The 254228-nt window shown below is 41.2% G+C and overlaps 3 protein-coding genes across 4 annotated transcripts; all 3 read left to right on the top strand.

Moving 5' to 3' along the window:
* Nucleotides 1-11007: 11007 nt before the first annotated feature.
* MAP3K20 (mitogen-activated protein kinase kinase kinase 20) lies at nucleotides 11008-114682 on the top strand. Its single transcript, XM_087819770.1, has 12 exons — nucleotides 11008-11189; nucleotides 23055-23247; nucleotides 66616-66703; nucleotides 73707-73808; nucleotides 77804-77869; nucleotides 81323-81351; nucleotides 81464-81601; nucleotides 88505-88591; nucleotides 93771-93845; nucleotides 98548-98654; nucleotides 105681-105816; nucleotides 109326-114682. The coding sequence occupies exons 2-12, from the start codon at nucleotides 23089-23091 to the stop codon at nucleotides 109704-109706; spliced, it is 1368 nt and encodes a 455-aa protein (XP_087675896.1). The 5' UTR covers nucleotides 11008-11189; nucleotides 23055-23088; the 3' UTR covers nucleotides 109707-114682.
* A 4180-nt stretch (nucleotides 114683-118862) lies between these two features.
* LOC107546566 (mitogen-activated protein kinase kinase kinase 20-like) lies at nucleotides 118863-148078 on the top strand. The gene is made up of 8 exons (XM_016224998.2): nucleotides 118863-119054; nucleotides 119149-119288; nucleotides 122948-123010; nucleotides 123945-124037; nucleotides 138835-138951; nucleotides 140806-140880; nucleotides 143439-143589; nucleotides 147414-148078. Exons 1-8 carry the CDS (start codon nucleotides 118982-118984, stop codon nucleotides 148076-148078), a joined length of 1377 nt encoding a protein of 458 aa, XP_016080484.2. The 5' UTR covers nucleotides 118863-118981.
* A 30641-nt stretch (nucleotides 148079-178719) lies between these two features.
* Nucleotides 178720-191279, top strand: CDCA7 (cell division cycle associated 7). 2 transcript variants are annotated; one of them, XM_087819768.1, is made up of 10 exons: nucleotides 178720-178802; nucleotides 181502-181627; nucleotides 182046-182282; nucleotides 185254-185490; nucleotides 185790-185867; nucleotides 186697-186903; nucleotides 188248-188385; nucleotides 188896-189045; nucleotides 189473-189609; nucleotides 189985-191279. In XM_087819768.1, exons 1-10 carry the CDS (start codon nucleotides 178782-178784, stop codon nucleotides 190013-190015), a joined length of 1362 nt encoding a protein of 453 aa, XP_087675894.1. In that variant the 5' UTR covers nucleotides 178720-178781; the 3' UTR covers nucleotides 190016-191279. The 2 variants fall into 2 exon arrangements, with proteins under 2 accessions (XP_087675894.1, XP_087675895.1); XM_087819769.1 differs by lacking the exon at nucleotides 182046-182282.
* Nucleotides 191280-254228: the final 62949 nt, after the last annotated feature.

Here is a 254228-nt window from a genome sequence, read left to right as displayed (position 1 = left end):
GAATGGGAAAGTGCTTGCCTTGCCTTGCTTTGGCTCCTTTGCTTGTGCTTGTCTGGCAGCTAGGGAAGGTCAAGGATGATGCAACAGGAAGCCAGGATCTTTGTTCTTTGGCAATTTAAATTCAGAGAGATTAGGGCCCAAGCTGTGCTATAAAGGTAAGTGAGCACAAGGCACTGTGAGCTCACGGGTGCTGACATGGGAGCACCTCCAAACGTGAGAACAAGGAGAGGCGGGGGGGCAGGACACGTGAGAGCTGCCCAGTTCTGCAACAGTTTCCTTCCCTCAGCACGTGCAGGAAGGGGCCACACTCTTCCTACACAGGGAGAAGAGTGGAATTCTACGACAGGAGGGCCAGCACAAGAGAATAATTGGAGCAAAACTCGGCATAAAAGTCTTCAAAACAGGTTTTTGCAGCACCTGAGAATAAAAGTGGATTGGAAGGCCCTCCTGAGGTCTCCATCCACTTACCTGAAGGCAGGTGGAAGAGTCTCTAGTGTAATAACTCAGGGACCTGGTAGGAATGGAGGATAATTGATGGTTCCAGTGGGAGACCTAAAAATTTTTTAAAGTATGTTTTTTATTGATTTTAGAGAAGGAAGAAGGGAGAGGGGGAGAGAGAGAGAGAGAGAGAGAGAGAGAGAAACATTGATGTGAGAGAGAAACATGGTTGCCTCCCAGCCAGGGACCAAAACCACAACCTGGGCATGTGCCCTGACTGGGAATTGAACCTGCGACCTGTCAGTGCCCAGGACAACACTCAACCAACTGACCCACACAGGCCAGAGCAGAGTCCTAAAATTTAAGGGCAGAGGGACAGATTCTAATGGTCAGTCTCTCTAGTAAGGAGAAGGGCTCAAAGTGTGGAGACACAGCAGCCCTGGAAGTAGACAGGTTCTAGATGCAGCAGCTTGAGAAAGATACAAAAAAAGATGGTTGGATAAACCATATCAGTAAGTGTATCAGTGGCTGTGCATAGGAGGTCAGTATTTTTGTTCTACTCAGGTCCTCAGCTGATTTGATGAGGCCCACCCAATTACATAGGGCAATCTGCTCACTCAAAGTTCACCGATTTAAATGTTAACTCCATCCAAAAACACCCTTCGAGTTAACTCAGAAAATTAACCATCATGCTGTGCAGCAAATCACCCCAAAATTAGTGCCTTTAAACAACAAAAATGACTCTATAGGTCAAGTGGGCAGTGCTGCCAGTCGGGGCCCAGCTTGGTGGCTCAGGGCTGGGCTCAGCCATGTATCTGAAGTCAGCGGGTAGAGGGTGGGATGGTTCGTCTCTGCTCCATATTGTCTCTCATCCTCCAGCAGGCTGGCTCGGGCTTACTCACTTGTGGGTGTGAAGGTTTCCCAGGGAGCAAGTGGATAAGCAGGAGCTCTTGAGGCCCGGGCTCTGAACAGGGACACCATCACTCCTGCAGCGGCCTGCTGGCCAAAGTGGGTCAAGGGGCCCGCCAAGATTCAAAGGTGGAGAAATAATTCTGCCTCTTGACGTGCCGAGCTTCAACGTCACATGGCCAAGACTGTGGATACAGAAAAAGGAAAATTGCTGCCACTTTTGCAAATAGTCTACTAGAGTGACAGTAATACAAAATGTGAGAGGCTAGAAGGTCCACTGCTCTTGTTTGCGGAGAGTTTGAGGGGGGGCCTGGTGTTGCCAGGTGTTTAAAATGCTTCTCCAGGGCGAACCTAGTAGCTCTTGAAGAAGTAGCATGGAATAGCAGAAAGAACATGAGCCTTATGATCAGACAGAGCACGACTCGATCAGGGCCATCTCCAGTCTACACAGCACCTTCATGTGTATTAGGAAAAAGGCAGCCTTTCTCTCCAGCTGGCACTGCCCCACTGGAGAGCTGCCCCCCAACCAGGCTTCCTCGGGTGTGTACAAGGTGGCACACAGCCTGCACCCGGTGTGCGGGAGCCCTCAGCCATGAACACTGGCCAATGTATTTCACCTCGGAGCTTCCATTTCCACATCTGCTGATGGGAATCACAATACCTCCCTCCCAAAGGCTGTGTGAGGATTCAATGAGCTAAGCAACAGATATTAGTATCTGCTACGAGAGGCCACAGTAAGGAGTACTTTAGAACATTCAAGGATGCCTGAGAGTCTCCAGCCGAACCAATTATGAAAGGATGGAGGAAAGAAATGTATAGGTGGCTCTGAGTCACTGAAATTGATTTGGGATGGAGGAGCAGTTCTAGAGGTAAAAACAGAATGAAAGACTCATGCTTCTTACCAACAAATAAAATGTTCATATATGAAAGAGTAGATGAGAAAGTAAACGAAAGTGTAACACAAGTCATACATTCACAGATCACACTAGAAGTTAGATTTTTCACTTAACCTGGGTGTTCATGTGCACGATCAGTCCTTATAGCCTAGAAACAATTAAGCACTGTTACGAGATTCCTCCTAAAAAAGTAGCTCTTCGTTACTAGTTCTAATCTCCTCTCACCTGATGCTCACAGGCCATTATAAAACCCATTTATACTTCTGGCTTCAGAAATTAAGTTGAAGGTATGAGTCAAAGTGTACATTAAATTAGGGATTATTGCCTGTGGCACTCCATGTGAGCCAGGTGACGCTGGGCCATTTTAATTAGGTATTTTCTTTCAATAACAACACAAGCAAATGAGTAACATTAAGTCAATATTGAAACAGTTGCGGGTGGGGGGATGTGGGAATAAGTGAGATATGCAGTTGTACTATAGCCTTAATGTGCAGAGTTTAATTATGCATTAGATAAAACCGTCTTTGGAGCAACTGAATAAAGTCTTAACATAGGACATGAAAATCTTTTGAGCACAAAGAGAGGATGACTGCTTGGGGGAAAAAGAGGAAACGTACTTCTATTTAAAATTGGAAGAAAAGCAAGGTCACTAAGGAATACAGTGTTTTAAATACAAAGTTTTCTGAATGCTGACTTAGGAAGAGAATTTTCTGAGATATATTGGTTCAATCAATGCATTTTGCCTGTCAGTTCACCAGCCATTTATTGAACACCTACTATGTGCCAGACACATATACACAGTATTTATTGTAAATACCTAAGAGATGAATAGTCTTGCTATTTACTGATGAGGAAACAACTAGAGAAATTATGTTGCTCAAGGTCACATGCTTAATTTATAGCAGAGTTGGGTTCCAACTCAAGGTCATATGCTTAATTTATAGCAGAGTTGGGTTCCGAAGCATATGTTGTTAACTATGAGTCTACACTTGTCTGCCTCTCTTTTTCCCCCCAAAACACTGATTACTCTGGCTTTTGATGCCACAAACTAAAAATAACAGAAAAAAAATTCAGGAATCAAAGCTTTAGATTAGTTTTGCCAAAATATTCTAAGTGAAATTTAGCTAAGAGATTTGGGGGTATTTTCTATAAAGCCTTGTTTTTAAAATACAAGCGTGGGGTATGTGTGTGTGTCCCTTCATAAATATATATCATATATGCCATGGGAAGTCTTCATTTTTATAGGATATAACATTGTTCTGCATTCATCGTAAAGAATCCACTCATATTCAGGAAGGTTTCCATTGTGACTTGCCTAAAAGTCTGGGAAAGGATAAGAGCTTGAATTTGGTTGCCATCTACATACACATTGGGAGATAATACTAGTAAATCATGCCTAGAACTTTAAAAATACCTATAAGCTTTGCCCAATAACAGGATGCCAACACTAAAACTTACTGCATCCAGATCCTTCAAGACCAGAAGGATCTGAAGGATCTGAAAGACACATAACTAGATATATCTAAAGGAACTTCCTCTGGAGATGTCGGTCGTAGATACCATACTGTATAATCAACACACTGAAACTTGTTAGAGAGGTTTATGCAATTAACTTGCATGGCAAAATGATCCAGATAAACTGGTTGTTTAGATAGGCCAAGGTTGGCTAAGTGAGGCTGAATTTTGATTACTCAACTGAGATTATTCAGTAGGATTTTGCACATCTGACTTGTAATTATTTTGAAATATCTACCACAAAAATTTGGTAAGGTTTACTTTATATTAATGAATTGAAACACTAAGACCGTTATCTAGCTATTTCAACTCTTTTACTTTTTCCTGATATCTGGTGGTAAGGAGAATTTTGATAAAGATATTTAAATAATTGAGCAAAATGTGTTTGTATGCATATATGTGTGGGCAGAGGGGATTACAGTGACATAAATGTGCTAGATAATTATCTCTGTTCTCTACTTCACTCTGATAGAGCACTTCTTCCTTTGAAGTACTTCTATATTAGTCAGTTCTGGCTGCCATAACAAAATAACACTGGGTGGTTTAAACAACAGGAACTTATTTTCTCACAGTTCTGCAAGCTAGAAGTCTGAGATCAACGTGCCACTAAGATTGGACTCTGATGAAGGCTCTCTTCCTGGCCTGCAGGCTGCTGCCTTCTTGCTGTGTCCTCACATGGCCTTTCCTCAATGCACACGAGGGGAGAGAGAGACAAAGAGCTAGTTTTTCCTCCTCTTCTATAAAGGCCACCAATGTTACAAGAGAAGGACCCCGCCCTCATTGGGCTTATAGAGTCCATGGATTTTACGGGGACACAATTCAGTCCATAGCAACTTTCTACCATATACTACGTGTATATCACTCGATAGTACATCCCTTCCATTGAAAGACTTCCTCTCATGCACCTACAAATGTTTGACTTTTCACTCCCCAAAGGGGGAAAAAACCTATTCTTTCATTATTGGAGATTAAGACCATTTATTTTTATTTTTTTGTAATTTGTTTATTTGTTTAAATATTTTTGAAAATATTACAGATGTCCCTTTTTTACCCCATTAATCCCCTCCACCCTGCATCCATCCCACCCCCAGGCCCTTCCCAGACCAGTGTCTGTGTCCATGGGTCATGCCCATAAACATATAAGTCCTTTGATCAATCTCTCCCCCCTCCCCACCTTCCCTCTGAGATCCCTCAGTCTGTTCCACGCTTCTGTGTCTCTGGTTATATTTTGTTCATCATTTTATTTTGTTTATTATATTCCACATATAAGTGAGATCATGTGGTACTTGTCTTTCTCTGACTGGCTCATTTCACTTAGCATAATACTGTCTGGTTCCCTCCATGCTGTGCCAAAGGCTAAAAGGTCCTTCCTCTTCACAGCCGCATAGTACTCCATGTGTAAATGTCCCACAGCTTTTTTATCCACTCATCTACTGATGGGCTCTTGGGTTGTTTCCAGATCTTATCTATTGTAAGTTGCGCTGCTATGAACATCGGGGTGCATAAGTTCTTTGTGATTGGTGTTTCGGGATTCTTAGGATATATTCCTGGAAGTGGGATCACTGGGTCAAATGGCAGGTCAATATTTAATCTTTTGAGGAGCCTCCACACTGCTTTCCACAGTGGCTGCAGCAGTCTGCATTCCCACCAGCAGCGTACCAGGGTGCCCTTTTCTCCACACCCTCACCAGCACTTGTTGCTCATTTATTCGTTGATGGTAGCCCTTCTGACAGGTGTGAAGTGATACCTCACTGTGGTTTTAATTTGCATCTCTCTGACCATTTCTAAAGAAAAAGTTGAAAGTGGGGGTAATAATATAGAGATATATCATTAGACATGACCGGCAATGAGAGGGATGGAATGTGCCAAAGGGATGAATTAGTGAGACAAGGATCTAGTGAAGTGTCCTTCTCAAGAATCAACTCAGAGAATTTCTAAAAATTTACATAAGACCAGTTGCCCTGGATGAAAAATTAAATTAATAAATAACCCAATTGATGTTTTTGGCCAAATTTCATCTCTTTAAGACTTCAAAAGTAAGGAAAAAGAATGAAAAGGGGTTTCCCCTAAGAAAACAAATTTTGCTTTTTTTTTTTGGTTGTCTTTTTTAAACTTAGAGGTCTACTAGAAAGTTACTTATTAATCTAGAACATAAAATTGCATGTTGTTTAGAGAAATTCTAAAATGCAGATATTTTCTCCTCAAATCTTAGATTTAGTACTCAGTTGCACTGGAAGCCAATTATGAAAAGATAGCATGTCTTTTGCCATAAAAGTGGACATTTACTGAAAGTTCAGAATAGAAAACCTCCCAGAAATACAGGTTTTACTTCTCAATGAAAACAATATCCTGTATTTGCCTTTACTACATTTCAATAAACACAATACCTTTTATTTGCTCTTATATCACTTATAAAACACTTTTGCATAAATTATCTCATTTGAATTTGACAACCACCCTCTAGAGATGGATAGTTATGAGGGGACAACTCACAGATGGGGAAACTGATATTTAGAGGTTAAATACATTTTTCAATGTGGAAAAGGAAAGATTACCATGGGTTATACTCAGTTAACATTTTAGGAAGAAAAGGGAGAGAGAGGTATTGATGGTGAGGGGAAAGAAAATAGTTCCTGAAGATATTATGAAGAAATGTGAAGACTAACCTCATGCGTAATGATTTAAAATTGCAGTATGGGAACATAAGCACTGAAATCAGTGGCATGTAGGGAGCCTCATCTCACTGAAAGTGAAAACTGGCTCTATAGAGGCCTAAGAAGTTGAATGGTGTGTGACATCAAATGAGGCAAAGGCTTAATGAATCTCATTCTCTGATTTGAGGGTGGCATGTATTTGTCTATTATAAAAAACAAAGTCACCCCAATTCTCTAGGAGTCAGGGAGCAGATTTATTAGAAAAGAAAATACACACATACCCCTAATATATATGTATGTAATATAAATATATATTTATAATATATGTAATGTATTTGTAATATGTATTACATTTACTTGCTTTAAAAAAGATATAAAATCTATTTCTGTTCAAAACATTGAGACAATGCATAGGAAAACAAAATACTATGATAATAAAATAATATTTTACTATAGAATATTTCTTATATCAGTGGAAGAATATCCACTGAGAAAAAAAAGACTTAATTTCCTTTTATAAATAGCTATGGATTAGAATACAACAATAGTTCTAACTCTGCTATTGCTGTGCATTTAAAGCCAAGATGATGACTGTATTGAAAAAGAGGGAAGAGAAAAATCAATAGATTATTGCTTCAATGAAGCTCACAACAGTGCTGATTAGAGAACACAAATGGATGGCATGATAGTAAAATAACTATAAACTGGGTATGGATTTAAGCCTATATTAAGACCATTCTTAACTGCATTGTATCTTTAGAGAACATGCATTGAAATTACAACGGCAAATTAAATCTATTCGACCGCAAAATTTAATACATAAGAAATAGCATTTATTAATGATCTGGAAGAGGGAGTAAATAGCATGTTAATGAAATTTGCAGATGATACTAAATTGGAAGGTGTTACAAACAACAACGCAGACAGGGATTTAATACAAACGGGCCTTAAAAAGTTAGGGAAAAGCCAATAGTGGCAAGAATAAAAAAAAGCAAATAAGAACTTATAAAAATATTCGTTGGAAAAAGTTCAACTTGACAAAAAATAATACAAAAGAAGTGTGGCTGAAAAAGTGACTCTAGAATTCGATCAGGATTTTCTGATTATAACGGCCTAGTTAATGCACTCGAGAGGGCCTGGGCCAGCCGCTGGGAAGGAGTCATTCCTTTACTCTGCTATCCCCTCTCCAGGCAGCCCAGAAACACTATATTGCTTAGTTGTAGACTTTTTGGAGGCAAGCAGAATGAAGAAGACACAGAGCGAAACAAAACATGAAAACATATTGAAGAGAAAGGAATGGCTAGTGAGGGCACAAGATTTTGAATTGGTATTATCTACTGGAGTGTTTATAATGAAGAGGGGGCCATGAGTGTAACACTCTTAGCTCAGTGTCTGGCACACGAGGGCTCAGAAAATATTAGCAATCCCAATTATTATTATGAAGATGGTCATTATTATTATTGCTACTGCTACTACTTTCACTACCACCATGAGGAACTACTACTCTCTCCTGGAGATCTCTTTACTCAGATATTGAAGGGATTTATTCCTTGAACTTGTTAAATGCTCTTGGGCCTTTGTACTTGTTCTTGCTATAATACCTTTCCCTCCTTTTTGTCCAGCAAAGTCTCTTCTTTCTTCTTGCAAGGACTTAGCAATTCTTTGTCTTGGAGGCCTTCGTTGACTTCCCCGAAGGGCTAGGTGTCTTGGTCTGAGCCCCCATCTTTTCCTCCAGTACAAAGGCTTGTGTCTTCTCTAGCTTTTCCACTGCATTCTGAAAACTCTGACAGTAGGGACCATGCCTGAATTACTGTTACAATCACAAAGCTCAGCACAGTGCCTGCCATTCAGCAAATGTTTGTTGAATAAATTCTGCAAAAGCCCCCAGTTTCTCTTCTTGCCCTACTGCTCCTTTCATGCCCTAGAACACCTAAGCAAATTTAGTACCCAAAACGTTCTTGTGAATTCTCGAGTCCTCAGGTTAGATGTGAAAACTAAGCTCAAACAAGGACCTGGTCTTCATTTGTGATTTTAAGGTAATGGCTACATATCTTGAAGGATGTGTGCCTTAATTTCCCAGAGATTCAGACTGCTGCAGGAGATAAAGCACCTACCGTTGTATGAAAGGTGGTTAATTCTTAGCCAGGATCCAGACACAGACTGCTCATAATCTAAGATGGAGAACTGAGATGGCTAGTGAAAATGCGCCTGGGTACCAGCTCTCATCACAGCTCTTATCACTATAAGAGGAGGGAAGGATGCACAGAATGCTTTCTTCCTTTTAAGTTGCCTTTCCTTCCATCCTTAATAGAATTTATGTCTGCACTTCTCTGATCCACTGATAACTGGTGGTGCTTCCAGAATTTCTATGTAAGAGGAGCTTAGGGGCAACAATATAATAGAATGAGAGGAGGCTAGGAGACTTTTTTTAAAGCTAAATTTGCATAGCAAATACACTGCTTTTAGTGTCATTGCATGTTTATTTTGGAGGGTGTTCTTGCGTACGAGTGGGTGCTAAGGACTCCCAATCCACCCCACTCCTGAGAGTACATCTATTTTTAGTATAGAGACTAAAATAAAGAAATAGGAAGGCTTGATAAGAGAGGTTTCGACTAGGTCTGTTTCTCTATTGCTCTTTATGTTTGTAAACCTATATGGGTGAAAATTAACCAAAGTGCTTCCAAAAAGATTTGAAAGTTTAAAAAAACAGAGTTAACCACACGAATAAGCACTAGACTATAGTTACTAGGTCTGGGGCCAAAGGAGATCAGTATAGTCATAAGGAAACAGGCAACTTGACCAAAGAAGACTCGTTCTTGAGGAGATCGGTTTATTACACAATTACCTACACATTTCAGCTATAGACATACACAATAGAATGTAAGTTATGACCTCAAGAAGCTTGCAACATAATTGGGAATACAAGAGAATGCCTACCAGATTCATTTACGCATGTTTGTGAGACTCCTCTTTAGTGTTCACTGTTCCTGCTGGTTACTCTCTTAGACAGTTATAAGGGGGAAATAGAATGAAGACAAAAATAGATGGGAAGGAAGGGGAATGTGGCTATAAATACTGATGCTTGAGGCATGTGCTCCAAATTTACAGCAATACATTCATAGTTTTAAAGCTGGAACCTGTAGCTAACATCTAATTGGGCCTTCTTATTTTGCAGAGGAGAAAACTGAGGCCTGTCTAGCAAAGTACCCAGCTGACAAGGGGCAGGATGAAGGAGCCAGGTGCTCTGATCCCCAGTCTAGTGTCCTCTCCACCCCAATGTAGTTAGTGCCTTTGAAGGTCAGGTAAAATGGCCAGTGTCGCCTTATGCCTGGGTCTATGCTGAAGAGCCTTAGTTTTCCCTTTATTCTTTAGATGGTTATTAGAATTATTTGATTAGCTACATTAGGAATTGTTTTTAGGATGGCAGTTTTCATCAATCCTAATTTCTCAGTTACTGAAGTAGAGTCCATCCATGCTAAAATTTCTCTTACCAAAGGAAAAGTCAATAATGACTCTGAGTAACAGACTAGAAACCTGTTTTTTGACCTGTATTTACCCATCCCTTCACTTGCATACCTGACAATTATATTTCACTCCTGACCTCTTTTCTGAATCTCAGCTTGATATTTCAACCGCTGCATCTCTACCTGTTTTTCCTCCCATGACCTCAGCTCAGCAGGAAGCCAGCTTCTCCTCCACATGCCCCTATTTCTGTCAATGACGCCATCGTTCTGCCAGTCGCCCAGGTCTGAAATCTTGGCACCATCCGACTCCTTGTCTTTTACATCCAGTAGGTCACCAGTTTCTGTGGCCTCTTCCTGAAACACGGCTCAATTCCATTCCTTTTTTCTAATTCCATTCCGAACACTCTCACTCCAGCCCTTACAGTCCCATCCCAGGCAGCGAGGATATTTACCACTCCGGCTGCCTCCAGTTTGCCCTGGCAACCCATCCTACAACAGTGTGACTGCTCTCTCTCTAAACCGCCATTAAAACAAAAAGTCTAGGACCGACCTGGACTTTGATTCTAGCTTTCCGTGCTCCCCCAGTGCCCGCAGAGGATCCGCTGCGGACGCGCCCCCTGGGTAGCGCTGCCATTCCTGCCTTGGCACACCGCCTCCCTTCCTTCACCGACCGTCCTTCCCCATCAGCGATTACTTTTCCTTCCCAGCATCTATGTCCACCTTTTGCTGACACCTGGCATGGAGTCTAGCGTCCTCAGGTGAACTCAGCTTTGCTGGAGTCACCAACCTGGGCAGCAGACCATGACCCCTCCCCAGAACTCGTGGGGTCTCTGCGAAAGGCTCCCTGAGGCAGCCCGCAGCCCTGTCTCCTCAGATGCCTTCGCAGGTCCTTCGCGCCCCTTCCTGACCAGATGCAGGGCACGAAGCGGCCTCCCGGCTTCGTGGGGTGTTGGAAGGGGCACAGAGGCGCAGCCCTCTCCTCCCCCCCCCCCCCCATAGGGCAGGTGCCCGGCTGAGCGCCCGGGGCGGCGCGGGGCCCGCGGGCCGGCGGGCCGAGCGGCGGCGGCGCCGCGGGCGCGCTGGGCGCGGGCGGGGAGGCCCGGCCGTCCCGCGCCCGTAGGTAGGTGGTGCTGTTGCCGCGACTGTCTTCCTCATTGGCGCGGCACGCAGAGGCGGAATGTTCAACTCCTGACCGCGGCGGAAGCGTGGAGCCGCACGGGCCGTGTCCCCTTGGTCCGCGGTCGCCGCCCGTGTCCTCGCCGCGCGCGGGGCCTCGGCGCCCCCGCTGCTGCCCGCGCCCAGCCGGGAGCCAGGTAAGGACCAGGCCGGGCCGGGGAGGGACGGGGCGGCGGAGGCCCGCGCGCTCGCCAGTCGTCCCAGCGTCTCCCGGCCGCGGCCCAGCGGGGGTCGGGCCCAGGAGCCTGGCCGGGTTCGGGGTTCCCGCGGGCCCCCCCTCGCGGACCCGGAGCCCGCCCGGGCGGCGGCGGCAGCGAGCGTCCCGGGCCCCCACGGACTCGGCGCCGGCCCTCAGCCGCGGCTCGGCCACGAGCGGCTTGGGGAGTTTGGGCCGGTCCCACGCAGAAGTTGGCGCCGAGAAGAGCGGGGCGCAGCCGGGGGCGGCCCCGGCTTCCTCGGCCCCGGCGCGCGGCGCGGGCGTGGGCGCCTCCGGGGCCGCAGCTTCCCGCGCCGATCGGGCGGCGCCGGAGCGCCAGGCCTCGCCGTGGGTGACCCGGGCACGTCTGGGGAAGCGAAACCCGAGTCCCCCAGTCGGGGCCCGGCGCAGGCCGCTCTCCAGCGGGGGTCCGCGGCTCCGGGGAGACCGCGACCTGCTGCCTTTCGGCCGGGCGGGCTCGGTGTCTCCCACCCAGACCTTCCGCTTCCTGCGCTGCCCTGGGCAGCGGGGAGCTGCGCCCCCAGGGCCCCCAGCGCCCCCTCTTCCTTCCGCGGGAGCTGAGGGCCCCCCCCCCCCCGCGGGTCCGGTGGCGCCCCGGGCTCGTGGGCTCCGATACCAGCACGGGCCGGAGGGGACTGCAGAGGCCGCCACGCCTCGTTTGCTCCTGACAGCTTGCGGAAAAACTTGAATACACAACCGGCGAGAGGACATCGAATTGCCAAAAAAAAAGGGGGGGGGGGCAATCATTGTTAGAGTGCTGAAAACGTGCGTTTCTCATGCGCCTGGAGATCTTGCATAAGCACTGTTTATGGAGAACTTAATTACTATTTTTGTTAGTTTCTTTAATAAGAAAAGCAACACAGTTTAGTGGCACATTCCAAATAATATTACGATAAGCAGCTCTCTCAGCGATAATGGTGCATTAGAATCAACTTAGAGTTAATTCGAGGATATTTGAGCTAAGGCGACTGTTAACCCTAAAGCTGTTTTAGGAGAGCCTTCTTGCGTTTCTGAACTCAGTTGAACAGCCAGGATTCAGTGGATCCAAACCTACCAACACATTTAAAGACAAAAATAAACAAGGGATTCAAGACAGTTAATGTCTTCTTTGTAGTAGGCCCATCTCCACAGTGAAATTTCATGGTTTTGATCTTCAAAAAGTATGTGATGGCTGCATTTTGATTATGGTTTTGGTCATGTGTAGAGTTTTTGTTTTAAATTCCTGCTACGATAGTGAGAGATTTGGGAGATTGTAAATGAATATGAATTTATTTGTTTGGAAAGAGAAATTAAGGTAAAGAAAAATGGTCTTTTAGAGCAATGTGTACTGTTTATTTTAATCTTAAACGATTTAATTCCTATAATAACTTTTTTTGGATTTGTTTCGGAAGGTGTGTTTTTTTTTAAACTGGAGAGTATTCTTGTTTAAATCAAAAGTTTTAGTGCTAATTATTCCAGACTAAATGACCATAATGCGACTTTTTGGTCCAGGAAATCAAACAGGTGGCTGATCTTCTTTCCTAATTTTTTTAGGGAACATATAAGGACACATTGAAGAGAGGGAGAGATGGAGAGAGTGAGAGAGAAAGAAATAACCAAATATTAAGCACGAGGATTTGGATCTAAAAATGGATGGTCAAAGATCTTGGGAACTAAGGGACCTTCTTGCCAAATAAGGAAACTTGGCAAGCTGCACTGTGTATTTTAAGTTAGCACAAGAGTGAGTGTTATTGGCAATATATTGGCTGAGTGCCTATCTGGAATGAGCAGTGAAACTGACTTTGATGGGGCCACAAAATTATAAACAGAGTTATGAGGGGTGTGGAGTGCATAATCTAGTCATCAGAGAAAACACTGGAAATTACAATGATGTTTCGTGAAAAGAGGTCTGATGTAGAGTGAAGCTGTTAGCATGGAGTGAAAAGAAAAAATGGACAGTTAATTTTAGAAATTGATAGATTTAGAGAAAAAAAGGAAAGAATCAATGATTTTTTAATTTATTTTTTAAATAAGATGCTTGTGGTGATAATAGTACTTCTTGGAACAAGTCTTATGCTTATATGCAGAGATGTTGGAAATAAAAAATCACTTTGGATCATTTGGTTTCCATTTTATTTTTCCCAGGACAGACTGATAGGCAGGGTGTTGTGTACTACTGCAGGGAAGATTTAGGCCACATCTTTTGTGGCTATTAACCTTGCCCTGCGACACACAAATAAGCAGAGTTCCAGCTGTGAACAGAAAACTGCACCTGTTAAGGAAAGAGAGCTATAAATACTAGAGCTTAGATTGGTTTGACTGATGGTGGGTCTTTTGTGTGAGACCCTCCTGTGGGCAGCTCGAGCATCGATTATGCCCTAATAGCAGTTAAATAATTCCAGCACAGTGGGAGATTCTGTGAGAACAGAGCAGCCACACATTTGACATCCTAACCCCAGCATCAGGATTGCTAATAGGTAGTGAAAGCCTCAGATTGAACTTTAGGTGGATGGTAAGCAATCCAGTAATTACTGTAATAAGAAAAGGGCTTGTTTAAAGGGGGGAAAGGGGCAAATTGGAAGGAGGAAGAAGAGTGATAGAGTGGAGAAAAGACATATGGGGAAAGTGGTGTGACTTTGGAGTTAGACCTGAGTTTGAGTCCCAGCTGTGTCACTTGTGAGTTAAGTAGTCAGCTTGGGCCACTTTCATACCCTTGACACTCACTTTCCTTGCATGTAAGTTGAGGACAGTAGTACCTGCTTTATAAGCATATGAGACAGCACATGGAAATGCTTGAACCAGTGGCTGAATCTTCAGCTGCCATAACTGAATACTTAGAGAAGGGTGTTTTTTCACATTCTCAAGTTATGCACCGAGAAGGCTGCCTGTCTCACCTCTCCCCAGCTACGGCTTGCCCTTGGTGGCCTGCCCTGTTCCCAGATCGTGCTTACATGTGCTGCATATGCGAGGCTAGGAGATTTTCATAGTTCCTCTCCTGCTTTTAGAATAAGGATCTCTAAAGCAGCTTTGTGTGCCTCTGTGTTTATATATAGCCTTGTAATATCCTCAGGGGAGAATCTGAAAATTAATGCATTTAAATATCTGTATGAGAAGTTTGAAGAATTTGGGGGTTGCATGAATAGGGGAAGGTCATGACCTAAAGACCAAAACCAAAACCGTTTTACAGCTGATTTTGAGTACAGCTTATCTCCAGGGACCAACATCCTTTCTGGACTTATCTCGGGACTTCCATATAGGAAAACCAAAGAGAGAAGGCGAGCGTCTCTGTCTAAAGATCACGGAGTAGATCTTTGCTTATTAAACTTTTCTACCAGTGTCCTCTCTGGAGGAGAATGCATTCCTTCAGGGATTTGTAAATATAGCCGTAAATACCCCCAATGTAAACAAACAAATCTTGTATTTAATGTTGAAAAATCATGTGAATTTTGCATTCTCTTCTGTACTGTTTGACTTTAATATACAAACCAATACAAACAGATGCTAAGCATGTTTATTCCCCCAGATCTTAAAGTAAAATCAATGCTGTAGGACGTGTGCTTTTTCATACACCTTCCGCACAGTGCTGGGTACTGCTAGGCACCTATGGGAATACCCACGTTTGAAGAGTGTGGGCCCAGCCTGATCCTTGGTGCTGTGCCGGTGAGCTTCGCAGCCCAGCCCAGTGCATGGGGTAATGCAATGCCATTTTGCTGAGAAAAGAATAGGGGTAGATCGTCATTCAAAGATTTTCATTTTCTGTGGTTTTACTGTGGAAAGAGCTCTTTGCCTTGGAAGTGGAGGGGAGGGGAGAGGGCAGTTGTGGGATAGAAATCTGGCCTGTGGCTTTCACCTTCTAGCCAGTTGGGGAGGAGAAATTTAAGAGGCTAACCCAGTCATCTCCATTGTTTCCATCACTGATGTTAATCACTGTGCTCTTCGTGTCAGGTTCATGACTATCCCTACGAAAAGGGAGACCATTCAGACTTTATAGTAGGTTTATTAGCCATTGCTTACTCAGAGGGTTGGAGTACGTCTTTAAATAGCCATTCATTCTGCTCTCTTAGCTGATGTGGGAGTCTCCTGTTGTATATTCCTGCCTCCCATTGAACACTCTCAGTGATGGGGAACTCACTACTAAACAAGGTGGCATATTTTCTTGTTAGGCAACTCTTAATAACCAGAAATTCTTTCTGTAACTTTTGTCAGCAGATAACTTTTCCTCTGATCAGTGATGCATAATTAAGTCTTTCTTTGGTCTTCTCTAGTTTTAACACCCCCATTTCCTTGCATTTTACATCAGGGTTGCCAGGTTTTAACCCTTGTATTGACCTTTCTTAGGGAACATTCATTCCAGGTAATTCGTCCAAAAATTGTACCTGTTTGTTAGCAGTAGCCAGGATGGTCACATGCTTTCTGTTGGATAGAAAAATGGTTCCAGAGTAGAAACAAAAGCTGAGTAGCAGCAGAATCTAGGGAAGTGTGGGCCTGCTGACTGAAGGAGCAACTGCTTTCTCCCGCCCCCCAGCCCCAAACACCCGAGAATTCCTCTTCTAGCCAACCCATAGAAATGCGCCCTATTAGTGCTCCTGTACTTCATTCAGATGCCAAATTTCTGTCGTTTAACACAGGAAGCTCCTGCAGTGCCCGGTGTCCTGGATTGTGCCTGTTTCTTGTGTCCTAGTTGGGGCTCTGAGCACAGACACGTTTCCACACAGCACTTCTGTGGCACAAGTGCACCTGCCCCTCGCATTCCTTCTCTTCCTATATTCTGCCTCTGGTAACAACATTCTGGCAAGGAAGTGTGTTCTGAAGTCTGTTTTCATTAATCGAAATGGCAAAGTACAAATAAGACTGTTTCTTTTAACAAGCTCATTTTTATTTTAACCTTTGCTCTAAATAGAGAGTTCTGTTACTTATATAGGAAAACATAGAAAAAGAAAAAAGAAACAATAGCTGTTGTATTTTTAAGATTCTTAAAGCTGGATTCCCTTAGATACCTGTGACTAAAGATCCTAGTCCCTGAACCTGACCTATTCTATGCAAGATGTGCTGCTTTCCTCCCGTGGCAGCCTAGGAGGAAGGAAGGAGTATCTGGTAGACACAGTACTAGTTAGTACTAGTCACATGCCTAGTCTCCTCTTACTAGTATAGATCTTTACTTTTTTGAGCGATTGAAAAATAGAAACATAGTCGAACAACAATCCTGTTCAGTAATAGAATATTTACATCTTTAACACCAAACCAAAGCTTTCCCCATTATTTTTAAGATAAGACTTGCAGGAGAAAAAAAATAACTTCAGAACCATAATCCAGGTGGTGGTGTTTTAATATACATGATGATAAAGCACATTTTTATCAGTTCATTCATTAATCTATGTTAAAGAGGCTGAAATAAAACTCAGTATTAGGGCAAAGTCTCAAAAGTAAGTATTAGGGCAGCAAGCTAGGTAAAATATTTATCAAGGGCTGTTTTCTAAAGCCTTTTTGGCGGGGTTATATTTAGGTCATGATAAAATTAGGTTTCCTATATTGCATTAAAAATAAGCTTGTAACTTTTGTGAAGAAGGGAAAAAGGAAAATATAAATTAGGGATAGAAAAGGATGAAGGATCTGAACTCAGAAACAGGTCCATATAAACCTAAAAGATAGAAAAAATCCAGAAAAAAAAATTCAAAGACCTATTTTCTAGTTAAGTTAATAATCCTTTTATAAAGTAGATTTAATTTGTTAAAATTATGATTTGTTGGTACTTAATGAAGCTAGTTGCAGTTTTCTGAGTTCATTTGATATGCAATAGATAATCTCTGAATGAAGACAGTAGCCACCACTGAAAGTAGGTATATTCTAGGTCCCTACCCGAGCCAGTACTATAATTGAGTGAATAGGTCCTAGAAGCTCTAGTATCTAAAAAAAGTATTGTCTTTTAATAATTTAAATATTCTTCTTATGAAAAGAGTGTTTAAAAGAAAATTATAATTACTTACTAATAAGATAAATCTGGCAAAAAATGCCCAAAAGTTAAAAGCAGCAAACAGAGGAGAGAAAAAAAATACACAAAGAAACACAGATAAAAAACATTTAGGTATCAGTAGTATACTTATCTATCAATAATTGCTCAGCAAAACTGATGGAGATATAATATAAAGCATTTCTGAAAATGAGAGCGGGAAGCTGTTGAGGAAAGTGTACCAGACTACAAAGGCTAAAGAAGCAGATGGCTACATGTCATACCAAGACTTATTAAAATAATTAGACAGTCATAATTTCCATTTATTGAGTATGTGTCAGATACTATGTAGGGCCCTTCCCCAGCATCTCCCACTTCCCAGCAGCTATGCAGAGTGGGTGGTATTACTACCAGTGAGAAAACAGCTCAGAGAGGCCAGTGCCTTGTCCAAAGTCTAACAGCTGGTAAGGGCAGACTTTTTCTTAGATTCTTCATCTGGAAGATTTATCAAAGAAGTCAGATCATACTGTGCAAACTTGATAACTTTTGGACTATCAAATTTGAGACATTTGAGAACAGAATGGAAAAGATTTAAAATTTTTTATTGGTTCTGGAAATGCCATGATCTGAGAAAAAGTGATTGGTTACTGAGAGGTAGAGGCAGAGTTCAAACTCACATCTGATTCTAAAATTTGTTGTTTTTTATGTTAGAACTTAGGTGGGGTCTTTTTTTGTTTTGTTTTTGTGTTTTTAATTCAGGGCAAAAGTCCATTTTTTTGGACTAAAGGCTGCAAACTTCAAAAAGTGAAATAATATTCCCTTTAAGGTTTTCTACCTTCATATGGTTTCACTTTTGATAATTAGCCAATAGTGCTGTATGTGTGTGAGTGTGTGTGTGTGTATGCTTTCAGCAATTTAGTTAATAGTTACATTTTTTTAATTTTAAGGAAATTTTTAAAAATTAAAAAATATTGTCTTACTACAGTACTCAAATGATTGGATTTAACCACCAAGTTAGTGATTTTCAGCATTTTTAGAGTTGTGACACCCTCTTAGGCTTTGATTTTGGTGATATCCCTGCTCTAGCTCACCCTTCAATGTTGTGTGGTAGGTACTTATTGATATTTAAAACAGCTCTGAGAGTTTATGAAACAAAAGTTAGAATGCTACAAAATTAGGGCTGAGAATTGTTGCATAGAAAAAATTATTTTTCGTGTGTAAAAGCGATTATTTTAACATGGTGGGATGAAAACATCATAGGATTGGATATATACTGTGCAACTATATTTACATAGATGAGACTAAATTTTGGTGAATTCACTGGAGAACACATCGGAAAAATAGGAACATAATTTGATCAGGTAGCAGTCCTCCCAAGATTTTGTAAGTATGGTTAATCAGCAGCTTACATTTTTCATGATTCTGGTCATAAGTTGATCCTTTAGAATAATGATTTTAAAATTAAAGGAGAGAAAGCTCAAGGGGAAAAATTAATATAGATGGTCTGACACTCATATAGGTGGCAGTGGAAATCTCAATCAGGCTTTACAGCTAAATCCATAATGCTTTGTCCAGCTCACTGGAGTTAAAACCTGTGCCCATACACCCCAGAATTGGTAGTCTCTTTGTTTATCAGATGGGACTTAATTTTGTATGGTCTCAAGAAAACATTCACATAGTTCCATAGTTCCATTAATACATAGCCAGTTTCCAGATGGCAGGATGTATCACAAAGTGAGTAATAGTGATTCTGGGAAGAACATGACTAGTTGCCTCATCTCAAGAAGTAAAGATGTGGAGATGGTGCTCAGAGGCCTGCTTTCTCATGGCACCCTGAGGCCGGTTCCAAAGGGGCCTGACCCTACCTTAGTGCATCGTCTTCCCTGGACCTCTCTGCACCAGAGGGTTTAGATTTAGTCACAATGCTCTCACCTTGGTTCAGGTCTCTATGTTTATTTTTAAAAAGGATTTCCCTTCCTCTCTCCCTGTTTTTCCCCCTCCTCCTCTTGAGTTAGAGATGCCCAATTCTGGAGGTCCCAAACATGCTCTTCAGTCTCCCAAGAAGTCTAGGCAGCACTTTCCAAATCAGGATTGGCTTCAGAATCCCCTGGAGTGGGTGGGGGAGAACTTGTAAAAACTATCGGTCTCAGACTGTACTTAATCTGGTTGGAATGTTTTCAGTTGCAAAAGGTATAATGGAAGAGTAGCCAGAAACTATTTATTTATGTATTTGTTCAACAAACTTTTTAAAAAATATATATCTTTATTGATTTCAGAGAGAGGAAGGGAGAGGGGGAAAGAGAGAAACATCAATGATGAGAGAGTCATTGATCTGCACGCCCCCCACTGGGGATCAAGCCCGAAACCCGGGCATGTGCCCTGACCGGAAATCGAACCCCGATCTCCTGGATGCTAGGTCAATGCTCAACAAATATTTTTGAATGGCAAAGATGCAATGTGCCTAGCTGTGTACTAGATGCTGAAGATCCAGCTGTAAATAGAAATGACCTTTGCCTTTGGGGAACTTGCAGCCTGGTGGGAACTAAGTGGGAAAGATGAATGGGTAAAGAGAGAAGGCACAGAAGAAGGAAAATTTAACTGTGCTCATGAGGCTCAAAGAAGCTGGTTGTGGACAGGAGCTTGTTTTAGGAAAACAGGAGTTTTTCTAAGCAAAGACAAGCGTGTGCAAAGGTATGGGGATATGTCCTGGGAACTGCCCATGGTTCCGAGTGGGGGGGATGAAGTAAAAGTAGCCGTCGGTGGTAAAGGAGGAACACAAGAAAACGTCCCAGGGTTAGAAGACACGGGGTACGGACAGAGCTCGCTGGGTCCCCGCTGATGAAGGCCAAAGACTCACCCCTGAGCATAAGCTATTAATTTCAGGGTTCCAGGGATGAATACAGAGCCTAAAAGCTTTCAGAAAGGAGAAGATACGTAAAGAGGATTAGTAACCAGGGTAGCAGCAGGCTGCTCTACGGCCACATTAGAAACTACACTATGAAGTAATACTTCCGAAGTTGTTTCCCACCTAGAATTACATACCCGGCCGGGCTACCAATCAAGACGTTTTGTGACACACAGATTCTCAAAAAAATTACATTTGGGCTACTCTATTCAGGTAGCTACTGGGAGATGGGCACTGTCGAAACAAGAAAGTAAACCGAGAGAGACGCCAGGAGATCCAAGGACGGGCTCCAACTGGAGAATGTGAAGGAAGCCCTTGGGGTGGTACAGGGGAGGGAAGCCCCAGCCCAAGTCAGGCCCCACAGCAACACTGCAGCCGGACTGGGTCCAGACGAAGGGTGCAGGAGCAATGTCTCAAAAAATAAATTAAAAAAATTACCTGATGTCTTTATTGAGAGTAATTTTGCAGTTCTTGGGAGAGTTTGATGAGGTTAATAAGTGTTAGATGTATAAAAAGCTAACAAACAACAAAAACAGAGCAACTACTAACTCTAGGAGAAATAGAAGCTTATCCAAGAAAGGAAAAGTTATTGAATTCCACATAGCACTCCTGGAAATAATATTTACTTTGTCAGACTACTGTAAACCCTGAATATTGACTAAACTAAATGTTACAATGTAGTTGGAAGCTGGGAGGATTAGGCAAGAGTGACATGTTGTGTGCTGAGAGGCAAGGAGTGGTATATGAGAACTAAATCCTTACCTTCCACAGAAAGAAATTAATAGATAATATCTAAAATGGAACAACCAAGGAAGAGCAATATAAACACATTTTTTAGAACCATGGAGGTAAATACTAGAAGAAAATGTTAAAGGAGTTGAAATTAGTTCCCTATGGAGAGAGAATTGAGTGGGGGAAGGGGTGGGGCAGGGGAGTTCTAATTTTATTACAAGCTTTATAGTTCTATTTTATTTCTATACTTTGATAAAAAGAAAAATGATTAATAAAAATATAGAACCAGCATCTAACACTGAGGGAATCTTGCAAGTGGTGTTTTGCATCTTGTTGAATAAACTTTTTAGCTTACATGTTCCGTGTACCTACCTTTGGCACATTCCTAAATTTTATCCATACTTTTTTCTTTTCTGTGATGAACTAAATATGAATTGAAGCAAAAGTTAGAAGGTAAATTACTCACTCAAGTGTGTATGTGTGGATTGTACCTGGATACTGTGGTTTTCCCCCTGTATTTTCCTGTGGACTCTAAGCTGTCTTTCCAGCCTCAGAGGATAAATAAACAGCCTGCTCTCTTGCCTTCTCCCCAGAGTGGAGCAGGGCTTGACTTCACACAAGAAACCAGCATTCTTCAGTGACCTGATGTTCCTAAAATGGGGTTGCTGGTCTCTGAGCTGTTCACATCACAGCAAAGCAGCAGGTTGTCAATTTGAATAGATATAAATTGCCTCCTCCACCTTTTTATTTTGAAAATTATCAAATTCCACAGAGAAATGACAAGAGTAGCAAAACCCCAAGAACTTCCACCTAGATTTGCTGGTTCTTAACATGTTGCCACATTTGCTTCCCCTCTCTGTACCCACACATTTTTTGAGGGGTCAGGGAGTTGAATCATTTTAAATTAAGTTGTAGATATCATACTTTCATATGTCTCCCAGCATATCGCCCAAGAACAAGGCCATCCACATACAAAACCAAAATACCATTACTTGCCATCGATAATTTAATATTGCCTAATCTGTAGTAGATAGTCAGATTTCCCTAAAATCCCAGTAATTCTTCCTGTAGATTTTTTTTGGATCCAAAATCTAGTGGTCACACACCTCATTTAGTCATCATATTTCTCTAAGTCCTCCTTATGCTAGAGGCTTCCCTGCCTTAAAAAACAATCCTTCATGACATTGACAGGTGTGAGGAGCCCAGGCCCGTTGTTTTGTAGAATGTCCCATACACGTGAAGTTGTCTTTTTGCTCCCTCATTGTGAGATTCTGGTTTATAATTTTGGCAAGCGTACCATACACAAACTCTCTTATCCACCTGCTTTGCTGCAGGTTCAGAATTGTAGTGCTCTGTTTTCTTGTTTGTATGTGTTTGTTTTGTGTTTCCTGCTAATGTGTGGTTTGGCCTGGGGTGTGAAAGGTGAACACTTACCTGGTGCATCGTAAAACACCTGAGACTGCAGAAAATGTCACTGTAATAATGTCTGGGAGGGGACATCTGTTCCTCTGGAAACAAGCATAATATTTTTTTAAAATATTCTTGGCAGAGGTCTTTGGATGACTTAATATACTGTAATCAGGGCAGGTTTTCTACTCTTTAATTAAGTTTCTGCTATAGGATACAGTCCAGGGAGCCACTTTGGAAAACACTTGGCCGGCTTTCCTATCATCCCTACGCTGAACGTTTTTTGCTTTCGGGCTCTAAGCACTGACTGTGTGTTCAGTGTGCAGCCTTTTGGCTCTCCTCGCCGGGATGCTCAGTTGCTTAGGTTATGTGTATTTTGCGTGAAGTGAGCACAGCGTGCGGAGATGGCGTGCCTCACATGCCAGAAGAGCTATGCAAGCTCGCTGCTGAAGGCATGCTTCCCGGCTGTCCGGGCTTCACGATAGGAGACCTGGTGACACAGTAGCCTTTAGGCAGAGCTCCTGGGGATGTGCAGGAAGTGCAGCTACAGGTTTTGTCAGGGGGGAAATCTGAGCCATTTCTCTGTGGACAGCTGTGTGGCAGAGTCTGGGCAAGTTGCTGCTGAATTTTGCACGGGCTGCCAGGGTAAGTGTTTTCCTTTTGATTTGTTAGTCCTGGTTTTCCTTCTCCTGAGTCATCAAGGTTCTTTCTGGAAGTTTCACAGGACTTATTATTATGCATTATCTAAAGTGGGATTCAGAGGGTTCGTTCTAATGTATTTGTAATCCAACTTTTCTTTCTCTTTCTCTCTGCAGAGTTTGTGGAGGTATAATACTTTGTCATTATGCGATGTCGTCTCTCGGTCCCTCCTTTGTGCAAATTAAATTTGATGACTTGCAGTTTTTTGAAAACTGCGGCGGAGGAAGTTTTGGGAGTGTTTATCGAGCCAAATGGATATCACAGGACAAGGAGGTGGCTGTGAAGAAGCTACTCAAAATAGAGAAAGAGGTAAGGTCTTTTCTTGCTCTCAGAAGTGGTCACAATGGCACTTATGTAAGTTTTTCAAGCTAGAGTCAGAGGTCATAGGCTGCCAGGGACCTAGCAAGGCCTTTGGGGCTGATCCGAGAGGCCCTTTCCCAACTTCCATTCCGGGAGCCCCATAAATAGAAATTATTGCTGCGTGTTGCTTTAGAGTTGAGTTCTACTAGGGGTCATCTGAACTGAGAGGATTTCTTTCCATGGCATGAAAGACCAAATGTTCTCTGAACTGTCCTGGCGGGGAGGTAAGATTTCAGACCTTTTCTTTTCCCTAATCAGCCAAGAGGGGTCAGTAAAGAGTAATGTGTCAAGTTTTCAACCCCTTTCTATTTTCTGCCTGTGATTTTGTAGTCATCAGGAGTTGTCTTTTAAAATAAAAAGCATTTCCTACTGAAATATAAGCAATACCAGTGTTTTGCATTTCACCTCTGCTTGAAGCCAAAAGTGATGGACTTTGTTTAATAAAGAATTAACAGACAGAGCTGCCCTACTTAGAAAACCAGAAATGGCTTTCAGAGTCTGGGATGTGTGCTGGTCCTAGTCAAGCTCAAAGCTCATAGGCCCTTCATCTTAGGAATGTGATACATCACCCCAAAATTCAGTGTGGTACCTTGAAAGTAAAGCTGATTGTGGGGCTGACTTGCAGGGGCTCAGTGGCATTGATAACCTTTAATATCTACCCTCTGGAGCTTGTTTCAGTCATTTCTATTTTTCTTTTTCTATATCTATTTCTATTAGTCCAGTTTTGGCTAATTATTGTTCTTTTCAGTATCTTGTAAAAGTGAACTTTTCCATAAATATCATTTAATCTCCCTGAGTGATTTCTTTTTTTTCTCATTAATTGCTGCCAGTGAACTGTGGCTTTTGATGAGAGAAGGAAACCCAAAAGGCAGCACTTTGTGCCCTTTCCCCCGCAGTGCTGTGTGACTGTGACTGTGTGATCACCAGCAGTGTTTCTGATTGCTGAAGCCAGGTCGGAGGACAAGATACCTCTGCCTTGGCGAGCTCTAGGCTGTGGAAAGCTTAGGAAGCGAAAGCTGTTAAAGACCATGTGTGCGCAAAACAGATGGGCACTGTGCAAAACAAGTTTCCTCCTCCTCACTTCTTGATCAGCAGCTTTTTAAATAGTAGCCGAATAATAAAACCATTGCTTACTCTGAACTGAACCTAGCTTCTTTTATCTAGTGAACTCTTAAAGCCTTTATCGAGAGCATTATTATACTTTTTTTTATAGAGTGAGAAATAGAGCTTTGAGAAATGTGTTGAGCCTCCCCCAGGAAGGGGCAAGAGAGATCCAGGAGATCAGATCCCCTGTTCTTTTTAATTTTTTTAACTCTGAGGCCTCTAGTTGACCAGATTAAGAATAGAAAAGAAGTTCCATCAGATTTTAGTCAAGGAAGTATGTAAGTGTGCATTAGGTCATGCAACTTCAGTCCAATAAACATGTCTTTATAGGATTATTGGATGTGGACTTTATGAGACATGAAACAGACTTTGATAGGAAAACAATAATTGCAACCCATTCCCTGCACCCCCTGCCCATACTTAATACCTTTTTTACTACCTTTGACAGAACCAGGAAAATGACATAGGAAAGCACAGGGGTGAAAGCAGGAGCTGGAAACTGCCTGGTCCTACTCTGGTTTAGGCTTTTACCCTGGGTGGGTATCGTTCTGAAGTTGAGTTGATTACAGTAAACTGCAGGAGCATAACTCATAACTGTAAGTAGGGAAAACAGAAACTCTGTTTCAGCTCTGGGGCTTGGTTTAGTCAGTGGCAGTCAGTGATAAAGAGACATGGTAAATTATTACGGAGCAATAGTGCATCCCACACTTACTGAATCAACATGAGTTTAAGATGTACTAAATTTTTGCGAGGGATTGGCAGTTATTGGAAAGGGAATATGCATTTCTTATGTAAATATTTGTTATACTTTATGAGCTAAGTATTGGCTTGCTGCCTAGATGTTTTCTAAGTGGTGAGATAAAGGTAATTAGTCTGGATTTTCTTTTATTTTATAGATTCAGTTTTATGCCACTTGGTCACTTTTGCCAATGAGTTTTAGAAGCAATGGAATATTCAATAATATGTTCATAGATCACGCATGTAATTCTTTAAGAATGACCTCATATCTGATTAAATATATGTTTTATGAACTTAGTAAAAGGTGGAGAAAATATAGACCAAACTCTTTAACATGGTTTATGTGAGAGGATAGAGGAAGACTATTTATTTTCACTTTATTTATAGACCTCTAGTTTAGTGAGTATGTATTGCTTTCTTCTGCTTTAGTGCATATATATTACTTTTCTAATTTAGAAAAAAGAAAAATAGCATTTACTTAAAATCTCAGTAGTTCTTTAAAACTTTATTTTTAAGAAACTTTTATACCTAGGGAAAAATGATAAGAATAGTGCATGAATTCTGGCATACGCTTCCCCTAAAATCACCATGTATTCACATTTTGCAACATTTGCTTTATTTATTTATTTATTTATTTATTTATTTATTTATATGTATTCATACATATTTTATTTTTTTACTGAATCATGAGAGTAAATTGCAGATGCTGTATCCCTAACATCTTCCAAGAACACAACTAATTCAGAAATTTTAACATTGATTCAATAATAGTACCTATTATACAATCTGTATTCAAATTTTGCCAATTGTCCCAATAACGGCTTTTTATGGCAATTTTTTCCCAACTCAGGATTCAACCTAGGATCACATACTGCATTTAGTTAATATATCTATTAGTTTGCTTTAATCTGTAACAGTTCCTCTGCCTTTCTTTATCTTTTAAACTTTTTGCAGAGTGCAGGACAGTTTTGTAGACTGTTCCTCATTTTGGATTTACCTGATTTTTCCCTCTCTCTTGCCTGGTTTAAGGCTGTGTCGCCTTGGTAGGAATGCTACAGAGGTCATGTGTCCTTGATGTATCTCAGTGAGAGAACACCTATGTCAGTGTGTCCCATTATTGGTGACATTAATTTTGAACCCTTGATTAAGGGGTGCTCATCCAAGTTGTCCACAGTAAAAACACCTCTTGTCCCTTAGGAATTAATAATTAAGCTGTTGGTACATACTGTAAGGCTATGTAAATACTTCCCTCAACAAACATTACCCCATGTTATTAGCATTTATTGATGATACTTGTTTGAATCAAATATTATTTTGACAGTTACTCTGTAGAAAGCAAAAATTTCTAGCATAAACGAGTCTTCCTTTCTTTTTTCCTTCCTTCCTTCACTTATTTATTCATTCACTTATTCATTTATTTATTGTTTCATTGTAGATTTCTGGATTCCTTTTCAAACTCAAAATGTTACAGTCTATTTTATTATTTTTTACTTTCATGATTAAATTGTCCTTGATGTAGCAAGTAAGAATCTCTTCACGATGGCTCCTGTATCCCTTTTTCTTTTTTTAAGATCTGTTAAATTGATTTTTGAGAGAGAGGAAGGAAGAAGGAGAGAGAGAAACATCATGTGAGAGCGAAACATTGATTGGCTGCCTCTTGCACACCCCCTACTGGGGATAGAGCCATGACCTCCAGGTTCATGCATTGATGCCCAACCACTGAGCCACACTGGCTGGGGTGAAAGGGTTTTATAGTGAACATTTGTATATCTGCCATCTAGGGTCTGTCATTAACGTAAATACTTGCTTTATCACATATAAACCCAGCTATGTATCCCTCCATTCATCAATCCACTTTGATGTATTTCAAAATAAGTTGGAGGCATCAGTACATTTCCCCTTAAATTCCTTTAAAGCAGGCCTATTGTTCCAGAGGTCAGTATGCATTTGCAGTTTTGTTTTCTTTTGAGGTAAAATTTACATGCAAAGAAAAGCACGTGTCACTAAGTTTTGACAAATGTGAACACCATGTGACCCATATATTTACTTTTATAATCAGAAAAAACTCAATTAAAACAGTGTAGCTCTGACAAGCTGAGGCACTTTCTAAGGTGGTTCGAGGGGATTGAGTGTTATAAACCTCTGTAGTATGTCACAAATCACTAATTTTCCAATCTCAATACATGCCTTTAAAATGTTTAATGTTTAGTTTTCCATAGCAATGCTATAGGATTTTCAGTGGTAATTTAGCTTGTTTATGTTAGTTGCAGATTTACTTGTAGTACACTATTTATTTTTGTTTTAAAAAAGTTTCCAACAGGAAAAATATATATATAATCTGAAGTATATATACCAAAGGTAAGAGAAGAAACCATCATTGTATCTTTTTTGTAAATTTCAGTTGAGCTGAGATCAAACCAAACTGCTGAGGCAGAAACTGAAGCAAGGAGTGGAGAGGGCAAGGAAGGACGTTGTGGATCACAGTGTCCTCTCCCAGCTGCTGCTGACCCAGAGGACAGTCCCCACACACAAGTGTTCATCAGCCTCACAACGTGGGCTTTCAGATAGGGCCCATCAGAACAGCTCATTTTACCCTTGCAATACATTTGATGATATGTAGAACCAGACCTGTCTGTACATGGTATTTTTTTTTCCATCTGAGAGATGGAAACCTGCAAGCATTTGCTTTAACTTGAGATTTGTTGATATTCAGCTGATAGTAGGAAACCAGATTTAAGTATGAGATGTGAAAGAAACACGATTGCCTTTCATTTCCCCAAAAGAATTGAAAGGAAGCAGAATCCTCAAGAGGTGAAATACGAGGCTTTTTCTGCATTTGCTTTGCTTTTTGCAAGGCACCACTCACTCCCTTTATTTAAAAAGATCTTTTTCCTTCCAAATTTGACTGTTGTGGAAATGTTGAAAGCCATATAAATTCAAATTTCAAAACTGTCCCATGTTGTAAATATTTATAGATAAAGAGAGATGATAAAAAAATGGCAAAACTGATCATAAGAACAGGAGCTATCAGTAACTTTTTATATAAAGGGGAACAGATCCATGTGAAATAGAAAACACAGTCTCGGTATTGACACAAAACTAGGAAAGAACAAAAAATAAAAGCTTTTGTTTTACAAACTTTATCAACATGACAGCATTTAGTGCTTCATAGAAGGCTAGTTAATGTTACCTTGACTAGTTCATAGGAGACCGTTTTTTCCTCTCTTTGTAGTTCTATAGCTGGCTTTTTATTAATAAATTATTTGCATTTGATTTACTTGCAGGAATGCTGTTGTAGTGTTTTCCCCGTCTCTGAACACAATAAGAGGAATAATACCCTGTTTACCTTCTTTGTAAACCCTTGCCCGCCTTGCCCGGCTCACAGTAACGTGTCTGTCCCTTGGTGCTTGGTGTCACGTCACGGGACACTGTCCTCTCATTCTCACTCAGGAAGGCTGCCCTGTATTTCAGTACCTACATTGTCTTCGTTTACTCTGTTGAGCTGGGAGAGAATAGAACACGTCTGGCCTTTCTGTATCTCTGCTGTGACGTGCATTCAGCTGCGTAGTAACACAACTCTTGGTTAGTACCTTTGCTCTTTACCTGGCGTTTGATTTTTATAAAGGCCCTTGCTTTCGTACCTCTTAGACTGGCATGCCACCTCTGCTTAAGGAATTTTAAACATTTCCCTGTGCCATGCTTTTACATATATAACTCATCACTTGAACTGAGGAATAAGCAATGTAATGAATTATTTTATTTGCTAATTAATGTAGTCGTCATCCTGAAGTCTATACTGAACAGCTGTCTGTCACTCAGCTCTTTTTTATGAGGTATTTCTGTCACTGGGAGCTTATGATCTAAGACACTTCAACGTGAACTGCTATAAAGAGATACAGAAAATTGGTAGTTACAAAACAGTCGTGGGGACGTAAAGCACAGCATAGGGAGTCTAGTCAGTGATACTAGAATAACTATGTATGGTGCCAGGTGGGTACTAACAATATCAGGGGGATCACTCTGTAAATTATATAATTGTCTAACCATTATACTTGAAAGGAATATAAAATAATATTGAATGTCAACTGTAATTGGAAAAAAAAATATAAAAACAATAATAAAGTAAAAAAAGGTAAAGAGACATAGAAAATTGGACACATGTTGAACAAATATGTAAGTTAAACAGGTAAGCATGTGTTCCTGGTACTTCTGAAGGTAACACCAACCTTATGGGAGAGGTGACTTTACAGTGAGGAAAAGCTACAGGATGGTTTCTTCTGGGACCAAGGAAAGTTTAGGAAAGTACCTAAATTGTAAATAAAGTTCTTATCATGTTATGTGAAGTGCAGTTACATTAAGACAAGCATCAGATGCTTTTCACATCATTGATATGATCATAAAAATGTTTTATTTGCAAGAGAAAGCCCCTATCCTTTGCTTCTTAGTCATTAAAATTTTTTAAAATCTTTTCAAAACTTTGTTAGATTACTTGCTTACTTGCACGTGGAGGTTATTTTTGGCCTGTCATATGAGGAACTTTGTTGCAACTGTTTTTTCAGCTTTCGTTAAAGTAGTATTGATCTCAGTTTATTAAGCAATAAACATTTCAGTTATTTAATATTTGTTCTCCAGCCATGCTCTAAATACTGTGTTGAAATCAAACTAATGAATGTATTCCAATAAAAATGTTATATCCTGACTAACTGGTGTTATAAAAAGGCAGGCTCTTGCTGCTGAAAGAAAAATAGTATGAAGCATGAATTGAATTTCTGAGAAACTTAAAGCCTAATAGACAATTGAAAAATTGGAGGGGAGGAAGAGCCACCCATGAATACTTCTGACAGTTTCAAAATAGATATGATGTGCTCTCAGAACAGAATTACCTCACTTGTGTATTAAAAAGGTGCCAAGAATTTTCTTCTCTACTTTATGGTGTAGACAGGAAGTCAGTGACATGAAATTACCCAAGATAGAGACTATGTTATCAACTTTTTTTCATTCACTGCTTGATGACTACTCCTGGTCAGGACACCCAGTTTCTGTTGAACACTGCTGTTGATAGCATGTGAGATACGGGCTGTTCCGTTTCGGAACAGCTTCATTCTTGGGAAGTTCTTCACGATGAACTTGCAGCCACGGCTACTGGTCTCCTTCGGGGCCAAGGCAGAGCATATCTTACCCTCTGCATCGGTCAGCTTCCTGAGCACAGGATCTGAATGGCAGTGATCTTGGTATATTCTGAGCTCCGCATGGTACCTGGCCCACCATAAGCAATCAATAAATGCATAGGACATACATAAACAAAGTAATAAACACAGCCATCACCTCACCTTTCTCTTCTTTTGTAAGATTTGCATAAGGTTTTGCTCTTCTGAATCTCCGGAGAAGAAAACAGCTTGCCATTCCTAGTCTACTTCAGGGCCGCTTCTTCTCCATGTTTGGCTGATTTTTTTTGGAGTTCTTAATAAATTAGTTTGTCTTTGAATGAAGGGTTCTGTTCCATAGCAGCCGGGAAGGATTTCCCTGGCCATGTTTCTCAATCTGGTTGGTTTTTTAAAACGTGTTTCCAAAAAAAGGAATCTTAAGATGCTTTTTCTTAGCTTCATGAATATCAGATGTTCACTGATTCATGACCTGAGAGAAATTAAGGTGTCCTAAATGAAATGAGACTGCCGGAATTTTAATGACTTGAAAATAGGACTACTATCCCTGATACTGTTCTTCAGGAAAACAGTGATTGGCGAAATTAGCTCCATTGGAGCAGCTGCACTGATAAGTGAGAATATCGGGGAAGTGTCTACACAGGCCCTGTTTAAAAAGGAGGGGGCTGCTTGGCTGCTCTGCTTTCGAAGAGAGATTATGTTAAGCAATTAATGTACAGAAGCAGCTTAACTCACTAAATTTTAAAATCAAGCAGAACGGTGCTTCCTCTAGTGGGAAACTGAATTCCTGTTATTGGAACTTTGGTCATAGAGTCTACCTTTAAGAAATATGTATACATTTTAGTTTTAATCCTTGGATGGCTGTTTTAAAATATAATACATAGTTTACTTAGTATGTAGTAAACGAACAGCTCCAAAACTCTTAAACTGCTGAGCAAATTTTTAGAGTTGTGAAAGTGGAAAGCGTTTTCCCCTTAAAATTTCAGGATAGTTTCTTACACAAAAATAAGGCCCCTAAGTATAACCTGCATTCTTCCTTGGGACAAACTTCATACTCAAAGAAATGAAGAGATTTTAGTAAGAGATCAGGAAATTAATATTAACTGGATTTGAGGGTATGGAGTGTTAGAATTTTATACTGTGCCTTGTTTTGGAAAACAATTTAAGATTGTTAGTAGGTAGAATAAGTATATTTTTGAGGTTCCAGATAAGACCTTCTGTATCCCTCCCCCCAGTTTCTTACCTGAATGTAGGGTAAGGAAATAAAAGAAAATTAACATTTCTTAAGTTCCTGCTATTTATAGCCACTCTTCTAAGTAGTTTATATATATTCTCTGTTTAATCCTGTTGCTAGTGCCTTAGATTTTAGCATTGTAATTTCAGTCTTTGAGATAGTTTCCCCTAATAAGACTGCAGATACCACCGAGAAAGGTAACTATGTGTCAGGAATATCTCAGAGTAAATGACAAATGTGATTTTTCTCCTGAGCACATACTTTTCTAGGTGGGGAGATGCATAATTGATGCTGCAGGACACTGTGACCTGAACAGATTACAAGGAAACCTCCTCTTCTATATTCTGTCATCCAACAAATATTGAATATTTATTCCATGCCAGGCGCTATTCTAGATACTAGAGCCACATTGGTAAATAAAATAGACAAAAATTTATGTCCTTTTAGAGTTTACTTACAAATCTTGGAAATTAAAAAATTAAATAGTATGTTAACACCTTATAAAGACCCTTACCCCTCTTAAGTATGGGCTGAACTTAGTAACTAAGGTCCCAAGATTAGAGTACAGAAGAGGAAGAATTAGTAACTTTATAGTGGACAAACCCAGCAGCCACCACCTTAACCAGGTGAGCAGGGTGAATATCTCTAGTGATAAGTCAGGTCGATGGCACATATCCCAATACAATATGATGACAAAAGCACTTCATCTTTATGGTCTTCTTCCCCAAAACCCATAACCCCAGGCTAGTCACGAGGATAACATCAGATACCCCAAACTGATGGGCATTCTCAGAGAAAGACTGAGAAACTGTCATAGTCCAGAAGAGATTGAGGAGGCATGACCACCAGACACAATGTGGTATCCTGAATTAGATTCTAGAACAGAAAAAAAGGGTATTGGTGGGGAAATGGTGAATCCTGTTGAAATCTGGAGTTTAGTTAATAGCAGTGTACTAATGATGGCTTCTCAGTTTTGACAAATTCACCCTAGAGATGCTACTAAAATTGTTCCAAAATAAAAAGTTTATATAAAAAATAGAAGGAAAAACATAGAGCAGAGTAAGGGAGATCAGGTGTGTCAGAATGGGGCCGGGGTTGCAAATTTAAATAGGTTAGTCAGTTATCAAGAAGGTGATATTTGGGTAAAAAGTTGAAGGAAAGAAGAGAGGGAGCCGCATGCATACATGAGAGTAAAACATTCCAGGCAGAGGGGACAGGCAAGTGCCAGGTGGGAGCGTGTCTGGCGTGTTGGGGAAAGAGCAAGGAAGCCATATGTGGAGTGGAGTGGAGTGGAGTGGAGTGGAGTGGAGTGGAGTGGAGTGGAGTGGAGTGGAGTGCGTGAGGGAGGAGAAACAGAAAATGGGACCAGAGTGGTAACAGGACCATATAGTATAGGGCCTTGTAGGCCTCTGTAAGAGCTTCTAATTTAAGTTGGGAGGAAATGGTGAGCAATCGAATGCTTTGGAGTAGAGAAGTAAAATAATTTGACTTATGTTTTAACATGACCACTCTCGATACTCTGTTCAGAAAAGACTATTTGGGGCAGAGGCAGGGACAGAAAGACTAGTTAGGAACAAAATCCAAATGAGAGATCTTTATGCCCAGGGCCAGGAAGGTTGCAGTGGAGGAAGAAAGAAGTGGTTGAATTTGGGCTGTATTTTAAAGGTAGAACTAACTAGATTTGCTCACTGGTTGGACATGATCTGTGAAAGTAAGAGTCAAGGAAGTCTCATGAGGTTTGCACCAAGGAGATGGAAGGACATATTTGCCATCATGTGAGATGGGGAAGAACATGGGTAGAGCAGGTTTGTGAGAGTGATCAGGAGTTCATTTTTTATATAAACAAAGAACAGTTGGAATTAACCATCTAAAAATACCATTTACCATGCAACAAAATTATGAAATAGTTGAAAACAACACAAATATCCATCAGCTTATAATGGAATAACATTCATTCCTTTAAAAAGAATGAATTTCTGATACAGGCTACAACATGGACAGACCTTGAAAACAGTATGCTAAGTGACAGAAGCCAAACACAAAAGGATAAATAGGGCATGACGTTACTTATATGAGGTACCTAGAAGAGACAAATTCTGATACAGAAAGTAGAATAGTGGTCACCAGGGACTGGGGGGAATAGAGAGTTATTGTTTAATAGGTACAGAGTTTGTGTTGCAATGATGAACAAATTGTGGAAATAGTGGTGTTGGTTGCATAACAATCTGAATGTACTTAATGCATTGTACACTTAAAATGGTTAAATGGTAAGTTTTATATGTACCACAAGTAAAATAGAAAGTTTTATTTAAAAAAAATACTAAGGGTTAAATTTAACAACTAAACTGTATAAAACCTTGACACTGACATTGCTGAGAGAAATTAAAGAGGGCATTAGTAACTGGAGAGACGTACTGTGCTCGTGGGTCAGAATACATGCTATTAAGATGTCAGTTCTCCTGAACTTGATTTGATTCCGTACAATCCCAATCATAGCATCAGCTAATTTTTTGGTAGAAATTGATAAGCAGATTGTAAAACATATATGGACATACAAAGAACCTAGAATAGCTAAAATAATTTTGAAAAAGATCAATGTTTGAGGACTTATACCACTACTTCATTTCATTACTTACTGTAAAACTAGTTATCAAGATCATGTGATATTCATGTATAGATGTGGTTTTCCTGAGTACAGTGAAGTAAAAGCAGAACCAGAGTTGAGGATGGATGCAAGGGAAGGATTCTGTGGTTTGCCATGGGAATTAAGCTAGATGAAGAGGAAAGGGAGGACATCAGGGAAGGGAGTGGCACTGAAAAGGTATAGGAACTTGTGATTGTAGGTTGCGGGACTGTTGGAGTTCAGGTACTAGAAGAAGGGAGCTGCAAACATAGAAATCGGTGGTCAGCAAGTCGGATGGATGGATTTGGGCTTATGGAGGGGTACAGCTGTTGGTGGTGCAGGGCCTAAGGTGTGACCAAAGGAATGTGCAGCTGTCTTGTGGTGATGGCAGAAACAGGGACAGTGGGCATAGTGAGATTCGGTCTGGAGTTCTCAAGCAGATAGTTGTAACCAGGCTGTTGGGGTAGGAAGGGGTAGGTGTTGGACCCTCCTCCCCAGCCTCAAGAGTTGGATGGAAGAGACATCCGGGGAGGAGCACACTGACTGTGAAAATCTGTTTAGCAACAGAAGAGATTTTTCCTTAACTTCAGGTTGTGTGATTTGTGTCATCTGGAATTTGCCCAAGACTCTTAACAGCAGATAACTGGCTGAGAACAAGGCCATTCTAGAGGAACTAGGAAACTGAAAACGAGGAAAACCTTCTTGCCAGCATGTCCTTAAAGGGGAATCAATCTGCTGGCAGTGACAGCAGCCAAAATATTTATGATGAATTTCATTTGCAGGTTTTAAACAAAGTCCTCTGTCTTTTGTTGGAAATGGAGCATTCATCCCCAGGAAGCAGCAGAGCCTAGTGTTTGAGGGCTGGCAGTCTAGCGTCAGACAGTGTAGACTAAAATCCTGGCTCCATGACTCTTTAGCCATGTGGGCAAGTTACTTAACCAGGTCTTGGTTTCCCTGTCTATATAATGTGGGTAATAATAGGACCTGTTTCCTAAGGGTGTTGCAAGGACCATGCAAGTGCACTTAACATGCTTCCTGGCACCCAGTCAGCTTCCGATATTTGTAACTGTTTTTATCACTGTTCTTCCAGCAACTTATAGTCAGAACACACCCAATATTTCTACTCTCCTCTGTGGCTTGTTAGCACATATTTCAGCATAGCTTTCTGTTTTTAAGACTTGTAGACTTTGCTTGGGGCCATGGGCCACGATGCAGTGTGCAGATGATGTTTTGTTGAGTTGTACACTTGCCACCTATGTGGTTTTGTGAACCAGTGTCACCCCAATAAATTCAATAAACAAAATAAAAATAAAATTTTAAAAAAGGCTTGTAGATAACTAGCTGCTTACATCATTCATACAGGATAATGCTTCCCAGTCTTTTAAAACCATGTGATGTTTTCTCGTCTTATTTTTTATTTCCTCACTAGCCAGCAATGTTTGGTTACGGATCTACTGTATTTTGTGTTATGAAGTAGGATACTTTAACCTTTTCTTAGCTATACAAGTTCCTTCCCCTTTCCCTGTCCTCTGCAAATTGGTACCCTCTCCCTCCTGGAGAATCAGCGTCCTGCAGGATCTCGTGGCTGCATGACAGGGCAGCCTGGGGACCTTTTCCCACAGGTGACCTTGGCGGGGCGAAAAGGAATGACGCCTTAGCGCGGGCGAGGGGTGGGCAAGGGGCAAGGTGTTTGCTGGCAGCGGCGAAGTGGTCGTGATAAAGAGCAGTGCAACCTAGTGACACGCGACTCACTGTTGAAGGAGGAGGCCGGAGAGGACGGCGGGCTCCCTCCAGACCCAGGGGCCAAGCGCTGGAAGGGCCACCCGCTGCCGCTGCGAGGACCCGAGGAAGAGTTCGGGGAAGTTTAGATGCTCACTGGCAGCCTGCAATGGCACAGCCTTCTCGAGGGCAGCTCAGAGACGGGCAGGATGCAAATGAAATGCCCTTTGACCCATCACCCTCACTTTTAAGAATTTTTTTCTAAGAAAAGAATTGGAAAAGTGAACATTCATATGTGTTAAGAGTTGTGTACGGCCATGAAAAATTGGAAAGTGAGCACATGCTACCTTTATAATCAGAAAAAGCCATCAAAGCTAAGCAAATGCATGGAATCTTACTTAGAGCGCGTGGATGGGAAAAACACCTTTCTAATTTGTCTGTTTTGTATACATAGGCAGTTTACCCTCTGTTTAGTTTTGAATCATGCAAAGTAGTTTGAAAGTATATTCATATGCTTTTGATATTTTCTGCTTCAACTCTCCTAGAATATCATTGATGGCCTAGAATTTTAATATTATTTATCTTATTCCCCTCCCCCCCAATTTCTTTGCTGTCATGAAGCTCTGCATACATGTGGTGTAAAGTAAACAGTTTTAGTTATTAGCTGAAGAAACAGCAGACATTTGAAGTTAAATGTAATTTGCATTTCTCTGGGCACTGGGCTCCTTTTAGTATTCTTCAGGAATACAAATAGAACATTTGGTTACCAACCAATAAGGCTCTAGAATTTTGCCTTTGTTTCTAGCTTGCTCCAGGTCTGGTAATTAGAAGGGAGAGAAATCTGCATTTGCTCTGTGGGCGGAAACCTATAAAGGGCGCCTACCCCAGTACTTAGGTGGTCATTGAAATCATGTATATTTTCCTTTATTTTGTTGGATTATTTGTTCCTTTTTGTTTTAGCAAACCCACAAAGGCTCTGGAGTGCTTACCCACAGCCATATGTCAGGATAGTTAGGTAGAAATTTTCCTTTTTAAGGTCTACATATAAACAGAGAAAAACATTTCACACCTATTTATCTTAGCAGGGCCCACAGAGAGGGGGAGGTAGATTCTCCATTAACTCTTCCATTTAGAGAAGAGTTTAGAAAAGAGATCATCCTGCCACCCAGTCAGCTTTGGGTAAGAGCACGCAGAGCCAGATGGAGGGGCCCACAGTTTGTATCTACAGACACAAACCTTTCCTAAATTTCTCATTTCTCCTTTTGAATCCATCTGTGCAGTTCTTTCAGGTCACCTAGCTGAACTGTCTATGGTCACAGGATGCTTCTATGATACATTTTCAGAAACACACTTTAGGGTTTAGAATTTTTTTTTTAATGAAAACTATCCTCAGTTTTGGTCCCCATCTGAGACAGTAAATGTCTCTTTCATCCTAGTGTATTAGGGAATCTAGTCGGGGCTCAGGCGTTGTGGATTTGTCCCCTCCCAAGGCATGTTTGGTGACCTTCCTTTTGAGATATTAATTCAGTTCAGTCATAAGTTAGATGACATGTGTACAATTAGTATCTTTAAAATGAACCAAAGTCCTTTTTTATACAACTTCTAAATCAAAATAAATGGTGTCCTCTTTGACTGAATCCATTCATAAGCCTTATAAGAAAATTAGTCAAATTTTTTTTGCCACCACCCCTCATCTCTGACTTTCTTCCCACACAGCTCCTTAACCATTGGCTACAGCCTCATTCCCTCATTCCTTCATCTTGCAAACATTCCCACCTTCCTTGGTTTCAGTACCTGCCTCAGTTGTGGTCTCCATCCTGTCTCTGACCATCATCCTGAGTGAATTTGGTGTCTACTTGAAGGACCTCTGAGCAGACTGGTGTCACTACCACTTCTATGACTGTCAGCTCCCCTTTCCTTCAGCCACTTCTGGGCAGAACCTTCATCTCGGAGCCTAGAACTGTTCTACCTTCAGGACAGCGAGCCTGCGCGTCCCTGCCCTGCCCACTCGCCCAACAGCTCTGCCTTTCTTCAGCTGTATCCTGGCATCTAGCTTTTATTTTCCAAAGTCAGCACTCGCTTTGGGACTCACTTGTCTCCCAGCCTAGAGCTTTCCCACCATGCACTCATTTCAGTGCTTTCAGTCCTTCGTGTTTTCGTGATCTTCTAGTCCTTGGAGACAAACACAGTGGCTTTGTGCGCCTGTGCATCACCTGGCTCAGGGCTCATTGTCTTCTTAATGGGCAAGTGAATGTCAACATATCTATTCACAGGTTTAGTTTTAATAATTTTTGGCTGTGTCAAAAATTAAACCTACCATCAGAGGACAACTGTTTACAACGCTGAGGAACCCAACTAATGGAATTACAGGGTCTGTAATTTTAACCCTGAGCTGCAAACTTCAGAGCCTACGTACAGTCACCTGAAGGAGCAGTCAGCTGGTATCGCACAGTGGGGAGTGGGGAGAGCTGTGGGGCACGGGGACAGCCTGCACTGGGTAGAGCTGTGGGCTAGGCCAGCAGGGCGGTCACTGTTCAAAACGTGGTCCAGACGGGCAGCTCATGCATGTATCTGGCCTGCAGATAGGTTCTGTGTGGTACACACAGCATTTTAATTTAAAAAAATTTATCATCAACATTTAAAACTTAGATGGTTTGGCATGAAAATCCAGATTTCTAGCTTCCGTGAAAAAGCAGCACGCTGGATCCCTGCTGTGGAGTGGTAACATTGGCAGCTTCAATGATGTGGGCCAGGAGCACTTGGAAGTATCAGTTTAAAAAGATTTAGTAAAGATCAGTAGTAGTAGCATTTTATAATTATGTCTCATAATAACATGCAATTTTCATTTGTATTTAACAGTGCAATCAATAAAACAAATAAAAGAATTGGTCTTTTAAAAAATGACCTGTGACGTATATCTGAAAGACGAGGGAATATTGAGCTGAATCTCTTAAGAATGCCAAAAGAGTTTCTTCTTGTGGAGTAGGGTTATGCTCCTGTAAACTGTTAATCTTCCTCATTCATTTTATAATGTTTTAATAAAACACACTGCAATTTATTCTTGGAATAGGCTTTTGGCACAAAAATTTTAAGTAGCAAGACAAAAACACAAAACATAAAGATCATGAACTGAAATGGATGCTTAAGCAAGCAGCAGATTTCCAAACTGCTGAGTTCTTTCTGACTGGTTAGCAGAAATAATTCAGGAAATTATTCTGCACCTCTATTCATTTCCCCAAACTACAGATATGGGTAATTATTTTATGTGGTAAAGTGTCAGTGCAGTGATTCTTTTGTCCCAGTCTTCCAGTGGCAATAAAGGAACAAGACAAAAACCAAGAACAGTGGTAATAGAAAGATCATTGTCTTTTTCATTTTCTTTTCCCACCTGAAGCTCTCTCTTCTGTCCTCAGTTTTCTCTGTGAGGAAAGCTACTTTAAAAAAATCTTTTTCTGAAAATTCTGGAATGATCAGGCTGTGCATATTCCTCTTTTACTTTTTTTTTTTTACCTCTCCAATAGCAAAAGAAATAAAACATGTAACATTTAATACATAGTAGAATATTTTATTAGCAGATACTTCCATTCCATTTAAAGGTTTCTCTTGCCCCCACCTCTTTTGTAGGTTTTCCCAAAGTTATAAGGAGTGCTAAATGTATTGGTATATTTAATTTTTGTGTTTATCGAAGACAGAGTTTCTTTTTAAAATGAATTTGTAACAATAAAAAGATAAAATTTTATATGATTTGCCTCCTCAATGATTTACCCATAAATGAAAATAATATCATGGCTCATCTATTTTGCTATTTATTTTCTTAATAAGGTTACACTTTTTAGATTGTAACCTACATATCCTTAATTGCACAAGAATTGCTTAATAATTTCCAAGATTGCACAACGCAGACTAGAACAAATGTTAGGATTCTGTAGAGGAGTGCTCATGTACAAAATGCGTCTGAATGAGTCAAAGAGACATAAATAACTTCTGGCTACAGAAATTTTTGTTACTCTCTTCTGGCACCTAATACCAGAGACACTCTCCTCTTTCCTCCTAAGGTATAGTAGGAAAACACTTAAGTTATATAAAGGCCTTGTCTGTTCAATTAGAGATGTACCTGCCATTTGTCAAGGTAGGGAGGGTGGGAAGAGGGTGGGAAAAGGAGAGATGTGACAAGAACACAGTATCTAAGTCTCTGGGGTGGGAGGAGACTTAGCCCATAGGGTTTTCTGTTCTTTCTGCAATTATAACCAGAACAGTTTAGACCTAAAACATTTTATCTGAGGCCAGCTATTTTTGCTCCGATTGTTTTTTCAAATGGAGAAATCTAGTCATTTAGAAGACGTGAAGATTACGTTTCATCTCTTTTCTATTTGCAGTTCCATTTTCCTCCAATCAGAATATTTCTTAGCTTATTGTGTTGTTTATATTTAAAATAATCCTTTAAGTGGATGTGTCTGAAAGAATGAGGTGTGAAATTAGTAAAATTAATGAATCTAGTTGGGGGAGTGAAAACTAACCACAGAGTTGTATGGACCTGTTAATTTTTTAAAATTATTTCCAGCTTCTTATCTCTGTGTTATGGATTTGTGATGGAGGAGCAATTTAGAAAAGCAGCAGGTAAAAAAAAAAACATAGCATATGAATATTTTATGTGTTGGTTACTTGGATTGACTGTGTGTCTAATTTTGATCCCTGTGGACGTGAACACTCAGGAGGCACATGCATACACATGTGTACACACCCACCCACACACTTTATCCCTTAGGTTTTCACAAGACCTTGTTCTGATTCCAGATATTTTACAGTGTGAATCATGGAATAGAGAATGTATTGGAAAAGAGACTCACTGGGTTCCTGGAAGGTGAGAGAGTCCTGAATGGCAAGCTTGACTTACAAGTTAGTAGTAATTATGTCAGCTCACCATCATTTTTTGCATCTACATCATCATGTTATATTGGACTTGACTTCAAATTGATTTCTTTCATTCAAGAAATTACAACTTCTTCCTGTTGTTTACTTAAAATATTATCAAAATAACGATTTTAGAAGTAGCTGTCACTAAGTTTGAAAGGTATACAGTTTGCACAGTTAGTAAATCCTGTTCTATGGATAATACCATGATATACAAGATACTTCAGTAGGAAACAGCAGACTGTTATATCAGCCAGGGTCCATTCAGGAGACAGAAACCATACCAGTAATTTGAACAGGGAAAATTCAATATAAAAATTACTAACTAGCAAAAGGTCAATTACAATTAACTAGTAAGAGCCTCTAAATAATATAGGAATAGCAAATGTAGAGGCAGCTCCCACCTCTAGAGCTTAGGGAGACAACCAAAGGAAGGAACAAACTTGGAAGACACCCCCCCAAGCTGAAACTTAGACCTCACTGGAGAGCACATCGCTGCAGCCTTTTGGACGACAGGTTTGCTGTGGTGTCACAGACTGGAACTGCTCCACAAGAAGCCATCTGCTGGGTTTCCAGTGGAGTTCTCAGGGGTGCCATGGGCTGGGGCTGGTGTGCAGGAAGCCCCCTCTAGGGTGCTGGCAGACCTGAAGCTGGTCCACAGGAATCTTCCCATTGAGGTGCCAGCAGAACACTTGAGGGTGAGTGACATTGGGTCTCACGCATGCTCGGGCAACCACAGCCACTGGGGAAAAAGTCTCACAGGAAACTGAAAGAGAAGTCTTCTCCTCTGCTGTGCCTGGCAGTGTCCCTCCCATGCCATTTGTTGACACAGCCTACCACTGTGCCAGCTGGCAAAGGAAAAATGTTTACAATGTCTAGCTCCAGCTCACAAGGCAGGGCGAAAAAACAGTAGATATGGTGCTAAGAGGCAATAACTTGTTAACTGGCACAGTTCACCCCTTTGGCTACTCAGTGTCTCCGTATACTCTCTACACACATTTGAACTTCCATATAATAATGAAACAACTCTGTGCTTTTGCCAGTTGACACCAGCTGTCCCTCGTACAGGTGAAGTTCTCACCCTTTCCCTAAAGTGAGACACACAATCCCAACAGTTTTTCTGTCCATTGCTGGCTTTGCTAATTTCCCTTCAAATTCTATCGCAGCCCCACTGAATATTCCGTTACCTAAAGACTAAATTATAAAGTTCGCCTCTAACAACTTGTATATAAAACATGGAGGAAATAGTCATCTTTTCCAAAGGAGATACACAAATAGCTTTAGTTATGTATTCTGTGGCAGATGTGTATGTTCATTCAGCCTTTAAGTATACCTCCTGTAGAATCTCCTGCACATTGTCAATGCAGTCAATTCTTGTCCATGTATTTAGGTCTTCAGATTGTTAATATATCCATGTGTTCAGGGACAGCAGCTAAAGAACATATGTTGTTTTGAGACTTTTTGTCATGGTGGGATCCCTCATCACAGCAGAACAAGGAGCTCAGATTGCCTTTAGAGCAACCTACTTACTTGTTTCTCTGCTTAGAGCCCCTCCCTTACAGTTTGAAAATAGAAAACAAAGTTAAATTTCAGATATGGTCTTTGAAAACAGAACCTTACGTTTTTACTAGTATTTCTTGTCTAATCCTGAAAATGCCAGTAGACTAGGGAGTGGAAGAGAAGGTACATTTCATACCAGAGAATTTTCTCAAAAGGCTTTCTTTTCTTTATTTCCTTTTAATTTCCTAAATTGAGGGAGATATACTTTGTATACTTTTCCAATTCTGTTTTCCAGTAATCTGTACATTAAAAATGAACAGAAAATCATACTTCTAGAATGATTAAAAACAAATGCTTTGCAGCAATATAGTTAAATTTCTCTATTATAGAATTTTAATAGGTTTCATCCTAAGAATGAGACATTGTGTGTCTCTCTGTGTATGTATGTATGTATGGATAGATAGATAGATAGATGATAGATAGATGGATGGATGGATAGATAGATAGATAGATAGATAGATAGATAGATAGATAGATAGATGATGGATAGATGGATAGATGGGTAGATAAATAGATGATAGATAGACAGGTATATGGATATATATAGATATAGATTAGAGTGGGTATAGAATTTTGGGCTCTACTATATAGTTGAGGCAGAATGAAGACTGACCTGCGTAGGGCAAAGAGAGACAATGCTGTAGTTATCCCAGGGGTGAGCTGCGGAGAGGGTGGTGTCTAACTAAAGTATAAAGCGGGCTTCTTTCCAAAAAGAATGTTCCTTTCCCATTTTAATTGTTGGTCCGGAGAGAAGGGGAGTAAGAGCTGCTTGAGTTGCAGAGTGCTCTTACAGACCATTCTCCACAGGAAGGTTGTCTTAGAAAGTCAGGATCAGCAGGCAGCTGGGCAGATGCACACATGTAACTTTGAGGTTGGCCACTGCAGCAAGCAAGAGGTGTGTGTTTCCCGGACTGTGGAAGATGAAATGCAGCCTGCAAGTCCTGTTACCTTGTGTGACAGCTGTGTGGTTTCAGAATGGACATTTCTTTCCTTGCCAAACCACAGTGCCGTTGGGGTTGGCTTGTGGTTTTCTTTGGGCAGGCAACAGGAAATAGGGACTAGCACTGTGACGGCTCCATAAACCCCAGGATTTTGGTTGCAGAGTGAATGAAATGAGGACGACAACGAATTTCCATGGCAGAGGACAACCCAGTGGTCATTCCCCTCTCGTGACCTCAGTGAGTTTAAGAAAAAACCAGAAAGGCGCATGGATATACTCTGAAATAAAATCTCCGAAGGTTAGGCTCCCATTCCCCCATCCCATTTGCTACCTCATTCAAACTGTTGTTAATATTTAAATAATTTAAATGACCATTTACTACTTCCTCACCCTGTTTCTTAAGACTTGTTCTCCTATTCATAATGGGGAAAGAGACAAAAATACTTTCATAAATAATTTGTTAAAAAACAGCAATTTTGCTTTTCTGAAGATTCTGTTTAAAAGGGTGAACGTTAGAATTAGCAGCATCTTTCCAAGTTAGGATCCCAGCGGAAAACAAAGATATTTCCATTTCAAAGAGTTTTTGGTGGGGAAAGAAATACTTTGGGAATAGGCATGAGATATAAGAAAAGGCAAAAATGTACCACTTTTAGTCAACAAAGCAGACCTTCTTACCTTGGGAAGCTTTTTAAAAAATTGCTTAAATGAGATGGGCATGGGGATGGGGGTGGGGAGGAAGGTGCTAACCCCTGAAATGTATATGCAGGTTTGGAATATAATGTTAGTAAAACCCTAAATTAAGGCAAAAGAAGAGATGAAGTCAGAAGCCCTATAATTTACACATGTCGGCTAATAATAAAACCTGCGGTCCTTTATCGAATCCTTCCCGTGCACCGTGCCCTGTGAGCACAGGTAACACCCCAGTGAGTTGGGTATTGCTACCATCACACAAGAGAGAAAAGTGGAGAGCAGCTAACTCATATCCTAAAGGCACATAGTAAGCGGTAGATGTAGAATTTGAATCCACACCTTCCCGGCTCCTGTGTACACATTCTTTCTACTGCGCCTGTGTTAACTGAAGCATACCTAGTGGAAGCCTTCCCAATCCCTAGTTATAAATTCCTCTCTGACTCTAACAAGAGAAATAAGTGAATTAAATTTTAGACCGAACATTTATTAAGAAGAGAGAGTTATTTTTTCCTCTGATATTAGGTTTGTCTCACACTCCTCCTTGGTGCCTTCTCCAGTGTTTCTCATGGTAGTTTTCTAATTACAATTCCCAAGAAGCTGTGTTGGTTTGGGTTTATGCATCTGCAAAAGATCCTGTGACAGAGCAGCAGATGGAAGATATTATGGTTACATTGACTTCAGTTAAAAGTTTCCATGCTGTTCTTTGCATTCTTTCTCCCACAGCTATATGGAGATTTTGTTTAAGATCATGATTTTAGGATATTGTTGAGCTGATTCTTTCCTGGAAGTACAAAATAATAGGTCACTTCCTGTTCAAATAGAATTTCCTTTGAATTCCATTAAATAAGAACCTGTTGTTGTTTTTTAAATCCTCACCCGAGGATATGCTCATTGAGAAGAGGAGGGAGGAAGGGAGGGAAGGGGGGAGAGAGAGAGAGAAACATTAGTGTAGGAGAGGACATCAATTGGTCGCCTTCCGTATGTGCCCCGACCCGGGATTGCACCCGCAACCTTCCGGTGTACAGGAAGATGCTCCAACCAACTGACCCACACCAGCCAGGGCCAAGAACCTGTTTTTCCCTCCATTGTCAAAAAATATTTTTATTAGTTCCCTTTATTATAGTTATGGTATCATTACTTGCTGTGTTTGTGTGTGAGTGTGTGTCCATGTCCTGAATTTATACAAGAAAACCAAAGGGCAGTCACCATTTAATTTTTCAGCTATTCAAAATTTGACACGGTTCACCCAGAAGTTTCCAGTTTGAGGTTGTGTGGGGGGCGGGGCCTCTTCTTTTCCATAACTCTCTTTTGGTTCTTAGGATTGTTTCAGAAGACAGCAAAGGTTTTCCACTGGACACTTCATGCATGGGCTTGTCTGGAGCTTTGCTAGAGAGGGTCTTCCTGCATCACTTTCTTTATTGCTTTTACCTGTATTACCTGTGGGCCTGCGGGCTTTGCATTTCTGTTCCTGGCAGACTATCTGGTAAGGAAATTAGATTAGCAGTGAGAGAGGGAAATTTAGGCTGGCGATTGTAGTAACAGTCACCAGCTACTGGAGTGTCATCATATCAGTGTAAAACAAAAACGTTAACTGCACCAGGATTCAGAGTTTGACAGGATTTTAGAACCTACCAAAATTCTACTGAAACATGGGCTATGACTACAACAAGATGCTTTCCAAAACAGATTTTGACCTGTCTACCGGAACCTTTGAACACAATGTGCATGTGAGATCTTAGGTATTATGATTACTTCACATACTAGTGGCATTTGTGCAGAGTTTTGTCTGCCTGGACAAAACCCCTGGCCCTGTCTTCTAACTTGGTGAAAATAGCAGAACCAGTGACAGCCCGAAGGTCTTCAATCATCCTTGGCATATATTCATTTTGTTTTTCTATTCTGGCTTTTACCCACTAGAGGGGATAATGCATTATCTTCAGGGAATTCAGAGACAACCCTATGTGCCTTGGAGAATATAAGGTAGAACGGTAATTACACAGGCATCTAGAGTCACATGTATAGTAATTGACATTAGGTGCTCCATTAAACAATGCAGTGCCACAGTGTACCAGTTCTTCAGGACATGTTGCCATGGATACCCAGTGTGATGGAGATGGGGAAAGAGTTGCTTAGGAATTCAGCAGTTTCATTGTGAGGTACAGTGGAAAATACACTCTCCAGAAATAGGAACCATTAAACCAGTTGTATATATAAATAGTTGTTTTCAAAATTGTCCATTAAAAGGAAAAATGTTTGAAAATGAGAATTAATGAAAGTTATTTTATATTGTCTGTTGTTTTATAAGCCAAAAGGCTGGGCAGAATTCTTTATTTTAGCTAGGAATTATGTAGTATATAGATATTCTTAAGAGAATAATATTTTAATAAAACTCAGAAAATCAGGTGTGGAAATGCAGAAGGATGGTGGTAGGACAGTAGGAGGCAAGTTCTCCCGCATCTGCTCACATGCCCTCAGATTTGTGAACCCTAAGGTGGCCTCTGGTTTGATTACAAAGCAAAGCTTTGGTAAAGGAGCCAGTTTTAAGAACTGGTAAGATATGATATAAGCCGTAGATGTGATAGAATTTCACATCCTCGCCTGTGCCTGGGAATAGTTTACAAACAGGGCTGATTCTAATTCTTTCATTTCCTAAGGATATCCCTGACCTCACTCCCAACCCTCCCCAGGGTGATTCTCATCTCTAATCAAATGGATTCCAAAACAGGGCCCCTGGAATGGAAGGTTGGGACTGTTAAGGACATGGGTGTTCCTCTAGCTGGATTCTCAACCGTGTAAGTTCGGTTGGCCATAGACAGATGTTTTGGAATTGGTTCTCCCTCGTCACCATCTCTCCTTCTTGTAGTTAATGGCACTATTATCTCCTTCCAGCACCTGGCTATTTCCCCTGCTCATCCGTGTGCCAAAGGGACACCAACTTGAACAAGAAAAACAAATCAGATCATGTCATTTCTACACTGGAAACTTTTGATTGTTTTCCATTACCTACAGAATAACTTCTAACCTCTAATAAGATATTAGACCCTTTAAACAAATTTACCCCAACACAGCTTTCAACCTCTTCTCCCGCTACCTTTCCCCCACGAGAGGAAAGAACACCGAAATGCATTTCTAGCAGCTCCTGCAGGTCAGAGGGCTGTTGTTCTTAAAATTCCCCTTCTTAGCCCTGGTGTGGCTCAGTTGTTTGGAGCACCCTCCTGTGTGCCAGAAGGTCTCGGATTTGATTCCCAATCTGGGCACATACATTCCTAGGTTGCATTTGTTTCCCAGCTGGGGTGCGTACCGGTTGCATACAGGAGGCACGATGTTTCTCTCTCTCTCTCTCTCTCTCTCTCTCTCTCTCTCTCTCCCCCTCCCTTTCTAACATCAATTTTTTAAAAATTTCCTTCCTTAAAAGCTCTTCCAGCTCTCTGTACCTACCCCCACCTTGGAGTTAAATTTTCCCTCTGTGTTTTCATAGATTCTGTTTACATCTCTACCCAGCATGTGTCCTAAGTTGCTTTTAAGGCTTTCCCATACCCTCATCGGCGTGGTGGTTAGAAGTACACGCTCAGCATAGTATAGAAAGCATTTAGCACAGTGCCTAGCACATAGTAAGCGTTAAACAAATGTTAGAAATACATATTGAGTATATTGTTTTATCTCTCCACTTCCCAGCTCCCAATGGTGCTTTTCACATAGTAGGTACTCAAAAATATTTATTGATTAAAAACTGGCTCATTTCTATAGAGTCCTCAAAAAGTATTTCTCTACTAAAGCAGATGATGGAGATATATAAAATTTAGGAAGCAATATTTTTAAATGCTTTACTTAATTTTTGTGTATTTTAAGAGGGGAAGTATGGTGAAGAATACATACTTTATATATAACTCATGAATTTTAGAAGACAGTCTAGTAGCAAAGCAACGTAAACCTCTAAGAGCCCTTATCCATAGAGCTGATGTCATTGTTTTTATCCATGGTAATAAAAGTGGTTATGATTTGAAAACAGATTGGGTAACACAGAGAGATGACGCACAATTTGGACACTAACTTACTGGAAGAAGCTCTTTCACAATAACTGACAAAAAGGACACAGTGAAAGGAGAGGTGAGGCCAGAGTTTGATAACAGGGAATGAGAGTCATCCAGAGACTATAGCAGCTATAGTATTTTAGAATTTTAAATGTGGTCATAAAATGAAGAGACAATTGAGAGCATAACCTTCATAAAACTATGGAAATTTAAAGTTGAAAAGGACCGACCTCAGAAGTCCAGCGTTTCTAATTTTGGCTGTACATCAGAATAACCCGGTTTGTTAAAATATACATAGTCATCCCCACTTCCAAAGATTCTGATTGAGTAGTTCCAGAATAGAGTCTGGCACATGTGCGCATGTACTGTTTTTTAATATTTATCCCTGATGTAGCAAGTCGGCGAACTGACATTCAGGAACCGCTGATTGCCCCAGCCAGAGATTCTTATATGGGATTCTCTTCTACATCATCTGGTTATCTGGACACTTTAATACCTCTGGTAATAGGAACCTTCTATTAAGACACTTTTAAAAAATTTTTGCATTGATCTTTTAAAGGCCTTAATTGGTTTTAGTTAGAATTTGCTACCCTTTAATTCTGCCCATGGGTTCTAGCACTGTCCGCTGGAGCCACATAAGTTGGGCCTGATACCTCCTCCATCTGGCAGCCTTCGGATATTTGGAGACAGTTATGATGCCCTTTAAACCTTCATTTATTTGGGCTGTAGAGCCTTTTCCACCTTGTTGTGCTGTGGTTTCAACTTAATTCAGAAGCCATTTATTAAGTACTTAGTATGTACCAGAACTGTCCTGGGACTTGGAGGACCCACAAGTTCAGAGTGGTAGTTTCTTTGACATTGTTTGCTGCTGGTGGCTTGTGCTTTTTTGGAAAATGGGAGAAGTCTCCTTTTCCCAGCCCCGTTTGTCTCTGTCTGTCTCTTGCTTACTCAACTGTTCTAACAACAAAAGTGCATAATGTGGAGATCAAGAGCCTGCAGATTACAGCTCTTTCTAAATATGTTTTAAGCCCAAACATGAAAATTAGAATCCTTTTACACACAGTATGACAGTTCTCCATCTTCCTTAAATTGGCATTTTGGATTGTGTTCTCTGTGGTCACTGAAGAGCCTCGATAGAGAAGGAAAGAGACAGAGAGCGAGGAAGAAAGGAAGATTCTAAATGACAGTCTCTTATGTAGCGTAAGTTCAATCCCTAAAACAAAAAGCGAAATCTCTTTTTCCCCTAAATAATGTGCTCTCCAGCTCCACCGTTCATCCTGAGAAACATGAAAGAAAGAGTAAAAGAGGTGACCCAAATCACAGAGTGCCTTTGATAGGAGAAATTCAGCTGTTTTGAACACTTACAATCAAAGGAAGTGGTTTCCCTAATTACATGAACTATGTGAAATCTCTCAGAATAGCTCTTCCACCCCAGGATTCCTTGCACTTTAGAAGTTTGCATAAAAGCTCACATGGAGCCTCGGATGCAAAGTGTTTGATTCGGATTTTATGAGGCGGAAGAGTGCCCACATCCATCCTGCAGTTCTGCAGTTGCTTAGGTTAGGACCACCGTACCTGGTTTTGATGTGGGTGTCTTTCAGACCTGCGACATTAAGATCTTTGTTCTACCCCTTTCTTGCAAGAGGCACCACTTTTCAGGAGCAGTAGCTATGAAAATATTCAGATTGGTCTTCCCAGTTTCTCTCTCAACCTAAAATGGATCCATAACTGTGTGCGCTTTGCATGGGGAAACATGATTTCCTGTGTTTGTTGTTAGATTTTAATTAAGCTCTTCATTACATATATTGTTATATTTTAAATATAATGCTGATTTACCACAACATTTACATGCAGGGTTCCTCCTTTACTGTCAGAATCGAGATTAGGAATCTGCCAGAACACTTGGCCTAACGAATAATAGTGATTGTGGCTGTATTAAATCTTTTGTGCTTTGATAGTCATCTTGTTATGGAAACATACAGTGTCGTGCAGGTGTGTGTAAAGAAGAGAGTGATAAATAGCTAAGTTCTCTAGGGAGGCAGGCGTCAGTCTGACGGCACAAGAGAAGACAGAAGCATCCATTTAATTAAAATGTCATCTTGAGAAGACTTTTTCAGACAAGTAATTTCATGTGTAAGGGAGGTTGTCTAGTAATCATATATAACAGTAAAAAAGAAGCGTGTGTGTTTTCTTTTTTCTCTTTTTTTTCTCTTTCTTCCAGTGAATAAGTATCTTGTTATTACTGTATTTTATATTCTATGGAAAATTTGGGGCCCTGAGAAAGAAATGGGAGTCCATGATCAGAAACAGAAGGAGATTTTGTATAGTGTTTAAAGTACTGACTTGAATTGTAACCGCATAAAATTTCTGCAGAATTTTACCAGGATTGTTGGCTCTTGGACAGTAAAATTTAAGTGAAAGAAAATAAAAGTGCTTCAACCAACCATCCTACAAAAATCTATTTAAATCTATTTAAACAGTTACCTAGCCATATTTTTCTACGTTAACAATCCTCATTTATTCTTGATAAATAGCTTATTTGAAAAGACACATAGATTAATAAATACTTATGCCCTAGCTGGGTGGCTCAGTTTGTTGAGTGTTGTCCCGTGCACCAAAAGGTTGCAGGTTCAGTTTCCTGTCAGGGCACATGCCTGGGTTTCAGGTTCGATCCCTGGTAGGGGCAACTGATCAGTGTTTCTCTCTCGTATCCATATCTCTCTCTTTCTCCCTCTCACTTCCTCTCTCTATAAAAATCAATAAAAACCTATCCTTGGGTGAGGATTTAGAAAAAATACTTGTAGTTTTAGAAAGAACACTTAAAATATGAAAGAGTTCATGATTATCAACCACGGGACTTTTGTGTGTGTTGTAAACTCCTAATTATGGATGGGTCAAGATTTGGCTGTTTTGTATATAGTTACATCAATATAATAAGAAAAAGGAGATTTGAAAGATGATAAAGAATTGACACTGTGATAGGTGATTTGCTTAATGGGTAGGTTTGCACAAAAAATATAAAAGCAATGAAAAGGAACGATGTAACTCTATAAGTAGTCACATGGTGCTCAGTATATTTATTTAAAAACACAAGTGCAAGGAAAACGGCTAAACAAATGATGTTATACTGATTAAATAGAATTCTTATAAATAAAAAGAATGAACTACTGATAAGTGTAACAACATAGATAAATCTCAAAAAACATAACCTTGAGTAAAAAAATCACACATACAGTATTATTCCATCTACGTGAAGTTCAAGAAAATGATATAACTCGAACAGCCGGACGGAAGAGATGCGCAGGCAAGGTATGCGGGAAGGGGCACGGGGCTTACATGCCCCATCCGACGGGCTGCTCTCCCAGCACCCCGTGCGTTCGCCAACCCAGAACCTTTCTGAACCCTGTCCCTTTGGGTTTTTATGAAGGCGTCATTACACAGGCATGATTGATTGATTGAATCTTCAGCCCCTTTCCCCTCCCCTGAGGTCAAGGGGATGGGCCTGAAAGTTCCAGCTCTCTGATGTTTGATGCTCTTGTAACCAGCCCCATTCTTAGGTGCTCTCCTAAAGTTGTCTCATTAACATAACAAAATTCATCTTTATTGTTCTCATCACTTCGGAAGTTCCAAGGGTTTTAGGAGCCCTGTGACAGAAACAGGGACAAAGGCCAACCGCGTATTTCCTTTAAATCACAATATCACATACTTTATTCCTTTTTATTACTAAGTAATATTCCATTATTTGTACATACCACATGTTATTCATTCATCAGTTGATAGACGTTTGGATTGTTTCTAGTTTAGGGCTATTATGAATAATGCTGTTATGAACATTTGTGTCCAGACATATATCTTTAATTTTCTTGAGTGTATACCTAGGAGTAGAATTACTGAATTACATGGTAACTCTGTGTTTATTATTTGAGTAACTGTCATACTATTTTTTAACGTGACTGTACAATTTTGCATTCCCACCAGAAAGGTATAGGAGTTCTAATTTCTTCACATTCTCACTAGAATTTGTTATTCTCTGTCCACTTTTATTATTATTATAGCCATCCTAGTGGGTATAAAATGACATCTCATTATGGTTTCGATTTGCACTTTCCTAATGAATAATGATGTTGAGCATCTATTCCTGTGCTTATTGGCCATTTGTATCTCCTTTGGAGAATTATTCAGATTTTTTTCTTATTTTTAACTGGCTTATTTGTCATTTATTATTGATTTGTAAGAGTTTTTATGTATTCTAGATATAAGTCCCTTATCAGATATATGATTTAGAAATATATTTCCCTATTCTGTGAGTTGTCTTTTTATTTTCTTTATGGTGTCTGTTGAAGCACAAACATTTTTAATTTCGACAAAGTCCAATTTATCTATTTTTCTTCTGTGGCTTGTACTTTTGTTATCATATCTAAGAAAGCTTTGCCTATCCCAATAAGATTTACTCCTATATTTTCTTCTAAGAGTTTTATAGTTTTAACTCATGTATATCTATGACCCTATTGACTCAAAAATTTGAGTTAATTTTTGTGTATGGTGTGAGGAAGGGGTCCAATGTAAATTATGTATGTGTGTGAATAATGCTTTATTTTATCTTAATAGCCAGAATTCTGTCATATGACTACATTTAGCTACAAGGAGAGTAGGGAGATGAAAGTTTTGGTTGGGGTCATTGCTACCCTAAACAACTGCCACAGCATATACAGTTTTTACTTTTGATTCAAAATAATGTGCCACCAAACTTCATGAAGAATTATCCTAACTACTCTGAAATATGAATTTGATCAAGAAGCATTCTGTAACTGGCTTTAAAAAAAAGCTTCCTGGATTTTATTTGTTAATAAGGTTTTCCTGAAGATAAAGCTGGAAGCTGAAAGGGCTTGCTATTTATTACAATTAAAGAATTAATTTCACTCTTTCTTATGCCTCCACTAAGCTGTTTGCTCACCATCTCTCTCTCTCTCACACACACACACACACACACACACACACACACACACACACACACACACACACACTCTGTACTCTATCAGCTAATCTTACGTTATATTTAATGGGTTTGAAAAACATACCCTTAAGTGGACATGTTGGCCTCTCTACGAAAAAACAACTCTTAATATTCTCCTTGGTTCTTGGGTCATAAAAACTCCGAACACTTAGTAAGTTGTTATGCTATGAGAGGAGGATGTTTAGTGACTTTGAGTACAGGTTGAGTTCCAGAGCTTTTCCTTCATTTTATTCTTCTAAAGCAAGGGTGGGGAACCTTTTTTCTGCCAAGGGCCATTTGGATATTTATAACATCACTGACAGGCCATACAGACTTATCAACTTAAAAATTAGCTATGAAAAAAGCTCCTAGATTTATTGAATTTCAAGTCCTGCCTGCAGTTGCCTTGGCAGGGCCAGACCAAATGATTTCCGTATACGGCCTGTGGGCCGGAGCTTCTCCACCCCTGTTCTAAAGCAACTTGGAATATATGCACTATTTCTTGATCTCATTAGGATGAGTTGTGTGAGAATCATGGATCCTGGTTGAGCTTTCTTCCAGGCAAGTTAACAAGCTCAGTGAACTGAGGGATAAAGAAATTCATCACTTGCCTGCCTCCCTGTCACCATAAGCTGTGTGTAGATCATTTCACAGGAAATGTATAGATATTGGTTACTTTGCTGATTTCTATGGAATATTCCCTCTTGAATTTCATGGCGTCTATTGGCTTTGTAGCTCTGAGACACAAGATTGATGTTTGATGACGAAGTGAAACCTGGGTGGCTTCTGAGGTTCCATTAATGCCTCTGCCAAAACTCTTTCTTGCTCTCCTAGATTGAGCTGCTTTTGCTAACTGGGTTGGTTAAAGCAAGGTGTTTTTCAAGATTTGGTCAAGAGCTAACTCTATAAAGCTGACTATGGAGAAAATAAAGTCAATAGTCGTAGAGGAATTCTGAACCCCAAGTGACTGTTGAAGATGTAGAATTGGTCATAATGTAGGATAGGTATAAATATTTTTAAGGATAATGCTAATAATCAACATTTTGAGCTTAATGAATTCCAGGCAGTTTTCTTGGTGTTCTACATGCATGAACTCATTTAATACATAACAATCGTGAATTATATTCTAATGATCCCTATTATTTTATAAAGTGTTTTCACATTTATTTGATTCTTATCAAAATCCTGTTATGTGAGGCCAGAGGAGACTCCAGAAACATGATAGCTATGTTCTGCGACACAGTACCTGGAGTGAATGCTAGAACACAAAGAGGACATTATGGAGAAACTAGTGAAATGCAAACAGCTTGGAATTTAGTTAATAGTCATGCACTATAGTAACGTAAGTTGCTAATTGGGGGAGGGTGCTACAGGGACTTCGTTACGGTTTTCTTTGAATCTAAATGTAATCTAAAATACAGCTTTTCTCTGAGTTTAAAAATTATTCCAGAGTAAAACTTATTTTTTTTTCAGTTTATTTAATAGTTTTTATTATCCCCCATTCTACCAGTTTCTAATGTTTGAAAGGCCAAGAACTTGCTGCATAGCATACAGGAGAGGTGGAGAGAAACCACAACTAAATCCCCACCCAGTCTTTGCACTCCTGGTTCAGTGCCTGTGTTCAGTGCTGCCGCCTGCAGTAAGGATGCACCGCTTTCCATGTCATCCTCCGGTAGCCTTTTGAGATTTGGGAGAGAATATCCTCATTTTACAGGTAATAGATCACTGTGATCCATGTCCACTACTGGAAAAATAACTCAGAAATATTCTTCCCATTGCCCTTGGGTCTGTGGTCCTCCCATATTTGAATGGGCTCATATATTTGGGTTCATTTGATTTAACCAACACAACAATACATTGGCCAGGGCCAAAGAGAGTTGTTTTGGGCTCATTTGATTTAATCAACACAACAATACATTTGGTCAGGGCCAAAGAGAGTTGTTTTGAAAAACAATGATGGTGTATTGTGGTCTTCTGTGACCTCTGACACAAAAATCTAAGAATGGGTAGAAAATAGAAACGCAAGAACTGCCCCATCGAATTCAGATCCCCCATCCAGTGCGGTAACTTTGAGGCTAATGATGGTCAGCCAGATTCCTTACCCTGTAAGTGCAAAAGAGAAATAGGGTTCACTTTCTTTCAGCTTGGCACTTGATTTTTGAAATAGTAGGGCACTTTAGGAGGTTTATTTAGAAGTTTGAAGAACTGGGCTTAACAGTTGTGGTCATCTAGGTATATTTTGGTCTTTGAATTAGAGATTTCCCCCCAGCCGCGTACCCCCTGAGAATGCCAGATGACGCGTGCCTTCGCTCTGTCCGATGCTGCATCCCTAGCCTTGCTCCCGTCTGTGGTCAGAGTCCTCCCCAGACCTGTGCTTTGGCCTTTCCTCATCTTTACGAGTTTCACTGTGCTCTTACTGTCAGTCTTCGTGTCTGTTTTCCAGTGATTCATAGTTCTAGCTGATGTTCTGTGTATCTGAGTTGAGTTCTTTGTATCTTTTAAAAATGTTTTCTTTGATCATTCTAAGTACAACTACAAGCAGCTAACATTTACTGTGCCTGGCATGTACTTTCCATGTAAATTTAGTCCTTACAGCTGTTTTAAGTAGATAATGGTTTTCTTATTTTACAGATGGAGAGGGAGTGAGCTTAGTGACATTGAGACTTGCAAGGGCCACACAGCTCCTACATGATAGAGCTGAAAGAGCCCCAGGGTTTTCTGACTCCAAAGCGACTAGGCTACAGTTTGGCTTGCACGCAACCATGCAGCTATGCTGGCTGCACATTATATTCACCTGGGAAGCTTCTAAGACCCACCCATGCCTGGGCCCCACCCCATACCAATGAAATCAGATTTAAGTCAGAATGTTAGAGTTGAAGAGACTCTTTAGATCATTCATTCTTTCCTATTTACCTCCACATTTTGACATTTTATCAGTAGGTAAGCAGAGGCCCCAACTCACATAGCCATCAAGTGTTAGAACCAAGACTAGAATGTGGGTCTCTTGATTCTGCCTCTAGAGTTCTTTTCATACTGAGGTCAAATAAATGTGAGGATATTTACTGTGTACAAAGTCCTAGGCATATCAGTAGTCACAGGTGACTCTATCTGTGTGCTATATACAGAAATGTGTTTGCATGTACATCTGTGTACATGTATAGACATGTGATTTTAAAGATTGATATTCATTTGTGAGGGAGGCAGTGTTGCATGATGGTTGAAATCATAGGCTTTATAGCCAGACTGCCTAGTTTGAATCTTGGCTTCACTGCTTCTTAGCCGTCTGATCATGGGCATATTACCCTACCTTTCTGCTCTTTAGTTTCTTAGAGATAAATTGGGGATGATAATAATCGTGCTGACTTCATGGATTAAATGAGTTCATATGTGTCAAGTGACGAGACAGAGTTGATACGCAGGAAGCTCTCATAAGAGAGCTAATACATTAGCTGATGTATGAGTGAGGGTGTATTCAGTTTATAGCTTCCTAAACTCAATAGTTACTACATTCATTGATTGCAAAAGCATGATAATATTTATGTGACCTGGTTCATCTGTATCAAACCCCTTTCTCCCAGCCTTAAAGAAATTTGTATGCCTTCTGTAGGCTCTTAACAGGATCCACAAGCTCATGCTTCGTAGCCCACAATCTGCCCATCTTCTAGAAAACATGCTGATGTTCTAATTTATTTTCTTCTTTATCTCTGGGCTCACTATTGGATGTCATTATTCAGGGAGGGCTCACTGTTACCTTTCTGCATTATTTAGCAATGACTTCCTGTGTGTTTTGTGAATAAATATGTGTGCTGCCAGAAGTGTTGCTGTGATGCAGGTTGGTATATGGAATCAGTCATCTCCAGGTTTAGATGTTTTTTAATGCAAAATGATTCTTGTCTCTTGAAGGTCATAGGCAGTTGATAAGCAGTATTATAGAGAAAATCTTGAATTATTTTCTCTGGGACATTTAGTAATAATGATAGTCTGTTGTATGAGAAGAGTTCCTCCTGGAGAACTCAAAATAGAAACTGAGGCCTGTCTCTGATCTCTCCAGGGTTCTAAGCATTGTCGTATGAAGTAAAAGGAATCTGTTACACAAACACTAATCCAGTGAACAGGCGTGAAGAGTGGATCCAGTTATAATATCATTTAGCAAATGCCTTTAAGAGGGCTTGCTTTCTTTCTTTCTTCCTTCCTTCCTTCCTTCCTTCCTTCCTTCCTTCCTTCCTTCCTTCCTTCCTTCCTTCCTCCCTCCCTCCCTCCCTCCCTCCCTCCCTCCCTCCCTCCCTCCTTCCCTCCCTCCCCTCCCTCCCTCCTTCTCTCCCTCCCCTCCTTCCCTCCCCCTCCCCCCTCCCCCCTCCCCCCTCCCCCCTCCTCCCTCCTTCCCTCCCTCCCCTCCCTCCCTCCTTCCCTCCCTCCCCTCCTTCCCTTCCTCCCCTCCTTTCCTCCCTCCCCCCTCCCCCCTCCCCCCTCCCTCCCTCCCTCCCTCCCTCCCTCCCTCCCTCCCTCCCTTCCTTCTTATAAGTATTAAGATATTAAGTAGTCACAGTCAAATTAAGGACACCCACTGACTCTAAGCAAAGAGAAAAATCAGAATTTGAGCTTCCCCAAAGAGGACTTACAGGTGGCCAGTGGACATATGAAAAAAATGCTCAAAGTTACTAATCATCAGAGAAATGCAAATTAAAACCACAATGAGATATCACCCTGCAATAAGATACCACCTCACACCTGTCAGAATGGCTGTCATCAATAAATCAACAAACTACAAGTGCTTGCGAAGATGTGGAGAAAGGGGAACCCTGGTGCACTGCTGGTGGGAATGCAGACTGATGCAGCCACTGTGGAAAACAGTATGGAGTTTCCTCAAAAAATTAAACATGGAACTGCCATTTGACCCAGCAATTCCACTTCCGGGAATATATCCTAAAAACCTGAAACACCAATCAGAAAGAACTTATGCACCTCTATGTTCATAGTAGCACAGTTTATAATAGCTAAGATCTGGAAACAGCCCAAGTGCCCATCAGTAGGTGAGTGGATAAAAAGCTGTGGGACATTTACACTGTGGAATACTATGCAGCTGTAAAAAAGAAGGGTCTCTTACCCTTTAAGACAGCATAGATCGACCTGGAGACTCTTATGCTAAGTGAAATAAGCCAATCAGAAAAAGACAAACATCACATGATCTCACTTATTTGTGGAATCTAATGAACAAAATGAATTGACCAACAAAATAAGACCCGAGGCATGGAGGCATGGGACAGACTGACAGATCTCGAGGTGCGGGGGGAGGAGGATGACAAGAAGAGTTAAATCAAAGAACTTATATACTTTTATGCACAGCCCACGGACACAGACAGTAGGGCGGGGAAGGCCTGGGGGTAGGGCTACGCAGAGGGGATTAAAAGGGGAGAAAATGGAGGACATCTGTAATACTATCAACAATAAAAAAATGTATACATAAAAAAAAGTTAATGTCGCCCTGGCCAGTTTGGCTCAGTGGTTAGAGTGTCGGACTGTGGACTGAAGGCTCTGGGTTCGATTCTGGCCAAGGGCACGTTACCTCCATTGCAGGCTCGATCCCTGGCCTTGGTTGAGGCATGTGCAAGAGGCAGCCAATCGATGGGTCTCTCTCACATCAATGTTTCTCTCTCTCTGTCTCTCCACTCTCTGAAAAGCAATGGAAAAAGTATCGAGCGAGGATTAAAAAAAAAAAAAGGACATTTCTTTAATAAGGGGATCGCTGCTGTTTTGTTATCCAAATAAATAAATAAAAAAAATAAACCTGAAAATGTCAGTGTAATTGACTATGTGGAGATCCTGTGTTAAATATAATCAAGACTACTTAGTATTTTCGTTATTTCTTAAAAAGGAGGATGCTTTTTCAAAGAATGTGACAACTTGTTTCTACATTCAAGATGCAGCTACAAATAATAGAATAAATATCTATATTAAATGGTAAAAAGAAAAAAAAAGAATTCGGGGTGAGGCAATATTTGGAAATGAGATAAAAATCTGAGCTGAAATGGATATAGCAAGATCAAATCAGGAACACAGGAAGTTACATAGGTCAACTCTAGTAATTTGAGACAATGGAATAGGCTGTCTTGAAAAGTAGTTTCCTACTATAGGAGATCTAAGGCTCCGAAGGATATAGTGAAGGCACCTCCTGGGCAAAGCTGCTAGCTGCCCAAATAGGTCCCTGGTATGGTAGCTTCTGATTTCTGTGTTCAGAAATTTTATCTTAAGAGTTCAGAGTTGAGTGAACTCAGGATGCTAAATCATACTAACATATATTTGACTTGAGACTGAAGAATAAAATCAACTTGCTAATTTTTTAATTTTCTTTTTTTTCTTATTCTGTTTTATTTTTTCTGTCACCATTTATCCCCTTTATGCCCTCTTTCATTTGTAGGTGAATTATATGGAAAACGAACTTATAAAGAGATTGCTTCATGAGTGTAGATTCAGAACAAAAGATGTTGGTGACAGGATTTGAATATGTTCTGATACTACATTCTGGTGATAATCCAATTACCCCTCACCAGGAGGACCTCACTGGGGGGTTATTATGCCTTACAACCCCCATCCTACCTCTTCTCCCCGAGAGTCCTTATTATCTCTTTAACTTTTACTGTAGGCCATTGTGGCTGACCATCCCTAACTACCACTAAGACACATATATGTGCACACAAACACACACGTTTATTAAATATGTTTATACTTTTGATAAAGTTATCTCCCATCCTCCAGATCATTTTTACTGTATATTTGTTAGGGTTTGCTGTTCCTTTTAAAATCAGTAGCCTGGTAGATGTCACTCACATGCCTTTGTCATTAGTTATTGTTTGAGTATGCTGACAGAACCCAGAAATAGTAAAATCATTAATTTAGTTGAAGAATGCAGGTATTCAAGATACTGTCTAATTGGAGTCTACAAGATGTTAAAGGACTTTTCAGATTATTTAAAAATTAAATTTGCCTGAATTCTAAATGATTCTGCAGATTTCCATAATAAACGTGGCAAACATTTCTCTTATGGGATGTAAATAATCAAACTCTGTTGCACTGTAGAGTAATATTATAAAGCACTTAGCTAATCAGATTGTGAGAGTCGCTCAAAATTCCTAAGCATGTAATTTTTGCGTAGAGAGAGGGTGCCTCATGCTGTGCAATTACCTGGTTTTATTAGCTATAAATTTGGTTGCTGCTAACTGGCCTGATGGCGAATGCCTATGGAGAATCGGATCTCGGTTCTTGACTTGATCTTGTGCAGTGGATTCCTAGGAAGGCATGGCAATCTTATAGTGGGGCCAGCGGCCAAGGCCCTCAGAGGGAGCTGATGAATTGTTTCTGATGCTTCTGTAACTAAAGAGAGCTTTGGAATTTTCTAGGTGTGCTGTAATTTTAGGATGTTCTATAAACTAGCATTCCATTTTGTATTCAAATTAGGTTTGTAAAGGAAAGTGGGATGGTTGAGTGATTATAAGCAGAGCATAGGCATCACCTACTTGTTAAAAACCTGGCTTTGCCATTTACTGTGCTTTTGGGCAAGTTTTTAAATTTCTCTGTGCCTAGGTTTTTTTCCCCTATGAAAGGGAGATGATATAGTAGGCCCAAGCTCATGGTTTGCTGTGAGGAGTTAAAGGTTCAATCTCCAGGGTGTTCTTGGCCTATCTCATAGTAGGCAGTCAATAAATATTAGCTGTTATTATAGAGGAGTCTGTAAATTGGAATCTCTTTGAGCATGGGCAGCTTTTTATAAAAAAATGTGTAGATGAAAGGACTCATATTTTTATTGGGCTTTTCATTTAAATAGAGAGAGGGGGGAAATACATAAAAAGAGGCAGAGGTAGGAGACCTAGATTCAAATTTTATTACTTACGTTTACTAAGCTCCTGGAAAGTGAGCTTGAACAAATCCGATCAAAGACCTAGTTTTTTAAAAATCTTAAATATAATAAAATAACTTATTACTAAGAGTCAACTAAGATAAGTGCTTTGGAATGTTAAAGTACTATGTTTAGGTTAAAAAAACATAAACATGGAAGTTTGGATATAATAAATACATGAAGCTAAATAAGCAAAATATGAAGGTGGAATCCACTGCTGGAAGAGGTCTGGATTTGCCCGTAAGCTTGACTTGACTCTGAATGATAAACTGATTGTAAAGGGAAGGGTAAGCTGTCAGAGAAAGGAATTAACCTCAGTTGAGCACCTGATATTTGCTGGGTGCTGGGGTAAGATTACTATCCCCATTTTACAAATGAGGAGACTGAGGCCCAGAGAGGTTAAATAACTTCCTCGAAGTCGTCTAGCTTGAATAAATGGCAGAGCTAAGACTCATGCTTATGCCTGTTTCACTACAGAGGATGGCCTAATACACCATGGTTAATTATCTCAGTTCAGCTTATCAAATATTTATTGAGTGCACAGTACTCAAATACTTACTGACTACTGTGTAAAGTAGTTAATAATATATATATATATATTTATTTTATTTATTTATTTTTACAGGAATGGATAGAGATTTAAAGCATAAAGGGATCTGGAAGAAAATTTTGTCTTACCAAGCCATTTTCTAGGAAAACAAGATCCAGGGTGACCAGGTGGCTGTAAAGCCATCTATTTTGGAACTAGAATTTAAATTTCCACTCATGTAGCTCCGTATCTGATTAAATTATATTACTATTCATTTTTTTAAAAGTTAGTTCTTCATTAGTTCCTACTTTAGGACTGATTTACAGGATTCCTTTGGGAAGGTTTTCCATATAATTTTAGCACCAAGTTATCAATTTGACCAAGTTCCCTAAGTTGTTTAGTGGAAAGCAGGGTTTTTTATTTGCTTTTATCACCCGAACTGAGTACAGGTGGTTTGCAATACATGTGACTTACCCATGTCATCACGGTGACATTCTGTTGTGAGCACAAAAATTGTGGAACCTCTTAGTTTTTTTATGATTTGGAGATAGCTCTCGAATCCCTGTTCTTAAATCTTTGCTGTTTGTTTCATTCAGTTAGAGCCATGCTTCCTTCCTGCCCGGTTAGTCTGCCCTGATCTAGGTATGTACTTAACCAGGCAGCAGCCTGATTCCTGGAGGGGAGCCCAGGCTGTTCTCCGAGTGACCACATGTGGCGAGCCTGCTGCAACCCACCAGGAAAACCATTGAGCAATAGTCTTCCCAGCAGTGGGGATGCTCGTAATAAATGCCACACAGCTCCATCTCAGTTGTTCAGCAGGAGTGCACAGAATGACTGGTTTATTTTTTCCTTAGTATTTCTGGCCATTTTCCTTCCAAAGAAAAGTTTTCATGACATGAAACATCATTAGGAATATAGGCTGTTTTATATTACGGAACCTGAATTCAGTTCAATTGTCCTTTATTTCCCTGCATACCTCATGGGCAGCCTTTGAAAGAGAACCTACAGAGCTGTGAGGTTTGTTGCTTGTCATGTGACTATGTGAGTGAATGGGTCTCATTAAGCCTAAAGTGACTCAAAGAGCATGACCTGTGTATGACACTCTGGTGATTAAATACAGGATTGAAAATCAAGCCTACTTTTTAAGTTGTTCCTTTTATCGCTGCATTTTTAGGAGGAGAGGGGTTGGTTTTCCATCTTGTCATACATGTAAGAATCAAGTTCTTCTTTTAGGAAAATGCCCCTACCATGACACTCTTTGGGTAAAAACACAAAGAATTAAATAGCACTTTCTTGTTTTTGATTCTGGTTTTTGTGATCTGGTGCATATAAATATTTGGATTGCTGAGATTGAGCATTCTGCCTCAGTTATCTTTATAATCGGAGCCTGAACCAGAAAGGAGGGGACGTTCTACACATATCCTGCCTGAAAGAGCTAGGTGTTTGCACGTTGCAGACATGTAAACACTGTTTTAGGAGCTCTTAAATCAAGAATTTCCCCTTGTCCCTGATATCCCGCTGCTCAGTGCAGTAGTTCTGGGCTTTGTGGTGACAAAGATAAGAGGTATGCTGCCCTGAGAAGACCAGTGGCATTGTGTTTTTGAACCTGTCCTGTTCATAAGCAGCCTAGTTCCGTTGCTGTGGACTCTTATGATACCGGCCCAGTTCTAGGAACAGCACTGTCGTAGTCCATTTGAAGTGTTGTAACAATACTGAAGACAAGCGTTTATTCCTCACAATTCCAGAGGCTGGGAAGTTCAAGATCAAGGCATTAGCAGGTTTGGTTTCTGGTTAGAACCTGCTTCTGGTTCATGGATGACTGTCTTCTTGCTGCCTCCTCTCGTGGTGGAAGGGAGGAGAGAGCAATCTGGGGTCCTTTTTATAAAGGCACTAATCCCATTCATGGGGGCTCCACCCTCATGACATCCACCTCCCAAGGGCCCCAACTCTCAGTACAGTCACACTGGGGGTTAGGTGTCAACGTACCAATTTTAAAAGAATACATTCATTCAGTCTGTAGCAGGGAGCCTGCTTGAAATGTAGCCCCACTCCTGAGAATTGGGGCTCTGTGTCTCAGTGCATGGTGGAGGAGCATCTGCCACTGTGGGTAGGGAAACTGTGGACTCGACGAAAGGTTGGCTTACCTGCAGAGATGATTTTGGAGATATATGATAAAATATATTGGGTAGAAAATTGGAAATGGAAGGTTTAAGCCTAAGCAATCTTTTGCATTCTGAATCTGAAAAAGTACAATGCCAAGGCAAGGGCATGCCTGGAGAATCACCCAAGCAGAGAAAGGCTGTCAAGAAATTGTGCTCATTTAATGGCCATGGCTTGCAGAGCCTGGAACAGGCAGTCTTCATTCTGAAAGTGTAAATCAGCAATGAGCTGGTGAACACAAATTTCAAATGTAGCTTCTACTGTGGTTATGTAATTGATTGTCATTTTTATGAAGTGATTCCCTTAGTGACCCTTATGCATGTGTAAGACCAGAATGAGTGCCGAAGCAAGCCCGCACCCACAAGCATTTCACTCTTCTCACCCTACTGTTCAGAGTAAACATTTGCTAGTGTGGACGCCGTATGGCAGTTATTTAAACACACTAAATATCATTATCATCAAATACCATTTGTTCGTTCATCCTTCAAATAGTATTGCATGCTTCCTGTGTAGAAAGCATCTGACCTTTCTCTCTCATGGGGTGTCACGCTAACATTCTGCAAGATGAACACAGTAGGAAAGGCTTCCTTCCGTAAAAGGCAGCAGGCCACAGGAGCACGTGTAAGGAGGGAAAGGAACATCGTTTACTAAAACACTGATCCAGGCACTGAGCAGGCTGGGATCAATCTGGAATGCACTGAGTTCCCAGCACCCGCAGCTTTGTTCTCATGGCCCCTAAGAACCTGTGGCCTTCCCAAGAACAACCCAGGTGAACACTAGTTTGTTCCAGAGCCACATCAGGAAAAACTCATAGCTCAGAGGTTAGCTACAGTAGTTTTTCTATGCCTTAGGGGAGTCCTGGGAAGGTAAGGAAAGAGTTTTACTTCTTCCTGACTCAGTCTTAGGGAAAAATCATAATTTCCATGCAGATAATTTGTTTTATGTTTATATGTTCTAGTCATGTATATTACATACAGCAATCATGTGTTACTTGTTCTGATTTAAAAATTATATAGGCTTAGTATAAAGAATCTGGGAATATATAAACATTTAAAATCACGATCTTTCTGCTACCTAGAGATACCCACATTAATATTTTGTTTTATTTCTTCCCAGTCTCTCTTCTATGTTGATGTAATTGATTGTCATTCTTATGAAATGATTCCCTTAGTGACCCTTATGCAGGTGTAAGACCAGAATGAGGGCTGAAGCAGACCCGCGAGCATTTCACTCTTCTCACCCTACTGTTCAGAGTAAACATTTGCTAACATGGACGCCGTATGGCAGTTGGTACAGTTTTCATTTTTATAAAATATGGGATCATCTCATATCTTCATGAGCTTTTGGGGAATAGTCTGATGCTGGATCCTATTGATATTTTGGAGACACAGCTGTCTTTGGAGAGAGCCTTTGGCCTTGAATATGCAGTGCAGTAAGGAGACTGCTTCCTCACAATGATTGCATGAGCCACTTTTCTGCCTTTTGCTTTCATGTTCTCATTGAAACATAGAATCTTGGAATTGGTGAGATGCCAGAGATCAGGGTCCATGGAGTAAGATTTTAAATACCGCACCCACCGCAGAGCAAGGAGAAACATTGAAACTTGTGGACAGTACAAGTGTACCATGGGTTTTTATACCTACTGTCTCGGTTGTCAGCACATCACAGGCAGACGGATGGATCCTGTGAGACATAATCCTGCTGCTGTGTAGGTGGCTGTTGACAACCAGGGAGAAAAGCCTGTTCCTAATATAAGACATAAATGGAGCCTACCTGCCTAATGATCTGCATCTTCATAAACTATTGCTTTCATTCTGTAAGGCTCTCAGAATCTTTCTTTCACAAAAGCAAGTGAACTCACGTGTGCAGATTTCTAAGGGGAGTCTTCTTTCTGATGAAATCTTCTCCATTTTCGGTAATTGTTAACATCCTTCATGATCCCCTTTCTGAGGTGGGGACTTGTAAATCTATTTACTTACTGCCAGTAACACGCCTTTCATTTTAAAATATTAAACATTTACTATATTTGACTTACATGACTTTTTACCTAATTGTTTATAATTTTTAATTAGCCATATTTTATCTCCACAAAAATAAAATTTTAATGGCTGAATGTGATTTAGTCAATCTAGAGAATGTCCTTCTAGAGACATTAGCAGATACACACCGTACTATCTCTGTTTTTCACTTCAGAAATTAAGTTTGATAAATCTAATTTATTTTTTACCATGTTACTCTGCAGGACAGTTTTCTAGTATTTAATACATTTCACAGTGTAAAGCATGGCTTCACTATCAAGTCAGCACTGTAAGTCAGAAATCGACCTTTATATCCTTTACAGTACCTTTTGCATACAGTAGGAGAAAAGTAACTTTTTAAAAAAAATTGTATTGATTTTAGAGAGAAAGGAAGAGAGAGAGAGAGAAACATTGATTTGTTGTTCCACTTACTTTTATGCATTCATTGGTTAATTTGAACCTGCAACCTTGGCCTATGGGGATGACGTTCTAACTGACTGAGCTACCCAGCCAGGGCCGGAAATAATATTTTTAATGAGTGATTAGATAAATAATATAAATAAATATTACCTGAATCTATTCCATTAATAGTTAAAAACCTCTACCTTAATTTTATCATGACTACTCATCCGGCTGACAAAATTTCAGTCTTGCTGCAGCCTCCCAGAAGAGACGTTGTGCACAAGGAATGTATCTGACCGTTAGCAAGAGGACTTCTACGTAAATAAATGCGGAGCCCTCCTAGTTAGCCACCCTTTCCGCCCTCAGTTGTGCTGGCTTGCTAGGAGGCACCTCTTTTGTTGCCCCTTCAATCCCATTTCAGTTTTAAATTTGCAGAAAACTTCAGTAAAAATTCTTAAACTTTCAAGAATGCTGCTAAAAGACAGAGTTTTATCAGCATCACATACTTACTGAGCACATATGTATATCTTTGTAAATATATCTAAAAGAAAATTGAATAGAAACCTTATAAATGTGAAACTTCATGTAATTTTATATTTTATTTTTGTACAGGCAGAAATACTCAGTGTCCTCAGTCACAGAAACATCATCCAGTTTTATGGAGTAGTTCTTGAACCTCCCAACTATGGTATCGTCACAGGTAGGAACTCATTATTTGATTTTCTTTTCCCAATTACCTGGCTTTAGATTCCTTAATATGCTAACATGTTTAATATTAGGATCAGTCATGAATTGTGTGCTACTGTCAGATGTCACTTTTGTTGCTATAAAGCATTAATAAAACTGATTATATCAATATAATTAAGAATGGTGTTTCCACTTCTACCCATGTTTAATTGTGCTAATTATATCTGCGTAAATGCTATTTAAATGCACTCGCAGCTGCAATACCAATATTTAAAGGTGCCGTTTAACTAAAATTTCACTTAATTAGTTGAAATGAGCAATGTTTTTTGTAACTCTGTGACCTTTTACAAATTAAGATTTCTAGAGCTGTTCACATCATAATTCTTCCCAAGGCGTTTTGGTCCCATTAGAGCATTCTTTCCTCAAGGTCTCTGACATGAGAACAGTATTTTTCAGGTTTGGCCATCTGGGTGTGTAATGACCTTGTTCTAAATTATCACATAATTTGGAACAGTAGTTTATAAGTGATGGAAATGTCCTTTTCAAAAAAGAGCACACAGAAAATTTTGCCATATAAAAACACAGACCTAATTTTTAAATATTTTCTACTCATGTTTGTTCAATCCAATCAGCAGCTTTAGGTCTCTAATAAGTATAATGTTCTGTTATCTCAGCTAATACTTACAGTAGCCCTATGAGATAGGTAAATAATTTCTGTTTTACAAATAAGAACCTAAAACTCTAACTTAAGTAATTTTCCCAAGGTCACCCAGCTAGTGGTAGAGCCAGAGTGGTAGGAATTTCTCAGGTTGATCGGTACAGGAGCTCCTCTCCCTGCACGCGAGCTGTGATTACACTGGTCCTTAATAGCAACACGGGAGTGGCTGCTATTATTTCCATTTTCTTAAAGCAGGCATTTTAACATGTTTTTACTCTGATAAGTAGTATTTTTACCTAAGTTCTTAAGTAGTGGGTATTTTATCCCCAATTAGCTGTCTTTAGATCTGTGCCTAAAGTGAGGTATGTGGCAGCTTTTATCTTGAGCTTATATATTTTCTTTTTTTGTTTAAAATATTACAAATGTCCCTTTTTCTCCCCAGTGACCCATTCCACCCCGTCCCCTCCCTCTCCCCAGTCCCTCTCCCCACCATTGTCCGTGTTCTTGGGTTGTGCATATATGTATTTTCTATTAACTTGAATACCCAAGAATGGGTTATACTATTAGGGTCTAAGCCATGCTTACTTTTTTAGGTCAGATTTCTGATTTAAAGTTAAACCCTGTCTCTGACCCAGTTCCCATAGTGTTCCTTGTTTCCTAGCCTATTGTACTTACTCTTTACTGGTAGTATGTATTTACCTTATAAATCTGAATCCAGTTTTCTGATCCTCATTTGCAGCTTAATTTATTCTTATGCAGCAGATGAAAATGTGATGCTACAAAGAGATTAGAAACTCTGCTTCTTGTCTTGCACCCTTTATGTTTAATGCTTTTAAGGATAAGATTTGAACTTTAACTCAGTGGACTCTTCGTGAAGTTTTCTAGTTTCTTTTGAGGTGATGATGAAGAGCAGAAAAAAGAGAGTTGGGTCATGATGTGAATCCTTTTTCTAAGAGTTTACTCTCAGTCCCTAGGAAGATTTGAAACACAGTCATTTTTAGCCAGCGTAGTCAAACTGGGTCTTCTCATTCAAAAGAGGGAGAAAGAATCCAAGTTGGATGAGTATGTTTGATTTTTTTTTAGTTTTTTTTTTTTTTTTTTAATAGACTAGCCAGTCCTTTATTTCATTTACCCTTCTAATATTCTCTACTATACCTACCCCAAATTTTTGGTTATCATGACTAGTTCATTTCAGATCTATATTTATTTACCTGTAAGGCCAGTAAGTAACATTAAATGTTAACATTAAACATTTCTTTAGAACAGCACCAATTTCAGAATTGTGAGGTAATAGTAAACTGGGTATTTATAGCTCTTTATTGACCTCTGAGGTTGATTATTAAAAATGCCTCTTAGCCAAGTTTTGATGTTTTAAGATGTATTAATTTGTCTTTGTTCCTAAACATGCTAGTTTTCATAGTTTGTTTACAACTATCTACCAAAGAACTATGAACTACCTTAGCCGGTTTGGGTCAGTAGTTAGAGTGTCAGTCTGCACAGGCCAAAGAGTCCCAGGTTTGATTCTGGCCAAGGGCACATACCTCAGTTGCAGGCTTGGCCCTGGTGGGGGCTCGAGCAGGAGGCAACCACTCCATGTGTCTCTCTCACATCAATGTTTCTCTCTCTCTCCCTTCCACTCTCTAAAAATAAAATAAAGTCTTAAAAAAAAAAAAAAAAAAAAAAAGAACTATGTGTACTTTTCAACCAACCTTCTGCAGCATTAGGATCAAGCCATACTCTCATAACTGAGTCAAGTTGGGGAGACTAGATGGGTTGGGAGATGATAGCACTTACCCTGCCTCTTTAAATGAATACATTGGATTTAACATACAAAACTATCAAAGCATCAATGTGTTCAAAGAACTAAAAGAGTGTTTAAAGAATTAAAGGAAAGTATGAAAACAATGGACCAACTAATAGGAATCTTATCAAATAGATAGAAATTGTATTGTTTTTTAAAAATAACCCAGTGAAAATTTTGGAGTTGAGAAAGACAATAATTGAAATTTTAAATTCTCTAGAGTTGACTTAACAACATATTTGAGGTAGCAGAAGACAAGAAATCAGTGAACTTAAAACTAGGCCAATAGAAATTATTTAATCTGAAAAAGAAAAACTTTGAAGAAAAATGAACAGAACCTCAGAGACCTATGGGACAACATCAACTATACCAATTAATGTATAATAGCAAAGAAAGAAGAGGGCTATGAAAATAGAAAATAGAAAAGATAGAAAACTATTGGAAGAAATCATGGCCAAAAACACTTCCTGAATATGATAAAATTCAGCAAAGAATACATAATCTTTTCAAATGCACATGGAACAATCTCCAGAATACATCATAAGTTAGGCCACAAAATAAATTTTACTACATCTAAAAGGATTAAAACAATGCAATATATGTTCTCCAACCACAATGGAATTATGTTAGAAATCAATACCAGAAAGAAATCTGGAAAATCCCCAAATATTTGGAAACTAAATAACATACTTCTAAATACCCAGTGAGTCAAAGAAGACATCAAAATGGATTTAAAGATATTTTATCATAGAGAAAATGAAAATGCAGCATATTAAATTATACAGTACAGTCAGAAGGAAACATAGTGTTACGTATCTATGTCAAAAAAGAAGAAAGGTCTGAAATTGATCATCTTAAGAAACCACAAGAAGAAGAACAAAATAAACCCAAAGCAAGGCAATGGAAGGAAATAAAGACTAGAACAGAATGCAGTAAAATAGAAAATAGAAAAATAACAGAGAAAAATCAATGAAACTAAAAATTTGGTCTTTGAGAAGATCAGCAAAACTGACACACCTTTAGCTATATTGACAAAGAAAAAAGAGGGCAGATGCAAATTACGAAAATCAGGAATGAAAAAGAGGACAGCACTATGGCCCCTACAGAAATTTAAAAGGATTATAAGGGAATGTTACAACCGACTTTATGCCAAAAAATTAGACAATTCAGAAACAGTGAATGAATTTTTTAAATGATATAAGTTATCAAAACCGATTCAAGAAGAAACAAAATCTGAAGAGACCTATAACAAATAAATTTAAATTAGTAATTTAAAGTTGTTTCCATAATAAAAACCCAGACCCAGATGATTTCACTGATGAATTCTATCAAAAGTTTATAGAAGAAAGAAGAAATAACACCAGTCTTGCCAATACTCTTTCAGAAAATGGCAGAAGGAACACTTGCCAACTCATTCTAAAAGGCCAGTAGCATCCTGATACCAAAGCCAGACAAAAACATAATAAGAAAGCAATAGACCAAATTCCGTCATGAACATAGATGCAGAATCTTTAATTACAATATTATTACCATCTGCAAACTGAATCCAGCTGCCCATAAAAAGGATTATACACTGTGACCAAATGACATTTACCCCAAAAATACAACATTGGTTTAACATCTGAAATCAATCAATGTAAGGTAGCAAAGTAGATAGTAGAATTTTAAAAAAACCTTCTGGTATTTTATGATATCCATTTATAATAAGAAGCCTGAATAGACTAGGAATAGAAGGGAATTTTCTCAGCCTGATTAATAGCATCTACCAAAACCCACAACTGACATCATACTTCATGGTGAAAATTTGAAAGCTTTCCCCTTAGATCAGCAACAGGGCAGTGAGGTTCTGCTCCCACCACATCTGTTCAACATTGTGACCAGGCAAGAAGAGAAAGAAAGTCACCCCGATTGCTAAGGGAGAAGTAAAACTGCCTTATATGACATGATCCTGTGCATAGAAAATCCCAAGGAATCCACACACAAAAAACTACTAAAACTTGTAAAAATTTTTAGCAAGGTCAATATGCAAAAGTCTGTTGTATTTCTAATATACTGGGAATGAACAGTCTAAAACTTAAATTAAGAAACAATTTCATTCACATCAGTACCAAAAAGAATAAAATATAGTTGGGCATGAACTTAACAAAAGAAGTGTAAGATTTGTACAATGAAAGGTACAAAACATGGCTGAGAGAAAATAAGTATTTAAATAAATGGAGAGACATCATGTGTTCACGATTAGAAAGGCCCACTATTGCCAAGATGGCAGGCCTCCCAAAATTGGGGGTGTAAATTCAAAACAATTCCTATAGAAATCCCAGCAGACTTTTTGTCAGAAATTGACAAGTGGATCCTAAAATTCACATGGAAAGGCAAAAGACCTGGAATAACCAAATTAGTTTTAAGAAAGAACGACGTTTGAGTACTCAGACTGTTTAAGTTCAAAACTTACTATAAATCTGCAGTGACCACATAGTGCATTATTGGAACAAGGATAGGCGTATGTATAGATCAATGGAACAAAAATTAAGGATTTAAGAGAAAAAAAACTTACATTGATCATTCAGTTGATTTTCAGCAAAGGTGCCAAGACAATTGAATGGATAAGGGATAGTCTAATTGTGTTGAGACAATTAGATATCCACATGTAAAAATGATCTTAGACCCTCACCTCAAACTATGCACAAAAATACACTCAAAATGGGTCAGAGATTCAAGTGCAAGAGATAAAACTAAACAAAAATCTTAGAAGAGAAAAAGAAAATCTTCATACCTTCGGGTGTTAGGCAAGGAGTCCTTGGGTATGACACCAAAAGCACAATTCAGAAAAGAAAACTTGATCAATAAATTTGACTTCATCAAAATTAAGAATTTCTGCCCTTTGAAAGGTGATAAAAGAATGAAAAGTCAAGTAACATACTGGAAGAAAATATTTGCACATCATAAATTTGATAAATGACTTGCTTCCAGAATAATTAAAGAACTCTTGGACCTCAGTAAAACACCCAATTTAAAAACGGACAATTTAAATAGACATTTTACCTATGAATATATACAAGGGGCTAATAGATTTTCAACTTCATTAGTCACTAGGAAAATACAAATTAAAAATATGAGTTAACACTAGAATTATACCCACTATAATGGCTGTAATAGAAAACACAGACTGGGCCCAGCCTGGTGTGGCTCAGCAGCTGAGCGTCGGCCTAGGATCCAGGAGATCGCGGTTGGATTCCCGGTCAGGGCACATGCCCAGGTTGCGGGCTCGATCCCCAGTGGAGGGCATGCAGGAGGCAGCTGATCAATGACTCTCTCATCATTGATGTTTCTATCTCTCTCTCTCCCTCTCCTTTCCTCTCTTTGAAATCAATAAAGATATATTAAAAATAAAATTTTTTTTTTTTTTAAAAAAAAAGAAAACACAGACTATACCCAAGAGAATGTGGAGAAACTGAACCCCTCGTACGTTGTCAGTGGGAATATAAAATAGTACAATTTCTTTAGGGAGCAATTTGACAGCTTCTTTAAAAGTTAAACTGACTGTATGACCCAGAATTTCATTTCTAGGAATCTTCCCAAGAGAAATGAAAACACATTTCCACATAAAGTCATTTACGCTAATGTTCATGCAGCATTATTCATAATACCCCCAAACTGGGAAGAATCCAAGTGTCTGTCAAGTAGTAATGAAAAACCAAATGTCATAAATCCATACAATGGAATATTATTCAGCAATAAAAAAGAATTAAATGCTGATACGTGCTACAATATGAATGAACTTTATAAACATCATGTGAAAAGAAAGAACACAAAGAGAAAGACACAGGGGCCACATATTGTAGATTCCATTTGTATGAACTATCTAGAAAAGGCAAGAGAAAGCAGAGAGAGAAAGCATATTTATAGAGAGAGAAAGATAGTGAGAGTGGTGATTAGCTATAAATGGGCATAGGGAACTGTTTAGGATGGTGGAAAGGTTCTAAAATTGGATAATGATTGTGATTGCTCAACTCTATAAATTTACTAAAAACCATCAAATTGTACACTTATAGTGAGTGAACTTTATGGTATGTAATTTATACCTCACAGCCATTTTTAAAGGCATTGTCTCACTTTCTAGGCCATTTGGGCTCAATTTTAAGGGCTGTTCTAAATTCTAGTGCAACAAGGTTGATTTATTTACATTGTCATATAAACTCTCTGACTTGTATTTAATCTTATCTATCTTATAAGAATAACAATTTTTAAAGAAATACCTATTTACATGGGCCTTTGTTTCAAATACATTCTTCCAACACACCTTTGTGTTTCCATCTAAATGGCTTTTGATTTTACCCTTGGCTAAAGTCTTACCATTCATTCTGTTAGTGCTTGTCTTTGACAGTTTCCTTTCCAGGATAATACTAACTTTTAGAAACCATAGCATGGAGCAGTGTTTATATACTTTTGATGTCATTTATCAAGTTCTTTAATACATCTTTGCAATGAAAATATAAAGTCTTATTTATGAAATGCACCTTAGTTTTAATTATATGCTTATCTTTCCATTAAAAATAGAATATGCTTCCCTGGGATCACTGTATGATTACATTAACAGTAACAGAAGTGAAGAGATGGACATGGAGCACATCATGACCTGGGCCACCGATGTAGCCAAAGGTAATACTGTTTTTGGTGTACTTGCAGAATTGGTGGGGAGCATTTTCCCGTCCTGACATGGTGACTTAAGTCAGAAGATTTGTTATTCTGTGTCTTTTTGGTGGTCTTTTTTTCTTCAGAACAAAAGTAGCAAGAATTTTGCAACTTACTATACAGATAATATTTTAGGTCACTGCCTTTCCACTCCTGCATTCCTTTTCTCTCTTTCCTTTTTTTTACTTTATTTCATTCCCTAAAACCAAGTCCCAACAAAATCATTGGCTTCAGAACAGCCATTTTTACCACATTTTGTGCCATTGTAATTGACCAGCTTGCTTGACACATTAAGTGTAAAGATCATAATCCAGTTGTTGTTCTACAAGTCTCTACTTAGACTCAGTATCCAGATAATGTGATTTATTGTAGGATTAGTTCTACTCATTTTGTATACATAATAATATACTAAAAATAGTAACCACTTGCAAAAAAAAATTTGTCTTGCCATGTACAAGCAATTCAGATTTTATTTTATATTTAATGTAAACTTGGAAATCACCCATGGAAATTATATATTTTTAATGCACAAAATCCCTAAACAGGGTGCCCAGTTCTTTTTCCCTCATAAATTCCTGAATAGACTGATGCTTTCTGAAGCAATTTAAATTCCATTTATTTTTATCTTTTTTTTTTCCATTTTCCTAACTGAACATTTCTGAGTTTTATTTATAACTGTCAGAGTTGCTTTGGGAACAAGGTAATCTAAATAACGACCACTGATAGTTACATTCATATTCTAGCAACCTCTAGAAAGCAAGTGTGTCCAAATTTTACTGGGGCAATTAACTCCTTTGAGTTTTGCTACTCCAGATTCTATAAGCATCTCTTTACAAAGCAAAAAAAAAAAAAAAAAAAAGACATTTAACACTCAATAAGGAGGGCAACTCCTACTTTGCTTTCACTAGGAAGTCATACAGTGACTTCCAAAAAGTAATAGTCTTTCTTTGGGGAATTATCTTGTTTGTTTTAAGTTTCATCAACATCTGCCAAATTCTTCAAATAAGGAAAGCGAAAATTTTGTTTTAAGTTTCATGCTAAATGCCGCTGCTAAATGATACTTCATTACCTTATAAGAATAATAAGCTCTAAGTTCAGGATGGTGCACTTAAGGCTTTGGCTGTGTTAATTAACTTGTGTGTTCAAGCATCCCGCATCTCAGATCAGCCTTCAACCGTCACCGTCTTCAAGACATTTTCGGGTACATCATAGTCACTCCTCCGCCTGTCAGCAGTGCACAGGGACCACCAGTCTGTAAGCAGGGCGGTGAGCTGCTCCTGGGAGCTGCCTGGAGTGCTGTGGAAATGCGCTGACATGAGTGTAAACACATACACGAGCAGTCCTTGACCTAAAGCACGTCGCCTTCCAGACGTGTGCATTGAGGGTGCTCAGCCAGTAACACCCACATTCCCCCTTAGGGTAGACAGACAGCAGGTAAACCAGCTGACATCAGTCCCCTGGTTCCTGCTGCGCACCCCCTCCTTAAGCCCTCCTGCCCCAGCCTGTGAATCTTGTCCCCCTGACCCCTTCCCTGCACAGCCCCTGTCTGGGGGCGAGTCCCTCGGCTGCAGGTCAGCTCTGTCATCCCGGGGTTTCTCAGACACTCTGTGTCAGGGGGGCAAAGAGGAGAAGAGACAGAACCAAGTAGCAGACCGGAGCCAGAGGTAAGGAACAGGGATGGAGAGAACAGGAGTGACCATGGGACTGGGTCCAGAACTGCAAATAATAAGATCGCGTTTTTGTGCCTGGTGAATTGATCCGAAAGGCAAGTTCTAACGCACTTGGCCAAGGCTGAGCAGCATGAGGCAGAGAAGAGACTGACTTGTTTACAGTTACAAGTAACACCCCATATTTAAGGTAGCCTATGAAAGGAACGGGAATCAGTGCTGTTGGGATGACTTCAACCCTCTGATAAAGCCATGGGTAGAACTTGGAGATTCAATAGGAAGGCCTGAATTTCATTGATCCTGTTAGAAATTCAGCTATGTACCTTTCAGTTTGACCGGGATTGAAGCCACTGTAGCAATAAGATGTTGAGAAATCAAAGAATGTATAATTTATTTTAAGTAAGAGTTGGTTCATGCATCTTGACATAGGCACTGCAACATCACTGCGAAAAGGTGCTCTTCTTTCTGGTGGACAGAGAGTGGAGAAGGGCAGGCCAGCAGGTAGATCAGCCAGCAGTGTGTCAGAGGAACAATTCACGCAGACAAACCTGCATCTAGTCTCAAAGTGATTCCAAATCTCTCCCAAATGACACCAGTCACATTTTTTTTAGGAAACCCTGAACCTTAAAAACTGATGAAGGCATTCTCCAGCCTTCTTAGTAGTTGTTTGCAATAAAAATAAGACAGAACTACAGATGACTCTATAAAAACAAGTTAAATAGAATTTTACATGATTGTGATTACTACTATGTTTACGAACACTAAATATTCTGTAAGCGTATGCTGTGCATTATACACAAATAATTTATGCTACTTCTAAAATCTGCCATGAGGAAAAAAATGCCAATATTTAAAGCTTTTGTACTTCAGTATTGTTTTATTGGAATCCTTATTTGTCACAGGTGTAGCAACTGTCCAGCTCTACCTCTAACAGCAATTAAACCAGTTCTACCTGGAAAAAAAAATTCAGGAATTTTATTCTTAAAGCAAGAGGGACATAACTATGAAAATCAGTCATAAAAGTTATTAAAAGTTACCCATTTTAACTATTTAATTTTCACAGTGTATAGTATGCAGAACTTCATATTAGATTTTCTTTATTCCAATTATATCTTGTTTAAGATCATTTAAATTAGTAATACTTTTGTTAAGTTGACTCTTTTCAGGAATATCTTTATATGGCAAGAGTATAAGTTCTCTTATATTCTTTGTTCTTTCATGATTCTTCAATATGTAATAATCAGAATGGTAAAAAAAAATAGATTATTTTTACAATTAACTTTTATAAAATTGAAATTTTCTATGTACTTAAAAAAGAGCCAAAGCCTAGTTATTAAATTATGTTTAACAGATAATTTATTTTTAAAAAGGAGCCTGTCTGATTTGGAAAGGGGGGAGGGCTAATTCTTCTATTATTTAGAAAAGACTGTGAGAAATAAAGGGAGAGGAAATTTTCAGTAGAGAATGTTCTTTTTCTTTATTCTAAGGGGATAGTCCATACATAAGTACAAAAATAAAGTCAAACACTACTAAAGGGGTAAGTGTGACGTATGTGTCTTTCAAATTATAATTTTTAATTCAAAATAGTAAAACTCTACTCAGTTTATATGCATCCAAGTTACTGAAGTAACTTGGTTTATATTCCAAACATGTCGGAGAGAATTTTGGAGTCCCTATAAATATAGATTATCTCAAAGATTTATTCTTGTAAAAAAGAATAAAATATTTTGCAACTACTATATATTTTTTCTACCTGAGGATCATAAAATCCTTCAGCAACCATAGCCAATGAATCCAGCTAGTTCTTTCCCCAACCCCACCTCCACTCCCAGGGTCTCACTGGAATGAGCACGGAGAAAACTAACTGGGTGGCTGCAGACATCCCAACAAAAAATGGAACACCTCGGCCAGAACTTACCGATTTAGAAGGCAGTTGGTAGTGGAATACCTTAGTCATTGGAGCAATTCTTCCAGTTGTAACTGTGCTATTTTCGTGCAGACTCCAGGAAATAAGGTGTCCTTATTAGGTATTGTAAGAAGCTAGCTTTACCCACAATCAAATTCCAACTTCTAAGAGATCAAAGCACATGCATTTTCCTTAGCATATAAATTTTCCTTATGTAGACATATCTTGTCTCTATTTTATCAGTTCTAATATAGACATACCTTATCTCTATTCTACTGAATCCTTTGCAAAATGTGAATGATAATGTTGATGTTTAAAATAGAAAGGTAATAATGATATGATGTTGAAAAACGGTATTAATAGACCTTTCTTCCTTCTTGTATAAAAAGGAATGCACTATTTACATATGGAAGCTCCTGTCAAGGTGATTCACAGAGATCTCAAATCAAGAAACGGTAATGTAGTCATGTTTTTATTTTACCTATTTTATTTCAAGACACATGCCCCTGTGTATAGAAATAGCATCATGCTTCCCATACCTTTTGTTACCTGCTGTTTTGACTAACCACTGATACCACGAAAACCTTCCCACTGTTAAGAAATACCAAACTTCTCCATATTATTTCAAGAGGCTACATAGTATTTCACTGTATGAATAGCACAGTGTGGAAATTTGAGTTGTTTACATTTTTTTCTGTGATAAAAGAATGTTGAGCTTAATACTTTTCAGCAAAATTTTTCAACACATCCTTAATTATTTTTTTAGAATTGTTTTCTAAAAGACCTAGTGCTGGATCAAAGCACATAGTCATGTATTTCTAGTCTGCTATTTTTAAACGGTTCTCTGTACTAGTGGTTTTGAGGTTTGTTCTTGTTACTTCTGAATTATTTGGTGTTAATTTTTTATGTCAGTCATATTACCTGGAGTAGTGCCCAAAAGTGATCAGCACATTTAGGAAATTAAAGCCTTTCTTTTGCTTTCTTCTTTCCTTCAGTACGTTCTAAGGTTTATTTATGACCCTGTAGAATTTGGAGAGAGAGCATTTGAAAATGACTTGTAGGGTTAGACGTTAACTCCGAGTGTAACAGAATGCCTCTTCCATCACGTCACTTGAAAGTTAACGGAAAAAGGCAATGGGATTATTTCACTAGCCAGCACCAGCTGAAGTAAACATTGGAGTTTACTAATTTAAAAAAAACCATCTTGCCCTGGCCGGCGTGGCTCAGCGGTTGAGCGTCACCCCATGAACCAGGAGATCTTGGTTCTGTTCCCGGTCAGGGGACATGCCCAGGTTGCAGGCTCGATCCCCAGCAGGGAGCGTGCGGGAGGCAGCTGATCAATGCCTCTCTCATCATTGATGTTTCTGTCTCTCCCTCTCTCCCTTCCTCTCTCTGAAATCAATAAAAAAACATTTTTTTTAAAAAAGAGGCTATTTTTAAAAAAATCCTCTTGCTATCAATTCAATTACATGCTCTAGTTTAATTATTTTCATGCTTTCTAAGTGATTCTTCTAAGTAAGGAGGAAGATAACTATGTTTAGGAAATCTTTAAATCACTGCAGTTAAAATGGGTGTATAGTAGTAGTGCCATCCTTGGAATAGGTAGTCCTGGTAAGTGGAGGGACAGGAGTAGGGAACTGACCAGCTGCCCTGGCTCAGACTCCAGGGCTGTGAGGTCTGTGGGGGTGGAGAGAGGGCCTTTGTTGGCAGCTGCCACTCATCAGCAGTCCAGGCTGTGCCACCAGCTTGACCCTGCCAGTCGGCTCTGCCGCATTGCTCTGCCCTTCTCCTAGGTCGTCACTTCCCTTTGGCTTCTCTTAGACATAAACCTTCAGCAGCTAAAAACTTTGACATATAGTTGGCTAACAGGAAGTCATTAAAAAAATAATCTAAAATCTTGTAGGAAGTATTAGAGTTTTATGACTTTGAAATTTTTAGTTCATGCTCAGAATTCCTATCTAAACAAGTTATTTGACTTCTCTCCTTTTAATCTGCGTTATCTCTGTATCCTGAATATCTCAGGAGAGGAGAATGATTAAATTATGGGTGTGTTTTTCATGCTGTCACTATGAAAACTAAATAACAATGGAGACTGTCCCCATTTCTTAAAATGACAATTTGTGCAGTTATTCGATGGAAAACACGTACACATTGAAACAATACAGACCTATTTTTAATAATTTTTTTCTGGGAGAGGGAATAATAAGACTCCTATTTTCTGTGTCATATATTTTTATAATCTTAGGTATTTAAAAATGAGCATTTTTTGTCTTATAATGAGAAAGAAGGAGTGGAGGGATTTTTTAAATAACTGAATATAGTCTTACTGATATTTACATATTTTTTTGAAATAGTTTATAGCTTATATATAGTATGTTTACCCTTAGCCTATTTCTATATATTAGGTCATGCAAAGATTATTTCCCCCCGCTTTTCAAGGTCATTAGTAACAGCTTATAAGCACTGATCACCCACCATGGTCAAGGCACTGGGTGGCTTACAACAGAAATGTCAGCAACCGTTCTTCAGGGTCCCTGTCCTCTCCCTCTTTATGTTTTTAGTCTCTCTCTCCCATAAAAGCCCCTTATACATATTAACACTCCCAAACAGGTCCCAACTTCCAAACTCTGTATCTGTCTGCTTATTGGAGGTGGCCACATAGGTATTTGAGGTGACTTTAGGATGCATCGCGTCCAAGCTGATCTTTTCATCTCCCTCTACCCCCTAAAAAGATTATTCTTGCATTCCCTTTCTCGGAGAGTGGCAACACCGGCTGCCGAAGCCAGGAGTTACAGCCTGACGGCAGAGCCCGGGCCTGGCCTGATGCCGTCGCCGTGTCCTTTCATTTCGCCTTTGGTACTCTTCCCCCGTTCCCGCTGCTCGGCCGCGCCCATTCCGCCTCCTGCACACGTGTTGACCGGCCCACTCTGCCCTTTGCGCGGCCTAACTACAGGCGCCCTCACCTCTTGGACTGCAGACAGCAGGCACCTGGTCTCCTCGCCCCCAGCTCTGTTCTCTAATACACTCTCCCCTCTGCACATATCACCTTCCTTTGCTAAAAATTATTCATTGGCCTTCCGTTTCTCACAGAGGCTCTTCTGGAGCTGGCCCCCGTCCTCCAGAATTGCATGCCCGCTTCTCTGCCGACCTTTGCAAGGCTCTTTCTTCTGCCTAGAAAACTACTCTCTCGCCCTCAGCTCTCCACTTGCTGGTTAATCCCAATGTGTTCCTCAGGTCTTAGTATAAGCTCGATTTCTTCCAGGAAGCTTCCTCTGGCCCCCTTAGGCTTAGCTCTCCCTGCTTGTTAGTTCCCTGGCAATCTCTCCTCTCTCCATGGAATCGTCCCGCTTTATTGTCGATGGGCTTTGTTTTATTGTCTCGCCCGTTAGAGTGTAAGCTCCATGAGAGCAGAGGCAGTGCCGGTGTGGCTCACCTTTCTTCTTCCAGAACATAGGACATGGCTTTGCTCAGCAAATATTTGTTAAATGAATGAATGTATGAATAAGCGAATGAATGAATATTATCTCTACCTTTAAGAAAATGACTCTTCAGTTGTGAGGAAAAACCATGAAGTAATAATGCTAATGACTTCCTCAGTGTCGTGTTAGCAGCCTAGTGGCAGAACCCAGGTAAAAACCCGGTTCTCCTGACTACTACTAATCTATGCTTTTTTGACATTTGATTTCAATAAATGTCTTAGAAGCCTTTTTAAGCACCTCATGGAATTTTTTGTTTTGGTTTTAATGTCAGATCCTTTTTTCAAAATCTACAGTGAAGTAACTACTTTGATTTTACCCATCACGATGCCATATGGAAGCTAGAAATAGACCTTTATGATTTTTTCAGAATAAGATACTCGAACAAAGTAGGCGATCATCATAATTTATCTTTTTTCTTTTTCTTTTTAGTTGTTATAGCTGCTGATGGGGTATTGAAGGTAGGACTATTTCCTTCCATTTGAAAAAAATTAATTTCAAATGTAGGTTTTTATTACTGTGTTTTTTATGAGTCATTAAGTAGAAAGTTGACACTTATTTCTGTTTTCTCAGATCTGTGATTTTGGTGCCTCTCGGTTCCATAACCATACAACACACATGTCCTTGGTTGGAACTTTCCCGTGGATGGCTCCAGAAGTTATCCAGAGTCTCCCTGTGTCCGAAACATGTGACACATATTCCTATGGTGTGGTGAGTTCATTTCTCATTTTTTGTTGCTAAAGGAAATTTAAAAAAAGAAAAAGAAAAAAAGAAGTGGGATACAACAATTTAACACAGTTTTAAGACAATGATGTTGTTTCTGGTTGGAATGCCTGGCACAGTGGCAACAGAGAGAACACTTTGCAATTACTAGAATATCTACCCTGATCACTTTTACGCATCTGAGCTATTTTGTCCTATGTTGAGAAGAAACCAGTGCCACTTCTAAGAGGCAACTTAGACAGAACCTGAACTGGTGTTGGACCTGATGCACTCCTGTGGACAGTGCTTCCTGGGTGGACACAGCTGTAGAATATCTAAGTCAGTGGTGATATGGATTATTTGAAACAGGACTTCATTGTAACGAGCTGCTCAAAAACCACCAGTAGATCTGTCAAATAGATCCTGTTGATTAACAGGAAATTTTTGAGTGCCAGCTATTAAACTGATTAGTGAGTTTCTGGAAAGTACAGAAGAAAATGTTCTTAATAGTTAGCACATGGCCTTGCTCATTTCTCTGCAAGCCTTGTAAAGTAGTACTAGCTATCTGAAACAGGGATCTAAGCTATCAAGGATAACAGCAGAGCAACCTAGTAACAAGAGTGGAAAAAGGTGGGGGTAGGGGGTACACAAGGAACAGAGACCACAGGAAGGAAGCAGTTAAGGAGCAAAAGCTTCTGGAAGGTTTTCAGAGGGCTCATTCTTAAGGAACAACTTATATCTGAATTAGCAGAAAGAAGTGGGGGAAATAGTAGAAGTAGTGGGGTGCTAGGGGGAGATAGGGAGGGCGGTTCTTTGGTGGTAGAAGAATTCATTTGTTGCTCTTTTTTAAGGATAAGTTTGTTATTCCTAGAAATGCTCTATATCCTTTAAAAAGTCCAAAATAGTTTATTGGGAACTCCCTGTCTCTGCATCTCATCTTCCAACTATACTGCCTTCTCTATTTATATTATTACTTCTTAAAAGGATATTTTCACGATAACGGGGAAAGACGCAGACTAATTTGGCCCAAATCAACATTGCCTCTTCTTCCTTCACTTCTGTTTTCAATGGAAGACTAATGGCACAAGAGGAGACCAACACTGTCACACCCATTTCATTTACTTTAACTTTCATTGGTCTCTAGGTAGCTACTGCTGGCTGCATTACTTACTGTTAGGCTTGTTTGAGCTGGCTAGCTTTTTCTAAATCACAATATATCTGATGTATACCAAATTAATTTAACATAGTGGAGATTAATTTTGTTGGCAGTTGGAAAAAAATCCTTTCAAGGATGAAATATATGTTTTGGGCAAAAGGCTAGAATTGTAAAGGCTGAAAGACAATAGTAGATCAAGCTAAATATTTAACTTTCCTTAATTCTGTGTATTTTTAAGAATGAAGGCTGTAAACTATAATAAACAGTGATCAAATAATTCTCACTGAAGGAAGGGGAAAAAAACATAAGTTCCTGAAGAGACTAGATTCTAAACCTGGGCCCCAAGTCAAAAGTTACTCCAGTCTGACCATCCTACAAATCACTTGCTAGGGAGTCTGAAAATGGGGGAATTTGTTGCAGTTTAAGACTTTGTGACATTATTTTTATGAAGTTATGTTCCTTCATTTTTTAGCAAAAATCTATTTATTGTGCCAGGCACTGTGCTAGACATCAATTCAGGCTAATTTAAATTGGACTTTGCCGGCTTCTTGGAACCAGGGTCTCATTTTAGCCAGCAAACTTTGTCTGTAAAGGACAAGACAGTAAATATTTTAGACTTTGAGGGCCACTTATAGTCTTTATTGCATTGTTGTTGTTTTTTACAACCCTTTAAAAATGTTAGAAGCGGCCTGCATTCTGCAGCAGGCCGCAGCTGGCAGACCCCTCGGCAGAACCAGACTGATTCACAGATGAGCAACACACTGAAGAACTGTTCAGAGTAATGCCACAAGAGACCATAGTTCCCCCTGTTTTCTCTTGCCCGTGTGTATAAATATACATTAGCATATTTAGGTGATTATAGTTTTTAAATTATTTTGCACATTTACATCAATTAAGACTTTTGAGGCTCATTTTAGCACTCCACAAGTTCTCATACAGGGCTTTAATTTTTACAATGCTCCCCCATCTTGGAATTTCCCGATCTCAGAAGTTTTTCACCTGAAAGACACAACTATGAGTTATGTATAAAGTGAACTTTGGTTTTAGTATTATTTCATTTACGAAAATAAACTTCACACACTGCCTCCTTCTAAACCCTCACGGTGGCAGGGACATGGCTGTGAAATGCGCCCACCAGCTTTACCTTAGTCGAAGTAGAATCTTAGTTGTAGTAACCAAGAAAAACAATCCCTTTTCACATGTAGACCATAACAGATGCTGAGAGGTGACTTCTGTTTGAGGACCTCAGGATTTTTTCATATACCATTTAAAATCCCTTTCACTCATTCCATTGACCCCTCATGTTAAACATAGTTTGAATCCTCTTTCTGAAGCTGCAGATGTTTAGTTTATTTTCTTTAAAAGCTTTCCTTCAACTGGCTGCGCTGCTTTTCAGTAGACGGGCCTGAATTAGGTTTCCTGCTTGTTTACTTTCGAGGGATTTGACAAATGCTTAATAAATAGTTCTATCAAGAAATCTAACTTACTCCAGCAAATTAGGGCCAGTCACTGAACATTCCCAGTGTCGCCCTGTGCACACCAGAGGCTGCTCTCCAGAAGCGGCTCCCCAGTCACATGCGTTTGAATGTCAATCTAACGTTTGTGTCAGAGTGGTCTTTTCACTGGCGGGAACAGAAATAGATGCCTTCTCAGTGAATCTCTTTGTTTTAAAACAGCTTCTGTTTTGCTGTACTGGAGAGAGTGCTGGTTATTCTTACCCCATAGCTATGTAGGCAGAATTCCATTCAGAAAACTGCACGTATTCTAATTTAATTATAAATGGAAATTCAGGATTTTATTTAATTCTAACCCCTTCCCACATTCTGTTCTAGATGAACACCATTAGTGAGAGAAAAAGTAGAAGGCCTATCTTCCAGAGCCTTTTTGTTTAAAGAACAGGAGAGGACAGCGGTTAAGGAGGGGCTGTGTTGGTTTCAGAAGTTTTTAGTATGTAAGTTTTGAAAATGATACTGAGCTAGGAACGCAATGTAGTTATTTAGAATTTTTGATGTCCTTTCAAAAACAGGTGAGTAGCCAGGACTCATTTCTCATTGGGAGCATCTCTTTGCATAAATCGTCCCATAATTTGTTAGAACTCTATTCTGTTCATTGAACCCATACACACGTAGCAGTCAAATACAAATAAATAAAACCATTTTTAAAAGTTGTCCTTGCCCTGGCTGGTGTGGCTCGGTTGGGCATTGTCCCTTGCACAGAAAGGTTGCCATTGCTGGTCAGGTGCATACCCAGGTTGCATGCTCCATCCCTGGTAGGGGGCATGCAGGAGGCACCAATAGATGTTTCTCTTTCTCTCCCCCTCTCCCTTCCTCTCTCTCTCTCTAAAAATCAATAAACTATTTTTAAAATAAAGTCCTTTCTGGAAACCCACTCCCCAAATATCAATATATTTTTAAAAAAATATGTTTTATTGATTTCAGAGAAAGGAAGGGAGAGGGGGAGAGAGACAGAAATATCAATGATGAGAGAGTCATTGATCAGCTGCCTTCTGCACGCCCCCTACTGGGGATCAAGACTGCAACCCAGCCATGTGCCCTGACTGGGAATCGAACTGTGACCTCCTGGTTCATAGATTGATGCTCGATGCTCAACCACTGCCCCATGCCAGTCAGGCTATTTTTGCTTTTTTTAAAAAAAATTTTTTTCAGGCTTGCTGTAGGAATTTAGCCTCTAATAATATCAAAGTCCCTAGCTCTCCCTAGCTTGCTAATCCTGTTGCTTCTTAACACATGGCAAGACTAACCAGCCCTAAAATAAATAGGCTGCGAATGCCAGGAATGGATCTTGTGATCCTTCGTCTAAGTTGGTACACTTTGCTAGGCAGGCAGTTCTCTCTCCATTTTAGAAGGCAAGATTTTTCTGCCCCTTTCTGATGGCCTCTCTTCAAGGACAAACCAGGAATGTTTAGTATGTTACACACACACACACACACACACACACAAGACCTAAGGAAAGCAAAAATCATTGAAAGAAGTCCCCTGAGAACACAGACCAGCCACTGCCTGAAAACAAAACTCTCCCGATGACAGTGTAGAAAGCATTGCCTTTTTAGAAGCTGCTCAGCCAAACCAGGTTTGAAACTAGAGTGGCTTAGAGAGAGCGCCACCACCTCCCTTGTCTGCGAGCCCTGTTCCAGAGCGGGCAGCTCAGGTGCTGGCTTTCCATTGTTTGTATAAGAAAAGGCAGGAAAAGTACACAGCCTGGCCCAAGTTTCTTTTCTGGAAACTGAAAATAGAAAATTTCCTTGTGAGCAGTTTAAACGGGAGGACGTCTGAATATAAAACAAGCTGGAAACTATTCTCAGGGTGAAAGATCACCGTGTTTGGCCTGCATCCCCAAAACTGATATTTTCAGGCATAGTTCAATATATTTTTAGACTTCCAGATGACTTCCTCAACAAAGTTACTTTTCTGTGCCAAATCGCCTCGTGTTTAGTGTAGAAAGGGCTGCTGTCCCATCGCATACCACCTACTCTTTGATGCATCCCCCGACCTGGTGAATTGGCGAGAGGGGATCGGAGATGTGCTAATCCTGGAATTAAACGAAAGCCCCTATTTGGGCTCAGCCCCCACGGCTTTCGCTCTGCGGTGGCGCCCGCGGCTGTAGCCGCTCTTTGGAGACGCAGAGAGGGAGCAAAAGGAAGCGTCCTGCTTGTTCCGAGTTAGAACCAGAGACAGAGAACTCGGATCTCCCTAGATTTTGGACACTCTCCAGCTGCACACTGTGGCATAAAGAATGACGTGAATCTTTGTCTGGTGCCCTTCCCCAGCCTCCCGGGTTTGCCTTTCCCTCGCAGAGCCCGGCCCGCTCCTGCGGGGTGTGCGCGGGGTGCGCGCGGGGTGCCGTGTGCGGGGTGCGGGGCGCGCTGGCCTGGGCCCCGCGGGGGCGCCCGGCTGCCCCCCCCCCCGCCCCCCCGGAGAGCTGGGCCGGCGGCTGATTTATGGGAGGCGGGTTTGCGCCTCCCATTCTTCTCCGGAAAGTCAAGCCCATTAATTCTCTTGCTCTCACACCTTCCCCCGCGCCCAGCCCGGGGAGCGGAGCGCGCGGAGTGAGGAGCCGGTGTCCCGCCCCGGCCGCGTGCGGGTGATGGCCGACCTGCCCCATCCATCCTTCACTTACCCCGTTCGCCAGAGCGGCCCCCTCGGGACGCCCCTCACCTCCTCCTAATCTCCTCTGGTCCTCAAATAAAATTATTCAGCAGCTCCTCCAAAGAAGTGCCTTAGGCACTTGATTAAAAGCCCAAAGAGGCTTCGGGGAACTTTTTTCTCCTGCTGGAGCAGCACCGGCCAATGTCCCTGGTTTTCCTGCTAGTTACCCGCGTACTGGCCAGAATTCACTGAACGCGTTACGGCTCAGATGGCACGCGTGGCTCGAATGGCACTGGCTAGGGCAACGGTGGGGACACAGCTAAAGGTTTGGAGGGTGTGCTGGAGGACAGGGTACGTCTTCAGTCTACATCCTTACTGAGGAATGGTTTGTGTTTAGAACCAGAGAAATCTGAATCCAAACTGCCGGCCGTGTTTGTGCCACGGCCCCCGCCTGAAACGTGGCGCGTCAGTCTCCCTGCGCTTCGCTTTGCCTTCTCCAGGCCCGCGTGGGGTTGAGGGCTTGACCTTCAGGGTGAGGCAGCAAGTTCCTCCTCCAGCTCTGCCGCCTGATAACTCAGTGTCCTCGGGCAAGTGTATTTAACTTTCTTAAGCCTTAGTTTCCTCATCTATAAAATGAGGATAATATCTCTCCAGTGGATTGATATTAACTTGATAACATAATGTAAAGAGTTTAACAGTACCTGGAACACAATCATTCAATCATTGATAGTGGCTGTTACAATTATTATTGAAAAGAATTGTAATTGTTTTTGCACTTAACGAACTATTTGCTAGACTCAAATTTTGATGCTCATTTTTATTAAATAGAGAAAGTAACTGGGTTTAAAAATCTCCACTACTCAGTGTTTAACGTGAAACCAAAACCATTGGCTGTTTTCAGCCTTCCCAAAATCAGTTTGCTTTCTTTGGGCATGTCAATACGGATTTATCAATCATGCTGATGTTAAGACTTGTGGACAGATGAACACACACATCAGTTTTATTTCTCTCTGTCTCTGTCTCAGTCTATATATATGTACATGAAATATTTATTACACTTTCAGAATACAGTATTAGCAAATTATGTTATAGGTGGATGAAATGAATCCCTTAAACTAACTTGAGATATTTCTCCAAAACACAAAATCAAAATGGTACAGTTTTGCAAGTATCTACATTGTGAGGTAAGTGGTTTAGCCAGTGATTTGGATTTGGGGCTTGATAACTTTTTTTATGATGAGGCCATATTGAACCTTTAGAAATAGGGTTGAATTCCTAGTTGTTAATTATTTTATAGAGAAATTTATCAGAGATTGAAAATGGAAACAAAATATAAAATTTAATTTATGGGCATACATGAGAATTCTAATAACTTACAAGATAAAGTTAAATCACTTAGGCCCATTGGTTTCATAAACAATTAAGTCTGGCTCTAGATATTCTAATTTCTAAACTGGAATTTTTTATTTTAAAAATGTATATAATATATGGGAGGAATCCTATGCATGAATATATACGTTTTACCCAAGTTTCTGCAGATGGGATTGGTTGTGTCTGGTAATTGGATACAGTTAAATGTTATATAAAGTTTCAGTACTATGCCAAAATATAAAGTACAAGAATAAAAATTCCATTTTCTTTTTGTTCCAGGTTCTCTGGGAGATGCTAACAAGGGAGGTCCCCTTTAAAGGTTTGGAAGGATTACAAGTAGCTTGGCTTGTAGTGGAAAAAAACGAGGTAAGACTACGATTCTCCATTCAGGTACATAGATCAGAAAACAGTATTGGGGTTTTGCAAAAGACTTTTTCATCTTCTTCAAATTGAAAGTAAGTTCACGCTTATGGAAAGATTAGCAGTAGGAGCTAACACAAAGGGTCAAAGTGATGTTATTCCTCATGAATGGACCCTTTACATCTAATTGTTGCAGCTTCACGTCGTGATGCTGTAGATCAAAAATTGTACAAGTACTGTACTAGTTTCTCAGTCTCAATTGTAAAACCTAGGGGTTTGTTCTTAGTGATGAAAGAAGCCATTGCGTCCAAGGTAGGGGAACAGTTTAACTCCATCTCCTGCGTTTAGGACATCTTTTTTACTGGCTGGGAGTTGATATATCTGTAAGAGACCTTCAGCTACTTCAACTTACCTCTCCCAGCAGGAGTCACTATAGTACAAGAAACTGTCGCTTAGATGAGAATTTCAAAAATAAAAGAAGAAAAAATAGTTTCAAAAAAGGGAAAAATTACAGTTTTGCCACCTACGTTGAACACTACATTGAAGATGAGCTCCTCGCTGGCATTGGCGAGGCAGTGGCGTCGCTGCTCGCCTCTTCATGCAGAGCCTTTCCATTTCAAAAGGACTTCAGTGGCGTAAACACCGTTTGTGCTGTGTCCCCAGCCTCGCTTTTCTGCTTCCCACAAATTGAGGCTTTCAGTTAGTTGGACCTATGAGCCTACATCAGAGAACATGGTACATTCATATCAAAGAGAGCAACTACATTTTGAAAGGTTTAAAATTGTGACTGAAACGCACAGCCATGGAAATTTTCAGCATAAGGATGAAGCATCCAATATCACGGTTAGGAGAACTTAGAGCACGCCATGGAAGCGCGCGGTTGTGTTTGCAATGCAAAACAACTTCATTTCACAAAATGTCTTCATCCCCAGGCCTTGTCTGTGCCCTCCACAAAGGGTAAGAGTGTAACCTGAGGATAAAATAATTTGCAAACGATGAATATAGAGAGAGAGAGTCCCTTTTTAATGCTTTAAAAGACTTAGATAGATCTGCTCCCCATGTGAGTGCAGGAACAAACTAGATTAATCAAACAGCTGCTCTTGACTAAGGGAGACCAAGTTTCCATATTTTAGATCCCGTAATCCAGAGTTATTAATTTGTCCTCGTGTGCCTTTGAGAGTGGATGAAATGTTCGTGATAGCTGAACTTGATAGGAGAGAGCTGCCAATTTAAGAAACATGAAAAGGAGTTATATTCAAGAATGTGTCCTGCCCATTGTTTCACGGGAGCTGCTCTGTTTTAATTAAATGTGAGAATAATTCCCGGTGTGCTATTAAATCAGGCCTCACATACAGGATAACCGATATTTTCATGATATGAGAACCCCCTTGTTTCTGTTCTGTTTCTTTTGCCAGTGAGATGATTAGGTATTTGGTTCTGGGTTTACAAATGAGAGTGAAGAAAGTGATCGACCTTCTATTGACTTTGGAGCAGAGCAGTCAATGTCGTTTTTCCCCTCTACCATGTTTCAAGATAAACTTTTTTAAAAGCTAACTGGACCCTCCAAATATGTGTAAGACAGAATAATTAATACTTTAAGTCATATTTCATCTAAAGGATGGCAGAAGAGGTATAAATCTAAAGCACTTTCAAAACATTGGAATGTCCATCAAGGAATTTTAAAGCTGAAGAGAAAAATGAACTTAGAGGGTGCTTTTGGATAGTTGACTTGAGGGTTGGGAACCATCCATAAGTAACCTTCAGAACTTCCTGTACAAGGAGGCCTTCTCCCCAGGGATCCCTTAGAGTGCACTGTTTATCTGTGGTGTGAGCTTATGATCAGCTAATACCTGATGAGACTGCTCACTTACCTCCCATACTGTAGTTACTACTTATACTAGTAAGTTGAAAATATCCCACATGGTGAAATAAGTTTTTCTCAATTTCCTAATGAACTTGAGGAAAACTGGGTATTAAAATGATATTTACTTATCTGTCTATTCTTATTCTGCACAATATTTATTTGTCAAAAATACAGACATTAAGTATAAAAGTAGTTTCCATTGTCATTCAAGAAGGTGTCTTGGGTTATTGACTTGAAGAGACAAAGCTGTATTTTTTTTTTTTTTAAACAGGCCTCATTTAAACAAAGAATAGTATGTTTAAACTTTCAGGGAAACATATAAAATGTGAACTAGTCACCCTAGAATGTACTTATATCCAAATATTGGGGTTATCTTTTCTTGTTAACATTTTATTCTAAAGAAATGATAGACTCACAAGAAGTTGAAAAATATAAAGAATTCTGTGTTCTGTTCCCCTGCCTTTCCCCACTGATGACATGTGAGTGTAGGATAATATCAAAACCTGGAAATTGACATTGCTACATTACTCTTAACGAGACTGTAGACCTCATTTGGTTTCGCCGTTTAGGATTGCTTTTTGCATCTATAGGAAGATCAGTACTTTCTAAAAATTATATCGGAAGGCCTTTGGTTCTAAACCCTAAATAATGAAATAAGACCTTTAAACAATGATTTTTCCTAATATTAAATCCTATTAAAACTAGATCCATAAAGCACTGTTAAACTTTACAAAGCAAACAATGAACCCTTATAGAAGGCATGAAATTAAGATGACATTACTAATAAATTTTTTAACATGTAACAGATATGTATATTTGCCTTTATAATTAACATAAAACTCAGTGGTCATTCAGAATGGTCTGGCAGCATAATTTTTGTCTTTATAAATACTTAGATTCTCATATAAAATGTGTTTTGTATTCTTGATTAACATAGAACTCCTCAAAAAACTTAATTGTTGTTGACTGTACTTTATAAAAAGATAATAAACTTGACTTAAAAATAATTTTTGCATCTTACATAGAAAACGATGCAGAATAGAATGTGACCTTTAAAAAATGTCCTTTCTAATATTTTCATTGTTTTCAGAGGGTCTGGGGGTTGTCTGTGCCTATGTTTCTGGGTTGCTGGCTTTTTCAGCTTGAAGTCTGGTGTATATGAAGCAAGAACCAATATTTAAGCTTTAAGTAGTATCACACACCTGGTGCTAATATCTGATTATGTCAGAGTGTTTTAATGCATTAGGAATGCCCACAGTTATGTCATCAGCACTTAAGTATTTTGGATATTTTAAAGTGCTTTTTAGTGCATCCAAATAATGCCGTACATAGAGTCTGAGGCTAGATTTAATTAACTGCTATTTGACCATGTTAGATCATTTAAAATAATTACGTGTCCCAGATATGGTACCTAAAAAGTTTGTCAGTCAGAAAAGATGATAGAAATGATCAGTGTGTATATTCATCCTGTTCACATTTCAGTTCTTAGAAACATGTTGAGATAAAGTTATATTGCAGATGTTATCCATTATGAAAAACCATTTTTCATTACACATGAGGTACATTCAGTTGCATAATTGCAATTACTCTTTTATTAGTTGCTACCTCAACCATTTTGGGTTTTTTTAAGTAAACACCTGATTTTTCTTTTTTGACCTTCATCAAAAGGTTCCAGTTCACATTACAGTAAAATAATAATACAGTTTAGTACATTGTACACTGTTCTACGAAATCACTAGGCTGGAAGTTAAAAAATGTTTAGCATAGTCTCTAACTTGGAGAGGTTTATTTTACTTTATTTTTTAATTTTGTTTTATTTTGATTTTAAGGTTATCTGTAATTCTAAGTATAGATTGTCTGTTTTCTTGCCAAGGTAACTATTTTTCTGGTTTTACACATAGCCTCCCACAAATCCAACTCGGTTCAGTTTTAAGTTTCTTATTTGCAAAGCTTTTTTTGGCAAATAATACTATAGAATAGATGTTCTTAGGACTTCTCAGTACAGCAGTTCTCAATTCTAGCTCCCCAGTGCTCTTTTTACAACAGCTGTGTTAACAACCCCCCTCTACTTCCCTGGAATGAAATTCAGAGGTGATACAACCTACCTACACACATTATATTTTAAGTCAATATAATGCTCTAGCTGTAATATAAAGAAGAAATTCATGAACTCTGTATGCAGTTGCAATGTATAAATGCTCAGGCATGACCACAAGGGATCATGAAGCAGTTTTGGGTGCTGGCACCTATAGGTAAATAGACCTCAGCAGCTACAAATGCAGATAGAGTTGGGTTAATGACTCCAGTCCCATGTGTGAGCAACACTGTTGTTGACATTTTCCCAAAATTTTAGTTAGGTTATGAATAATATGAAACTCAATCGGCCTTTGATTTTTTTTAATTTGGTAGTTGTCTTCTTAGAAAGTCCAGTGCATTTAAAACTGTTCAAATAATACTTTGTGTTTATTTGTAAGTCAGTTAGATTCTAGGCTCAGAAAATGGTAAACGTCATTGTTTGCTTGTTTTACTTACGTGAATGCACGTGGGGCATTTGAAGTTGGATGGCATGTAAGTGAGCCCTTACTCATGTAGGACTTCACTGTGCATTGAAGGACGGCTAGCATTCTTGGTCTGCTCCAGGTGCAACCCACCAGTTTTCAAAGCAACAAAAATGCCTCCATAGATTTCTAAACAGCCTCAGGAGCTTTGCTTAGAGCAGGACTGATCCTCACATTATAATCTTCATTGTACCAGGTCCTTACAGTTTATGAGTCTGACTAAAACGAAGCCACAATGAATCAGGCATTCAGCATGCCCTGCTCACCAGTGACAGAATGCGCACTTCATTACAATGATCTCTCTGGTTGTCTGTAGTAAAGATGTTTTCACAGTTGTCCAACTGCTGCCAACACTGAACTGGTTTCCGAGTTGCCTGGCCTGTTTGCATAGTTTACAGTTGCCTATAAAAGTGCAGGGATAGATTAGTGGTTTTAGATTTTGTAGTTAAGTTCAGACTTGCCTTTCTCCTACCATAGTTTCTCTTAGACTTGATTCTATATTTAAGGCATTTGTTGTACTGAACCCCATTCTCCATCCAGTGTGATTTCTCTTTAGAGGAAAAGTATAGGTGTCTTCAGAGATTAGATATTATGAATCTAAACATAAACTCTCACCTGTCATCTGTTGATCAATGGAAGATTTAAACTTAATACCTTGTTCATGCTCTTTAATTCTTTTATGGCCCTTCAATTAGTATTTGCTTTCCTTAATGAGTAAATCCTTATGTTTTATTTTGTTTTGTTTTTACTTTCTCTTTGGTAGAGATTAACCATTCCAAGCAGTTGCCCCAGAAGTTTTGCTGAACTGTTGCATCAGTGTTGGGAAGCTGATGCCAAGGTATGTGTATATTTTTTTGTTGCTGCTGCTGTTGTTCAGAATTCCAAAATTTCACTTGTTTGTTTGGCTTTGAATTTTTAAAGTGAGATAATAAAATCTGTTACAAAGCAAAGCTGGACTGCCATTCCTGTGACTGCGAAGGCTTTTTGTTGGAATCTATTTATCTTGATCCTTGGAAACTCAATGAAATTGGCTCTTTCATACAGCACTCTGACATTCTTGATTCAATAAAGAGAAATTTGTTCCTTTCTTTTTCATCTTTAATGATAACTATTGCACCTTCATGTTTTAAAGATGGCCAGCGCACAGTGCTTATTATATGCCAGGCATTGTTCCAAATACCTCATGTGTATTAACTCATGTATTCCTCACAACAGCTCCATGAAACAGGTACTGTCATTACCCTCATTTGATAGATGAAGAGTTAGGGCGCATGGAGGTTAAATATTGAGCTCGTGGCCACACTGCTAATAAGTGGTGGGGCTGGACATGAACCCAGGTTGTCTGACACGAGTTCCTGCTCTTAACCACTACACTCTGTAGCCTTTCTAACCAAAGACCAGAAGTAGCACTTGGAGAGAATCTTGATGCATGCTTCCCCTGCAGCTTCAGTGATGTTTTTTAGGCTATCACAATAGAGTTGGAGAAATTCCAAAGCTTTGGCTTTCATGTGGTTATCACATTTGAGCATGAATGGCCCATTTCCTTTCCCTACAAAGATCATTTTAAGAGACTCTCACATACATACGGAAATATTTATAGATAAAGTGATAGGCTAGTCTTGGATTTGCTTCAAAATAAAGTGAAGGGAAATGGGTGATGGTATAAGTGAAGTAAGATTAGCCATAATTTTTGAAGCTCTGAGTGATGGGTGTGTGGAGGTTCATTATATTATTCTCTGTAGCATTGTGTATGTTTGGAATTTTCCATAATAAGTTAAAAATAAAGATTCTCACAGATTAAACTTTACACAAGAGGTAATTATATTCAAGAAAGGAACTAAAACTTTATAGTTTCAATTTGACCAGCTTTTCATGGAAATAGATCTATTGCATCCTGACTTTTTAAATAGAAATCTAAAAAATAAAAACTTAAGAATGGAATTTCTTCCTTAATTTAAACCCACTTCCAGTCTGGCCCTCAAGAAGAATGATAACATATAGTCTGTTCTACATGTTTATCTAGTAGGAATGACTCATAAACAGTTGGCAAGTTTGGGAATTGTGTTAGTGTGACTCAAAATTCCCAATGAATCATATGTAAAGTTTCCCAGCACATTGTTCCGCACCACCAGGTGAGAACAGCTGGCCATTGAGTACAATAGTGTAGCCAGCAGTGCAGCGGGGCCCCTTCTCCCAAGCCTTGAGCATTTGCCTTTCCTCTCATAACCAACAGCCTCAATCTTTGCTTTTACTCCTGTTCATCAAACTGCCTTTACCCTTTTAGAAAGTAGAGTCCTATATTTACTTAGTATTGTTTTTATTAAAGAATTTAAAATACATAACTGTGTTAGTATTTTTCTTTAGGATAGCTGTTGTTTTATTAGTGTTCTGTGATGAACTTGCATAGTTTTGAATGGCCAGCCCTATCTCTGTTTTGGCCCTGTTCTTTTAGAGTGTGATTTTGCAGAATATGGGGATTTTTAAGCATTCAGAGAAATGCCTGTACTTTGTGACTGATCCAGTAGAAACTGTAAGCGGCCATTTGCAAGCTTGCTCTAGAACATTTATTTTATACTGTTAAAATGGTATCACGCTACCCTTTTCAAACTATTCCTACCAGTTATATGTCCTTTATGGCATATACAGTACTTTTGTCAGTATTTTCCTCTCTGACATTTAAATAGAAATTTCACCTGAAATTATTTGCATTGAATTAGATTAGTGCAACTAGATCTCTATCGTTGTAATTATGTTTCAGTATGCAAAGCAGGTTTTAAATTTCTTAATCAGAAACTCTGTGCTACTTTAATTGAAATTCTGAGAATGTACATTTATGGTGCATTAATGAAATGATAGTGTCAACACCTAACACATAGGACATTAGGCCATGTTGGTGCTGTGAAGTTGGCATGTCTTTAACATGTGCTAAGCTGAGCTTCCTTAGGACCAAAGGAATCTTGTGTTCTACCCATGTGAAATATAAAAAAAGTTTGATTGACTTTTATTTCCTAAATTTGTGACATTTTATGCTGATAAAACTAATAAATGGCCCCTGTACTTGATCCAATTATACGCCCAGCCACAGCCCCCATTCCCAGCTCTCATCGCTGAGCTCCTGCGCACCTCCCACACCTTCATTTTGCAGACATGCTCTCCCTTCTTTTCTTTTCTCCCCTGATCACTTCACCAAGCTTCCCTGGTTATTCTGTTTACTCCAGCCCATAATTAGTGTTTCTTTTCCTAAACCACAACCTGGACTAGTGCCTTACCTTGTACTGTTGTATTTTTTAAAATATCTTTTCTTCCTGCATCAATTGCAGGACCTGTAAGGGCATAGAGCTACTTTTGACAGGTGTTTCCCTCTAGCACCTTACATAAATTGAGTATGTAGGTGTCCAATGTGTGGTTGACTAAAGTAGCCAACCCGGGTTTATTTCCTGAGAGGCATGTTTTCGTTCTCTGGCTGGAAGTATATAGCATTTCAACTGGAAGATGGTGCCAGACCTGCGCAAAGATAATGGTTGGTTAGAATATTTTCTTTTGGTTCTTAGACTTTAGGGTATTAATACATAGATTAAAATAGTGAGCTATAAAAATGTGTCCTTTTGCAATGACAATGATGAAATGTATATACAAGAGCAGCTGGTATTAGGTCAGCGTCAGGTCATTCCAGTGGCTTACCCCAGGGGCTCAAAATATTGTATTGCAGATGAAAAGGAAGCAAAGGTAGGGACTGGTTCACGTTCTCAAGTGACATTTCTAAATAAGAAACAAAATAAAAGTTAAGGCCCTGAATTTGAAAGGAAGGACTATTTTACCCTCATGTGATGAAACACTTTGAAGGGTTTAAGTGCAGGGTCCCTGGTTCTGTGATTTGCTTCCCGTATGATACCGGGCAGTTTATACTTTCCTGAGACTGAGTTTCCTTATCTATAAAACGGAGGTAGCTAAAGAAATACTGTGTGCAGATGCTTAACAAAGTGCCCTCGTCGTGATTTTTAAGTAAGCGAAGCCTACATGAAACCCAAAAGGGAACTAAGTTCCTTCAAAGGAACTTACATATAAGACCTTAGACCAAATCTTGTCTTCTGCAGTCAGAGTACTCACAAAATACTGTTACCACAAAATTCAGCATTATTGTTGCTTTGTTAAATGTTCACTTTGATCATTTCTATCTGAGAGCATATTCTAATGGTAAAATTAAGATTTTTTTTTTTCTAGGGAGACTTGTCATCCAATTACAAAAGAATTTTACCTTATTTCAAGAATGATTATGTAGAAAAATACTATTCTGTAAAATGTCATTAGTTCTTTCTGCTGCTTTTTAATGCAAAATGAAAATCCTATATTTATTATATAATTTGTTCCTGTGCAAATAATTAAAATATTTTTCTTTTGCAACCTGACACATAGTGGTAGAAATTAAAATGAGAACAAAGTCAAAAGAAGACAAACAATATTTTTCAAATTTCCAACTTAAAGCAATTTCCTTTTGCTTATTAGAGGCTCGGTGTAGTGTATCAGTGACATTTTCCTACTTTGGCGTCTTCTTAAACACACACATACACACTTAAAGTAATTTTTTTTAAAAAGAACTTTGTTTATATTCCTGAGAAATGGAAAAATTTCCTTTCTTAATGTAGGAAGCACTCAAGCCCTGAGAGCAAGCACCTCAGCATCGTTCCTTCTTGGTTTTGTGCTCCTAAATGAAAATGCATGTTTTAATTGCTGCAACCGTAGTTTATTCGGAAATGGTATAATTCTGAGGCGTGATGAAGAGAGACTACATCATCATCTTATTATCTTTCTCCATCTTGGCTGTCACCCTCTCTCAGTCTCGGCTCGAGTCTAAGAAGAGAGACTAGCGTGGCCCCTGCTAAGAAACGCGCCCGGCCGCTGCTTTTTCCTTCCCGTAAACAGTGTCTTCGCCGTTCCCGGCACCACCGTTAGTTACAGTGTGGAACAGGCCCGAGAACAGTGAAGTTATGATGGCTTGAAAACTGGGGAATTTTTCTGAGCAACTGGTTTAGGAAATTTTGTTAGTTCTGATAGATTGATAAGTAGATTTTTCTCCCCAACATTTTATTATAAAAATTTTCAAACATCTGGAAAAGTTGAAAGAATTTTACAGTGAATACTGGTATACCTATCACCTAGATTCTACCATTCATTTGTACATGCTTGCTTTATCACATACATAGAGTTTTAAAGGACTTAACCTTTGTCTCTTAGGAGTCCTTAATTATATCCCAAAGAGAGAATTAGTACTTTCTTTACCTGGAGAAATACTGTAATTATTCCAGCCTTAGGCCACACAGTAGGAAAATGACATGAGTCTATCCTTCTGAGTAATTGATTGAAAATAAAGAATACAGTTTCCTAAACCTGAGTAGTCTGGCAGTTGTAAAGTAACTAAATCAGAACATTCCATTGTATTTTATTTTGCTCTGGCGAGTTGAGCTCATTACTCTGCTTGTAGATTTTCTCTTGAAGATCTAGCTTAATTTCTAACAGGTGATTATCTACTTTCTCTTCTTCAGAAACGGCCATCGTTCAAGCAGATCATTTCAATTCTGGAGTCCATGTCGAATGACAGTAACCTTCCCGACCAGTGTAACTCATTCCTGCACAACAAGGCAGAGTGGAGGTAGGTAGGCCTCGTCCAGCAGGCACCTCCCCTGGCTCTACAGGACCATGACTAACTTAGTGAAGGCGAGACCCAGAAAACTAGAGGACAGTCCTGGTTCCTAAGGATAGCTTAGAAATTGGGATTTTTTGTTTTGTCATTACATTAAAAATTTCTGGAGATCTAATAAGTCTTTCATTTCATATGTAAGCAAAAGAGAGGGTTCCTCTAAGCTTGTTGCCTTATTATATTGTCTGAGTATTTGGAAAGAACTTTGAAATCATATCTTCTGAGACAAAAGACAGTTACCAGACATTTCTCTGTGTACACTCTCTGTTAGGAAGCTTTGGCGGCTGTCCAGTGAGAAATAAAAATACTGTCTGCTTGGAAACTTGCAGAGAGCACTGTATGTTGATGGAAGAGGTAGGGAGACTATAAAAACACTTTTTGAAAGAAAACTTTAGATGTTATAAATCCCATTAAACTGTGTCAAGTGTAAAACAAGTTTAGTAATGAGAAAATGGTATTGTGAGTGGAAGAAGTAAGCCTGGGATGAGACATTTGAGCCAGGTCACATGATGCACGAATATAAATAGCATGTTTGGGAGCTGACATTCCTCCCTGACTCAGCAGAGATTTAAGTAACCGCCTCTCTGCTCCCGAGAACCCGGGCGGTAAGGAGACGCCGTGCGCCACCTGCCGGTGCCCAATAGGTACTGCGTGCGCTTTGAAAACGACGGAGCTGTTTTCTCCTGTTATTAGATCCGTCTTTGGGCTGTTTGGTTGGTGTTTTACAGTAACTTTATTGATATTTATTCTTTTGAAATCTCCGTCAAAGGCCAGTGAGTTCAATGAAATTTTATTTAAGGATACGAAAGTAATACTGTCTGTTCTAGTCTAAGTATGAGGGACTTTGTTCTGGGCTGAAATAATTAACAAAGCAAAACATGTAAGTAATATTTGTTTCTTACAATGAGAGTTCAGCACAAATCTAAACAGATCACTCCCCATTTAAATCCATATAAGGGGTGCCCATTACTCTAAGGACAGAGGCCAAAATACTTAATAAGACTCATGAGATTCGCTTTACTCTGGCCTCAGAGCCTCATCTTAGGAGTATCAGCCTGTTCTTCGTTTCTGGCTTTTCAGTCCCTCAGCAGGTGCATAGTTCCTTCCTCACTCAGAGGCCTTGCAAAATGTAATTTGTTCTCTTTAAAACGCATCCCTGTTTAGAACATCAAATATATCAAGTAGATAATATTATTTTACCTATCAAACTGGTTTAAAAAGCACTGATCTTCCTCAGAGTCTGTGGACAGTGAGGCAGGCACTCTCACCATTGCTGGCAGGGTTGTAAACTGATACAGCCTCCCTGGAAAGCAATTAAAAGCAAGAGCCTTTAAAATTTTCATACCACTTGTCCAAGAAATTCCATCTCTGGGAATCTATTCTAAGGAAATAGAGATGTGGACAAAGATATATGCCCAAAGGGTTCCATGGTTAAAAATAAAAAGCATCTTTAAGGTCCAACACTAGAAAAATGGGGAATGGTTACAGAAAATGTGATCTCTCCATGAACTGTTGCAAAGCCACTAAAAATTGCAGTCATGGTGTGATATGAAAAGTCAGAATGTCATTACCTTTAGGGTATGGGAAGTGGCAGAGACATTAGCGGACTTCTGAGAGCTGATGATATTCTGTGTTGTCATCTGGGTGCTGGTTAGGCAGGTGTGTTCACTTTGTGAAAATTTATTGAGTTGTACTCTCTGGATATGTATGCTTTTCTGTGCGTATGTTATCCTTCATTAAAAATTTAACTTAAAAAAATAAAAATAAATAAAACTCATCTTTGTTTAAAACACCACCCCTGATGCCAGAGAGCAGCTGAAATAACGTCTTTTAGGAAGTGTTTCCTGGCCCAGACTAGATGAGGTTCTACTTTATGTGCTCAGAGAGCATCCCCTTCGTAGCCCATTACAGGTATTGGAATTAATAAGGAATTCTACAGTTTGTTTCATGTGTGTCTCATTGGCTAAAATGTAACAAGGTCAGATCTTCTCTTCTGTTCATCACTGTATCCACAGCATCTAGAATGTGCCTTGACCATAGCAGTTGTTCAATAAATATTTGGGGAAGGGAATGCCATGGTGCTAATAATATAAAAAGACACTATGGTATCACACAAGAGAATATCAATAAGCAAGTTAATTTGTTTGCCACTACAAATATGTTCTTACATGCGTTCATTCAGATATTCATTGAACTTCTGCTGGGGTGAGGTGCCCTTCCAGATATTACGGTTTGGTGATGAGCTGAACAGTCCCAACACACATGGCATGCCCAGTGTTAAACTACTAAGTATACAAATAATTATTTCATTACTATTTTGAGAAGTATTGTGTCAGCGAAGTACTGGACATCTGAGAGCATATAACCATGAAGTCCAATCTAGTCTGAGGATATAATTAAAGGATTCCCTGAGGAAATGCTGTTTGATCTGTTACCCAAAGGATTTGTAGGGTTTTAATGCTACTATTAATACCTTTGAGATAGTCTTTTAAAGTATATCAACAAAATTAGAAAAAATCCTGCTTTGCATTCAGCCTCTGGAAGAGTCTGCACACTTGTGAGAAAATGAGAGTAGCAAAAGCAAATCATGTCTTAATGTTAAAAAACCAATCAAACCTCTCAAATGCTTTGAAAACTTCTCATGGGTCCCCAGTCTGCACTTTGAAAACCACTGCGATAGACAGAGTTACTGTTTAAAAGAGCATTTTAATTAAACTATCACACTACAGGACATGAAAAGGCATTTCACAAAAGAAGAAACCCAATGGCCAAGAAACACGTGAAATACATTCAACCTCACTTAGCAATCAAGTAAATATAAGGGAACATAATTCATTTATAAGATTGGAAAAAATTTATATTATGAAAATATCCAGTGTTACAAATTTTTTTATACATTGCTGGTGAGAAAAATACTACCTTTCTAAAGAAGGTATTCCTTTAAAAGTGAATGAGAAGATTTATGCAAGAATGTAGGACATTTCTATTGTTAGATTAATAAAACTGGAAATGGCATAAACTGCAATAAAAGATTTGTTTTTATTGTTTTTTAAAATTATTATATCTCCATTCACAGAATAGTATGGAGCAATTCATGATAATAGAGATCTGATAAATTATTTTAAATTAGAGGTTACAGTCTAGTATGTTTAGAATTTTGTAAAATAAACATATTTATGTGTATATGAGTGTGTACATAGAGAAAAGTATCAAAAGTTCTGTGTTATCATTAGGTAATGAGATTGCGGAAGAATGTTTTCTATTTGTATATCTTTATTTTTTTCTACAATAAACCTGCATTAGTTGAATAAGAAATTTAATGTTTTAAATGCTTCAAGATGAAAAGATGAGGGGAATGAAATTGGTAAAACATTATGTATTTTAGTAAAAGGCGAATAGTCGCCAAGGGGGCTGCCTCATTGGCTGTCTTTCAGGAACGAGTTTATCCTGAGAGCTGAGAGAGTGTAGCTCCTTACCTGGACCAATGAACCACTGTTTGAGACACAGCAGAGCTGTTTCATCTGAACTTGGGCATGGGTTAAAAACATGGGGAGGAATAATAATATTAATTAGAATAACAATATAAGCACAGCTGTCACGTATTACATTCTCACTGGATACTTCTACTTTATTTGGATTATCTTTTTTAATCCACATAGCAACCCTAACATCACAGATGCAAAAACCGAGGCCTGGGTAAGCTGCCCAAGATCATGTATGAGACAGAGCCAGTAGAGGAACCCAGGGGTTGGACCCCAGGCCTGCAGGAGCTCACACGCTGTGTGGTGCTGTCCCTGGGCGAGTGCCAGCGTCACGCCGTCCGCTTAGTAGCATGCCGTGTTCACTTGACCAGATTCCTTTTTAGTGAAGGGAAATATTACAAGGCCTGGCTGTTTTCGGTTATGATTAAGGTAAAACAACTATCTCACTGAGCATACCAAGTGCTGAAAAGAATTAAGTGTTTAATCAGATCATCTGGATATTTCAAAAGACGACACATTCAGACCACTCGTCTCTTTCCCCCAATGTTGTCTCGTGTCTGAAACCCTGTGACTATTGTCCAGAGCATGTGTTGTAAATTAAAGTCACAGTGAAGTCGGATTCCAGTCCTGCTCTGGTGTTTCTGGCAAAGGCTCGTTTTCTGGTTGAGCTTCCTCTGTACTAAGACCAGGTGGGACATCTAGTTTTAGAAAATTAAATGATGACTCCGGAAATTCTTTTTGAAACTAGGTTATTAAAAACCACCTAAACTATGTTCTTTCCTTTGACCTAATACATGATAGCAAAGAAACCTGGTGTCAGACATTTCCTTGTCATCACATCTTCAGCCTGTTCTCCTCCCACTGACTTGCTAGCAATAAGTGTCACCTGGTTCAGTTTTCATTACCCGCGGGGTCGCCTGCGGCCTGCGGTAACCTGCGCGCTGTGAGCTGTGTGGCGCCGTGAGGAGCACTCGCATCTGCCTCTAGGCGAAGCGCTGTGCGTTGTGGTCTTTCTCGGTGAACAAAATACTCTCACTGTGGCGAGGCTTCTTAAAAACAAACAACAGAGATAAAAAATATTTAATCTTTGCAATTTGGATACTAGCACAAATCATTTAATACATAAGACTAAATATAACATACATGTGATATACTTATCATGTAATATATACATATATAATAAAGCTGTTTTTTACTAATTGACCTTTTATTTCAAAGTAAGTTTCTGTCTAAGAAAAGAAGGTAATTATAGTTCATCACCTGTTTTTAGCATATAGAAAATTGATAGTAGTGGAAGTCAACCTTGGTTAGATTTTGTTTAGAGTAAAGTTGTAATTTTCATCAATTAAAACATTTAAACTGTGTTTTTTACAACAGGGAACTTATATAAATGCATCAACAAAAACAGGGAACAGCAAGGGGAGCAGCTGTCTTTGTTGCCCTGGGGTTTGCTACCCTTTTATGGCACAGACCCTCGAACACTGTGTCAGATCCCGGGGCGCCTAGAAGAGCAGCCTTTGGAAACTAGGCCTGAGGAAACTGACTGAGGAAGAAAATATTTACTCACTCAGTTTTTGTTTTTCTGTGTCACAGCTTTCAGCTTACCTAACCGTGGATCTGTGTTCCAGAAGGGCGCAAAATCACAGTGGGCTCCCAGAGCTAGAACTTGAGAGGAATCCTTGACTTTAAATGACAAGTGAAATCAAATATATTTGGTCATTTGCCCTGAGCAAAATGAACATCAGTGAGCTCCGTCTCCCTGGCAGGAGAGTTGGGACTGGCTTGGCAGAAGCCACTGCCATCTCGCCCCCAAGTGTCACCCCTCTTTCCCTCTCATTGACTGAAGATGGCTCTTTCTTTCTTTGTTATGAAAATTGAACCTAAGGTTTTCCACATTGATTTCTCCCCCTCAATCCTTCATTTGAAAAATAAAAACAAAATTACTTATGAATGGGTATAACATTTATGTCTGAAAGATCAGGGGGAAAGTTTGAATTTTATGATACCGTCATAATTCTGGAAGATAGCTGATTTCGTTCCTTTCTTTAGGGATTATAGTGTAACTTTATTGTTTTATAATTTTCAAATGGCACCAGGGAAGTAAAGTGTCAGACCCAAATCTAGACCCATCTCAATAGCTGTTTCCTGAGTTGGGACTTGCCCATGATTACCCAGAATCGTTTTGTTTTCATTCACTTAGTTATCATCTCCAAGGGCATTGAAATAAGCTGTCCATTTATTCTGAATTTCCCTGGAAATAAAAAAAGGCATATTTTGGTTACGTATATTCATTAGTTTAAATCTGGGGGTCCTACTTTGCACAGACAAGGTCTCAGCCAGAATTTCCGAGTCCGCCATGCAGGCTTGTCTTAGTGGCACCTGGAGGCAGCTGTTGCACAGTCACCTCTTTCCGGCCTCTCCCTTCTCTCTGTGCCTTCTGCAGCCCTTCTTCCCCTGGCTTCTGTCTCCTTCATGCCATCTCTGTCTCCCTCTCTTTTTCTCTCCTTTTTATCATTACTGTTGCTTTTCTCACAGTCTCTTCAGAAACTCAAGGGAAAGAACATCCAGCTCTCAAAGCATAAATTTAGACTTAAACATGACAGCCCTAAAGGAGAACAAAAATTGCACTGGGCCATCTTACCAGTTTCAATTTCTGTAAAGGACAGGTCTCTATAACGGGTCATATTGTTCCAAGTGGTGAGGTTGGTCAGCCTCTAGAGACTGAGGAGGGAACTTTCTTGTAAAATTATTAAACAGAACCTTGGAGTACATATCACTTGGGATTTCCTACATTTGCCTGATGGTAAAAAGTTTCTGCATCTTTATTAAATAATGGAAATTCCTGGGCCCCACCCAACCCTACTGAGTCATGAGCTCTAAGGAAGGGTCTTAGGAATATGAGTTTTGTTGTGTGGTTTAGTTTGTTTTTTTGACAAGCTGTACAGGTAATTATTAGGATCGTGCAGGCTGGGAATCCCTGGTGTAAGACAACCACCACCCCTTACAGTCAGCTTAATCAGCTGATGACCGGAGTCCCTGGGCCAATGGACAGGCGACGTGAACTTACTAGCGGTGGGACATCGACCACCTAACTTGACTATGGTTTTCTCGCCTCTCTCTCTATGAGATTAGCACCTGTTTCTTGGGACTGTTGTGAGATAAGATGAGCTAATATATATTGTGCTTTGTAAATTGTAAAGAGCTAGATGAACGTAAGCATTTATTAGCTGGCTAAACCAGAACACCAGCTCCACAGCTTTGCCTGCACCCCAGGGGCTCTTCAGTGCTTTGTTCGAGTAGCGGAGCTTATTTTTCCAGACTGGAAACTACCCGTTGATTGTGAAGGCGGCGACAGCTTTGTTACTCTCGGATAGGGTGCTGTTTGGTCTAAAAGCCCGAGCTTTAGCCGTTTGCCTGGGTTGAGGTTCTGATGCGCGCACGCAGCATTTGGCACGTCCCGAGGGGGCCGAGGCTTAAACCAGGTGTCCCCGTGCAGGTGCGAGATTGAAGCAACCCTGGAGAGGCTGAAGAAGCTGGAGCGCGACCTCAGCTTTAAAGAGCAGGAGCTCAAAGAACGGGAAAGGCGGCTGAAGATGTGGGAGCAGAAACTCACCGAGCAGTCCAACACCCCGGTGAGTGCTCCCCCGGGCTCCCCTCCCCGGAGGCACGGCTGAGCATGCGCATGGCTACCCCCCCTGCCGCCCCCCTGCCACCTCCTCTCCTCCCGCCTAATGCCTGTGTGTTCAAGGGCCACACTTACGCTCAAGGAGAGCTCATGTCTCATTCCAGCTAGCAAGATGCCAGACATTTAGAAGAAAAGCTTATCCTATGTCTGGCTCTTTCCCTAAGAACTGTTATTCCGTCACTGTGTTCATATATTAGAATTACAAAAATAAAATCCATTGTATTTTCACCCCATCTGCTAGATCCCAGAGCGTGTGCCTTAATGCTTTTAACTCATTAAAGTCCGTCCATGAATACGTGTAACACCAAGGCAGTTAGTGGTCTAAGAAAGTCTTTGATGTGTCGGAACTTAACCAAGTTTTTCTTCTAAAAGAGAGCTAATTTAATGACATATAAACGAAAAGCATTAATGTTCCTTACTCAATTTAGCGTTACGATCCCGGGCAGTAAAAGACTGGAAAAAAGACTTCTCTTGGGACAAGCTTCCAATATTTATTACACCCAGGAAATATCTCAGTTTATTCCAAGTCTTATAATTCGAGGATGATAAAAGTTCTTTTTAAGGATTTTGCTATTTATATACTTACCTTGAGCTAATGTGTTGACATGATATATTAAAGTCTAATCAAATTTCAGCATTCTTTTCTATTTTAAATTATCATTTTGGAAATGAAGTATAAATTTATCATTGGCTTTTCTAGGGTTTTTAATGGGTCATATTTGTCCACTTTAAAATCACAAGCAAGGGTAGGATTAAAAGTGCATTTGTTATATATTTTAAATTTATTCTCCATAGTTGCTATGGCAAGTATACCAAAAAAAAATAATACTTAAAGGCCCTTCACTTTGTGATCTTCCAAAAGCTTTCCTATTTTTAAAACTCTTAATCTCCATTAAGCAGCCAGTGCCCAGTTGCGAAGTATTTTCCAGTGTCTAGAGAATAAAATAGTTTGCCTCCTTTTCCCGTTTACGTGGAGAAGCAACCCGATTCCCAAAAAAGGGAAAATACAATGAAGGCAAATGTTTATTAGCAGATTTAACTTTTTCAGAAATGACTTCGGTTATTCAGGGAATCCCAAAGTAAGACCTGAATTGCTGGACATGAGACTATCATGAATATTAAAAAGGTGCCACATCTGATAAGTTCAGTGATTTAACTGGGCTCCCGAGAAAGCAGCCGAGGGGCGCTTCCGTCGGGCCGAACTGACCCCGGCAGGCAGCTGAGACGGCAGCGCTCTGGGCCTGGAGGGAGCGCTGCCTTCCCGGAGCTGAGGAGGACGTGTGGCTTCTTGAGAGGGTTTTTAAGTGCATTGAAATCTTAAGCTACAGAGCATTGCATGGCTTGACTCTAAATGTAGCATTGTAAGGACAAACTTGAAACCACCTATAGAGTGCTTTAGAACCTTTCTTTGGTTTGTTGGCATTCGTTTTGCTGAGAACTTGTGGGCTGCCTTGCACACATCCTTGCTGTTGTCAGCAGCGTCGTGGCGTAGTGAAGGATGAGACACTGCGTGCTCAGTAGGCTGTGTGCTGCACTCTAACTGCAGGCAACTTGCTGCAAAGGACCGCTCCGAGGGCCACCGTCTAACAATGGCCTGCATGAAGCACAGCGCCGCCAGGGTTTCCTCCCTTTTCTTACTCGAGAGCGCTAAGTTTTCTTTCTTTACATACGTGCTTTTAATGTCTCTTCTGCGTAGAGCTGGTTTCCCTGAAGGAAAGAAAGTTTGTGCTCAGGTATTTTATAAATAGGTATTTTCTTTAATCCTCACATCAGTTTCTAGATGACTTTAAAAGAGGTTTCTGAGAGAAAGATAAAATAAACCTTTTGAAAAGGAAGTGACTGGGGGTTTAAGTTTCCTATAGGTAGCCTCATCTTAACTATAGAAGTTTAACATTGACATATGTCATTTAAAATTGTATTATTGGATAAACTATTTTCTTCCTTGAAATTAAAACATTAGTTAAAGATATTTGGGAAGATGAATTCTCTATACATAAATATGAACATTTATTTTTTAATCATTATTGTAGCTTGATGTAAATACTTTTTTATTTTATTTTATTTTTTTTAGAGTAAAAGCCTATTTGAGAGACATCTATTGAGATCATAACATAATTTGAGGAAGGACCCATGACATAATAAAATAAATAATCAGGAAAGAGTTTCTCGAGAGCATCTAACAATTGAACTTTGACAAGGAAAACAATATCCTGTTTCCAGTGTTAAAGGATCGTTAAAGGATCTAAAGCAATTTTTTTCTCCTATATAACTGGTTCTTTTTAGCTGAATTAGCTGAAGTTCTTATTGAATCAACAACTTCAGAAGTCTTTTCTTAGTAGAGTAGGATATTTTAAAAAATTGAGCCCAACTTTAATTTGAAAATTAGGAAATTGGCCCCCCCAAAAAGTTTCTTTACACCCAGAATGTAAAGGTCACTCCAAAGTTATATATTTGTACATTGTTTGTCATGAATTTACCCATATTTAAACAACACCCAAAATATAAACCTTAATTTGCATATTTCTCAAAAAAAAAAAAAGGCAGTAACACTTTTCAGAGTCAAATAGTTTAATTCCCAAAATGAATCTGACCAACATTTATGGAAATAGGTTGGCCATTCAAAATAATTACATTAGATAGAAAAATAAGTGTCATATGTACTGTGAGAAGGAGAATTTCTAGAAATAAAATTATGCTAAAAGGAGAAAACTTATATAGTAGAGAATAGAGAAAAAAGTAATAATCTAAATTAACTAATTTCCTTTCCTCCCAATTTTCACGTGTTTATGTACTTGTTTATAACATAAATATTAGAGACAGAATGTAGAATTTGTTCACAAGTAAATTATTTCATAAATCAAATAACTATTATTATATCTCGGTATAAATCGAAACAAGTGAATTCTAGCCTCATTTTTAGTTTAGAATCAGATACTAATCTAGCTAAAAAAGTAATTAATAACCCACATTTTTCTAGAGCTATATTGACTGCTGAGCTGTTTTCACGCTTCCTCTAAGCTTTTCTTCTTTGGTACAAGGTTTCTGGATTTTTACTTGAGACTTCAGCTCTACTTAACTTCTTTTTTAATAAAATAGTTAACTAATGTTTCTCTGTGAAAGTGAAATTGGGAAAAATTAAGAGACATCCTAAAAATTATTTTGTTTTAAGCAAAATGAGGGCTTAAAAGTTGCCGCTTCCTTCCCATTTGGAATGCAGCTTGAGACGATGCTTTGCAAACTTTTGGTTGTGATTTATTCTGTCCTTTATAAATTACAGCAAATACCCTGGTGCCAAACGTGCCAATAAATAAATTCTCATGTAATTCCCTGCATTCATTTATTTCCCTAATCATTTACCTTCTGTGCAGTGCCCGCTAATTTTGTGGTATCTGTTTCCTTTGTTTAAATTGGTCCTAATTTCTCTTTTTACTTCTGTCCTTTCTTCCCTTGTGATAGCTTCTCTTGCCTCTTGCTGCAAGAATGTCTGAGGAGTCTTACTTTGAATCTAAGACAGAGGAGTCAAACAGTGCAGAGATGTCATGTCAGATCACAGCAACAAGTAACGGGGAGGGCCATGGCATGAACCAAAGCCTGCAGGCCATGATGCTGATGGGCTTTGGGGATATCTTCTCAATGAACAAAGCAGGAGCTGTGCTGCATTCTGGGATGCAGATAAACATGCAAGCCAAGCAGAATTCTTCCAAAACCACCTCTAAGAGAAAGGGGAAGAAGGTCAACATGGCCCTGGGGTTCAGTGATTTTGACTTGTCAGAAGGTGACGATGATGATGATGACGGTGATGATGAGGATAATGACATGGGTAATAATAGTGAATGAAAGCAGAAAGCAGAGCAATAAAGTTGAAAATGTTTGGAAAGACAAAATAAACTTGTTATCTCAGTCTGTACAAAAACCAGGAAGGAGGCAGAAAACCCAGCACTGTATTTGTAGGCCAATTGCATTTATATGGCAGTCATTTCTTTATTGATTTTACTTTTGGTTTTGCTTACAGAAAAATGGGGGGGGGGGGGAATCAAGCCAAAAAAGTATATGAGTCAGCAAATGTGGTGCCTGATTATAGAAATTTGTGATTCCATATGCAATATAGTGTTTTTGACTAATGACATTCTGGCTTTTTCTTTAATGAATACTTAATAGCTTGTATTTGATTTGATTTGATTTGATTTGATTTCGTTTAGTCAATTGCTTAAGAAAACGTACATTTTGAACAAGCACTCTTAACTCCTAATCTTCGTTGACACTTGATTTTCTTGTGACATACTACTCTTTTTTTTTCTTGTGGCAATACACTGTGCTGCCAGAAATAACCGATTGTGACTACAAAATCCAACAATAAAAAAATTGAGATGAAAGAAGGTTATAACAAATACTTCTTCAGAGATACCTAAATGCCTAAAACTTTCAATACTTAACCGTACAACCATTCAAAGTGAGACATGAGAGATGTTCTCCATTGTACATCTGAAGGAGAAATACTCTAATTTGAAAACAGCAGCAGATGTCACAGGCTTTCAAACCAGTGCTAGCCCTGGAAGCTGCTTAACAACAACACACTGTCATCTAAGGCTTTCCGTTTCCTTTATACAGAGAACGATACGGTCTTGGAGGGACATTGTGTCCCAGGCAGTGTGAGTGTTGATACAGGCCTGCCCTGCGCTTCCTCTAAGGGCATGTATGCGTTTGTTTTCCAGGGGGGCTTGATAATCTTGGATTCTAAATATATGTATAGATTTTTAAAGTACGAAATAAGTATTATAAAAGGAATGGCGAAGATAAGTTTTCACTACTTAGGCAAAAGTGCAAGCTGAAGGGTTCTTTTTATATTAAATATAGCCAGCCTTCCAGGGTTGTCTTTTTTGAACCCTGACCAAGCAATGCTGGTGTTCAAGAGAAGTAGGTGAAAGTGCTGCTCTAAACACCTGGGTAGCCAGAGAGATATTCTCCGAATGTTATCACCTATTTGTAAAAGCTCATTTAAACTATAAAACACTGTTTAGAAAAAACTAAAGAGCATTTGCAGTTATATAAAAAAAGGCAAAAGAACAAAAACTTTTTTTTTCTGTCTAAATTAGAGAGCAGGGCCATTCATTTGACTATTAAATCAAAGTACTTCTGGTAATTCTTTTTATGGAAGATTTAAGAAAGGATACGATCATAGATATTATCTAATACTATTTCCAAGTACACTTGATCATAAAAATCCTCTTGGAATCTGAAGCATGGCATGCTTCTAATCCCCATTAAGGCTTTATTTGGAGAAAAATAACAAATAAAATGTTCTGGGTGTGAGATGTAGAACAGCCTATATAAGTAGAATGATGAAGAAAAGGGATCTGAAGTCAGATCATGATTCAAAGCCCTGGGTCTACTTGCTGTACAATCTTGGGCAAATTATTTAACCTCTGTGTGTCTGTTTGCTCATCTCTAACATGGAAATGATAATAGTATACACTTCAAAGAATTGTTGTGAGGATCATTATTATTATTATTATTATTATTATTATTATTATTATTATGAGATAATAGATGTAAAGCACTTAAGTACCAGGCCCATGGTAAATTCATGTTAGCTACTGTAATTATTCCAGTGAAAAGACACTGAAAAATAAGTGCTTTCAGTAACCTTCTGGAAAACTAAACTATCAACTTCAAGTGATATTTGTTTAGTATGAGATGAAATTAAAAGTTTATTGCTTTCAGGAACGAATGTGAGCTGTAGATGAATTACGTTGCTCTTTGAAGCTACCACTCACAGACTAAGTAAATAGAGAAAGAGTAGGTAAGCCTTTCACCTAGAAAATGGGCTCCCCACATACCCAGTCATACACAGATACAGATACCCACACACCACAGCACAATCTAACGCTGGTGACAAATAGGCACACACTTACGTAAGCACCCTGTCAGCTCCCTCACTCAAGCCAAGCCACTCAAGCCGAAAGCCTTGGAGTGGAGCAGAGGGGCGGTTTCAGCTCTTCACTTCCCAGCACGCCCCGGGACACTGTGGCTCAGCAACCTGAAGGGGAGAACCAGGGAGGGTCGTTTCAAAGCCTCTTGGACATTTTACCAGGCAAAGATAAAGTCATTCGTTCCACAGACATTCATTGAGCCCCTTCTCTGTGCCAGGTACTATTCTAGGGAACAGCCAGACTAAAATCTTTGCACTTGTAGAGCTTACGTGTGAGAGAGCAGAGATCAACAATCACCGAAACTAATGTATCATCTGGAATGAGAACATTTGATAAGTGCATGCTGTGACAGGAAAGCAGGAGGAGAAGACCCATGGGGAGTGTCGAGGTTTTTTAATGTGTGGTCAGGAAAGGCCTCCCTGATAAGGGAATCTGTGGGCTAACTTTGGGATCTCTGCACTTTATGAAAGAATGCAAACCTTGCCCCTCATTAAGGAATAATCAGCAATAATTTAGAACAGGTGAACTTAACGAAACTGCCGGGGGTTTTCCCCTTTACATATAAATCTATTATGATTACACATAGTTTTGCTACATTAATAAAAACAGCCAAGGAGGGCCAAAAGAGAAGGTAATAGGACTCTGTACCCAGACCCCGATTTACCATTAATTAGGCAATATTTCTTTGATCTTTCAATTGCTGCCATTTCCCACCAGTATTCCAGAGATGGTCATACTTAGCACTCTGCTATCAAGAAACTGCGAGGATGTAGGACACAGCGGATTGATAACCTCCGTGATAAACTTGGAACTGTCCTCACCAAGAATTAGGCTGCAGGTAGTCACCATGCAGCACTGGCTGTCTTACTCTCTGTTCCAAAGCAGCATCTTTCTAGGGCTTGAACATCCCTGGAACCTGAATCACATAAATAGAATTTTAAAGTGGCCTCACTCTGTGAATATTAGACTTCAGACTCTATTATTTGTTTTATTGATTTTAAAGAGAAAAGGTTATTAACCTTATGCAGAAAATCAACCTAATGCTGATATTAATTGTGCAGCTTCTAATTCACTTTTCAGATCAGTTTTTGAAATGACAAATTACTGGTGTTGAATTTATTTCCAATTATTTGACTTACAAAATGTACATTTATAAGAGAAGAGAAAGAAAGAAATTTGAAGATTCAGAATGAGAATTGAAACTCTAAATTATAGTAATAATTGTCAGAGCCATATAACTGAAAATATACTATTCTTTTATCTTTTTACCTTTACTCATAAAGTTGATCGTGTAGAATTTGATGACATTGGACTAGTGGTTCTCAGCCAAGGAAGTGCTGTCACCTGATGATGTGTAGGAGTGCTGGGGCCTATTTTTGCTTGTCATGGTGACTGGGGAGTGTATTTAGTGCCTAATGCCAAAAATGGTAACATCCCAAATGCTAGAGACAGTTGCACCCAATAGAGAATTCCATCCAAAATTCCCCTTGTCCCTTCCTCCACTGAGAAACTTGCTAAACCTGGCAGTTTTAGAGTTCCTTGTCCATTTTTTTTCACCCAAGTCAAAAGGTGCATTGTCAGAATTATAACTACACAATCTGAATTTTGTGTTTGTGGCATTTATCTTAAATCCCCTTGTAGAAATGGTTTCCTTCCCCATAAGAATGCCGGTGGAAACTTTATGAAACAGCTCAATTTACTCTCCTGTTACACTGATGCCACAATAACTGAAAAAGAAGAGCATCGCGGAGGAGCTACAATTCTGCAAAGTAGCCAGGTGCATTTAAAAGGGCCCTTTTCCTGACAATCGTCTTTTTTTTGTTTGTTTTTTTTAGCAAAATCACAATGTAATATTTTACATAAGTAACCAATGGCAAGAGGTTACAGGCATGAGGCACTCTTGTTTTGATGTTGTGGAACTGTTGAAGGCCGGGTTTTAGCCAGTGATTTTTAACATGCAGCTCATTAGTTAGACTTAACACCAGCTGAAGACCTCCAACATGATTCCATTAAAGTCAAGGAATTGAGGGTGGGGGAAGGTTTGGAAGAGCTCCAGCATGACTTCTGTTAGCACTATGATGTAGATAACTTTATCTTCAGAGTTTTCATTGGAGTGCTAAGAATTTCGTGGAAGGTCATTTTAAACCACGCATATAACAGAGCATACATTTTTCTATAATCAGGTACCTTTTGCTGCTTTCGAGTAAGACTGGTTTGCTGCTTAGATTTTAAGCATTGCCAGAGAGAAGACTCTGCGCTGATCTTTGGACTGTAGCATAGCCTGACAGCTCTAGATACAGCATTTCTGTGATGAAAAATGAGTGTCTACCAGGAAATCTGGAGGACTGGCCACGTTTCCTCTGATTCCAACTTCTTTGCACTCTATTGCCTTTGAGGAGCTTTCTGGCGTGTGATTATTTACTTCAAAGTAGAATTTCAAGCACCTACATTAATTATTTTACATCGTGTGCAGAATAATAGATCTTTTAATGTCAGATACACTGCACATACTGCTTTTACACTGTTTTAAAATTTTTGTACTAAATAATAGAAAATATTTATATTCTTTGGGTGTGAGCTTTGACTAGATGGCATTATCACTTTATTGTTTTTTTAACATTTCTTCTCAATTATTCTATCGCAATGTTATTCTGAGCAAGTCCTACGCCAAAATCTTGTGTAATGTTTGTATGAAAGATTAAATTTTACTCTTGTGTGGTAAGACTACTCAGTGATTGACTTCGTCGCTGGAATTTAACATTCTGGCACAAAGTCCACGATGTATTCAGGAATCCAAGCTGGTGTCATAATTTTCATTTTGTTGTGAACTTTGCTTTCCTTTGTTTTAAGACTCCATTTTACAATAAACGTTTTGACAGTAAACCCCTTTGTTATGTGTTCCTATGTCTATCACATCTTGGTTAGATTTGACTCCCAACATTCTTCGAAGGAATCCTGTTACGAGTGCACATGAGTGGGAGCTCTTCTCTCCTGAAATCAGGTGGAATGTGTGAATTTGTAAAGGGATGGGGCAGTCACAAGGCGGGTGTTTTCCTGTTCCTAGAGAGAGACAGAAATGCTTAGAACTCACCCTACAGCACATACACTGATACGTTAACAAGGTACAGAAACGGTGGCTGGAGGTCACTAACTCTCAGCCCGTCCCGCCCGGTCCAAACCACCTCGGAGCAGCGCCTTCCTCTCGCTGGCCTCCCGGGCATCCTGCGGGGGCCCCACCGGAGCGAGGCCACACTGAACCAGGCCTGTCCCTTGGCCTCATCCTGATGAGCTGTTCTCAGAGTGCACGAAAACTCTTCTCTCCTTTTGACGTTAAAACCGAAGGTGTTGGTTTTGACTAGTTGTTTCATTTGCAACCTTCATTCTAAGCAAGAAATACTTATCTATCAGTTTTGTTCAGCACAACATTTGGGAATGGTATAAAAATCAAAACACTGCACATCCCTCTCCTCCCTCTAAAAGACAGTCCTGATGCAGGGAAATATTTCTGTAACTTAGTCTGTTTTTTCTTGAACTAATCAGAAAAGTTCCCTACTTCACATTTGCTTCCGTGCTGGGAAAAGGAAATGACATGTTTCTGCAGCTGTATCCAGCTGCCCTGGGGAGAAATAAAACTTGCCCTGTGTTTTCTTGGACGGGGTTCAGTTTCAGATCCTATCCCTCACGTGGCTTTCCTTTTGCATTATTGCAGCAGGTGAGTGCATGTGGCCCTTGATGCCTACACACGCCAGGTGTTTCAGAGGAGGAAGGGCGATCCCCAGGCAGCCGGAGAGCATGGGGGCAGCAGAGCATAGAGAGAGCAGTAGCGAGTTATGTCCTTGCCACTTATCTACAATACGCGAACTCTGCACATTCATAGTCATTGTAACCAGTGGGTTTTTAAAAAACATTCTGCCTGGCCCCCGAGAGTCAGCCTCACTTCCCTTTATTTTTGGACCCGCACACACTGCATCTGGTGCCCTGGTTAGGCAAATGTGCCATGCCCATCCTTCCTCTACCCCCCCCCCGCTGCCAGTGTTTCGCCCTGTTGCTTCTCACCTGCTCTTCTCCTTGCCCTGCAGTGCCGAGCTCAAGCCACTATGCCTTCCATTCCCCCATCTGAGCCTATGAAACCCTTCCTTTTCCCTGGCATTCCCATAGACACTGAGCTCTATATTGGAGAATTTAGCATTTTAGTAAATGCATCCTTCAGTTTTATTCATTCAACAAATTGTTCAACAGAAATTTACCAGGTCTTGTATGCCAGGCACTGGGCTAGGCACTGAGTAAACGAGGGTGCAGGTGGCCTTTATCTCCCGTGTGTAATTCATACCTGTTTTACCCCCATTTCAATGAAAAGCTCTTGAAGGCAGAGACATGCCTCTCCTAGCAGAGTTCGAGCATGTGAGTTCAGAATACCTGCAGGTTAAAATGTGAACTCACCCACCCTCTAATTTTTATCCTAATATTAAAAATAACCAAATTCAACTTTTTTCCAGCTCACCCACCAAAAAGTATTATTTGTAACAGGTTAAATAGCACTTTGCCACATTATCTCATGAGCAGTTCAGCCATTTGGACAAGTTAAGTTCGTGAAAGCTGGTGGCTGTAACAAGCGCTAATTCAAGTCACGGGAGACCCAGGCCTTTCCCAAATTATGTAGGCATTTATTATTTAGTCTATGGCCTCGGGGCACACGCTGAAGTGAGTGGCCCTTTGGCTCTGAAAATGGTGCCACCTGAAGTCCTCTTGCAAAGTTACCTCAGGTTTGTGTACCTGCAGGGAGGGAGTTTTGTTTTGTTTTGTTTTTTAGTTAGAGCCACTCTGCAGCCTGGGCTTGTTAGAACAGGTCCACTTTCACTTGTCCTTTTTCATCCCTGGGCCCTAATATTTGGTTTTGGAAATGTAATGCAAACAAGACATTTAGTTAAACACTTAGAAATCCTCCTGTGAGAATATGCACGAGCCGCCTGGTTACCAAATGGTTGCTTTGGAATTTTCATTAATAATCAAACAGTCCTCACGTTGACTGAGAATTCCGAAGAAGGCTCTGGCATCTGACAAATGTCAGACGTTTCTTGACTGCCAAGGCGTATGGTGGGATATAAAAGGACTCTCGGTGTGTCAAGTACTCAGAGAGAAAAATCTTGAGATGTACTGAGTCCGGCTGCGGCAGCTCACAGAGCAGTGAATTGTTACTGAGAGGTGGATCCAAATGATTGGCTTTTGAGGGCAAAATCCCCGGAGCCCTGAAAAACTCCTCTTAAGGTCAGGAAACTTGTTTTCCATTCAACCTCACCTGCAGGAGGAACCAGCCAGAGCAGCAGCCGAGAGCTCAAGTAGACAACGGGATAACCCAAGAGGACAATGATAATATACTATTTTTTTATGTCATTCATGTTTCCCCTGCAGCTGCTGCCTTCCTTTGAGATTGGCGCATGGACTGAAGACGACGTGGTAAGCTGCTTCTGCTAGTGCCTCATTTGACCTGGGAAGGTATTTCATAAATTTGTCCACAAGTTAAAAACACAGCTAGAAGCTTGGGCCTTAGGAACTGGAAGTTGACAAATACCACGTCTTTCTAATTTGAATGCAGTAATGTTTAAAATAAGGCCTCAAGAGCAAAGCAAGTATTGCTTCGAATCTTACAAGAGGATCCCACCCCCTGTCTGCTCTGAAAGGTGTCTAGAATACAATAATGAGGACCAGTAACAAAACTAAAGGGCTGATCCAGGATGCCACATGAGCACATGTAAAGAAAATTGATCATAAATTTTCCTAAAATTACCAGGGGTGGACTTGAACCACGGTGGAGAAAGATCTGGAAAAGGCAGTTCTAGACTGTGATTCCCCTGAGCTGGGGTTCCTTCCCACCTTAGGCCCATTCAAAAGTGACAGGTTTAATTTTGCCATCTTTAGTCTGACCTTCCCAAGGAGAAATGGACATGTGCTCTCAGATATTCTCTGCAGCTGGAGCCAGAGAAGCCCCATGTTTTTGGGGAAACGTGGGCAGACTAAGTCGAAAAGAAGTCCTGCACCCCACACTCGGGAGAGACCCTGAGGGAGAGCCCTACTTAGCCTGTAGTATCTCTGGATCTGTTTCCTTAGGGAAAAACAGCTCTGGCAATTCTTGATCAGAGACCTCAGGGCCTAATGCTCAAGGCATCATTAAATGAAAAGAAGAAAAAACCTGTAATGCCCACCTTAGCAGGCCCCACCCCAGGAAGTGGACCAGGTGCTATAAGGTACAAACTCACTACTAGAAACTCCTGGGAAGGTCTGTTTACTAACTCAGCCTGGTTTCTGGGCCAAGGCATTTCCCTTCCTGCCCTTTGTACTCGGTGAAGTACAAGTGCTTTCAACATTAGCCGGCCTCTGGCTTCTACGGGGAAAGGAAACTTGGCGCCAGTTGTGTCTACTTAGTCCATTTGCTGAGCCCAGTGATGCTCAGACCTGCCAGCCCTGCCTAGCAGGGAGAGGGCGCCGGATCTGCTTCATCCCCCGGCATGGATAGAGGCCCTTTATCTCCAGGTGCAAAGCTGGCGCATCTGCTTTGAGAAGAAATTTTTTTAAAGGCTATTTTTAGTCTTTGCTCTGGGGTTCAGTAGAACCACTTAAATAAAATTCCAGGATCAAGGGCTCCTCAGAGAATTGGTGGGACTGGGTCTGGCCTCCCTTCTCTCTCCCTTGAGCAGGGTAATGTGAGAAGCTACCAGTAAGCACGTGTCAAGCGAAATTCAAGGACTGAAGGTCATTGGGTCGAACCTCATTCTATATAGGAAGCTCCATGCTTTATCTTGTCTTGGGCCACATGGCTACTTCGTGACCAGGCCCAGAACAGAGGACACATTCTACCCATTTCTCTGTCCCCTGCTGTGTGGTCCCTGTCCCTCATACAATTGCTGGGTAAACCAGTGCCCCTAAGCAGCCCCGGGGACACAAATGGAAAATCACTGCAGGACCTTCTTGAAAGGATTTTTAAATATCTCCCAAATAAGGAGGAAAAGCAATGTCCCTCAAGTGTCCAACACCCCCAAGGAGAGGGATAGCTCCAATTTGAAAGCTTGACGTTTTAAAATCATAAAAAGAAAGTTTTCTATTTTACCTTTGTGGTTGAGCCAAGAATTGAAGATATTTTTACCTATTGAGAACTACGGGTTTGACTGCTGAGCCTGGCCACTGACCATGTATGAATCTTCAAGACTATGTGTGTCTTCTCTTTCGCAGTATCTTTGGGTTCAGCAGCTCCTCAGAAAAGGCAAGTGGAACACTTTACCTTCCTAATTCATGGAGTTAACTTTGCTTTGGACGTGATATGGGCTGATTTTATTCTGCCTCCTTCCTGCCTTCAGGTGACTCTTCCGCCGAGATGAGCGTGTACGCGAGCTTGTTTAAGGAAAACAACATCACGGGAAAGCGACTGCTGCTTCTGGAGGAAGAAGACCTGAAGGACATGGGCATTGTCTCCAAGGGGCATATCATCCATTTAAAGGTACCTCAGAAAGGGAAAGCGCCAGCAGCCCTCACGGAGCTCCTGCCGGGCAGCACAGCCCGTGCTGTGCTGGTGGCTGACAGACACACAGCTTCGCTGGTTGTGCCGAACTACGTCCATGCACATTGATTATTAGCTGCGGCCCCCATGGGACCCTACTCCTGCCTCATGGGCCAACACCGAAAGGGTTAATACCAGACACAGCAGAGGTCACCTGAAGTTCACCCCAGGTCCTCGGGAAGCCTCTAGTCTCGTGGAGAAGATAGGTATTAATAGGCAATAATGGTAAAGTGACAGATGTAAGAAATGCCACAAAGAGATGAGGCTGGGATGGGGAAGGCGCTCGGGGGCGCTCAGGGCTGCAGAACAGCTGGGCGGGAAGCCGGCGAAGGGCAGAGGAAGAGGCCGCCCAGGGCAGCGCGGGCCTGCGGGAAGGCCGGCGGGGAGAGGCCATGTGCCCAGGGGACCTGGACACGGGCCGTGGGGCGCCTGCAGAGCTGCAGCCCCCCGGACAGCGGGTGCAACTCCGGTTAAGGCCGCAGAGGCGAGAGAGCCACTAGGAATCCCTCGGGGTGCCGGAACTTGTCCGTGTCCTGGGTGGGACCTCAGCCTCTGCAGGTCCTCGGACGATGGAAATGTGTACCCAGTTTGCAGTCTTCATCATTTTGACCTGCAATATTCTAATCCCTCATTTTCCCAGGAAATTCTCACGTTGCCCCCAAAACGTCAGTCTTGAACAGTTTCAAAGCTAAAATTCTGTTTTTGTCGTTGCTTCTTTTGTAGTTTAGCTACCAGATCTGTTTGTTTTGTTTTTAGTTACTCAATACAAATAAGAATTGCTGGCACCTGTGTGGCATTGCTATTAATCAGAGGTCTGTTTCAAGAGAGATCTTAGGATAAAATCAAGTTTGCTCCCCAAACCTCCTTAACCCCAGTGTGGCGAATGGAGGGATGGGTACAGGATAGAAAGAAGAGAAATAGAATAAAGAAGGGAATGTAGAGAAGCAGCTTCCATCCAAATCTGCGTCTTTGCAAAGCTTCAACCAACATGCCAACTACTTTTCCTTTACCTCAGTTAGAGCTCCTGACACTGGCCTTCTTAGGAAAATCCCCCTGTGGTACAAAGAGAACCCGCCTACTTGCATTTTGTGGGCCCTGGATCCATGTAAGGGACAACCTTGTAGCCCTCAGTACCCCTTGATGATAGCTTAGCCTTAATGTGTTTTCCCTTGCAGAAGATGGGCAGGAAACCTCATGCATATACATACACCTCAAAGGCTGGCAAATAATTTAACCTTAACATCTGGGTGTGGGCAAATCCATCCCCAAAAGCTATGCTGGCTTAGATGGGCTACAGTAGGAAAAATTCTTTTCTCTAGTTCAGAGCAGTTTCAGGATTCCAAGAGAGAAATCTGGTAAAACTTATGTTATTTGGCAGCTGCCCAATAAGATGCTCCCACCTCCCTTTTCCCTCTGCTGGCTTTGAAAAAGGACCATGTTCCTTAAGGAGCAGTCAGGAAAAAAGGGGGTGGCAAGCTGTGACACCTTACCAAAGCCCATGGTATTTTAAGTATTCCCAGACTTGGCCTAGGACAGCCAAAGTGTCCCTGCATGCCAAGTTGGTATCATTAAGGCAAGCAGTATTCAAACTTATTGGCCATTGTTCAACAAATTCAGCGAAGGCCTGCTAATTTCAAGACTGGGCCTGAGAAGACACAAAGAGGAATTCTCCCCAAAGGAATTTATGTCCCAGAGAAGAGATAAAACATGTACATACAACTCATAACATAGGGTCTTGGCAATTCGGAGGAAAGTTGCTATTTAATTACCTCCGCTTGGAAAAACCTCAGGGATCTTGAGGGAAGCACAGAATTTGGAACGGAGACAGGAATGGGAAAGGAAAGAACATTGATCAAGACAGAGAGAACTAGGAGCTGAGAGAGAAAGAAAGCAGTGTAGGAGAGTGAAAAGAAACAGTGAGTGTCTGTCCAAAGGAAGCCCAGTGCAGAGGACAACTCGGGATACGTGAAGTGGGAGGGAGGTGGACAGCTTACGACTTCAGGCCTGCGTCTGGAATTCGACCTGCGACCTGGGATCTGTGGGGAGAATTGGAAGTTTTGAGAATGGACGTGTTTAAAACTTTGCTCCTGGAAGTTGTGGAGTGGATTAGAAAGGAAAGACTGAATTTTGAAAGACCTGTTCAGAGGTTGTGATATAGAGAATATAAGCCCTCACTCAGGTAGTGAGAATGTGAATGGAGAGAAGGAAGGACACTGTGCTAGGTGAGAGAGCTGTTTGCAGGTAGGAAGTGGACAGGGAACAGAGAATAGTGTCACAGAAGCCAGAGGTTGAAAAGCTTTGTAGAAACAGGGTGCATGCTGCGGAGAATCCAGAAACAGATGCATGGAGAAAATGCCTGTGTGTTGGTTCTAAGAGGGGTGAGTCACAGAAGTCAGGCACACGCACCCTCCGCCTCACTGCTAGAGCCACACTATTAGGGTGGCCATGTAGTGGGGGCCCAGCCAGCAGGCGACACTCCATTAAACTCAGCTACTGGTGGGGAATTCTGACAAATAAGCTTATATGGGAGGGGAAATTTAAGGAAAAAGAGTCATGCAAACTTGCTCTGGGAGGGTCGTGCATACGCTCTTGGGGTACTGGGGATAAATCATGCTTCAAGCTGGGCCTTTTGGGGATGGGATATACTGGGTGAATAACCCCAAGCTGGAGGAGACCTCGTGGTACTTGTCAGAGTGTTACACACACACACACACACACACACACACTGATAGGAGAACGGGCCCTTCATTCTCTGCTCTCCCACTAAGGCGGGCGCAAGCACTGCTGTATACCTTCTCAAAGAGTCTCAGCCCTTACTGGTAGATCATGAAACTAGCCACTGCAGTGGGCTTTCCACCTACCCTCCTGCTGCCCGGTGGTCCCTTTGAGCCTGTCTTGGCTCCCTTCTCCCTGCGCCTGGCAGCCCTCATGTGGAGGAGCTGTGAACATCCAATAAGTGTTCATTACATTGTCAAGTGTCAACAGCTTTCATTTCACATTATAAAATGCATCTAATTTTTCTCACATTGGCACTTTTTTACTCTCTACATGATATGCTCAGTTCACAGAAAAGCTGGATTATACCTGATGAGTATAAAAAAGAGTCATAATTTAAATTGTCCTCCTTCCCTTTAAGAGTTCTTTGTGCTTCATTGGGGGAGGGAGTGTTGGACACATACCCATAGAAAAGCCCTTACAATGCAGCAAACCCTTCGGTGAGATTTCAGCCTTAATGAAGGTCTCTGGTGATATATTCATGTTCTTTGTTGTTTTTCCCCAGTTACTCAGGGTGACAACTGCATTCTATACACTAGAACATTAACTTGTCACTACTATACTGGTGTTTGAAGAATGGTTTTATTTATTGTTTAGTTTAAGATTTAAATTCTTAAATATCTTCCTGTTCCATTAAATAATTGCAAACTGCGTATAATACTGTGAACAATCAGGTTTATTCTCAGTAGATGTTGGATATTAACATCCCTGAGATATTTTATGAACTGCATAAATAAAGAACGCCTTTATATGTGTACAATAATTTTAATCCTCTCGGCATTATCTGATCATTAATAAAGCCATGTGATTTTTTTTTTTTATAGTCAGCCATCGAGAAATTAACCCATGATTATCTAAACTTGTTTCACTTCCCACCGCTAATTAAGGTAAGTAAGGTGTTTTCTTACTGAGAATCTGCTACTTTTATTGACATATGCACCTGCCGCCTCCACACCTAAATTTGCCAATGTCGGGAACTGTTGTTTGAAGTGAAATTTAATCATATCTGTCCAACAAAAGGCCCTTTGAGTGAAGCTCAGGATGTGCCTAAATTGAACCTTTCTTCCCCGAAAGTTGAAACATTAACAGTGCGTTCATGATAAGAACCACACATGTCACCTTAGTGGCTAGAGGCTGGAATTGCCAACCTCTGGCCTCCCCCCTCCCCCCAAAACCTTTTGTCCAACTCATAAGTCACTAAAGGAATTCACACACTGGAGCTCGGGATGGTCACCTGTGTTTTAGGCTGGGCGGTTTATTGTTTGAACAACATATTCGTATGTGTGATGTCTTCTTTTGAATATAGTCTGAAGGCATATGGTATACTTTGTTATTAAATTAATAGATACTTGCACTTAATACACGAAATTTTTCTCATTCACGAACAATTACGGCTTTCTGTCTCTAAGGCCTGGAAGGTTCATTTGTTCCTCTGCCTGGCCCTCCATCTGCATGTGCTCTCGGAGCTGCCTAAGTCCGCTTTGGGAATAGCTTGTAAACGGAGCGCTGTGAAATGCCCAAGGCGAGGTCTCTCGGTGCATTTCCAGGGTAAAGCTGCACAAAGCAATATGCACTGTGGAAACTGAGCCAGCGACATCCAGTCTGGAGGGCATGAGATAGATCGTTCTGCAAAGTTCTCGAAAGCTTAAGATGCCATTTCTCTTGCTTTAAGTAATTGTAATTTGAAGCTTAATCCAAAAATAACCAAAAGTTCAACAATAGATTAGAATGGAAAAACAAGTGCTGAGAAATCATCTCTTTTACATGAGAAGTAGAAGTAAAAACTATCCAGAATGATTGGTGTTCGGTTTTCTGTTTTAGGACTCAGTAGGTGAACCTGAAGAAAATGAGGAAAAAATAGTGAACCTTGAACTTGTTTTTGGTTTTCACTTGAAACCAGGAACTAGCTCACAGGTAAGTCACATTTTAAGTCTTTTGGATAAACTTCAACCTAAGTTGTGTTTTTTCTCTCCTAGAATTCTATGGTTTTATACACTCCTCTCCCAGCTGGTAACTTGATTGAGTAAATTTATAAACTTTATAAAATAGACTTTAGTTGAAACACTGCCAGCTGCCTCTGTAAGCCAACCTGGGAACCTTACCCTCGCCACCCAAACCCTAGGGAAACAGCAGAGCATGGACGGGGAGGGCGTGAGTGCCAGAGGGAGCGTTCACCCTGCTTGGCAGCACAGCGTCCTGTTTCCTGTTTCTTAAATGGAACCAATTTTTAACATCACGAGTGAAACAACGCCAGAAAGGAACAGCAGGCAATATGGAAACAAATGATCAGCTCTAATTAGGGCGGCACAACATTTGACCAAGATTCGCTCTATGTCACATTTAGAGTCTGGAAAACTTATTTGGCCTAGATGGCCTGTGAATGGAAATCATAATAGGACTGTGTTACTTTGGATTTCCATAAATGAACTAGTACTAATGACAACTTCTAATTGAGCACGTATGGCATTCCAGGCATACGGTAATGAGGTGCTGATGTTGTTTTCATCCATTTACAAATGAGGAAACTGAGGCTCTGAAAGGTTAAATAACTTGCCCAAGGGTTACATGACTGGCAAGGAGCAGACTAAGGATTTGAATGCAGCCCTCTCAGACTCCAGAACCAAGCTCTTAACCACCGCATGATCTGTACCTTCCCTTGGACGTGGCCACGAGCCCTTGTAAATGCAGCTCCTGCCAACCTGCAGCCAGTTGCTCTGGTAGGGCTCAGCTGGCCCGCTGCCCTTCGCCAATTAAAGGAGGCTCGCCCAGGCCGTTCCTGGAACCAGTGTTTGAGAATGAATGGAAATTGTTACAAGGGGTTGAATTTCACTGGGGCTTCCAGAGATGCTCTGTCTAAACACCTGACGCAGTGTCTTTCCTGCACTGTGGCAGGTATATTGATGCTTTTGCTGAATGGAACTCTTTGCCTCCCTCGTGTTAGCCACATAACTTGGTTGAGTGAGAGCTGTTCTCTCTCCAGGTTTCCTGGCTATGAATACTTTTCTTTTCCTTCTGCAAATGGGTCATTGTCTACTCGTGCCTGTTGTTAGAAGCAGCCATAGAAAGGGGGCAAGACAGTAAGTTCCTCTGTCTCCAACAGCCAGCACGGGCCCTTCTAATCCTGAGATTCTATAGCTATGGGCACCTTCAAGTCCATCTCGTGGTAAAAGTTGCCCATTTTAATTTGCCTTCTTTAGTATGCTCAATCCCATGGCACTTAAATTATGGGTATTCTGTGTTTAAATGTTTTTATGGCTTGTAGGTGATAGAAGAGGAAAGAATTTTCTTGAAAGAGACTTAGTCAAGAGTAGTCTCAACCAAGAAAATAATTTCCAACTAACCAAGAAATGATTTGTTAATGTGGAAAACTAAAAAATAATTTTTAGTAACTATTAGAAGCTATAAATGATATCTGATACAGTGGTCTGTTTGTGACCATAATTGTGTAGACTTTTTGAATCATTGGTTCTCCACGAGGCCTAAAGTCACCGCAACTTTTGCTATTCTGCTGATCCTTGGCCACCTGTGCAGAGTAATGATTTCACCCCTTCATTCAGCACACATTTACTGAGGACCTCCTGTGTGCCTGGCTCTGGGCTAAATACTCAGAACACAAAGTCAGAAGGTACAGTTGCAGTTTGCAAGGAACTCATAGCTTATCAGGCTGGGGCTGGGCCATGGAAGGGCCATGGGTTCGAGGACACTCTGAATAGACCTGATCAGACTTTGTCACTAGCTGGAGATGGGTGAGTGGGAGGGAGGAGCCAGGATGCTGCCGAGGTTTCTAGTGTGGCAGCAGGACAGATGATGTTATAATGTAATAGGTTAGAAAGCGAAACATTCATACAATATAGATGTAATGCCACGGGGCTAACAGCATAAGGAAGAAATTGAAAGGGGTGAATTTAACCAGGAAAAGCTTTTTTGGAAGGGATGAATTTTGAAACGGGCTTGAAGGGAGTCATGGTCTTGATTGTAAATAATTCCCTGAATATAATTTTTAAAACTTAGAGAGTACTTCTTTCTAAAGAGCATAGGTTATTTCATAAATGTCATCTCATTTATCCCCTGGGCATTTCTGTGAGATGCATAAGGCACAGTATTAGAAAGCTGATAGAAAGAGAGCGTGTTACCAGCCTCGGCTGTGGCAAGGACAGAGCTGAGACCAGACATTACATCCTTGTTATCGCCTCTGTAGTAAACATGTGCTTGCTGTCATACCTAACACAGATGTTTGAGCCATTTGTAAACTTTCATAAAATAATCCTAGAATAAATTACTGTCCAGTTCTAAACTAGCCCGTTACGCCAGCCTATACCTTTGCATTAGGAAATATTTTCCCACAAATGCTCTTTAAACTGAAATTCCAATTCCCCACATGAAAACCCTGTCACCTTGACCCTTAAAGGTAGACCTCAAGGGAAAAGGGCAGCTCAGGATCCCAGTGAACTGAGTTCTCACACTCATCTTCACAGAAAGGTAAAGCCATTAGCTCTGTCTCCGTGACCAGAGTGAGTTACAAGACGACACTGGAGCTTTGGAAGTTCTCTCCAAACCTGAGTGCGTATGTCAGGGAGATTCACTTGTCCATTTTTCCTGTTCTTTTACAAATAAAATGAAGGATGTGCTCTAATGACAACCATTGGGAACAATGTATGACAGTGACTCTATCATGGAAATATTTCCCATCGCATCTGAGAAGGACCACCAGCTAAATACCACTTAAAATTAGCCTCATTTTACATCCAGATGAACTATAGAACCAAAGTGAGGTTGGTTTGCCCAACCAAGCAAAGCATTCATGTGTGAGAGCCTGTGCCTGCTACTGTGGCCAAGAGCCACTGTGCTTGCCTGGGATCTTAGTCCTTACTGACACAGCCCTCTGGGGAACCAGGCCCTCACCAGACTCTGGGGCCATAGGCACGTCAAGAATTCTTCCACAAACGAAATGGCCATTTTCCTTTCCTTCCCTTGAGACTACCTGGCAGAGAAAATGATTGGACCAGAGAAGTTAAATTAATAATAAGTGAGCCCAACCAGCATGTCTCAGCAGTTGAGCATCGACCTAGGATCCAGGAGATCGCGGTTAGATTCCCGGTCAGGGCACATGCCCGAACTGCAGGCTCAACCCCCAGTGGGGGGCGTGCAGGAGGCAGCCCATCAATGATGACTCTCATCATTGATGTTTCTCTCTCTCCCTCTCTCTGAAATCAGTAAATAAAACATAATAATAAGTGAGAATGCATTTTACCCATTTACCTGACCTATTTCTACAGAGTACATGTAATTATTTTAAGTAGCACTGTATGTTGAGGCAGCCTTGAAGTTATGACAATGGAATTGGCAGAAATTAGGTCTTTCTCCGCTGAAGTTTTCTGTGCTAGGGGCTTGAAATGCTTATGCTACTTATTATTATTTTATACTCTGGCAGACAGAGGTATAAACTACTGACACAGGTGGCAACTACTTTGCAAACATTTTCCTCATGTAGTTTTTACAATCCACCATCACAGGGAGCACTATCCCTGTATCATCCCTAGGAGGAAACTGAGGAAGGGGAGAGGTCAGGTTCCTTACCCAGAGTCCCCAGCTAGGAAGGGGCAGATCCAGTGCAAGGGCTGAAACATATTGTCACACCGCCCCTTTTTGGAAAGTATCATTGTCCCCCGAGATAAGAATATTCATAATAAAAAAGCAAAACTTTTTGGCCAGTTAATACTAAATTGCCACTTGGTTCTGCGTGGAAAGTGCCTTGTGTTTTGTAATCTGAGGCCTTGGCCTGGCACAAAGGAAAGGGGCTTCCAGAATCCCAGGCAGCCTCATGCGGTCCCCAGGGCGGCAGCCACCCTTTTTCATTGGAATATCCAGCTGCCCAGAGCTGATTCTTGCATCTGTCCTAAACTCCCAGGTCAGGAATATCGATCCTGAGATTGCCAAGGAGTAAACTATCAAATCACCCAGGGGTTTTCTCGCTAAGATCTTTTCGAGACTTTGTGTCATAAAAATTCAAAAGCAGAGTTATAAAGGAGCTATTTGGGAGGCCGCCCATCCCTCGTTCAGTGCTGGGTAGTCACACACTTTGTCCCTCGTGTCCTCATTTCCTGCTCTTCCCGGTGAGGCGAGGAAACCTGGCGGAGCTGGGCTCCTGCGGCTCTCAGTTGATCGCCTGCCGCAGAGAAGGGACTGGGGCTGGGGGAGAAGCCTCGGGAACAGCACCGTGTCTCCGGCCCCCCGGCTTCAGCGGGCCTGGATGGAGACAGGCTTCCCCACCCCGTACCTACCCCAGATGCCATCGCTTCTGGGGCCTTTTGAGCAGTGTTTTGAAGGAGCAGGTGAACTAGGAAGAGGGATGTTTTTGGGGGGGGGGGGTGCAGAGCTAACTGCCCATCAGAGCGAAGGCTTTTCCTGTCCACCTCGCCCTGGCTTTTCCACCCCGTCACGGTCCCCTTCTCCCACTCTCCACGCAAAGAAATTCAATCGTTCTGCTTCTCCAGTTGTTTCATCTATAGGTTAAAAAGCTGCTTTTTACAAATACTTTCCACTTACTATTGTGCTTTTAGGTCTTTATTAGATTGCTTATAAAATGTTGCATTTAATAAACTTAATTGAATCTCCAGGCCCTTTCTCAGAGCACTATAAATATCAAAAAACGGTCAAATAGGGCTTTTTTTTTTCTTCCCCCTATTGTGTAATTTTTATAAATGGATAAACATGAATAAAATAACAGGGCACAAAGAAAAGGATTTTGTAAGGAAGTAAAAAGCCAACACCTTTTGTAAATTTCAGAACAGCTAAAACCAGCACTTTTCTTTACTCTCATATATCTTGCATTTTTTAAAAACTCAGTGTAGGGATATTTATTTCACATGTTCAGCTATTTGGGGGGGAGGAATATATGTACACACATGTTTGTGTGACTAAGTACATAAGCTTGCAGTGGTATGGTTCTATAGAAAATCAAGTTTTAATTGACAGTGAAGGAATAAATGCAGTTCAGAATTTGACTATATGACTTGTGTCTGGTTTCTAATTAGAGAGTGGAGACAGACTTCAAACTGGTTGGGCAGCGGTCTATACAACTAGAGCTGACCTGGGAGAGGTGCTCAGTACATACTTACTGATGGATTGACAGTGATGTGTGGAAATGGCGTGCCTGAAAATGTCTAACTGGAAAAAGCAGCCCTGACCTGTAGTGTTTGCAGATTCCCATGGTGTAAATACTCCCACCATGGCCAATTTCAAATTACTAATCTGACATCACTGAACTTGAAGTTGGGGAGAGATGTAAGCACTCATACAGTGAGAGCTGGCCCCAGGACACTGTTGGATCACCCTTGGTCTTCTTAATCAAGATTCTGAATTCCTTTTAAAATAGCTAATAGCAAGACCTAGGTTTGAACAAAACACAAATACAACATTGCTGGTTTCCAGCTGTAATGGTATGCATAGTTAGTTCAAAGAGAGCTCGAGCCTCCCACGGAATCCATTGTGGCTTAGGTCTCCTTGAGTTGCCATTGGCTCATATAGATGTGCTAACCGTATTATATGAATCAAAGATTAGGATTTGAGTTTGTAAAGAGTAAGAATATACTTATGGAAACAGAGAAACAAAATTTTAATTTGTGACTGTTTCTTAAAAATGTTGGAATAGTCCTAGCTGTTGACCCCTTGATGTTAATAATAGTAGAGGAGACGTCTACTTTCACAAGCAGGTTTTCCAAAGCCTCTGGGGCTCACCATAAGTTCTATAGAGAGAAGGCCTCGATAGCTCACAGTGACCTGTGTTTTCTGAGCCAACAATTAGGTCTTAAAAACAATCAGCTATAAGAGGGAGAGATTATTTGAAATGAAATTAAAAGCAGTATATTGTAAAAGCAAAGACGTATGATGACCATATCAATTGTGGACATTAGGATTTGGTCTGAGAATAGCTCGAATGATAAATAAAGCCTACTGACTACACCAGTGTTTTTTTCAAAAATGGTATTTCTTGGATTCATTTTGAGTCATGGAAGGTGGGAGGAGAATTTAGTATGTAGAAAAGCTGTTTTTATATTTTGAGGGTCCTGCGTTAAGTTTTTTGCTGCCCATTTCTCAGTACTAAAAAAAAAAATTTAAGCAGTAATTAGGTAAGCCAGACCCCCTTCTATATTGGTTAAGAAACTCAGTCTGAAATAGAATAGATTCTTAATTATTCAAAAATCAATAGCAAGACTTACTATTCTCTTTCTCCAAGATGATAAACTAGTACCTTTCAATTTCAAATACAGTTTTTAAAAAATAAAGAGAGCCCCTTTCAAACATGTCAACTAACATGCAAACCATTCAGGTAGTCAAGTGTCTAATGCATCATTTGAAAGTATGTCTCACTGGATTTCACTTTATTTAACATCATCCTTATGGCCCCTTTTTCACACATAACTCAAATAACAGCCCCCCAAAATGCAATATAACAGCCTTATCTCCACTGGCGTCTAGCTGGCACCAATCTGCCCTGACCTTAGACACAAGCCATTGTTAAGGGTATAACGCATTTACATATTTTGCAATAAAACATCAGTTATTTGCATTACTGTGTCAAGTTTTATTTGATTCTTTCACCTAAAAATGACTCATTTTCCTTTCTTGTATTTTAAAAACCAACTACTCTAAGCTTGTTTGAGAAAAATCAAAAATTGCCCATTTAGCTAGAAGTCATTTTCTTTTCAAAAGGCAAATGTTATTTAATCTTTCAGCTGTTCATTGTGCCATCATAAATACTTTCTTTTCAGCACAGTTGTGGGGACTGAAATGAGCCCACTAATTGCCTCCCATTTCGACTGACATGTGGTGGTTTAGTGGAAAGAGAACACAGCAGGGAGAAGGAAATAGGAGGCTGAGAAAATGAGAGCTAATTATTTTCACTGCCTCATGTCAGGCTCTGTGTCAGCCTTGTTTTTACAAACTGGAAGGTTTAGCACTAAATAAAACAAACTGGCGTCATGTTTTTATATACTGGCAGTGTCATGGAAGCAGCTGCACATCTCAAAGACAATATAATGCCTGCGTTCGCATGGACACCATCTGACAGACACTGTGAGCCACAGCTAATGAGGACATCACAGTGGTGCCAAGTGAAAGGTGCTGAATTATGTATGATTCTTCATCAGTACAGCAATAGTCCTGTACATCATTATGAGACATTGTTTTGCTGAAGAGATTAAAACATTCTTAGTTCCAGACCCTGCAACCTATATGCGCTGAAAGAGGTTATTAATGGAATTTTTAGGGAGAGTTTCTTGTGGGTTTCTTTTTGGTGGAAAAACAAATCTCGTGGGACAAAGCCGTGATGGGTCACGACACTGTATGGATAAAGAAGAGAAGCAGATTAACCACACTTGCATTTTCTTCCTTTTAAAGGCGGCAGAATAAAATAGAGTGTAGCGGGGTGATCCGTAATGATAAATAACCCAGGTGCTATGGCGGGATGTTCCACTCTCCTGCCTTTCAAACAGCAGGTTGCGGCAGCTGAGCTGGGTAATAGCAGCGCGTAAAGGCGCCTCCGGAGGCCTAAATCATCAACATCTTACTACTTTTAATACCAGCATGACCAACATCTCTATGGCATTTGTATTTCATCTTGCGTTACTTCTTACATTTTGAGACAGTCAGTCACCTGCGAGGAGACTGTTTCCCTTTTTTCCCCCTCTTGAATCTTAAAAAGTTTATTCCGACCTCTGTGTTTTATATGTTTTTAACTGTTTCCTCAGAACAGGCCTTTGTAAGGTGGAGGGGCCTCTTTGCGAGAAGTCTGAGTGTTCTCTGATGATTTTACTTTGCCTCTGTTCTTGGGGGAGAGGTGGGGCGGCTGATGGGGACTTTAAACGCCAGTGTCTCTACCATTAGACTGAGCGTGCTCAGGACTTAAATTCTAATTTCAGCGCAGCTAAGTGAACGTGTACTGCAAACCTCTACATTTTCTGAGCCTCGGTCTGTTCATCTGTAAAATAGTGTCTATGACAGGGTCATTCTGTGAGGATTAAATAACATGGCTTAATCTCAAAAACATCATACCATGTGGGAACAGTTGAATATATACAGTGTATATGGTAAATTCCAGTTTTGTGAAATTCTAGAGCAGGCAAAATGAGTCGATGGTGATAGAGATTGGAACGGTGGGTACCTCTGGTTATGCAGGAAGGTTCTGCTGGGAAAGGGCATGAGGGAACTTTCTAAGGTAGTGAAGATAACTTGCTTGTTTGGGTAGCTACATTGATGTATACATCTGTCAAAATTTATTAAACTGTGCACTTAAAACTATGTGCATTTTATTGTATGCAAGTTGCATCTCAGTAGAAATAAATACATCAATATTCTTTTGGTCTGCAACCTTCAGGTAAAGGTGATCTGTAGGAACCTACCAAGCCTGATTTGAGGTCTGTTTCCTTCCAAAATGTCCTGAATAATCTTGGCCTTAGATTGTTAAAGATTTATCTATAGTGTTCATATTTGCAATAAAATTTTGGTAGGAAAAAAGGAGAAAGAGAGAGATTGTTGTCTCTGAGTTGCCCAGAATTTAAAACAATATTTAAAGTTTAATTTTTGTGCTCCCTTCAATTCCTTTTCCTATTTGGAAATTTTATCTTAATCTTTATTATTTCTTTTTATTCCTTCCTTTCTCCTTTCCTTTGTGGGAGGGAGCAGAAATAGCTTATGTTTGGCATCACTTGTACTAGCTTGGAACTCCAAAGAAATTTTAACAGCTTGCAAAGAATGTAATAGTGATTTCTCAGTAAGAGATACTTTAGCATTAACTGAGTGTTGTTTAGGATTTTATCTTCACAGGGTTAAGAGTTTCTGTTTTACTTGGCCAGTAAAAGTAATTCAGAAAAAATTTTCACGTAATTGGCAATGCTGAAGCTGTTCAAAGGGAATGAATGCTTTCTCGTCCGCCATTAATCAGGCACTTGCTCCTAAAATTGTCCAGGTATTTCAGCAGCTGCCCAGATAAATAGTACATATCCTAGGCACCCAACAGAATTGTCACTTTTTCATCAGTTTCAAATGCAAAAATTCCCCTCTTCAACAAAATTCCATGTTTCTTATAGATTTGCATTGGGGGGCAGATTATCTAGCTAGTAGGTTTGGATAACCTTTTTTTGCTGTTCAACACCCTACCAAAGAACTTTCCAGTGTCCAGCTCTGCTCCTGTCCTCAATGTCTTTTCCCTATTGATTAGTAATTAGCACCCCCTGGAAATGTGTGTCAAGATGCAAATATGAACAGTGGGAATGTCTTCTTGGGTGGGAATCTAGTTATGAGGCTAAAATCATGGTAATCAGGACCTGTCCATAATCTGCCTGAGCACCTAGATGGGATTGGGTTGTTTCTGGTTAGGAAAGTGAAGGTCATGCCTAGCCACAAAGCCCTTTAGGCCGGGGCTTAAAGTGGGAAGTGTTTGTGATTCCAGATCCTGGCCAGATCAGTCAAGAAAGGGCATACAGACTGTGGGACAGCACCATATGCACTTTTAACAATGATCTTTTTCAACAATTGAAGGGGAAATTGGCTATGTTGGACTTACTAGAGACTCAGTATTTCAATCTCTGCCATGGAGCCCTATAAAGGATTCCTTGAGATAATATGGACTATTCGTTGACTTTGGAAGATAAAACTCCTCTGTACCGTAATTCTTACTTTTGTTAACCCATAGCAAGGCCAGTTCAGGATTCAGAAAAGACTGAGGGGAAACCTGCTCTCCTAGCACCAGCAGGCCACCTTGGTTCAGTTCTGAACTCTACGACTTGCTGTCTTCGTCAAATACCTCATCTGTCCATGCTTTAGTTTCCTCATCTGAGGTAAGGTTCTCTGGCTGGCAATCACATTTCATAGCCATTGTACCTCCAGACGTCTGATGTTCCTGTCGATAGGACCTCATCAGGATCCGCTGACACAGGAAAGGGCAGAATTGGGTTGTCATATCATCCATCTGTGTGAGAAGATGCCAGTTTCCGCCTCCTCCAATTTATTTCATAAAATCACTCATTGTCACGTTGCCACCTGGCTGCACCTTCTTCTTTTTTCCAACCCCAATCATTCCTTGGCATTAGACTTATTTAGTGCCCTCTGGATCCCCAAATTCATGCCCAAGCAAGATGCTCTGACCCAGCCTGCCTGTGCTGAGCAGATCCCAAGTCCAGGGACTTTTTGTACCTTCCTGCCCAGGAAGGCTCACTACCTTCTCCCCATTCCCTGAGATTGCTGCAGATGACGGGCCAGCTAGTCCAATAACAAATTGGAGCTCTATTGGTGACCAGTGTTGGTAACAATAATAATTACTCCATTTTGAGCTCATTTTTTGGCTCTGGCACAGTGCTCCAAACTTTACAGTATCTCATTTAATACCCACACAGCACAACGAGTCATTTGCAAATAAAGAGCACTAAGGCTCAGGCAGGTTATATAACTTGGCTTGGGTTGGGAGGGAAGAAAGTTGGGGAGATTCAAACTCATGTAGTTGGACTTTATACTTGTGGTCTTTCACTTCCCCCTCCTGCTGCTCCCCCAGTAATGGCTTAATGTATAATCCTTTTCTAGATTATTTCCATTTTAATAGGAATCCTCAAAACCTTAAACCAAATGAGTGATAACAGGGCCATTTCAGACCACCAGGAGAGAATGGTTTTGGAAAAGGAGTTCTTTGAGGCCCCGTGGCCTCTCTCAAAATACAGAGTTGCCTGCTTTTGATTTCTGCCTGTCAGTTTTGAGAGTCATTCTCACACTTCAAAGTGACTCTTGAATGTTTCCGATTCAGAAATCTATACTCACATTTCTGTCACTCCAAAATCAATAGTACACCCTGGTAAAAGTGAATGGTTTTTAAAACAGAGTCCTCATCCCCATGACCTGGTCCCTGTCACTACCAAAGAACTGAAAAGGTAGCAATTGTGCATGTAAATTTCTATATTAGGCTCATAAATACATGGAATTGTTACTCTTGGTGATATTTCTGATTATTTAATTCATCTTATTTGTATGAAAACCTTTTCAGTGATCAATTAGTTAAGAACTTGTTACGTAGCATTCCATCTGGAGTTGGGTCCTGTGGAACTTGCTAACTTGTTGAAGTCCTGGTAGTTGCAGAGAATGCTCATTGACACCTTATGACTCACTGGGTAACAAAAATACCAGGAATACCTTAGGGTAATTTGAAATTGAGCAAGTTTAAAGAATTTCATTACTTTCTGGATAACTTTTCTTAACTAGACAACGGTTTAATCATAGATGCCCTGAGAATACCTAAGAGTTATTGCAGGGCATTGACAGATTAAGTTAATAATTCAAGTGAACACTGCGTATTCTTTCCCTTCTAACCCAGCTTTGTAACAAGTAGGACCTACTTTTTAATGAATGGAGAATGCCACCCTTGTCTCATAACCACCTTGATTATACTTTTATTGCTTCTGTAACTATCTTTCTTTATGGCTCAGGTGAAAGGCTTTCTTTCAGATAAGAGAAAAATGGAATTTAGAGAGTAAAAGGGTCTGTAATCCTATTATGTAGATCTTTGTTTCTCCAAGCTGGACTTTGGGGAACAAAGAAGCAGTTGCTGCAGGGAAGGACCGATGGCCACTTGATTGTTTGGTGGTATTAGCAAAATATCCTCTGGTCTTTCTCCCTCCTGCCTGTTGTCAATAGCTGATGCCACGTGGACCTCCAGAAGTCAGCCAGTGAGTTGGTCCTGCCGCCCTTCCCAGTTGTCCTCCTGCATTGGCATCTCTTCCAACTTTGGAGCCAGGCCGCCTAGTGCTGTTATCATCCCACGTCCACCACTTGTTGGCTAGAAAACTCTTGGAAAATTCCTTCAACTGTAGCCCCATTTTTCTCACTCACCTATTGTTATGGCTATCAAATAAAATAGCAGGGGCATAAACACGCCTAGAGCAAGTAAGCAGGCCACAGGTGTGGGTCCCTTTCTGTCAGCCCCTCTCGTAGAGCTGCCCTGAGCATGTGCGCTCGGGGAGAGGGGAGGACGTGGGTGGTGAGATGGGAGAGCCAAGCGGAGGGCATCGGACATTTGCGCACGGTTCACAGTCTTTTAACTGTGCTTTTAACCAACTTAATTCCAAAACTTGACAGCCAAAAGAAAAAGAACTGAATAAACTCAGCTATTGAAGGCTTTTTATTCCAGCCACTGCCTTGAATCTGTTTCAGAGAAGAGCCATCGTGACTCCAGAGTCATTATCCTGCCCAGTTATCTCCTGGCCCATGTTGCCGGGTAGCAGTGGCTCCAAAACAAAGAAATTGAAAGATTTGTCAATTCTGAGTGACTGATTTGACTTATGTTAGCCAAGAGCTAGGTTTTCACATTTTTGAATTCACCAATTGTCTCTCCATCTTGTGCCTGTGGCTGGGGGAAGAGGGTAACTCCCCTCAGGCCTGGGCCCCTCTTGGTTCTGCAATTCTTCTAGAAGTTTTCCTAAAACATCAGGCTCTACCAGCTTCCTGTTGAAGCCAGCAGGTTTTCAACAACCTTTTTGTTAGTGCTCTTTCATAATAATTTTGTCTGGGCTTGCTAAAGAAGCATTCCAGGCCTGGTGCTACGAGAGCACTTTCTAGTTTCAGCACGTAAGGTGCTCGGGACATTATCCTTAATCTTGCAGAATCCTTCATTCTTCAAAGAATATAAGAGAGAAGGTGAATTTATAGGCTAGGGGTCAAATCTGATACAAAGACATGAGTTTATTTTTCCTATTAATTGCACACAAAGTGTTTATCCCCCAACATATTTATTATATTTTTTCATACAGCGAAGTTGAAAAAGTTTTACAGTGAACTCTCATCTAGCCACCTCCACAATTCAATCATTAATATTTTGCTCTATTTGCCTTATCACATATCTGTCCACCTATCTATCCTTTTAGCTATCTATCAATCCTTATTTTTTATGCATTTCAAAGTCATTTACAGACATCAGTACACTTCCTCCTAAATAGTTCAGTATATTAGAGTTCAATAAGAAATGTACACATCTTAAGTATGCATTTGCTTACTTAATGCAGGCACCTATATAACCCAAACCCCCATCAGTAGAGCATTAGCACTCCCAGAAAGTCCCCTTGTGCCCCTTCCCATTCAATCCCCATCTGCAGAAGCAACCACTTTTGTGAATTTTTCCCACCATAGATTGGTTTTGTCTGTTCTAGAAAGTCATATAAATGGAATTCTTAGTATGTTCCTTTTGTATAAGACTTTCACTCACTAGAATATTTTTGCGATATATCCATGTCATTGCATGCATAAATAATTGTATTGCTGAGTAATATTCCAGTCTCTGAATATACCACAGTTTATCCCTTCTGTCGATGAAAACTTGGCCTGCTTCTAGCTCTTTTGCTATCATGAGACAGCTGATCAAAACAATACTATACAAGCCTGGCCAGGTGTGGCTCAGCGATTGAGCATCGACCTAGGGTTTAGGAGATCATGGTTTGATTCCTGGTCAGGGCACATGCCCGGGTTTCGGGCTCCATCCCCTGTTGGGGGCCTTCAGGAGGCACCTGATCAATGATGAATCATCATTGATGTTTCTACCTCTCTCTCCCCCTCTCCCTTCCTCTCTCTGAAATCAATAAAGATATATTTTTTAAAAATACTGTACAAGTCTTTTTTTATTTCTCTGGGGTAAATACCTAGGAGTAGACTTTCTGGGTCATAGAATAGGTATAAGTTTAGTTTTATAATAAATTGCCAAAACTTTTTTCCAAAGTGATTATACCGTTTACACTCCCACCAATAATCCAGTAGCTCCAAATCCTGGTCAACATTAGATGTTGACAGTCTTACCCATCTGGTAGGTGTATAGCGGTATCTAATTGTTGTTTTAATTTAAATTCCCCTAGTGACTAATGGTGTAGAGCCTTTTGTCATTACAACATACTTTTACTGAAAATTTAACATAGCATCATTTAAAAAATCAAGAGGCTTCACATAAGAATCCAGATATCCAGTTTTTCATGAAACATTAAAGCACTTAGCAAGACTGGGCTTGTTCTCCCACATGGGGACAATCAACAGAAGCTGAGTGGTGGCAGTCCCTGTAGGGCAGTTGCCCTATAGTTCCCCAGAGTCCCTTCCCCTCCCCATAACTCCCCAGTACTTAGTTAGGCCAGTTGTTATACATCATCACATTTGTAGTATTGTTTTCCTCCCTGTGAAGAAGAAAGTGAGCTCTTTCCTGAACCCATGTCATTATCAATACTGGAAAAGTGAAAGGTAGATCAAGAGGGCCTTATATTTCCAAAAAAAGCGGGGCGTGGGGGGGGGGGGGCGGGGAGACCACATCTCTTTGTGTCAATGAAAAAATATTCCTACAATGTTTAATATGTAAATTAAGTGGGTTCATTTGGAAAGATTACAATTTAAGGCTCCCTAGTGAAACTGCCTGGCTTGACTCATTTTTAGTATCTGCCTGGCCCCTTTAGGGTTTTGAGTTTGCAGCTCCTGTACCAGAGCACTTAAATTGATACATTGTGTCCCATGATTGCCCTAACGGGGGGTTATTTAGCTATATAAGGAGATCTAATTTCATGTCCTTTTATTGAAAAAGGAAAAAAAAAAAGGAAACATTCCAATAATGCTTCATTTAGAATATGTCACGTGTTATAAAACATTGAGGCTAAAAATGTTTGTTTCACTTTCTCAGCTTCTTTAATTTTGCTTTTAATTCCAGGACTGTAAGTGGAAAATGTACATGGAGATGGATGGGGACGATATTGCAGTCACCTACATCAAAGACGTGACGTTCAACACCAACCTGCCCGGCGCGGAGATTTTAAAGATGACAAAGGTAGGGCCCTATTTACGGCTGAAAAGCTCTTTTGAATTCACAGATATCAAACAAAGGCATTAAAATACCCCAGCAGTGTGCTTTTGTGCCGTCGGTGCTCGCATCAGCTCAGCCCCAAGCTGGCTGCAGAAAAGCACATTTTATTTAGCAGATTGAGATCATAATAGTTTTTTGTTAAAATTCCACTTATGCTGTGTGAACTAAAAAGTACTATAGAAGGTGTCATTTAAATTTTTTTATTTTTTTCCCTTGCACTTCTTTATGCTCATTCTGTCATTTACCAAAGGAAAGGAAATGCTAAAGATGAAAATATTTACCTCTGATTTCGGGTCATTTTAAACTTTGGAAAACTTGTAAGGAAGAAGCGGTCCTGGGTTGCGTTCGGTGTCTTGAAGGGCAGCCGTGAGATGTCGCGAGGCCGTGCTGACGTCTTGGCGGCTTCCTGGAGGTCACACCGACGAGTCCCTGGGGAGGCCGGAGAGCACGCGTCGCCGTAGGGCCCACGGTGGACGCCTGCCCCGAAAACACTGAGGAAGGACTTACATAAATGCTTAGCTTGCCCTCGAAAAAAGATGTTTTTTTAATTCTGTCCCAGTCACACTGAAAATATACGTGAGGCTTCAATGGTAGAAGGGCAGCAACTGCAGGTCAATAACCACGTATCCATGGGACCGTCGCCCTGAACTCCGCATGGGCCACTCTTGCACACTGTGGAGTGTGTGTTTGGCTCAGTGAGGAAAATGGAGTTGGTAGGACAGAAGAACCAGGGTGCAGCCACCTGGGGAGGTGAAAAGCGTCTTCAAAGCCACATCGATAGATTTGCAAATATGTTCCCTTTCCAGGCATAAAATTGCTACGCACCCAAGTCCTTTCAATGTGTAAGGGTGTTCGTCAAGCAGATTGATTCGATATTCATTGCTGGCGTTCCCTGAGTGATGGAGGTGTTTCGGTGGTGTTACTTATCTGTAAGGGTTGTGATCTGCTTGGAACTTTCTCCTTTTTTCTGTTGGGACTTACGGTTGTGACGCCTTGAAGGCTGGACCGGCAGTTCTTTCACCTCACCTGTGCCATCGCTGGTTGCAGCCGCTCTTCATTGCTCCAGTGTCATTTAGAAGCGGGATCCAAGCCATTGCTGACGAAGGAAGGTGTTCAGGGCAGAAAGAGCAGGCTCGAGGTGTAAAACCAAGTGAATACAGGCGTTTCTGCCACGCCACCGATGCGTTCCTGCGGGACCACACCGTCGGAAAAGCACACGCCAACATTAACGGGGCTTTCAGGGCAAATAGGCGTGGGCAGACCACTCAAAATCCATAGGACTTTTTAACAACAACAGAAGCAACAACAATTCCAATTAAAACAACAACAATGAAAAAACAAACAAACAAGCAAAAAACCCACTAACCCAGTTAAATCTCAGTGCGATACAGAGGAGAGCAGAATGGTTGTTGAGGACACTGAACCAGCCACTGTTTGCACTCAAGCAAGGCACTGCTGAGTCTTCTTCTATTGTTAAGGCTTTCTCTTCACTGTGAGAAAGCTTTCTGCGGATGCTTCAAAATATTAGCATCAATTAATGACCTAAGGATTGGATTGAGTGATATATCAGACAAGAGAAGATTGTGGCAGAACAGGACTACATGTTTGTAAATATATGAAAGGATGTCTTATGAAAACCAAAACCCCAAACATTAGCATGTTGTGAGTAATCACATGTGAGCCAACGTGACTTCCATGATAATCTGACATTATGCCTCTATTTGCCAATTGTGGATGGTGCAGCTGGCCTTAAAGAAACACGCCGTAGCAGGGCCGGCTGTGCCATTGCACTTCACCATCCTAACTTTTGTTTTCCAGCCCCCATTTGTAATGGAGAAGTGGATTGTAGGAATAATGGAAAATCAGACTGTAGAATGTACTGTCACGTATGAGGTAAGCTTGGGACGGGGTGGGGTGGCGGGGCTGGTGGCTTTACATTCAGTTCCTCAATAGGGATTTATTTGCTGCCTTGGGGTGCTTAAAATTTATTGGATGAGAAACTATTGAACCAACATGAATATGGGAAGATCGATATAATTACTGTAACACAGTGTTGGGAAAGAAAGAGAATAGGATACAATTGCCTAGATAGAGATTGAGGTAGTAATTCACTCATTCATCAGTTAATGACTGAGTGCCTCCTACGTGCCACATAATGTGTTAGGTACTGGGGATCCCAGTGACCAAAACAAGGTGCTTAGAGTTTAGGGGTGAGGATAGATTAGTGATTCTTCAAAGGACAGACTCAGCTTTATACAACCACTTGGGGTCTATTATCAAAAACATATTCCATAGATTTTATATATGGAGAATTACAAAAACTTACACTTTAAAAATATGCTATTAAAATTAAAATTTATATATTTAGCAAATACCTACTGACAAGCACTATTCTGTGATTAAGATAGACTAAATCTATACTCTCTTGAGGCTTATATTTCAGTGGAGGTAGATAGATAATAATTAGGTAACAAATAAGTAATGTCAGGGAGTGATAAGTGCTAACCAGAAAACAGTGAGACTCAAGCAGCACAGAGGACAAGGACAAAGCTAGAGAGGTGGGTGGGGCTGGAACATGGAGCCTCATGGCCAAGGTGAGGGATTGGATTTACTGTAAGCATGGTGGGAAGCCAAATGCTTAAAGTAATCTAATTATGTTTTGAAAATTAACAAGACTTCATGGCTGGTGGGACATACAAGGTAGAGAAATCCTCCTGGCTGGGCGTGACTCAGCAGTTGATCATCCGCCTAGGATCCAGGAGATTGCGGTTCGATTCCTGGTCAGGGCACATGCCCGGGTTGCGGGCTCGATCCCCAGTCAGGAGGCATGCAGGAGGCAGCCAATCAATGATGACTTTTATCATTGATGCTTTTATCTTTCTCTCCCTCTCCTTTCCCCCCTCTGAAGTTAATAAAGATATATACTTACAAAAAAATTTAAAAAGGTAGAGAAGTCCTGCGGGAATGGGGCAGAGGGGAACAATTATAGCCCAGAGCCTTGGCACATATTAGTATGGCTCTACCACCAATAGGATGTGCATTTCATTCATTCATTTAATTATTCATTCAAGAAACATTCAGTAAGGATTTACCATGACCTAGGCACCATAAGAGGAGCTTACACCTGTTTTATCTCATTGATCTTGTGTAAGTATGGAGAAGTAGCATTATCTTCATTTGGCGGGTAGGGAGAGATGAAAGGTAGCCGAGGTTTGGAGTAGTCATTGTCGCTGATGGAGTCTCGCCCAGGTCCTCTGACTGTAGATGCCGTCTCTGCTGTTCCTCAGCTGTCCTCTCTGTTCCCTTCCCAGCAGTAGGATGGAGGCAGCCAGCCTCAGCCTGGACTCCATGCACTGCGACATTGCGACGGTCTTCTGGGCTGCCAGGGCCTGGCTTTTCAGCACTAGAATCCAAACCCTGGCCAGGTCACTTCCCCAGGTGACCCGGTGCTGGAAGCCAGTATTACAGCAGTTACTATCCTCACCAGCCAGGGCGCTCAGCATCTCAGGGGTGAGGCACCTGAGAAATAGCATTAATGGTCAAAGTGTGTCTTGCAGGATACAAAAATCTAAAAAAGGAGGTTGATTGATCTTGAGGAACTTGGAATCTAGACTATTCCGGAGCCTGCTGACCAGTCGCCACCACCCAGCAGAAGCCCTTTTTTCCTGACTAGCCGGTTACAACAGCAGACTTCCTCTCTGCCTCCCTTAGTGGGTCTGGGGACACACTGCACCAAACTCTTCTCTTCTCGCTCTTTCCCCTTCCCCCTCTTTCTGACTCCATGATGATGAGCCGCTGGTGTCTGTAACTGTCACTTCAGGGCTCCTTAAACATATTTTTGTGATCTTACTGAATCCTGAGGGGTTCTTTACCCTGATTTGTGACACCTGGTGAGTAGGGAGGTTTGAGGACAAGAAAGCGGTGTGTTTTGGCCTGGTGCCCTATTCTTTTTCAAATCCTCATCCTCAACTCTGCCCTGTCTCCCTCTGGCATCTGTTGCCCCGCCCCCTCCATGGGGTGATTAGTCCCACCGAGCTAGCCGCCCACCCTTACCGAGTTTCCCTCCTCATCGGAGGCAGTCTTGGGCAAAATGGTGCTCAGAGTTTTATTTATGCAACAAAATATCAGTTTTCAAGTACTATAAACAGAAGAAATTGTTTTTTATTTCTTATTTTAAAAGAGGTAAGCTGAGATTTGCCAAATATAATCAATTATAGGAGAAGACAACCACATTTTTAATGACTATGATCCACTAAGGAACAAAGTGGTTAAAATTTGCCCTTTAATCAAATCACCATATTTAGGCAAACTGTACAAATATTTCACCTAATGCATTTATGATACGTTCTAAGGAGTTAAATGGAAGTGAGATGATAACCTGATTTTCTTTCCTTCCTATTTTATAAACATGTGTATGTTTGCTTATGAGTTTCTCTATTTTTTTTTTACAGAGCGATGTTAGAGCTCCGAAAAGCACTAAGCATGTTCATTCGATTCAGTGGACTAGAACGAAACCTCCAGACGAAGTGAAAGCCGTCCAACTTGCCATTCAGACATTATTCTCCAGCTCAGAGGGCAACCCTAGAAGCAGGTCCGACTCAAGTAAGTTACATGTGTCCTAGACTAGATTCCACACCCTGAACTACCAAATTCTCGTACGAGGGACAGGTGCCACTCTGTGAATAGATACAGCTGTCTAATATAATACTTCCTTCTTCTATTTTTTGAATTTTGGTTTTGGATAGTATTTATGGACTTATCGATATGAGCATATTAAAATAATTTCCATATTTGGATGACTGTGATAAAAGATGAAAATTAATTATTGACTATGTTATATTGATGAACAAAATATGTATGTCTTTACATATATATATATTTAATTTTTGAAATTGTAGATAAAGATACGAATCTTCTGCTATGTCCAGCAGACATTCCTATGAAGCCACTGCTATCCCTGGGGCAACTTCCTGAGTCTTAGCTCCATGGATACATCAAAGCATAGGAACCACATGAGGAGGGAGGGAGGGAGGGAGGGAGGGAGGGAGGGAGGGAGGGAGGGAGGGAGGGAGGGAGGGAGGGAGGGAGGGAGGGAAAAGGAAAATAAAGGTAAGGGAGGATAGAGAAAGAGAAGACATGGAATGCATATGATGGGTAGTGGCGATGGTAATTACAGATATATAAAGAAAAATTTAGAAATAACATGGAGAAAGGCCAGCTGACTTGATAGTAAATTGGTCACGATTTGGTAGATTCAGGGAAGAGATTCTGACTTTCACCTTTGTAGGTCCAGAAACTCAAATATAACCCAGAGTTAGGTTCTGTAGGACTGCAACAAGCTAAAATTAACACATGGGAGGTGAGTGTACAAACCCCATGCAGTTCAGTTTTTACCATGAGAAATATACCTGCAAACAGACCAGAAATACATGGTTTCTGATGAGTGCATTTTTTCCCAGTAAGAAAATCTACCTGAGAAGACATATCAGAAGGTTTTTTGTTGACATGGAGACAAAATACCCTGATGGCTAGTGTCTCTGAGTTATGAGAGCCTGGGTATATGTCCTCTACTGTAAGGTCTGGCTTGCCAACCAGGCCAGATATTTTTAAATATGCACCGGCCAGGACGCCTAGAATCCTGGACAGTACTCCAAACCCCCCAACAAATTATTTGATAGCATGCTGGACCTGCCTTCCTCTGTCAACACCGTTGATTTGATTATTTTCTTTCACAATTAATCCCAGGGAGATATTCTGACACCACTGGGTTGAGTTTTTACCAGCCTTCTCAGCCTCAAACGCATCTTCAAGCATGTCTTAGGGCCGCTGTCTCTATGCGTGATTAACCCATATAGTAGGTGCTGGTCCTCACTAGCTTCTCTACAGAAGGCACTCTGTTTCTAAGTTCTCTCATTTGCTAATTCAACACTCTTGTGCCACATGCCTACTACCATGCCTTTAAGGATTTCTTACTATAATAATTGTTCCCCTCCCAAATAATTAATATTTTAAGGCACATTTTACTTCTATAGGGCTTTCATAGCCATGATCCCATTTGATGCATACAACACCTTTGATCCATACAGCACCCCACCCTTGAAATCTGTGGGAGTCTTCGCTTTCCACTTCTGCTGTATTTTTCTCTTTTACTAAAAGCTGGTATTCTGTTTCCCAATCCACATGACACAAAACAGCTGCCAACTGCTTCCAGGTTTTACATCGCTTGACTCCCATCACTTTGAGAATCACCAAAGAAATACTTTATCAGTCCCATTTCCAGATTCCCTGGGGTAAGATTTATTGGTGCTATTTTTTTTCAAGCATTCTCCTCGACCAATGAACTGTATCAACAGGGGGAGGTGGTGGTGGGTGGTGAGGACATACTGTGCAGGATTACTGTAACCATGTGGGTGGAGATTCCCAAAAGATGGCAATGGGCAGATGTCTAATAGGTGTCCTCTACTTCTCTTAAATCTAAATCTTTTGGGAGGAAGCAAATTGTTTCTCTAAGCTTGTACACAGGAATAGTGAGTAGCCTTCAATCTTCCAGTGGAATGGCTTTGGATAAACCTTTTCCTCTGATTGTTAACTGGAGAGGTTGCAGGATAAAAGGGGGGATTGACCTCCCTTTCACTTGCTCCAGTTTTAGCTAGTTTGCCTCCCTCCCTTCCCCCTTGTATTTCTTTTACCCTTTTGATGTGAAAGTTCAGAAGACACCACCTGGATCAGTTAGAATATAGTTTTCAGCTGCAAGTAACAGGAAATCCAACTTTAACTGACTCCTTCCCAATAGCACAAAGTGTGGCCCCAGGACCAGCAGCCTCAGGATCAAGGGAACTTGTTAGAAATGCAAATTCTCAAGCCTACCCTAGACCTGCTGAATCAGAAACTGCATTTTAATAAACCCTTTGGTGACTCAGAGGCATTCTAAAGTTCTCAAACCATGAGTTTTAACTATAATAAAATTTATTATCTTCCATAACAAGAAGCCTAAAGTTAGGCTGGGCTCGAGGTGCAGAAGATAAGCCAGCTCAACTACATTAAGGATGAGGAAGGAACCTTTCCTCCTTTCCACTCTGCCATCCTTAATGTTGCCTTTGCCCTCGGCCTAGCTTCTCTCGTGTTCACAGTCATCACATAAAGATATGGCAACGCACAGAGAAAATTAAGGGTCAATCCCTCCCTTGTTCTCATGCTTAGGAATGAGAAAGACTTGCCCAGAAACCCTCAGCAACTACCCCTCAGGTTACTTTGGCCAGAACCAAGCATCATGTCCATTCCTAAACATGACATTACTACATGTGGCTTGGACTTATCAAATCTGCCACTAGAGCCAGAATGTGGTCAGCTTTCCCTGGCTCACGTGGCTTCGTGGAGGGGGCTGGACACAGAACAAAGTCAGGGCTCTGTTGGAAGTTAAAAGTCAGAGAAGTCAAGATGAAAGAAAGAAGGCATTGAGGTTGGATGAAGGCTGTGAGGAGTGTCTGGACACAAGAGATCCCGGTATCTGCACAATCACTGCAGAGGTCTGAGTCACCCGTGCAGAGCAGGGAGGGAGGCTACCTGCTGGCAGAGAGAACTGAGCATCCTCTGGCTTTCTGCAGAAGCTCCATCTGACAAGCAGGGCAGAGGAGTTCAGGGGGACCACCAGGGAACTCAAGAATGTGGGCCCTGAAGGAGACAGAAAAGAGCCCGGGCATGAGGAACTTGCTTCTTTGCTGCAATATAGCTTACGAAATGGTTCCTGTTAATTGACCGTTTTCTTTTACCTGAGCCTCTTCCTGTTTGCTGTGAAGCTTAATTTACCATGCAAAAGAAAATTTTTTTTCCCTTCTTCCTGAACCTCAGGAATCTCCTCTGGAGATATGAACTGTCTTTCTTCCAAACAATCTCTAGCTGTCTCAATGGTTGGAATCCAATTTCTTTTGCCTGCAGAGTTCTTGAGGATTTAGAAGTGCTCGCTGGCAAAAAGCCTTTCGTTTTCTAAATGTGCCCCTGCCATCCAGACACACTCACACGGCGCTTTCAGAAGCGCCCACACGGCCCAGTGGGAGAAGGTGGGATTTAGATGCACGAGGACCTGGGGTTATCACCTGAGTGCCCTTGGACCAGTGACTTACTCCCCAAACTCTCTCCTCTCTTATAGAATAAGGTTATTAGTCTTTACCTGAGAAGATTAGTGAGAGGGCTGATATAAGTAAGCCTATGGAACAAAGCTAAGCATATAGTATATGTGTGTAACTAGATAGTGTAAATGCCTTTATTATTTTTTTTATGTGTAATGAAGGAAATGCCTGTACAGCCTAGAATTTCTATGAATGGTGAAGCTAGAGCATCCCAAACAGGCTTGGACTGACCAGAGGCAGGCTGAGTCAGGCGTGCAGCTCGGGGGCTCAGGAGACTCACTGTTCCCGTGCCTCCCGCAGGCGCCGACTGCCAGTGGCTGGACACGCTGCGGCTGCGGCAGATCGCGTCCCACACGTCGCTGCAGCGCTCGCAGAGCCACCCGATGCTGGGCTCGCACTTCCCGTACTTCAGCGACCAGGATTCCTACGCGGCGGCGGTGCGGCGCACGCAGGCGCCCGTCAAGCATCAGCAGATCACGCCCATAAACCAATCCCGAAGCTCCTCTCCCACCCAGTACGCGCTGACCAAAAACTTCTCCTCTTTGCATCTCAGCTCCAGGGACAGTGGCTTTTCCAGCCTTACCCCCGACAGCTCCGCGGAGAGGGCTCAGTACTCGGGGAGAAGCCGCAGCAAATACGAGCGCGGCAGCGGGTCGCTCAGCGCGTCGCCCAGGGGAAGGGCCGGCGGGCAGGGCGAGCGCGGCGCCCCCGCGAGGGACGGGTACGCGGGCCCGCTGGGCAGGGGCCGTGCGCCCGCGCGCAGCCCCGGCGGCCGCCGGCCGCGCTGGGCCATCCCGGGGATGCCGCTGCACCCCGAGGCTGGCGGCGCCGGCGGGGAGGAGAGCAGAGCCAGCGAGGGGGGCTGGACGAAAGTGCAGCACCGGAGGAAGGCGCACCGGCCGGCGGCCGCCAAGGCCGGCAGGGAGCGGGCCCGAGGGAGCTGCCGCGGAAGGAGGGCCGTCTGACGGCCGCGCCGGCCCTTGCGAGCGCGCTGTGCGCTGCCGCACCGCGACGCCTGCGAACGGCGCCGGCACAAAGGCGGCTTTGCCTTGCTGGATACGGGGAAACTTTCCAACTGAAACGACGGCCAAACCAGAGCTAAAATAATTATGGATGTTGGTTCACCAGTCATAGTAACTACACTTACCCGTAACGGTATATATATATATTTTTCCCCTGATTAACATTTTCAGAGGAAGGGAATATGCCATCGAATTACCCTAACCATTGCTTGTCCGCTTATCAGGGCCTAGACTCGTGTGAGGTTAAGTGGGGCGCTCGTCCTGGGTGCAGAATTTAAGGGAGCACCCAAAAGCTCAGTAATAAGGTACTTAAATAAATGAAAATTAATGCAAAAAAATGTGATCAAAAAATCAAAATCCTAGATAAAGGCAGAATCAATATTAATGATTTTTCTTTTTGTCTAAGGCTCCCATGTGGCTTGGCAAGGTACTGTTACCTATCCTGTCTTTATTTAAAATTTTGATATTTACTTCATCATGAATGTTTTGCATTAATTTTCTTTTTAAAAAAACATTGCATTAAAATATCACTTATCTTGATTACTGTGGTGTTCAGTTTTGAGGTTTTTTTGTTGCTGCGGTGGTGTGGTTTTTTTATACCCCCTTAAATTTTGTGCCCAAAGCAAGTGCCTCACCCTAGTCTCAACACTGCTGGTTAGTATTTATTTTAGTGAGATATTTGGGTTTTTATTATGGTCAGAGCCGAACTGATTTGTTTGTCATTTTTAGGCAATAAAAAAAATGTCATTGAACTTAATGTTGATTATGATGCATATATCATTCATTAAGACATCAGAAACCAAAGATCTAAATTACCCAGGAAATTTGAGGTTATTTCTTTCCCTAAGCAACCAGGGGCTTTTGCATATTGTTTTCTACATTTCACCAAAGGAGGAGCAAAGAGGGGAACTTGGCATGTCAGAAATCTAAAATCTGTAAGAAAACTGACACAGAGCAGGATAATGTCACAAGCTAAAAGCCAGAAAATTAAAAGTACCAACATTCTTGGTCCAGCAAGACAGTAAATACTGTCCTTGCAGCAAGAAAGCTCTAAGCAGCTGGGGGTAAAAAGGTAATGGGTGTGGGTGTGAGAAAACTGCCAGCTGTTTAGGACAGGCATTGTGGGATCCAACTTGTGAAATTCCTCATATTTTGCAAACCAAAAGGACGGAGGGGGTGACAAACTTATTATGTGTCAAATAAACAAATGTCACTTTCAACATATTCTGAGATTCTGTTCAACATTCACTCACCCTTAATAACAAGTATCCCTTGGACTCTCAATGCCCTGTAGAAATCCTGATGACACACTGGTAATTTCGTGGGGTTCAGTTCTTTGTTAATAGAAACCAGCCATCAAGTACTGCAAACCCTTTATTTATCAAGGATTACTTCAGATATAAATATAAACTGGCAATTGTTTTCAACCAATTCATGAATTTAGTTCATAAAAATAATAAGCTGCAATGCTTAAAACTCTTCATAGTAAAATTTAGAACAGGAAAATCTGACCTGGGAAAAATCAGATTAAAAAATAATGGCCACACACACACACACAAACACAAAAAAAACTCTTAGTGGCACAAGTGATAATTGGTAGCATTTGGTATGAACAAAAGAAAATTTGATAAATAAAAATCTTCATTGTAAAATTTAAATTGTAAAGAAACCTCATGGGAAGAAAATTAGTACAATAAATTTAATATGAAATGGGAAACAATTTTATTGTGTTGGGTAGAAAAATCAGGAAATGAAATTGACATAATGGCATTCATTCCATGAAATTCTTTCTTGACAAAAACATTTTTCAACAGTTATATAGTTCTGATTAAAATATTTTATCCATAGATATATAGAGTCAAAATGTCCTAAGGTCAAAACAGCAAGATCAGAATATCCAGTTGTTCAAAATGGCAGGGTCAAAACATTTTGGCCACAGCTCGGGGCATTCTGACTGACTGGAACTGCTTCAGTTCAGAAGTACCAAATATTTTATAAGCCTTATAAGTACCTTCTTTATAATTTACCATTTCACCTCAACAAGTTAGTACTGCTATGGCATGCATCTGACACTCTGGCTCTGAGAAACTACTCAGTTATAGGATGCCACGATTTAGGTTGTACCAACTTGTTCAGGGTGCAGCATCATTGACGTTTTAAATTGTAGACTGCATTCAGGGGGCTTATAGAAGTCTCTTGCCATCACTGGGTTTGAGAAGCTATAGTTAGCCAAGATGCTTTGGGGAAATCAGAGCATAAGACCTGGACCCTGCTCTATCTGCTATTACTGGAACTGGTTTATGAGATTGCAGCGGTAGAAAAAGTGCCAAGTTCATGGTCAAAATTAAGACTTTAGTGTTGCAGGTATCAGTGACTTCTTACTCAATTGCCCTTTCCCTTTGAGTAATCAGCTGGCCAAATACTACATAACCAAATCAAGAGAGTTAAAAATGAAAACAACTTATGACCTCATTGTTCATTCAAAACTAAGATCAAGAAGTACTCTTCATAACCAATGTTCCATTTATTCAATTGTCCCAAAGAATTTCCTTCCCTACATCCTAGATGAATCTCCCTCAGCCTTCAAGGCGCAGCTGACAACCTACTTCCCCCAAGGCCTCCCCACGTAGTTCCATCCACTTTCTCCATTCTGTCCTCTTCTTGGGGACCTTTTGTCACACACTCCCTTGCACCATTAGTTAACCCTTGCAACCCCCCTTTTCTGAAAGTTGTGAGAACAGTGCAGTAATGCCCACAAAATTGACAATAAGAAAAATAAGACCAAGTCCCAAGAATTAATTGATGAAATGGCCACAACACTGCAAATCCTCCCAGGCCTGAAAAACATGTTTGTAAATCAGATGGGAGGTATGAAGCAATCCAAGGGGAGCATGAGTCTTTTAGAGGCAGTGGCAGGGTCATGGGTGGGTTTGGTGACAGCCAGGAGTAGTCAGCCTTGAAAGCGCAGAATAAAGTGATCCGCAAAGGAAAGGTTAACTGCACTGTCCACGCCAGTCTTCAGGCAGGGCACAGTCGTGGAGGCCTGTAAGCAGGACAGTATTGTCCAGCAAGCCCCTCCCAAACTGACTTGAGAATCTACCCAGCCGGAGAGATATAAACCTACTGTAGAGACCGTCATGTGGCCCAGTTCCTGTTATCTTTTCTGCATCTCCATTTGCCTCTCCCCATAGCAACCAAACACCACACTACAGACGCACTGGATTAGCTACCAGGCTTTCTCTTGCCTTCAGAGCTTTTGCTCCCTCCACGCAGCTTCCCCGGCAGTGTCCGGCTAAGTCATCCCTCAGCTCTCCGCTACGACATCACTATCTCCAGGAAACCCTCCCTGATCCCTCGCCAGGTCTGGGTCAGGCCCTTCCTTATGTGCTCACATAGAAGCTTTTGGTTTCAATCATGTATGTCCCCCTTTGTTATAATGGTCTCAAAATTTGCTTGTCTCTCTTCTCCCCTTGACTGTCCGCTCCATGAGGGCAGGGGCTGCGCCTATTTTGGTCACCAGTGTATCTCTAACACATAGTTGTTAGTCTGTTTGCTGAATGAATGCATTAATTAACTTATCAATCAAGCTAACAAACCATCAAATCATCTAAATTCTTATTCTAATCTCATGATCATTAAGTGACCTTAACAGCCGTCTCTGATCTACTTTAGTTATATTTCTAATATTAAAATAATTGCCATTTTTGTTTTATACATCAGTCTCATGAGCTTTGTCAAAATGAGTTCGCCATTGAGCACAGCTCTGGAATATAGATTTAGTTTTGGGGCTTAGCACTGAAAGCAGAATCTGGGTTTCCCAAGGACCCCCCAACAGAAAGGTCTGCTTGTTTTCCCCCAGAAGCATCATAGTGAACTTATTTCCATTTTGAACTTCAACACCTAGTAGAGCACTACAAATGCAGGCTCTCAATAAACACTTGTCGCAGGAATAAATGACCATAGAAACACTACGTATCTTCAACAAATTCACACATAGACACTGTCCTTTCAGGTATTTATAGAATCTCACTATATCACTTTCCTCTCCAGAGGCCCAAAGCTCTGGTGGTTTTTTGTTGCTCTTGTTTTAATGAATATGTTGGGGGTGGGAAATCGTTTTCCCTTTGCCCTTCTAGGATCTTGGCTGAGACCCTTCCCACCCCCATAATAAAAGACAGATTAACAGGAGAAACACAAACAGAAGCTTGATAACATGTACACGAGGGAGAGTCCCAGGGAGAAGGAGTAGCTCCCCCAAATGACCCAAGCCATCAGCTTGAGTAACATCTCAAACTAAAGACAAAAGCAAATGTTGGTGAGTGGGGTGGGGAGCCGGTGAAGGGAGGGGGGCAGGAAGAGTGCAGTAAACCAGGGTGTGGTTGTTAGGCAGGTTTGAGCCATTGCCTTGTCTGTTGAGGAGAGTTTCTAGAGATTTGGCCATACTCTTTCTTTACAAGTGAAGATTTTCCTTATATCTTTTATAAACCTATAACTTCACTCACTTTCAGAGTTTCTACCGGGTCTTCTGTTTCTTAAAAATAATCAGCCTAAAATAATCCTTATGACAAAGAGGCATATTTTGTGGTGACAAGCTCTGCTGCCCTTCAGATATCAATTGTTCCTAATCCTAGTGGCCCCTACAGTCCTGCTGTGTCTGCTTCTAAAGCTTAACTGAAAGTCCGACCTGGCTGTTTTTCCTCTTTGTACCCAGAACACCAGGCACACTCCTGATGCCAGACAATGCCTGTTCTCGCGGAGACTGGGGGAGACTTATTGTTGGTTCAGGGACAATTCAAGATTTGTCAGCTGGTTGGGACTGATTATCAAGATGTCCAAACTGGCTCCTTTGCTATGTGTGAGCAATTTAATTTTGTGCCTAATTTTAATCTGCTGTGTACTGTATGTTTGCATCTGCTGTGTTAAAGCATTCATTAGCATTTAAAGGGGAGCTGATGGTATCCACCAGTCTTATTAAGACCAAAAATAATCATGTGGCATTCTCTTCAATCGCTGAAGTCACAGCCAAAGTTTATGTACTCAAGACACCAGCAAGAAGAGAAGATGCAACATTAAAGCAGGGATGCTAAAGTGGCATCTGTTACAAGCATTTATGGTTTGGCACCATTCACCCCATCCCCAGCTTCCCAGATTTTGAGCTTCTTGAAGATAGGAAACTTAATTTTTTTCCTGGATTTCTATCACCTGGCACGAATAAGTTCTCAATAAAATTTCTGATGAGTGAATAAGGAGTGAAGATGAAACAACCAGCGCATGTTGTAAAAACATTTGTATTTTTCCTGTAGACATTGCAACAGCTAGCTACGTGTCGCTATGTAACAAAACTGAGTGGCTTAAAGTAAGCATAAACATTTGTTATCTCAAACAGTTTCTGTGGTTCGGGAATTCAGGGTTGGTTAGGTGATTGATCCTGACTTGGGTTTCTGATGAAGAGTCAGTCAAGGTGGTCACTGGAGCTACATTCATCTCAAGGCTTGACTGGTGCCAGAGGGTCTGCTTCCAAGACTGTTCTCTCCATGGTGCTGGTTGTTGGCAGGAGTCTCCAATCCTGTCTCATGTCTATCTTTCCACATGCTCAAGTATCCTCAGGACTTGGTGGCCGGATCCCCCCAGAGTGATCTAAGAGGATAAAGTGAAAGCCACCATGTCTTTTATGACCTAGCCTCAGAAATCACGTGCAGTCACTTCTGTAAATCTACAGTCTACACAGGTGAGGTCTATTCAATACGGGAGGTCTGAGTACCAGGAGGCGAGAATCACTGGGGTGGTCATCTATCACAGACACCATTAAAATCCCTGTACTCCTCAATTGTAATTTGATGTCTCTTTCCTGAACTTTGCATCTCTCCACAATCTAAATTTTGAACTTGAGCATACTTCAATTGAGTGTTTGAGCCAGAAAGCATCTTAAAGACCATCTCCAGAAGGTTAATGTCTTCATTTTACAGTTGAAAAATACAAAGTCTGTAGGGCTGAAGCGGCTGTCCAGTCACCGAGTGGGTTACAGGTAAAGGCAGAGATCAAGGCCACCCAGCTCTGCCTTACACTGTTCTCCTGGAAGCCCAGTGCTTTGTGAAATGTTTAATCACATGTGAAATTGGTGTTCATGAGGTCTGGCAGCTCTAAGTTAACACTTATTTTATGTTGGTACAGTTGAGCCTTATTGGGTCTCCATGGAGATTGGGAGAGTCTTTGTGGAGTAGGTGTGACTAAATGCTTCTAAAAACAAAACATTAAGGCAATTACATTTCCTCTTTCTTTCATCAGGCTGTGTTGGTTTCCTCTGGATTTGTGGTGCTTTCAAGAGAGCATTTGTTTTATGGAATAAATATTTCTAAAAAGTTGTTTGTAGAGTACATCTTAATGCTCAATTCAGGCAAGCAAACATTTGCTGAACTCTTCTCGTGTGTTAGGCACTGGCCCTGCTTCCCTCTGATTTCCATTGTTAATTCAGAAACAAGTCTCAGAAGCAGGGGGAATTATTTTCCTAAAGACTAAATTAGAAACTTGGAAAGAAAGAGATAGAAACATAAAATGGAAAAAGAAAAATCATTTACTTTATGGGACAGAAATAATTCTTTCCCAACTCCTTTGCCAGTTCTTTGGCTCCTTCTGCATAGCATCCTATTCCATTCCTTTCCTCTGACTGTACACATTTCATTGTTGCCTGGGGGACCTGTGGCTCTGAACTTGAAGTTCTCAGAACTTAGCTTATCCAATTATTCTTTGTCTTTCTCTAAAAAATGGCAAAAAATCCTTAGTTCCTGTATTTAATATAACACACTCAATAATGATTTTTCCTTAAATTTGAACCATTAGAGCAAATCATTGTCTTAATTTATCAGAGAATCGAAATGAGTTTACTAAAAATGAGAGATCCAATTCTGTATGATCAATTTTCAGAAATCCCATACTTCTTACCAGCACAGATGAAGTTCCAAGGAGACTCAAAAGGAAAATTACAATACCTCCTTGTTTTACTAATGTTTTACTATAAGAAACAGAGTCCCATTCTAGCTAGTCTTAACACAGTTAAATTTATTGTAAGGTAATATAAAATATATCATGGAAGAAATAATTATGGTTAGAGTTAACATTTATTCAGTGATCACTATATGCCAACCTCAGTTCTAAGCTCTACCCTCACTTAATCTCCACAATCAACCTTATGAGGTAGATTCTATTATTACCTCCATTTTACAGTTAAGGAATTTGAGGCATAGAGAGGTTGGCTATTGGCCCAAGGTAATTCAAGAAGCAGCACTGTAACCGGGTAGAACCTCACAAAGGCTGGTGCTAGAGGGCTGCTCAGAGCTCAAGGTGGCTCTAAAGGCCTGGGTAGGGCTGCTGGATACTTGCCCCCACACTCTACCATTAATGTGACTCAGCTACGCCCACAGGGCTCCTGCTTCCCACGCCACCAGTGTCTGATGTTTGCTGCTCTTCCATATTTCAACATGTACCAACAGAGCTTCCCATCTCTGATACTACCTCATAACTTTCAGCTGCAGCTCCCGCCTTTGCTAAATCCCTTCCTAGCAGACCCTAGGTTGGGTAGGTGCCCTCCCCGGTTCTGTGGCCTATGAAGAAAGGAGTTTGAGGATGGCATAGGATAGAAAGCACACCCATCAAGGCTGCAAGGGCTTGCAGCTGAGATCATTTCTCTTAGAACAAGGTATAGGCGTAATTTTCCATTACACTTTCATCCTCTACACTGCTTTCTAGAACAGCATAATCAGACAAATTTGCTGAATTTAATAAATATTTTATGTGGCATTTATAAGAACTGTACCAAGAAAATTATGCAGATAAAAATGTCTGCTTTTACAAAAAGGTTATATTGTGAGTAGGAAACCTGCACTCCTCCTGTGTTTCTTCTTTACTATCACACTCATAACAACATCAGATGTGTGGACTTCCCCCCGACTCCCACCCTACCCCCCTACCCCCCCCCACACACACCAAGCAATTCTGTGACACCAGCTGGGTGTCCTACAATTTAACCCAATTCTGACACTATCTACCTGGAAACAGCATCAGATTCCACAGGTGAAGGGCTTAGTCCCACAAGACTGCCCCCCTCCCCCAAACACACACCAGATGTCAATAGCAAATTTAGGTTGTCACCTGTGTTTCTGACTGATCAGCTATAAATTGGAGGTTCACATGACCCCCTCCTCAGGTTTGATTTATTTGCTAGAGCAGCTCACAGAATTCAGAAAACAGTTTACTTATTGTTTACCAGTTTATTATAAAATGATATGATAAAGAAAGCAGATGAACATCCATATGGAAGAGACGCACAGGGCAAAGTACATGGGGAGCTTCCATGCCCTCTCCGGCACGTCACTCACCCAGCTCCTCCATGTGTTCTAAATTTAGATTAGCAGGAGAAAATATTTATGGAACTATTTCCTTGGGTTTAGTAAAATTTTATTTTCTCCTATTAATCTGTCTTGAATCAATTTAATTCTTAGACCAGCTGAAAGAACTTACAAGGATAGAGGAAAATTTTTTCTTCCCCAACAACACGAACTGCATTTATGCCAAAACTCACTACGTGCAGTGGTTTGGCTCCCCAGTAGTTTGAACAAAGAAAAACAGTGACAGAATTGAGGAAGTGAAGGCTATATTCATGATGGAAACAGAAACTTTAGTTGCAAAAACATCATTCTTTATATCCAATTAACGTTCTTGTTTGACTAGCTTTTTATACCTGTCTTTCCTAAACCCCACCCTGGGAGGCTTCTCAGTCTTTTCCTATCTGAATCACCTACCTGTGACTTTCTGATTTTTTTTTTTTCGGTTGAAATATATTTGACATATAACATTGTAAATTTTAGGTGTACAAAATGTTGGTTTGATACATTTATATATTATAATTGTCATTGTAATGATAATTAGCACCTTTATCATGTCCCATATTTATTATTCTTTTTAATGGTTGGGATAATTAAGAGCTAGTCCCTTAGCAACTTTGATTATAATACAGTATTATTTTCTATATTCACTATGTGCGTTAGATCTGTAGGACTTATCTACTACTTGCTACAAGCTTATACCCTTATACAACCTCTCCTTTCTCCCCAAACCCCAGCCCCTAGTAACCACTATTTTACTCTTTGTTTTTTATGAGTTTGGCTTTTTAAGATTCCACTTATAAGTGGTATCATACACTGTTTATCTTTCTTTGTCTCACTTATCTCATTTAGCATAGTGTCCTCAGGGCCCATCCATGTCTCAGATAGCAGTATTTCCTTCTTCCTCATGACTGAATAGTATTCCATTGTATCTATGTACATCTGCTTTACCTACTCATCCACTGGCAGGCACTTTGACTGTTTCCATATCTTTGCTACTGTGAATAATGCTGTAATAAACATGGGAGCATGTGTGTGTACCTCTTTAATATCCTTTGGGCGTATACCCAGAAGTGGAATTGGTAGATCTACTTTTAACTTTTTGAGGAAACTCCACATCGTTTTCTAGGTTTTCCAGCCTTTCCCCTGCCTTTTTTCTCTCCCACTCTTAGTAGCAGTAATAAATGTAACTAAAATTGAACTATAGCTTATTATGTGACCGGTGCTTTATTGACATTATCGTATTTAATGTTGAACTAGATTCCTCAGATCTTGAATTGTCTTCAGTTTGTTTTGCTTCCCATTTTGTTTCCCATGTCTTTGTCTTTCTGAAGACATTTCTTTAGCTAGGCAGCTTTTCAAGATGAATGGCTCCTGAGTGTTCCTGAACGGTGTCACTTTCAACCTGAACCAGGCTATCATATCTATTTACCGGAATCATGAATTAATGATACTTGTCCAGTCATTACCTTGAGAGCATTTGGTTGTCCTTAAAGAGAGACAGTTCATTTTGCTGTGGCTGTGGTTTGGTTCTCAATAAAAGACAGTTTACAGGCTAGTGGAAGCCTTTGTATTTTTTAGTGTTCTATTGTGAGCTACTTTCCTTAGCCAAGTTCCTTAAAAGAAAACACCCTTCCTCTTCTCTCAATCGATCATTTTCTTGTAGACCTGTTTCTCAAACAGACAGGAAAAGTGTCAGAGGTAACAATGCTGTTCCTTTAGGCAGTGCTTAACAACCAAGCCACAAATGCCAGGGCCATAACCCGCCCATAACCGGTGTTGCCACTGTGGAGACACCCTTATCTCTATTTTGCAGAGGTGAAAAGATTTCCCTGGAGGTATTAGAAACCTGTCCAAGTTGGAATGCAGAAGAACTTAAGTTTAGCCCTTAATTCAGATCTTTGTGGCCCCATTCACAATACTCTCATTGCAAGACTGGTTCCAATCATAGCAACAGAGAAAAAAAGAACATTGTAATGGGTGGAAAAGTTTTCCTTGACCCTCTTACTATCCCTGGCTGGGTCTGAAAATTAAACAGACAAAGACAGATTAACAGGAGAAGAGTATACAATTTATAAAATGAAAAATTTTTCCCTCTTTAATTTTATGCATATCTTAAAAGAGAATTTCTCAGAAGAAATTCCCATTGTCAATGGCTTCTCATATGTGGGATGGGTATTTCAAATTTTGTTATTTACTAAATAAAGTCTAGGCATAGCTTAAAGATCTATTTGTTCTGTAGCTCCCTAGCACAGATACTATATCAAGACTGAAAAAAAGTAACAACATTGATTCTAGTTTAAAAACAAATGATTAAGAACACAGAAACATAAATATAAAGCAATGCTTATTTATTTTTTTAAATATATCTTTATTGATTTCAGAGAGAGGAAGGGAGAGAGAGAGAGAGACAGAAACATCTATGATGAGAGTCACTGATCGGCTGCCTCCTGCACGCCCCCTGCTGGGGATCGAGCCCTCAACCCGGGCCTGTGCCCTGCCCAGGAATCGAACCCCGATCTCCTGGATCCTAGGTGGCCGCTCAGCTTCTGAGCCACGCCCGGCCGGGCTAAAGCAATGGTTATCAACACACTGTCTCTTGTTCAAACCCTCATTCCTGAATTTGCTGATTCCAGCATTTGAAAACCAAACATTAAAACATTCCTACTAACAGGCAAGGCAGGGAACAGCAACCCGGCCACTTCAGGCCCTCCAGCTTCAACCTTTAACACCGGGCAGATCCGTAACTTTGCCAGAGCGCAGCTCGGCTGAGAGTGAGGAGCAGCCCCCTTACCTCAGCTGGCTGTTGGACCTACCATTGAAAGTTCTGGCCCATGTACCAAAGTAAACAGAACTGAGAAGACTAAAATCAAACAACATTAAAATGTCTAAGTTTTTAAAAGGTCATTTAGGGGATAATGTTTCTTCTTACTGAATGGTAGCTGAATGTGCCACCCCAAAATACGCCTCTTTGGTACAAGGATTATTTTGAGCTGATTATTTTTAAGAAACTGCAGATGTAGAAGAAGCCCTGAAAACTGAATAGAAATTACCCTTTTGTAAGGGAAATCTACATTTATAAAGGAAATTTACATCAGAAAGGGGGCCTGTACCAGGCAGAGAGCGGTTCCCAGGTAATTTTTTCACCTGAGGGACTCAGCTGCAACCTTTGTTTATTCAACTTGCCTCTTCTCAGTTTCCTCTGAATTGCTTCCCCCTTTGAAGTCCCAGCTCCTGTTCCCGTCCTTAGCTCAGAATGGTATATGGATCTCAGTCCTCTGGCCCCTTTTGGGTCTCATTTTTTTGTGGGGTACAATGTAATTAAAATTGTTTTATTTTTCTCCTGTTAATCTGAGATTACTAAGATTACTCCAAAAATCAGAGTGAGGTAAGTATCTTTAAAAGGTAAGAATATATATATGCAAACTACTCAGTTTAGACCTGCTCCTGCCATGGGCTCAATAAATTACAACTTTTATCATTGTTGCTGTTGGTATTTTATTAGATCTTACAACTCAAATTCATACGGCTGGGCCTGGGACAGAGATGGTAAGGCTCTCCTCTGCTATCGCCCAAGTAAGCATGTACACACTTGATTCAGTCTTCTTGTTAATCTTTTTTGTTTAAATCATTCTCCCCAGCTCTTTTCTTGGTTTAGTTTAGTTTTTATATTGCTTTAAGGATACTGTGTTTGTAATGGATCAGTTTTTAAATTCCTTAAAATTTCGTCATCTAGTCAGCTCCCCCCAAAATAAATATACCTATTGTCAGGGACTTGGTTGTACAAGTTTGCATTTTCCTAAACACTAAATACCATGGTGGCTTGGTAAATTAAATAAAGTTCTGTAAATTTTTAATGGATTCCCAAGATTCCAATCTGATATTCTGATATTATGACATGAAAAAGTCAAATTTTTTTAAAAAAACACAACCGTGTGTGTGTGTGTGTGTGTGTGTGTGTGTTGAAAACAAAGTCTGAAAAGATATGCTGTAAAATATTAACTTTGTTTATCTCTGGATGGTGGGATAGCAAGTGCTTTGTATTCTCTCCTCGTTTGCTTACTTAATACTTCAAAAATTAAGGTGAATTACTTGTATCTTTTTTCAGTTAGTTGAAAATGTACTTATGTAAATATTATAACCTAATATCTTTAGATAAACCTACTAGAGAGAGCTTTCTATCTCCTCAGCCCAGTGGGTTTTGTATCTCACTAGGCTCTGAAAGAATCACACCACTTAGTTACTCATGCTGAGCCTCGTTTGCTGTCTGCACCCCTAATTCCAGCAGAGCATTTTCAAGGGGTAACCAATAAACCTTAAAACAAATGGATGCCACTGCCACTGAAAAAGTTCTCTGAGCTCTTGTTCTATCAGATGTAAACTGACAATTTCATCTTTGGGATTGAGACAGCCCTAAATTTTTTTTTTTTAATATATCTTTATTGATTTCAGAGAGAGGAGAGGAGAGGGAGAGAGAGAGAAACATCAGTGATGAGAGAGTCATTGATCGGCTGCAGCCCGCAACCTGGGCATGTGCCCTGACCAGGAATCGAACCCCGATCCCCTGGATCCTAGGTCGACACTTAACCGCTGAGCCACGCCTGGCCGGGCGGCCCTAAATTTTAATCCGTCACTGAGGAGCTGTATCATATCAGACACACATTCCCCATCTATAAAATGGGTACTAGGATCCCGACTTCACAGGAGAGCTGTGAGCATTAGGGATGAGTGTAAAGCTCTAAACGAATTGCCTGGCAAGAGCCAGCGTTCAACACATGGCAGCCATTCTTGTCATTCTTCCCTGTAGGTAAAAACCCTCGCCACCCCTTCTCAGTGTGAACATCTTTGAAAGGAAGGGCCTCCTCTTCACGGCCTCGCCAGTGAATGGGAACCAGCTGCACTCCTTTGGTGTTGAAATGATGAAGATGCATGTACCACTTCAGATAGTACTATTTTATATATCCACATTTTTACATATAGATAGATAGACGTCTAAAATCTGCATTTAGTTCAGCTGTTTATAGTGATTTAGCAGCTGATACAATGACCACCAAATCATGAATGTTACTGCTAATCCCTGAATAATTTAGTATTTGCCCTGCTTAGGCTTCTAATTTTTTACCACCTGTATTCTTTTTTTAAAAATTTATCTTTATTGTTGAAAATATTACAGATGTCTTCTCTCCCCAACCCATTGAACCCCTCCCCCCTACATCGGCCCCACCCCCAGGCCTTCCCCATGCCAATGTCTGTGTCCATGGATTATGCTTATAAGCATATAAACTCTTCGATTAATCTCTCCCCACCCACTCCCCTACCCCTGCCTTCCCTCTGAGATTCCTCTGCCTGTTCCATGCTTCTATGTCTCTGGATCTATTTTGTTCATCAGTTTATTTTGTTCATTAGATTCCACATGAGCTTCTCCTTCTCTAAATCATTAAGTTGATAAACTACTTCTTGAGCAGTGTTCATTTTCAGATTTCTCAAGACCTTTGAATCTTTTTTTAAAAAAAAAAACACCACAATTATCTTCTAAGTTTTTTATCTCTAAAACTCTTTAGGCTAAAGCCAGAGGCCTCTCAAATCAGACTGCCTCAGCTCAAATTCCAGTTCACCATTTCAAACTATGTGACAAGCTACTTAACCCCACTGTGTTTCAGGTTCCCCAGCACTATAGCATCTATCCTATCTAATAAAGTAAAGTGCTTAGAATGGTGAGAGCCCCATGTAGTAAGTAGCTATTACTATGTGTGAAGTAGACTTCAGGAACATTTGCAGCTCCATCAGTCCATCAGAATGGCAAACTGCCTACATGATTCTGTTTCAAATGATAACTATTGTCAGAAAAAGCATTAAATGTGCATACAATTGTCATAGCAAAGAGAACACAGCGGACATAGACATTCTCAAGTAATTTCTGCGTGACAGATGTTACTGAAGTTGAGTGGCAGAACATAATTCTCTCCAGTGGAGAAACTTGGTTTGGGGGTTTCTAAGAAACCACAGTCATAACTAGTTGGCTTTGCCACCAGCCAAGTTCAGTCATCTCAGACCTATTTGAATGCTGAGTCCCTGATAATGTGTTTAATCCTGGTTTTACTCCCCTTTATACATGTGGAAGTACTTGAGGAAGACAGCAGAAGCGTACCCCACAAGGGGACATATCAAAACTATCCCCTGGCCATTAGCTGGAAATAGCGGAGCAGACTGTGTAATATATTAGACTAATATGTCTGTGTCCCACCCTCCCGTCCCTGTGCAGTCACTCACAGCCAGGATGTCTGTGGCCCAGCACCAGGGATGATTCTGTTGCCAGATGTAAGCGCTGCTGCTGAGGAAGAGGCCTTTGCCTTCTAAGCCTATGCTTTCCGCAAACCCAACTCCCAAGCATACGGAGGATGTGCTTCAAAGATACGTATTTGATTTTTTTTCCCCCACAGTGAAATGCCCTCTGACCTAATTACTATTATTACTCTGAGCTAGAAAAGACAAGTTGCTTTATTTGGTAATTGAGAGGAGAAAAACCTGAGCCAGAAAGACCTCCTGACATTTTATATCAATAAATTGGAAAAAAAAACAAAACAAAAGAACCCACCATAATCCCCTGGGGAGGGGGGTGGGAGGGAGATCAGTAGAAATATTTGGCAATGGGCTACATGCAATATGGAAGCATTTTTGCCTGATTTTTATTCTAGTAAACTTCCAGAGCTCTAAGAATCACGTCGTTGGTTGTGACAGGTTGGAGGTTATATAGGAGGAGTTTTAGATGTCTGAAGTTAATAACAGTCTGTGGAGATTATATTTAACCATATGTAAACATCTGGTGTGTAAAAACAGAATAGGCCCAATGTTAGACCCAGCTGGAAAGTACCAGAACGGTTTAGCTGAAGACTGTAGGGACAGCCCCATGTCCAACTGCCTCTTCTGTAGATTCCCAGGGTAGGTGATTTCTCCCAAGTGACTCTCTGGCCTTCCTTGAGTATCCAGACTCACAGAGAATTTGATTTTCCTTTCTCAAAATTCCTACACTGCTTATGATCTGATGTTTACATTCTCACCCTTGATTTCAATACAGAATAAGTGTTAAAATGGTCTAATTTTTTTTATAGGTTGATTTTTTCTCACTGTGCAATAGCTCTCTCATCAGGGTCATTGATAATATCCTTTGAACATCCAATAATTCCACAAACATAATAAGCACAGAGAAGCAGACACTATCAACTTGACTGACATAATGATGAATTCAGATTATAACGGCAGTGTTCAGATGTCAGATCAGGCAGCCTACTTTTTCTTACCAAATGTCAAAAGGAAAACAAAACATCTCCTTCCAGAAAACAAAATGCACTTAAATATTTAGATATATATTATTCTGGTCAATACCAGCTCTGCAAATTCTGTGTGTGACCTTGGGCAAGTTACTTAACCTCTCTGTGTTACAGCGATTAGTTCAGTTAGTGAGTCATTTAACAAATCTTTCATTATTTGATTTGTGCAAAGCATGGTGGTAGAAAGGGATACAAAGGTAAATAAGGTTTCCTCAAATCTATCTTCCAACACATAACTGAAGTTTTCATTTCTATAATTTTATTTTTTATTTTGAAAAGCTTTCCTTTTGCTGTCATCTGAATTTCATTCTTTCATTCTTTTTTTTTTCTCTCTTAATCCTCACCTGAGTATATGTGATATGTTTTCATTGACTTGAGAGAGAGAGGAAGGGGGGAGAGAGAGAAACATCGATGTGAGAGAGAAACAGCAATGGGTTGCCTCCTAGAGGTGCCTGACCTGGGATTAAACCTGAAACCTTTTCAGTGTAGAGGCTGATGCTCCAACCAACTGAGCTATTCTTTCCCTCTTTATAGCACCCTGTTCTTCTTTAATATCTTCTTATCTCTCCAAGGATATAAATGTCATTTTTTAAATGTTTACTTTTCCCTGAAGAGTCTCTGTTTTCGCCAAGTTGCTTTTCCTCTGTTTTGTTTGTTTGTTTGTTTTCTGTCTGTCTTTCATATTACATGCTTTCCTCTAATGTCATCTTTTCCAGTGAGGAAGAAAAGCTGATAGGAAGCTCAGAACACGAGTGTAGCTTGTCAACTGTGATCTCACAGAGCAATGGCTTTCAAAATGTTTTGACCAAGTAAACAGTAAGAAATGCATTTTACATTAATAACTCTTTGTATGTGAATGTGTGTCTTAAATAAAAATTTCACAGTGCTTCAGTAGTACTTCATCACATGGCTTACATTCTCGTATTTCCTAGTTTATGAATACAACCTACTAAATTGACTTCACGATGCAGTAATAGCTTGAAAAGCACTGGGAGAGGTGGTTTGGTGGGGCTCTTTCCCTGGTCAGACCTTCTCTCTTGGACTTATTAGTCAAGCACCCAGAAGATACTTTTCTTTTTCCTGTAGGGAGAGTTCATGCCTCGTGGCCAGGGATCGGGTTGTCAAACAGGGTTGGCAGCTGGGCCCTTGATCTTTCGATAGATATTCCACAAGTGAACTGTCATTAATCACCCCTTGTCAGGTGTGGAGTTCCTCACTTCCCAGGCCCTTGTGTCGCCCTGGGCGGACTATAAACCTGTCTCTCGGGAGGAGCAGCCTCTCAGTGGCTCCAGCGGGGGAGGGGCCTGGGGCTCCAACTGCCCCTTACACTGAATTTCTATCATTCTTCCTGTTTGTAGCTCACCTGTACCCCGATTCAGAAAGAAATACAATGTTACCAATTCCCGAGTCTTATGGGAATTCTGCCCTGTGTTGGGGTTCAGCACCTGTCAACCCAAGATGTGCCTTTGTTATTGCGGCTTGTTTTGAACTAAAGGCAACCAAGACCTTGTGGGCTCAAGAGAAACTTCTGCGCGCCCTCCCCCCTTTTAACTACCTGGAAGAATTTGAGTTATGGGCCTTGCCCGTAAGAGATTATCAGCGATCACCGAACCACATGGCAGGGGAAACTCCTGATGTCTGAACACATGCTCTCCCTGCGGTTCCTCTGGAGCTCCCAGGGGCTTTGCCGCCTCCCTGGCTCAGGGTGTCCTATGTAACTCACGTCCCCTTTCTGTCCCGGAGCCCCTGGCGCCCGTGGGCTCTCCCACTCGTGGATGCAGGGTTCCCATACATGTGCATGTACTTATATTTGGTGCTTTGCCCTTGCTAACCTGACTCATGTCTGTCTGATTATTACACCAGCTGAAAGACCCTTTAGGGTAAAGTTTCTTCCCCACACCTGGAACAGGGTGTGTTCCTTTGCATTCCTCACTGTTGGGGAGCTAATCCATTTTCTCCGCTTGGTTAACCCTTCCGCTCTCTTTTTCAGCTCCTAAACTGTGTTGCATTTGTCTCCTCTCCTAATGTCTTTGATCTTGGGGTTTTCTGTTTTAAAAACAAACAGCCTTGGCCGGTGTCAACCTAAGAAACATTCAAACGTGTAGAGAATTTTTTGTGAGTTTATTTGAGCCAAACTGACAATTGTCAGGAAGCAAAATCTCAATGGATTGAGATAATGCTCCAGAGAATGGCAGTTTTGCACCTTTTTTTACATATTACCATCAAAAGAGGAAACGTAAGTGGGTTACATGAAATCCACTGGTGATAGATTAGGGAGGCCGGAGAAAGCAAATTTCTTCCCCACACCTGGAGAAGGGTGTGTTGCCCAGAGGGAAACCTCTGGGATTGGATAAAAAGTAAAATTATAGACATAGGTGGGTGCAGGATAGTTAACAGTCAAAGGTTAACTCAGTAACAATGACAGGACTTGTGATCTCTGCTCTGTTCCAGTACCTGTGCCTTGAGGAGTCCAGAGAAAGGAAATTACTTTGACATTCCATAGGTATGCTATTGTAGATGCAAAAAGACAATAGAGAGGCTTAATTAAGGTGAAAATTGACCTTTGTAAGGAAAGGTTCTAGCCTAGGACATGACTACCCACTATAAACTGCTTTAGTTAAAAAGTTTTAATTTTAGACTATCCTATGTGGTTACTTTAGGTCTCTGAGTTTGTAAGGTTGCCATGCAAGCCTTCCCCGAGCTTGTCAGGCTTAGTATGCGGCCCCTTTTCATCCACACCAGGTAGCTCCGTTGGTTGCAGGTTCAGTCCTTGGTTAGGGCACATATAAGAATCAACCAATGAAGGCATAAATAAGTGGAACAACAAATTGATGTTTCTCTTGAGTTCTAATTGAATTCTCTTGTGGTCAGGGAACATACTATGTACAATTACAATTTCTTTTGAAATTTATTAAGACTTATCTCATGCCCGGCCATCGTGGCTCAGCAGTTGAGCATCGCCTAGGATCCAGGCAACCTCATTCAATTCCCGGGCAGGGCACATGCCCGGGTTATGGGCTCAATTCCCAGTCGGGGGCGTGCAGGGGACAGCCGATCAATGACTCTCTCATCATTGATGTTTCTCTCTCTCCCTCTCCCTTCCTCTCTCTGAAATCAATAAAGATATATTTAAAATAAAATAAAGAAGACTTATCTCATGACCTAGAATAAAGTGTGTCTTGATGAATGTTTCTATTTGCTCAAGAACAAAGAATGTGTATTCTGCTACTCTACAATTATTGGATGAAATGTTTAATAAATGTCAAGTAACTAATTAAGTAAAGTTGTTTAATGGTGCTTTTCAAATTCTTTATACCCTGGTTTTTGTTTTGAGTGGGGTTTTGTTGGTCTAATTTTATCAGTTTTTGAGATAAGAGTGTTAAAATCTCCAACTATGGTTATACATTTCTATTTATAAGGAGAAATTTCTCTCTCCCTTTAGTTTTGTCAGATTTTTCTTAATGTTTTTTGAAGTTCTGCCATTAGGTTCATATACATTTAGGATTGATATGTCTTCTTGGTAAAATAATCCCTTTATTATTATAAAATATTCTTCTTTATCTCTGGTAATTCATCCTGTTTTGAAGTCTAATTTCTCATATTAATATAGCCACTTCTAAAGTGGGTCTTTTTTTAGATAGCACATATTTAAGTCTTCCTATCTTTATTTAGCCTGGCAATCCCGGCCTTTTCATTGGTGTGTTAGGTTCATTTGTATTTGATGTAATTATTGATATGTTGAATTAAATTCTACTATTTTGCTGTTTGATTTGGGTTTGCTGTTCCTCTATTTCTTCTTTCCATCCTTCTGTTTGGTAAATCAAATCTTTGTTCCTCTGTTAGCTGTTTACCTTTGGCACCTCAAACCAATAAGAATGCAGACTTTGCTTGAGTTCTTGCTGCATAGACATGGAGATATCTGAATAAAGGTGGATCTTATCCAGTGTGTGTGGTTCCCTTCTTTCAAGGCTTACAGTTCCCTTTAGTTTTGGCCTGCTTTTGGTCCCTCTCCAGTGTCTTCACATAGTTGTTTGGTTACATTTTGCCCTGAGTTTATAATTGTTATGTTTTGGAGAGTTATTCTAGTACTAGCTACTCTGCCATTAGCCACACCATAACTCTCAGTTCTCTTTAAATCCTTTAAAAATCTTGTTATATCAAGGACAAAGCCTCAGTCTGATGTTAATGGCAGACACTTTTTGTTTTATCCGAGAATGAACAGGTCTCAGACTTTGGAAGACAGCAACACCTCATTAGAATTTAATAATTATGTTTTATATATTTTATACATCTATCATTTTATTGATAACTAATTATACTGCTTTTTCAGTTGTAGCTATGATTTAAGTTTTATACAAATAAAAACATTAGATGTAAAATTATAATGTAAAGACTAAGCATGAAACATTTAAAAAAATATATTTTTATTGATTTTTTTAGAGAGATCAAGGAAGGGAGAGGGAGAGAGAGAAACATCGATGAGAGAGAAACATCGATGAGAGAGAAACATCCATAGGCTGCCTCCTGCATGCCCCCTTCTGGGGACCGAGCCTGAAATTTAGGCATATGCCCTGACCGGGAATCAAACTGGTAAACTTTGGGTGCATGGGATGATGCTCAGCCAACTGAGCCACACCAGCCAGGGCACAATATTCTTTTCAATGTAAAGAAAACTAATAAGAACTAATAATACAAGGGATATACAGTTATGGCAAAACATGAGACAACAGTGCTGGGATGACTAAAGTTAGAAAAATACTGTTCAGTAACAAACTTCCTCTGATCATGAGACAGTGGTGAATAGCAGTCTAGGGCTGGGAAGAGAAGTCAGGACAGGAAATATAGATTAGAAAATTCAAAGGTTTAAGACCTTCAGTCCACTGCCAGTGTTAGAATCAGGTTTTATAACTTTAATGTAAAAGTTGTTGAGAATACAGCCATTCTAAGAGGTTCTATCTTTGGTTCCCTGAGATGTTTTTATTCTTATAGATGGTCAAATTTTGTAAGAATCAATATAACATGTTCAATTCCACTTCTGATTTATGTCTTTTATTTGATTTTTGCTTTCTATTTCCAACCATTGTGAAGGTAGCTTTAAAATACCTCTATAAATTCATTTGTTTGAATGTCTCTGATGAAACTTCAATTTCAGGAATATCTATATAAAAGAATACCTTTCTTTTTTTCTACATTGATCTTGATCCTGAGGAGAGTTATAAATTTTTCTTTCAAGTCATCTGACTCTAGTCTTGGATCAGGTCAATATGACCTGAACAGTAACACTTTTGTTATCCAAAGAATATAAAGAAAATACACCCCCTGGGAGACAGCCTTGACTAGGGATTAGAAGAAGGGGCTGGCAGGGTGATAATCCAATTAATCAGCTACCCTTTCTCTAAATTCTGCGACCAGTCCTTTCTACCTTGGCTTTTCAAGGGTTGGTATGACAACGTGGTGCAAATACTTATTTATATAAAGAAGGCAAAATTTTATTTTCTTAAGTAACTAGGTTTTAGTCAGTCCACTGTGGAGTAACTGGTTCTTTGATCTATTTTGAAGGATGGGACTGAAGAAAAAATACTTGATAATTCTGTTAAGGGCCTGGTTTCATGAACATGTGTCCTTACTGTCTTTTTTGGCTGGTAGTATACTAAAATTGAATTACATTAAACCACAGATTTTGGAATACTTAAATAACAAATACTTTTGAAGAGAAGTCAATGGTCATTTGTATTGTATTCTTCTATATATAATGTATTTTAAAAAATTGTTTTAGCCCGGCCGGGCGTGGCTCAGCGGTTGAGCATTGACCTGGGATCCAGGCGATCGGGGTTCGATTCCTGGTCAGGGCACATACCCAGGTTGCAGGCTTGATCAATGACTCTCTCATCATTGATGTTTCTATCTCTGTTTCTCCCTCTCCCTTCCTCTCTCTGAAATCAATAAAGATATTTTTTTTTTTAAAAAATTGTTTTAAAGATTTTTCTCTTCATCTTTGGTTTTCAGAAAATTTACCAAGGGTATCACAGATGTGGTTTTCTTTGTATTTATCCTGCATGGGGTTTGCTGAGCTTCTTGAATCTATTAATTTGGGAAATTTTCAGCCATTATTCCTTCAAATATTTTTCTGCCCCATTCTCTCCCTGCTTTCCTCTAGAACTCCAATTACTCAAAGGTTAGAATTTTTTGTTGTCCCATAGGTCCTTAAGGCCCTGTTCTAATCTTTTCCTTCTTCTACCCAATCTTTTATCCTCTCTGTTCCTCAGAATGGATAATTTCTAATCATCTTTATGTTCACTTATTCTTATATCATCTCTAGCCTGCTGTTCAGCCCATCCATTAGATATTTTATTTAGGTTACTTTATTTTATTTTCAGCTCTAGAATTTCCTTTTTTTTTATACTTTTGATTTCTCTATGCTCTCTTATTTGTTTGTTAATTACAAGATATTATTCTTTATGTCCTTGAGCATAGTTATAACAGCTGTTTTCAATCTTTTTTTGCTAACTTCAACATCTGGGGAATCTTGAGGTCACTCTGCATTGATTGCCTGTGAGTCATGTTTTCTTTTGTTCCCTCTGTCTAGTGATTTTGGATTTCATTCAAGACAGTATAAATAATCACCATAGAGACTCTGGATTCTGTTCTATTCTTCCAAAGAGTCTTGGTTGTTTGTTTTAACAAAAAGTTAACTAGGCTGCTTCAGACTTTAAATTCAGACTCCCCTGCAGTTGGCAGCAGCTGAAATATCTGCTTAGCTCTTTTAGACATGGATGAACTTCTTGGATCTAGACAGCTTTATTTTTTAATTAAACTTTTGATTTTTGAGATAAATGTAGACTCACATGCAGTTGTAAAAAAATAATAGAGACCCCCATGTACCCTTTACTGAGTGTCTCCCAATGGTAGCTTATTATAAAGCTATAGTAAAATATATCAACCAGGATACTGACATTAATATAGTCAAGATACAGAACACTTCACCCTGGCCAGTGTGGCTCAATTGGTTGTCATCCCATGCACTGAAGGGTGGTGGGTTTGATTCCTGGTCAGGGCACATATCCGGGTTGAGGGTTTGATCCCCAGTAACGGCAACTGTAACTGATCAGTGTTTCTCTCTCACATTGATGCTTCTCTCTCTCTCCCTCTCCTTTCCTCTCTCTCTAAAATCAATAAAAACATATTTTTAAAAAGTACAACATTTGTACCTAGTTGAAATTATATAATTACAGATTCTCTTCCTTGCCTCTTCCAGCTTCTCGTGGCTATCTTCATTCCTTGGGCTTGCGGCTGCTTATTCCAACTTCTGCCTCCATCTTCACATAAACTTCTCTTCTGCGTCTCCTATAAGGACACTTGTCATTTAAGGCCTATTTGAGTAATCCATGATGGTCTCATCTCAAGATCCTTAATTATATCTGCAATGACCTTTTTTCCAAATAAGGTAATGTTATCTGCAGGGTGCCCTCTGTGTCCCCATCTGTTATTGGTGAAGTGGAGTTCTTATGATGTTTCAAGGAAAGGAATTTCTGGTGACTCACATGGGAGGATGAGTGATCTTTATTTCCGTGAAATTAAACTCCTGGGTTTCCAATGTTCTATTTCCCTCAGCCCCACTATGGAAAATGTCCAATCTTGTCTTCAGCAGGGCAAGAATTAAGGCCACTACCCAGAGTTTCTGTTCCATATTGAAGTCCAGTCTAGCAGCTGGCTAGCTTAGCTTGTGTTCTCAGCTGCAGCCCATTGCATGTGTGTGGTCCACATGACCATGGACCATGTGGCTGTCAAGGCCACATGACACACTAGTGCATGGCAAGTACGGGTCACAGAACAAGAGAGTGCAACAGGAAACAAGAGAGAAAACTCTTCGGGGATTATAACCAGGAACTTAACCAATTAACCCTTCAAGATTTCACATACTTGCACTGGATTCACTGCCCTTCCCTCTAGCCAATTATTTTTTTCCCAGGTTAGAATGATAGGCAAGTATCTCCTCTATGTCACCCTGACTTCACTGCACACATGCCCATCTTCACATCTGTTGGATCCCTTCCCCCAGTGATCTGCAGCGAATGGACCAGTGTGAAGGGGAGTGTGAAGTTGTAGATTCCTGGTGAAGCTGCCCAGATGACCATGCTTAAAATGTTTGGCTTCCCCTTTGCTTTTTTCCTATTATTAATATTAATAAACTAGCTAATTAAAACAATAACAGTAACATTTACAGAGTTTGGGAATTAGGACAAGGATATATTTTTTGGGGGGCCACCATTCAACCCCCTAGAGGTGTTCTGGGCATGTACCAACTGTTTTTCTGAAAGACCAAGGAAAAGTAAAGTAGAATAATAAGCTTTCTGGTTTCTGTCAGTGTTCAAGGAATTCTGTGGGTTGGGGTACATGGAATTCCAGAGTGACTAGTAGAGCTGCCTGTAAGCTTTATATTTGAAGACCAGAGAAAGCTGCTTTTAAGACAATTAGATTAAGATGAACCATTGCTATTCACAGAGTTACCTTTGGGGACTCTCAGAAAGAGAAAATAAAGGCTGAAATTCAGCCATTTGACCAGTAGAATGGATAGAGCATATGGTAATGCTATGCTTAACTTTTTGAGGACTGCTGGTAGACTGGTTTTGAATACTATAGGTCAATGTGCAGATTAGGCTCTTCCCTGAGGCCCCCACCAATATCTTGAATTTTGTTCACTCCAGAAATTAACCAATCTAACCAATCTACAGACAATCCCTAAGTCTCCTTTTAGCTAATAGTTAAATTTCTTCTCTGCAACAATTCTCTTTCCAAAGAGCTGCTTAAAAGGAACAGATCTGAAGAAGGAATCAATGTCTTAGAAGATTCACAACTCGGACAGCTTAAATAAGTTGCCTAAGCACACCTTTTTTTTTTTTTTTTTAATTTATTTTAATATATCTTTATTGATTTCAGAGAGAGGAAAGGAAAGGGAGAGAGAGAGATAGAAACATCAATGATGAGAGGGTCATTGATCAAGCCCGCAACCAGGCATGTCCCCTGACTGGGAATGGAACCCCGATCGCCTGGATCCTAGGTCGACGCTCAACCGCTGAGCCACGTCTGGCCGGGCTCTCACACCTTTTTTTCCGCATACCCCAGCTGTTTCCAAAGGGGAAGATGATCGAAACAAAGAGCTCTTGAGCAAAAACAAAAATCTTGCCAGATGTCTATGGGATGGCTGTGCAGAGCCTGCTCAGGGCAGTCCCCCGGGATAACTGGGGGGCACTTCACAGCTGGCTGCCCCCACAACAGGCCCTCACTTTCCCTGACCCCATCTGCCCCTCCTGCTCCCTCATCCACCTGCTCCCCCTAATCCTTCATCCTCTGCAAGTCACCCTAACTCACCTCAGCCCTTCTCCCTTTGCACTGTTTGTTTTTGTTATTTTAAGAACAGGGAGCCACTCTTTTGTATTTTCCTCCTGAGTCTCGAAATCATTTGTGCTCATTCTAGTGAATTTGGAAAGAACAAAAAGGGAAAAGAAACAAAAGAAAAATCACCTATAGCTCCCTCCATCCCAGAAGAAATCTATGCTAACATTTTGCCACGTACCTTTCTAGTCTTTTTTCCTCCTTGCATTGTAGTTTTTAAAGGTATCATTACATAGCTATCATCAAAAAGACAAGAGATAACAAGTGTTGGTGAGGGTGTGGAGAAAAGGGAACCCTTGTACACTGTTGGTGGGAATATAAATTGGTGCAGTCACTATGAAAAACATATGAAAGTTTCTCAAAAAATTAAAACTAGAACTACCATATGATCTAGCAAACCCACTTCTGGGTGTATATCCAAAAGAAATGAAATCACTATCTTGAAGAGATATCTACACCCCAATAAAAAAATCTTCCCAGGTGCAAATAAAAAAAAAAATGCTATGGAAGGAGAAGTTAGAGGGGAATTTTGGATGGTAAAATGTGGGTAGAGTTAGGTTGTAGTTATAATTTAGCTTCCAAAATGTTGGAACTGACTGATTCAGTAATGAAAACTCGACTTTATTTCATCCAGTGTTAATGATGCTTTAATACTAGCAGTTAAATATTTCACAACGAATATTGCTGATCCAGGAAAAAAAACCCAAATATTTCGTCTTGTTCAAAATAGACACTTTTGTGTTCATGTTTACATACTTCTTTCTCTAATCAAGTATCAGATGTCAGCAAACTGACCTATTTAAAGGAGTGTTGACATAGGGTAGAAAGCAAACATGCCAATGTAGCTTGGAGAGGCTGGGTTTCTACACTAGACTGAACCAGGGTGGTAAGGGGCTGGGCCCTCCAGCGGAGTGGCTGGGTAACTTTAGGCCTTTTAGGATTCTTGCCTTTGTGCATCCTGAAAGCGGGCACTAGGGAGGTAAATCTATAATTAAGGGTTATTTGAAATAGAGATTTGGGACCTGACGGACTGCAACCTGTCTGTATCCATACACAGTGAAAACTCTTCCGAGCCCTTTGTCTCCGGGTGTTTATGGCCTATTGAAGGTTACAGAGCTGCTTGGGCTCAAGTTACGTTGTCTGAGAGAAGGAAGGGTGTGTGGGATTAGAGCAGCATGTATATTGGGGCATTAACTTTGTTTTGAAATAGCATCTAAAAATGATACTTCTTATTAGTTGTTTCATTCTTTATTTTAAAACCAATCATCTTGAGTTCAAGTTTGACTTCAGCTCCCCTCTTTATTCAAGTGCTAAGTGCTCAGAACCTCAGGGTCAAGTTTCAAACTTAATAATAGTAAATGGAATTCTTTGTGCAAGGTGAATAAAAGCTATAGGACAACACACAATAATCCTTAGAGTTCATAACAGTCTGAGGAATGCAAAGCTCTTGAACAGGAGACTGGTATTTTAAAATGTTTTATACATTTAAAATTCCATCTCAATCATTCTAGTTGGTAGTATTTACTGAGTGCTGTTGTATTTACAGCCCTCATATTAAATACTGTCTGTATATGTCATGTGTGTGGTTATGAAATGTCGCTCCTTAATACCTGTTGCTGTGGCCTGGGCCCCCACCTTTCTCTGCACATTGCATTTCCATTCATATTCATTTTGTGTCTTTCATTCAAAATGAACGTATTTACCAGCATCCAACTCACATAGTGACTTAAAATCTTTACGAGGTACCTAAAATTGCAAGACAAACATGCATTCCCATTTATAAGACCCTATATAATATATAGAAAGCATATATTAAATACTATATATATATATATATATATATATATATATATATATATATATATATATATTTGTCCTTGATTGACAGGACAAATGTTTCAAAATTAAAAAAGGTTTTATTATATGTTACAGATACAAAAAACAATACAAAACATGGAGAGCAAAAATATAAAAGACACTCATGTACCTACCACTCACTTTGCCATATTACTTCATACCATTTATTTTTTTTAAAAAAGCATTAATAATAGAGTCAAAGACCTTCCCCTTCCCTTCTTTCCTCCATCTTTCCCTCCTCAGAGTTTACCTCTACCTACTGTGCTTGTCCATGTTTTTATAATTTCACAACTTATGTATGTTTTTTGCATAAGGGATATACCTTACAGAAACGTTTTCAATTTGCTTTTCACTCAGCATTGTTAAGATTTATCTACACACTCCTTTCCTCCCTGGCTGCTTCAAGATCGGCCGTCATCATGAATGACAGTAACTATCCGCACCATTAAGTACATGACCAACAGAAACAAATGCTCATCGACCTACCTCACCCTGGGAAGGCAATAGTACCTAAGATGAAATTTGGGAAAAACTAGCCAAAAGTACACGATGTCATCTTTGTGTTTGGACTCAGAACCCATTTTGGTGGTGGCAAGACAACTGGCTTTGGTATGATTTATGATTCCTTGGGTTACATAAAGAAAAATGAACCCAAACATAGATTTGCACGACATGGCCTGTATGAGAGGAAGGCCTCAAGGAAAAGCGAAAGGAACCCAAGAACAGAACGAAGGAAGTCAGGGGGACTGCAAGGGCCAATGTTGGTGCTGGCAAAAAGAAGTAAAGGTTCTTCAGTGATTTCATCTGTGGTGACTGTGTGGATTCTTCATGAGGATCAATAAACTGAGAAGTTAAAAAAAAGGGATTTATCTACACTGATGCAAGTAAGTTATGTCATTCATTTGAACTACTGCTCAAATTTCATTGCATGAATATGCCACTGTTCATGTGTCCATTTCACTTCTGAGGGGCATTTAGATTGTTTGCAATATTTTACTGATACACACAATGCTGCTATGAATGAACCAGCCAGCCCTCAGGTCTGATTAGCTCTACCTTCAAAATGACATATCTTAAATCTGACTACTTCTTATCCCACAGGTACCCCAGTCCAAGTCATCATTTTCTCCTCCAGGGGCTCCTACGTCTCTCCAGCTTCCACTTCTGTTCCCCTTCAGTTTATATATAGTTTACACCGCTCATGAGGTCAGATTGGGTCTTTCCTTCATCAAAATCCTTCCCATCCTACCTGGGATACCATCTCAAACTCTTCCCATGGCCAGGAAGACCCCATGTCATCTGGTCCCTCTCCCTCTCTTCCCCTAGCTCTCTAGGGTCCTGCGTACTGAGCTCTCTGGTCACTGCCACAGAGCCTCTGAGCCAGCTGTTCACTCTGCCTGAAGCCAGCACATTCTTCATCTCCCTCCCTCCCTTTATTCAGGTTCCTGACCCAGAACGCTCCTCAGAGAAATCTTTCCTGTTTCTCTTATCTAAATTGGTACTTCTTTCTTTCCTATCCCTTATCCTGCTTTTATGTTTGTTCTCAGAAGTTTTCACACCTGAATTTATCTTATTTGTTTACTTCTGCTTCTCTCCTAGCGCGTAAACTCCCTCCCTGGTTTGCCTGGCAGTGCTCGGAACAGTGCCTGGAGTAACTGCCATTTGGGCATCCTTGGCGAATGAGAGAACCTCAGTGCAAGACTCATTACGCACATTCTCCCGCATTCTCCGGCACGGCGCCTTGAAAACTTTGTTGAGGGTGAAGTACAACATGAAATACACATTTTACACAGCATACACACAAACACACAAAAGTGACACACATTTCAGGGAACAATATTCACACTACTCTTATTTTCTATTTTATTTCAAAAAGAAAGAAGAAAATACGCTAGCTGCAAATACTAAGTCGAACCTGCAGTGTGAAAAACTTTGTTTTAGGGTATATATCTGGAAGTGGTTTTGTTGGCTTTTACTAATCACCCTTGAATCACTCCCTACTAACATCATTGCCGGAATTTCTTCATATCCTTAGCCAACACCTGGTCTTATCAGGCTTTTAAATTTTTCCAGTCTGAGTGAGACTGTATCTCCTTGTTTTAATTTGCACTTGCCTGATTACTAAAAAGACTGCAGAGTCCTGATCCTTAAAGAAGTGTGTAAACCAAATTATTTTCTAGTGCCTCTGGAGGGCTAAAGTGACTTAATCTACTTTATGCATTTCACAATTTCAAATTCTCATATATTTAACTTTAGCGGCACAAGATTGTATTCCCAAGGATACAGCACTAACAATTTTAGTTCATTCACCATTCATATAATTGTTTATTTGCTCAACAAATATTTATTGAGGGCCCCCTCTACTGCAAGGAATTTCTCCAGACAGACCAACAGCCTCTCCTGGCGCCTACCTTTGAGACAGTGAGTTCTTTGTCCCTTGCTCTGTGACACAGCGATCTTAGGTAGCAATTTTTAGAAAGGTTGGAAGACCTGGCAACCAAGCTCCTTCCAATTCTTCCAATCCATTTGTCCTCGTGCATTACTACTCGCTCACAAGTTTTTGTATTAATTGCCTCGGAAGAGGAACACAATGTGTTCATGCATGCTCTCTTACTGCTAAGGAATTATTCCAGGGGAAAAAAAGTTTTGAAGGGGGAAAATGGAGTGTACTCATTTCAAGCACTTGTTTTAAATGTAAGGTTTTAATTAGGGTCTTTTAAAATAACCCAATTTATTTTGCTTTTTCTTCTACAAGCAGCTTATTTTTCCTACTCTTTACAAAAACTTGTCTCACATTTTATTTGGTCAGAGTGTCAGATTTGAGTAGAAGAGCAATGAAAAACAGCCCACGTTCATTCTGAAAATAGGTAACTCTCAATTCTGACCGAAGGAACGATCTCCAAACCGCATTTATAGTGCCTTTAGCCTCCATCCACAGCAGGTCATCTCTAAAGACGTTATCATCTCATAGAAGCGTCTTAACAGCAGAGCCTTATTTCCAATTAAAAAAACCCTCAAGTCTTAGGGAAAACAAGTCGGCTTCTTGTGCTTTCCTGTAAGAAAGATCAGGATTCAACACATTTTGTTGTTTTAGATAATGGCGTGGTTACCAGATAAGAAGTGCTACACCCAGGGACAGTGACTGAGCCAATAAAGAGTGGAGTTCGTGCTTGATTTGATTTTGATTTTGAATCATTTAAGCTGCAGGCCGCAATGAAAGGGCTAAGTGCAGAGCCCCACGGTGTTCCCCAAGGCCCGCAGCCAGGTTGCCCTCTGCCCGCAGCCCCGGAACTCACGCAAATCAGCCGGCTCACCCGCGGCAATACGAACCACTTTCGCGCCGCTCGCTCAGGACCGTGCAGCAACGTAAAGAGACAAGTCCTGGAGCCCTAAAAACGCCACTTTTTCAAGGCGGGTTTTAGGGGACTCCAGGAACTACCTTGAATTCAGAATACCTGGGGGGGTGCTTTCATTTCAGGGGCCGAGCGGGTCGGGCGCCCGCGCCGGCGTCACCACAGCTTGCAGGACCTGCCCCGCACCGCGGGAAAGCGGCCGGCCCCGCCCTTCGCGGCCCGGGTCTGCGCGCCCCGCCCGCCTGCGGCTGCTGCTCCGCGGGACGGAGGCGCGCGGCTCCTCTGCTCTCTCCTCTCCTCTCCTCTCCCGGCGAGGGCCTGGGCCCCGGCTGCCAGCATGGATGCTCGCCGCGTGCCGGTGAGGGCTTGGCGGGCGAACCCGAGGGGCGGGCACGGGGGGTGCGGGTCGACTCCCTCCAACTCCAAGGACAGAGCGCTACTTATCAACTGGTGGCCGTCCTGGTGGCCTTTCGGTTTGGGAAAGCCCCGGGTTTCGTGCACGTGTGGTCATTGGGAGCGTGGGGCAGCGCATGCGGAGCAAGTGCAACCCCCTTGCGGGAGGTTCGGAGATTTGAGCCGTTTGCAGGATAGTTGGCAGCAGTGGGGAGGCCAAGGCCATGTGTGCTCGAGGTGCACGCGCCGTACATCGGGCGGGGCTGGCCAGTCCCCCATTGTGTCCGCAGCCTCCCCCCCCCCCCCATGTGTCTGCGGGCCCGATCCGGCCGCTGGAACGCAGAAGGGGGCGCCGCTCTCCCCGCTCTTTGGGAGTTTGCCCTGCTGCGCCCCCAGCCCTTTCCGGCGTTTAGCCCCTGGCGGGTGGGCGGCTCCACCCGCGCGCAACTGGGGGGACCTTGGCGAGCTCTCCGCCCGCTTTTGCCTCAGCCCCTTCGGACCGCTCAGGGTCGGTGGGTTTGAAGTTTAAAGGTCTTGCAAACACTGGTTGCGCACGTGGGCGGAGGTGTTCCTAGTCCCGGGCGGTGGTTACATGCAATTGAAGGACTTGGTGGTCCAAACTGTTTGCAGCCTTTCGCTTTTTCCCCATTCCTTTCCCCAGCCCCCAACGTTTCTCAAGCTGCAGGATGTTGCCTGAATGGAACGTTACTTTGTGCTCTCAACGGAAACCGGAACGTAGGGTCTGCCCCAGGAGAGGTTAGAAGGTGGGGGTTGGGTGAAAAGGAAGAGAGCGACAAGCTTAAAATAAATGTCGGGTAAAGCTCACAAGCGGGGAGAGCTTGTTGGGCACGTGCTTTCAGGCACATCGCTCGAACTAGGCTTTGGCTTTCAGGATGAAGAAAGCCATGTGTCGCTGAGCTTGGAATCTCACATGCCTGGTTCAAGTTTAGGCCATTGTGTGACTTGAATAATCCATTTCACCTCTCTGAACCTCAGTTTCCCCATTTGTTAAGTGGGAATAATGATACGCCTTTGTTGCAAGGAATCAATTATAATGTGAAAGCATACTTAGTGTCTGGCACAGAAAACACCTACTAAGCGCCGTTAGTTATTACCTGCCTGCCAGAGAAGTTTACCTCAACCATAACTATTTGCTTGTTTCTTCTATGTCTTTTCCTCCAAACATAACGTTTGCCTGGTAACTTAACTCTTGGCATGTATTGACTTGTTAAAAGCCCAGCATATATTTCCCTGACAGCTTCCAATAGAATGCCTCCCTTGAATCTGTCTTGAGCCTCTGCTTGCAGATAGATTGATGAGTAAATGGTGATACTTCCTGCAGTAATGCAAGAATACTGCTGTTTTAGGAGATGGCAGGCTTGAGTTCTTGGACAATATATTTCATCTCCCTGGAGCCTTGAATTTCCTTATCTGGAAAAAGGGGGAGGTTTCCTGAGATCCCTTTTAATAGGTAGTAGCTCTATCTTTAATCACATTTTCTTGCCTTTCTAAAAGGACAAAGGACAAAAACTTCCTAAGATGATTAAGTGGAATCTACTTAGGAGCATAGGGTGGTTAGGTACCATCATGAAAATAATTTTACTTGCAAGATACTGCAATGAAATGCGAAATGTTAGGTGTAGAAGCAAGGTCAAGTATTAGTTCACCAGACCTCTCACATTTTGGTGTTACTTGGTGGGACCCACAGCAGAGCTTGCCCTTTCAAAGTTTTCAGTGTAAAGAGCCACTTCTACTCCATGGCCCTATTTAAGAAAGTAAAACTATATGAACTAATAAAACGTTAAGAAATCTCATTAAATTTTAAATGCCAGAAACTATCTTTTTTACATGAGATGCCAGTTGCATTTTCTGATAAGCAGTGCCAGGCTGGAAAGTGTTTAGGAATGAAAGAAGCATTTTTACATCTACAAGTAATTTGTGCCTTATGAAAGAACTTCTAAACACTTAAGACTTGTATAGCAAGGGGACTATGCAAGAGCTGAAAGGCCACGCTCATAGTAGAATGCCAGAGTGGAATCAGGCATTCTAACTGGGTTTGGAGGGCTGTTTGACCTTTAACTTGGCTTCGGGAACATTTGTTCACTGGGTTGGTATATTCGATTTGTAAGGATTTGTGCGGAAATCACTATCCCCCTGATTGGAACAAGGCCTATTTGAAAGCCTGCCATCTTGAAGTAGAAGTGCTGTCCAGTTTTGTAGTTTGGGAATTTAGCAACACAGTACATAGCCCAAAGCTTGCATAAAACGGCCTGATTAGCTTGATTTTGGCTGAGGGAGAGAAATCACTACCGTTTTGTACTTTTGAAGTACAGGCCAGATTTTAGGAGTTTGGCATTAAATTTCGTGGGAGTTCAGTATAATGCTAAGAGCTTGGGCACTCTTCAGGTGGGTAGAGGTAGCTCTACAGATGTTTGATTAAATTGATAAATATCATTATAGTTTTTCTTCAGAGTGATCCCTTTTTAGGATTTTACCTATTTTTGAAAAGTTTTTTGTAGCAATTGCAAATTCCCCTTTTCCTATATAGGGTATAAGAAATGGACATATCTGTGCTGTTTGAACCTACTAAACTCAAAAATGATGTCTTTAGTTAGATACTGTAGTGAGCATCCCACTTAATCGTACTGCCATTTCCATCTGCAGCGAAAGGGTCGCAGAGTAAAGAAGAACTTAAAGAAATTCAGCTATGTGAAGTTGATTTCCATGGAAACCCCGTCATCTTCTGATGACAGTTGTGACAGCTTTGCCTCTGATAATTTTGCAAACACGGTAAGTGCTGCCTGAGAATAAACAGAATTGAATCTGCAGTGCTCAAAATGCCCCAAATGCTTTGTGCGTGATTAAAACTGCTTGCTTTTTGCCTACATTTCTATACAGCCGTTATGAAAATACAGTATGCACTGTAATTTCATTTCACTTTTTGCTGTGGTTCTAGGTAGTAATTGTTGGAGGTAGATTAGCTACTTATTCTATCCTTTTGAAATGTCGCCTAACCTAACATGCTTGATGATTTGCCATAACAACTCAGAAATCATTTGTAAACCTCTGAACCATTTTTCTTTGTAACAAAAGCTATTCTCTTGTAGTGCACTTGTGAATGTGATTTGCTCTCTGCACGGTTTATGGAAAATTGGTTCTTGAAAAAGGGGAAAAAATGCACAACCACATTTATTTATTTATTTTACAGAAACCTAAATTCAGGTCAGATATCAGTGAAGAACTGGCAAATGTTTTTTATGAGGACTCTGATAATGAATCTTTCTGCGGCTTTTCAGAAAGTGAGGTGCAAGATGTATTAGACCATTGTGGATTTTTACAGAAACCAAGGCCAGATGTCACTAACGAACTGGCCAGTATTTTTCACGCCGACTCTGACGATGAATCGTTTTGCGGTTTCTCAGAGAGTGAGATACAAGATGGAATGGTGAGTTTGAGAATTTCACCAATATCAAGAAGTAAAGTACATTTCGAGGCGTGGCATACTTGCTTTTAAAAAAACTTTTTTTTCTTGTAATTTTCATTTTAGTCATGCCAGAAATTTTGTCGATCGTTTTAAAATTTAAGAGTATTTATGTCTTAAAGCAGTTTTTACTAAAATAGTCCTACGTGTAAAGCCTGAACATTTTGTAGGCTCTGAAAATCATGGAAACTAGTAAGATAAAATTGGCCAACCTCCAGATTTCCATTGCCACAGAAATCCAGCCTAATTGGAGGAAGCACACATGTCCTCAAGATTAATTACATTCGCATGTAAGTTCAAGTGCCCAGTCCAGTGCCTGGCATAGACCAGGTTTTTGGTAAATGTTCCCATGGCAGATCCATGCATTTGGAAAACCTGTGATAACTCTTGTGCAGGGGCTTGAGTGCAGATAATGACAGTTAGGGCCCTTCCTGCTTCCACTTTTGCACGTTGGTCCTGCTTTTCCTGTGCACACTGCCTTACCTTTTTAACCTCTCCTGCTCAGGCCACTGCTGCTGCTGCTGCTGCACCTCAGTCCCACTCTCCCTGAACATGCTGTTCTGCAGATGTTTTTTTGTTAGCGAGACTTCCTTGACAAAGGAAGCAGTGTGTTGATTTGCAGCCAGGTGCATGCTCTTCAGCTCAGTGTGGTCTGACTACCTGGGACCACACTTGAGTGACGCTGACATAAGTGAAAGTGCCTGACCGGGAAATATTTTTATCACTGTTCAACTTCATGGTAATGTAACATTCCTATAATAAGTGATACTGGTTTAAATCAGGGCATGTTGGAGTTACTGCAAAGGCTGGTCTGAAAATTTGGGTGTGACCCAAACATTGTCTATAGCCCAGATCACTTCTGGGTATTGTTTCAGTTCTTTGTAGGTGCTGATTGTTGCAGTCAATAAAAAGCCAATCAATTAAAAGTCTTCAGAACTCCTAAAACTTTTTTTGTCATTTTATAGTCTCAATTTGTCACACTAAAAGTACATGGAGAGAAAAAAGCTGTGGGGATTTAGAAATTTTTGAATTTGAAAATGGGTCTTTCCTTCCTGGGACTTTATGGGGGATATTTTTTCTTCTAGTTTTTTTGTTTATTTTTTTTCTCAGCCATCACTGCAATCTATTTTAGGATATTTTCATTACTCCAAAAAAGAAACCCAGTACCCATTAACAGTCACTTTGCATCCTTTCCCAACATGCTCAGTCCCTGGCAACCACCAGTCTGTTTTCTATCATTATAGATTTGCGTGTTCTGGACATTTCATATAAATGGTTCTTTGTGACTGGTTTGTTTCACTTAGGTTCTTCCATGTTGTGGCATGTGCCAGTACTTTGTACCTTTTTACTGCTGAATAATATTCATCAGTTGATGAATATTTGGGCTGTTTTTACCTTTTGGCTATTATGGATAACACTGCTATGAACATTCATGTACAAGTTTTTGTGTGGACATACACTTTTGAGTATCGCTGAGTCATACAGTAACTCTTTCTAACCTTTTAAGGATCTGACGGACTTTTCCAAAGTGGCTGTACCATTTTACATTCCCACCAGCAATGTATTGTGGGTGTGAAGTGGTATTTTGTGATTCTGATTTGCATTTTCCCAGTGGCTAATCTTATTTTTATTTTACTTATTTCTTTTTAAAAATTTATTATTAGTTTTTAATCCTCACTCGAGGATATTTTTTCCCATTGCTTTTCAGAGAGAGAGAAACATGGAATTGGTTGCCTCCCGCACGTGCCTTGACCGTGCTGAGGATCGAGTCTGCAGCTGAGGTATGTGCCCTCTACCGGAATTGAACGCGGGACCCTTCAGTCCGAGGGCCAACGCTCTAATCACTGAGCCAAACCAGCTAGGGCCCCAATGGCTAATTGTAATACTTTTTTTTTTTTTTAAGGAGGGTTTCAGAGGATTGAGAGCTGGAATTAAAAAAAATTTTTTTTAATATATCTTTATTGATTTCAGAGAGGAAGGGAGGGAGGGAGATAGAAACATCAGTGATGAGAGAGTTGTCATTGATCGGCTGCCTCTTTGCACACCCCTTACTGGGGTTCGAGCCCGAAACCCGGGCATGTGCCCTGACCAGGAATTGAACTGCGATCTCCTGGATCCTAGGTTGATGCTTCAACTGCTGAGCTACGCCGGGCAGGGCTCTTAATACATATTTAATGATAGAGACCTGTATTACTTTAAAGTATGAAATGTTAAAATTTTAGTCTTATAAAAAGTAGATTAGAGAGGTATCTAGAGTAGTCAGAGTCATAGAGACAGAAAGCAGAGTGGTGGTTGCTAGGGGCTGCAGGGGCAGGGAATGGCAGTTGTTTAAAGGAACAGATTCAGTTTGAGAAGATGAAAAAGTTCTAGAGATGATGGTGGTGATGGTTGCACAACAGTGTGAATGTATTTGATGCCAGTGAACTGTATACTTTAACACGGTTAAAATGGTAAACTTTATGTTATGTATATTTTACCACATTTTTTTTAAAAAAGTAGCTTAAAGCCTTGAGATGTTTTTAATATAGTTTAATATTGCCATAAGCATTGCAACCATGTTTGTGGGAGAACATATATTTGTTCCTGTAGAAATTCTTTAAAAATACATAAAGGCCTGTTTTTAAATTAAAAGAGAGTTGGGATTTTCACATTTAAAAAAAAACGGCCCAGAACCACTAGCCTCGGGGCTGTGAAGATGGCTTATAATAATGTATTCCAGATAGGCTGGCGGAGTTAAACTACACTCAGATTGTTGTGTTTATTTATAATTCCTGATTTTGTTACCCAGAGCTGTCGATTAAAATTTACAATTAAAGTGGTCGATTATTATTTGATGCAAGTGTCTTTTGTTCAAAAGGAATTTTGTAGTCAGTCATGCTGGTGCAGCCTGTTCAACAAACAAGTCATTAATGACTCAATTGTTCTGATTGACTAGAGATTACAGTCAGACCATGCAGGCTGTAGGACCCGCAGTCAGTGCAGACGTTCCGGACCTCTCCGGGTGGCCATGAGTTTTCCAGCTCGAAATACCAGGGGAGCAGCCAGCAAAAGAGCAGCAGCTCCTGAACCCCTGGAGAAATCTGTGACTGATTCCAATCCTGATTCAGAAGATGAAAATGGCATGAATTTTTTGGAGAAAAGGGCTTTAAATATAAAGCAAAACAAAGCAATGGTAGGTATCTCACTTGGAATGTGTTAGAATTAACTCTTCCAGCTTTTCTCCAAGCCACTTCTTTCTTATCTGTGTCAAGAATTGTTTTCAGTGTAGTTACGACGTCTACAGTATGTGCTTTAAAATGTGTTTATTACCCTAGACTGATTAACTTTTCTTTTTTTAAAAATCTGTTAACGCCTTGGTAAGTGTGTAGGAGAAATTGGAAACTCTCTGAGATGTATTACATTAATTTCCAGAACTTGCTCATTTTCAGCAGTTATTCTAAACCAATAATTTTGGCTTCACTTCCTTTTTAGCTTGCAAAACTTATGTCGGAATTAGAAAGTTTCCCTGGCTCATTCCCTAGACGGCATTCCCTCCGAGGTCCCAGTTCAGTAAGTGCAAATTCTTATTTGTTCAGTAGTCTTTCGGGTAGGGCTAAGATAGATCTGTTAGGATATTTGAAAATCCAGTCTCCTTTCGTTGTGTGGTTTTTTCAGAAGGAGGAAACAGGAAACCTAATTGATCCCTGGGAGCTCTGGTGTCCTGGGGAAGGCGCGGCCGCCCTGGGCCAAGCCTGTGCAGTGCTCAAACCGCTTTTCATTGGTTATCTGTCTTTTTTCCAATTTAGCTAAACCCCTCAAGGACAAGGAATAAAGATTGGAAAGTATTGTTTTGTTTCCAGTATTAGCATATTTCTCTTTCGTGGTAGATGCATAGTAATCTGTTTTTTAAAATCTGAGAAGGAAAAGACCTCTTAACCAAGTCATGGCCTGATGTATGTGATTATATTCTGAGGAACTAAGCTGGTGCAACTCAGGGGGATTTGATGTGTCTGCTGTGGTATAAAAGGAAGACTTGGAAGAAGGAGAACCATATATACATTCTCTCTTGTGCAATGTAGAAACAGTGAGTATGTGTCAGGGCTCAAGAGATGTCCTAAAAAGGTGGTTTTGGAAAACGAGATTTGTTCTTACATCTTTATTGTGTAGATGAATAAGTACAGTATTTCTCCGTTTCAGAGGAACTGGGCTCAGTATTACAAAAGCAAAATTTTAATGGCTGTATCATTTTTTGGGGACTCATTTTCCATGCATTACAGAAAGGACAAAGAAACTTAGAAAATGGAGTTCTCCCTTTACTTAAACAAAAACATACATAGGAGAAGGTGCCATTTCTCTTTATTCTAGAATAAATGGATTCCGTCATATGTGTTTTGTTTAGCAATCAAAGACACCCAGAAGGCGTACATTCCCAGGAGTTACTTCTAGGAGAAACCCCGATCGGAGAGCCCGTCCTCTTACCAGGTCAAGGTCCCGTATCCTTGGGTCACTTGGGGCTCTGGCCCCAGAGGAAGAGGAGGAGGAGGAGGAGGGGGAGGATAAGTACATGTTGGTGAGGAAGAGGAAGACCATGGACGGCTACATGAACGTGAGTCCACATTTGTACTTGCTCTTCTGTTTTTCATCTTCTGTAGGCCCTGCACCAAATGATTCACATTAAATGTTCTTCTCAAACCATTCAGGATTGTTCATGCCATACTGACTTAGTTGATGATGTTTTTAAGTCATCAATAACAATGTAGCCTTTTCGCGAAACCTCAAATAATTGAATAAAAACATTCTATAAACTGAAGATAATTAGACCTTTCCACAGATTTTCTTGCTCCATTAACATACAGCATTCTCATGAGTTTTAAATAATTTTAACTTTTAATTCTCTTAGAATTTAACATCTGCTCTTGGTTAATCATCAAAAGTAATAGACTTAGTGCCCCCTAGCATGAATTTTCTCGTGTTGTTCATTGAGAGAATTGATTAAACTTATCATCATCATTACATTTGTAATGTTTCTGTCCAGTAGGAATTGTTTGATGTATACAGGTCATTGCTAAAGGTCTTGACACATTTGTATGGTTTCCATCTTATATGAATTCTGTCACGACCACAAAGTTGTACATTTTTTATAAAGCTGGTCACACTCAATACCTTTATAAGGTTTCTCCTTAGTAAGAATTCTATGTCCCACGAGGCTTAAACTCTGGATAAGCTTTGCCATACATTTGTGTGCTTTCTCTCAAAGATGTATATTCTGATATCAAGTGAGGTGTGAGCCCTGGTTATAGGCTTTGCCACATACATGAGTTTTACATGGTTTCTCTCCATGTTGGAGTCTCTGACATTGAGTAAGATGAACACCTACATGAGTTTTATCTCAATCACATGTTTAAGGTGTCTTTCTACTTGAATTCTTTGATGATCCCCAAAGCCTGAGCTTTTAATAAAAGTATTGCCACATAAGTTAGGTTTCTAATGTTTTCTGTTCATTATGTATTTTATGATGCTTAGTAAGGCTTGCAAATCGGGTAAAAGCTTTGACACATACACTACATTTGTAAAGTTTCTCTCCAGCATGGATTTTCTTAAGTTGAGTAAGATTGGAACTCTGTCTAAAGGTTTTACCACATTCACTAACATTTTTAAGTTTTCCCTCATATATATGGATTCTCTTATAACTCCAAGTTGTGAATGTCTGGAATATTTGATGATTTTTGTTAACAGGCGAGGGAGTCAAAGTTTTCTTCTTCATCAGCTTTTTTTAGTTGTAGGAATCATTTCCATAATGGTGTCCTGGGAACTTAGGACTTGTCTCCTCTCCATAAGCCTTAAGAAAGATTTCCAGGTTGAATTCTCTATGAAGAAATTATAAATCAAGTATCTGAGATTCAGAGCTGGGCAGAGCCAGTAAGAACACTGTTCCATGCTTGTTACGCAGGAAGATGACATGCGCAGAGGTCGTCGCCCGGGATCCATGACCCTTCCTCATGTAATTCGCCCGGTGGATGAAATTACAGAGGATGAATTGGAGAACATCTGCAACAATTCTCGAGAGAAGATATATAGCCGTTCATTGGTAAAAACCTCTGCCTTATGTCTGAAAGTGTAAACATCTGTGAGGGAGGAAGGATAGCTTCTCTCCTTAGAGTTTTGCTGATGTTCTGAACATCTTAGCATATGGGATGTGTGCCTGTGTGTGTTTTTCATATAAGAAAAGAGTTTTGTAGCATCCTTGGGATCTAGCCCCTCTTTATAAGTCTTCAGTAACATTAGATCTTTTCTCTTAATTTAGAAATTGGTTCATCCAGCATATATTTACTATGTGTCTATTATGTGTGTCTATGTAGATGGGTGCTGGGCATAAGGTGGTGTGCTAAAGACAGAAAGAGACTCTTGGCAAGGTTTTTTGCATGATAAGACCGTTACTTGAAGAAAAGTTTTGATAATATTGAATCTGCCAATTGAATGAAATCAGATTGAAAATGGCAGACTGTACCCCTAAGGAAGGACAGTCTTTAAATATGCCATTTTTCTCTACAAAAGGCAGTGGTGTTTTGTTTTTTTCTAACTTGCTCTTTATTTGTAGGGGTCTACTTGTCATCAGTGCCGCCAGAAAACCATTGATACCAAAACAAACTGCAGAAACCCAGAGTGCTGGGGTGTTCGAGGCCAGTTCTGCGGCCCCTGCCTTCGAAACCGTTACGGCGAAGAGGTCAAGGATGCCCTGTTGGATCCTGTAGGTGCCTGGAAGGGGTGGCCTGTGGGCTTTGAAGGTCAGACACCAGCTGGTTGCGCCAGAAAGATGGCACTGGTGAAAGGGCTGAGCCCTTACTGTTGTAGGGCTTTCATTTCAGGAAAGGCAGGTGAATTCATAGTGTTGGTGCTGGGTAGGTGTGAGCTCCTTCAAGTGCCTGGTGCCTGTGACTGTTCAGGGGAATTTGATCTCCATTCACCCCTAGTAATCACTGTATGACTTTCTGTGCTGGATTTCCTAAGGGAACATTAGGTATGACTGATGGATATTAACCATGTTAAGATTTTTAAAAATAAAAAATTTAAAAGCAATTGATGATACCCCACCTTAGAGGTTAACTAGGAGTAGATAAGTATAGGGGAGAGAGGGAGTAGGTTTGATTTAACTGTGCCTTTTCACAATTCTTCAGAACTGGCATTGCCCACCTTGTCGAAGAATCTGCAATTGTAGTTTCTGTCGTCAGCGAGATGGGCGGTGTGCGACTGGGGTCCTTGTGTACTTAGCTAAATACCACGGCTTTGGGAATGTGCACGCTTACTTGAAAAGGTAATGGTTGGTTTTTCTCTCTTCAACACCCAAATTTTACATTCATTTATGTGTGTGGTTAAAAGGATGGTAGAAGTCAGAGTAGTGGTTATCTCGGGGCGGGTGGGGGGCAGGAGTTGCAGGTGTTGACTGGAAAGGGGTACATTGAGAGTCTCTAAGAATGTTTAAAACATTTTACATCTTCATCTGGGTGATGGTGACCTTTGTGTGTGTGTGTGTGTGTGTGTGTGTGTTAAAATTCAAGTTTGACATTTAACATGTTAAAACATATATGTTATAACTCAGTAAAAATATTTCTAAGAGTGAATTAGGCTTTCAAGAGAGAATGCTTAGTTTGAAAACAATACCCTGACATGTTCCCTTTTCTTTTTTCAGCCTGAAGCATGAGTTTGAGATGCAAGAATAATATTTGGAAGATCCACTGCCTGCCTTCCACTGCACCAGTCTTCCTTGTTAAAATTTTCCATTTTGTCATGTGGTTGAACCCCAAGTTAAGAATTCTGATGATCAGTTTGTTTTATAGGAAACACAAATCAAGTTACTCTCATTAGACATGTTTCCAAGCGTTGCAGAGGCATATCGGTAGCTGTGCTTTGCCCTCTTGCCATTTGTTTGCTTTTCCCTGCCCCTCACCCCACACCATCCCCCTCTATTTACGGTGGGTCTCCCTCACCATCTAGTTTCTGAATTCTTTTAAAATGACAGTTTTCTGAAAGCATGTTTGATTTAATTGGTGTTGAAATAGCCCTGGAATCCACCTATAAAATCAAGCACTTAGAAACACAGTAGTGGTGTTAATTGACTATATCTATTGAGACCAGCCCTCTAACTTGTTTACACAAAATCAATGGGTATGATTGTCACACTAGTTGACATTTTTAACAGAATCAAGGCACAAAAGTTGTAAAACCATGTGGAAGAATGAGGTAATTGTTGGGAAGTGGGGTATGTTACTTTGGACTCCTCTAATGAGAATATTCCATGTATTGTGCTTATTATATAAGTTGTCACCGCTGAGATTTAGTTGCTAATATTCTCCCCTGTGAATCTGGGTGGTGCATCAGGCTCACTGTCACAACCGAAGGGTTTGTGGGCAGTGCTATATTTGCAGTCATTGTAGAAAAGACATCCTAGAAAATTAGGATGAGGGAGGCTTCAGAAATAGGCTGGTTTGAATTTATTATATAAAACTCCTTAAGTATAATGGTAGTTTGCCAGGTTTATTTCAGTTCACAAATGTAAGGTTATTTCAAATTCTTGATAATTTTGCATGGAAAATCGATACTGATATTAGCCTATGATTTTCAGTTTTTGTTTTCTTGAAATAAGCTAGGCACAAGGTTCGTGTTCAGGTTTTAAGCACTTTTAGAACAATGAGAAGTGCCTTTTTGGAGGTGGATGGCTTTGCAGTTTGTTACCTTGACATCTCTGCCAGTTCAGTTTCTGGGCAGCTTTGATGTTGTCTTCCCCTCCCCCATTTTTACATTAATCAGTCCTTTGGTAAAGGTGAAATCTAAGTGTCCATTTTACTTTGCATGTGCAGCCTGTTGCTGTGCCCATTCAGTGTTTGATGCATAAGTGAACCTTGAATCAGTAAATGTAAATAGAACTTACCATCTGTAATGCTTTTATATAAAGTCTTTATTTTGATAATAAAACATTTTGTTCTAGCTTGTCTGCATTTTAAAATCTTTAATTTTTAAAATTTTTTTCTTACATTTTTTTCTCATATTTGAACAAGACTATTTCTTTTCTTTTTTTCTTTTTTAATTTATCTTTATTGTTGAAAATTATTACAGGTGTCCCATTTTTTCCCCCCCAATTGACCCCCTCTACCTCCCTCCCACCCCCTCCCCAGGCCTTCACCCCATCATTGTCTGTGTCCATGGGTTATGAATATATGCATATAACTTCTTTGGTTAATCTCTTCCCACCCTCCACCCCCCTTCCCTCTTCCCTCTGAAGTATGATCATCTGTTACATGCGTCAATGTCTCTGGATCTATTTAGATCATCAGGTTCTTTTGTTCATTAGCTTCTTGTTAAAGAAGACCCTTCAACATTTCCTGTAGTGCTGGTTTGGTGGTGATGAACTCCTTTTGCTTTTCCTTGTCTGAGAAGCTCTTTATCTGACCTTCAATTCTAAATGAAAGCTTTGCTGGGTAGAGTAATCTTGGTTGTAGTTCCATGTTTTTCATCACTTTGAATATTTCTTGCCACTCACTTCTGGCCTGCAAAATTTCTGTTGAGAAATCAGCTGACAATTGTATGGGTGCTTCCTTGTATGTAATTAACTGCTTTTCTCTTGCTGCTTTTAAGATTCTCTCTTTGTCTGTAACCTTTGGCATTTTAATTATGATGTGTCTTGCTGTGAGCCTCTTCGGGTTCCTCTTGTTTGGGACCCTCTGTGCTTCCTGGACTTGTAAGTCTATTTCTTTCCCCAGGTAGAAGAAGTTTTCTGTAATTATTTTTCAAATAGGTTTTCAATTTCTTGCTCTCTTTCCTCTCCTTCTGGCATCCCAATAATATGAATGCTGGGCCTCTTGAAGTTGTCCCAGAGGCTCCTTATGCTATCTTCATATTTCTGGATTCTTTTCTTTTTTTGCTCTTCTGGTGTTTTTTGTTTCCTCATGTTCCAAATTGCTGATTTGATTCTTAGTGTCCTCTATTCTACTGTTGATTCCCTGTAAATTATTCTTCATTTCAGTTCGTGTAGCCTTCATTTCAAATTGATACTTTATTATGTCATCGATTTTCTCAATTATTTTCGTCATACTCTTACTAATATCCTTGAGCATCCTTAAAACCATTATTCTGAACTCTGTATCTGTTAGCTTGCTTGGATCTCTTTCGTTTAGTTCCTTTTCTAGAGACTTCTTCTGTTCTTTCCTTTGTGACATATTTCTTTGCCTTGCATTTTGGCTGCTTCCAGGTGTTTGTTTCTATGTATTAGGTAGAGCTGTTGTGTCTCCTGGAATTGGTAGAGTGGCTTTGTGTAGTAGGTGTCCTGGAGGGCCCAGTGGCTCAGCCTCCCCAGTCACCTGAGCTGGGCCTTCCAGGTGCTCCCCTGTGTGGGCTGTGTGCACTGTCCTGTGTAGTTGAGCCTTGGCTGCTGTTAGCGTCACTGGGAGGAATTGACCCCCAGGCCAATTGGCTGTGAGGACCAGCTGCAACTACAGCCAGAGAGCTGCTGTGCTGGAGACACCCCTATGGAGCAGGATTTACTTCAGTGGGGCTTTGGTGTTCACCAAGGGCGCCCCTTGAGTGTGTCACTCGTGGATGTGGTAGGGTTGTAATCCAGCATGGTTGAGTCTGAGCAACAGGTGCACTGTCTCTGGGGCCTCCCGGGAGGTGCAAAGTCAGCCTGTGCCAGTGCCTTGCCCAGGGCCCCCCAGCACGAGCTATACAGCAAACCGTAGTTGGCTGCTCCTTGTGCTGGGCTTGGAGGTGTCCAGGAGAGGCCAAGCTATGAGCCAGTGCAGGCTGCTGCTAGCGCCAGGCCTGGGGCCACTTAGCAAGCTGTATGGGGCCCGCGGCTGCTTATTTGAGAGATTTTAGGAAAGTCCTAAGCATAAGGCTAGAAAGGCCACTTGCACTGAAAAGCCCCTGGAAATGACCTGGATGAGGTTGCAGGTAGGGAGGGGCGGGGCCTCCGGGAATCACGGGGCGGGGCCAAAGGTGTGAGTCAGGTGCTGAGGATTCAAATATGGTGCCTGTCTGCTGACTGTGGGGGAGGGCTCGCCAAAGGAGCAATGGCCTCTGCCAGCCCTTCTGCCTGGAGGAAGCTGCCCCTCCGCCTCTCGCCCTGATTTCAGGCAGGTTAGTTCCTCCCCGAGTGTCCCGGGTCCTTTCCGGCTGCTGCCCGGCGCTGGGCTCAGAGGGAGCGTCCAAGTGAGTCCGTGCCGGGCCCTTTAGAGGAGCTGCTGGGGCTCCCGCAGCCTCCGCGACCCTCAGCCACAGTCCCCGCTGGTTTCACAGCCCAGAGTTGTGGGGACGTCTCTTCCCGGCCCTGGAGCCCTGGGCTGGGGGCCTGATGTGGGGCTGGGACCCCTCACTCCTCCGGGACACCCCCACTTCCAAGATACCCTCCTGGGTTTAACCCGCGGCGACCGCGTCTCTGATTCAGCCCCGATCGGCCCGCGTCTCCGCCCCTCCTCCCGGCCTCCATGCTCCTTCAGTCCCCTGGCTGTGGGGCTTCTGTGCGGCCAGATCTCAGGAGGCTCCGACGACGGTGGTTCTGTATTTTCGTTGGGATTTCGATGTGGCTGCGGGAGGGGCGGGTGCAGCTGCGACCTGCGCCGCCATTTTGTTTTCCAGACCATTTCTTTTCTAAGTCTCTCTTGGGTTAAGTTTCTGAATGTCAGGGTCCAGCTCCTTTGAACAGGGCCTAGCGTGGCGATACAACTGAGAGCTGAGATCAGAAAGCCTACCGAGACAGACAGCTGGGTGGTCAAATAGGAAACAATACGTGCCCGTGAGGTTTTGCAGTGTTTCCTTTACCGTTTGCCAGCCCAAGCACTAACGGCTATTTCACAATACTTAGCTTGCTTTTATCAACCATTCAAATATTTATTAAAGGCACCCTGCGCTTTGAAGCTTGTTCCAGGCCTCGGAGAATCAAGACCAAAGAAGCATGGTCTGAAAGCTCAGTAACCCAGTGCTCGGGCAGGGCCGGCCAGCTGCAGCCTGAGCGCCGGGCGCTGCCAGCGCGCCTGTGTTCACCCGGCACCTGAGCTAGGTGTGCTTGTCTGTGTTTATATTTTTAAGGGGTTGTGAAAAATGTTGACAGGCAGTATGGTCTGCTGGAGACTTATAGGAGAAACCCTGTTTACCCTGTATGTACTTATTTGGGGAGAAGACCAAGCTGGGTGAAGTTTTATAACAGATCCAAAAGAAATGGGTATCTTCATAAAATGAAATCTTAAGAACACAGTAGTTCTTAAGATGGAAGCATAACATTTGGAAGGGCCACTACGTGCCTTCCACGTCATTATAATCCAACGTTTTTAGGTATAAAATTGGGAAGCTTAAATGTTTAGAGTTATTCAAATTGGTGGTGGTTTGGAACATTGTGGTGTTACTATATTTTACTACTACGAACTGATAGTGGTTTTCATTTAAAATATTGATTGGTAACAGTTGACTCCCAAGAACTTTACTCTTAGAGGATTTACAATGTCGTGGAGAAACTAAGAAGTAAACTATAAATAACCCTGAGTAGGAAGGAAGAGAGGAAAAGTAATTGGCATTTTCTTGTTACCAAGCATTTTATAGTACGGATGGGCCCGGGGATTTTGTAATGACTCCCATCTGACAAGGAAACCTTAGATCAGTTGCTCGGTCCCAGGCTTGGCTGTGGGAGCCCCATGCTTTCTTCCACACATCACACTGCACAGCTCCACACACCATCCTTAGAGTCGAGAGAACTCGAGTTTTGCAAGTAGATATGAGAAGTAGCGTTATGGCAGTCATGCTCCAAATGAGCAACAGTCGCCTTTATACTTGTGTCTCCAACCTGGTTCTCCGAGGTTGGTATCTGCCTTTAACGCCATTACTAACAGGTTGAGAAATGAAATAGAAACCATAATGGACTTCAGTAATTTCATAATGAAGAGGGCAAAGGCAATAGAGGGGGCTGTAGGAGGGCTTTTTTGTGTTATTTTTAGAACAAAGAAGTGAAAAGGAACTGATGACTCAAAGTCAGGTAGGAAATTGAGGGTTGTTTGCAGACCAGAGGAATTTGGTAAGTTCAGTGCTTTGGAGCCACACTGGAGAGCATTACAGTTTGAGAGAAAAGTGACAGCAAATCCTGAGGGGGGAAAAAGGTGAGCAAATGTTATTTTATGTAAATGTTAACCACACATTTATGGGGTAATATCTCAGAGATGAGGAAGTAAATCCAGAGAAGGTGACAAGACTGTCCAGTGTCACATTGCTGAAGTGGCAGAGCTAGACTGGTGTATTACGGGGTAGCAGGGAGGAAGGCAGGGCTGGGAGGGGGTCGAGGGCTGTGTGGTCAGGAGGGGTTGAGAGGGGGATAGTAGGAAACCAGGGTAGTGGATCATTCAGCATAGCTGTTCAAAACCCCTCAGACTTTTAACTGCGGGCATTAAAGTCCTGTGGGTAGGAGAAGGCTCCTCAGATTAACTACAAGTTTGGGGAAGGAGGAAGCTAAGGGGGGGGGGGGCTTCAAAGGTAGTGTTGCTATGAGCCAAATGGATGGACTGAAGCTTGGAGTGGCAGTGGGCAGCCGGGAGTCTTGGCTTGGCAATGTGTAAGGAATGGACTGGTTGCAGAGAAATTGACATGTTCCGGGGAGAGGACTTTATCCAGGATAATATCCAGACGATGCAAGACTTGTTTGAAGAAAAGAGCAAGAAGCAGAGGAGACACCATTTAAGGCTAAAAGTCACTAACATTTGGGTTTGTCAACCCCCCCTGCATTTTGTTTTATATTGGTAGCTTTATATGTACAACTTCCTTAGCATGAAGAATGTTGGAACACTTTATTTACTTATTTATTTTTAATCTTCACCTGAGGATATTTTTTCCATTGCTTTTCAGAGAGAGTAGGGAGAGAGAGAGAGAGATGTGAGAGAGACACCTCGATTAGTTGCTGGGGATCGAGCCTGCAACTGAGGTACGTGCCCTTGACCAGAATTGAACCTGGGATCCTTCAGTCTGCATGCTGACGCTCTAACCACTGAGAAAAAACTGTCTAGGGTAAATGTCAGAACACTTTAAATGGCTATACAGTATTTGTTTATATGGGTGGTCCATAATTTACTTAAAACAATTTCTGGTCTTGGAGTATATGGATTGTTAACAATCTCTTGCTATTATGAGTAATGCTGTAATTAGTATGGCTATGCCTAAATCTTGGGTTAAAATAGATTTCTAGAAAGTGCACTAACTCTTAATTACAGGGTGGAAGGAAGGTAGGAGATTGGGATTTTGCATGCTTGGTCTGTAGACATAAGCTGCTCAGAGTTCTAGGAGAACTTGGGTGCAGTCCAAGAACAAAAGGAGAGAAGGTGAGCTGCTTAACTAGAAAACAAAAGGGGCGGCATGGCTCACTGTTGGTGAGCTTAGCCTGTAAGGTTTCAAATGTGCACAGCTGGCCAAATAAGAAACATTGTTTTATGTAATCCATGACAGTTCCTTTTTATGCAGTTAAGTCATCAACTTGGTATGTTAGTTGGTTCATTTATTTTATTTTGAATTTGATTTTAAAGACTGCTTTTTAAAAAAAATTAGAACTTAATTTTGTTTTATAATGATGTAAAAACAGTTACATATTTCCAAAGTCAAGCTTACAAATAAGAGGTTTTTAGAGCAGCCTAGATGATATCCCTGTCCTTCCACCCTGACCCTTCTCGCCCTCCATGGGTAAACATTTTTTAAAAGTTTATGACGTATACTTTGATTTTTAAAACTATAAGCAAATACGTGTATATATTTGTACCCTCCTCTTGCCTTCTCAGATAAATGGCAGCATCGCTACATACTGCATACTTTATTGTGCCTTTTTTAACTTTACTATATACAGTATATGAGAGAGATAAACATAGTTAATATGATCAATCATACCAAGAATGATGAAATATATTCACATATATGAACATGGAACTAAGCTTTAAAGTTTCAGAGGAAGATACTGTGGAGAGTGGTTTTTCTCTCGTGCTCAAACACCCAAGTACAGACTGTTCTGTGAGCTTATGCTAAGGAAGTAGAAATCTCTTTTCTCACATGCTTGGTAAGGCAAGCCCATATCAGCGGGAACCAGTATTTCAGTTTTCTCTTGTTTTTATTTGATTATACATTCTTTAATAGGCTGATTCTCAAGTTTGTCTTCTAAATTGAATAGCTGTAAATGTTACTCACTTCTTGGAGACCATCCAGTATGGCTTTTTAAAAACTAATAATCACCACTGGAGCTAGCTTGAATTCCAAGACATGACCATTTTGAGTATCCATAGTGCTTAAGGAGGAAAAATATGTAAATAAAATTCCTTTATGCAAATGCTTCCTGCAACTCTTGTTGCCAGCCAAATTCTTGTAAATCATGATAAACAGATGCTACTGAAATAAATGACTAAGTAAAATTATGGAGATAGATTCTATTTATCTTCTTTTTCAATGATGGGGAGGGAGTAAAGGATATTAACTAAATTTTATCTGTCTGCATGATGATTAGGGCAGACACCAAGAACTCTATCAATTGATTTCAGCAAGGCGAGCTGTGGGACTCAAGAACTGGAGAGCTGTTCCTGGTAGGGGAGAGCTTCTACTGCAACTTACTTGCTTCACCAAAGAACTGGGTTTTGAAAATAATCCAATGTCAGGCTTGCTGAGTCTTTGCTTCCTATTTAGCTTTTTGTTGCTTTAACTTAAAAAAATTGAAGTAAAATTCATATAACATAAAATTTACCATATGTACAATTTGGTGGCTTCCAGTACATTCACCAAATTTGCAACCACTGCCACTATGGAGCTCCAGAACATTTTCATCACTCCCAAAAGAAGCTGGATCCTCATTAAATACTCCTTCCCCCCCTTTTTAAATATGTTTTTATTGATTTCAGAGAGTGGAAGGGAGAGGGAAGGAGATAAAAACATCAATGACGAGAGAAAGTCATTGATTCACTGCCTCCGGCACGCCCCCCACTGGGGACAGAGCTCTCAACCCAGGTGTGTGCCCTGACCCGGAATCTAACCCCGATCTCCTGGATCATAAGTCTATGCTCAACCTCTGCTATGCCAGCCAGGCTCACACCCCTTTCTCTTTCTTCTCCTCAGCCCTTGGAAACCTATCTGCTTTCCATTTCTAAGGATTTGCCTATTCTGGAAATTAGGGAACATATAATATGTGGCTTTTTGTGTCTAGTTTCTTTCACTTAGCATAATGTTTCCAAGGTTCATCCTTGTAGTAGGTACTAGTACTTCATTCATTTTTATGGCCAAATAATACTCCTTTATGAATATACCACAAATTATCCATCATCAATTGATGGATATTTTGGTTGTTTTCACCTTTGGCTATTGTGAATAGTGCTGCTATGAACATTTATTTACAAGATTTTGTTTGAACACCTGGTTTTAATTCTGTCGGGTATATACCTAGGGGTGGAATTGCTGTGTCACATACTAACTATTTTTAATTGTTTGAGTAACTACCAGATTGTCTTTTCACTTGCCTGATTATCTTCTTTGATGCACAAAAGTTTATTTTAATAAGAGTCCAATTTACCTATTTTTAAAAAATTGTTGCTTGTGCTTTTGGTGTCATAGCCAAGAATCCATTGCCAAATCTAACATCATGAAGATTTATGCCTGTTTTGCTTCTAAGAGTATTAGAAGAAATGTATTGTTACATTTAGGTCAATGATTCACTTTTAGTTAATTTTTGTATATAGTGTAAGTTAAGGATCCAACCTCATTCTTTTGCATATAAATATCCAATTGTTCTAGCACCATTTGTTGAAAAGACTCTCTTTTCCCATTGAATGATCTTGGCACCCTTGTTGAAAATCAATTAGCCATAAAGTATGGGTTTATTTCTGAACTCTTAATTCTATTCCATTGATCTTTCCTTATGCCAGTACCTCACTGTTTTGATTACTATGATTTTGTACTAAGTTGTGAAATTGTGAAGTGTGATCCCTCCAACTTTCTTCTCCTTTGCAATTCCAAATGAATTTTAAGATCAGCTTATCGGTTTCTGCAAAAATGGAAGTTGGAATTTCAATAAGAATTGCAGTGAATATGTAGTTCAATTTGGGGAGTGTTGACATATTAATAATATTAAGTCTTTCAATCCATGAATATGGGATATCTTTAATTTCTTTTAACAGTGTTTTGTAGTTTCCAGTGTACAAGCCTCACGTCTCCCTGGTTAAATTTACCCCCCCCCCAATTATTCTTGATGATATTGTAACTGAAATTATTTTCTTAATTTATTTTCCTATTGTTTATTGCTTATACATAGAAATACAACTCATTTTTTGTATATTGAAGTTACTATTATTTTAAAAAAAACTTTTCCTGCCAGTGAATCCTTAAGAACTTTTTCTAATTCTTTTGTTGTTGTTTTTTAATTTTTATTTTTAATATGTCTTTATTGATTTCAGAGAGGGAGGGGAAGAGATAGAAACATCAATGATGAGAGTGTCATCACTGATCAGCTGCCTCCTGCATGCCCCCGACTGGGGATCCAGCCTGCAATCCGGCATGTGCCCTGATCGGGATTTGAACCATGATCTCCTGGATCCTAGGTTGATGTTCAACCTCTGAGCCACGCCCAGCCAGGCTAATTCTTTTGGTTTAGTCCTTCCAAATGCTAACGGATATTGCCACCCTCCTTAGTCTCACTCATCTTGATATGAGCATTTCAACACTTCCTTTTAAACAATAAGTTCCTGCTCTTAAATTAAACGTAGATAATACTTCATTTGAAAATGCCGACTGAATTTAATTTTTAAAAAACACCAAAAAACCCCACAAAAAAATGCTGACTGAAATATTGAGATAGAAACAAAAGAGAGATGGAAAATGAGCTTATATTCATTATTTTAAAATTTATTCTTACGTATTTTATTTTGTGATATATTTTGATGGTTATAAAATATCTTTTGATTCCTTGTTACATAAAATTGGATTTTCATAATTAAAATCACCTATAATCCTTCCACTCATAGGTAACCACAGTTAAGAACTGAGTTACTCATGCTGAACATGAGTATTGTTAAGATCATACTGTCCATATAATTTTTATGTCTTTTTTTTTTTTTTAAACATCTAAATTATAATGACTCACTGTTAGAAAACATCAATTTAAATACACTACAAAAATGAGACAGAACAGTAATTTCTTTACATTTATTTGGGACAGCCACCTTTTGGCATGTCTTTTTAATGAGTCCTTTTTATTTTTTAAAATTAAAGTAGCACATGCATTTGGCTAAAACAATCAAATAGTTCTGAAAGATTCATAATCACAGCAGTAATGCTTTTCCCCACTTCTCCAGAACCCCAGTCCTACTCTCCAGGGGATAACCCTTTTAACTCAAGTTTTTATAACTTTTGAGGGATAATTCCCAGATCTTGAATAATATTTCTTTCCTGATTTATTAACTTCAGACACTATCCTTTGACCTCCTGACCTCTTTTCCTCTCCTCCTCATCATCTCTCAAGGTCTGACCGGAATAAGTGCATTGGCCCCAGGTATTAAGAGCAACTAGAATTTTCTAAGCACTTACTATGTGCCAGGCACTCTGTTCTAAAGTTGCCATTTTAATCCTTATAACAACCAAATGAGTCTGTTTACATTATTCTAATTTAAGAATGAGAAAACAGAGGTTCAAAGAGGTTAAGAAATTTGTCCAAGTGCAGCAGATAGCATTTTCCTTTTGTGAACAGTATTTCTGGTCCCACTCGCTTTTCCAGAACACTGCCATTCTTCCGTGCCTTGGAGTCTGTTTCCTTTTCCTTGAACCTGGGAAGCCTTTGTGAATGCCTCCACACGTAGAATGCCGTGGCAATATTGCTGCTGCATGACTTCCCAGGCTGGGTTTTAAAAGGTGGAACAGCTTCTTACTGTCTCTCTCCCTGTGGCTTCTCGGCCTTGGAATCCAACCCCATGTTGTGAGGAAGCCCAGGCTCCATGAAGAAGCCACATGTAGGTGGCTAATAATGCCAACTTAGGTCCCAGCCAATCACTGATATCAATCACCAGACATATGTAAAAACAAGCCTTCTGGTGATTCTAGATTCTAGCTGTAGAGTCAGGCATTCTTCTCATCTCCCAGCTGAAGCCCCAGACATATTAGAACAGAAACAAATTACCTCCATTATGCCCTGTCCAAATGCCTTGCCCACAGAATCTGTGTGATAGAGTTGTTTTATGCCACTAAGTTTTGAGGTAATGTGATACACAGTGATAGATCACCGGAACATCAAGGCACATACAGGGGTGGGCAAACATAGGTTTATAGTTGTTCGTATGGAAAAACATGCAGGTTATGGTTATTATAATAGCTTTATTAACTTTGTGTTTTGCATACTCACAACTGCAAACCTACTTTTTTCCACCCCTGTACATCTGATCAGTGACAGACTTTGGGTTTGAAATCAGCTCTATCTCCAGAATCTCTGCTTCTAGCCACTAGATTCCATAGTCTGTAAAGACTACTGTGTTATTTCGTTAGGGCTGCCATAACAAAATACCACAGAAGGTATTGTTTAGACAACAGAAATGTATTTTCTCACAATTCTGGAAACTAGAAGTCTGAAATCAAGGCGTTGGCAGGGCAGATGTCTTCTGAGGCCTCTCTCCTTGGCTTGCAGATGGCCGTCTTCTCCCTGTATCTTCACATGGTCTTCCCTTGTGCCTGTGTCCTAATTTCCTCTTCTAATAAGGACACCGGTCATATTGGATTGGAGCCCAATCATATGACCTCATTTTACCTTAATTCTTAAAAGGCTCTATTTCTCAATACAGTCATATTCTGAGGTACTGAGGGTTTAGGACTTCAAGGCGAATCTTGAGGGGACAATTTGGCCCATAACAACTATCCACAGGGCATTCTGGTTGTCTTGGGCCGGGAGCTCCAGCTCCTATCTCACTTATCTACTTCCCAATGTCATCCACTTGCCTTCTAGGCCAGTGGGTTTAAACCCTGGCTGCACATTAGAATCATCTAGTGAGCTCAAAAAAGAACAGTTCTAGCTGAGCCCTACCCTGGATCAATTAAGTCAGAATCTGTGGGGTGGGGCCAAGGAATCAGCATGTTTTACAACTTCCTGTGTATTCTAATATGCAGACAGGGTTGAGGGTGACTGCTCTAGGGTGGAAGAGAGGTCTGAGGAGAGATGGGCCAGAAGTGAGGGGCACCTGGGGCAGCAAATTGCTGCTTTGGTTAGAGGAAGAGAAAGAAGCACAGCAGAGAATCGCTTCATGTTTCACAGTAGCTTAGGTATGAAGAGGATACATCTACTGAGTGGAATAAAAAACAGAAGATGTATGGAAATATCCATCCCACCAGTTAAGGAATGAGAAAGTCCATTACTCGACATCAGAAACCAAAATAAAGGAAAAGCAGCAAAGCACAAAATATTTAGTGGAAGTGAAGAGACACAAGTGAGTAACTCGGGTTTGGTGTGAATCTCTCTGTTATAGTCTGATTTTCATCTTCTACTTTGAAATTTGTAATTGAGCATTACAAAAAAAATGCAAAAAAATCAACTGCCGACATTATTGCCCTGCCTGGGAGCTCACTACCCACACGCCAGGAGTCACAAGTTTGATCTCCACTCACAATAGGAAGTGAGAACAGCACCAACCTGTCCTTACCTCATCTCCCTTGACCACAAACACTCAGCAGACCTTTATTCCCCACAGATTTTTCTTTCCCACCCCCAGCCTTCCCCTCTGGCTGTTTCTGAGGCTGTACGCTGCTTGTGAATTGGCACAGGGGATATTGTCTATTCCTGAAGTCATTTATATTGGTATTACTACAGTAAATTCTGTATGAAATAAAAATCAATAGTCACCGACATCCTGAGTAGTGAGGAAAATAATTGTTTATGGCACTCAGCTTAAGCTGTTCTGGTAATCACGTTGAAAAATACAATATTTATTCATTAGATCAAATTTAATGAGGCCTCCTGGCAGTAATTATAAAAATTACTGTAGCAGTAAATTACTAATGAGTTGTGATGTGCTTCCTACCTGTGAAGAAGGACTGGGGGTTGAAAAAGCCTGCTACCCAGAGGAGGAGGCGAGGGAGGGAGCCCCACAGGCCCCGCGCAGCCCTCTCACCCAGGCAGGAACGGATCAGTGTACCCAGACCACAAATCAAACGCGAAAAAAGACCAAGGCCAGGCAACCAGGGGGGGCGCCTGGCAGCCACCGAGCGGGATCAAGATTAGAGCATTCTTCCCCCCGAAGGTGAGCCTCACCTTAGCGCCTTGGCGTTGCCGGCGTGCGGGGGTCACGGGGGAGCCCTAATCCGATGCCTGGGAAGGACAGGGCTGCTTATTAAGGCTGGGAAACGATTCCAGGCACGCGCCGCCCTTCAAGCCTGGGGCTGGGGCTGGCCGCGCGGGGCGGGCTGGGCTCGCCTGTGAGAACCGGGCTCCAAGCAGGCTCCGGGGACGCTGTTTCCAAGCTCCCGGGGCTCCTTCCTCGCTGCAGGCTCAGGACCCGCTCGAATTTTTGCTCTTCTATTTATAGCATGGAGCTAAGTTATTATTATTATTATTTTTTAAGGATGCAGGTAATTAATTTTGACCGAGAGCCCATATGTAAGAAAAAGTCAGAAAATAGACTGATCTGAGAGCAGCAGAGTTTTTAAAAAATACATTCACAAAAAAAAAAAAAATACATTCACAGAGTGAAACATTAAACCTTGACGAGCTGTGATCTGACACAGCTTTATACTGCGTTTTTCTGGGTTATTATGATTGACTGTGGATATGAGCCTTACCCCAAAACAGGGCTACAATGGCAATTCACAAGGTAGCCTTTGTTCCCCAGACAGAACCAAGGCCTGCGGACGAGGGACCGGCCGCTCCAGGTGAGGGCTCCCGCCGGCCAGCAGCTGGACCCTGGCCACCAAAGCCTCAGCATAGCGTCCCCCTCAAAAGCCACGCGCCTGAATAGCAGGCAGGCTGTCGTCTGAAGTGACAGCTATCTATTCAGGTAGTGGCTGCTATTGTCTTCTCACTTGTAACACCAAGAGGATTTTTGTTTAACTTTAAGAATTCTGACAGCATCTCAGAACGTCGTATTCTAAGCGGGTTCGACCCCTCTTCTTGTGGGGAGGGCGCGGTGACATTGGAGTATACATTTTTTTCTTTAAATTGCTGATGCCTTAAAATGAGATTGTCAGGTTTGTTGGCTTGTCAGACTAAAGTATCAAGATTGTCACACTGTATTATATCACTATAATATGATCATTGTACACGAAACTAATGAGTAATATTGTACTTAGTGGTGGGACTGAGTCACATTAACGTTAAAAACGGTGAGCAGCCTTGCATTTTGCCAGGAGAATCTGGGAAAGACGACTACCCTGTGGGATGTGGGACAGGAATTTCATCACCCAGGGAAGGTCAAGAGCCCTCTTTAGAGAGGCAGGTGTAGCGGTGGCCAGCTGAGGGCTGTGCTGGGGAGACCAGAGCAGAAGGGAGGCAGGGGCTTCTCAGGGGGGCTGATTGAAGCACTGATACCTGCTCAGAAAATGGATTTTGAAGGAAGGAGTAAATGATAATTGTGAGGGTTTTTTTTGTTGTTGTTGTTGTTTTTTCACAAAATCACATGCAGCTAAATGAGAAGCAATTTGAAGAGGAAGTGAAGAGTGAAGAGTGAAGCTGCAGTGTTATTTTCAGTATCTGCCTTTCTTAAGCCTTCCCCGGCCATTCACTCATTCATTCCTCCCTTCATTCATTCATCAGATGCTCATAAGCCCTACTGCGTGCTGGGCACGTGCCAGGCACCCCCATGTGAGTGCAGCAGTGCAGACATTGAATAAATACATGTGCAAACTAATCCCTGGCATCTGTGTGGGATAAGCGATGGGGGAGGAGGGACCTAACTTATTTTGAGGTAGTGACAGTGAAGCTGAAAGCTCAAAGGATAAGGGGGAGTTAGGATGGAAAAGATGGGGAGGGGGAAGGAGGGATGGGGGGGCATTTGAGGCACAGAAAGCTGCATTCCTGGGTGAGAGAGTGCTTAGAGCCCGTGGAAACTACCAGGAGGTCAGAGGGACTGGAGGGAAGCGGTGGCCCCGCAGTCAGTGTGTAAAAGAATGTGGCCTCCTGAGTCAGACGGACCTGAGTTTGAACTTGGGCTGGCCCACCTCTCTGAGTTGTAAGGGACTAAATAATATCGTGTAAAGCCCTTGGCACAGGCCCTGGCATGTCGTGGAGGTGGTAGAAATTCAGTGCATGGAAACAATCATCACCATCACCGAGGGGCAGCTGGTGAGCTTACTGCTGTGTGACAACATGAAGGCGCCTAACGCTTGTCCCGTGGTAGATGGGCTTCGGGGGCGTAGGATGCATAGAGGTAAAGGCATGTGGAGTCACTGCCGTTACACCCGAGTGAAGATGCAGAAGGGACCAGAAGAGCAAATACTTGCTCTGATTCAGGATAACAGTGTCCCAGACTAAACACTCATCTTCGTTTGCATCAAGCGGCACCTCCACAGATGGTAGACTAGCTTGCACTTTATAGTTTATCTGCTCAGTGCGCAAAGTGCACAACCACACTCAGAAGCCTTGAGTCCCATACCCCGTTCTTTGAATGCCGACAAAGTGGTAAATTTAAAGTCTGTATTTTTTCCAAGGGAGAGTAGTCCTGTGTCTACTATAACAGAAAACCTGTTTCCTAAAACCGGTAGGATGTACAGGGCTTATGTTTTCTAAAAGATGCAGGTGCATTTCCCTCACTAATGTTAGTGCAAAGTGCACACATACTTGAAGGAAATTTTCCTAGAACTGCAAGAGAAGTTAAAAATTTGTGCTCAGAGTCCTCCCAGAAGGCAAAGATATCAATGGTTAGAGCCTGTGGAGTTGGCTCTTCTCCACCCCAAGCTCAGGAGCAGTGTGTAGCGTGAAGCGGTCGTTTCCTCGTCGCTCCTGCCCCAGCAGCACATGGCAGGCTGGCTGAGATTCACATGGGTCGGTGGGTTGTGAACACGTTTATAAAAGATTAAACTGGGCCTGCTACTCCAGGAAAATGATTTGGTTAAACGCGTATTTTATTCCACTTGTCTTTTTCATCGATATCTTCCCCTGGTCATTCTTGACGTTTAGACACTGTCACTGGGGTGGCGTGTACATCATTAGTGTGCCCGTTCTGTAAGGCGCAGGTTTGTCCAACTTGTCCTTCCAGAAGCTTATAAAGCCCTTCTTTTCTGAGAATTTTTGTCTGGAGGAAAAGCATTCACTGATGGGTGGACTGAGCTTTGCAACCAACATGGCTGAACAAATGAGATGTGGGAATTCTAAACTGGCTTATCACTTCAAAATGCACAGACGAGGGAGTTCTGGGCTGGGAGCAGGGGAGGAAGCGGGAGGAAAGCAGGAGCAGGCTGGAGACTCCCCAGGCCCGCCAGGCCTGGCTTTGTTTGGCCCGGCCTGTCGGTGGTAGGCGAGGGCACACGCACATCCTCACGCAGCTCTGCTCTCGCGTGCCGGCAAGCCTGCTGCCCCCGAGCCCTTTAGAGAGTGCCAGGCCCGAGTGCGGCTGAAAGAGCCGTCTGCGGAGCTGCTACGTGCACATGGTCAGCTCTTTGTGGAGGCTGCTTATTGGGGGTGCGTTAGAACTCAGCCCCTTTGTCCCGCAAACAGCATACTTCTATTGGTTTTTCCCCCTAAATTGAACCACTCCTGTCCCTAATTGTGTCACTCCTGCTGTCACCTCCTAGCCATCAGAGCCCGAGGCATGGTTCTGATTGTGTTGCAATGCGTCCTTGAAGCATTCTTTTTGTTGTGTTCAAATGGCTCTCCTTCAGCTCACAACACAGTGGTCGCAATGGTTTCCTAGGGTCACCCATTCTCCACCGAGGGCCAACCCAGAAAGGCTCAGTCGTAATGAACGGGGCTTCAGACGGACAGACACGTACGCGAGCTTGAGAGCCCTCCTGGCTTTGGCCACTCTAACAAGATTTTGTCATTTGTGGCTTTTGCACGTTGGAAAAACTTTCATCTCCGAGTTTCTATGGGCTATAAATACTTGGTAGGTTAAAAAGGAATCATTCAGAACATGAAATAAACATAACCTGGCACGTACACAGCAACATACCTCAACGGAGCCCTTCAACTTGTGGGCCAGAGCTGCAGGAAGCAGAGACAGGGTTTCCTTCATCTCCTCTCTCATTCACTTCCCTCCGGGGCTGGACACTGCTCTGGTTTATGACCTCTTTTGGTTGGATATTTTCCTAATGAGGCAGGAGGATTAGGTCTCCATGTTACTTATACCTTTTAACCATGAAGTGAAAACTGTTGATTTAGTTGGGATTGGGGACAATTTGTACAATGTATGGGAAACATGATTTGCATAATATATGTCTACCACGAATTGAGAAATACGTCTAACAGAGGAACACTCTATTTTGATTCTGAAAAATCACCGCAGTCTTGGTATTTACAGCTTTATTTGTTTTCTAAGTAACCACTTTATTCTTTTCCCCAGATTATAAAATAAATATGAGATTGCTATAAAAAACTTAATAAAGTATGCTTTTCCTTTTTTACATTGAAGTATAAAATACATATGGAAAAGTGCACAGATCATAAGTGCACATCTAAACATAAAAAACAATTTTTAAATAGTGTATATCCATGTCACTACCACCTAGATAAAAACATTTCTTGTACCATAGCAAACTTTTATGTCTCTTTCTAGTCAATACCCTCCCAGAGGTCTCTCCTCATCATATATAACACATATATCACAGTTTTATACTTTGCTCTCTCTACATTACACCTTTATACTTTGTTTTATGTATATCAGACACTTTTACAAAAATGGGTTGAACTCTTTATAGAATAGTGCAATGTAATCTCACTATATATATAATAAAATGCAAATTTTATTATTTAATATTTATATAACTATATAATATCAATAAAATCTCACATTTATATTATACATAAATATATAATTATATAATTATCACTTTATATAGTATTTTTCTATGTCAATAAATATAAAACTATACCATCATTTGTAATGGCTGTGTTCCATTATCACATGTAGCATAATTTGTAAACTACTTTCCTATGATGGATATTTAGCATTATTTCCTTGTGATTATATTTAAGAACTGCCATTAGGGCAACATCTCTGAACAAATTTATTCCAAAGGTTTTGTAATCCAACTGTTATTAAATGTGAATATTCTTAAATGCTTCTACATTTTTATATCGCCCATCTCTTTACCCCCCACATTTGTTCCTTCTCTAGCAGACACTCATCTTTTAGCACATGCTGAAGGACAGTGTGTGTGTGTGTGTTCTATGTTATTGTTATGCTAGTAGTCCCAGCCCAGTCTTGCAGCAGGAGACAGAAAGTGTGTTTGGTTCCACGCACCATGACACAAAGCTCTCAAAGTCATTTAAAAATTTCCGTCAGATTTTATTTCATTTCTTCACAGATTATTCTATTCTTTCAATTTACAGGGGCAAAACAAACAAATAAAACCCCCCTGCATCTGACCCAAATGCTCTGATACATGCACATTGTTGTAATGTCGTCGCCCCTTCTACTTGACTGGGAGGCACCTCCATGAGTGTGCACAGTGCATTTCTGTCCGTTCTAATCTGTGAATATCACTGCCCTTGCTTCTCCACCCCAACCCCAGGCTTTTTGTGCAATACGCCATGCTTTTTATTAGGAGTGAGATTCTCTTGTACGAAAACTCGAATGCTATAGGTTGGCGCATCTGCTGAATTTTCAAATCAAGGGTTCATTTTCCAGGTCAGTTATTTATTTTTTAAAGCTATCTTATTTTCAATAAAAAAGACAAGTAAAAATAATTCTTAGAGATATATATTTAAAGTAAAAGGGGTTTTCATTAGAATGTTTGTTTACAACTTTATAGAATTTATTTTAGACTGGAAACCTTAGGGGTTATTACTTCTTTGTCATGGAATCCCTAGATCTTTGTGGGAGGCCCAGGAGAACCAGTGTCTCTTCCATTTAAACAAATTCAGTTCAATTCACTTGCATTGGCAGAGCACACCCAACTCAGTTTTCTCAGCCAAGGAGAGCAAAGTCTGCCTGGGAGTTTTTGAAACACAGATTTTTTTTTTATTATTATTATTCTAATTTTTTGGTCTCTGTCCAGAAAAAAAATACACCTTCTCCAAAGCAATGAAGGCACATGAAGTTTCTTTCCTAAAACGCCTCTTGGCCAGGAAACTATGTGTGAGTGAAGGAACGAAAATATTTCTTATTGGCATAGGAAAAATAGGCAAGCAAATAAATTCTTGTTTTAAAAAATTCGAAAAAGCAAAACATCTGAAAAGTAAAACGTGAAATTTTGCCTCTCAGAGTCTCATTACCTCAGGGTTAATCATTGTTAATAGTTGGTGCTTGTGTCATGCTTTAGAAATAAAAGATGGGACTGCATTATCCATATAACACAAGAAGCCATTTCACTCCATCCTATACTAGGTACTTCTCTGTGGCAGAACACGAAGATCTACCTCATTCTTGAATGGCAGCAAAAGATTCCACAGTAAGAATCCCTATAATTTTTATTATTTTATTTTATTTTTAAATATATCTTTATTGATTTCAGAGAGAGGGAAGGAGAAGGAGAGAGATAGAAACATCAATGATGAGAGAGTCATTGATCAGCTGCCTCCTGCACACCCCCGACTGGGGATCCAGCCCGCAACCGAGGCATGTGCCTTGACCGGGAATCGAACCCCGATCGCCTGGATCCTAAGTCAATGTTCAACCGCTGAGCCACGCCCGGGCAGGCCCTATAATTTTTAAATCATTTTTCCATCAGTGGACATCTAGGTTTGCTTCAGATTTTCCTATTTAAAAGCCCATTTATTGCCCGGCCAGGCGTGGCTCAGCGGTTGAGCATCGACCTATGATCCAGGAGATCGAGGTTCGATTCCGGGTCAGGGCACATTCCTGGATTGCCAGCTGGATCCCCAGTCGGGGGTGTGCAGAAGGCAGCCGATCAATGACTCTCTCATCATTGATGTTTCTATCTCTCTCTCTCCCTCTCCCTTCCTCTCTCCGAAATCAATAAAGATATATTTATAAATAAATAAATCTAATTATCTCATAGGTCTAGTTATAATTCTAGCCACAGATCCTAGCCAGGATGGTGACAGTCACAACTGTTGGTTGGGGTTGTTTTCACCCATTTCTATTCCCAGAAAAGAAGGAATGGGGCGATACGCAGCCAGAGATTAGCCTGCTTACTCAGGACACACAGGTACATATAAAACCTCTTCTTGCTACCAGCATTAGGGTTCTTGGGTTCCCCAGATAGAAATCAAGAGGAAACCCCAGAGAAATTTCCAGACAGATTTTATTCAACTTTTGCTCAAACACAAGGGAGGCAACACAGAGGAAAGGAAGGTCTTCTGAACCGGCTCCAGGGCTGGCTCTGCGTGGCTGCTTGTATAAGCTGGGGTCAAAGCAGGCTTGCAAGAGGCAGGCTTGTGAAGGTGGGGAGTGGGATTTTCCATGTCTGGGTGGAGTTACATTCTCCTTCAGTGGGGTTCCTTCCCAACCATCTGCGGGCTTTCCCTTTGGGGACGAGTTGGTGGTGTTGCTCATTACCGCCACCCCAGGAAGGTCATAGAGTGGCTAAATCTTGATGGACTGAGCATACAGAACAGTGGTTTTAACATCTTCTGGCCACCTGGTCTTAACTTGGCTTCCTGGCCACCTGGTGCTTTTCCATTCCGGGGCCCAGGCCCCTGTGATGTCTCATTCTTCCTTCTTGTCCAACCAGCCTCCCCCAGCTCCTTCCTCCTACATGCTTTCTCCCTTCCTCCACTCATCAAACTTGGGGGGAGAAGTTCCAGAGAAAGTTTTGGACTTGAACGAGGCTGATATGCACAAACTTGTTTGTGGAAATAACTGCATTACATTTTTCTGGCCCCATATTCCTCATTTTCTCCTACAAGTTCTCTGGATTGTTTTGCATTTGGGAAGTGATGACTGTTGTCTATGAGAGGATTTCCAGCGGCTGGAAGGTTATGGTTAGTGATACAACCTCATAGCAATTTCACACCAAACCCGGAATTCCTAATTCTAGCAACATATGGCATTTTGCGTCTTCACATGTGTGCTCCCCCTCGGTGGTCATAGAAAATAACAGAGTATATCAGTCAGCTGAAAACTGCACACAGAGGACAGCTTTCAGACTTGCATGTCAAAAGGGCAGAGTTCTGTGTGTTGTGTTTGTACTGTCAGCCCACAAAAACAGACAAGATTTAGGAAAAAAGGAAGGCTATTTACTAGAACAAAATACATGGTAGTTCACATTACATATTTTCTTGATGGACACCAAACGACATCCATACTGACTGTCGGCATGCGCCTCTCTGCTGAGCCAGGCTCTGTGATGGATCAGCCCGGGCTCAGGCAAGTGTCAGGAAGATTATCAAAAGGAAGAGCTGTCTGTAGTCGTCCCCTTTCTGAAGAGATTGACAACTCGCCCTAACAAAAGGAAACATTAGTGAGCTATTTGCGTCTCTCCCGGAGACTGTGATAAAATGACGTGATAAGTGGTGGGGTAGGGGTGGGAGGGAGGTTGCCATAAAAACCCACAACGTACCTAAATCGCCAAGTGCGAAGAAAACCTCAGCTGGCACAATTGATGAGGCTTGTTTATCTTAAGACGGTGAGCTGCTTGGAACCACAAAGGCACCTGCAGATATCTTAGATGACAGCGCCAGTTCTCTAACCCATGTTGTCAACAGCTTCAAGAGAAGTCTGCAATATTACGTGCCTCCCTACCCTTTCGTTCCTTTTCCCTACTTGCTTTACTATGACCACTGATAACTTGCACAAGACGCAGTGTACAATGGAGCAAAAAGGAATTAGGCGAAGTCTACTTCCCACATGAAATCCAGAGTGGGGTCTAGTCTGGCAGAGCCCCAGGAATGGCTTTGTACGTTGTATGGAGGGCGTTTATTATGATTCTGAAACAAACCGGATGAACTTGAGTGTATCCAAATAGGAAATTGTCCCCAGAGAGGCTTTACCCACAATTGCAGCCACTGTTACCCCTCATTAATTGTGAGGATGGCACCGATTTCAAGTGTTTTCAGGTCATCGTTGCAGGCTTTCTTCCAGAGCTAATCCGCGGGGGTCGACGCGCAGTGAACAGGTTGCATTTGGAGATGAAGATGCTTTGACAGACAGCTTACGTCCACAAGGCACCTGCAGGGAGCAGATCTTTTCCTCCTTGCTGACCCTGCCTTGTCGCAGCACTCTCAGCCCCCATGCCCCCAGAGTGCCACTGGAAGCTCTCCTGCCCATGGCAAACTGGACAACGTCTAGTGTGGAAGTGGGAAGGCTTCTGGACTTCAAGGGTCTGCTGCATTTGCTGAGCTGGGGATCAGGCTGTCCCCTCTGGCTGTCCTCAGAGTCTGGTCCTGCAGTGGGTCCTCAACAGATGCTTGCTGAACTTGGCTGAGCCAGAGGTGCTGGGGGCTCTGGAGCGTTTTCTTCTGTGTACATCTCAAGCCTAGGATTCTGACTGAGCCCGGGTCTTCGCTCTCTATGCCCCAGAATCTCTGCCACTGCTTCCCACTCGCACAAGCTCTCTTTTGGCTTTTGGAGGCAGACTACCTAGTAAATCAAGACGGGCTCTTATACATGCAGCTGAAAGGGGTGGAGAGAAAGTCGCTTGGGCTTTGTGCACTGGCAGCCATGTGAGCGCCGACTGGGTGGGAAATAACATTCTGCTGTAGGAAACACGGTCCGTATAAAATGCCAGTAATAGCTATGGGGAAGAGGGGCTTCCCGGTTTCTTAGGAAGTGTTTCTTTCTGCTCTGTGGGTGCTGGCCTCTGTTATTACATCCTATTTGATGACCTACTTCACTCTGTTTTTAAAATGCCGTCCTTTCTCCTGAGACTTAGAGCAGTGTGAACTTGATGTGATTAACCTTTAATCCCTGTGTGGTTTCCATTTAATTTAAAGCTGTAATGTTAAGGATGACTGAGGGGTGGCTGCAATGGCCCTTTCACTCAGGGTGATGGGAGGGGCCATGATGAACAATAAGACAAGCTCCATTAGTGTGTGGTCAGTGGGAATGACATGATCAGGTTATGCAGCCGCTAATCTGGTGCCTTCAAAGACGTGGGGGAAGCCTTCACTGGCCCACAGATGAGGGCAGACGAGGTCTGGGTCTCCCCACGTTTAGGCGACTTCTGGGATAAAAACAGACACCTTCTCCCTGGGGCCAAGCTTCTTGGACATGTCTGAGCCCCTGGAGAACCCACATCACAATGACACATTCTTGTCTCCTCTTGACCTTCTTTCTCTTTGTGACCATGGATAACCACATTCTTCAAATAAAACCCAACTTTACCTTTTCTACTGTAAGCAGCATCCTGATGTCATTACAGGATATGGGACCCTCTAGCCTCTGGGAGTAGTGAGATAAACCAGGGAATTTTCAGGGGGGCCTACATCTAAAGTGACTTAGAAATGGGTAGTTGAAAATGGTGAATGAAGAGAAAGTCTGAGAAGAAAGCTCTTGCAAGGATGGGGAGACAAGCAAGCGAGATAGAAAGAGGAATCAGGGATGCTGGAAGGAAGAGAGAAACCTGGCGCGTGTTACAGAGAGAGATGGGGGAGGGGAAGGAAAAAAATCAAATTATGAGCAAACAAAACAAAACAAAACAAAAATGGCAACAACCAAAACCAAACAACAACCTCAAAACCTAGAGAACAGAGTCCTGCTCCAAATTTTGTAAGGTCAGCAACACTCCCCACGTGACCTGACAGTGATACCAGGTGGCTGCTGGGATCACACAGAGGAGTTAGCTTAAGTTATTTATTATACCCTAAAAAACTTTGCTTTATAAACCAACCCTTAAATTGAAACAGAATTATAAGAAACCTACTAGAGATGAGGTCATCCAACTTCCTCATTTTACAGCTGAGGACTCTGAGTTCTCAAATTTTCAAAACCAAACAATCAACCAAACAAACAAACAAACAAAAAATATAATCGAAGAGTGCAGACACAGCACTTCATTTAACAGACTCCATGAATTCAGCTTTCATTGTTATTAGTCTTTAAAAAATAAAAATAAAATCTGCCTTTTGATCAATAATGGGCAACTTGTATAAAAACACGAATTACGATGATCTGGGCATTGTATTTGATAAATTCAGATGTACACAGAGATTACTGTATATGTCAAGCATGAGGAAAAGTCATCACAAACACATGTACAGTACCTTCTGACTTGAAACAGATTACTGAAGAGAAAGCACAATTTGACTAGTACTGTTTTATATTCTGGAAAGTTACAAGAGCCATCTGCTATTCTAGAAATAATAGCAGATACAGACCATGTGCTTTGGGCAGTTTTTAAAGAATATTATGCAGTAGGAGCATCAAATGCAAGAGAAAACAGAGGAATTCTGACTATTTTTGGTATTTTACATAGTAAGTTAGAAAGCAGGGGTCCATTTGTCCTTTATGTCTGAATATGGCTTTATCTAAATTATACGCCAAATGAATCATTTGGATTAAAAAAAAAGTCATGTTCAATGTTATAATGTGAATCAACAAATATTGGGCATGCAGAATGTTACCCTGGACCTTTACAAAGCAATTTGATTCTTGAAAAGAAACAATATTTTTATGAGGAAAATAAAGAAATGAAAAGTATTTGAGGACATTTACAACTGATATGGTATATTAAGATCTGGTTCTCTAACAAAATTTCTTATATGACTAAGTCTTAAAATTATTGAAAGTATAAGAAAAATCTTTACAACTTCAAGGAGTGGTTTATATAGTTTGACTTGTTGGCTATTTTTTTAAAGCTATGAAGCTATTTCCTGCTTTGCTTTGGTCAAGTTAAAGGGAAAAGAAAAACCAAACAAGAAAATAGCTATGTTACGTGAAATTGATGACCATCAGCAACGAACACACAAGCTTTGCCACTTTCGTGAACGATTTTCCATCTCTGCATGTTTACAGACCTTTCTCTCTGAGCATCTCTGTGTATTTACTAACTGCCTAAGATATATCCTCACTCTTGATGGGTGTCCAGGCTGTAGAACAGGCTACCCAATGTCACTGCCAGGGAGTCAGTCTCTGCCTGAGGGTACAGGCACGTAGGGTCAGGCCCCCCCGAGGCCGTCTTTCATCCCCGTACCTAGGTCAGCTATGAAATCCCTGAGAGAAGCCATCACAAAACAGGGCAGGGAGGGCAAGAACCAGTTGCCTGTCCAGCTTGCTTAGCAAAACGCCAGCTATTTTCATCACTGCTCGCAGTAGCCACAAGCCCGTGCGTGATTCTGCCATAGCAGTCACGTTGTGATGACCGGCAGTCACGTTGGTGATGACCGACAGTCACGATCGTCCGTGCACGGCTAAATGAACCCGGGTCATTAAAACAGCGTGCCCGGAACGCAGTGCCGGAGCCTTCCTTGACAAACATTCTAACTGGGCTCCTGCGGGTTCTCTGAACCGTCTTTTAGCCGAATTATTAAATACATGGCCTTTAAAAAAAAAAAAGAAAAAAAAAGAGCACATGTTCCTGTTCTAATTTTTGAAGCACTGTCTCATGGCAAAACATTATTATTCCATTTGTCCCAAATCAAACAATTTAGAAAAATACTTTCCCTTATTAAATGAAAGCAAGGAATGTAGTTTGCAAAGTAAAAGGCAGGGTTTTATCTTTTAGACAAAAAAATAATAATAAGAGAAAGAAAGACATGTATTGTCTATTTAACCATCAAAACACTCCGATAAAATAAAAATAAAATCGTGGTATCATAATAATGAGTTCTCTTTCGATGGTTTGCTCTGAACTAAGTTGTGTTCTTTATGTAATAGAATGACAAGTGGTTTTATTCAGTAGCAAATATTCATGAGCTGCAAATGTGCTGCATCACCAGAACCAGGGCAAAATGATAAATACTGCAGCGTGGACAGAGACGGCAGCTCACGGAGCGGACGTCTGCGCTGTTTTCACCGTTACTGTAGCCTTGAGTCTACAAGGGGGGGAGAGAGAGGACACTCCCCTTCCTAACAACCCTGAAGTGCTGCCGTGGGAAGAATGAAAAAGGGGGTGAAAGGAACCCAGATAAGGATTCTCATAGCTGCTTCTCAGACCCGAGGCTAAAAGCAGGTCAGGGATGAGACCGCCACATGACAGGAATTCCAGGTTAGTATTTCTGTATTAGAAAAGACAGTATGTGAACTGAATATTTTTTTCCCTTTAAGGTTAGAATTGCTAATTATTCTAAATCTAAACTTAAAACAAGTGGATGCTGACCATTCAGGGAGCTAGATGAGAGAGCATCCTACGTATCACCCACTTGGCCACGGTTTGCCCTTTACGTGGCAGGACTGCATGGGAAGACAGGCCTGTGGAAGTAATGGAAATTGCAACTAGAAAAACCAGCTCTAGTCTGCTGGCTCTGAAAGGCTTCTTAGGCCTCCCTGGAACAAATTGATTAATTTTGAAGAACAGATTTCTTCTCTTAGCCTCAGCGGAAAGCTCTCAGTGCCACACGTTTCTCACTCTCTCTGTTGACAGTGTTTGGCTTCACACCAATGGAGGGACGACAGTTCAGAAGGAGAGGGGAGTATGTCAGTCATCAAGGACAGTGTACAGAGTCCCTGTGCCTCACAGGGGGCCAGACTTCACCATTTCCCAGCTGCCGTGTTCATACTTTCCTAGAACTCACAAGTTCAGAAAAGGCTGGACACCACCCAGCGCATGGGGCCACCCGTTTGAGGAGTTCTGTTCCTATCCTTGTAAGCAGTCATTAGAGCTGCCTACGAAATCCCTGAGAACTCCACAAAATCAAAATCAACACTCCCAAATGGCATGAAGACTTTTCCTAACCATCTCCTGTTAGCTAAGCTCATTTGTTTTCCCTCCCGAGAGAAGAGCTCTTGCATCTAATCACACCTAATCTTTCTGCAAAGATGTTTTCCTAAAAAACTGTATAAATCAAGTTTTTGTAAATCTAATCATATGTTTTATGCATCAGGGGAACTTGGAATGTACAGGAATGCCACGGTGCAGCCTTCTGTAAAATGAAGATCTGCTCCCTTAGCATTCATTTTTGTAAATCTGGATAATTATTCATTGAGTTGAAGGAGGTATGCTTTATTTAGGTTTTTGCATTTGGTGTCTTTCCATTTCTTACTTTCGATGAGCTCCCAAATGGGCACCCATTCCACCTTTAGAGGAAGGAAACGGTGAACATGCTCGCTGATTCTAAGGCTGTCAGCCTCCACGTGCGGTGCCAACAGTGAGTCACCGTCTGATCCAAAACCCACCATGAAGCCAGATAGGCATTTCCCACTGTCCCCTCCTTCTTTCCCTTCGTTTCTCCTTTGGAAAATAAGAAGAGGCGCAGAGTTCTCAATTTTAAATAGGATGCTGAATATTAAAGCCTTATCTAGCAGGAATTCCCCAAATCCAGGAACACGAAATTACTCAGCCACCAGGGAGCCCGAGTCTGGTCTTGGAAGATGAAGTTAGAAATGAGGGGAAGTTTACTATTTATTTTTCTGCTCGGCAGAAACCACAGGATCCTATAGCAAGGGAGGCTTGGCAATCAGAGCAGAAATCAGATTCCAGCGTCTGTGCTGGACCTCACTCCAAAGGGAAACTTTCTTCAGGTATTTTTCCACCCTCCATCCCCTGGGTCCCAATTAAGGGAAACATTTTTTTCGACGTGTCTTTTTCCCGTGATAGAAAAGCAGGGCTCCCTTCCTGCCTCCCTTCCTCCCTCCCTCCCTCCTTCTTCCATCTAGATGGGCCATGCAAAGGCTCTGATGTTTGAGAAATGTCATTTTATTACTGAGACGCATGTCCTACAAAGGCTTCCGTGTTTTAATTTGGGAAATTGCCCAAACCGAAATTCCCAGCCCTGAGGGGTCCAATTCCATCTGGGCTGGGAACACTGGAGTATCTTTCAGGAAAGGGGAAAGAGCCAGAGGATAGCAAGAATACCAAATGGCTGAGCACTGATGCCGGCTGGAGCCCTGGAAAGCTCAGCCGCCAGGGCTTCCCGCGCTCGGCGGGAATGAGGTCATTCCGGGCCGGTTCCGAGGTGCGCGGCGGCCAGCAGGGGGAGCTCTAACTCTGGAAACCCGGCGCTGGTCGGCGGGAGCGGCTCACCGGGTCCAGACCTTTCCACCCGGCTCGGCGCTGCGCGGTCGCCGAGGTCGGGACCGAGACCCGCGGGTGACGTCGCTGAAGCAGGGTCTCGGGGCGAGGAAAGCAGTTAACACCTTTATAGCAACAGAGGCCCCTGGCTGTATAGCAGAGGCGTTTGCGGAGTGAGTGGCCAAAATCTTTCCAAAACAGGAAACACATAAATGCCCCCCCCCCCCCCCCTCCGGCACAGCTCTGTTTCTCCATCGGGTCCGCGGTCTGATGCGACCCCTGGAAGGTCCAGGTAGCAGCGCGGCGCCAGCCCAGGTTGCACCAGCTGCCTGGGGCTGGGAGGAACCAGGTTTCCCGACGCGGTTCCTATGCGCCAGGTCACCGCCGGGACCCCGCTGCTCTCCCTTGGGGTTCCCAGGACCGAGCAACAGAAACCCCTTAAGCAGTAACTGCATCGGGGCCGACAGGCTCCCCTTCCCAGGCCTTCTGTGCGTGGGGCGGGAGGGTCTGCAGACAGGCAGGCAGCCGCCGAGGCGCAGCGCGCAGTGGAAACCGCCCCGGCCCGTGGAACACCCGGGAAGCGGCGCGCTCGGGGCAGCGCGCCCAGGCTGCGTGCGGGCCGCGCTGCGTCCCGGGGGACTCCCAGGCACCTGGGGCAGAAGGGTCTGGGTCACAGTTTGAGAGTGTCTGTACTATCCATGCATTCCCCTCCTTCCCTCACCTTTTGTGCAAGAAAGCTTGTTTACAAGTCCCAGGAATGCTCCAGTTCAAAGGAACAAATGAAAACAATAACAAAAAACAAAACAAAGCCCACTTCATTTTCTTTAACCTTGCATTTACATAATTTATCTGACCATGACATATTTTTTTCCTCTCCAGAGAGCATACCTATGCCCCAGGCACTTGTGTTCTTTGGAGCACACTTTGAGAAAAGCTGAGCACAGATAAAAGAGCAAAGTCCTGGGGGGTGAAGAAACTTGTCCATTTCTGCAGATTGGCTTTGGATGTAACTGTTGCTATGATTTTCGAGGAGCCCCCTAGCCTCTCTGGGCCTCAGTTTCCTCTTCTGTAAAGTGAAGATTCCTCCAGTTCTGCACATCCACGTGGCTCCTGGCTGGAAGGGGGACGCCAGATGTTCGGATACATTGAGTTCCTAAAACTTGTGCTTCTGAAGATGGAAATTGATCACACATTTATGTTGAAAGTAAGTTGTAGACTTTTGTCTATGAACAGACAAAATGGACAAAAATCATATAAGAGGAGACAATGTTTCTCTCTCTTTGCATTTGGTTTATAAACCATATTAGTCCTGTGGTTACTTCTGTGCCTTTCTCTGTCCCCTTTGCTTAATCTATGGAATAGTTGCATGCATGGTTCTCATTGTTCATCATGGGCAAGACTTCAAGGGTTTTGTTCTATTCATGAAATAAATGAACTTTAATTGTTAAGACATTCATCCAGAATACTAATAGGGGTTCTGCAGATTGTAAGGACTTACAGACTCCTCTGAAGAACAGCGTGAACCAGAGTGCTTGCGATAGTAGCGAGGGACATCAATGAAAGGGTGTAAGTTGGAAAACGTACACCTGAAGGTTTATTTCTAAGTAGGTCTAAGGCACAGTGATTGGAGTGATCAGGTCTTTTGTGCTAGAAGGGCCTTTCTGCTACTTCCCCAAATCCTGCCTCTCCCTCACTTGGAAATGAAAATGGTATTACCTTGAATGACTTCCTTGGGGGTGTTGACCAAGTGTATCAGAAGGAAGATAAGGGAAGTGGGGGAATGGGTTTTGCAGTATGACATTACTAGACATCCATCTTGCTCATGGCCATCTGCATGCCCTGGTTCAACAATATTGAACAAATACAATAAAAATTAACTGAGCACCTACTATGTGCCGGGCACTTTTTCTCAAGTGGAAAGTGTTCTCTTCCAAACTCTGGCTCAAGTTCTGGCTCCTCTTTGGAGCCCTCCCTGATATCTCCAGCCTTCACTGATATCTGCTGAATGCTAAACCCTTAGAGTTGGGGTCACATAATTTAGCACTCATTATATCCTGCTGGGGTTCATGTGAGTCCCTAACTAGGATGTACACTTCATGAAAGCAGAGGCTATATCTTAACACTCTTTTCCTTGCATGTGGTGCCTCTATAAATATAATTCACCAAATTTCGGCAAATCACAGAAGAATCTGGGACTCCTTCAGACAACAGGCCTCTGTACCTCAGGTTCTAGGATGTGTTTTTGAGCCAATGGTGTATGTTGTGTGGTGTGTGCTCACAACTATCTGTTATGTCTACTCTCTTTGGGTCAGTTGGTGTCTGTTAGTTTCTGTTAGAATTAGAAAGTCTGATTTTGGGTTTACTTCACACTATTTGCTAGTGATAATGTTGTGCACTAAGATTTGTTGAGCTCCACAGAATTAAGGGCCTTTCTGGGTGGTCTGAATTCATCTCCAAAGGCAACTCCACTGATGTGGTCTTTTTCCTGGCTTTCTGTTTTAGTAGTTTGTGGCTAATTATGAGGCTTTCAGTCAGTTCGATGTAGCCACAGATGGCACCAACACCCCAGGTGGCCTAGGAGAGGATTTGTGGGGCTGTGGGGTCTGAACTCCTTTAGAGAGACCAGCAGAGAAGCGAGCACTGTGGTTATGGATGTTTGTCTCTGCCTCTCTCACACCTTTCCTGGCATCCTCGCCCCCCTCTGGAGTCTCTACCTCCAAGTATCCTAGAGTCCAGCTTAGATGTTCCTTCCTAGGAGGTTATTGTCTAGGTAGGGTGGGGGTTGATAAGTGTTACAGTGGGACCCCTCCCAAGGATGCACTTGCATGAAAAACTGATCTCAAATATCCACAAGTCCTTCACAAAACTGTAACCTTTGCACATTTGTACAGTATATAAAATGCTGTCATGCACAGTGTCACCTGAGCCATAAAACAACCAGGTGAAGTGGGGTGTGATGGGGAGGCAGGGGCCAGACGACTTGCACAAACAGTGTGTACAGAAGTGGTGGCAGGGCCAGAACTGGTTCTCTGACTCCTCCTGCCCTGTCTTCTGCTTTGTATTGTGGTTATTTGTGGACACTTCCCTCTTCCTCATAGCGTGTGATACGGTGTAGTGGGCAAGCATTCAATCTGTGAACCTGGGGCTGAAGCTAGGTCTGCCCTTCAGAAGCAGTAGTGATAATGATAACAGCAGCTCCCGCGTATTCAGTACTTGCAATGTATGAGGAATTGTACACATATTATGTCAGTGTCTTGGTCCATAGACTGGGTGGCTTATAAATAGCAGGAATTCATCTCTCACAGTTCTAGTGGCTGGGAAGTCCAAGATCAAGGCACTGACAGCCTGCTTCCCGATTCACAGACAGACAGCCATCTTCTCAGCTGTGTCCTCAGAGGCTGAAGGGCAAAGGACCTCTCTGGGGTCCCTTCTATAAAGGCACAAATCCCATTCATAAGGGCTCCACCCTCAAGACTTAATCACCTCCAAAGACCATCAACTTGGGGATTAGGTTTCAACATATGGATTTTGTGGGACACAATCATTCAGTCTATAGCACTTATTTAATTTTCACAATAGCCCCAGAGGAGTCTGTTATTGGGAATGGAGCTTAGAGCGAATTTTATCATCACTAACTGATGCCGCTCCAGCCGAAAGCCATGCTTTGTCTGTTTTTACCCACGAATGTTCGCAGTTTCTGCATTGGTTGTTGAGAGGTTTAAATAAGAAAACTTAAATATCTTACATGGTGCCAGACTGACCCATGGCAAGCTCACAGTAAACACAAGGCCTTTCCTTTCCGGTGAGTCTAGGGACCTAATCACGACCCCCTCTCCCCATGTTGATATTACCTGTAGCATAAGTTGATCTTCAATAACTGTTCACTGAGTTAAATGGAATTTGAAGCCGAGAGGAGGGAAATCACTTTGCTTTTCTAAGCAGGAGGAGGAAAGAAACGAAATGCCAGGCGGCTGTGCTGCAGAGGCTGCTGGCATCTAGGCCGGAACACGGTGAGTCCTGAGTGGGCTTCGGCCCACCACGCTGTCTCCTGGTTCTCCGCCACCTCTCCGGCCCCGCTGCTTACTGTCCTGTGCAGGCTTCTCTGTCTCCACCCACCTTCATGTATCTGTGTCTAGGGGTCCTGTCTACAGCGGTAACTTGGAAATCCCGTTCACAGCGCTGACTGCCTGCCGGCCCACTGATACTCCCAACGCCGACTCAGCGTGGAGCCCGACTCCTCCTGCATAGCACGTCCTGTGCCCAATCCCTTATTCCCTTACCTCTGTTAGCTGCTTTTCATTTTAAGCTCTTTTGAACCATTTTAAGTAATGATAGCTTTACTGTAAGGATACACATGTGAGAGAACCTGTTAAAGCTGAAAAAATAAAGAAAACAAAGCTAGGCCTGGGGAGAAGAGATTCCATAGTGGACAGGAAAAGTGGGACCCAGAGCGGCTCTTGGACAGTTAACAGCAGGCCTTAGTGTGCTTGTAGCCCGGTTGCCATTGCTAACCTTACTCAGCTGTCCTCCCGGGTCTGCCCTACTTTATTCTTGCTACTGAGCGGCTATAGGAGGGCTGAAGACAGGCAGACACCATAACCCAAACTCTGGAGTTCGCCCTGACATCCCACCCCTTTCACTTCAGTGGTTGCCCCCTTCCTTGAGTCCAACTATTAGCGCAGTAGTTGGGCCTCAGTGTGGGTCAGGCTCCCCTCCTTCGTGTTCCAAAACTATCTCACACATGAACGAGACACCACCTATTATTCCATATTATAATCGGTGCCCTGCCAGCAAGTCTCGGGACCTTTCTCCTTCACTCCTAGCATGCTGCCTGACGCTGGAGGCACCTAAGAAGGTTTCTTGCATGGATGGGATGGAATGGGGGGAGGGGTGGAAGGAAAAGGCCCGTGATTGTCTTTTCCCATGACTACTGTATGACTACTGCCTCCTCTTAAAAATCCTACCAATTATTGAAATATATGTGTCAATGGGGAGAACACATGAAGGATGTTTGGATCAGTATAGCTCCATTTTTATCCCCTGAAGAATCCCAAACACAAGCAATGTTGACACACTTTGGCCCATTACTGTCACAGCAGATATTGGGGCAAACTTCCCAGGACTCAGTTCCTGGTCACTGTGATTAGAGCTGAGTGTCTGATGCGCCCTGTTTCATGATATGCTCCTTAGGGGAAGGGCAGACCCCAGGCTTAGCAACACAGTCAAGACCTGATGTTTCCAGTCATTTCCCCTTTGTGCCAAGCTCCTCGGCTGAAGGATTTGGGGCAGGCTGGCCAGGCAGGAGGGTGGAGGAGGGGTGGAAGGGGGAGACGAATGGCCTTCTCCGAGAACAACGATTGATTTGAAATATAAAACATCTTATTGATAAAAGCAAAGCCTAGACGGAAGGAAGCAGTTTGATATAGCACACTATTTGACAAAAATCATGCGCATCTGTTGAGCACAATATACAACATAATGACAGCAATCTTCCCTGTTTGTATCTATTCATCTGATTATACGGAGTAACAATTCTTTTAGTTACACATTTATTTACCCAGGGATTCTTTTAATGGATAATAAGTTAGTAAATCAGATAGCATGTGTTCTGGATAATACTTTAGTAAACTGTCTACCACACAAGACAGTTGCAATTCACATTTTATAGAATATCCAGTGTCCCGTTAATACCCACAGCACAATGCGAGGCTATGAGCAGCTCTTCAAGAAGGACAAAGCAGATTTTAATGATTATTTAATACTGTTTGATCTAGACATATATTATGTTGAAAAGCTACAGATTTTAGTCCTGCAGTGCACCACAGATGGAACGGGAAGTGCGGACTGACTAGAAATAGAATCCAGTGGCCTTCTTTTGATGCAGCTGCCATGGCTTTTTGCGCTGAAGTTTCCCGTCTTTGACCCAAGGACACAGTGTGAGCCTCTTCTAACTGGTGAAAGTCCAGACTTGAACTCCAAAGTGTATATATCGTTTCATGGCAAAATAGTGAATATTAAGGAAGACAAGGTAGTATTTCACTGAGGCCATTGAAATATGATGATGAAAATAGAAAGAATTCTCTTTCTGAAGTGAACACAGAAGTCAACAAGATTTTTGGACCTTTCCAAAATCCAGGAAATCTTACTGTTTAAGACTTGAATTGGAGATGGAAAAAGAGCACTGCTTAGAAAGGCTCATCACTTCTTACCTCCTCACACACCCACACCCCTATGGCAGGCTGCCAGCAAAGGGCTGTTGTTGGAAGGCCCACAGCAGGTGAGGGCAACCTCTGACTTCTCCAGTCATGCCCACTTGCAAACGTCCACTTCCTCACAAAGCTCATGAGCTTCTCAAGGGCATCAAGGTGAGATCTGTTGTGGTCTTAGGATCACATTATATAACTTATTTTAGAGGAAGCTCTTTGGCTCAGATTCCCATTGCACACCACATTTTACCAAAATTAGATTTGTTTCAGAGTATTAAAAAATTTGAAGATATATGGGGAAGGATCCTTGCATTAATAAGTATCTACTATTTACCAAGCATTTTCTATGTATTTTTAAAAAATCTAATAGTTACAATGGCTTTATGAAGTAGGTACTATTGCCCTTTCCAGACAAGAAAATGGGATTTATTTATTTTATTAAAGTATAGTTAACATGCAATATTATATTAGTTTCAGGTATACAACATGGTGATTTGATATTTGTATTCTTTAGGATGTGATCACTACAATAAGTCTAGTAGCCATCTGTCACTATACAAAGATATTATGATCATAATGACTACTTGTACCTCTTAATCCCCTTCACTTTTTTCACCACCCACCCACCTTCTTTCCCTCTGGCAACCATCAGTTTGTTCTCTGTATTTATGAGTCTGTTTCTGTTTTGTTTTGTTTGTTTGTTTTTAGATTTCATATATAAGTGAAATCATACAATATTTGTTTCTTCCTGACTTATTTCACTTAGCATAATGCCTCTAGGTCAATCCATGCTACAAATGGCAAGATTTCATTCTTTGCTGGCTGAGTAATATTCCCTTGTGTACATGTACCACACCTTCTTTATTCATTTGTCTATCGATGGACACTTAGGTTGCGCCTCTACCTTGGCTGTTGTAAACAATGCTGCAATGAACTTTGGGTGCATCTGTCTTTTTGAATTAGTGTTTTTGTTTTCTATGAATAAATACCTAGAAGTGGAATTGCTGGGTCGTATGGTAGTTCTATTTTTAATTTTTTGAGGAACCTCTATACCATTTGCCCTAACGGCTAATGGCCGCATCAATTTACAATCCCACCAACAATGCTCAAGGATCCCCTTTTCTCCACGGCCTTGCCAACAACTGTGATTTGTTGTCTTTTTGATAATAGCCATTCTGACAGGTGTGAGGTGATACCTCATTGTGGTTTTGATTTGCATTTCCCTGATGATTAGTGATGTTGAGCATCTTTTCATATGTCTGTTGGCCATCTGTATGTCTTCTTTGGGGGAACAAGATTTAAATTTGCACAATTAATCAGGGGCAGGGCAAGCCTCTGAACCCAGCACCAGCTGACTCCAAAGCGTGTGCAGTTGCTCGGCACCAGTGTGCCTCAAGCCAGTGGTGTGCCCTAGGAGTTAAAAACACAGCCCTGCCCCGCCGGGCATGGCTCAGCGGTTGAGCGTCGACCTGGGATCAGGCGAATGGGGTTCGATTCCTGGTCGGGGGCGTGCAGGAGGCAGCAGATCAATGACTCTCTTATCATTAATGTTTCTATCTCTCTCTCTCCCTCTCCTTTCCTCTCTCTGAAATCAATAAAGATATATTTAAAAAAACAAAAACAAAAAAACAAAACAAAAAAACCCCACACCACTGCCCCAGCTCCATACCCAGAGAATCTGAAGAAATTGGTCTGGGTTGAGGCCCGGGCATCAGCATTTTTAAGAAACTCACCCAGTGATTCTACCAGGCAGCTAGGATTAAGAACCACCAGGTTACACCCACAAAATTATAATCCCACTATAATTCACACACATTTACCTGGACCACACAGGTCACAATGAACAAATATCATGACATCTGTACTGAGGGGCATACATAGAAAAAGTAGATGCCCCCGAACACAATTCATTATCAATCCTTTCTATGAACTCCTCTTGAATTAGGAATTCCACAGGGAGATTTCAAACTCTACTGGCCTCTTTCATTTTATTTTATTTTCATTCCAGTTTAACAAGCATCTTAAGATGTTTTCAGTAAGTTTATTGAGGTATATTCTGGTAGTGGTTGTATTGTTCTGAACCCATTCAAGTAACTCAAGAAAGGAAATGATCAAATGAAGCCGAACCTTTGACTACAGAGTCAAAAATTGGGTTAAAGTTTAAACCTTAGACATTTCCAATGGTTTATTTCTTTTGTTCCTTTTCATGATCTCGAAACTCCTATTTGATTGGAGTTTTGTTTTTTTCAGTATCTAGAATCTAGCTATTTGACTGGCAAGTTGTTCTGGCGTCGCAGATGTCTGCTCTGTAGATAAGAAATGTAAAACCAAAATGATATTAATTATGGACTTATACGTAAATTAGAACTAGCCTCTTTATGAAACTTTTTTCTTTTTGGGTGCTGTGGACACTTTATTTTGACACATTAATACTATTACCTTCCCCCAAGCTATGGGGGCTATTTATAAGGTACAAAAATCTTCAACCCTCATCCCCTCAAGCCCCCCCAGAAATTACAACCCACTCATAACCTAAAAGTTAAATGACATAAGCAATACAGTTGTGGTTAGAGCTATTAATGCTAACAATGGCCATCCCTGTTGATTAGAGGTACATGTAAAAAAATATCCAAACTAAACCCCCAAACTCTTTTGAGTTTTTAAAAACTGTTTATATCTGTGGTCCTATTTTTTTTCTTCCAAGACAATGGCTCTGGGTCATTTTCAGGTCTTCCTTCCTTCCTTCCTTCCTTCCTTCCTTCCTTCCTACCTTCCTTCCTTCCTTCCTTCCTTCCTTCCTTCCTTCCTTCCTTCCTTCCTTCCTTCCTTCCTTCCTTCCTTCCTTCCTTCCTTCCTTCCTTCTTCTTTAACATTTGCATCTTAGTTCAATGACTTGCTCTAATAAAAGCCTTTTATTTTAAACATATGGGAGTAGAGATTAAAAACACTAGGATTTTTGCTGAAAATCTTTTAAAATGAACAAATATACTTCCAGAGCTTTCTGACTTGACTTTCTTTGAACTACTGCGTTTATATCTTTTACCTGATTCTGATTTCAGATTTCATTGAAGAAATAAAGCTGAAGTACTATGTGTGGTTTAAAAAGGAAGAAGGTAAATGAAAAAAAGGAGGTTTAATTCCAGCCCAAAGCTTTCAAGATCACATAGTGTCAGGATTACAGACCCTGCAGCCAGAATGCCCATGGTCGACCCTGGTCATGTGAACTGACTAGTCACTTCACCTCAATTTCTTCATCTACAAAATGGAACTAATGGTAACTTCTGGATAAAGTTCTGTGAAGATTAAATAAGTTAATATATGTAAAATGCTTAGGATACTACCTGGCACGTGGACTACATTTTGAATGCTGAACATGTGATAGCTGCTATTATTATTGTGGTTATTATTATTGTTGTTGTTGATGGAATAGATATGTAGATCAGTGGCAGAGCTAGTAAAATTATGCAGAATCTAATGTGGGTAGCTTATGTTTTAAAAGATATTTCCTCTCTTTTCAATATGTTTAAAAAAAAATTGATTTTAGAGAGAGAGGAAGGGAGAGAAACATCTATTGGCTGCCTCCTGCACCCCCCCTCCTGGGGATCGAGCATGTGCCCTAACCTCCTGGTGTATGGGACCATGCTCAACCAACTGAGCCACACTGGCCTGGGCTATTCCCTCTCTTTTTATTGAGTTTTACTAAGCAAGAAGGGAGCTTGTAGGGGATAGGGAGTGGGGAGCAGAGAGTGACTATTTCCTTGCCTTACTTCATTGCTGGATGATGCCCTGGGAATGTGAATACAGGCTAAAGACACTTTCAGAATTATGTCCTGGTGACCAGTTTACTCTCATGGCCAGGATCACAACCTAGGATTTTAGTAAGAACCATGCTCTGAGGCTGGACTTAGAAAATACAAATATTTTTTACATAAGGGAGCAGAAGGGCTGCAGTGCATGATCTTCCCCCCACTTTCATCTTCCCTCCTCCCTTCCCTCTCCCTCCCTCCCTCCCTCCCTCCCTCCCTCCCTCCCTCCCTCCCTCCCTCCCTCCCTCCCTCCCTCCCTCCCTCCCTCCCTCCCTCCCTCCCTCTCTCTCTCTCTCTCTCTCTCTCTCTCTCTCTCTTTCTTTCTTTCTTTCTTTCTTTCTTTCTTCTTTCTTTCTTTCTTTCTTTCTTTCTTTCTTTCCATTCTCTTCCTTTAAAAAAATTATCAATTCTAAAAAAAAGAATTCCCTTCTATAACCTTTCCTGTTGGCCAACTGATCAATGAAAAGCATTGCCCAAGAAGAGAGCAGGTTACTAAAGAGTTAATAATGTCGCTGCGTGGCAGACAGCACATACCACGTGCTCAGTATGGGTGCTCTGCTGCTGGTCCTGACTGGTGCTGCGGGGCTCCCTGGGAGACATACCCCCAAACGTGCACCAAGCTTATTTCCCCAGTTTCCTTCTCCTCCTCCTAGTTCTCGGGGAGCAGTCCTTCAGCGTGCTGCATGTGTGTGTGTGTGTGTGTGTGTGTGTGTGTGTGTGTGTGTGTGCGCGCGCGTGTGCGTGCGTGTGGCGGGGGTGCTGCTGGCTCTTCCCCCGAGGATTTCTTCCCCATCCCAGTCTGAATCCTCAGAGGCCCTAGCCTTTGAAGGAATGCATTTCTTACATCTCTACCAGCTTTTACTTATCTACTGCATTAGATGACAACTCTTTCTAGCAAAATGAAATAGTAGAATAAAAATTATTTTTAAAAATACTTCTCATGTCTTCTCTTCTAACTTGGACCACATTTTGAGTGCGTGCAGTTAACTACAAGGCATTCCTTCTTTGGCTGCAAGCTCAGATGTCTTGTCTTCATTATGGAACAGCCCCATGCAAGCCCCAAATTGCTCGTATTTCACTTTTATGTCTTTCGATTCACTTAGTATAGTATTCTTAAATCGTTTATTCAAATTCTTAACTAAATTTCCTTTAAGTTTTGCCTCTACACCTTGGTATCTCCTCTGCCCTAAAGCTAATACTCATTTTCTTCTTAAAGAAATGGAGTAGGCCCAAATGGTTCTGTCTACTTATATTTCCCCCATTATAGATTGTTCTTTTAATGACTTCCAGTCCTGGGCTTGCCACCTACCACAGCATAGAGAAACTTACATGCCATTGCCCATGTTTATGTGGAGGACTGGCAAATTTGATAAGTCTCAATTAAGTCATCATACCAGGAACCAAGAAAAAGGGCTTAAAAATGTTGGATGAAGCCTTTTTTTTATTAGAATACAGATTTTGTGGTTCTGGATGTATTTCAGGAATAAATTAGGTTTGTCTAGACATTTTCTAGATGAAGAAACCAAAGAACCAGAAGGTTACTTTTCTCTGTCAAGTGCCATAGAACCAGTTAGTGTAAAGTTAGAACTAAAGCCAAAGCTTCCTGACACCTGCGTGTGTAGCACTTTTCTCTCTCTCTTTCTCTCTCTCTCTCCCTTCCTTCCCCCTTCCTTCCCCCTCCCTCCTTCCCTCCCTCCCTCCCTCCCTCCCTCCCTCCCTCCCTCCCTCCCTCCCTTCCTTCCTTCCTTCCTCCTCCCTTTCTCCTTCCTTCCTGCAATATTTATTCATGCCTACTATGTACTTGTTTCATAATAAAGAAGGGACCAGTAGTGTTTCATTTTTGGAATAAAAAGCCTGGGCAACATATGGTCTGACAAGCAGGAGACTACTAAATAGACACAGAGAAACAGAATGTTTGAAATGGGAGCTGCCCTGACAAAGCTGATTTGCGTGGTCATTGTCACTACAGCACAGCGCTCTCAGTGTAACACATTCCACCCCACGCTTACGGGACACTACAGGATCCTGACCCATAACAAGGCAAAACGAACCAAAGGACAATAGGAAAGTACACATACACTTCCAACCGTGCCCAGTGATGGGGCTGCCTCAGATGTAATTCAGCAGACAATTAGTACACTGACATTTTGGCAAAATTTCCAGGCATTTCCATAAATCCCTCTTTAGATTCTTCTTCCTTCTAGCTCAGCAAGACAGTTGCATTTTTCCAGGCTTCAGACAAACAATAGTGTCCACATGATACTTAAGAACTCCCCCCTCCCCCCAGTGGGGGCCAAGCGGGCTGGGAGAAAGGAAGGTCACCATATGGCCCGGGCTTTTTGTGCGCGACCTTGCTGCCATTTCATAGCTGCCGGCGCCTCTTTATTTTACTTTGGGAGACAAGGACTTGACTAAAACGCACAAAGGAGATTTCGGGTGAAGCCTCATCTTCTCTCTCTCCAACCTGTAACATCTTTCATGCTAACAAAGGTGGGAGGAGCTGAAGAGAAAGACGTGCTAACGGGAGGAGGGGGGAGGAACCCAAGCAGACAATGGGGGGGGGTCTCTTTTAAACTTGCTGCCCCTCACACCCGCCTTTTTCTCCCTCGCACAGAAGCACCATCTGTTCGCAGACTTGGTGCGTTTGCATTTGTTTTCCATTCAGCAGCAGCTTATGCAAGGAGCAGCTTATGAAGTGAGCAAATATGTCACCGACTGGATCAGCGACTGGACTTTCTTTGTGCCCCCAAAACTTTACAGAAGCAGGCTCTGTGCGGGTCCCCGATTCCTGCCCGGCCTTGACTGAAACCACCTGACTTGGATTAGCCCCTTTTGCTAAAGCCTCTTAGTGTTTATGCACTTCATTTACACTGTATTTTAAAGTCCCCTTAAGTGATTTAAAAAAAAAAAATTATTGATTTTAGGGAGGGGAGAGAGAGAGGAAGGGGACATCAAGTTTGGTTTCTCCTGAAACCCCTCTTCACGGCTGCAGCCGGCCGCCCTCCTGCTGTGGCCTTGCCTCGTCCGTGCGCAGCCCTGGTGTCTGTTCCTCTTCGTACAAGGACACGAGTGTATTGGATGAGGGCCCACGTCGTTACCGTATCTGCCTTCGATTACCTCTTTAAAGGTCCTAATCGCAAACACAGTCACGCTCTAAAGCACTGAGAGTTAGGACTTCACCATATAGGTTTGGGGGGAATGAATTCAGAATCAGAGAATTTTAACAAAAGAACAGAAGTCCTATTCTTGTGACATTCATTGGAGAAACTAGGCCACAGCAGTGGACGCAACGTGTGAAGACAACTGGACCTTCTCTGGGGCTGGGCCCTCGGGCTTGAGTCAGTACAGTCCCGTCTCCTCCCTAGCTGGGTCAGCTTGGGCCTCAGCCACTCGGAGCCAGTGGAGGCATGACTGTCATGCTGGGGAAAACCCAGCGGGCCCGGGCAGCTTCCCTACACCCGCCGACTCTTCTTCAGAGGCTTCCTTCTTCCTCATAAAGCTTTACCTGACCGGCCCAAGTAGAATGACGCTTCCACCTTGCTCTGTGCCCATGCAGCTCTCTTCTTCACTGTCATTTTTTCTTTCACGCTGTGTGTAATCCTCAGTGTACTTGTGGTTTACCCATCTATCCCCACCTAAAGGGTAGAGATTGGGTCTTCCTCTTATTTGCATTCCTGGGGTTGGCACATGGGTGCTTAGTATATGTTTGTTGATTGAATGAATAAATGGATAAATGGACGGTCCCTGATTCCTGCCCACCATTTCGTGGGTACCTCCGTATCACAATCTGTTAATCGAGATTTCAAAGTCCAGAGATTCTCTGGGCACTGAATGAATTCTGGGATTTTGGAGAGGATTTGAGAAGGTCTGGGGAAAATCGGGTTCCTTAGGTACTACTTTGCTGTCACCACAGGGTACTAGGAATTGGTTTAAGCCTGCGAAAGACACTTGGTGAATATGAGATTCCTTGGTTTGTTCAGGGTATGAAAGGACAGTGCCTCCTCTGGGGTTTCAGCAGCCACATGGGGAGCTCCCAGCCAGGTGCCATGTGGTGCAAAGCACCCCTGACCCAACCTTGCCAAGGCAAGTTAGACAGCAGAGATTGGGCTCTCCCTGATTTGGTGTTGACATTCCCACCGCCTGGAAGGGGCTCAGGATTCCATTTCCTGGGATTGTTCATGGCCACATGCCATTTCTGTAGGCATTTTCTCTCAGCAGAGTCACTCTTACTGGTATAAGTTTTTCCCCCCAAACTGTTTCCTTAATCTCAATGTCTTCATGCCCCCCCCCCCACTTACTTATGGCCTCTGCTTCTTTCTACCTGATATTTTCAGTCTTTTGCATACAGACCATGCACATTTTAAGAGCAGGGGCCTATTTTATTTATCTTTTCACCCCCCCCCCCCCCCCCAGGACACCCAGCACAGTGCTGGGAAGAAGTGGAGTTAAATGTTTTTCTTGAATAAACTCTCTGTTCCCACATTTGTGTTTCTGTAGTTTCTTCAATTCAGGTTATTTACACAGGTTTCTCTAAAGGGATTTGTATGGTAAGTCATTGATTTCTCAGTTTCCAGACAAATTGTATACGTAATAACATTCATTGGGAAAGGAAAAGCAGTCTATGCACAGCACCATAGTTTCATGTCTAGTGTCTGTAATTCCACCCATGTGTGGAGACGCTCAAGAAGCATCAGTTGGGACAGTTCTTTCTTGTGTGGACCGTATGGTACAGTGACCCCTCCTACCAAATGCCAACAGGTCTCTCAGTCATTGCGGCAAATCAAAAATGCCAGTATAGTTAAGTTTTTAAAATATTAACTGCAAATGAATCTTCCAGATTAAAAAAAATCTAGCTTCACGAGGTATTTATTATTATTATTATTTTGCTGTTAAAACTGTTTGCGCCTCATTATTGTGAAAGTAATATGTGGCCGTTACAGAGAAGTCCAAAAAGACAAAGAGAAATAAAGATATCCATTCTTCCACCCTGCTGACGTTAACCACTTTAACACCTTGATGGGTATGATCCAATTTTCAGTCCATATATGTATAAATAACAGTAGTGCTTTGTACTATGCGCTCTCTTTGGTAACCTGCATTTTCTTTAAGCATGTATTATAAACAGCTCATCATTGCTGAGGAAGACGTTTCTCCAACATTATTTTTAATGACTGGCAGATTATTTTGTTGTCCAAATGTACAATAATTTACTTTCTTTTGGTCGCTCCCAATGTTTATATTTATTAACAGTGCTGTAATGAACCTCCAGGTTACATCTTTGCGTAATCCATCATTGTTTTTGTGTGATAAGCTCCTAGAGCGCAATGTTCATTTTAAAATCTTTTGACACATGCTGACAAATGTCCTTCCTCATAGCCTTCAATTTGGGTTGTTTTATAGCTTTCCATGTAGCTACTATTTAATTAATAAATGCCATTGATAGATTTCAGTGGATGAAATCTAGGTCTTTACTGCGATTCTTTAGTGACCTATTGTTTAAGGAACACTCTGAAGTAATTGAGGTACAAAGAAACAAACAATTTTTTAAAAGTCAGGAAAAATAGCCCTGGCCAGTGTGGTTCAGTTGGTTAGAGTGTCATCCCCTATATGGAGACGGTTCAGGTTCAGTCCTGGTTGGGGCACATGTGGAGAGCGACTGGTCGATGTTCTCTCTCTCATTGCTGTTTCTCTCTGTCTTCCCCTCTCTCTAAAATCAATAAGCATATCCTCTGGTGAAGGTTAAAAAAAAAGTCAGAAAGTAGGAAAGCTCACAGAAAGCAGGCATGCCATAGAATCAACGTGGTTAATCGTTATCTGTTTAAATGCTATTTTGAAATGCTGCTGATTACTACTTAAGGAAATCAGTAACTCGCTCTAGGTTAAAAACTCTTATGGTTAGTGGGTTTCAAACATAGTGTCCTGTGTAAGCTTTTGCAATATGGGACCATCGCTATTCATGTAGATCCCTGCTGGTAAGCCTGAGGCAACCAATGTAACCAGAAGCCGACCACACATGTGCCTCCCATGGAAGCTTCCAGAGCACAACCGTGTAAGGCAAGCCTTGGACTCAAAGTTCTTATACCCAGGTGACTCACAGCCCTACTTATCTCTACGTGAGGTTAAAATACAAATGCACGAAATTTCTCTTTCCCTAATTTTCTATTTTTGTTACTTGCATTTACCTTGCTCTTTTCTTTGACATCCTACACGTTTGACATTTAAAAAACGTGTTTTAGCCTCTAAATTTAAGCAAATTGGTCCACAGAACTCCCTAGTGAGTAGCAAATTCTGAGTTAATATTCATGGCATCCTAAATGTTAACACCACCGTGAAAGCAGTTTGGTTTTGCTTTGGCATCTGCTAATTTTAAATTGTATTTACAGAGCCTCTTGCTTTTTTTCTTTAATGAGTTAGAATTCCCAGTTCAGTCTGGCCAGCTATTTCACTGCTGTTCTTTACATAGGACACTTAAATTGTAACGTTACTTTTAAAATCAGGGAATCCACAGTAGGTTTGTGTTTGAATAAGAGAACAATTTTCTGCCAGAAGTGAGGATTTTCTGGGCCTTATGTTCTAGAATGTCTTTCATTTTAGTTTTTAAAACATCCTTGCTTTTAAACATTTAGTTTTTAAAACATTTAATACCCTCTTAATGAGAAAGCATAGAGGACTGCCAATTGGAGTTGCAAGGACTGATCACAAAATGTGTAGCACACTGTTGACTTTACAGTGATACCTTATCAACACTGAAATAATAAAGGCAGTTATCTCCAAGTATATGTAGGGTCAAAAGACTGTCCTTTCCACATTCATATGTTTTTCTTGTCTTAATCCCTCCTTTGGAATTCCTCAGCACACTCAGAAATGCCCGCTACCATTTATATTATCATCCTTGGTCATGAAGCATCATCATGGACATTTCTATTTAGATGGTATTTTCATTAGAACACTGGCTATTTCCATATCTGTCAGAAAAATATATGAACAATATCCTGTATTGAATGTGTACCTCAATGTCCCAGGTTCATCATCACTCTGGTGTGCCTATCACAATCATCCAGGGCCCCCTTTTTTAAAATGGTCTTCCACATATTTCTCTTGTCATTTGTTGCCTGATCCAGTTGTCTGGCTCTGGACCACTGCTCTACTCTTCCCCCATTTTGTGCCAGTTTCCCACTCTGTTGTTTTTCTCTGTCCTGCTTCATCCTGAGTGTGAATAGTTGAGAGGGAGAGAGAGAGAAAGAAACATCATTGATGAGACAGTCATTGATCAGCTGCCTCCTGCACGCCCCCTACTGGGGACAGAGCCTGCAATCCGTGCATGTGCCCTGACTGGGAATCGAACCTTGATCCTGGATCATAGGTTGATGCTCAATCGCCGAGCCACGAGGGGCAGATTGTAACACTTGAGGGTTTGGGAATATGGGAAGTCAATAAATACCGGAGGCCAGGATGTGGACAGGATTGCTATCAACATCCATCACCCCATTCACCCTGGGGATACCCACCTGTGCACCTTTCTTTCTACACTCTGTCAGCAACCATGTTATAGGACTTTCTTATCTTCCTCAATATAACATGTTTATGTTTCATTCACTGGAGTCTAGATGCATTTTACAGATCAAGAAAAAGGAAAATGTTCTTCCTTTACCTATATTTATCTTCTCTTTCCCTGCATAAATATTGTTCTCTTCCCAAGGTTCTCATTACTTGAGTACATTTATTTCTTTTAGGGACAGCCCCATATCTGTGACCTTGCCCTTTGACATACAAAATACTTACGAATTCAATGGTCTGATGTCACATATTCCCCAAAGTTTGGGTTAGTGGCTCAGATTAGGAGTTTTTGCAGAGGGGTCAAGGTTGGGCTCTGGCAACTCCAGTCTTCCAGCATGAGGGCACTTCCTAGAGCCTATTTGGAGTCTCTGTTGCCTAAATTCGTATTTAGTAAGGATACATTTTTCCTAAAGGAAAAATCTGCAGAAGCATAGGTTGCTTTAAAAGCCACATCCAACTGACGTTATTGCAAAAGACAGAACTTCTCAATCAGAATCACGTGCAGTCTGGTCTTTCCCAAGAACAGCAAGAGCACTTGCCTTACATCGGCACATCTCTGAGTGACTGCTCTGCAAGCATGAGGAGGCAGTGCTAGGAAAGAGAGCTTATTGCCCATCATTCTATAGCAATGTTTCCCCAAATGCAAATAGGAAAGGTTCTGTGAATCAAGTAAGTGTGAGAAATACTGGGTAAAACCAGATTTTTTTCAAATCATGTGTGTCTCAAGACTTTTAATCTGCTCTGTCCCTTATGCATCTTCCAGGGATGGTATAATGTGTTTCTCAAGCTTTTTTGACCATTACTCGCCACCCCTCCCCAAAGTTACTGTTTAAGAGTTCTAGTCAAGATTGGATGGATAAATATGAGAACCTTTGTCTTCCTTGGTTAAGGACACACAGTTTACGTCCCATTACTAGGATATGCTTAGAATTAAATTTACAACCTGCCACAGGGAATACTGAGAAACCCCAGAAAGGCTGTGATCTGGCATCTTTAACTGGTTGAAACAATCTGTTCCATTCCAGATGACTTTTGTCCAGTGAGTCCATATAGCATGGCAAACCCAAGCATCCAGGACCCCCGGTTTCCTACCTTGTTTTCTTGCTCTCTCCTTTCTTTTCTCATCCTGAAAAGTTCAGGCACATACACTAGAGATTTTTCCTCCTCTTACCTATTCCTCCTTTTACCTATAAGTACTTACAAATTGGTAAGTATCTATTACTTCAGAACCCCTCTTGATGGTTCACTACATTAAAAAATATATATATTTCAGACTTGAGAAGATCTGAATTTCTTTTTGCTGAGACAAAAATTGTATAATGTCTGGTTTCTGGTAACAATCACACACAGTAATTTATTAGTAGTCAATAATCCATTCATGCAAATTATTAAAATATAAGCACGGTCATACTATAAATGTTAATATATAAAACCTGCTTCAGGATTTCCTCAGCCATCCTTCACCTTTAGATGATGAATCTTATGTAGTGACCATAAACTCTTTCTGGGTGAAAAATAAAAGTTTTATCATATAGGTCAAGTTAATTCCATGTCAAAAAGGCATATAGTAGTACTCAAAGTGCTATTTGTAATCATAGCTGCTTTATTTTATCCTCTTGTAGACCTGTTGAATGACCTATCCTCAAGAAATATGAATGAAGGAATAATATGAGAGAATCTACCTATGCTAATAAAAATGTTGGGATGTAGCGTCCCAGTTTACTCTAATAAATATGGTCCCAGTATTTCCTCACATTCATCACAAGTATTTTAGTGAAATACTTTAGGGAAAACAAGACACCTACAGAGGAGAATGTATTTGTCTCAGTAGACCACAATAGACAAAAATGTAAGTCAAGTGGATTATTCATCAATCAGATTATTGCTCTTCTCTGGGGCAATATTTAAGAGTCCCATCTACAGTCTTGCTTGGTGGTGGGATTAAGGAGGAAGATCTGTGGTGGGAAAGAGAGAGAAAAGTAGTAGGGAAGTCAGTGAATAGATGATCCCTAGAGTAAATTAGCTGCTCACACAAACACTTTGGTCTGCTCTTATATGGTCAACTTGAATAAGAACGAATTTTTGTCTTGAATTTATAAAGCTCATCCATGAGGAAACAGAACAATAAACACTTTATTTTATTTACTTGTCATTTCCCGAATGATATTATTTCTAAAACTTGCCAGGGAAGGAGACAAAGTGAGAACAAGAGAGTAGCCTCCACTGTTAGAAAGAAACAGGAAGTGGCAGGAGATCGAAGGGGTGGGAATTTCCTTGCTGCTGAAAAACAGCAAGTGCAACAGATTTAAGATTGCTCAGTAGTAGTAGTCTTTCTTGTGTGTGCTCTAGAACATTTATCAAAATCTCCAATATAGCACATATTGCATTAAGCTCTTCTACTTGCAGTCCTCAGGTAGATCTGTGAACAACTAGGTCACACCAAAAGACTTAAGGTAGAAATTTATAGGTCTGAAAAATATCAACTTGTCTCCCCCAAGGGACTCTGAAGTCTCTCAATAATACGGAGATGTGCCCATAGGAGAGGTGTGGCTGAAAACAGTAGGTGGTAAGGAGGCAAAAATGAAAAGAATGTAATCCCTGTATTGGTTAGGATGATTTTGGCTGCAAGTAACAAAACAGCCTGACTAATGGTGATTTAAGTCAATAGGGGTCTACTTTTAACACGTAGTAAAATGTCTGGAGATGAACAAATGTTAGATGTTGATTCGGCAGCCCAATGTATAATATATCTAGGATGTTCAGCCTTTCCTTCATGGTGGCAAGATGGCTCCTGCAATACCAGCCACCACATCCACATTTAAGGTAATGCCTGAGCAAGGTAGTGCTTGTTGCCCACACTGTTCATTCATTCATTCAACAAATATTTACTGAGCACCTGCTATGTAAACTAAGCACTGGGAATAGAAAGATGCTGAAGACAAGGAGTAGAAAGGGAAACATCAGATGTTTCTGTTCTTTTTATCAGGAAAGCAAATGCCTTTCTGAAAGTCTTCTGGAGTCTTTCCTTATGTCTCATGGACAAGAAATGGATACAAGTCCCTTCCCAGCTCAATTACTTGTAAAGAGTACTTGGAAGATTGCAGCCTTACACCAGTCATAATTCATTTTCTGAGACTAGGTGAGGGACTATTCTTCCTTAATGACATGTGAAAATAATAATTCCTGGATTTTATACAACTCATTTATTTATTCGTTCATTTATTCAACAAATATTGAGCACCTGCTATGTACCAGACATAAATTAGGTGCTGGGAATAGAGAGGTGCATAAGACAAGGCGTTCCCAATCTCCTAGAAAATGAAAATAATGCAAGCAAATAATTGCAAAGCAGTGTGATAAGATGAATTAAGGTGATATTGGAAGTAGAGAAAAGCCGAGAAGAAATTATGAATTTTTCAAGCAGAGAATAGAGGGCTGGATTGAGATAAATGAAGACTTTCTAGAAGGGGATATTACAGCAGGCCTTCGGGGATAAATGGGATCCCACAGAGCATAGAAGGTTGGAAGGTGGAAGAGTGGTGGTGAGGGACTCAGGAGCTCTGAGCAAATTGCAGAGATCGTGGAATGCTCAGGGTCTTCATTTCCCCATGGAATTCAACCTTGTGCCCAGGTCTACATGTTGACTACTCGTACCACTGGTTTAGGAGTGCATTACAAATAGTAGTGGGTGAAGGGGAGGGTTGATTCTAACTTGGAGTCTCCTCTCTTGAGAAAATAGTCTTCTGCTGAAGTTTTAATCTCTTTAACTTTTCCTTTGTCCTGCCAAACTAAGAGACAGGACAGTTACAGTTCTCCATTTGAAACAGAAAGATCAAGCTTTTAAAAGAATCAGAAGGGAGGGGGCACCATTCCCCGCACTGTGTCTGATACACTTCTAACCTGTCGCCCTCACTTTATTGGCGTGACAAGGCACACAAACAGCTCAGTGTGTTCACACAAAGAGCTTTCCAGCGGCAAGCTCCACTGCCCTCCATTGCACTCACAAGGGGGCTGCAGAGTAGGAAGAGGTCCAAAGTCTGTTTGCATTTTAGGAAAGTCCAAACAGTGCCAGACAAGGAAGACTTCCAAGTTCCCCTAACAGCTAATCCACAAAAGACCTGGTCGGTCTTCTTTATAGCCTAATCCTTCTGTCAATAGCGGTTAGGGGTCTGAGCACACATTGCTTCAGAAGCACTGGGTTGTACCAGCCCTTTTCTGAATAAGTCGATGAGCAACTACACAGCAAGCCCTTTAGAAAGCATGGGGTTATGACATCTGACCTCAGAGAAACCAAGTGACATAATCCAACTCTACACAACTCTATTTCGGGTTTGACTCATGAAAATGCCCTATGGAGCGAGAAGAAGGATCTCTAGTTTTAGGATGTCTGAGGACATAGGAAGAGATTAACTCTGACAGTTTTGTTTTGACCTAAAGATATTGTAGCTTAAAAAATATTTGTGATCACTTTAAAAAGTAGATTAAATGTGGTTTTGGGAGAAGTGTCTTGAATTGGAGTAAATATTGAACGCTGTACCCTGGTAAGATAATGCCAAAGCTCAGACTCCCCACATGCTTTCTCTGGGCTAAAAGAAGGGACGTCAAGTTCACCAGTCATGGTCCTCAGCATCAGAGGCGATAGACACTTGGCCACCTGGTGGGAGGGAGAGTTCCTGGGGGACCAGAGAACCCACAGGCTCCCACTCTCCCCTTCACTGCATGTCTGCACAGGCCGAGATCAACCCCAGGCGTCCAGCCTCGGTCTTGGAAGTTCAGCTGCTAAGGCAGCAGGAAGGAGATTGAACAAACGGAGAGTCTGCAGATATTTCTTCCTCAAGGGAGTGAACCAGCCTTAGTATATCTTTGCCAGATACTCGTGGGATTTGTGTGCGATGCTGCCACAATTCTAAAATTTAAAAACTTCCAGTTTTTTGGAATTTTTTAAAAATTTCAGGATTGTGACAGCATCACAATATAAGAAAAGAAAGCAAAACAGAATTATGGCAGGAAAACATGGCATGGCCTGATATGCGGCTACTGATAGTTTTTATTTGTCCCGCTTAGTATAAACGTTTTACATTTAGCTGCAGAAATGTGAATGTGTTTGATTACCCAGTATTGCCCAGACTCCAGTGGCAGTATTATATAATATCTGACATATACACTCAATTACAATTCTAAGTTCCTGACATTTCGGGATTCTGAAACTCACGGTGCAAAGGGGTTCATATAAGAGATTGCGAATCTCTGTGCCAAGGTATCATTACTATCTCCCTCCGTTAAGGAAGACTTCTCTCGAACCTTTTCAAAACCACGGTGACTTGCTTTCTCTCCTTATATTGTAAAGTCACAGCCAACTCCCTTATTCATGGTTTCACTTATGGTATAGTCTCAAGTTTCTTCAGTGTGAAAGCTAAAAGTCATATGGAAGATATTGTTATAGATTGTCAGGTGGGTGCTTTCCCACTATGGGTGAAGTAGGGCCCAAAGCACGGACACAGAAGGTCGCTCAGCAATAGAGAGGTGCCCAGATAGGTCAAAAAGCCATCTGACCTGCACTCCCACATTCTACTCTCGGATTGCTCAACCTCCGTACCTCGTTGGTAATCTATTCTCTATGATTAAATCCATTTGCTGGTGCATTTTAAATCAGCTTTAACTGAATACTTGCTGTGTTTAAAAATATTACTTTTCCTTATTATGCAGATTTTTTCACCCTCTCACCTTTTTTAAGCAGAAGAATGTGTGTGTGTGTGTGTGTGTGTGTGTGTGTGTGTGTGTGTGAAAACATTAAGTTTTTGGCTGCTCCATTATCATCTGGCTGCAAATGTTCTTTTCCAGTTGTTTGATAGACTAAGAAGCATTATAAATATTTTTAAACCCTGTGTAAAGAACTACTTTCATTACGTGCAATGCATCCTTTAGAGCGTAAATGAGCTCCCGGCTGGGCGTGGCTCAGCGGTTGAGCATCCACCTAGGATCCAGGCAATCGGGGTTCGATTCCCAGTCATGGCACATGTTCGGGTTTTGGGCTCGATCCCCAGTCGGGGGCGAGCAGGAGGCAGCCGATCAGTGACTCTCTCATCATTGATGTTTCTATCTCTTTCTCTCCCTCTCTCTGAAATCAATAAAGATATATTAAAAAAAACACAAAAAACTTAAATGAGTGATAAAATCAGCTCTCCACCTTTGAATGCCTGATAGCTCATTTCAAACGATATTCTAGCAACAGGTAGCCATAACCTAAAAACTGAACAGAGTCCTAGGAGCAGATAGAGAAAAGTTTTATGTTGCCTCTTTTTAAAACTTTCCACCTTAACTTTCAATTTTATATCCCAAACTAGGTATGATTTGACCTTTGAATTTATGCGTATTGTTTTGTATTTCAGGTGGCTCTGGGTGCCAATAACAGAAGCATGAAAGAGACCATTCTGACTAGCAATTTGTGCTTTCTCCTGAATGTCTGCATCAAAATGTGGGTGGAAATTTAACGGCCACAGTAGACCTATTAGCGCTGTGTGTGTGCAGGAGGAGGACTGATGGGAACTAACTCTATGAATTATGAGTAGAACATTAGCCTTGACTGGAGTTATATATGTGTCCTAAATATTATGCTTTCTTACAGTTTATTGGCCCTGATCTTACTTGTGAGACCAGAGTAAGTTGCTCTTTTTTAGGGAGACATTAACTATTTCAATCTGCCCTGATGAATCATAAGGCAAGGAAGTAAACAGCACTGCAGTTTTCTGAATTTTTTCATACACATTAGTACCCACTGTTCGAGCCTCTAGGGGTTTTTATATATTCAGAAATTCTTAAATGACAAGGCCAACTCACGCATAGGTGAGAGTAGCCAATTGGTTCCAGACAATCCCTCAATCAACTGCATCCAGCTGGAAACTGAACTCCTTCCCAATGAAATATTTCCAGGTAAGGTTTGAATCAAGAGGAGAATCTTACATTCAAACTTGGATGCCTCATCCCTCACATTTTGCAAGATTACTCCCATTTTCAATGGATCAATTTTTTTTTTTTTACAAACTCAAGTATTCTAGCTAGAGATGGTTTGGAAAATATAATGTGCTGTCTGTCACTTTAAAAATGTGCTGGTGGCCCTCTATCAGGAGGGCGTGCTCTTTGAACTGTTTTTGCTGCATGGAGAAAGGGGTCTCTCCAATGTGTCCACATATTCTCTTCCCATTGTCCTTGAGCCTGAGGGGGTCCTAGTGAAGACTGGGTGGCACAAAATGACACTGTGACTCCTTAGGCTCCTGGGGTGGAGGTTTGGGTGGCTCTTGAGAAAGAACAGAATGTTCAAGAAAACAATCCAGAGGAAACTGGGGTTGGTAAGAAACTGCCAAATTACCTTTAAAATCTTTAATTTCTTTCCTCATCTGAGTATTAAAGATTACTGTACATCTTAAACCTACCTTCCTCCTTGGTTAAATTAGGAGTTTTATCTTTTGCCGCTCCCCTTTTGCATTTTGCTAAAGGCTCCCGTTTTACTTCATACATTTGTTACTTTATTATACTGGGAAGTGGAGGGTGAGGGGTCATGAACTGAGTCAGGAATCGGAGAAACGGGGGACGTTACCATGAGCACCACATGCCTCTGTCCCCGAGCCCCTCGCTCCCCCTGTTGGGAGGGCTGCTGCCCGGTGGTCACCGGCTGGAATGGGGCTGAGCGCTTGCCCACGGGTGCAGGCTCTGGGTGTTGGCTAGGGCAGAGGCTCCTGGCAGTGGTCTAGGAGCAAGAAGAAAAGCCAAAGGGAAGCCCAGGGGCCAGAAGGGGGAGCTTTTCCCTCTTGCATTGTCTCCCCTGCGCCCTCTACTGATAAGACTAACACTGTGCTCCCTGCAAAGGAAAAATGGGTTAAGGGCCCAGCCCATGAAGGCAGAAGAGGTAAAGATTTGGAACTGAGAGGTAATATAATGCCAAACTGAGATCACAACATATGCTTTGTTTTGTAACTAGCTTTGTTTACTTCAAAATATACTAAGAACATTTTCCCATATGATAAAAATATTGTAATGCAACGTTCTAGTGGGTATATGCTATCCCATATTATGGACGACCCATAACTTACTGAGCCAATACCCAGTTTGGGGACATTGAGGTGATCTCTAACCTATAGCTATTATAAACAGTGCTGCAAAAAATATTCTAATAGTGAGTTCTTGCCATATTCTTATTTCCTTAGGATAAAGTCCTAGCAATGGGATTTCTGGGTCAAAGTATATATATACCCTTAATATTTTTGAAGCGTGCTCTGAAATTTCCTTCCAGAGAGATAGCAATATGTTTAAAGCAACAAGTCTTAGTAAAATTTCTGCATTTCATTTTAATGTGTTCTAATTTTAAAAATACTCTAATTAAATAATTTTATAATGGTAATAAAATAGTCTTGGAGAAAACAATTCTCATAACAACATTCAATGAGTAATATCAAAGAATTATTCTGAACGATAATGAAGAGGCTATTGTACTGTACCAGCGAGAGAGAAATGCTCAGAACTTATGAATGAACACCCTGATTACTCCAAACATAAATTTCAAACTGCAAACACAGAACTTATTGTAATACACCATTTTTGTATTTTACAAAGGAGGAGACAAAAATTTAATAGTCTGCTCCAAAAGGGTTGCCTTTAAAAAAAAACACAGAGTGATAATTAGATTTTTACTCTTCCCCCAGAAAAATAAAGTGGAAAAAAATTCCCTGAAAGAAAAAATACATGAAATGAAGAAGGACAGATGGAGGAAAGGAAGGAAGAAAGGGAGAAAAGAAGAACAGAAAGAGAGCAAGAAGTCAGAGAGATTTATAAAGAGAGAGAGAGTCACTGATGTAGCCACTATGGAAAACAGTATGAAGATTCTGCAGAAATCATCAATAGAACTACCATCTGATCCAGCCACCCCACTTCTGGGTGTATATCCAAAGGAAATGAAAACAGAATATCAAAGACATATCTGCCCTTCTATGTTCATTGCAGCATTATTCAAAATAGCTAAGACATACGAACAGCCTACATATTCAAAGTATTCATCAACAGATGAATGAATAAAGAAGATGTAAGATTATATATAATGAAAACTTATTCAGACATGAGAAAGAAAGAAATCTTGCCATTTTCGATAACATGGATGAAACTTGGGGCATCATGCTAAGTGAGATAAGCCAGATAGAGAAAGACAAATAGTCATGGTATCACTTACATGTAGACTCTTTAAAAAAAAAAGTCAAAAGTAGAAAAGTATTGCCAGAAGCTGGGGGTTAGGGGAAGAAGGAAAGGTTGGTAAAAGGGCCAACTATAAGGTAAGTAAGGTCTGAGGATATAATGTACAACATGGTGAGTATAGTTGATAACATTGTATTGTATAATTAAAATTTGCTGAGAGAGTAGAACTTAAACGTTCTACCAAAAAAAAAAAAAAGTGAGGTGATGGATGTGTTAATTAATTCAATAGGGGAATCCTTTCACAATGTATATGTATATCAAATCACCATGATGTATACTTAAATGTCATACAATTTTATTTGTCAATTATACCTCAATAAAGCTGAAATAAAAATAAAGAAGCAGAAGGAGATAGTAATGAAGAAAAAAACTAAAAGGAAAGACAACATCAAAGAGTACAAAAGTAGAAGATAGGCAAAAAAGAGAAAAAGATTTTTAAGCAAACTCCATCTCTGGGATGGTAATATTTAATGGGCTAAATATCAAAACATGTTTAAGTACTAGGACTGCACAACTTAAGAAATACATGCTGCCCGGCCGGGCGTGGCTCAGCGGTTGAACGTTGACCTGGGATCCAGGCAATCGGGGTTCGATTCCCGGTCAGGGCACATGCCCGGGCTGCGGGCTCGATCAATGACTCTCTCATCATTGATGTTTCTCTCTCTCCCCCTCTCCTTTCCTCTCTCTGAAATCAATAAAGATATATTAAAAAAAAAAAAAAAAAGAAAGAAAGAAATACATGCTTGCCCTGACGGGCGTTGCTCAGCGGTTGAGCATCAACCTAGGATCCAGGAGATCGTGGTTCGATTCTCAGTCAGGGCTCATGTTGGGTTGGGGGCTCGGTCCCCAGTTGGGGGGGTGCAGGAGGCAGCTGATCAATGACAACTCTCTCATCATTGATGTTCCAACTCTCTCTCTCCCTCTCTTTTCCTCTCTCTGAAATCAATAAAGATATATTTAAAAAGAAAAAGAGTAAAGAAAGACATGCTTGCAGGAAAGAAGCCTTAATGGCCCATTTTGCCAGAGAAGCAGAGATGGCAGTGTTCAGTGACACAGATAGGGTTGGGCTCTGTCATATGGAAGGAAGAACAGAAGTGCAGCCATTCTGCATGACCACCAGTCTCCAACGCTTTCATGCTACAAAAGGTCTCAAAAATAAGTGGCACAAGTATGTCAACAAAGAAGACTTGGAGCAGACACGCTATACCCCTGAGTGGTAGACTTTACTTGCTGATGGGTTAGTTATGGTAACTTGGTTTCTCAACAGGTCAAACGTGAGTCTGGCTCTCAGAAAAGCCAACATTCAAAATCAAAGCAGCTGAGGGGAGGCAGGTCTTCCTACAGGAGTCCTATGCTCAGGGCCCTGGTAGAATGTTCTCTGGAGGCCACAGATTCATTATGTGAGAAAGGGTAGAGCAAAAGACATGGAAAATGTTGGAAGAGATCCAACACTCTCTGAGCTGGGAGCGGGGTTATTGCTTTGAGCTCGTTCTGCCAGGTGTATCTTTTGCACAGAGAGCTCCATCAAATGGAGTGAAACTAAGTCAGGAGGGCTCAGGCCTGGGCGTTCTTTTGGAGGACCAGGCTCACACGACTCTTTGGAAAAAAAGAAATCCATTGCTACTCCTCTACTATTTCCCCTGATCTATTTGGGAGCTGGCAAATTGATTTGATAAAGCAGTGATAGATTTGTCAGATTAAGATAGTAATTTACTTCCATTAATTTGGGAGATATCAGCGTCTCACAGTGAGAAGAAATATGGCCACCCAGGTGGGATACATTTAAATTCATTAGATTTTTCAGCTTTCATCTAAGACACTGAGACTTTTCCTTCTCGGCCGATAAATCCTTTCAATTCTTACTTCAAATGGCACTAAAACAAGCACTCATCAATTTATATTTTAAATTCTCCTAACAATATCCAGTTGGCTAAGTCTGTGTAATTAGCGCGGGTTGATGCTTTCTTGGCCCACTGCAAGTCCAGCTACCAGAATAAAAGAAAAGCATGGAGAGCCACTGGGTGGAAAAACATGCCTCGCACAATGGCGGGGAACCAGAAGAGGCATTCTCCCAACAAATGCTAACCCAGGGAAAAAAATTCAATATATACAAAAGATTAAATTAACAATAGATGAATGGCAAGTGAGAAAGCTGCCAGTGACCAGACTTTCTCAGGAGCCAACCCTTCACAATATGGATTATTTCGGATCATTCATGGTTTACCACTCTTTATTCTTTGTCCCCTCTGCAATATCCAGGGCACATCCTGGACAGATAATTAGGGCATTATCATATTCCTTAACTAAGTTGGACAAATTGCATCGTGCTTCGCGGTAAACCAACCTCGGGCACTACCATTAGCATTGCCTAATTGTTCCAAAGAAAGTCTTCGCCTCTTTCATGGCATCGACTCCTATCTGTCAACACTCGGGAAAGAGCCACGTCCCGCTCCTGTAGGGCTCCGCGAGCACGCCAGTCGCTAGGTAATCTTACAGTTAACACGGGCCGCAGCATGGGAAAATGCAGGAAAATGTAAAGGTCAGAAACATGTTTCTATTATGAAAGAAATGAATGATAATGACATAATTTTTTCAGCTCATCAGGCTCTTTGCCGAGCGCGCTGCTATTGCCAGCTCAGTGGTGCCTGACAAAGGAGCGCTCCCGCGGCCTGCTTCATTAGCCTGCCCCGCAGGACCTCACCTCCGGCCTCGCCTAATCTGTGGGCCAGCTCCGGCCTTGTTAGCTCTGCTCACCTCCTCCCCACAGCGCATTTTCTCAGCCGCGGCCCTCGCAGAGGCCCTGGCCAAGGCGGCCGGGTTTGCGTCTAGTTCCTTTAAATAAAAACAGTGAGAGACAACTTTGGACATTGTCAGGACAAGTAAAAAGATCTCTGCTGACTTATTTTATTTTGCAGAAAGTTAAATTATGCAGCGTGCCCCAGAAGTAAACACAACTGCGTTCAGGAGACCGTGCCAAGTCACACAATGAGACGGTGCGGGAGGGAAAATGGAAGGAAAGGATTTTCAACAGTTGATGCAATTTTTGTTGTTTGTTCAAAACAGCGCCGGGGAGAAAGGGAACCTACACACACATTCAGAATCTCAGGGGGAAATGGAGAATGACATTTTTTCCAGACAAATTACCTGAAGTCATGAAGGTTTAATACAATTGATTTGTGTGTACCATTAGTGCCAGTAACACCCGTAATACAAAGTGTCTCAAAACATTGCATTGAGAGCCGGCCTCAAGATGAAGCCCAGGGGAAAGCTTTAAGGAGAGATTTGAAAAGTGATGATGAATCCACAGCTCAGAGGGAGGGAGCAGGGGCCCTGGGGGCTGGGGTGGAGCCAGTGAGGGCAGAACTTGCAGCTGGGGCTGTAGCGGAGAAGGGGAGCCAAGGAGATTGGGGGGTCCCGTTGAGCCGGCTGTAATGACAGCGGGGCTCACCCAGGTTAAGTGGAAAAGAATGGGTAGGAAAATGAAGGTTGTGAGTGTACATGTGTTCAAGAGACTTGGCTGTTTCTTGGGTGAAGGAGAAGGTGAGAAGAGGGGGATTTGCAAAAGAAAAGGCAACACTAAAGAAGAACATTGTCCAACTAGCAAAAATAACTATTTGTGCGTGTGCATTTCTGACTCGCTGTTCTCTCTCAACGCATCATCTGCTCATTTAATGTTTGTAAAGAACTTCCAGGAAGGCAGGGAGACCGTCCATGCTCTCCCAGTGTATTGGAAAGGCATTTGTAAACACAGCATTGTGTAGAATTTTGCTCATGATATTTTTATGAAAAAAAACAAAACATTAACACTGGAAATAATTAGTAAGAACCAGCAAAACTCTCCTCAGGTATGTGACTGATTTGAGAGTCTCAAAATTCCTTTGTTATGATTATCTGCTACCCAGGGACTGCTGGGTTGTTTTCAGTCTGTTTTATACTTAGGGAAACTGAGGCTAAGAACCCAACAGAAAGTGGAAAAGAATTATTTGTAGAGCCTCAGGGAAGAGCCTCAGTCAGTATTTTTTGGACCTGTCAAATTGTTTCTTAGACTAGCTCTGACCTAGTCACCACTTAAAATTCTTCAAGCCAATTAAGCAGCCCCCCTTCCAACCTTCTGAGTTTTCTATGTCCCTCTGTTCTTTCCAGAAAGCTTGCTCATGGTTGTGTACTGCCAAAACAAAGGTTGACCTTTAAACTGAATTAGGAGGAAAGACCAGATATTGTAAAATTTACTTAATATCTGATGTTGTCAACTTGCACTGATGACAACACAGATGGTGTTATCATCAAGAAAAACATTACCCCTTCTACAACCCTCTGGTTAATAATTTATTAGACAAATGGCTACTGTATTAGTTTGCAAGGGCTGTTGTAACAAATTTCCACAAAATGGGTGGTTTAAACAACAGATATTTATTGTCTTCCAGTCCTAGAGGCTAGAAGTCTGAGATCAAGGTGTTGGCAGGATTGGTTCCTTCTGGGTGAGGGCTGTGACGGGGAATCTGTTCCATGCGTCTCTCCTGGCTTCTGGTGGTTTGCTGGAAATCTTTGGTGTCCTTGGCTTATAGACGCATTACCCTATCCCTGCCTTCATCCTCGCATGATGTCCTCCATGTGTGAATGTCTTCAAATTTCCCATTTTTATAAGGACACTAGTCATGTTTGATTAAGGCCCACTCCAGTGATCTCATTTTGACTTGATTAACCCTGTGAAGATCCTATCTCCCCAGTCACATGCTGAGGAACTAGAGATGAGCACTTCAACCTACGGATTTTGGGAGCATGCAGTTCAATCCATAACAGCTACCAGGTGCCAGATATTGTGCCATGAGCCTGAAGGGAAGGCATGGTTCAAAGATCAATGAGGTGTGGTCCCTGACCTCGCATACTCACAACTTGGTAAGGCAGTCGGGTTAATATGCAAATGAGGCCAAATAACAGAAGGGAATTTATAGCCAACTGTGACAATACTGAGCCTAAGGGAGTGAGGCGCCCCTTGTTTCTGGGGAAGCGGGTGAGGAGTGCAGTGGCCCAGGCTTTTACTTAAATTCTCTCTTTATTAATGGTCCCGAGGGAGTGCAGTCCCCATTCCTCCCGCAAGTTATGGCCCTGGGTGGCCTGTCAGAGGGTGGCTCTGGGAGGGACCCCGACTCTCACGGCTGCACTGTCGGGTGGCGGGGCATACTCCTGCTTTGTGACTAGGATGGGTCAGAAGACAGGACACTTGATGTCCTGGGTCAGCAGAGAGAGCCCCGAGGGCAGGCACCTGCAGGGATGGGGTTCTCTCTTCAGCCCAGGTGCCCTAGGAACCCATGGGGGCCCGGAGCTGGGTTGGGGTCTCCTCAGCAGGCTCCGTAGCTCCCAGCCCCTAGGGACAAGTAGGCCCAGGATGTGCCTTCAAATTCGAATTCTTCCTGCTGGAGGCCCCTCCCTGCTGCCCTCCCCTGTCAGAATGGAGAGGAGCAGTGACACTCCTTTGGGCACTGTAGCATCATCTTCAGACCTGTACCCTTTGTGGGCTGTTGCCAAATTTCAAAGATTTATGGTTCAAAAACTCTTTGGAAGACCACTTGAGTTCATTTTGGAGGGAAAGAAAAAAAGATGGAGACTGGAAAGATGGGAAGAAAGAAAAGACAGAAAGCAGGAATTCCCGAAGCCCCACAGAAAAAGAGGCCAGAGGGGAGGAGGTCTTTTACAGGGGCAAGGAAAACAGCACTGGGGGCTTTTAAATTCTTTTCATACACAAACCCATCCCTCACACAGCGTGTCAGAGCTACGTTTCTAAACGCACAGTGACCCTCCCCTAACAAAACCTCCCTCCCCCTCCCCCTCATCTCTAGGAAGAAGTCCAGGCTCCTTGGCCCATCACACAGGCACTCTGGGCCTGGCTCCTGCCTCCCTCTCAAACTGTGCTCAAACCCTTCCCTACCCCCCACCCCTGCCCACAGGACCACCTTCCATTTCTACAGGAAGTCACGCTACCTCTCACCCCAGACCTTGTAAAAGCTGTTTCCTCTGCCGAATCTTCCAGGCTTCCGAACCTGCTCCTCATAGGAACATGTCACCTCCCTCACAAGAGCTTCCTCTGAACCCCAGGCGAAGGAAGTCACTCAGTTCACACAGCCTTGTTGTTTGTCATAGTTCAACACAAATAACTGTATTGTATTGTAATTAGGTATTTCTCACTGCCCCCCCCCCCCCCCCCCCCCCCCCCCGGCCGTGAACCACCCCAGGAGAGAAGAGCTGCCTATTGGAGGCCCCAGCACCCAGCACCCGGCCTGCCATGCAGGTGACGCACAGTAAACCTCAGCTGAATAAATATATATTTGTGAGACTTAGGAGAGAGAGAAAGGCAGAAAGGCTGGGTGAGGGGAAGGAAAAGACAAAGACAGGAGGCGAGAAGAAGCGCAACACAAAGACCCCCCCACCCGTCTAGTGGGGGTGAGCCACGAGCACTATCCCAGGAACTGGGGTTCTGAAAATGAAAGAGAGAGTGTTCTCAAGAGGCCCCCAATCTAGGTGGTGTTGGGGGTGTAGTCTAAGGAGAAGGTGACGGGTGAAAGGACAACTGAGGAACAAATCAATGTAACGACGAACAAATCGCAGAGTAACCTGGGGAGGAGGAGAGGGCGCGAGTCCCCAGCCTGCAGGGGTGGAGGAGGTATTTTGACAACTGAATAGATTGCTGAACAATAATGAAAGCAAAGGAACAATAGTAAGGAAACTATTGATGTTTGATTTGTAGAGGAAATCTTTAAAATTTAGTGCTTTTAATTTGTATTTCTGTATCTGAGACTAGCGGGACTTGCAGACTATTTCTCGAGGTATAGATGGATCTTCTGGATCTCTCTAGACTATTTACAAAGGTAACTGAAGTATCTCGGATTGGCCAAGGACTGGAGGATTCGGCCGCCTGACGTTTGATGTTCACTTTAGGAGGAGAAATAGGTTTACAATTTTATTTGGAACTTTTCTTTATTCTCCTGGATTCATTTAGGTTTTTGTTAGTGAAAAAAGAAGAGAGAAAGAAAACCATTTCCAAGCTTACCTTTCCTGTTCTCATGCAAGCCCAGGGTCTGTATCCCCAGTGCACCTTGGACCCTGGAGAGTGGGCGGGGTGCCCATCTCCCTACTAGGTAGGGGCCCGAAGCTCACGACACACTGCACTTCCTTTAGAAAGATTGAGGGCTTCGAGCTGGCATGGTTTTCTTTCAGGTCCTCCTTTCTGAGTCTGTTTTGTTTGACTATCGGCTTTTCTGACACTCTGCAAAGGGCTAAACAGAAAAAAGATAATGTCATTATTCCTCCCTTTTTCCATGTGGCTACTAACAAGACATGCCCCTTCTCTCACAGCATGTGCATATCAATGCGATGCACATGAAAAAAAATTTGTGTCCAAACCCCTTTCTTTTCCAGCTTCCCTCTCTTTTTTCCTTCCTTCCTTCCTTCCTTTTTTTTTTTTAAAAAAACCCACCAACATTGCCCTTTTCAAAACAAGGGGAGATTCAGCATAGTTCCCGTGCCCCAGTGATCCAATGGTGTCACATCACTATGGCAATTGCTGCCCAGGGCAGGAATGCAGAGCAGCTGTAATTGTGCAACGCCTTATTGCTGGTGCATGTCAATCAGAACCTATGAATTGAGAAAAATTTGCTCTGTTCATTCTGTTAAATGATGTATCCAATTAAACCTGTTAGAATTCATGATCTTCAGTCAAGGTTAAATGAAAGTAGTTACTCCTGTCAGCTAGGTGATTAAATGCTGCCTACATCAGGCACATTTATGTGCAAAATTAAAATTTTGGTATAAAGCATGAATCTTTATGCATGCCAGTTAATTATCTTGCGGTTCCTCCACTTATTAAATGCCCACTGCATTTCTTCTTAATCATCAGCTTCCTTTCAAAACTTATTTCATACTTCACATTACACCAGATTTCAATGTTTAAATGAAATGCCTTACCAATGAAAACTTCCTCTTTTTGAGGGGTTGGCTGCGCTATGCTACCGAAAATAATCATTATTAAAATTTTCTCCTGATGTACAAGTATTTCTAGGAGCCGGGTTGACTAATGCCAAGGCATTCTGCAAGGGATCCCTGTTCAGGCTGCAGCAAGGCTGGGATCTAACCTGGGTCCAGCTTCCTGTGCCCCTTACCCCAGCCACTGCAGGCCGCCCCAGTGCAAACCTGCTGAGTGCAAGGTACCGTTTCTTTTCCCTTTCTGATCCATTTTCAGTAGATACAAAATGAGGACAAATGTAATAATGAAACGATTTATTACTATACATCAAAAGTACGTTAGAAATAGCTTGGGGGAAAGATGAAAATGCTAAAAACTAAAACAAAGACCTAACCACCTCAGGTCTCAGGCATACACAAGTGTTGCCCCTTTTGTTGGGTTTTTAAATGAATGAAAAATACAAATGACACAATTCCATAGTGCCCACGGTTCCCAAATACAGCATTAAGGAAGCAGTAAGATGCTGCAAAAACACTCCCTTAAATAGTCCTCTTAGGTGCATTTCATACAATAGAATCTACTTTTGGACATTTGCTTATTTGTTTTTACTAAGGAAAAGTCAACAATAGTTGCCTAGGATTAAAAATTTAGCAATAAACTTTCCCTTATTGATGTTATTATACCACATTTATTTCTCTCCTTATGAAGCAGATGATAAATAAAAATTCCTACTATTTCATTGATTGACAAGAAATAATACCAATGGAGCCAATGTTATTGCAATCAATTTCCATTTTATTTAATTCTCTGTGTCCTGTTTCCTAGATTCGCAATCTATTATAATTTCAAAGCACTGAAGAACCACAAGGAAGATACCTTTAAAGATGAAAGGTATAAGTTCTCAATTTAGTTGTTGCAAGTATTTAAATAAAAGTACTTCCCATACTAGAATGATATGAAATATTCCTCCTAAATGAACTTGAAA

This window comes from Miniopterus natalensis, chromosome 8 (assembly GCF_054644295.1).
Source record: "Miniopterus natalensis isolate mMinNat1 chromosome 8, mMinNat1.hap1, whole genome shotgun sequence".
NCBI lineage: Eukaryota > Metazoa > Chordata > Mammalia > Chiroptera > Miniopteridae > Miniopterus > Miniopterus natalensis.
The sequence above is the reverse complement of the archived record's forward strand: the minus strand, read 5'-3'. Positions and strand labels throughout refer to the sequence as shown.

Coding starts and splice junctions, on each gene's coding strand:
- MAP3K20 (XM_087819770.1), top strand. CDS start 23,089: ATGTCGTCTCTCGGTCCCTCCTTTGTGCAAATTAAATTTGATGACTTG. Junction 66,704..73,706: donor CAACTATGGTATCGTCACAG/GTAGGAACTCAT, acceptor CATTAAAAATAG/AATATGCTTCCCTGGGATCA. Junction 93,846..98,547: donor GTTGGGAAGCTGATGCCAAG/GTATGTGTATAT, acceptor TCTCTTCTTCAG/AAACGGCCATCGTTCAAGCA.
- CDCA7 (XM_087819768.1), top strand. CDS start 178,782: ATGGATGCTCGCCGCGTGCCG. Junction 185,868..186,696: donor CCCTCCGAGGTCCCAGTTCA/GTAAGTGCAAAT, acceptor TGTTTTGTTTAG/CAATCAAAGACACCCAGAAG. Junction 188,386..188,895: donor AGATATATAGCCGTTCATTG/GTAAAAACCTCT, acceptor CTTTATTTGTAG/GGGTCTACTTGTCATCAGTG.
- LOC107546566 (XM_016224998.2), top strand. CDS start 118,982: ATGTATGAATCTTCAAGACTATGTGTGTCTTCTCTTTCGCAGTATCTT. Junction 138,952..140,805: donor AGATTTTAAAGATGACAAAG/GTAGGGCCCTAT, acceptor TTTGTTTTCCAG/CCCCCATTTGTAATGGAGAA. Junction 140,881..143,438: donor AATGTACTGTCACGTATGAG/GTAAGCTTGGGA, acceptor TTTTTTTTACAG/AGCGATGTTAGAGCTCCGAA.